The sequence below is a fragment of the Alosa pseudoharengus genome, unplaced genomic scaffold (genome assembly GCF_046254945.1).
Source record: "Alosa pseudoharengus isolate Yale_2024_CS ecotype anadromous, Long Island Sound unplaced genomic scaffold, YU_APseudo_1.1 YU_APseudo_1.1_scf_21, whole genome shotgun sequence".
In the NCBI taxonomy this organism is placed as follows: Eukaryota; Metazoa; Chordata; class Actinopteri; order Clupeiformes; family Clupeidae; genus Alosa; species Alosa pseudoharengus.
Window position 1 is genome coordinate 34939104 of NW_027468674.1, and position 288358 is coordinate 35227461.

At 41.3% G+C, this 288358-nt stretch overlaps 1 protein-coding gene and 4 long non-coding RNA genes across 5 annotated transcripts; 1 reads left to right on the forward strand and 4 right to left on the reverse strand.

Moving 5' to 3' along the window:
• Positions 1-1100: 1100 nt before the first annotated feature.
• On the forward strand, positions 1101-131585 carry LOC143138346 (carbonic anhydrase-related protein 10-like). The gene is made up of 9 exons (XM_076298842.1): positions 1101-1112; positions 5248-5374; positions 36968-37110; positions 48643-48828; positions 75182-75277; positions 106239-106311; positions 123685-123839; positions 125401-125575; positions 129721-131585. The coding sequence occupies exons 1-9, from the start codon at positions 1101-1103 to the stop codon at positions 129765-129767; spliced, it is 1014 nt and encodes a 337-aa protein (XP_076154957.1). The 3' UTR covers positions 129768-131585.
• Positions 131586-161294: 29709 nt separating this feature from the next.
• LOC143138628 (uncharacterized) lies at positions 161295-165123 on the reverse strand. The gene is made up of 4 exons (XR_012990270.1): positions 165020-165123; positions 164202-164293; positions 162319-162386; positions 161295-161448 (listed from the first exon to the last, which is right to left on the reverse strand). It is a non-coding gene; the product is annotated as an uncharacterized LOC143138628 (long non-coding RNA).
• Positions 165124-226170: 61047 nt separating this feature from the next.
• LOC143138206 (uncharacterized) lies at positions 226171-231657 on the reverse strand. The gene is made up of 4 exons (XR_012990159.1): positions 230981-231657; positions 230602-230657; positions 227070-227219; positions 226171-226885 (listed from the first exon to the last, which is right to left on the reverse strand). It is a non-coding gene; the product is annotated as an uncharacterized LOC143138206 (long non-coding RNA).
• Positions 231658-250869: 19212 nt separating this feature from the next.
• LOC143138207 (uncharacterized) lies at positions 250870-275596 on the reverse strand. Its single transcript, XR_012990160.1, has 3 exons — positions 272470-275596; positions 251069-251187; positions 250870-250944 (listed from the first exon to the last, which is right to left on the reverse strand). It is a non-coding gene; the product is annotated as an uncharacterized LOC143138207 (long non-coding RNA).
• Positions 275597-275660: 64 nt separating this feature from the next.
• Positions 275661-277249, reverse strand: LOC143138629 (uncharacterized). The gene is made up of 3 exons (XR_012990271.1): positions 277167-277249; positions 276114-276367; positions 275661-275991 (listed from the first exon to the last, which is right to left on the reverse strand). It is a non-coding gene; the product is annotated as an uncharacterized LOC143138629 (long non-coding RNA).
• Between the last annotated feature and the right edge of the window lie 11109 nt (positions 277250-288358).

The window sequence follows — 288358 nt, forward strand, 5'->3', positions numbered from 1 at the left end:
ATTTGAAGTGGCGGATGGACGATAACACAGCTAGAAGTTCTCTGCGTGTGACACAGTAGCGGCGTTCGTGCTAATTAAAAGTCTTACTTAGGGATCGACCGATATATCGGCCGGCCGATATATCGGGCCGATATTTGCGTTTTTACGTGTATCGGCATCGGCCGATAAGCGGCTGCGTTTGCCGATAGTTTTTTCCCCCGCATTATTTACATACAGGCGTCCACAGGCAGCTCTGTGTTGCTGGAGACGCTGCAATTCACGTGCAGACTGCCCCTCCTCCACGTGAGAGAGCTGAAAGCCTGCTCTTCAAGACAACAGTAAACTTTAAACTTTCAAAGCATCTTTTAACTGTTTGAAATATTGCCATACACTTTGAAGATGGAAGCAAGTTTGTGGGTCCAAATGGAAAATGCGAATGATATAGGTAGCCTACTTTATTTAATACTTAATGCCTAGTTTATAAAACTGCTTGCCATTGTATTTAGGTAGCTGCAAATAGCTAAGTTGTAGGCTAGGCTATCCATATGCATGCGGTAGCTAGCTGTTCATCAGGGTTCTAAATTAACACCCGCCAACCCGCCAAATGCGGGTTAAAATTCATTTTGGCGGGTGTTAATAAAAACTTAGTAGCCAGTTCAGCCAGTGATGCATGAAGCATTACGTGCATGATATACATAAGGCTCTGCTCTCGGTCATATGTCCCCCTGGCAGTACTTCCTACATTTCCCATGATCACTGTGCCGTAATGCTACGTGATGACGTTTCATACGCCCATTAGCTGCGCGCAGTTTGCCAGCGCGAGAGACGATGGAAACGAACCAGAAAACTCTACCAGAAAACTCAAGGAATTAGAAAAACGAACGGAGCCAGAGCAGGGAGCATAGACTGAAAGAGGAGGTAGTTAGCCAGTAAAGTAAAGTAAAAAGTAGGCTACATAACACATGTACATAACACAAATACATAACAAGTTACGAAATATTAACGCAATTAATGCATTGTGTTTACCTATTTCCTTTGTGGGGGGCTGATGTCATGTAGCGGAGGCCGCAAAACCTGAAGCAGCTAGATGTTTATTTTATTGTCTATGGAGTTAGCTGAAGATGGAGAGGAACGTGAGGAGCTTGTATAGGCGAAAATTATCCGTTTTAAAAAGTTGCCTGATCAGTGATCACCACCACCACACGCATCACGCACTGTGCATAGGGCACCGAGAGACAGAGGAGGGACCAACATGCTACTCCATTTTTTTTGAGAACGCTCTGAGCACGCACAAGAGGGAGAGAAAACGAGTGGCAGCTTCCAGCTGGCTTGTCATTGTTGATGGTAATTGATATCAACTTTTTATTAAGTTAAGATTAAACTAAATGCGGGGGTGGTTGGGACAGATGTATGGGGGCGAGAAAAGGAATGAAGCAGGGGATGAGGATATCATCAGAGAAATAGATAGATAGATAGATAGATAGCTATCCCAAACATGAAATGAAGTATTTGCACTTTCTGTGTATATTTTGTGGTGTGTAGGCTATTCATGCCTACAATGTTAATAAAATGATCAAATGCATTCAGTGACACTCATCTCATAAACTCATAATTCTCTTATTTTCACCGGGAAAAAATTGGCTAGTAGAAATTCTGATTGGCTAGTAACTTTAGAAAGTTACCAGCCACATTGGCTGGTGATCAAAAAAGAATTAATTTAGAACCCTTAATTTAAGTATTAATTTAGAACCCTGCTGTTCATATGATTAAGTAATGCCAACGTTGTTCCGTGGTATTTGTGGGAGTTTTATTCAGCGACCACCTGGCTGAGTGTTGGACGCGTGTGGTGTGTGTGTGTGTGTGTCTCCCTCCCTGAATGCCCCTCTTCTATAAAACTGCTTGCCATTGTATTTAGGGAGCTGCAAATAGCTAAGTTGTAGGCTATCCATATGCATGGGGTAGCGGTAGCTGTTACGAACACTGGTCAATATGATTAAGTAATGCCGACATTGTTCCGAGATATTTGTGGGAGTTTTATTCAGCGACCACCTGGCTGAGTTTTGGACGCGTGTGGTGTGTGTGTGTGCGTCTCCCTCCCCCTCTCCCTTCGAGCGGGCGGAGTTGCCATCGCAGTGATATCAGAGCTTTAATAATGAGACGTGTTATATGTAGTTGAATATTAATTTGTGTTAACGTTTATCATGTACCAGACATACTGTGTATGCCTTACTTGTTTAGAGCCGTTATCATTATCAATCCAGTTCAATGGTGGTTCGTCAGCTACCAAACAGAAGTTTGTGTGTGCGTCTGGTCTGTCTCACTCAGTGGGACACACGCATCGCAGCGATATGAGAGTGCTGCGCTACCTGAAGGAGAGATTTTAAAACGGAGAGATATGTTTTTATACCTTTTGACGTTGATGCCGTTTAGAACAGAAACATTTGACACCACGTTATTTTCCTCTGCTGATTTATGTTCTGTGGTTGACAAATCTGGCAGCTTTTTTTAAGAACATTGTTCGTGTACACATAGTTTACTAAAAAGAAAGATTTTGGACAACTCACTCTTTGCAAGATGGCAGCGAGCAGAAAAAACAAGTGAGCTGTTCAAAACCTCTCTTTTAGTAAACTCTGTGTACACCAACAATGTTCTCAATGCTCGAGTTCATGTGTAGAGACACTGATGATACTTCGATCGAAGTTTCATGTTGTGTCGAGCCTTCATAGTATTTGAAAAATACCGATTTTGACGCGATTGTATCAAAAAAGTAGTAGCCCTATAGGAATCCCATTCAAAAGTTCATTTCACCCGAAAACGACAACGCATACAAGCTTAAAAGTGGCGCTTTGGACATACTTATGCATTTATATGAAAGTTTGACTTGGGTACATTCACAAAACACTTGTGATTGTTTGCTGATAAGATGCACCCGTGCTTGTTATGGGCGTGCTGCAGAGAAACTTCTCTGTATGACGAAACGCCGGTTGTTAGTGATTGGTTCAAAGCGGTTCAAAGGAACTCCAATGATTTTAAAGGGACACCAGGCAAGCCTGATGCTTTTTCTCTACGAAACTCCCCCTCGCTCGGTCTTAAGCTCTTTTCCTTTTCTTTGCATCTTCCGTCAAGGGTTTTCGCTGCTTCTTCGCCGGCCCTGCCATTATACACACGTTTTCAACAATCGCTAGCGTTTCGTTAGCCTCCCTCTGTGCTGTGGATGCAGGATGGAAACTGAAACTGCTTCGGTCGCCGGGTACGATACACTGAACTTGCAAGCGGGATATTCTTCCTACAGGCAGTAGGGGCGGGCGAGAGAGTCTTCATTCGCCCTGTAATGAGTCATTTAACCATATACCGACTTACGAAGATGAGTAATTAACATGAAAACGTTGCCTGGTGTCCCTTTAAACCTCAAAACTGTGCCCTCCCACCCGGAAATAAACGAACGCCTATGGATCTAGGCCAGACTCTGCGAAGTCAGAGAGTCTGGTTTCCAGGCTAAGTCGAGACAGGACCCCTCGTCAAAATTTCGGTGTCCACCACTCTAGTTCATCCAAAACAAACCAGATAAAGGGACTCAAAGTGCTAAATACCGGAATTATCCTTTAACTAATGCCCCCCTTTCAAGCTTTCCTCAAAAGACTCCAATCTTTCAAGAATCTTTCCCAAATCTTGTCAAAGTTGTTTGGTGTAAGGAGGCCATTAAGTCTGACTCGAGTCTGAGTCTCAGACTCGAGTCCCCATCTCTGCTACACACTACTATGTACACCAGTTCAGGACAGAGATAGGAATTCCTTAGCCTGACGAGCCAGACCCACATTAAAATGTAGGGTCTGGGCACTCACCGTTTGCAGTGCTCAGTCCGAGGGGCGGGATAATCAGTTGTCTTTCAAATTCCCTCTGCACGCAATAGGACAGCGGCAGCGCTATGAGTCCCATGCATTTCCCACCAGCGGAGCTAGTTGGCTAGTTCAAATGTTTGCCAACTTAATAAAAGCTTAACTCGTGTCACACTGTTCGCCAACAGCAACATCCATCTTATTTGTTTTCAAGTATCAGGGAATTCAAACCAAACCGTTGCAACTCTGCCATCAATCATTATGTTAAGCCCACCTAACGACTTTATACACGATTTCATTGGCCTGATTGAGTTTCAATTTCTGGAGCTCACAAGCCAACGGAGAGTTGCTAGACTAGCCCTGGTAGCAAATAATTTGCTGCCGCTAGGGGCACGTCTAGATTTCTAGGCTAGGAATTCCTACTACTCTTATGCAGAATTTTGGGGTTCTGTTTTGCCTTAACCAACCTTGACAGATCCACATTCACAAAAAAGGAAGCTCCAAAGATACAGTATAGTGGTGATTGATTGAACTATATAGTTTAGTATTTCATGCTAAAGTGTTGCTGAAAACAACCATGAATAATGCAAGAATCTTTAGGATTGACTGCATTTTTTGTGGAAAATGTTCAGATATGATTTTGTCTTGGTATTCAAACGAGTTCCCAATCCAGAAGGCTAAGTCAGTGAATATCTGTTTCTTTATAAATGTAGGCTATAGATGATCAGGATGGCATGCCCTAACTTTATACACCAATTGGTTTCAGGATAAAGTGGGGAAACATTGTAAAGGTATTATTAACTCATTGAGTGCCAAAAACGTAATATTACGTTTTTCCTTCCCATGCGTTGAGTGCCAAAAACGTAATATTACGTTTTTACCTTTTTTTTAAATTACGAAACTAGACACTCTAACACACCTTATATGTGATTTTGGGAACTCTGTGATGAATGGAAATGAAATATATGACGATCGAAAACTCATGAAAATGCACAATATGGACATTTTATCATAACTCGGTTGCCGCTTTGGGTCGAAATAGTGACGCATGCACGTCAGCTCAAAACCAGGCCATTTTCGTGGGTCTATCACTAGGTGGCAGTCTCGCCAGGTCACTTCGCGGAAACTTTACAGGCAACACTTCATATTTCATGAAAGACGTTATATCTCCATTTCTAGAAAAAAACAGCAATTTTGATGAAAACTAGCCACTGTTTAGCTCAGGAACAGAGGCGTGTAGAAATACACTGTTTGCACCCACTGAGAGCTTAAAGCCTCACCTTTCAAACAAGCCATTGTATGTGTTGATAGCTATAACACATATGCTGTGGCTATACAAAAATCATCAACAATGGTCTAGATTGTTGGCACTCTAGGACAAAGCTTCCGAAAACAGCTTGGCATTCAATGAGTTAAATTGGTGTTATTGAAGACATGTCATGGCTTATTCTTGCTCTTGCTTTATGTTGTCCCTTGCCTCCTAGCTCAACCAAATCCATACAAAGGTCATGAGGGATGGTGGGCGTATAAAGAAGCTGTTCAAGGGAAATTCATTCCAGGTACCTTTTTGTTGGATTATTTTAATACATGTGTGTAAGGGAAGATAAGTATTTGTTTCAATAAAAAATTGGCTGATATATGCCACTACTATAGCTCTTCAACATAGAAATAATAGCAATGTGTTTCATTGTTATATTATGTTACATACAAGGACTTGAGACAGAATGATTTGCACAGACAGACCAGTGTTGCCAACCAGCTCAAATGGAAAGTAGCTAAAGCCAGCCCAAATGCATATCAAAGATGTCAGCACGTCGTGCCCCGCCCCCCCCCCAAAAAAACAAAAAAAACAAAAACAAAACAACAACAACAAAAATGGTGATGGCCCTTTAATTCCCCTTTACACCTGTTTACTTTTCTCCAACTTTAAGAGCATAATTTATATTTGATTTAATAAACTTGTATATTAATTTGATACACTTTACAGTTCTGTGTACTATCTTGTCATAGCCTACACCAGAATGAGCATCAGCCAGCCTTTTAGTCTGTCCTGTGTATTTCTAAGAAACGTCTTGACGTGTGGAAAATCAGCGCTCAGACACCGCTGTTCTCATGGGAATAGTGACCAGAATTCAAAGTAGCTTCGAAGTTTCGGAAAACATCCTGCAAGTTGTTGTTATTAAAAGACTGACACAATGCTTTTGCGCTGCTGCATGTTCTGAAGTCAGAGCTGTCATAAAAACAGATTGTGGTAATGCACTCCTTTTGCAAACTGCCAACAAAAAAGCTCACAGATAAAGAAGAAGAGTTCGCTGGCCTGCCAGAGTAACCACCTTCTTCTTTTTCAGTGAGTTATTTTTGGCAGTTGGTCAAATGGAGTGCATTACCACCATCTGCTGGACTGAGGTGTAATGGCAAGTGTACTAGGGCTGCACGATCTAATCTATCGTTATCGCGATATCAACGCTTGCGATGGACATACCGCAAAGATTACGTAATTTTCAATACATTTCGATACATTTTCTGTGCCGTGCGCATTCTATACAGTCTGGTGTATTCACATTCTGAATGTCAACATATTTTACCAAACCGATGCTGTCATGCTGCCCAAGAAGCCCGTCCCCTACCAGTTTAGGTGTGTGGTGTTTTAGGTGTTGAAGCGGGAGCTAAGTCGTGATGGCTGAAGATAGTGAGTCGAGCGAGGTAGGCTACACTTGGGTGAAGAGGAATTAGTGACTAAAAGGAAAAGCACGTCTGTTATATGGGAATATTTTGGTTTTATGAAGGATGCCGTGTTACAAACACAGCGCAAATGCGTCCTTCTCGTGTTAAAATAAACAATTTCTTTCGTTATCGTTATATCAGAAGATATCTGTCTTTCACTGTCTATAAGGCTTGTATTTCATGATTTGCATGTAGCAAAAGCCTCAGACAGCAGCACAGAGGTAATCAGGATTCGTTATTTGTAAAAGTTGTTTAACCTACTTCTTAGCCTGGACTGTGCGATTGCAGCCCAATTACTTTCACTTTCCGCTGCCCTCGTAGTCGGCATGCCGGTAGCCTAATAACGTGGGATGCACAGCCTATGAGGTTACAGACTGAGATGACTGCCGCGATATAGCAAGTAGCTTCTTTGCTAGGCCCATCGAAGGCTGGCAATGTGGAATATTCCGCTGGTTGGTGCACAAGTGTTCAGATTGGCTGTCCATCCGTCTTTTATGAGGATTAGGAGCAGATCTTCCACACAACTTCGATAGCCTATCAGGTCTCTTAGCTGTCCACTTCCATCAGGCCATATATAGCCTAGGCTACATGATATTTTATATTGTTTATGTAGAAAATTATACATTTATTTCTGTAATTATAAATTTACCCCCCCCCCCCCAAGCAGAATGGGGGAAAAAAACATTAAATATACTGCTCAAAAAAATTAAGGGAACACTTCAATTATACACTGGATCAGTACTCTGACACTGTTTGGTTCTGAGCACAAGTAAAACTTTTGAGGCGAGTGTTTTATTTTGCAAGAACTGTCAGACATTCTGTGAATGTAGTTTGAGAATGGAGAAAAGGGTGGAAGGTTTCAAAAATGTGTGGAAAACCTTTTTTGAGCAGTATATTTAAATATCGCAAATTATATCGTTATCGCAGTACTCAATAATGTTATCGCATATCGCATGTTTTCCTAATATCGTGCAGCCCTAAAGTGTACCCTGTAGCCTCCATATATTTAATGCCTAGATGTCTTATAGGGGAGTCTCCAACGGCATCACCGGTGGCCATCTTGTCACAGGCAAGCTATCTGGTGGGCTCTGTGGTACCTGATAGCTCTTCTTCTACTAAAGGCAGAACAATGCCCCCAGGCTATAACAATGACACCTTCAGGTCACTTGGCCAGCAGCGCGGACGAGACATCTAGCCATTCTATATATATCTATGGTAGCCTCGTTCTTGCCTGCTTCCTGCTTAATTTGCTGAGGACGAAGAGAAAGCACCTTTTTGATAATTTAGCCAGTAGAGAACTGTTCAGAACTAATCTGTAGCCTAGGGTAGGCTTCTGCAGAAAAGAATGTTGTTGGCGATTTAATACTATATAGCGACGTTTTTAACAGGCTACGCAATAGAGGTTTAAACAACTATGACCCACGTTTTGGTTTCGTAAATTAATTTGCCCTACTTCTTGACTGCAATGTAGTCAATTGACTGCTTGACAGGTTATTTTTATTTTTCTGTACAATAAACAAATACATCTGCTTTATGCCGCAGAATTACGCACTTGGCAGCCTATAGAACGGGCACATTTTGGAGAGAGAATGAGAATGTACGCACACAAGAATCTGTAGGCTATTTGTGGCGGGTTACCAGCAATGTTTAATGTATAACTCAAACATTTTTGAGTTATACATTAATGTATAACTCATAACCCTCAAACATTTTCTAAACAATAAAAACAGAAAGGATCCAGCAGGCAGCAAATGTAGAAGAGTAATTTCCAGTGGAAGAACAAAATGCTGAATGAAGCCCAAACCCATGATGGCATATCTGGCAAGTTGTTTTTATATTTTTATATTTTATGAAGACGTAAATGGTTGCTTTGCTTTCATTAATGGTTTCGGTATAGTCAAGTTTGCAAGAAGGAGCATGCCACACTTTCCAGGGACGCGCTCACACAGCTGTGGTAGCGGATGCAGGAGGACAACTGACAAATAAAATTCTTCAACAGAAGCCTTATGAAATAAAGGCCTGCCTCGAAAGCAGGCTTGCCCAAAATATAGGCCTGTGGTTTGCACACCCTACAGTAAGTAGGCTAAATAACAGACCCGCCACGATATGCGGTATGATGATTTGCATGTTCTTAAATAGGGTTGGGTATTGTTTGGGTTTTATCCGATACTGGTGCTAAATCGATACTTTTAAAACGGTGCCGATGGCGAAACGGTGCCTGAACGGGTACTTTGTTTTTAAATTAAAATGGTCTAAAGCAGTGGTCACCAATCTTTTTGAGCCCAAGATCCTTAACCTCGCCCTGAACAAAGGCAAGATCTACCTTGAAGCGTCAAAAGAAAATCAAAGCTAAAATACTTTCAATTTAAGGCCTTTTATTTAGGCAAATGTATCAGGTCAAAAATATCATATCCTCCACCCCCTTATACAGGCGTCAATGAGAACAACACTTTAACATAGTCTTTACTTACATGATTTTGGTTTTGATTTTCTAATTGGAGTAAGTGTTTGTGACAATACGTCATGATAAATTTGATGTTTGATCGCTGTTTTGGTATGAAGCATCTTTCACGTAATTAATGCGTACTCTAGAAAGTGAAAGTAACCTAAGCCTAGGCCTACAATGCACTCATAATCGATTACATTCTTCAAATGGAGAACAAATTCCTGATCGCTAAACTTTCGTTTTTTATTTTCTGTCAGTTAGCAGTTGATGTAGAAGCACCTAACATAATTTGACTTCAGCGGTGACAAGTCCTGTTGCGAGAGAGACAGAGAGAGAGAGAGAGAGCACACCTGCAAAGTGGTGCTGTGCGAGTGTGTGTGTCTGCATGGGGTTACGTTCGGTTCAAGTCAGAAGTTGGTCCGTCCGGTCCCGCATTCACGCTGCTCCATTATTAGATTAACGTTATCAGACAGCTGTAAATGTATGCAGGAATTTCTCGCATTATGATGGCTAGGTCTTGAATAAATCATGCGCTATCCTATCACACGCTGAAATGTAGGCTACGCCCTATAAACGTTGGCGAACATGTGGGAATTTGGTGACTGTTTTTAATTCTCCTGTTATTCTCGGGATCTACTGGGCAAGTCCTAAAGATCTACTGGTCGATCGCGATCGACGGGTTGGCGACCACTGGTCTAAAGCATGAATTTGAATTTGAACATGAAATTTAACTGTTATATTCAATTTACTATCAATATCTCATTGCTCCTACGCATAATACATTTAAATGTTAAAACAGCTTGCCATGGATGCACACACAAAGCTCTGCTTTCAAGTTTACCCAGTGTAGGCAGTTTGCCATAAGGTATGTTAAAACCGCTTGCCATAGAACTTCCAGGTCATGGACAACGACATTTGCAAGCAAGCTAATCTAACAGGGACTCTATATTTCCAGTTAATTCAGTGTGTTCCCAAATGCTTCAAGAAATTGCATGTCTTCCCCCATAACACGCCATAGTTTTGAACATATTAGGCTACATTATGTCGGTGTTAGATTAGTTAGTGTTTAGATTCCCAGCGCTTGTAGTAGCCTAGGTTAGGCATGTTAACAGCAACTATGGCTATGCGCTAACACCAGTCAGCTGAGTTTAATTCGATAACGATAAGCGATAACGGAGATGGTTCCGTAGGCTCTTTGACAGCTCAGTGACATCAGGTATGTAACCGATTTATGTTTTTGCCAGCTAACTTTTAACATGATCTTCATATTCATTGTGATGCTATATGGGCCTTATGCACATGAAAGATTAATATTGTAATGCCGAGGAGTAGTTAGGAGACGGGGAGGCTGAGGTATCGTTCCAAACTCCGGTTATTTATTACAGTGCATGAAAATGCACTGTACTGTTCTTCCAAGGCAACATCAACAACAACTTCTTATTATTATTCCGCTTACCACTTTTTCCGTACGCAATTTCTCTTGAACAGTTTAACTTAGAAACTTCGTTCAAACTTTGTAACGTAGTTCTTCAAACGGACCAAGCTGCTTTGTCTTTTCAACTTTGAAACTTTTATACTTTTTAAACTATTAAAGAAAAACTTTTTAAAAATCCCCAGAGACTTAACATTGCCGATTATGACATCATAATACGGCCATTAAGCAATTAGAATCCTATGGCAGGTGTTCAGGCCTCCTGCAGCCTCAGGCTTTAAGTCAAGTCAAGTCAGATTTATTTTTAAAGCGCATTTAACATGCACATAGTGCAACCCAAAGCGCTCCACAAACAAGACACATAACAACAAGACAAACGATGCCGGATGGAGCGGCGTAGTCGCCAGCGTACCCATGACATCAAGACATGACAAATACATTTAAAAAATAACAAATACAAAAAATGCCGGACGGAGCGGCTTAGTCGCCAGCGTACCCGTGACACCAATACATACAAGACAGACAACAAAACAAATAAAAAAAACAAGATATATTTAAAAAGGGGGAAAAGTGATGTTAAAATTAGTCCAATTTCCAAACCAGCTGAAAATGTCCAAGGGCAATGATAATCCGTGAAAACTGCGCACAGAGATGTGTCTTCACAACCGATGCAATGCAAACAAAGTTCTTTAGCAACTGACCAACCCGGTGAATTCACTGGCAGTCTGGAGATAACGTTAACGTTAGAAGCTAGGCCTTGTAGACCGCAGTCTGGAGATGACTGGAAGCACAGTCCAAAGTACTGGGCGATCGTGTAGATCCGCAATTCGGTGGACTTAACAGCGACCGTTTGTTGCTCCGTGAGATTGCAGCTCTTCACCACTAACGTTAGTCTGCAGTTGGCATGGCAGCTCGCAGGTCAGCAACAGCTCGGCGGCCACGGCAGATCTTTCGCAGAGTAGCCTAGGTCCAGCTGTCCCGAGAGGTCCCCTCGACCAGACAGTGAAGTGCTGCACCGCTCACGGATAGATGGAAGGATGTCCGATGCCAAGCTAGGGCAAAAGCTAGCCATAGCAAGCTCCCAATGGACAAATGTCAATGACATCAGCTGACTTAGAAGCAGTAAAAAGGACTAAGAATAACACGAAAACTATCAAAAATAGCGTAAATAAATAGGGAAAACATTTAACTAGACAAACCAATACAAAAAATAAACATGACATTACATAAAATTACGAACATTACATAAAGACAAACAAAAACATGATGCCAGACGGAGCGGCGTGTCTCGCCAGCGTCCCCGTAACCTAGCAACTGCTTTTAAGCATACAATCTGGGTCAATTAAGACTACACATCCTATTCAACTGTTTCCTCTGCCCAAAACTGTTTCAAAATAAAAGTCCTCACTACAATAATCCACTGTTAAACAATGTAACCCATTAAACTACTGAACTTTTTACATTCAACTTTTAAACGGTCTACTTTTAAACTATCATTAAACTATCTATCTATTGAACTAGCTGTCTATCAACAACTTTTAAACAATCTACATTCAACTTTAAAACTTTTAAACTATATACATTCACTAGCTGTCTATCAACAACTTTTAACTTGTCATCAACTATGTCAACACTTTTCATCAACTATAACTCCTACCCACTGTAGCTTGTTAGCATGGTTAACAAAGTTAGCATGCTAACATTGTTAGCATTTTTTAACAAAACTGCTAAAAATAATTAGCTAGGTTAGCTAAGTCACATGGTTAGCATAGTTAGCATGTAACATTGTTAACATGCTAATTAGCATAGTTAGCATAACAATTACAAATGATTAGCTAGGTTAGCTAAGTCACATGGTTAGCATGTCAGCATGCTAGTAAGCATAGTTAGCATAACTACTAAAAATGATTAGCTAAGTTAGCTAAGTCACATGGTTAGCATAGTTAGCATGTTAGCATAGTTACCATGTTAGTTAGCATAGTTAGCATAACTATTAAAAATGATAAGCTTGGTTAGCTAAGTCACATGGTTAACATGTTTAGTAAAACTGCTAGAAAATGTTAGTTAAGTCAGAGCCCGTCTACGGAGAGCCTTGCCACTCCGTATTAAGTCCCATTGTACCGAATTTTGGATGCAGTTCCACCAGAGTTCCACTGGGGGCGATCGCCATGAGTGCAGAATGAATGGGAGTCAATGGAGCTAGACGGCCAAAATTGTCTCTTTCACCTTATTGTCGTTGACAAATCTCAGATTTGATTGTAGTTTGTATAACTTCAACATGGGTTATAGGTCAAAAGTTGAATGAACGAGTACTTATGTCCTTTTGATTTCTTACAGGTTGGGTCGTTGTTGCACATAACACGCTAGCATTGTGCTAATGAATGACGTCATTGACACATTTGAAAGGCTTTTAAGAACAATTAAGTGACTTTAAAAATATATAATACTCAACCAAGTGTATTTTCTTTGCCTCCCCTTTCGATTCCAATACTCAAATTACTTGAAAAAAAATTATATCCAGAGAAAAGTGGATTTTGAGGGGTACAGCTCCATAGATTTCCATGCATTCTGCACTCGTGGACGAGCACCCTCATGTGGAACCACAGAAGGAACTGCAACCAGTTCAGAAACCGGAAGTTTTCCGAGAGTGGCAGTTCTCCCCTTATTAGACATTCTCTGGTTAAGTTAGCTAAGTAGCATAGTTAACATTACTAACATAGTTAGCATGTTTAGCAAAACTGCTAGAAAATGTTAGCTAAGTAGCATGGTTAGCATTGCTAGCACTGTTATAAAACATTAGCAAAGTAACATTGTTAGCAGAATTAAAAATCTTAGCATAACTGCTAGCAAACATTAGAGCCATTCCAACTTTCAGTTATCGTCAAATATCTACCTATACACAGCCATTAAGCTATTTGAGTATCAACATTCATTAAACTGCTAGAAAACGTTAGCTAAGTAACATGGTTAGCAGGTTAGCATTGCTAGCACTGCTATAAAACATTAGCTAAGTAACATGGTTAGCATAGTTAAAAATCTTAGCATAACTGCTAGCAAACATTAGAGCCATTCCAACTTTCAGTTATCGTCAAATATCTACCTATACACAGCCATTAAACTATTTGAATATCAACATTCATTAAACTAGCTGTCTATCAACAACTTTTAAACTATCTACTGTCTATCAACAACTTTTAAACTATCTACATTCAGCTTTTAAACAGTCTACTTTTAAACTATCAACTTTTATTAAGCTATGCAACCACCATGTCTATCCTAGCATCACCGTAGTAACCATCTCTGTATTATCTGTTTTAACTATACATGATATTTTACATCACAACTTTAGCATTTTCATGCACTGGTAATTCCTTGGAATTGCATTTCTAGTTTTTCAAATGATGTACAGGCTAAGGTACGGGTAGCAGGAGGTGTCCACTACAAAGCAACAAACCAATCCTGACAAATCACGTCTCAATCACTCGTCATTCACTCGCACCGGCCAACACACAACAACACAACCCAATCGCACGTAATTCACCTCTACTCTGACTAAACTTACTAAACGTCTTAGAACCCCCTATTCTATTCCCTCCCCTTATCAATCGCTAACCTATCCGAACCCCTAAATATTCCCTCCCGGACACCTCCCCCCAATCAAAACACATCAGAACTTATTGACACATTCTATGACACAGAAGGGAGAAGGAGACACAGACACGCTCGCGCACACACACACACACACACACACACACACGCACACCATGTAATACCGAGGAGTAGGAGTAACTGTATCTGGATGTGTTGCTAGATAGATAGATAGATAGATAGATACTTTATTGATCCTCATGGGGAAATTCAAGGTAAAAGCAACGACTGAAATGCAGTGTTGAAACACGTGTATGAAATGTATTAAATATGCAAACACAGATCCGGTATAAACACTGACATACCCCCCCCCCCCCAAAAAAAAAAAAAATCTCCCGTTTTTGGAAAGCTAAATGTTGACAGGTATGGCGCACACGCCGGGAAAACAGAGACACAGGGGAAAGTCCAACACGGGAGTAAATAGCCTCGGCGCTACAATATCATGCCATTGTGTTGTTTAGAACACACCCTGAAATAAAGTTTTCACCTTACAACTTTGCTGATAACATTTCAAATAAATGCCAGTTAGCGCATTAGCAAGGACATTGTGTAAAGTATACTGTTGATGTTGTTTCATAGCCTTTTGCTTGTGTGTAGTTAGGCCCACTGCTAGATTGGAGTGATATCTTTAAAGGAAGCTACTTGGGCTCACGCAAGCTGTCAAACACTGTCCACTCGCCTATTTGGTGCACTCCTCTGTTTAAACATCCAGCCAGTGTTTATGTTAGCTAACTGTATCTGGATGTGTTGCTATCAGAGCAAGACGTTAGAGATGGTGCATGACATGCAGTGATGCCTCGTATAAAAAATAATTAAAAAACGTGATTTAAGCACCGAAATGAGGCACCGAAATCCACGTTGTTATTCGATGCAGTTACTACTGTTTGCGTCGGCACCGGTGCCATATTAGAACCGTGTTTTGGTGCCCAACCCTATTCTTAAATAACAATGAAATATTATCAGTAATATTCAACCATTGTTTTGTGATTTGGGAATAATGTAGGCCTATATTTTTTTATTATGCACAGAGAATCGCATGTCATATTTGGCTGACTTCTGCAGACGCGCAAAAAAACACTGCCACTTCCCTCCCCATATTCCACTGACCACACATCACTGATCACACAGCGACCAAACAACGACATTGTTACACCTGTTTCCAGAAAGCATCGTATCTGTGTCGCAATTCATACCTCCGGCGTTCAAACACCGTAGTTCCAACAACGTTGTTGATGATGCAGCGATACATATCATTGGTGGAAAAAGTGGCAACGTGTAATACCCCACCCCCTAGAAATTCTCTGCCACGGCCCATGTTGACATTTTTCTAATGATTTATATTGGCATTGTCATTGCCATCAGCAACAACCTAAACCCATTGCAAGCATATAAACTTAACTATGTTGGAAAAAATATATAGCCTAGACGAATTTCTGGGTATGTCAAGTGTAATCAGCTGTCTCGTGGCTTAACGGCAGCGCGTCGGTGCACTTCGCGTTCGGTGGGAGGTCGCATCCTATCTCTTCTTTTCACCTCTGAATAAGAGTAGGCCTACGAGACAACAATAGGTTTTGACTACATATTTACCTTAAAAAAGCCCGGGCTTTTATTTTCCCAAATCGCCAAACTGCACCGGCTAGTATTAGAGACAGGCGTCTATATGAGACCGGCCTTTAACCCTCTAGGCGCCACAGTCGACTATAGTCGACAAGATGCGGTACTGAATAAAACGGCCGATTTAGTCAAATAGGGTGTCATATTTCGTTCGACCTCCACTCCACTAGATGGCAGACATGTCATACGTCATCCCCGAGTCGAAAAAAGGGCACTCTTTAAACAAAACTTTCGCGCTACAGCTGCAGTGAATCAGTGCGTGAAATACCGGAGCTAGTGTGCGTGTGAGCCACTTTGTCAGAGCGATATTGTCAACGTCAGCGAGTATTTACATTAGATTATCGTCTAATGGCATCAAAAAAGTTTACCTGAAATGAAGTGTTGGGTCTTCTATTCGCGGACCCTGATTCTGAAGGGGTATATCTGCCTTCAGAAAATGACGGTGATTCGTTTAGTGAGGCTTCAGATGCGTCCCTGCCTTGCAATGATGCAGCTGGACAAAGTGAGAGTTTACTCCATAGTTTAGCTTACACCAAGCACAAACGTTGAATCGTTTGCCCAATGTCACTGGTGGGAATAATGTTTCACGGGTTCGGAGTGTTCATCGGGAAGTTAGCAGGGTGTTAGTGGTGTGGCGAACGAGGCTGGAGGTAGCCTAATGTTCATAGCGCTAGCTTCTGTCTTCTGAACGTGTGCCTCTCCACAATCGCGGTGACAGTAACGTGGTGGAACCTTTGTCTAATGCCACTGAGTATGTTAGACGAGGTCGAAGTGCTCATAGGACAGTTAGGGGGGAACGTAGTGGCAGTGTGGGGAGTCGCAATGAGAATGACAGTAGGCCTAGTCCGAGCTGCGCAAATTCTCTCCACTCGGCGCGCGCGAGGCAGATCTGGCCATGCTGCTCGCATGGTGGAGGTGGTGACACGCTCTCTCCCTCTCCCACACATACACATTAGGTCATGCATAGTCTATCACAAGATGATGGGAATGCCGGCCCTGTATGGATAGGGATAGGGAGTCATTATCTCTACAGCAAAAGGCCTGCTACATAAAAAAAAGTCAGCCATTTATTAGTAATGATTTACACTGTTGATTTGCTATCTATTTCCCTGATCATTTAGGACATACACTATGTGTTCCTTTTTGTGTGTTCATGTCCATGTGATGTGTGTGTCTTTGTCAGCTAAGAAAAAAAACAAAAAAACATCAACACATTGTCTCTTGTCTTGTCTCGTCATCTCACTCCTGATCTGTGCCTTGCTGTGGCAAATGAGCTTTTGAACTAAACAGGTCTTGTCTACTTGTGTTTGTGTGTCATCTGAATAATATATATGTGCCCCATACATGGAATCAGAGTGCCTACTGTATGTAGTAAATGGAAAATCTCTACAGCAAAAGGCCAGTCTACCGCTACATGCATTTGGTTTGTTTCTGCCATTTATTAGTAATGATTTACACAGTTTGTTCACTACTTACTATTTACCTGAGCATTCAGTATTGTGCAATATAGCATACAGAAGGTGAGGGACATTTTGGGGGGAAAGAAGTGGTGCATTTCATCATTACAGTGCATGAAAATGCACTGTACTGTTCTTCCTAGGCTTCTTCTTATTATTCTTCTTCTAACGCATTTAATGCAGCTTCAACCGTTTAACGTAGAAACTTCATTCAAACTATGTTACGTAGGTCTTACTTAGGAAACGGACTATGTATTTTTCAACTTTGTAACTTTTATACTTTTTAAACTATTAATTAAAAACTAATCAAAATTTCCCCATTGACTTAACACTATGATTATGACATCACAATACGTCCGTTAAGCAATTAGAATCCTATGGCAGGTGTTCGGGCCACCTGCATCAACTGCCAGTCTCAGGCTTTAAGCATACAAACTGGCCCTATTAAGACTACACATCCTGTTCAACTGCTTCCTCTGCCAAAAACTGTTAATTAGCGAAACTGTTAAAAATTATTAGCTAAGTTAGCTAAGTAACGTGGTTAGCATAGATAGCATGCTAGCGTGTTAGCATGCTAGTTTAATATTTTTAGCAAAACTGCTAAAAATGATTAGCGAAGTTAGCTAAGTCACATGGTTAGCATGCTAACATGCTAATTAGCATAACTATAAAAAAATGATTAGCAAAGTTAGCTAAGTCACATGGTTAGCATAGTTAACATTTTAACATTGTTAGCATGCTAATTAGCATAGTAACTTGGTTTACATTATTATCTTTGCTAACATAGTTAGCATAACTGCTAGCAAACATTAGAGCCATTCCAACTGTTAGTTATCGTCAACTATCTGCCTAAATAATTTAACCATTTCAATTATCAACCTATTTAACTGTTCAGTCATTCCAACTATATTAAACCTTATCTACCAAGCAAATAATTTAACCATATGAACTCATCATATTTTTGCATTTTCATGCACTGTATTTCCTTCAGGAAATGCTTTTCTAGTTCAAACATGCAACTTTTCATGAAAATTCTATAATCCAAGATGGCCACCACCATATGACGTCATAATATGCAAATTAGATATAAACATTTAATCCCTACATAAACTTTGGGTCATCCTTAATATTTCTCTAATTTACAGAAAGTCTCTATCTCTTATCACTTTTAAGATATAGCCTTTTGAAATGAAGATGTCAAAATCGAACGTTTCGAAAAAAAAACCTCTGGCACCTAAAGGGTTAATTCCCTTTACACAAAACTTTTCCTCTGCAAATATGGAAAATATTATCGAATTAATTATTTCAAACACACTGAATGTCTACCTATATGACTAGGCTTTCTGATGACAATTACGGATCATCATTCATTTAGTGTTGATGTTGTTCATTGAGTGAGAGACAGTAAGATCCAAATAGCAGGGATAGCCCGAACAGATGAAACACGTTTTAATTATGTAATTTAAAAAGAGATCGTATCACACTGAACGCTCATATCTTGTCACTAGCAAATAGCCTTTATCGGTCCTTTGTCAAATACAGTTGCATTATCATGCAAAAGTGGAACGTGCTTAATGTTTAATTCTCTAGGGCTGCAGCTATCGATTCTTTTTGTAATCGATTAATCTAGCACTTTATCGATCGATTAATCGGATATTTTTTTTTGCATTTTTAACCCTTAGAACCCGATTGATGCAAAGTACGTCAAAAAACACACCCTTTCTTCTCTGTTACATTGCTCCGCGACTGTTCATCGCAACGAGATAAAACCTTTATTGCATGACAGAGAAGAAGTGGGGCTTTCCTTGTCTGTACGATCAAGTATGAACATTTTAAAAAATCATGTTTCATATTTACAGTCTATACTTCTCTGCGTTCACCATGCGCACCCATTACTCTCGTTTGAATTACTCGCGAACCCGTTATCGCATAGATATGGCAAGCATATCAGATAAAAGAGGAGAAACAGGGCTATCCATTGGTACCATGGATATCGATCTTTCTGGCTTATAAAAACAGACGAAATGACTGCAAAATATTAACGTCATGTACACAAACCAACGCTGCACACCCATTACTCTCGGAGTAATTACTCGCGGACCCGTGATTGGATATATATGCCACATATGTTAGATGAAAGAAGAGACACAGAGCTATCATTTGATACCAAATACATCCTTCTGGGTTATAAAACAGACGAAGTGACAGCAAAATAATAACTTCATATAGCTGGACTTACCCCACGTTTTTGTCTGTTTTTGTGGCAAAGCATGTTTATAACGCTATCGTGTGTTTCTCTATGGCAAAACATGTTCATAATCCGGTTTTGAAATCCTAGCAAATTCCTGCATGGCATCCAATTCAAGGCTCACATTGCATCCCAATTTGTTCAACAAAGAAACACCTTTTTTGCCTTTACTTTGTTCATGGCAATGCAGTAAAAAGTTGAGAATCATCATGAGTGCATACACCATAGTCACACATGCTAACAGGCAAACTTGGGTCAGGTCAGATCAGTTCGTGTCACAGATATGGAGCGCAGAATGGTCATTTTTCATCGCTAAATAAAAAATGGCATTTATTTCCGTAAATCACACACCACATATTTCTGTAAATTGCTCAGCCCCAGAGTATCCCTCCAACATGGCAATTATATTGCCCGTTTCAGGACAGTGCCCTACACACACATGAAATGCATGTGGAGCTATGAGCTTGCTGTGGTGAGATACAGGTCAAAATATAAGAATTTTTATAATATGATTTTTATATTTTAATTATTTAAAAATCAAAATAAAATCAATGCTAGTACTAATACATGAAATGATCTGGATAGCCTAGACTCTGCTGAAAAAAACAATATATAATATGTGTGTGTGGCACTTACAATGACCAGAATAAATCCTTATGAATAAAGGTAGTGAAAATCCCCTAAAAACAGCTTAGGGTTCTAAGTGTTAAACAACCAAAACACATAATGCATAACGAAAATGACATGGCTGTAAAATGATCAAGCAATTGGCACAGAGGTATTTATTCTAACTCCAAGATTAGGCTACAAAACTAAGCCCATTTATTGCAATTTACCCATTTAGTGTTTTTAAGTGCCAGTGCCATCAATTAAATAATGTTCAAAATGCTCTCTGTAAAATTGCAGCCTCTTGTGCATGACTTAGCTGGGCGAACAAAGCTGTCCATACTATGTTGTGAAGTGCTGGGAGGGAGAAGAGGGAAAGCAATTTAATGTATTAATATGTAGCCTACAACAAGTTTCATGCTGTAATCTAGACCTGACATCAACATAAATATCTGTTTTATGTAGATTTCTACTCCTGCAGCATTTACCATTAGGCTACTAACAAATAATTTTACCATTAGGCTACTAAAACATAGCCTACCATTAGGCTACTAACAAATAATTTTACCATTAGGCTACTAAAAAATCATTTCTGGGGTGAGCCTATTTGCTATGGTAACCTAGCAACCTGTGTGTGTGTGTGTGTGTGCACGCGTGCGGTGCGTGAGGAAAGATGAGGGTGCATGCATGTGTGTGAGGGGTTCTTTTTTAGGCATACTGTCTTGCAATTGAACGTGAATAAGTTTACTTACTTAAAAACATCAAAGCTAAACAAGCTAAACAAGCTATCACGACATCGCTACAAATACAGTATGTGATTAAAATCAGCCAATATCAGTGTAGGCTATAGGCTATGTAGATAGATGATAGATAGACTAGATAGATTGATAAATAGCCTAGCCTACTTTATTGAGGCTTGGTGAAACAGCATGGAGTGGATATTTAGGTTCAGATGCTTGTTCTTTTCCTTTTTGAGTATGTAATGATCCCAAAACATTACTTGAAAACTTTAGACATTCTCTGCCATTTATGGATATCTTGACGATTCACGCGCTAGTGATGTGCTTGCTGAACAACGGTCCGCGTGGAACAATCAGATCCCTGCGCGTATAGTGCGCGTCATAGGAATTCGAGGAGGCTTCGAGGCAGGGTTTTTGCCTCGAGTAATTTTTGTAATCGAGTTATTCGAGTAACTCGATGAATCGTTTCAGCCCTATAATTCTCCCTCCTTTTCGGCACGAATGAAACCGCATGAGAGAGCATGAGCATATATTGTTTCTCCTGTTTTGTATTTGCCAAATTTGACAACAGTCTACAAATCATAGTACAAATCATCCTACTTCCAAGCGCGCGGGAACATATTTTTGACCAGGGGTGCTGAATAACAAAATAATCATGGATGTCCGACGATTTCTTCCCCAGCATATGATTCGAATTTAGACAGCTAAATACGCCATTTCACCGCCGTGTATGAGTAGGTCTAAGAGTGAGAAGTTTTATAATGCCCTGGGCAGCCACATTCCACTGCAACTATGCGCAGCACTTGCCACTCCGACTCTAAATAAAATAAAAACTGTGCGTGCACACACCAGTCCCATAGAAGCGCACTTCACATTACATCATTTACCTATTTCAGTATATAGCCAGAAGAGAATGTCCGTAGACGGGCTCTGATATAGCCTAGTCTAAGGTAAATTCCTTTTCTGACTTCTTTCTCTGTATCGCCATGGCATTTAGAATAAAGAATAACGTTTGCGAACCGTTCTGGTTTTGTTGCCAGCATAAAAACACGCTTACCATCGGCCTAACCGCAAATTTTAAACACAAGGGATGAATTGAACGATGACAAAGTCGGACATATAGGCATAGTTCATATTTTTTTTAAAAAGCTATACAATTTGGAACTTTAGCTTTTCACCGCAGTCTTTTAATGCCATAATCATAACGTGCGCAGTCTGCGCCATACTTAAGCCCAAATCACACCCAAGATTCACGATGAGATGAGCAGCAACTTGATGCAACATTCTAAAACCTTGCAACTGTGACCAGACAAGGTGAATGCTTTGCGACGGTTTGCAACGACGTGCAACATCTAATTCACACTCCTTTCTGTAACGGTTTCGTGTCATTGCAAATGTTTAAACAGATGATCTAACGGGTTTTAGAAGATTAAATACAACCCGAAACTAAAAAACAGACCAGGCCTCTACTAGAGACCTAGCCTGGCGGGCCATCCTATATCATTGAAATGTAAAGTCTGGAATCGAACAATTCACCTCGCTTAATCCAAGGGGCGGGCAGAGAATTGTCTTTCAAACTGCCTAGGCATGCAATAGGCCAGCGCTACGACCATATCCGGTCGGCAAGGCAAATACATCCTTCTTCGAAAGGAATGACTTAAGTGCATTGTATTGCTCAACTTTCAAAGAAAAGCACAAGTCCAACTCCTTCAAAGTTGACGCCAATGCCAATTCAAACAACCGCTCTTCGTTCGCCATAGCCACCTTCCTTGTTGTTCACCATTGCAGGACTGTCGTTATCCTGTTAACCCTCTAGGCGCCACAGTCGACTTTAGTCGACAAGATGCGGTACTGAATAAAACGGCCGATTTAGTCAAATAGGGTGTCATATTTCGTTCGACCTCCACTCCGCTAGATGGCAGACATGTCATACGTCATCCCCGAGGGGCATGCTTTAAACAAAACCTTCTAGCTACAGCGCATTGAATCAGTGCGTGAAGTACCGGAGCTAGTGTGCGTGTGAGCCACTTTGTCAGAGCGATATTGTCAACGTCAGCGAGTATTTGCATTAGATTATCGTCTAATGGCATCAAAAAAGCTTACCTGAAATGAAGTGTTGGGTCTTCTATTCACGGACCCTGATTCTGAAGGGGAATATCTGCCTTCAGAAAATGACGGTGATTCGTTTAGTGAGGCTTCAGATGTGTCCCTGCCTTGCAATGATGCAGCTGGACAAAGTGAGAGTTTACTCCATAGTTTAGCTTACACCAAGCACAAACGTTGAATCGTTTGCCCAATGTCACTGGTGGGAATAATGTTTCACGGGTTCATCGGGAAGTTAGCAGGGTGTTAGTGTTGTGGCGAACAAGGCTGGAGGTAGCCTAGCTTCTGTCTTCTGAACGTGTGCCTCTCCGCAATCGCGGCGACAGTAACGTGTTGGAGCCTTTGTCTAATGCCACTGGGTATGTTAGACGAGGTCGAAGTGCTCACAGGACAGTTAGGGGGGAACGTAGAGGCAGTGTGGGGAGTCGCAATGAGAATGACAGTAGGCCTAGTCCGAGCTGCGCAAATTCTCTCTACTCGACGCAAGCGCGAGATCTGGCCATGCTGCTTGCAACAGGAGCAGAGGTGGTGACACGGGGCAGGAGAGCCATTAGGCCATGCGTTTGTTTCTGCCATTTATTAGTAATGATTTACATAGTTTGTTTACTACTTAGTATTTACCTGAGCATTCAGTATTGTGCAATATAGCATACAGAAGGTGAGGGACATTTTGGGGGGAAAGAAGTGGTGCATTTTATCATTCAAACATGCGACTTTTCATGAAAATTCTATAATCCAAGATGGCCGCCACCATATGACGTCATAATATGCAAATTAGATATAAACATTTAATCCCTACATAAACTTTGGGTCATCCTTAATATTTCTCTAATTTACAGAAAGTCTCTATCTCTTATCACTTTTAAGATATAGCCTTTTGAAATGAAGATGTCAAAATCGAACGCCTCTGGCGCCTAAAGGGTTAAGCCCGCCTTAAGACTCTCTAACAAAATAGAGCGCTGTGATTGGATGACGTCCACGGCGTCAGTCAATAGAAATCCCTATGGTTTGATACTAGACGTACAGGCTGAGCAAATTAATTTGCCGCCGCTAGGGTGCGTCTAAATTTCTAGGCTACTAGAGACCGGCCTTTAACCCAAACCTGTAGCCACACCAGGCGTTTAAAAGAGACAGGCGTCTCTTAGGGACTCGGCGATTATTTGAAGTTTTATGGTATGTATGTAGTTAGGCTACACCATTTCTCACTGTGCCGATTTTAAGAGTCTGTGAAGATCATAATACTATCTTATCAAAAAGCAAGGCAATACTCGAAATAGCAAGAATGAGCCAAGTAGGGGAGTCAGTCTCGTAATCAAAATAAAGCTACAGGATAGATCAATCATTGAGTCACAGCAATACATAGACCCCTGGGCACAAATGTCTGATGGGCCCCCCTGCCCCCCAGCCAACGTGAATCGGGCGGTCAGAATTTTTTTAAATGTTTTTTTTTTTTATTATTATTATTATTGTAACACACACACACCCACACACCATGACACAAAGCATTTTCAATTCAAAAGGGAAAACACTGCTCATTGCAAAATGAAACAGAACCTTTAAAGGTAAACAGGCCTATTACTTGACTAAAACCGTGCAAAACTGAGGAGGCACACCTGTTATTATCTGAGCAGTCTAATGTATGTCCTCATTTTGCGAATGCGAGGACGATATGAGCCTGTTGCATTTTGTCAGATGTCTGAGTCGCGCATACTGTTTGAAAACCACTGGCTCATAATCAAAATAATTTAACACACGACAGTTGGATACTTCATCATGTTCCCATGCCTACATTTTGGTGAGTAGCATAGAGATCGTTAAAAACAATAAAGTAAGCACATATGGCTCTGCGTTTGGGACATCGAAAACTTATATTTTTAATAGGGTAGACTACTGTCGGAGATGCTGACTTGCAAAGGCCTCGGGATAACACGTTATCTCCACTATCATCAGTCAATGCTTTTGAAGGATGGGCTACATTAACAAGCATATTTCTGGTCGATTTAAGAAGGGCTTTCAATCGTGTTGTTTCAGCGGTGTGGTCGACATCCCTCTTGCTTGTAAATCCATGTGTTCAAGCGCTTTTTAGGCAATTTCAGAGGAGGAGAAATTGACTGTGACCCGCTCTCGCACCTGTGCGAAGCGCAAAAGGGATTCGATTGCCACTTCTGTTCAAGCCTATAACAACAGTGTGCCAAGCGCACCACACACAAACGCAGACTCAAGATAACTGCACAAACAAAGCATCTAATGAACTGTCACTGCATTTCGGTCCCCGAAAAAAAAGCCACTCAACTCTTTCACCAGCCACTATAGATACGGTATAAAATGTGATATCATGATTAGTCAACAGAACAGCATTCATATGCCATAGTGTCATAAAAGTGGTGTGGCTCATCATTGGCATGAGTTCTGGAGCTGTCTAACTTGATCTACAGTAACTATACTGTGTAGCCTACATAATCTGATTTTAATATGTTCAGATATATAGGCTATATTTAACATTTAACATTTATTTTCTATTTGGTCATGAAATAATGCATTGACTAATTTAAGCACAGCTCAGTTTTAAGAAACTTAAATACATGCATGCTTAGCATTTTGTGAAAATAAATCATTAAGGCTACATTGACAAACTCTTAACCATGAGCTGTATATTCTCTGATTCTAATATTTACAGATATCTAGGCGATGTAAGCACAGCTCTGTTTTAAGAAATGCTTTTAAGCCTAAAGACCATGTTGAATTGTGCTACAATTTATTTCAAAACCGGATTACTCTGGAATGGCTAACTATACACGGGAATGCATTACACCAGTGGTCCCCAAACTTTTTCTTCCGAGGGCCAGCTCACTATGCCTGGCTCTAAGAGAGGGCCAGAGTATATCAACCATAAATAGCTTAGTGCTGTGAACAACAGCAGTCTAGCTTAGTTGAATATTCCATTACATTTAATCATAGGCTACTGCAATTTAATACCATTGCTAGCTGTGTTTATGTTGCCACCATGCCATATCAGTGTAAAATGTAGCTCAAATTAAATAATACTAATAAAAAGACATAGCTCAAGTTGTGAACAAGCAATATCCTACAAATAATTTAAAGTTATCAAACTATGACAGTTTTATGAAGTGCTGGCAAACACATCTGAAATGACCACCATTCTAACCAATACCAGTGCATGGCGTACCTGGGGTCTGAGCATACCTAAGACCAGCCGCTCCATTGTTTTCATCACATGTGATGTTAGAGCGACAGGCCTGAAGTCATTAAGCTCGCTGGGGTGTGGTTTCTTGGGAACGGGGGTGAGACATGATGCCTTCCACAGTGTTGGAACTTGTCCGAGACGTAGACTCCAGTTGAAGATGTGCTTCAGTGGCTCCCCCAGTTCAGCAGCACAGGCCTTGAGCAGCCTTGGACACAGTCTGTCAGGCCCGGCTGCCTTACGAGGATGGAGTTTTTTTAAAAGATAACTTACTTGGTCCGCTGAAATGATGGGGGGGATGAGGGGAGTGGAGGATGAGGAGGAGGAGGGGTGCTTCTGAGAGGGTTGTCGTGTGGCTAGAGACTGATGGCCATTGGCTGAAGCCATTGTTGCTGCACTACTCGTGGTCACCATGTGGGGGAGAGGTGCGATATCCTGATCATCAGTGATGATGGAGGGGGGGAGGGGAGGGGGGAAGCATCTGGTGTCTGTGTGTCTGATGGCTGTTGACTGAGGTCGTTGTCCATGTGGGGGAGGGGTGCAATATCCAATGATGGTGGGGGTGAAGGTTGCACTGGTAATGAGGTGGGGTGGGGGCTGGGGGATGGGCAATCGAACCTGTTGTAAAAGTGGTTCAGCTGGTTCGCCCTGTCCAGGTCTCCCTCCACAGAGCTGCTGCTCTTCTTAAGGCCAGTGATAGATTTCATACAGTCCCACACCTCCTTCATGTTGTTATCTTGCAGCTTCTGTTCCATCTTCCTTCTGTAGTCCTCCTTAGCCTCTTTCAGCTTATTCTTGAGTTCCCCCTGTACTCGCCTCAGCTCTGCCATGTCCCCCTCCTTAAACGCCATCTTTTTCCTATTGAGAAGAGTCTTGACATTACTGGTTATCCAAGGCTTGTTATTTGGATAGCAGCGTACAGTCCTTGTGGGAACAACAATGTCCATACAGAAGTTCAGATAGTCAGTGCAATGTGTGACCTCCTCTAAGTCCTCTCCATTCAGTAGCACACTCCAGTCAGTGGACTCAAAGCAGTCTCTCAAAGCCTCATCCGCTTCCGGTGTCCACTTCCTGAAGGTGCGCGTGGCAACTGGTAGCCTCTGCCTCAAGCCTTTTGGCTTGTACATTGGCTGCAAATGAATGAGGTTATGGTCTGACTTCCCCAGTGGGGGAAGGTGGGTGGCACTGTAAGCATCCCTCACGTTTGCATACATGAGATCTATTGTCCTGTTTTTCCTAGTTGGGCAGTCAACAAACTGGTAAAAGTTTGTGAGGGTGGAATCCAGTGTAATGTGGTTGAAGTCACCAGAGATCGCAAAGAAGGCATCACTGTGCTGAGTTTGGAGCCTAGCGACTGTAGAGTGAATGACGTCACACCCTGTTTTCCGGGAGGGCTTGAGGCAGCACGTAGACACAAACAACAATGGTGTGCGAGAACTCCCTCGGCATGTAGTATGGTCGTAGACTGCCCGTTAGTAACTCCACATCCTTACAGCATACAGTCTCCTTAACTGTAACATGTCCGGGATTGCACCATCTATTGTTTATGTATAGCACCAGTCCGCCTCCCTTCTTTTTGCCAGAAAGTTTATTGTCTCTGTCCAAGCGAGCTACACTGAAGCCGGGCAGCTCGACGTTAGCTGGGGGGGATATGGCTTGTTAGCCACGTCTCCGTAAAGCATAGCAAACTACAATCCCTGTACAGCTTCTGATTTCTTACCAGGGCAGCCAGTTCGTCAGTCTTGTTGGCCAGTGAGTTCACGTTTCCCATAACCATCGAAGGAACTGAGGGCTCGTGTTTCCACTTCTTCTCCCGACGCCTAGTCCTCACTTTAACTCCCGCTCTGCACCCCCGAAAACACCACAGCTCCTCCGGGATGTTTACGTGAACCCTACCAGCATTCTGTCGTATTGCAAGCAGCTGATTCCTTGTGTACACAAGTTTGTTGCCGCTGGAGCATTGTAATAGATCCATATCCATAGAATAGAATGAAAACACTCCTCAAAGTGCGTAATCCAAAAAAGTTGCGAAGTAAAAAAAGTAAAAAGTAAACAAAGGACGGTAAGAAAAACACAAAGACACGGAGCTACCTCGACAGGCTGCCTCTCTCGACGGCGCCGGAACCATAATGACTCTTACCTGCCCCAGTGGTTTGTATGTGACTTGTCTGTTCTGAAAACCTATAACCCTTATGAAAAACAATTGGCCTATTTTAAGGAGCTCCAAATAAACCAACGAAATCTGCTGAAGTAGCGTAAAGCATGTAGGCTAATGATTCCTAAAACATACCAAACAAAGTCCATTCTGTGCTGGCTATTGAAATTTGGGTACTATCGTGTTAACTGTAACCCACCCTCTGAAGCCTTTCGTGACACATAGAAAATACTTTTTAATGAACCTGATGTGTTCTTCATTCTCTGATTCTAAAAATGTCATTTTTGAGTCATTAAAACTTAATACAAAGTGTTTTTGAGCCATTTTAAATCGCTGAGCTGCAGCGTCGTGCGTTCGTAGACTGTGCGCTCCTCCTCCGTCTTCTGACAGCCAGGGCGTATACATTTCTTCTGCGGCTGCAAACGGGATTCACTCGCAGTTAACCAAATATTTCTTTATTAGGACAGGGCAGGCATATTTCTGGCTATTAAATTATTTCTAAACCAGTCTGCTAAAGTCTGTAATGAAGTCTGTGTAGGGTTTTCCAGGCTCCATTTCTTTTTACGAGACACCTGCTCACAAGAGCCATCTGGCGGTTGTTTGGGTTGTTGCATTGTCATTGCAGCGTCACTGGAGAAATACAAATTAAAGTCACGTGATCGCGCGTGCGGTCACATGCGAATCACGCGTGAAGCCGGCAAATTTGAAGTAATGCCCACTGTAGCACTCCACCAGCCCAAAATAATCTACAGCGTGTACCAGCACAACTGGATAACGGTGCTGGACTTAGGATACCAGACACAGAACGTTTCTGAGGTTCATGTTTGAGAATGTAGTTAACAAGTTCCACGTTCTCCCTTTCAGATTAGCTCTATCTCCTCAAACTTTCTCAAAGTGTGTAGCGGCTGCCATTTCCCCCCTCAGGCAGCTGGGAATGCGGATATTAAATTACAGTACCTAGACTATAGGGCGATCCTGGCAAAGTCATAGGAATCGCTTCGTCATCACATAGCTCCCACTCCGTCACACCTGCAAAATCTAGATCTGAAAGTGAACTGGGCGAAAAGCTCCCTGGCCAGTAAGAGGATTTTCTGGAACTTACGTTGAACGTAGTCCACTTATCGGGCAAACGACAGCCGTCAATCAAAGCTTTTATGGCTCAATTCCGCTTAGGGGCATGCGTGTGTGGTGAGAATTAAAAATGATGTAGAAGCAAAACCGAACTGAGATGTGTTAAGAAAGGGAGACGCTCCCAGGTTTATTACAAGCCGGCTCGGAGGAGAGCATGAACAAAGTTGCCTCTGTCCAAGTCACCTCACGATTGTCGTTTGTCACAGGCTTTTATCCTGTTAGCCGGCTCTTTGTCTGCTCCAGTGGAAAAGTTCAGACACGCCCCGGACATATGCATGCTTAATTGGCGCTGACCACCTGTGGTGAAGTCTGGCATAAGACAAAAGCTGGGCCGTTGTACATGACAAAAGACTTGATTTGCAAATGGTCAAGGCGTGTCATCACCAGGCACAATCATCAGTTAATGCAAATATGAGGCAGACAGACTGATGAAGTTAGTCACATTTGTATACAGTATGTTCTTACAAATAATTTTTACTACACGTGTGCCTATGCCAAAAGCTGCTAAAGCTAATAGCAGTGACAAAAATACTTCCCTAGTCACTTATATAGCCTATCTATTTGGTAATCATTTGACAAATGTAGAATTGGCTAATTTAGAATGGAAAATAAATGTCTATGTTAAGCAAATGTAAGGAACTTTATTGCATCTTTGGCTATCACATTGACGAATCACATCAAAACGAATCACACCAAATAGTTCTGTATCCTCTCATATCATAGCTCATGCATCTAGATATGTATAGGATAGTCTGATAAGGGAGAGATGCACATACCTATTTTTCATGTCTTGTTTTTTTCACATCATCCACTTCCCTATGCCTGCTTAACTATTAAAGCTGTTATAACCCAGTAGGTCGAGTATTTGTAAATGTACAGCCCTGCAATGCAATATCTGTTGTTTGTTGACATCTTGCATTTACATTTATTTCATTTATTCATTTATCTAAAGTGGCTTTGTAACAAGCTCAGCTCGAGTTGTCACCAAATTAACGTAATCGGTTCATTAAAACGCACATTCACAGATAGTCTCTAGCATGCTTCGATTTATTGAAGTGCTTTGGTGAGGGTGAGAACGTGAAAGAGAGAGAGAGATAAGCCCATAGGCCAGAGTCTAAAAAACCTCTGTATTTTCAATGTCAATCAGTCCAAAAATGAAAGTAATCCACGGCAATAAGAATCCATAAATCCGAGGGTGTCAAGACAGTCTTTGAAACTCTGCAAACACAAAAATAGATCTCACCTCGAAATCATCTCCAGGATACGCGGAAAAACCAATCATATATTCCTTATATCGGGTGTAAAAAAGAGGATAAATCCAGTGTATGAATTAACCAAAAGGAGGTTGAGGCAGATCGCCTTCTACCCCTGTTCATTCATTCATTCTTCCTCCTGGCTTTCTTCCCGCGTCCCATTTAAAAAGCAAACATGTGATTCTCCGAGAGCGCAGCCATAGGGCCAGAACAGGAAAAGTGGGTGAGAGTGAGCGTGGAAAGGTGAGTGACAGTTCTAGACCCTATTGTCTGTTTCGACTATACTCGCCCTGGATCACTGACTTATGCCCATAGTCATCAAGATAGCTAGCGAACTATAAAGATGGTTAGAGAGAAAGGAGCTTAAAGAGCTCAATACTACCTGGCCAGGTTTTAAAATAGTACATTATAAAGAAAAGACACTTTTATAGTAAGAGAGTTAGGCCTATTCCACATGAAGAAACAGTTAACAAATCTGTTATGTTTTACAAAAATAAATAAGACTTGTCTTATATCATAATATGGCCATTTATGTGGCGGATGCTACAGCTTACAGAAATAAAATAACAATCAAGTTATAAGAGACCTTAACTAGGAATTACTACTGCATCTGTCAATACTATTACAAGAGGATAACACATTATTATATTATTTCATGATTGTTACATTTTTATTCCTTTTAATGTTGTTGTTGGTAGACTCGATTCAACTGTGCCTTTGATTGAATAGCGATCAGTTGTGGGCACCGCAAATTAAATGAGCACTTTACCTGATGAAGTGAAAGTGTAATATGTAATATGGCAAGGCACAGAATGTGTTTTCTGTTGACTAATAAAGCTGGTTTTTACGGAGCCCGTGAGGTGACATGAAAAAAAAAAAAAAAACGAAGGTAAAAAAATAAAAAAAAACGGAGAAAAGGTATGTACTTGGGACAAACGCTGACTAGGTTTGCGAGATCTTGAGTTTGTTTTGCGAGATCTCGAGTTTCTTTTGCGAGATCTTGACTTTCTTTTGCGAGATATTGAGTTTGTTTTGCGAGATCTTGAGTTTGATTTGCGAGATCTCGAGTTTCTTTTGCAAGATCTTGACTTTCTTTTGCGAGATCTCGAGTTTCTTTTGCGAGATATTGAATTTCTTTTTGCGAGATCTTGAGTTTGATTTGCGAGATCTCGAGTTTCTTTTGCAAGATCTTGACTTTCTTTTGCGAGATCTCGAGTTTCTTTTGCGAGATATTGAATTTCTTTTTGTGAGATCTCGAGTTTCTTTTGCGAGATATTGACTTTCTTTTGCGAGATCTCGAGTTTCTTTTGCAAGATCTTGACTTTCTTTTGCGAGTCTCGCAAATCCATCAATGCATTATGAGAACCACTAGAAATGTTCCGGAGAGCTTTAGCCACTGGAATTAGGTTGCAGTTCCTTATTTTGGCATCTGTGTTGGTCTGAGGTTGCGTTCCACACTGACTGACAAGCCAACCTAGTCAGGGTGCGATTTGTGAAAAAAGCCGAGGGGGGGCGGGGGCGTCATCGCTCCTACACATCACTCCATCCTAAACCTCGATTTCAATAGTCAATTTGATTTTCGAGGCTTTAAAAATATGAAGTTTCGTTTCCCTTTCTTTAACTTGTTTGGCTGTATTCTCCAGTGCAGTGAACAAGCCGCTGCATTCTGCAGTGAGTCGAGACCAGAAGTTAACGTTACCGGCACACACGCACAGTGATAGTCTTTTGATTTTAGACAGGACCGGTTCTACGTTATTCTGTGCCGGGGAGCAACACGCCCATGACCGCAACAGCCATTCTAGGTATACGCACGCAGCACAGGCGAGCACAGGCTACCAGGAGAAACATCAACCAATTCAGATCAATTAGTTAAAATAATATAGATGAACCATACAATTGCAAGCGACCATGCCACAGCGGGCTACTGTATTAATGTCATCATTGTCCTATAGGGGTGTCACGATTCTCCAAATCCTCGATTCGATGTAATTTTCGATTTTAAAGTCACGATTCGTTTCGATTTTCGATCTTTTTAAAATATTACTATTAATGCATTCCTTATATGTTATTTACTCTTTTTGGCCTTTTCTTTTTCGGGGGGCTTTTATTTTGAAACCGCTTTGAAACCGTTCCAACCGCGAGGTTGTAATGTAAACATTAGGCTAAAACAGAGACGTGAACATGGTAAAATGAAACAACACAGAATGTTAATTTCATTGTTTCAGCACACTCCGAAGAGACCCAAGGTTAGTGTTCATGAAATATGTACTTATAAATGTGCATTTTATGCCTTAAAGTAACTTTGGACTGTAATAAGACCATCTTTTCACTTGCTAAGTTGAGTAGGCTAAGTTAGTTTTAATTGACGTGAATGAACGAATACTTCCACACCGGTGATTTCAAAGTAGCAAGAGGGGCTTTGATTTCCGTAGGTTGATGTGTAGGCCTATATTTTAACTGGCTGCAGCTTAAAATTAGAGGAGTGTTGACGCTGCAGTTCAGCACGTGCATGTGTGTTTGTGCGTCTTGTCATACATGCTGGACGTGACATTGGGGGTGTGGCTGCATCGTCGATTCTACTTTTAAGTTCGAAGTTCGAGATTGAGATGTAATTTCGATCGATTTTGAAATAAAATCGAAATCGTGACACCCTTATTGTCCTACCATATCCTCGAACTTGTCTATTGCCCGAATGTGAAGCCAAGAACCATAGGCCTACCTTCTTTGCGTTCTCTCCCTCCTTTTTTGTATTTTCTATCCTCTGTTTATGTTCTTTTTTCTGGCTACCAAATTTGTTTACAGCCATTTTCTCACTAGTTTTGCCTACCAAGCATACGCGTAGCCACGGCCAGGCCTGTCTACTTGTCAGTCTTGCCCGTCCAATTAGGCTTTCCTTCGTTTACGTTCACCATCTAAAAAAGACGCGCAAGTCAACACTGCGCTGATAGTTCAAGAATCAGTAAAATCGCGTAGGCTACAGCCGGCAGCTCCGTAATTGTCAGGTGTGATGAAATGCGTTCATATTCCACTTTTTATGTCATAAACGCTGCATGCCTATGAAAAGGCTTTGCATTAGGATTGTCCGATGGTCAAGCTGTTGCTTCAATTTGTGTTTTAATTTATGCAACGCACCGATGCTGGGTTCATGCAGTTTTGCGCAAGTTTAAATTGTTTAGCCGACAGCACAATGTGTCATTTTTGTACAATAAGTTCCACTTTTCATGTCATGAATGTAACATGCCACATGCCTATGATAAGGCTTTGAAGTTGTCCAATATGGTCAATCAATTGTGTTTCATGTGACGCACCGAAGCTACATTCATGCATTGTTTTGCTCCAGTTGGAAATGTTTTTGCGTAATTTGTCAGCTATGATCAAATGCCTTCAATAAATTACACATAAATATAACATGCCTATGATTAATGTTTGTATGGCCACCCATTTGAACAATTCTGGCTACGCTACCGAGAACAGAATCTCTCAATCTCACATCTTGACAGGTCACGTCTAACGTAGCCTACTACTCCCCACGGGGGAGGGGTAGCCTAACTTTTGATACATTTTTAAAAATAAATCGTTATCAGCCAATAGGGAAACTGCCAGAAACAACAAGCAACAACGCTTTAAGCTGGTAAGTGAGACACATCGATGAATGCACACTTAATGCAGAATCACCACAGAAAGCGTTTATTGATTATTTATTTTTCTGCCCCCCCCCCCCTCCCCTCCAGAACGGGCCCGGTGATGTTGCTCCCGTTGCTTCCCATTGCGTCTCTTTCAGTGATTTCGCCGACAATGACACTGCAGCCTGGCCTGCATTTATGCGCGAAGCCCCTTAGTTTTGCTCTTGTTCGCCGCATGCTGGCAAAACAAGGCACTGCAACGTAATTTCAGTGACTGAAGCTCTCCAGAACGTTTGTGGTTCTGCATTGATGGATTTGCGAGATCTTGCAAAAGAAACTCGAGATCTCGCAAAAGAAAGTCAATATCTCGCAAAAGAAACTCGAGATCTCGCAAAACAAACTCAATATCTTGCAAAAGAAACTCGAGATCTTGCAAACCTAGTCAATGTTTGTCCCAAGTACATAACCTTTTCTCAGTTTTTTTTTTTTTTTACCTTCGTTTTTTTTTTTTTCATGTCACCTCACGGGCTCCGTAGGTTTTAATGCTACACTCTAATGTTTTTAAATCTGTTCCTCACAGTAAAAACAGTAACATTTCCTTATACTTTCACTTAAAAACATTCACAATTGTATCTCTTTTTGGGTTGTTCTCCATGTAGTTTGACATTTGTACTGACATTTTTAGCCGAGTTGTAAAAAATGTTTTCAAGTACGCATTTTATAGACACCATCTTTTCCATTTTACACGTGGCTCTCAAAAAAATATAAATATTGTGGAAAAGTGAATCTTTCATATATTCTAGAATCATTACACATAAAATGAAAAATGTAAAAAAATCAAAAATCAGTATATTACAGGTTATAACACAGAAATGTCGACCTTTTGAAAATAAATGAACTAAACTGACTAATCAGAAATAGTTAATTTATGCACTCAATACTTGGTTGGGCTCCTTTTACTGGTCGGGCTCCTTTTACACAAATTACTACATCAATGCGACGTGGTATGGAGGCAATCAGCCTGTGACACTGCTGAGGTGGTATGGAAGCCCAGGTTGCTTTGATAGCAGCATTCAACTCATCTGTATTGTTGTGTCTGGTGTCTCTCATTTTCACAGCATAGATTCTCTATGGGGTTCAGATCAGGCGAGTTGTCTGGCCAATCAAGCACAGTATACCATGGTATGCAAACCAGTTACTAGAAGTTTTAGCACTGTAGGCAGGTGCTGAGTCATGCTGGAAAAGGAAATCAGGATCTCCATAAAGCTTGTTAGCAGATAATGGAAGCATGAAGTGCTCTAAAACCTCCTGGTAGAAGGCTGCATTGACTCTGGACTTGTTAAAACACGGTGGACCAACACCAGCAGATGACATAGATATATATATATATATATAGATAGATAGATAGATAGATAGATACTTTATTGATCCCCGAGGGGAAATTCAAGGTCTCCGTAGCATACAGACATCACACACAATGTGCACTTACAGCAGAAAGGGTAAATATAAGTATATACATATAACAAAACTCCACTGTACAATAGAGACAGTAGAAGATAAGAAAAACTAACAAAACTAAATACTAAATATACTATATAAATTAAATAAAAAAAATCCACAGTGTGCTTGAGGATGATCAAGCATGAGGCGCTTGCAGTGACAGGGCCGGGACTGGCCTGTAGTTCTGTGTGCATGGTAAGGTGCTCAAGAGAGTGAGTGTCATGGTGAAGGTGCAAAAAGCAGTCCAACAGTAGTCCAACAGTGCAAGAATAAGGTCTAGAGACCAGCATAAATAATATGGACAAATAAGAGAGTAATGTATAATGTAGACAAGGTAATATAAAAGCTATGTCAGTGCAAGAATAGGATGAGGTAATACGGTTACAGCGATTCAGTGTTGTAGCAGAAGCCATTGGTCATGTGTGCTAATTTAGCATGAAAAACATAATTAACATGAAAGACATGGCACCTCAAATCATCGCTGACTGTGGAAACAAAAATCAAACTGGACTTCAAGCAACTTGGATTCTGTGCCTCTCCACTTTTCCGCCAGACTCTTGGGACCCTGATTGAACCCTGATATCCAAATGAAATGCAAAATTAGTTTTCATTTGAAAAGAGGAGTTTGGACCACTGAATAGCAGTCCAGTTCTTGTTTTCCTTAGCCCAGGTAAGACACTCTAACCTTCTCACTGGTTCAGGAGTAGCTTGACACTAGGAATGTGCCACTTGTAGCCCATTTCCTGGACACGTCTGTGTGGTGGCTTTTGATGGACTCCAGTCTCAGTCCACTCTTTGTGAAGTTCCCGCAAGTTCTTGAATCGGCTTTGCTTGACAATTCTCTCAAGACTGCGATCATCCCTATTACTTGTGCACCATTTCCTACAGTACCACACATTTCCCTTCCAGTCAACTTTCTATTAATATGGCTTAATACAGCACTCTGTGAACAACCTGCCCTTTAAGCAAGGACCTACTGTGGCTTACCCTCCTTGTGGAAGGTGTCAATGAGTGTCTTCTGGACAACTATGAAGTCAGCATGTCTTTCCCATGATTGTGGTTGTGTTTATTAAACCAGGCGAGAGATTAGAGGCTCAGGAAATCAACATTTCTGTATTATAACCTCTTTATTCTAATATTTTGAGATTTTTGATGTTCATGAGCTGTAAGGCATAATCATCCTACATGACAGCATGCACAGCACAGTAGAAACACAGCACATGCTGAACATACTGAATGTCTTTCTCTCTCTCCACACTTTCTTTTGCAGTTCCATCATTCTGGGGATTAGTAAACTCTGCATGGAACCTATGTTCTGTTGGGAAAAGACAGTCTCCAGTGAATGTAGAGACCAGTCACATGATCTTTGATCCATACCTAGCCCCTCTGAGGCTCAACACAGATGGACAAATGGTATAGTTGGGTCTTTCTCTATTATTCTATTCCACCTAAAAGCATTATAGGTTACTATAATTTGTAATTATTTTTATGTATGTTATCAGAAGTAATGCTAAGCTACAACTGCATTTCTACATTTTAGTGGACAAGGACAAGAGGCCTTAATCTGAATGGTGGGCATTAGCTATAGCATAATAGCTGTATCATCAATGTTTGTGATACAATGTATTGCCTATGGTGTTGAATTAGCCTTTGATATTGCCTTGTTTAAGTTAAGACTTTGAACTTAGATTTGATCAGGATATGTTTAATAAGAATAACTGAATAAGGATATTCTTGAACGGTTAACCAGTTATTCAACCATTTGACAGATGCACGTGTAGAGGGGGGCGCTATGGGTGCCTGAGCCCCTGCCCCTTTGCCTGAATGTCGAAAGTGCCCTTTTGAGTGGCCTTTTAAATTATCAATGCTTCGTAAAATTGCTCATAAACATTTAAAAAATAACGTGTGAATCAATTATTCGAGAATAAAAAATGTTTAAAGGTAATATAGCCTCGTCTACCTGCGCTGCTGCCGGTAGGTGATAGGCTATCAATGTGACCTTTTTAATTTTGCGGAGAGGAGAGACCTGAACGTTGTGTTCTTGGAATTGGCTAATGCTTTTGGATCAGTGCCGCATAGTCTGTTGTGGGAGGCCTTTGATTATTTCCGAATCCCAGGTAGCATTAAAAGCCTAGGAAAATCATACTTTTTGGATATTCAACTACTGTATGTTTTACTACAGCTGAGTACTACAGCTGAGTACACCTACATGACTTTTAGCACTTTTACATCCCTCTCCCTATGCTACAGACCTTTTATTTATTTTCTTATTTCATCACACGTCAAAACACACACACACACACACACACACATATCTGACTTTCTCCAACTTTTGCACATCTCCATAGAACTTTTTATTTATTATTTTTGATTTCTCCTCCATCTATCTACCCATGTCCTTGATTGCCTAGCCTTTCTGCCTCCCCCCCACCCCCACCCCCATCCCCAACACACACACAAAAAACACACACACTTACATCATCACTGTCATCACCTCACATACATACAGCACACTGCTTGCTACAGTAAGCCTCCTCTACATAGTTGCTGCACACTGCCCCCCCCCTCCCTACATACACAGCACATTGTCTTCAGGATCTTCTCCAACACACATCCTCTACATACTTACAGCATTCTGCCCCCACCTACCCACACACACAATACACACACACACACACAGTCACTGCTCCACTCCCCCACACACACATCTTCACTGTCATCACTCACATACATCATACTTGCAGTACACTGCCCCCCCCCCCCCCCCTCTACCCTACATACACAGCACATTATTTCATCAGGAAGCTTCTCCAACACACATCCCCAACATACTTACAGCACACTGACCCCCCCCCCCCCCCAATACACAGCACATTGTCTCATGAGGAAGCTTCTCCAACACACATATTGCACACTGCCCTCTCCCCACATACACAGCACACTATCCCATCTCCCTTGTCATCCCCCCCAACACACACACCAAGACCCCTGGCAGTTGGGTTAGCCCCTTGAGCCGTGGATATGCCCAAGGTTTCTTCCTTGGTAAGGGAGTTTTTCCTTGCCCCCGTTGCTCTTGGGTGCTCCTTGTTGGTGCCCCCCCCCCCCCATCCCAATCCTCCCCCCCTTCTTATGCAGCCCTTGCTACTTAATCTACTAAACCCCTCTTCTACTGCACTTTTTACCCCCCCCCCCCCATTAATGCACAAATAGGCTGACACCAGACATAATTTCACTGCATTTCTTACTTCCAGTAACTATATGCATGTGACAATAAACTTCCTTGTATCCTTGTATCCTTGTATCCTTGTACACCACAGGGTGGTAACAACTCGAGATAGGAATCATGTACCATCTCCCCACTTGCTTTCACAATGGCAATGGAGGTTATAATTAGGGCCTCAAAATGGGTAGTGGGTGGGGAGAAGTTGCAGGGAGGGCCACGCCTCCCCCGATTAGGGATTTAATGGACGACGTGACAACTTTGACGTCAACCGTTCCATGCACCAACAGGTTGCTGGATAAGTTAAATAGCAATCTGCAATGGGCCAGAATGAAGGTGAAGCCAAGTAAGTCTAGGAGTCTCTCAATTGTTAAGGGGAAGGTAATAGATAAGAAGTTTGCTATAAATAAAGAGGTGATTCCCACAGTTCTGAAGAAACCAGTGAAGAGTCTGGGAAGGTGGTATGATGCAAGCCTCAGTGATAAGTCACAGGTTGAAGACTTGACAGGACACTAGGCAAGGTATAGCAAAAATTGACAAGTCAGGGCTGCCAGGTAAGCTCAAGCTGTGGTGTCTGCAGTTTGGTTTATTGCCTTGGCAAATGTGGCCATTGACCGTTTATGAAGTTCCTTTGTCAAAGGTAGAAACAAAGATCCTTGATTACTGCATAAGTGGGAGTGTCACCTTACGTCACTAAATAAACTTTCTCTCTTAATAAGCAATAAGAACAGATAAACATAATTGTGTTCACATTATTATTGTCTATGATCATGTTTGATATCAATGAATCATTCTTTAGGACATTATATGAATAATTTAATTAGTCATGTGAACCGAGCTAGCTAGCTAGCTAACGCTATCTTAAAACGCTATACAAGTGGATGGGAGTAGCTATGGCAATACAGCTATGCGCTAACAAGTGACTAGTAGTTGAATGACTTCGCTTAAACATAATATACTGTTGCAAATTCACATGAGTATAAACTACCCACTTTAACTAATGTCAGTAATGATATTCAGCTAGTTGTCATTTCAAAGAAATTACACTTCTCCGTTTAAAATGTTACCTTAGCTAGGAGGCTAGCTAGCTTGCTAGCAACCGGGCAGTAACTGGCAGCAGCATGGTCTGATATTAAGTTATTTTATTACAAATCTGAACACTAAAAAATTACACTATTAGGCTTGAAATGATCCCAAACACTTACAGAATATGACAACATTTTCCAAAAAACCCTAACCAATTCCAGAAAGACATAATGACCAATTTATTGTCAAGTCTCCATTGACATTAGTGCAGCGAGGGCTTACTCTGGTCTGCATAAAGGGGGATCCCCCCCCCCCCTTGCAATAATCGAACGCGGAAATTGTCGAACGTTTGCGCCTCTCGCTCCACTTTAACCCTCTCTGGTAGAAAGGTTGGAAAAAATTATCAACTCCTTTGTCAGTCCCACGCTGCCTAAGCAGTGTAGCCTTGTATGGGAAGGGCATTGTAGAGTTGCCAATATCTCGTCTGACAGAGGATTTTAAGTGTGCTAAGGCTAGATTGGAAATTACTCTTACTCAGTAGGGACCCAGTGGTGAGGAGAGTTGCACCCACAGTTAATGCAGGGAGGAAGTGGAACCCAGAACCGGCAGTTAAGCAAGCTCAATCAGCATTGAGGCATAGGGATATAATGGGCCATGTGCAGCATGGGCGGCGGGGTCTAGTGTTGGATGTAAGTAAACCCTTTGTCGAGCAAGGCGAAAAGGAGAAAAGAGGAAAATGGTAGTGGAGGAAATGCATAGACAGGACGAGACTGTAAGATGTACTAAGGCAGTGTCACAGGCAAAACAAGGGCAGTGGGTGAACTGGGAATGGGTGGAAAAAAGACGGATTAGATGGAAAGATCTATGGGGCATGGAAGCTGGTAGGATCAGATTTATGTTAGGCACTACATATGATGTGCTCCCATCTCCCAAGAACTTAAGTCAATGGTTTGGTGAGGACGATAAATGCACACTTTGTTCGTGTGTGGGCAGCCTCCACCATATCCTATCAGGGTGCAAGTTAAGTCTCACCCAGGGGCGGTATACGTGGTGTCATATCCAGGTATTGAAATGTGTGGCAGCGGCAATTGAGGATAAAAGGAGAGAAGTCAATTCATTAGCAGCTAGTAAAGGGGTTAGGCAAATTAACTTTGTACGTCAGGGGATAAACCTCGTTCCGAAAAGGCCAGGTGTAAAACCGGCCAGTTGGAAAATGGAGCGGGCTGGGAAATGAAAGTTGATCTTGGCCAGCATCACCCAAGACCCTACTTAATTCTTAATTCTTAAGATAGTTTACTTCATTGAACTTACTGTTCCTTGGGAAGACAGAGTGGAAGAGGCCAATGAGCTGAAGAGAACGAAATACACTGAGATAGCAGAGGAAGCAGCTAAGCGAGGTTGGAGTGCACGATTAAGGCCTAATGAAATGGCGCACAAGGGTTTGTAGCCAGATCTGCTATTGGCTTGCTGTCTGAATTGGGCATTTGTGGACGGAGTCTAAGGCAGGTGGTTAGTAACATGTCCTTGGCAGCAGGCGGGCAGACCTTGCGGGCAGCCGTGGCCTACTGGTTAGCACTTTGGACCTGTAACCGGAGGGTTGCCGGTTCGAACCCCGACCAGTAGGCACGGCTGAAGTGCCCTTGAGCAAGGCACCTAACCCCTCATTGCTCCCCGAGCGCCGCTGTTGATGCAGGCAGCTCACTGCGCCGGGATTAGAGTGTGCTTCACCTCACTGTGTGTACACTGTGTGCTGTGTGTGTTTCACTAATTCACGGATTCGTTCTGTATAAGGAGAAGTTAACTTCCTGGGGAGCAAGCTAAGGTAAGCTAACTGGCTCATTTGTTTTGTGTTTGTGATGGACCGTGCTTAGGTCGATGGTGGTTGGTTAGGGTTTTTAGGGTTATGGTTCAGTCCGCATCAACGGGACAGACCAACCTAGACCATGGTTAAGAGTATTTTGGGTATTGGATATTTCAATGTGGTAATATGGTGGCAGCATGGTGGGGAGTGTCGAGGTTTCACTGTTAAGCCTTCATGAGGTGTCGCGGGCCTAACTTAACGAAACATCGGTGAATGAGGGTGCCCACTTGATAACCCCAATGACATGCCACATACTATCTACTGCTGTTTGATGGGCCATTTGTCTTGTGTTTGTGACCATTGGTTGGCAGATTTGTGGTTAGTGTGCTTTTTTTAAGTTAATTTGAGTAGGAGCTTCTGAATGTGTTTTTACCTTGGATTTTGGCACAAGGGATTATAACATCTAATCCTGTGTATTAATGTAAAGCATTTTTATGAAAATGGCATGTCCGAAATTTTTCATAACCTTTTTAAATAGTCAGTGGAAACATCTTTACAGTATTTGCATTCACAGCTCTCAAAATGGTTTGTATAGGACCTACCAAGAACGATTATTTGCCATCACTCTGGCCTTGTGCTCACTTTTTTGACAGATTGAGGTCTGGACTCTGGCTTTTTTTTCAACCCGAGCACCAAGCCCTATTGCTTTTGTAAGGATCTTACTGATTTGTAAGGATCTTACTGACTTTGCCTTTTTTGAGGTGGTTCCCATGGTCAAAAACTCATGAAATTTGGTACACACGTTAAAATTTGGTACACACGTCAGTCGTAGCGCCCGCCACTCAGTTACAGAGGCTTTGGCACCGTGCGTGGCCCACAGACTTCATAGCGCCCCCTTAGGTGGCTGATCACGTGGTTGGCATATACTTTCAGCTACACACACTAAATGTGATAGGTGTACAAGGTGAACAACGTTTGTATGTAAAATGCATTAGCCACACACAACAGGAAGTGAGATATTTGGGAATTTGTGCGCACTATAATATGATGAATTGTGATGCCAAAAGAGATGCTTCCCATGGGCGAAAACTCATGAAATCTGGCAAACACATCAATTGGTACAGTGAATACACAGGGATAAATGCTTGGCTCCGGGCGTGGCCCAGGAAACTGTGGATTGTGGTTGGCATATAGTTTCAGCAACACATTTGGTAGGTGTATGTACCTCTCAAAGACAATCAACTTGTATGTATATATGGCATTAGCCACGCCCACAGGAAATGAGATTTTATGTGGACATGATCAATTTTTACGCACTTTTCCTAGACGATTGATCCGATTCATGTCAAAGTTGGTATATACTGTATGATGCCAAGATGCTGCTGATTCTAAATTGCGAAACTTTGTTTGATATGTTGTAATTTGACGAAATGGTGAAACTATGAATTTTAATATCTTGCCACATAAACAATAAATGTGTCATAAACTCACCATGTATTGCTTGAAATGTTTTAAATTTCACACGTTATTGAATACCATGATAATGATGATATTCACATCCCCATAATGTATATTTGGCATAACGCCAACAACTGTCAACATAAAGAATGGCAGTTACACTGATGTCACATGATCAATTTTAACATACTCCTCCTAGGCGAAATTTGGCAAACATGACGCCAAGACGTTGCTAATGTTAAATTGTGAAGGGATTTTTGATATGTTGTAATATGTTCTGATTTTATTATCTTGCCACATACACAGGAAATGTGTCTTAAAGTCAGTGCATTGAATGAATGGTCTGAAACTTCTCAGGTTAATATTATTATTATGATGACATCCAGACAACCAATGTGCCTGCCTGACATAGCACTACCACTTGGCCAAGTGGGAAATGTGCCAGAAATGGGCAATGCCATAACTGATTGATCTGAAACTACAAAATATTGGATACCATGATTGTAATGATATTCACATGTGTAATCACATGCCTAGTTTATAGCCCTACCATCTGGCCAAGCAGGAAATGTGCCAGGCATTTTCTATGCTTTGACTGATTGATCTGAAATTTGACAAATTATTGGATATCATGATGATATTTATATGTCCTATTAAAATGCCTGGCACGTCTGTTGGATATCACAATCAGATTCATCAGATTAATCAGATTAGGTGTATATAACATCCACAGTGTTGGGGTCGTTACTCAAAAAAAATAATGCGTTACAAGTTACTCGTTACTTCTTTAAATTGTAATGAAAATACTTTACTCGTTAGTCATTTTGGAAAGTAACATGTAACTTGTTGTCGTTACTTTTACTTTTGAGTTGGTCTCAGGGTGCAACATTCAGAGAGTTAGGCTTACTTTCACGCCTATATTCATTTTGTCACCTTTGCTAAATTTACCCTTTGTTTACTTTTATTTTACCGTTATGTGTGTGTTCTTTAACATCAGTAGCCTAAAGCTTTGGGCTTCATTCAGCATTTTGTTCTTCCACTGGAAATGACTCTTCTACATTTGCTGCCTGCTGCATCCTTTCTGATTTTATTGATTAAAAAACGTTTGAGGTCTTGAGTCAATGCATTACACATTGTTTGCTGGTAACCCGCCACAAATGGCCAACAGATTATTGCGTGAGTACATTCTCTCTCCAAAATGTGCCAGTTCTATAGGCTGGCCAAGTGCGTAATTCTGCGGCATAGAGCAGATGTATTTTTTAATGTACAGAAAAATAAAAATAACCTGTCAAGCAGTCAATTGACTACATTGCAGTCAAGAAGTAGGGCAAATTAATATACGAACCAAAACGTGGGTAGTTGTCTAAGCCTCTATTGCGTGTAGCCTGTTAAAAATGTCGCTAGATGGTATTAAATAGCCAACAACATTGTTTTTTGCAGAAGCCTACCCTAGGCTAGAGATTAGTTCTTAACAGTTATTTCTCTACTGGCTCATTTATCAAAAAGGTGCTTTCTCTTCGTCCTCCGCAAATTAAGCAGGTAGTTCCGTAGAGGGACGTTAGAAAAATTAGCGTTTGCGATTGACAACGTTGTGATAAGTAGGCTATAACACTAACTTTGCAAAGTTAACTTGAATGCATCAATTTTTAACAAAGTTGTGTAGGTTACACTGCGCCAGTTATAGTCTGCATGAACAGTTCTTGCACAAGCCACTGTTTTGATTTGCGTAGGGGAGGTGCGGGCTGAAGCCAAACTGTTTGAGTGAGAGCGGTGCAAGGAGAGAATGCGTGCTCTATCCTGTGTATATCTCTACAATGAAATAATGTGTCTAATCTATAGTCACTAATCACATAGGCTAATCTATATTTTCAATAAGCAATCACTGCATGCCTATGGAAACAATAAGTCAATATATTAGAGATATCAAGAGAAACGCAGGGATGGATGTTACAGTTATTTAGTAACTGGAACGAATTACTGAAATTTGCTTAACTTATTCTTCTGTAGGTTGTTAGCTTAGCCAGGGCTTAATTTGAGCCGGAACACGTTCCGGCACCTCCGATGTTGGATCCGGAACCTCTTTTATTGGATCCGGCACCTCTTTTATTGGATCCGGCAACTCTTATGTCAATATAAAAAATGAATCGCCTAAACGAAAAAAATTAATTACTGTTTCTGTAGTCTACAATGTTGATATCTTTCTTATTAGTCTTTAGAAATATTGTGTTTGCATTTTCGATGTGTTTTGAGGTGAATTTTCAGGGTAGGAGAAGACAGAGGGAGGGAGGGGGAGGCAGTTAAAGTGACACATGGCGTGTGCTGATTGAGATTGCTGTTAGCCTGTAGATTTCACTCAGGAAAATGTCAAAAAGCTTTTTCAAATATGCTGGCCAGTCGAATCCTAAACAAGCAAAAATCGTGTCGATCGCTGATCAAGAATGTGAAGACCAAGGTGGTAGCAGAAGTAGGCCTACGCCTAACTTTGATGCTGCCAATGCACCTGTTGTTAGTGGGAATGATGACCCAGACCCACACGGGGAAGGGGAACGAGAAGGAGAAGAGGACGAGACGGCTGATGGGGACTTTCAATCTGTGAGAGATTGTGATAGCGACGAAGCAGGTATTTTTGTCGGGGACACTCTAACTGGGCAAATCTGGACAGACGCTCAGTTTACAGAGAAAAAAAAAAGTTATCCTTGGCTTACAACGGACAAATTTAGACTGGGCTGTGCCATTTGTAAAAAAGTGGGATCACTGGGTCCGGAAAAAACGACGGGTGTGAAACTGGCAAAAGAATGGATCTCGGGCTCAGTGACATCATCTGCGCCAGATTTAAGAAAAAAGCAAAGAGCCTTAAGGAAAAAGGTTTTTGAGCATGGGCGTACTAAAGCACATGTAATGGCATCAAAGATGTGTGATAAAGCAAACGAAAATACACTGGTAAATGCAGTAATTCATAGCCAAAGCGAACAGGTGCAAACGACTGCCAGAATTTTTCGCACCGCTTACAAGGAGGCCAAGCGTCACAGGCCAGCTCACGGATTTGAACATGAAATAGACTGTCAGGAAATCAATGGTGTGGATATGGGGAGAATTCTCCACTCTAACGTGGCATGTTCTCATATACAACAGCATATTGCAACTGACATGAAAAGAAAACTGCTTGAGAGGATTGTCACTTGTGCTCCAAAAATCGGACTCATGCTGGATGAAGCCACAGGCTTAAATAAGAAGAGCGCATTAATAGTCTTTTTACGAATGCAGTTGCCAGAGATGGAATCACCCGAGAACATCTTTTTTGATCTCGTGGAGTTGGATGATTTTGGAGCAGAAGGCATTGTCCGCAAACTGTTGAATGCATTGGATCACGCCAACTTAGACGAGGCCTTCCTCTCAAAAACACTCGTCGGTCTCACATGTGACGGAGCGTCAGTGATGCTCGGACGCAAGAGTGGTGTGGCAACTCGTCTTAAAACCCGCTTCCCAAACATCATGGTGTGGCACTGCTCTGCGCATCGACTTGAGCTTGCAGTCAGGGATGTGATGAAAGAAATAGGGGCTGTGAATCATTTCAAAATTCTAATGGATAAACTTTATGCGCTGTACAGCACATCAAACAAAAACCGAGTTGAGCTCAAAGAGTGTGCTGACGGCTTGAACATTCAATTGTGCAAAATTGGTCGAGTGTTAGACAACAGATGGGTGGCATCTAGTCTCAGAACAGTCGAAGCTGTGTGGAGAAGTTATCCTGCTCTCCATAGACATTTTACACACGCAGCGGAGGATTCTGCTCGCGAGAGCGCAACTCGGGAAAGCTACAACGGCTTGGCAAAGCGCCTTTCATCCCATGCCTTTGTGTACAATTTAGGACTCATGTGTGACGCACTGCAAGAACTGTCAGAGCTGTCTCTCGAGCTCCAAAAACGAGATTGCAACATCATAATGGCGCATAAAGCCATTTGCCGACAGATCAGGGTGTTCGAGGCTATGTCTGAGAGGCCCGGTCGATACAGCCTGTTGAGCCAGCGCGGGGTCGAGGAAAACAACTTCCAGGCTGTACCCCTGCATGCAGGACGGCTCACTGACAGAACCCTGGACCAGAGGACGTTTTTTGGGAGCCTGGCAAGAAATCTGGAGAAACGAATGTTATCACAGGGGAAGGACCAAACAGGATATAACAAACTAATTGATGATTTAAAGGTGCTTTATCCACAATATTGGCCACAGGATGGTGACGCGCTGTTCGGGGAGAGAGAAGTTGAGGCGCTCTGCCAGCAGTTTAGCATCGACAGCCCGCGGAATGTCATCAGGGCTTTCAGGGAATACCGTGGCAATAATGGGACATCCATTCCAGATGAGCTGAATGGCCTCTTGGCTGCGGTGGACACTGTCCCCATCTCAAGTGCTGAGTGTGAGAGGGGCTTTTCACAGATGAACCTAATCTGTACAGCAAACAGAGCGTCTCTTCTCCCCTCTACCATCTCCTCCCTACTCTTCATTTGCCTTGTCGGCCCGCCGCTTACCCGGTTCAACCCCTTTCCTTACGTGAGGTCATGGATTTCCAAAGGACATAGAGCTGCACTGGACACAAGGTGTAGAGAAAGAAGCAGGGTAATGGAGGCCGGGGGTCTGGATGCTGTATGGGGGGTTTTGGACAAGTAGGCCTGCTACGGTAGGAAGAAATCGCGCTTCCACGCTGTATTGATCATTGATTACTGTGCGCGCGTGTGTGTGTGTGTATGCGCGTGAGTGTTTGTGTCTCCCCCTTTCTCTCTGTGCCATAATGTGTCAGTTCCTATGTGTTTTGATCGGGGGTAATATTTAGGGGTTCAGATAGATTACTGGGTGGTCATCATTGCAATATATAGCATACTACTGTATATGTTTTATTTTGGCCTATGCTAGAGTGTTTGTCTAGTTTTTTTCCCGATAATTTGATAATGGATAATTGCTGCTTTTTTTTACATTTTCCACCCGTACAGTCTGTTACAAGTTCTGAGGTTAATAAACATTGCCCTGATGTAGCATACACACCGCGTTGTTTCGTTTTTTTAGTCGGAGCTGTACGCAGGGTTTTTTGTTGTTGTTGGTCCGTAACCTCAAATCCCCGTTTTGAGTCGCCGGATCCACCCCGCCTTCGCGCTCCGGCACCTCCCACTTTACAAATTAAGCACTGAGCTTAGCTAAGTATTGCCCACCTGCGACTGTAATGGAAACACAACTTTTGACACATGCATAAATCCTTTTGAATTTTAGGAACCTTACAACAGGTACACTAAAACAATAGCTGCTACAATACTGCTGTCACTTCACTGGAAACATATTGCCTTCATATTCCAGGTGGAAGCCAGGTGTGGATGATTTTATTGTCATCATACATTGTTCTTGTTTAAAGCTTTGTGAAATTACTGAGCTTTACTACTACTTTGCTTTTACTCAGGTGGGCGGTACCATGTACAACACTGGTCGTCATATATCCCTACGACTGGACAAGGAGCACTTAGTGAATATCTCTGGTGGACCAATGACATATAGTCACCGTCTTGAGGAGATCAGATTACACTTTGGCAGTGAAGATGGCCAAGGTTCTGAGCACCTACTCAATGGCCAGGCGTTTGCCGGTGAGGTGAGTCTGACACCCTTATAATCACAAATGCAGTATGTTTTCATATCTTTCTTTTTCTGAAGGAACTGTCATTGTTGCTTCGTTTAGAATTGTCCATTGTGTAAATGCAGTTACACAAATAGAACAGAAAAAGTTGGGACATTGTGTAAAATGTAAATAAAAAACGATTGTTATAAACTGCAAATCTCTTAAATAAATGGCGTTTTACAAACGGAAGTTCGGGAGGAGCGTGACGGAATTTGCCACGCCTCCTTCAATCAGTCAGGTTATTTATTCGCAGTCTACCTGCCGAAGTTGCAGCATCGGTGTTACTCCGCTCGCAATGACTACCGGTTTGCTCGCCTGTCTCAAGCAGAACTTGCTGCCCACTATCTGTTACAGACTTTCATGGTCTAGGTTGCATGAGAAACTACTGCAGGGAGGTATAGTACAGCGGCTAAGGCCAGATTTTTACCTGAATCGTTCAGTTTTTGCAGAAAGCACGAAACTTGGTACAGTTATAGTACTACCCCTAGTGATCAAAATTTGAAATGGACCCCAACACATAGCGCCCCCTAGTGGCCCCTATCTTGACTTCAAATATGGCCACCAAAATATGCCTTTTTTTTACATTTATAATGCTATGCTGCTTTTAACACATAATATGACGTCTATAGCCATCTTTCAGCATTATGAAATATATGAGACAATCATGCATAATTAAAATGGCAGACATGTTGGATTTTAAGGAAGTAGCCATACATTCTGACACTGAGTCAAAAACTGGGGTGCGTTTAGGCTATGTATGTTCGACTGTGTGACTAAACCCTGCACTTGCCTGGGCTCAATCCTTCTAATTTGCCCCCTAGAGGCTGGCATGCTAGCAAGGAGGCTAAAACCCATGGATGCTAGCGTCTGTCAAATCTCTTAAAGAAACATATGCTGCCTTTTGGGAAATTAGCTATTTTGTCTTCTATCCTAGAGTTAGATAAATTAGTACATACACCCAGTCATAGTTAGATAAATTAGTATATAACCCAGTCCAACACATCCTACTGTTAGCTTAATTCAATTGAGGTGGGTGGGGCCAATTAGCATATGCCAATTTAAGGCTTATAGTGATTGTTTGAAAAGGTCCATTTTGTTTTATTGTAGTTTAACATTTTGCATCCCATAAAATTATTATGCCTGTCAATGAAGCTAATAATACCTTATGAGTTTAGCTCCCTCCTGACACATTAGGGCTCATGCTAGTCAGTGAACCAGCACTTTTAGGACACTTGCTAGTGCGTTCAGCGCCCAGTCCTTGGGTGTGCTTGGTAGTGGAAACACCAAAAGCTCAATACAAGTTGAGGTTGTTCTGATATAGTAAGTCCAAGACTTGCTTGAGGACCACTTTCTCCAAAACAAGAAAAGAAGAAGGGAAATAGGTCTGTAAAAACAGGAATGGTTTTAGAGGTGGTGGCAAATTATAACTTTTTCCATCTTTATCCTCCTTGACTGATTTTTCACTATTTTCACATTTGGCTACGGTCAGTGTCACTACTGGTAGCATAAGCCAGTACCTGGAGCCTACAAATGTTGCACAGGTAGTCCAACTCCTCCAGAATGGCACACCAAACATTCCATTGCTAGAAGGATTGCTGTGTCTCCCAGCGCAGTCTCAAGAGCATGTTGGAGATTCCAGGAGACAGTTGCTCTAGAAGAGCTGGGCAGGATGGTAGAGGGTCCTTAACCCAGCAGCAGGACCAGTATCTGCTCCTTTGTGCAACAACAAACAGTGAGCCCTGCCAGAGCCCTACAAAATGACCTCCTCCTGGCCGCTGGTGTGAATGTCTCTGACCTGTCAGACTTCATGAAAGTGGCCTGAGGGCCCGATGGCCTCTGGAAGGACCTTTGCTCACTGCCCAGCACCGTGCAGCTCAATTGGCATTTGCCATAGAATACAAAATTGGCAGTTTCGCCATTGACGCCCTGTGCTTTTCACTAATGATACCAGGTTCACCCTGAGCACATGTGAGGTCTAAAGATGTCTTGGAGAATGTAATGTTGCCTGCAACATCATTCAGCATGACTGGTTTGGTGGTGGGCCAGTGATGGTCTGAGGAGGGATATCCTTGGAAGGACGTACACACCTCTACCGGCAAGACAACTGAAAACTTCAGACCCATTGTCTGACCCTGTATTGGGGCAGTGGGCCCTGGGTTCCTCCTGGTGCACAACAATGGCTAGACACATGTAGCGAGAATGTGCAGGCAGTTCCTGAAGGATGAAGGCATTGATACCATTGACTGTACCCCCACACTCCCCTGACTTAAATCCGATTGAACACCTCTGGGACATTATATTTTGGTCCATCCAACACCGCCAGGTTGCAACATTGACTGTCAAGGAGCTCAGTGATGGCCATGTCCACATCTGGGATAAGATACCCCAGGACACCATCTGCTGTTTCATTAAGAGCATGCCCCGATGCCATCAAGCATGTCGGGGCTATACGAACTACTGAGTACCATCATGAGTTGCTGCGCTGAAATTCAAGCAAAATGGACTAGCTTGCCACGTAATTTTTTCCACTTTGATTTTCGGGGGGTCTTTTAATTCAGTCCTCTGTGGATTGATCATTTTCATTCCCAAATAACGAAGTGGCATCCTTTTCTTCCTAACATATTACCCAGTCCATATCAGTTTGAATCCTACCTCACAGGATGCTCATTTAACAAATCATGGCTTGCAGAGCTGTCCGCACCTCACCATCCCACCACAGGGGTCTCCCAGGGCTCAGTACTGGGCCCCCTTCTCTTTTAGCCTGGAAAATCCAGATCCTGATAATCTAGAAAGATTAAGGGTCTGGAAAAGAACAATGTAATGGCCCAACCCGAGGGGCGGCAACAAGCATGCATTTAAAAATCTCACTGCACGCAATTGGATAACACTAGACCATGTTTACTCTGAATTATTTCGGACTTCGACGCAATCGGATAACACTACGACCAATGTGTACTGTCCGCCAACGTTGCAGCGCTGTCTTCATCAGTTTAGCTGGTTTCCCGGAATGTTGGGGTAAAAGTAACATGCATCATTGCTCTTTGCCAGAGTGTCTCGCAGAGACAATTCCATTGTGCTCTCACGAGAACTCTGGATTTCCACGGTACTTCTCTTTGCTATCCACACCACTTCTTTGGGACAGATTATTAATTCGCACAGCTTCTCATACCACTGTTATGCAGATGACACACAGCTTTATCTGTTCTTTCCACCTGATGACCCCTTGGTCTCGGCACGGACCTCGGATTGCCTCTCAGACATATCTACATGGATGAAGGCACACCACCTCCTGCTAAACCACTCATAAACCAAACTGCTGGTCCTCCCAGCTAAACCTATTGCTCCCACCTACACGATTGCCCTCATACAGGGCATGCTACCCCCCGACCATTGCGCTCTTCAGACAAACATCGTCTAGCTCTGCCACCGCTACGCTCAGGTCAATCCAAACTTTGTTCATCTGTTATTCCACGTTGGTAGAACGCGCTACCAGTTCCTACTAGAGCAGGGACATCCCTCTCCACCTTCAAAAAACTCCTGAAGACCCAGCTCTTCAGAGAATATCTCCTCTCGTAGCACTACTACTAGCTAATTCTAGCACTTACCACCTGACTTGACTGTATAAAAACAACACTCACTGATGCACTTTTCCCTATTGTACTGTACCTTTTTGAATTGTTTTAAATTGTTCTAGAATTGTTGAGAGAATTGTTTTAAAAGCGTTAAACTGTTTACTAGGTTGTAAGTCGCTTTGGCTAAAAATGCGTCAGCCAAATGTAATGTAATGTAGATATCCAGTATGATGTTTTTTCCCGATTGAGATATGATGTGTTTTATTTTTTAAAGTGTATAATTTTTTTGAGCAGTGTATAGTAAGAGTTAAGGTTTGCTCAGAAAGAGAAGAAGGTAGAATAAGAATGTATTGATGATGTAGGTAGTTACTTTAATTAACCAAGATATAGAATAATTGGCTTATTTTCTTACACATAGTGGCCATATTGGAATCTTACCAAATTATACTTGATGCCTTGTATATTATTGAGGTTGTCATGTGATAAAATGACTGTTCAAACTTTGAAATTATATCATGAATAACAATAGAGATGGTCTATATTTTCACATTTGGTATCCGCCATATTGGATTTCAAAATGGCCAACATCAAGTTTGTTTGGAAATAATGTCAATAGCTTCCTTGACCCTACAAATTGAGTGTAAGAACTTAAAAGACTTTTTTTATCTTGTTTAATTTTGAAGTTGTATCAACAATTCTATTAAGAATGGTAGCCATATTTGAATTCAAGGTAGCAGCCACTAGGGGGCGCTATGTGTTGGGGTCCATTTCAATTTTTGATCACTAGGGGTAGTAGTATAACTGTGCCAAGTTTCATGCTTTCTGCAAAAACTGAACGATTCCGGTGCTTAGCCGCTGTACTAGTAGTTCTTATCTTGTTGCTTTGTATTAGAGCTGTTTGTAAAGCCCACTCGTTCCTGCTGAATGTTGAGATACATGTCACAAACATGTAGGCTATAGCCTACTAGATGAAGGCACTTGTTTAGCTATTTGCCTTACTTGTTTTTAGCTAACAACTTTCGGTCACATTGGCCGTGTTAATAGTTACAGGCTCACGGAGTTCTTGTCTAGAGCATAGGGTGAACTGAAGTCAGTGTAGGCTAAATATCCCGTGAATCACTTGAACACTTGAACATTGCAAGCGGCCATGTTATATAGACGTGACATTTCTGATAAATCAGGCTTCCAGTCCTTCGTGGTTCTTTGGTAAAGTTTGCTTGGAATTGTGTTAACCAACGTGTTGTCTATCCTAAGTTGTTTGTCACTCAAATTTGCTTCAGTAGCCAATGTGCCTGTATTCCGTGATTTGCATGGGTCCCAGCTTGTAACTTCTAACACGTTACATCTCTTGCCACTTTGTTTGTTTTAGCAAGCAACTAGCTTCCCTCATTGCAGATGGCTAATGGTTAGCCTACACATGAAGTTGGTACTAGGCTACCATAGATATATACACTAGATGTCGCCTTGACTACTGCTGTTCATTGGAACGAATGCGTCAATCGAGACGCCATCTTGCTTCAGTGATCCACTCCTCTATAATGCATTAGCGTCAATCTGGGCAAAGATCTAGCGAAAATAAAATCACCACAAATCGTCAAAATCTCAAGCAATTATCTAGTTTTTTGGGTTGTTCCAACTGACAGGCATGTATTTATGGTTGAGTCTAGAGAAAACTAAGCTTAAGACGATAATAAAGATAAATTTTACCCGTCTAGCCCCATAGACTCCCATTCATTCTGCACTAGCTAGCGGCGGCCCCTAGAGGAACAATGAGTAAACTGCAACCAGGTTCGATACAATGAAAGTAAACAGGCTCTTCGTAGCAGGCTCTGGTTGAGGCCACATACCCCTCGTCTCGTTTACTCATGTAAGTTGTAATCTCACCAGCAGTTGCTGTAGATCTGTAGAACATTTACCTCTGCTACTACATAGGCTACGCCAGTCGTTACTTTTATAATCATGGGTCAGTGCCATGGGCAAACGAGATGTAGCCGAATTCATAAATGACAAAGGTGATTTTCTTACGTTTCAACAACAAAGAAGCCGATCTGCCATTATTGTGAGAAGTTCCCAAATTTGTCGCTAATCGCTAAAAAGGTTTTCTATCGCTGGGGATGGCCAAACGTCGCTAAATAGGTAACGCTGACAATACAGGAGAACTAGTTTAGCGCTTCAGATCCCTGTACCAAAATGGCGGCGGTGTTGACGCATGCTGAGAAGCAGAAGGCGACATCTAGTGTATATATCTATGCTAGGCTACAAACTGCTGCCGTTTGCCAAGGGTAATTGTATAACGTTAGCTAAAATTACCTAGCCTACTGTTTTGATTTTAGTAGGCTACTGACTAGCCTACCCCTGCTAGTCAGTTTGTGTCACCGTGGGCTATGCAGTGGGTTCTAGCTTAGTTTGTAGGCTAATTCTTGCTACATTATTTCAATAATAACTTTAAAGTCTCACTTGCTGTGACGAGTTTCTATCTCATTAAAGATCAGTAGTAGACCTACATAACAAACAGCTAACAAACTCAGCTGTGTTCTACAGCTAACACATCTACATGTTGCTGATGGCTACCACTTTGCCTGTTTAAACAGTCTTATCTCGGCATTTGATTTGAGATAAGAACAGTTTAATATGCATTTTATTGAACGCATTGCGCTGCGGTGTTCATGATGCTAACCTTTAATGAACACCAAGCTGAACTGTCATTCGGCCAGATTCTGTGCCGCAACAATCTGGTATCATTCTGATCCAGACATGCACAAATATGGAGTCCCAGTGTGTGTGAAATGCGGAGTTGAGGTCAGTTTTGCCGCTTTTACCCCCACCTCAATGCCGGCTTTGGCCATAAGGCAGCTGATACACAGGAGCTGTTGCTCTGTCGCTCATTGCTAAGAGGGCAAGGAAGGAATTTTTTCTCCTTTAAAGTGTTTGGGAGTTTTTCGCCTTCCTCTGTGTTGAGAGTGCCAGCATATTAAAGCCTTCCCTAGCTGACCATGGGAGCACAGGTACACCAGCGTGTAGCTTTGCTCTGTTACAATCCTAGCTGACCATGGAAGCACCTACACCAGCGTGTAGCTCTGCTGTTCCTTGGAATCCTCTTTAATAATGTGCTGCTCACCACTTTTCTTGCTGTTAGCTACAGTATTTTAATTACATCCTGGTTTCCATAGCACCTCATATTGCTAAATTGGCACTATTGCTATCCCTGGATTACTCAAACTCAATTATCACAACTCTATGTAATTATATGCACTATCCTGGGGTGTTAGGCCTGTATCATCAAAGCATGTTGTAAGCAACAGCCTACAACTACTACAAGGATACAAGGATACAAGGAAGTTTATTGTCACATGCATATAGTTACTGGGAGTAAGAAATGCAGTGAAATTATGTCTGGTGTCAGCCTATTTGTGCATTTATGTGGGGGGTAAAAAGTGCAGTAGAAGAGGGGTTTAGTAGATTAAGTGGCAAGGGCTGCATAAAAAAAGGTGGGGGAGGATTGGGATTGGGTGGGGGGCACCAACAAGGAGCACCCAAGAGCAACAGGGGCAAGGAAAAACTCCCTTACCAAGGAAGAAACCTTGGGCAGATCCACGGCTCAAGGGGCTAACCCAACTGCCAGGGGTCTTGGTGTGTGTGTTGGGGGGATGACAGGGGAGATGGGATAGTGTGCTGTGCATGTGGGGAGAGGGCAGTGTGCAATATGTGTGTTGGAGAAGCTTCCTCATGAGACAATGTGCTGTGTATTGGGGGGGGGGGGGGGTCAGTGTGCTGTAAGTATGTTGGGGATGTGTGTTGGAGAAGCTTCCTGATGAAATAATGTGCTGTGTATGTAGGGGGGGGCAGGGACTTACTATTGCAAGCAGAGTCCTGTATGTATGATGTATGTGAGTGATGACAGTGAAGATGTGTGTGTGGGCGGGAGGGGAGTGGAGCAGTGACTGTGTGTGTGTGTGTGTGTAGTGTGTGTGTGGGCAGTGTTCTGTAAGTATGTTGGGGATGTGTATTGGAGAAGCTTCCTGATGAAATAATGTGCTGTGTATGTAGGGGGGGGCAGGGACTTACTATTGCAAGCAGAGTACTGTATGTATGATGTATGTGAGTGATGACAGTGAAGATGTGTGTGTGGGCGGGAGGGGAGTGGAGCAGTGACTGTGTGTGTGTGTGTGTGTGTGTGTAGTGTGTGTGTGGGTAGGTGGGGGCAGTGTGCTGTAAGTATGTAGAGGATGTGTGTTGGAGAAGATCCTGAAGACAATGTGCTGTGTATGTAGGGGGGGGGGCAGTGTGCAGCAAGTATGTAGAGGAGGCTTACTGTAGCAAGCAGTGTGCTGTATGTATGTGAAGTGATGACAGTGATGATGTAAGTGTGTGTGTTGGGGATGGGGGTGGGGTGGGGGGGGGGGGGGCAGAAGGCTAAACCTTCTGGGGGGATGACAGGGGAGATGGGAGTTCAGGGGCAGAAGGCTAGGCAATCAAGGACATGGGTAGATGGAGGAGAAATCAAAAAGAATAAATAAAAAGTTCAATGGAGATGTGCAAAAGTTGGAGAAAGTCAGATATGTGTGTGTGTGTGTGTGTGTGTGTGTATGTGTGTGTGTGTTTTGACGTGTGATGAAATAAGAAAATAAATAAAGGGTCTGTAGCATAGGGAGAGGGATGTAAAAGTGCTAAAAGTCTTGTAGGTGTGTGTGTGTGTGGGGGGGGGGGGGGGCAGTGTGCAGCAAGTATGTAGAGGAGGCTTACTGTAGCAAGCAGTGTGCTGTATGTATGTGAAGTGATGACAGTGATGATGTAAGTGTGTGTGTTGGGGATGGGGGTGGTGTGGGGGGTGGGGGGGGACAGAAAGGCTAGGCAATCAAGGACATGGGTAGATGGAGGAGAAATCAAAAATAATAAATAAAAAGTTCTATGGAGATGCAAAAGTTGGAGAAAGTCAGATATGTGTGTGTGTGTGTGTGTGTGTGTGTGTGTGTGTGTGTGTGTGTGTGTGTGTGTTTGTAAAATAAATAAAATAAATAAAAGGTCTGTAGCATAGGGAGAGGGATGTAAAAGTGCTAAAAGTCTTGTATGTGTGTGTGGGGGGGGGGTGGAGGGGGGGTCATGAGTGCTGAGTAGTGAATGAGTGCAAAGTAAGTATAGTGTGAGTTCAGAGTTGGGAAATGTTTGAGAGTGCTGAGGAGTGAATGTGTGCAAAGTCAGTATAGTGTGAGTTCAGAGTTCGGATGGCCTGGGGATAAAAACTTCTCCTAAGTCTCTCAGTTCTGGCTTTGTGACTACATAGGCGTCTTCTTGATTTCAGTGGTAGGAATAATCCATTGTTAGGATGAGAAGAGTCCTTCAGAATCTTTTGGGCTCTTAGGAGTACTCTTCTGGAATAGATATCTTGTAGAGCAGGGAGTTGAGTTCTTATTGTACGTTCAGCTGAGCGCACTACTCTCTGCAGAGTACTACAATCTCTAACTGTGGAGTTCCCATACCAGGTGATGATGCTACCAGTTAGAACACTCTCAACCGCTGAAGTGTAGAAGGCCTTCATGATGGATGTAGAAACGTTGAATTTCCTTAGCTGACGAAGGAAGTAGAGTCGTTGTCTGGACTTCTTCAGAACATATTGAGTGTTAACAGTCCATGTTAAGTCTTCAGTAATGTGGACACCAAGGTATTTAAAACTTGTGACTCTCTCTACAGGTTGCCCGCTGATCATTAGTGGGATGTAACTGTAGTTCTGCTGCTGCCTTCTGTAATCCACTACCATTTCCTTGGTTTTATTGATATTCAGTGTCAAGCTGTTAGATTGACACCACTGTGCCACCTCATCAACCTGATCCAAGTAGAGCTGTTCATTGCTGTTACTAATCAGGCCCAAGATCACTGTGTCATCTGCAAACTTGATGATGGAGGTATGACTACTGCTGGCTTTGCAGTCATGTGTGTAGATGTTGTACAACAGTGGACTCAAAACACAGCCTTGGGGAGCACCAGTGCTGATGGTTAATGAGTCAGATGTCAGACCACCCACTCTAACCACTTGAGAACGGTTGGTGAGGAAGTCAAATATCCAGTGACACAGGGTGGTGTTCAGTCCTAAGGCCTTCATCTTTGTGACCAAGGTGAGAGGTACTATCGTGTTGAATGCTGAACTAAAGTCAATGAACAGCATCCTCACATAATTCCCATTCCCCTCCTCCAGGTGAGTTAAGGTGGTGTGCATGAGGTTTGAGATGGCATCCTCTGTAGACCTGTTGGCTCTGTAAGCAAATTGGAGGGGGTCGAAGGAGGCAGGGAGGGATGAGCAGATAATGTTTTTCACAAGCTTCTCAAAACACTTCATCACTGTAGACGTCAGGGCTACTGGGCGGTAGTCATTCAGACATGATGGACTTTTGCTTTTCGGTACTGGAACAATAACAGACTGCTTGAGGCAAGTAGGAACTGTCTCTTGAGCCAATGATGTGTTAAAGATATAAGTGAACACAGGAGCTAACTGAGCAGCGCAGGATTTCAAAACCCTGTTAGAAATTCCATCCGGTCCAGCAGCTTTTCTACAATTTACCCTCCTAAAGGCATTGCTCACATCGACCTCAGAGACACAGAAAGGTGCATCCTCATTTGCTTCACATGCTGCAGCTAGTCCAATATAGTCTGTGTTTTTCATGTCAAAGCGAGCATAAAAAGCATTAAGTTCATCAGGGAGGGCTTTACTCACATTCATCATAGGAGGGGACTTTCTTTCAAAGCCAGTGATGGTTCGGAGTCCTTTCCACACTCGTGCTGGATCACCCTCCAAGAAATCAGCTTCAACTCTGTCTCTATAGCGCCGCTTAGCATCTTTAATAGCTCTACGTAAACTATAAGATGCTGCTTTGTAATCCGTCATATCCCCTGAAATAAGCCCAGCATTATAAGTCATGGTGCGTGTCTTTAATGCCGTTCTTACTTCTCTATCCACCCATGGCTTCTGGTTAGGGAAGCTTCGGATCTTTACAGTTGGGATGATGGAATCAGTTAGCATATTGATGTAACTCAACTTCAGGGTGCGTGTGTTGTTGTCTATTTAACACTTCTTGCAATTCTGAAACCGCAGCATCTGTGTTGGCTTGTGGAGGAATGTAGACAGCGTTGAATATTACCGAAGTAAACTCACGGGGCAGGTAGAAGGGTCGACAGACGATCGCTAGATGTTCTAGATGAGGCGAGCAGGACTTTGAGAGAACGCTGACATTTCTAGGATCACACCACTTGCTGTTCGTCATGATGCAAACACCGCCACCTTTCGATTTTCCAGATTCCTCAGTCCTGTCAGAGCGAGCAGCAGAGAAAAACTCCACCGGAGTGATGGCACTGTCCGGTACAAGTTCAGTTAGCCATGTCTCAGTAAAGCATAGAATGTTACAGTCCCTGATGTCTCTTTGAAACTGTATCCTCGCTCTTAGTTCATCCATCTTGTTCACAAGAGACTGGACATTGGCTAGGAGAATGCTAGGCAGTGGAGGCCTATGAGCTCTATTCCTCAATCTGTTACGGGCCCCGGCTCGTTTTCCTCGGTGTTTTTTCCTTCTGCGCCGAGATGCGTCTCCATGGTTCCCTGATGCATCTCGGAGAATCTCAGTCGGCCAGGTAGAATCGTCAATTAAAACATCCCGAAACAAAAAAGGCAATTCATTTCCGATGTTTCGGAGTGTAACGCCATCATACGTAATCAGTGCAGTGGAAAAGTGCAAAAAATTAGGGGTTAATAAAAGGTAAAAGAGTAAATATAAGCACAAGTTAGGCGGAGCAACCAAAAAGGCGTCCGAACGCGGCGGCGCCATGGCAACATCATCATGGCAACTAGACTACTATCGTCTCCATTGTACTTTGTGGCTAAATGTAATTTTCTCATTTTGAATTGCTTGATAGGTGTTGGCTAAAATGAAACACATTCCTAAACAATTTCAAATCAAGGCCAACACTTTCCCGATTTTCTCCTGAAACTTGTCCTCAGTCAGAGTGTTGAGCTCAATCCTTTTTTCTTTCCCTCCTGCTAGCCAATCAGCCAAGCACCTGCGCCGTAGTGTGGAGCTCCGTTCCTCCGGCATCTCTCCCTTTGTCCATGCAACATGCTTTGTCAACCCAGCAAGTTATGGGTGCCTGCGTGCAGCCCTCTACCTTGCCTTCCACTACTTCTCTATTCCAGCTAATCAAGCCTCTTCTCTTTGCAGACCCAGGTTGCTGTGCAACCTCCTCCCCCTCCCCTGTAGCGACCGCGTCGCTACCTTTTCCCTTTCCCCATCATCTCCCACCGGCGTGAACCGCGTTCGTGCCCGTGTCTCTTCCCCAGCCAGGGACCGCGTCCCTGGTTCTCCCTCACCCCTCTTTCCCTGGATTGGTGCCACCACCCATGGGGTCACCCAGTGTTTCCCATACATTGACTTATTTGTAGCGGCCTACCACAATATCAACATTGACCACCAAACAATGATTTTCCAGGTTGTATTAAATTGTGCTTAAATCTGGTTAGCATCATAACCACACTGTGCTAATTTGATAAACTGTTCCATTCAAGTTAATTCTGCAAACCAACCACCACAATTGGAATTCAATTCTGTGGGAAACACTGGTCACCGCATCCTTCTAACAATGTTTTCCAGATCACACCCAGGTCAATCTTCTCTTTCCGCTCTTCATGTTTGCTCTTTACAAACCCTTTTGCTTCATTTTTTAAGGTGCCTTAGTTGCCCTCATCTTTGGGCTGTATACACGGATCCTGCTGACTCCTGCACGATCCCCCCAGAGCAATTTGACTGAGCCATAGACTCTGCCAAGCATGGGTTTCTTAACATCCATTAATCAGTTTTCGCTTCAAGAAGGCTCTTCAGGCTCTTCACTTGTACTAATCTACGTGTCAATGCCTAACCTACTCCAGCCTAGCCGCTTGCTCTCATTCTCTAAATTTCTTCTCATGCTCTTGAATGCAAACTGCCTCTATTAAGTGTTTGCTACAGGTTCATATTTACTCTCTAGATTGGCTACCATATTGCTAGGTAGCTCAGTGTTCTCTACAAACTTAATAGAGCAAAGTAGAAACCTGTAACACCCATTTATCACCTTTCAGTAACTATCCTTATATTCAGACCATGTGTATGTATGCTATGTAATGTCTAAGATCCCCTTATAGCATATATTTGACATTTTTTGCACATGTAACCCTCATTGGTTTTAAGGGCAACTCGGATATCTACCAACGCATATTGGTGTTGGCACAGACCGTTTAGGTTTCATTCAGGCAAATAACGGTCTACCCGAGTAGTAGAATACTCTAGGCGCCTTAGATACCTTTCATATCACCTTATCTATAACCTACACGGTCCTAGCCAGGGTCTTTTCAATTGGGTTGCATATTTTGGGGTGATAACATGGCATGGATCCTGCTTGATTCCTGCCAGCGCAGTACACTCCTGCAAGATCCCTGCAAAGCACTCCATGACCCTGGCTAGGGATCTTGCCAAACTGCAGAATTGTAGATCGTAATTTGGAATGTTAACTTTATGAATCACTCACAAATCTTCGAATCACATGCCATGAGCATCAGCAACTACATCAGTCCTCTATTCCCACTGCACTGGTCCCCAACTCTGCTACTGCAAGCTGTACTCCCCTGCACTGATCCCGAGCTCTGCTACTGCAAGCTGTACTCCCCTGCACTGACCCCGAGCTCTGCAACTGCTAGCTCATTGCCCTGCATGTCATGTTAAGTGCATGTTACAGTATGTGTGCAAGTGCATGCCTGTTAAGTTAGCTCTCAAGCTTCCCATTACTTCAGGATTGGTACAGCCACCACCGTGGTTGGTGGTCTGACCAATCCGCTAAGCACTCCTTCACCCTGGTTAGGGATCTTGCCAAACAAGTTTGCTGTTTTGCATGTCAACTCATAGATTGGCATTTGCATCATCTTAGACCTCCATCTGCCATAGACGACAGGCGCCCCTGGCTGTCTTAATTCAAGTCGTTCCTCTATCGCATCCCCATTAGATCCCCCATTTGATACAGATGACGGACGCTCCGTCACTTGCTTCTGTTTTCAAATGCAGCTCAAAGCTGTTCTAACGCAAGTCGGAATCCCAGCAGACCGTTACTCAACTTATTCTTTAGGATTGGTGCAGCCACCACTGCGGCAAATAACGGTCTGTCCGATCAAGCCCTCAAAACTCTCGGCCGGTGGTCCTCCGACGCCTATCACTCATATATCAGATCAAATCTCTGATCTGAGGAAGCGCACCTCGCGCACTCCCATTGAATTTGCTCAGCGTGGTTCTTGCCATAGGGTCCTTCATCTTCAAATGCAATTTTTGGGGTGTATGGCGGAATCCTGCCCGACTCCTGCCTGCGCAGTCGACTCCGGCACGATTCCGCGAAGCCCTTCAGGACCATGGCCAGAGACCTCGCCAAACATGCTTTTCTATTATGCTTTTATGTATTATGCTTTTATGTCTTTATGCAAATTCAGGAATGTGAACTAGTGAACTCATATTTAGCTGCAAAAAGGGCACAGACAACATCAAATGTTGAAAATGACAAATTTGACTATTTCATGGAAAATATATATTAATTTGGAATTTGATACCAGCAACATGTTTCAAAAAAAGTTGACGGAGGGTAAAAAAATGCTAGAAAAGTAGAAAAGGAGGAATGTTTCACAACTGATTAGGGTAATTGGCAACACAATTGGGTATGAAAAGGAGCATCCCAGAGAGGCAGGGTGTCTCACAAGTAAAGATGTAGGGGTATTCATCACTCTGTGTAAACCTGTGTGCACAAATGATGAAACAATGTCATTTTAATGCTTCTTAACACTTTGAATGTCGCGCTGTTTTCGGAAGCATTGCCAGCAATCAAGATCATTGATGTTTGTAGAGCCACAGCGTATTCTATGTTATAGCTATAGGACACATACGCTCGTTTGAAAGGTGAGACTTTAAGCACTCAGTGGGTACAAAACCGTTTATTTCTACATGCCTCTGTTCCTGAGACATCCCAAGCTAAACAGTGGCTAGTTTTCATCAAAATCCCTGTTTTTTTAGAAATGTAGATATAGTGTCTTTTATGAAATATGTGCTTTTTGAGCCTGTCACTCTTCTGACACTTACATTTATGGGTCAAAGGACTTGTGTAAGACAAATATTTTTTTTTTCTGTTCACAAAACCACCTTTCTAAAGCTGTCAGACTCCATAATTCCTCCTCCTCTTGGTCGTTAACGTCTGTGTCGCTATCACCGACATATTCGGCACTCTGGCAAGGATGTGCCCTCTTGCAAGCGCGACTCGGCCTACCACACACTTGGCCAGGCCCGTGGTGGAGACTCCCTCCTCAGCACGGTGGTCAGTCTCTCTTTCTAATGTTTTTGACCTGGCGTGTGGTCTCCCCTGATTGTGTGGTGATCCTGGTCTCCCCTGATTGTTGTGGTCAGAGTCATTTTGTCTTAGTACAAAGGTGGATCCAGCATTGTCTGGCGAAAACGCACCAGCTATCTTTTTCTTCAACTTTTCATTTTTCCCATTCAGCACCTGAGAAGTGTTGCCTGTAAAGTTTCCAGGAAGTGACCTAGCAAGACCTGGCGAGACTGCCACCTAGTGATAAACCCACGAAAATAAATGGCCTGGTTTTGACCTGACGTGCATGCGTCACTGATTCGACCCACCGATTCGACTGATTCACCGAAACTCTCATTCATGCATTTGTCACCTCCCGTCTGGACTACTGCAATGGGCTGCCCAACAAGGCCCTAGACAGATTGCAGTATGTTCAGAACTCAGCTGTCAGGGTGTTAACCCACACCAAGCCCTGGCAGCACATCACCCTCATCCTCAAGAAACTCCACTGGCTGCCAATCAAACAACGCATCAGCTACAAAATCCTCCTCCTCACCTACAAATCACTTCACTCACTGGCACCCAAGTACATCACTGACCTCCTCCACCCGCACACCCAGTCACGGTCCCTGCGCTCCACCAGCAAGGACTTACTCTCCACTCCCCGCACCAGACTCAAGACCTTTGGTGACAGGGCTTTCTGTGCAATTGCCCCTACCCTTTGGAACACCCTGCCCCCTCCTATCCGTTCCGCCACTTCTCTGACACAGTTCCAAAAGCACCTCAAAACACACCTCTTCTCTCTTGCCTACCCACCCTAAACCCCCACCCTGCCCCTACCCCCCTACTCCCACTCTTGTAAAGCGACCTTGGGTATCTTGAAAGGCGCTATATAAATTGAAGTAATTATTATTATTATTATTATTATTATTATTAAAAGCGGCAACCATCAAAAGCCAGTTATGATAAAATTTCCAGATCGTGCGTTTTCATGACTTTTCATGATCGTCATCTATTTCAGTTATGTTCATCATAGAGTTCCCAAAATCACACATAAGGTTGGTAAGAGTGTCTATTTTCGTAATAAAAAAAAAGCTAAAAACGCAATATTGTGTTTTTGGCACTCAAAGCATGGGATCAAAAAACGCAATATTGAAATAGGAAAACCTCTGATAACCATTGTCTATGTGCACAGTTTGATACTCAATTCAAAAACTGCAGCCAAAATAGCCAAAATTGTATTGAGATATGATACAGAAAATACCACCGTCTTATCTGGGCCTGAACTTGTTTAAAATGGACTAAGGTAACATGGAAAAGGGGTTAGATCAATCAAAATGTGCCATTCTTTTTGGAAATCATGGACTCATCTGGGCTAAAAAGGAGAGGACCTATCCAAGTATCCAACCTATCCAACTTGTTTTAGTACTCAGCTCCAAACCCAACATCTATGACGGTGTGAAGGAGCATTAGTGCTTACATCATGGGCATCTTGCACATTTGGCAAAGCACAATTCTGAATGATGGATACAGGTTTTGAGCAACATATACTGCCATCCAGGCAATGTCGTGTCGGGGAAAAACTTTGAATATTTCAGGAAAACAATGCCAAAATGAATTCAGCACACATTATATTTAACCTTATGCGTTATGTAAGGGATAACGGCCGCCGCTTATCACCCGGTTGCCACTGTAACGCAAAGGAAACACGCGGTTTCGTTTAAAAAGAAGCTCAATTTCAGCTTGTTGTACAACTTCCGATAGCATGGACAGTTAGCTTGTTTACAGTTGATTCCATTGTTGCGAAGCCTGCAACCGTAGTCCTACTATGGTTGTTATAGTTACGATTCATAAGCCTTGATATGGAACGGTGTCCTGTTATTCAGAATTAAAGGCCACCCCGCCAGCCAATCAGAAAAGAGAATTTCTTCTCTCCGGGTGATAAGGTTTGAATAATATTGTTTTATTTCCATTAGGCTGTTGATAAAAATGACATTATTGTTTATTATTGATATTCTCCTTAATGTAGTCTTACCATGTCATTGTTTTTATATTATTGATTGAATGGACATTATTGTTTATTATTGCTTTTTCCCCCTCATTTTCATTGCTTATTTTATTAGGCTATTGATTGAATTGACTGTTGTTTATTATTGCTATTCTCCTGACCAACATTCTAATCTGTTCCCTGTTAAATTTTAGATATGTTGTTTTGTATTTGTGTGTCACTTTGGACAAAGGCGTCTGCCAAATTCCATAACCATAACCATATTTTAATAGTATTTCTCCATAGAGGAAGAGTCCTGGTGCAAAAATGGCCTGCCGGCAGTCCAGATTTGTCAAATATAGTGCATAATGGAATGAAAAACACATTCTGTTTTTATTTGCATTTTCAAATCAAGTTTATTTATATAGCGCATTTCATACACAGAGGTCATTCAATGTGCTTTACATAAACACAAGCAAACAGTAATAACAAATAAAAGCATAGAAGGGCAATATAGTCAAAGAATAGTTCAAAAGGTAAAGATCATAATAAAAAGAAAACATAAAACGCACAAGGTAAAATCATTTAAAAATAAAAAATAATTAATAAGCAAATGTAATAAAACACAAGGTAGAATAATCTTCCACCTCCCCTTGAGTTAAACAATTGATTTTTACCTTTCTCCAGTTCATCCTTGTTGCTGGAAGTTAGGCTATGGGGACTATTTTCAGGTGCTGCATGATATCATTGTGCTGCTGCGCCCATGGTGTTCCTTGATTATTACACTGGAATGAGAGTATAGTTCTATGTCAAATCAGCCTAGAAAATCGCCACGTTTCAAATGGTGGAATATCCCTTTAAGAGCTGAACCGCATAGTACTGCCCTACAAAGCCATAGAGCAGTATCTGCAAAAATGCCAAACTGAGGAAAACAGCTTTTTGTGTTTTTCTTACACCAAGTTTAAGCATCAAATTATATTCAACAACAAGGGGTATAATTAGATAGATCAAAGTGAGGTGAATATTAAACATTTTGTTTTTAGGCAAAATTTGGTAGTTTTATAGGCTATACTGCGCTTTGCCTTTGCATTACTGCTTATACTTACATGGCCATACAATAACATTTTGCAGTAAGTGTAGCAAGTGATCATAATCACTCAGTTCTTATATTAATTGAAGAGGTACTTACTACATTTTTAGTGAAGATATGCTGCTTGATGCCTTAACAGTGGCACAACTCTGTCATTTATAAACATTTATGTAAAAATGGAACAAAGTCAATCGGGTATTCTTGTAGACTTTCATGTCAAGCAATATTGCATTGCTGCACACCAAAACCTAACCTTTGACACATTTGCACACTGCTGCTTATATTTGTCAAAGTAAATTAAATTTTACTTTTTGTAATATGATACTTTCACTGGCATTTAATATTGTGAGACTGTATCATGATAGACACCTAATGTGTGTGTGAGTGCGAATGGTAGTGTGCAGAAAGTCCAGGGCCTTTTTTTAGTCCCAGTCTGTCCCTGTGCACACACACACACACACACACTCACTCACTCACTCACTCACTCACTCACACACACACACACACACTCACACACAGCCTATTAGAGTAATGGCAAGTGAAATCAAGGCAATAAGCGCAGATATTGCACTCTGCCTTGGTTTCACTCTACTTTTCTATTATAATGAACTTATAGTGAAAGAACAAGGTGAGTGTTTTCAGTGTAACATCTTTACCAAGAACCTCACACAGAATACATTTACACAGGAAGATTTGCGGAAACAACACACACAATTCTACTTCCTGTAATTTCAAACTAGGGGTTTACACAAAAGTCCATCCATAGTACCGACTGTAAAATCTATACAAACTGCAAACTAAAAATGTAAATTTAGCTAAGAAATGTATTAGGTAGCCATATGAAATTTTAACAGATTGAAGAGCAGATCATGTACAAAATATTTTTTATTTTTTTGAAAAAGTGCTGATATTGCTCTAAGCCTTTGTAAGGCAGCGTAGCTAAAAGTTGCTTCACCATGTTTAGTTCTAACAGTAGGTTTTACTAACAGGTTTTTCACCTGGGACCTGAGAGGACAGGAAGGTGTGTACTGCTGAACCATGTCTGATAGGTATTTAGGTCCTGCTCCATTTACTGATTTATAAACAAGCAATAGTGCTTTAAAGTCAATTCTGTGACTTGCTGGAAGCCAGTGCAGTGACTTAAGAATTGAAGTAATGTGGTCAGTTCTTTTAGTTTTTGTTAGAATCCTAGCTGCTGCATTTTGTATCACCTGAAGCTGTTTAATAGTCTTTTTAGGAAGGCCTGTGAACAGTCCATTGCAGTAATCAACTCTGCTGGAGAAAAATGCATGACATCAGTTTGGCAATATTTTTGAGGTGGTAAAAAGCTGATTTAGTTATCGCTTTTATGTGGCTGTTGTTATTTAGATTACTGTCAATTAATATACCAAGATTTTTAACAGTATCCTTTGCCTTCAACCCTTTTGTGTCAATGAGAGTGGCAACCCTACTGTAAGTCTTTCCTCCTTTTTACCAAATATAATTACTTGAGTTTTTTTTCTTTGTTCAGCTGAAGAAAATGTTGAGACATCCAGGTGTTGATTTGTTCTATATACTGACACATAGATTCAAGGGGACCATAGTCATTTGGTGACGGAGCTAAGTAAATTTTTGTGTCATCTGCATAACTATTTAATAGATATGAAATCAAATTATTTCGGATGATTTGTCCGAGTGGGAGCATATAGAGATTGAATAATAGTGGCCCCAAGATCGACCCCTGGGGAACACCACAGGTCAAGGACGTTGGTGTTGAGGTACAGTTTCCGATGGCAACAAAGAAGCTCCTTTCTTGTAGATATGATTTTAGCCAGTTGATGACTATGCCTGTAAATCCAACCCAGTGTTCTAATCTGTGTAGTATAATATTGTGATATACAGTGATATACAAATGCTGCACTAAGGTCCAGTAGCACTAGGACTGATGTTTTACCTGAATCTGTGTTGAGGCGTATGTCATTAAGAAAACCGTCTATGGCGTCAGTTTTCTTAAGAAAACTGCGTAGCTTTAATGCTGATACAGCGATTTTGAGGCTGTTTTATTTAACTTTTATACAGAGTGTTGTGACCTTTGCAATTCAGTGTCGGGGGGGGTGGTCTTTCTGTTCAAAACAGGAATATGATAGACAGAATTACAAAACTAGGCAGGAAAATAACTGGATCAGAAGTGAAAAGTATCATGCAGATTTCTGACGAATACACCATTAATTTGGCTGTGAAGATACTAGATGATCCATCCCACCCCCTCTTCTCTGAGTACTCTCCTCTTTCCTCAGGACTCCGCTATAGAATGCCACATGCAAAAACAAACAGAGCTATTACATCTTTTGTGCCAAGGAGCATCCAGTTGTTAAATAGGTTGAATTCAGACAGGTTGATACCATCCTAAAGCATGTATAAGTGTCATTCTATGTGTTGTCTAGCTCTGTGTAACTTATGGCTCCCAAATGCAAGACAAATTCCCCCTTGGGGCAATAAAGGTTTCATTCATTCATTCAAAAACTTTAATGAGAGCTGTTTCAGTGCTGTGATTTGCCCGAAAACCAGACTGAAAGTAATCAAAATACCCATTTGATGTTAGGAAGGTGGTTAGTTGAAAGACTACTTTTTCAATAATTTTGCCAATAAAAGGTAGATTGGATATGGGCCTGTAATTGCTTAGCATAGAGGCATCCAGGTTATTCTTCTTGAGAAGTGGCTTTACAACAGCTGTTTTCAGTGACTTAGGAAAAGTGCCAGACAGCAGTGATACATTTACAATTTGAAGGACATCTGCCACTATAAGTTTAGAGAGGGGGACATGGCAGAGCTGAGGCACGTACAGGGGGAACTCAAAACCAAGCCGAAAGAGGCTAAGGAGGAATAAAGAAGGAAGGTGGAACAGAAGTTGCAGGACAACAACATGAAGAAGGTATGGGATGGAATGAAGACCATCACTGGCCTTAAAGGAAAATTCCGGTATTTAGCACTTTGAGTCCCTTTTCTGGTTTGTTTTGGATGAACTAGAGTGGTGGACACCGAAATTTTGACGATTGGTCCTGTCTCGACTTTTCTGACTCGTTTTGAATCGCCTTTGACTTCTCAGTGTGGCTGCAAACAGGCATACTGTAGGCTACACAAACTTGTCCTAAATCAACCCTTAACCTTCGTTTTCAAAACTGTGCAACTCACCGAGTGGTAAGTGGTGTTCGTTGATTATTAAAAGCAAATATATAGGCACAATGTATGATTTCCAACCGTCTTATTTGCTATTATGGAACTATTCACAACCGCTCAATATTTGAACCTGAAGCATAGACGGTGGCGCAGTATACCAACGTGCAATGAGTCTTCCAACAGAAATCAATGGGATTTTACAAAATGGCAAATAAAACACGACAGAAACTGTATTTCGCTACGCTACTTGTTTTGGAACATCAACGAACACCACTAACCACTGGCTACACTGGCTTCAGTCAACAGCCATCAGTCTCCAGCCACCCGACAACCCCCTAATGCGTCCTACATACTCGACGTTCCCGACCGGTAGCGCGTCAATGTGATGTCAAAATGACATAGATCTCTCTGGCGCGCCAGGATTTTGGCCGGTTAGCGCACGGTAGCCCCAGAGGTGAGAGTAAGTTGCAAGTCTTAACCTTCAAGTCTCAAGCAAGTCCAAGTAATTTTTTGTGTCAATCAAGCAAGTCAAGTCATAGCCAAATCATATAAATTCATGATGATTTACCCATGTTTTCATTTTAAAATAAGCTACACTAGGCTAGTTATGAACTGCTGGAGTTCCCGCTCCTGTGACGTCACATTGTCACGCTACAGGTCGGGAATGGCGAGTATGTAGAAGCCTTAAGACGCACAGACATCAGACGCAAGCCCGCTCTGCTACCAGTCTCCATTGAGGGGGTCAATGTGGAGGTGGTAAACACCTACAAGTATCTGGGTTTACACCTGGACAATAAACTGGACTGGTCATCCAATACTGAAGCACTCTACAAGAAAGGGCAGAGCAGGCTGTACTTCCTGAGCAGGCTGCGGTCCTTCAATGTCTGCAGAAAGCTCCTCAGGATGTTTTACCAGTCTGTTGTTGCCAGCGTCCTCTTCTGTGCTGTGGTATGCTGGGGATGAAGCACAAAGAAGGAGGATGCTGGGCGACTAGACAGGCTGGTAAGGAAAGCTGGCTCTGTAGTGGGAGCTGAACTGGAGTGCATCACTTCAATAACAGATAAAAGAACCCTGAACAAACTGATCAACATCTTGGACAATGACTGTCATCCACTCCACAGCACTATTACAAAGCAGAAGAGCTTGATCAGCTTGAGGCTTTGCTCACACAACTGACAGACTGAGGAAGTAATTTGTCCCCAGGGCCATTGAACTGTTCAATGCGTCACTAAAGGGAAGAGAAGAGATAGAATTCTCTGCATAGTCTGTCTGCCTCCCCACCTTTTTCCATGTTTGTGTACTGACTGTCCACTGGCTTACTGTTTTTACTGTTACACTGTTTACAGGCTAGATTGGCACATATGCACAACTCCTCCCTCCCTCCCACAGCCTGGATTGTGGCCTTACTTAATACTTGACCAATGGCTGTAACTCTATTACTTCAACCTATTCTTGCACTCCTATAGTTTTTTATATTACTTTGTCTACATTATTCTCTTATATGGCCATATTTATTTTATGCTGGTCTCTAGACTTTATTCTTGCACTGTTGCACTGTTGGACTTAGTTATTTGCACCATCACCATGACACTCACTCTCATAGAGCACCTTACCATGCATACAGAATCACAGGCTCAGTCCCTGCCCTGCCCTGCCCGCCTCATGCTTATTCATCCTAAAGCACACTATGTGGATATTTCATTTAGTGTATTTAGTATTTTTAGTATTTCTTGTCTTCTACTGTCTTTATTGTTTTTCTTTAAGTGTTTTTATATTTATATACGTATATTACTTTTTCTGCTGTAAGTGCATGTTAGGTGTACATGCAGGTGTACAATATAGAAGTCTATTAAGCACATTTCAGTGTCCACTAGTTAACTAGTGAACATGCTGAGCATTACTAGTTAACTAGTAAGATATGAAACATATGAACTAGTTAATTAGAGATAATTTGGGCCTTACTAGTTAACTAGTGAGCATTTTGGCTGTCACTAGTTAACTAGTTCACACAGAAATGGCTCACTAGTTAACTAGTGGACAGAAATGGCTTGCATGTACATGACAATTATGCCTGATATCAAGATATCTGAATAAATGCTCAATCGGCTTGCCATAGAGACCTTGAATTTCCCCTTGGGGATCAATAAAGTATCTATCTATCTATCTATCTATCTCCTCATGCTCATTACATCCATTTGTTTGCTGAGATTCCAGGGAGTTTGACGCCAGTGATTGACTTAAGTAGTAAGTATTTATTTAAGTATTGAAATGACTGAGTCATTTCAGCAGCACCCATCTTATCTTGTCCGGTGGACATGGCTGAGCATTGTTGAGCAGGTTGTTTATGTTTCTTCAAGGTCTGCATTTCAGTGGAGGCTAGTGGGTGGTTACCAGAGGGCCCCACAGCAGGGGGGGTTGGGCATATCTCTGTTTCAGCTTGCGCAGAGTGTTTTGGTTTAGCTGAGTTGTTGATGTCATCAGCTTGTGCCGTCTGTATGGCTACTGAGCGCTTATCAGAGGCTCGGCTCGAGGTTGGCAGAATAAATGTTGGGTGCAGGTCAGCTCTGTGCTATCTGGTCTGAAATATTCCCTGTGATTCCAGAAAAGGTTACAATTGTCAATAACATTCATCACAACTGAAAAGCCTGTTTTTGCGAGCCAGGTGATTTTGACACCAGTTCTGCCAGTTTTTTTTTTTGTGTCAGACACTGAAGCATTTCGGAAACAACATACAATCATCCTTACCTCATTTAAAAGTCTCACAGCAGAGTCACCTAGAACGAGGGTTGTGGGATGAACAGGTGCCGAGTGCTGCTTCTTGTCTGTGCCCATCTTTCTAATGTGGTTTGATCGCTGCCTGCTTTGCGTCTGTTCCCTGGGAAATTCCTCTCTTATGTCCTTGAGACATTCAAATCTGTTCCATAGTTTTAGGGACTGTGGGTTTCCCTTAGGACCACAAGCCCTGTAACAGTTTGCTGATCTGTCTGTATTTCTAATACGAGGCCTGGAGTTAACTGGTGTTGAGGTAATTACAGTTCTTGTGTTACGTTTTTTGGTCTGACATCTTGCCTGTGCCAAGGCTCTGTACTCACATTTCCCTTTGTGAGGTCGATGCATTCATCTGCTCTATTAGCAGTGATATTAGACTGCTGGGTTACATTCTCGGTATTTCCAGTGGTTGCTGTACTCACTTCATGAGATGTCTCTCGTAGTTCACCCGTCTTTAATGGAAGGGCATGCATCTTTGATTCCAAAGTAGAACTCGTCTGTTCTAGCTCAGTACATTTTCGGCATGATCTCCTGGATCTCTGGCCGGAGGAGTACATTTTGTTTTAATCCAACTTCAAGGTGACTTGTTGTTCAGTTTTTGCTCATTGACTTGGCTGGCTCATAAAAGTAAAGTAAAAAACTAACCACTAAAGTGTCAGATTTAAATGTACTGGTTTCACTGTCTTTGCTAATCTAGCTTGTAAATGAAATAAAAGAATGAAAAAGAGTGGAAATTGCTACAAGGATAGGTGACGCAGGAGCAGTGTGAAATGCGTCCTACTCGCTTGAGTAGGAGGATTTTACACAACGTCCCAACTTTTTCTGTTTTGGGGTTGTACAATTGTTTGTTTGTTTACTTACACTGCCACTTGTCAGACTGACTGAACATTTCAGAATGTTGGAAAGGCTACAACCGCCGGTTTAGCTACCCTAAATCTGATTGCCTGGCTGGCATCAAGAAAAACACAGATAACATTTCATCTAGTAACTAACTGCTAAAATGCAATAATGATATTTCTGACAGAATATGTGATTTCACATCATGTTTTCTATAACTACATATTGAGAGGAGTAGAATAGCTATCATCTATTTCAAGTCATGCCATCTTAGAAAATGTTCAGACAAGCATGTCTCATGTGTCCTTCACACAGAGCTTAGCAAGCTAAATTAGTTCACTACAAACTGCCTAGAAATGTGGAGCCCATGCATTTTTAGCTTTGGTATGCTATACTGACTTGCCAACATAATGCTTACCTAGCATGCAAATTGGTACTAGAAATCAAACTTGCTAACAGGTTATATACTAACTGGTTTTTAAATATAAATTGCCTCTTAACAGACTCAAAATGTTGTTAAAAGGTCTGTGCAATATGTCCTTATATGACAAAATGATGCATTTTCTACTCATTAGCTGTGAAGAAATTGTCTAAATTCAAAGTTTGTACTGTATCTGCACACTACTCTGTTTGCCTTTTCCTACAACTGAATTCCCACGATACTTCAGTGCAAGCTGGCTTTCAGTAACGTGCAAGCTTAGGGATAATTTGGACCGTTTCCATGTAGTTACCAGCTGTTTTATCTTGTCAGTTATCCCCAGATAGGGTTTCAATTGTAGTCAGGCGTTGTTGAAAGCTGTCCATGGTCTCTTTTAGGGCATTCACAGAAGTGTGCAATGGTCCAAGAGATTCCTGAATGAGTGTAGAAATGTCTTCTTTTAAGCTAGCGCGTTATTTGGACAGTTCTTCCAACAGTTGTGTCATAGTTATTCCATCATCTTTGGAAGTGTGGTCGCTAGCAGGAGAAGCCATGGCTGTTAGCTTGTTTTGTGTAGTCACCAAAGAAGCCTGTTTTTGTCTGGAAGAAGCCATTAGTTGTGCGGCCATATAACGCAGTAAAATACGTATATAACTTCAGTCCTGAGATCCTGATATTAAATTTGATAAAGTAACATGCAAGATAGGTCAGAGCGCCTCACACGTGCTGCCTACTCCAACATGACCAGAACTGGAAGTCCCTATGTCCACCATTTTAATTATTTTTTATAAATAATTTTTTACATTTTGTTTTTCAAGTAATTTCAGTAGAACTGTAATTGGGTATTGTTATTTGATTTATCTTTACTCAATCAAAACAAAACAGCAATTTGATTGATATTACCTGAAATACATAATTAAATAGCATGAGATGTATGGAGATATAGCGTTTTGGACCCAAACTTTTCATTCATTGTTGTTGTTGTTGTTTTTACTCTTTTGCAATTAAACAAATATTTCTGTGCTGTAGTGGAAATCTGAATCAGTATCTGTGGTGTTGTGTGCCATGTCGTCTCATATTCACAGGAAATAAGAACATTTGTCTTTAAATTTAATACATGCATTTTTTCTGCATTTGTCTATTTTTAGGTTCAACTTATACACTACAACCACGAACTCTACACAAACTACACAGAGGCTGCTAAAAGTCCAAATGGTTTGGTAGTTGTGTCGATATTTATGAAGGTCAGTATGGCAATAACAAGTTGCACAAACCATTGGCTGTTTAACTCACCAAAGTCACCCCAAAACAATTAATTGAATGCATTTATGTAAAGAATATCCCTTGCATGTATTTACAACATTTTTAAATGTTTAATATATATACAGTATGTGTGTGTGTGTGTGTGTGTGTGTATGTATGTATGTGTGTATGTGTATGTGTATGTGTATGTGTGTGTGTGTATGTGTATGTGTGTGTGTGTGTGTGTGTGTGTGTGTGTGTGTGTGTCTAAAAGGAAGATCATAATTATTTATGTAATAGTTCTGGTGTCAGAAAGGCTACTGACGGCAACAGAAAGCCCTGCACTTGCGCATACCAATGACATGCAAGTTGTTCACTTTTCGCGGGTAATTCAGCAAGTGGAAGGCTATTGGAAGGCTATTAAGCTTAGCAAGATTCAAGATTCAAGAATTTATTTGTCCCATGCATAATTTGTGGAAAAAAAGCAGTGAAATGGGGATTGCGACTGCAACTCGCAGCTGTGCAAAGTTTAATAATAATAGAAAAGTAAGATAGAAAACAGAAGGGGGGTGGGGAATAAATAAAATAAAATGTAAAAAGTTTATGAAGAGGGGGGAATTATGCATTCATTGTTCGTATGGCTTGGGGGGAAAAACTTCTTCTTAGTCTTTCTGTTCTGGCCTTTTGAGATCGAAGCCGCTTTCCAGAGGGCAACCATTGAAAGATGTTATGGCCACGGTGATGACAGTCCTTTAAAATCCTTTTTGCCCTTGACAGGCAGCGCCTAGTATAGATGTCCTGAAGTCCAGGAAGTGCAGTGTTGGTGATTTTCTCTGCACACCTGATAACTGTATGCAAGGCCTTCTTATCCTGAGTGTTGCTATCTCCGTACCAGGTTGTTATATTATTACTTTATATTATTATTACCAGAAATAACAGACTCTTGCTGAGAATTTTTTTTTCTGCAGCTCTTTGGATATTTAGAATTTGTTCAGCTTTCTAAGATGGTACAAACGCTGTCTTCCTTTTTCACTTGGTTGGAGATGTGTGATGTCCATGAAAGGTCCTCAGAGATGACTACTCCAAGATATTTAAAGTGGCTCACTGTCTCCACCAGGGCGCCATGGATGTTCAGTGGTGTGTGATGTAGCCTCTGCTTGTCCCTTCTAAAGTCAACCACCAATTCCTTGATTTTGGCAATGTCTAGTACAAGGCTGCTGTCATTGCACCATGATGTCAGCATCTTAATTTCATTAAGGTAGGCTGTCTCATCGTTGTTGGAGATGAGTCCAATCACTACTGTGTCATCCGCAAATTTGACAATGGAGTTGGAGTTGTAAATGGCTGATCAATCATGGGTGTATAGGGAATAAAGCAGGGGACTTAAAACACATCCTTGGGGGGCACCAATGTTGAGGGTGACTGTATTTGACATACAGCTCCCAATCTTCACCGCCTGTGGCCTGTCCGTCAAAAAGCTGAGAACCCAGGAGCAGAGAGATGTATTAAGTCCTAGATGTTTGAGCTTGGAGACTAAAATGTTTGGCACAATGGTGTTGAAGGCTGAGCTATAGTCAATGAACAGCAGGCATGCGTAATTCCCCTTCTCTTTGTCCAGGTGGGAGAGAGTGGTGTGGAGAACATGGGATATGGCATCATCAGTACTCCTATTGTGTCGATAGGCAAACAGGAATAATGGTGGATCCTTTTAGGCACCTAGGAACTACAGATTGGGCTAGAGACAGATTGAAGATTGTTGTTAACACTGGTGCAAGCTGGTCAGCACATGATTTTTCAGGGCTTAAATTTCACTGCAGGATTGCGGGTATTGCGCATAATTTGTTCAAGTCCCGCAACTCTAGCCATCATAATGCGAGAAATTCCCGCATACACTTTTACAGCCTGTCTGATGATGTTAATATAATCATGAAGTGGCCTGAATGCGGTGCTATTGACCGGACGGATCAACTACCGAGTTGAATTGAACATAGCCTCATGCAGACGCAGACACACACACACACGGAGAGAGACAGAGGGAGAACCACTTTGCGCTTACGCAAATAGGCTACGCAACCATGGCAAACTTATACATCTGGAAAGAGCTCCTTGGTAACTATCCTGCTAGCTCAGGTCACGTCAACACCTGATCCCAGAAAGATTGTCTTCGAATTGTTTGTTTTTTGAACATTTATTGTATCTAATGACCTAGAAAACATAATAAAACCGTCAGGCTGAAGGGAGGCTAATTACTCTCGTATTTTCTAAAAGTGACAGGCACTCAATTACACATACTCATCACCAATGTGCACTCAATTAGACCTACACACCACATTAAAGATATGCCTAAGTGTTATAGGTTAAACGTCAATATGAAGCATTCAAATTACTAAATATGTTTAGCTACTAGTAATTACTAGTAAAATGCTATACATTAAAAAATACATTATTAACTAAATATACTCTATATGAATTTAAAAATATATGAAATAGAAACATATCACATAAGCCATCATTTTCAGTGTGTTTGTGTGTGTGTGGAGAGAGTCAAGCAGAATCTAGGATGTCCACTGTTGTGAGTGATCCCACTACAGTATATATTACTGATGACGTCAGGGTGGTGGGGGCCCCAAAAAACACTTTTTTTAAAAAGTATCGAAGAAGTATCGAAATCGCAATTCTTGACTTGGTATCAGAATCGACCACCCTCCCTCCCCCCCAAATTGTGTAAATCCCCCCTACATGAATAACCTAAGGGGGGAATTCCCCCCCATTTTGAAAAATGAATGTTAAGCCCTGATTTTAACAACCGCCCAGAAATGCCATCTGGGCCAGTGGTTCACTCCTCTAAGTGCTCTCCTCACGTCATGCTTAGAGACGGAGATTGACTGGTCTTTGGGCAGATCGCATTTGCAACGAGTCTGAAAGTGGATAAGCTAAATATTTTGAGCTGCCCAGTGATTTGTTTTTTTTTCTTTGGAGTATACTGTATCGGCCATTCGTTCTTCTTGATTATTAGTGTGCAAACAAGCTTAACCAAATAGGCTTCCACTTCCAGCAGTATAGTGCACCTATCGCTGAGACCCATCTCTTTAATTGCAGGAGCAGAGAAGAAACCCCCCCCCCATCTAAAATAAACTTAATGCATATGCCTGTCAGCCCTCCATTTTTTTCCGGGTTTCTCACGTATTTTAACTTTTTTCCAACTGTCTTTCCATTTGAATATTTTCCCGTAAAATATCCCGTATTTTAATACTCTCATAATATTATTCCTACCACCGGACCTGTCAGTCTCTGTAGGCCAACTGTTGTCCTGTTGCTACCCCCTTGCCCTTCCAGTAGGCTAAAACAGATGTTTTCAAAGCATTGTATTGCTTGTTTGAAGGTGACCTTAAAGTGATATAAGCCTATTTAAGATGATTTTAAGATGATGCCGTGGTTGTTGTGAGAGCACGATTTGACGCCAATCTGTAGGCCTAAGCAAAGTCACGTTAGACCTAGCTCCACACCTCGATTAGTTTCCTGACAACAAATTAGCTCTTGCCAACGTTGGGGTATGTGTGCCTGGCCTGACATAAATGCCTCGGTGAGATTTTTTGTGGAGATCGGTAGGTTATTGGCAAGATATCGGGGAGATGGTGGCATTAGTATGATGGCCGACCATGAGCCAACATTAACCTGAAATACAGCTGGGAAAATAAGTATTGAACACGTCAACATTTTTTTCAGTAAGTATACTTCCAGTGAGCATTCCACTTTTTTACTCATAACTCTACTTAGGGACATTAATGTTTGGATTTTTTAATATGTGTGGATTACCTAAGTTAATACTAATGTCTGTAGAAAATGTCATGCAAATAGCCTCACTGGAAGTATACTTACTGAAAAAAATGTTGACGTGTTCAATACTTATTTTCCCCGCTGTATTATTAGCCTCGTGAGACCATCCTGATCTCGCGAGCTTCAGGGTTTCACTCGCAGATCAGTCTGGATACTTTCCGTTAAAGAAAATTTGGAGCAGTTCACCAAACGAACGTCCAATCAGCGTTGGCTTTGAGGCGGGTTGAGGTGTGACGCAACGAACAACATGACGGCATCCACAGAGAAGAGCATAGCTATCGCGCAAGTTTTATTCAAATTAGAAAGTATTCCTGGGTAAACTGTGAAGCTATGAGTCTCAGTCATGCAGCTGGGAGGAATGAAAGACACAGACATCCTCCACAGCTGATTCCAGTTCATAATGGAGGAATATACTATCTTCAGAAGTGTAGGGCCTACCGTGAAAACTTGATGGGAATTGTCGTTGATTAGGTTCATAAATGGTAAGTTAAAACATCTTAACGTTTGTCACGTTACCTAACTTAATTGTATGTTAAACGGCATTAGAAAAATACTTTGTTCATCTAATTGGTTGATTTGGCCCGTCGATAACCAACAAAGGTGGTGATAGACAGATGGTTTATCCAATCAGCTAACCAGTATGTCCGCCCCTTCCCAAAAGTTCTTCAATGAAAAGTTCACAGATGGATATGCGGAGCAAATCCATCTGGCGGAGTCAGGTTACTGTATTATGACCTATGCGGCACGATCTCACTAGAGTGAGGAAAGCATTCGGACACTTCGCTCTCCCATTGACTTAACACTGAAACAGCTGATTTTGGCTGCCCCAGCATGCTTGAAAATCAGCCCTTCCAAAGTTAAGTCAAAGGAGCGAGGCGTCTGAATGCTTTTCACCGCTCTAGTAGGATCCCACCGTTTTATTAGGTCTTATTGATTTGTTTAGGCTACATTAAAATCTTTAAAAAAAATCTTAATTTGCTATCTACGTTGTTGTCCATGAAGGCATATCTGGCAAGTTGTTATTTTATGAAGACGTATATGGTTGCTTTGCTTTCATTAATGGTTTTGCTTTAGTCAAGTTTGCAAGAAGGCGACATAATGCGTGAGCATGCCACACTATCCAGGGACGTGCTCACACAGCTGTGGTAGCGGGGGCAGGAGGACAACTGTTAGCGCAGGCTTTATTTACAATTCTTCAACAGAAGCCTTATGAAATAAAGGCCTGCCTTGAATGCAGGCTTGCCCAAAATAAAGGCCTGTGGTTTGCGCAGCCTACATGTACAGTAAGTAGGCTAAATAACAGACCCGCCACAATATGCGGTATGATGATTTGCATGTTCTTAAATAACAATGAAATATCATTAGTAATATTCAACCATTATTTTGTGATTTGGGAATAATGTATATTTTCATTAAGCACAGAGAATCACATGTCACTCCCCTCATATTTGGCTGACTTCTGCAGACGCGTCCCTTCCCATATTCCACTGATCACACATCAGGGGATCATTTCTAGAAAAGTTACTGCTCATTGCAAAATGAAACAGAACCTTTAAAGGTAAACAGGCCTATAACTTGACTAAAACTGGCCTATAACTTGACTTAAACCGTGCAAAACTGAGGAGGCACACCTGTTATTATCTGAGCAGTCTAATGTAGCCTATGTCCTCATTTTCCGAATGCGAGGACGATATGAGCCTGTTGCATTTCGCCAGATGTCCGAGTCGCGCATACTGTTTGAAAACCACTGGTTCGTAATCACAATAATTTAACACACGACAGGTGGATCATGTTCCCATGCCTACGTGAGTAGCATAGAGATTGTTAAAAACAATAAAGTAAGCACATATGGTTCTTCGTTTGGGACATCAAAATTTTTTTAATAGGGTAGACTACCGTCGGAGATGCTGACTTAGGATGCCTCAGTCATCTCCACTATCATCAGTCAACAGTGTGGTCGACATCCCTCTTGCTTGTAAATCCATGTGTTCAAGCACTTTTTAGGCAACTTCAGAGGCGCGGTCGCGGAGAAATTCGCTGTGACCCGCTCTCGCACCATATTTTTTAAAAACAATTGAAATGACGGGCAGTTTGTGTCAGAGTTATTAAACTTTGGACTCCATCCATAAACTTCAACCACGACTCCATCGTTTGAGTTTTGACAGTGATTGACAGGTGATGGCGGGTGGCATGTGACAGGTTGGGTCGAACCATCCTGGTGTGGGGGGGACTCTGGGTTTTTAGGATAATGAAATTGAATAGCCTACTGAAATATAAAATTAATTTTATGAACTTATATTTTCCTGAAATATTTATTAAATAATTGTAGTATATAAAGTATTTTGGCATGGATTCTACTTTTTAAATCTATGTATATTTTAACCCTAAGCTGTTTTTAGGGCATTTTCCACTACCTTTATTCATAAGGATTTATTCTGGTCATTGTATGTGCCACACACACATATTATATATTGTTTTTTTCAGCAGAGTCTAGGCTATCCAGATCTGCCATCATGTATTAGTACTAGCATTGATTTTATTTCGATTTTTTAAGAATTAAAATATAAAAAGCGTATTGTAAGAATTCTTATATTTTGACTTATCTCACCACAGCAAGCTCTACATGCATTTCATGTGTATGTAGGGAATCTGGCAATATAATTGCCATGGTGGAGGAATTCTCTGGGGCTGAGGAATTTACAGACATATGTGGTGTGTGCCTTACAGAAATACATTTTTTATTTAGTGATTTAATGACCTTTCTGCGCTCATTATCTGTGACACGAACTGACTGCATTGCCATGAACAAAGTAAAGCCAAAAAAGGTGTTTCTTTGCCGAACAAATTGGGATGCAATATGAGCCTTCAATTGGATGCCACGCAGGAATTTGGTAGGATCTCAAAACCAGATTATGAACATTCTTTGCCATAGAGAAACACACAATAGCGTTGGATTATAAACATGCTTTGCTACAAAAACAGACAAAAACGTGAGGTAAGTCGAGCTATATGAAGTAATTATTTTGCTGTCACTTTGTCTGTTTTATAACCCAGAAGGATGTACTTGGTATCAAATGATAGCTCCGTGTCTCCTCTTTCATCTGAGATGCGTGGCATATCTATCCGATCACAGGTCCGTGAGTAATTCAAACGAGAGTAATGGGTGTGCAGCATTGGTTTTTGTACATGACGTTATTATTTTGTAGTCACTTCGTCTGATTTCATAAACCAGAAGGATCAACATACTTGCTGGATCAATGGATAGCCCTGTGTCTCCTCTTTCGTCTGATATGCTTGCCGTATCTATGCTTTCACAGGTTCGCGAGTAATTCAAACGAGAGTAATGAGTGCGCAGGTGAACGCAGAGAAGTAAAGACTGTAAATATGGTGCAGACAAGTGCGTTGTCTCGTTGGAAAGCTCCACTTCTGCTCTGTCACGCAATAAAGGTTTCATCTCGCTGCGATGAACAGTTGCGGAGCAATGTAACAGAGAAGAAAGGGTGCGTTTTTGACGCACTTTGCGTTCGGGTTCTAAGGGTTAAAATCTCACGTACCCCCATTTGAGAACCACTGGTCTAGAGGAAGCCTACCGTACCAAGCTTTTAAAGTATCAGCCACTCAGAGACATTGTTGTACAGCTTGGGTACAAACACTGCGTGAAAAGTGTAATTTTTGTCCCCGTAAACGCCCCGAGATCTCCTTCATTTTTGGCAGTTGCCGACAATTTGCAACCTGCGCATGTCGCGTTGGTCTGTACCACAAATTGTCGGAACCGTACTATGACGTATGTGGAGAGCTCGCAGAGTGCTAATGGCTCTAATTAGCATATGAATGCAGCGAAACCGCGCCTGGCCAGGCCTGGGTTGAATATCCTTACTCAGTATTGGATGAAACCACTACTCTCAAACAAGAAAAATCACTCGTGATTGGCAGCAAAAGCACACCTGGCCAGGCCAGGCTTGAATTTCCTTACTCAGTATTGGATGAAACCACAACTTTCAAACAAGTAAAATCATTGGTTGGCAGATTTGATTTGAAACCTTTATTTAACATTCTCGGGACTACATTGAGGGCAACCCTCTTTTTCAATGCAGCCGAGATACAACAAGGGTTATGCATGATCCAGTCGAGGCTGTGGGTAGTCTGACCAATAACAACAATAACAAACCTGCATACATACCCACAAGCTATAGCACAAGCATATTCACAAGCTATAGCAAATGTGCATACAAACACACTACCTATACACACTTTATAAGGAAGACAATAAAATAAATAAATAAATAAATAAATAAATAAAAGGTAAAACCAGAATTAGTGAAGATAGAATTGAGAGGAAACAGTTACAAACTGGAGTGGGGAGGTTTGAGATCAAAGCCTTAAATTGCTCTAAAGGTATTAATGACTCGAGTTTAAGGGTGCGTTGGATTAAGTTCCAGGACATGGGGGCATCAAAGCAGAAAGCTGACTTACCCAGCTCGGTGCGAGCATCGGGAACTGTCAGTAAGAAATAACTGCTGGAGTGGGTCTGATAAGCACTTGAGTGGCAATTTAATAATAAGATGTAGGATGGGAGTTTACCTATGATGGCTTTATAAATAAACTGAATCCAGTGTTTAAAGCGTCTCTCAGTAAGCGAGGGCCAGCCAATTGTGGCATACAACGTGCAGTGGTGGGTGTTGTAAGAAGCACTTGTGGCAAACCTGATTGCTGAGTGGTATATATATATTTTTTTCTTCTACCACTCTTCCTCAACAAATTATGTTGGATTCTAAAGTGGTAAATGAGAACATGGAGATTTGTAATGCTTTTAATGATCACTTTATCAAATGTGGTACTCTATTTGATCAATTGAATAATGTGGATATGGCACCAGAGACACAAGTCCATTTCAGTGTCACTAGGCCTGAAGAAGAGAGGTTTTTATTTTCAAATAGGCCTAATGACCCTTCCTTCTCATTTAGACCAGTAAACCAATCTGAGGTTCTCTATGGACTGTGTAATTCCAAGTGTATGAAAAGCTCTCTGGATGCAGATCAGTTAGACCCACATCTCTTAAAGATTGCAGCCCCTGTCATTGCTGAACCTTTAACTCATTTTTAATTAACATTTTTAATTTAACATTCTGCTCTGGTTCTATTCCAGAAGTCTGGAAATCAGCCCTAGTGACCCCTCTACATAAAGGAGGAGACCCAAGTGATTTGAATAACTATAGGCCAATCTCCAAGCTTCCATGTTTAGCTAAGATGTTAGAATCCTTTGTAAATGAACAGTTTCGTTCCTTTTTGTCATCATATTCTATGTTAAGTCCTTATCAATCTGGGTTCAGAGCTGGCCACAGCACAATTACAGCAGCAACTGCTGTAGTAAATGATATAGCTACTGTTGTTGACAGTAAGAAACAGTGTGCAGCATTGTTTATTGACTTGTCAAAGGCTTTTGACACTGTAAATCACAGGTTACTTCTTGAAAAACTAACCTCTTTTGGTCTAGATGAAGTTTCCTTTAAATGGTTTAAAAACTACCTCTCTAATAGAACACAGTGGGTAGATGTGACAGGATCAACCTCAGAGCCATTGAGACTAAATAATGGTGTTCCACAGGGCTCAATTTTGGGACCACTGTTGTTTACATTGTATATCAATGACATCTGTGCTTCAATAGAAAATTGTAAAGTGCATTTTTATGCAGATGACACAATCCTTTATGCCTATGCACCATCTGTAGAGCAAGCCGTGTCATATATTCAATATGCATTTGATTGTGTGCAGAAATCCTTGAAAGATCTTAAACTGGTTCTAAATGAAGCAAAAACAAAATATATGATATTTACTAGACAGAGAAAGTGTGACCTTGATGCCTATAACATTTGTTCCCTAAATGGGGCACAAATTGAGCAAGTTTCTCAATACAAATATCTGGGCATTTGGCTAGATAACAAACTAACATTTAGAACACATGTGCTTGATCTCACAAAAAAGGTAAAAATTAAATTAGGTGCACTTTACAGGATTAGGTCTTGCTTCTCTTTAGAAAGCAGAATGACCATTATTCAAGCAACTATAATGTCAGTCCTAGACTATGGTGACATTGTGTATATGCATGCAGCCCCTTCCACTCTGAAATCACTTGATGCAGTTTATCACAGTTCACTACGTTTTATAACTGGAGATGGGTTTAAAACTCATCACTGTAAATTATACCAAAATGTAGGATGGTCTTCCCTCTATGATGGGAGGGAAAGGCACTGCCTCCTTTTTGTTTATAAGGCATTACTGGGAAAGTTACCTTTATACCTAACTTCTCTTCTGAACATAAAATCAATCTGCAACAATACATGCTCACAGGGTTTTATATCTCTTCAAACTCCTCAAATTAAATCTGAATTTGGTAAATTAGCTTTTACATTTTTTGCATCAAATAAATGGAACAAATTGCAAGAGATATTGAAATTACATAGGTTTGTGTCACTAGACCAATTCAAGGGTATGATTGATGATATGGCTGTTGCACAATGTTCTTGCTTTGACTGATATTTTAGACCTTTTATATCATTATTATTATTTATACATTCCCCTTCTTTTCTTTCTATTTATTATTATTATTTTTATTTGATTTTTGTTATATTATTATTATTTGCCTTTTGTATCTTTTATTGTTCTTGTTTTGTTGTTTTGATTATTGTTGTTGTTTTGTAACTCAGGGCATTGCTGTAAAAGAGCTTGATGCTCAGTCAATTTCTCCCTGAATAAAAAACGGTTGATGATGATGATATAACGTCTAGGATTTTGAGAGAAGACATAGAGGCAGTCCTATAAATCAGGGGTGCCCAACCTTTTTTGAACCAAGATCTACTTTTAAAGTTGACAGTGTTCCGAGGTCTACCAAGCCAAATAGAAAACCATAGGCAGAACCGGTACTTACATAATATTTATCATGCACACAACAAACATACAAAATAATCCAGATAATATAATTTAGTAATGTAAACTCATGTACTGGGTTTGTTTACTTGTGGATCCATCCCCACAATGAACCCCTCCCTTAACATCCTTGTTCCATTTCATAGTACAGACTACAGAACATGAACAACATATCTCAATTGAAAGTGTAAACATAAATACATGTCTGGGCAGCCCACAGTGGGCATATGCATTGTAACACAGGATTGTGTGTCCATTTCATAGTACAGACTACAGAACATGAACAACATATACATCTCAATTGAAAATGTAAACATAAATACATGTCTGGGCAGCCCAGAGTGGGCATATGCATTGTAACATTTGTAGCATTTTTTTTTTTTTAAATCAGAGTCCAGTGTGTAGCTGTGATACTTTAGTAGTCCAAAATGTAGCTGGGTGGCTATAGTAAATGCTTAAGAATGCTATAAGTGGCTATAGTAAATGCTTAAGGATGGCTATAGTAAATGCTTACAGTAAGAATAGTAAAATAACATTGTAAAACAGATTTTCAGGTCAGGTGTGATACTTCAGTAGTCCAACAAGTAGGGTGGCTATAGTAAATGCTTAAGCTTACAGTAACAATAGTAAAACAATTCCATGTGCATAACTGTTCCATGTTGGTGGAATGAACTGCCCAGTGCTCTCCGTTCCTCTGGTAGTTTTGGGTCGTTTAAGAGGGGTCTAAAGACATTCCTATTCAACATATACTTAGTTGTTTAAGCGCTTATGTGTTATGGTTTATATAATGTTGTTTTATTTTAATTGGGCTGTTAATTAATTTGACATTATTGTTTATTATTGATATTCTCCTTAATGTAGTCTTAGCATGTCATTGTTTTTATATTATTGATTGAATTGACATTATTGTTTTATTATTGCCTTTCCCCTTTTTTACATTGCTTTTTTTATTAGGCTATTGATTGAATTGATATTATTGTGTACTACAACTATTCTCCTAACTATATTTGACCTACATTTTAATCTGTTCCCTCTTCCATTTTAAATATTATTATGTTGTTTTGTATTTATGTGTCGCTTTGGACAAAGGCGTCTGCTAAATCCATAACCATAACCATCCATAACCATAGAAATGCAATTCCAAGGAATTACCAGTGCATGAAAATGCTAAAGTTGTGATGTAAAATATCATGTATAGTTAAAACAGATAATACAGAGATGGTTACTACGGTGATGCTAGACATGGTGGTTGCATAGCTTAATAAAAGTTGATAGTTTAAAAGTAGACTGTTTAAAAGCTGAATGTAGATAGTTTAAAAGTTGTTGATAGACAGTAGATAGTTTAAAAGTTGTTGATAGACAGCTAGTTTAATAGATAGTTGAATAATGAAAAGTTGAAGGTAAATAGTTTAAAAGTTGTTGACAGACTGGAAGTTTAATGAATGTTGATATTCAAACAGTTTAATGGCTGTGTATAGGTAGATATTTGACAATAACTGAAAGTTGGAATGGCTCTAATGTTTGCTAGCAGTTATGCTAAGATTTTTAACTATGCTAACCATGCTACATAGCTAATGTTTTATAGTAGTGCTAGCAATGCTAACATGCTAACCATGCTACTTAGTTAACTTAGCTAACGTTTTCTAGCAGTTTTGCTAAACATGTTAACTATGTTAGCAATGCTAACTATGTTAACCATGTTAACTATGTTAACCATGTGACTTAGCTAACCTAGCTTATCATTTTTAGTAGTTATGCTAACTATGGTAACTAGCATGTTAACATGCTAACTATGCTAACCATATGACTTAGCTAACCTAGCTAATCATTTTTAACAGTTTTGCTAAAAATGCTAGCAATGCTAACATGCTAACTATGTTAACCATGCTAACTAGCTACAGTGGGTAGGAGTCATAGTTGATGACAAGTGTTGACATAGTTGATGACAAGTTAAAAGTTGTTGATAGACAGCTAGTTTAATAGATAGTTTTTGGCAGAGGAAACAGTTGAATAGGATGTGTAGTCTTAATTGACCCAGATTGTATGCTTAAAGCCTGAGGCTGCAGGTGGCCTGAACACCTGCCATAGGATTCTAATTGCTTAATGGCCGTATTATGATGTCATAATCGGCAATGTTAAGTCTATGGGGATTTTTAAAAAGTTTTTCTTTAATAGTTTAAAAAGTATAAAAGTTTCAAAGTTGAAAAGACATAGCAACCCTATCTGTTTGAAGACCTACGTTACAAAGTTTGAATGAAGTTTCTAAGTTAAACTGTTCAAGAGAAATTGCGTACGGAAAAAGTGGTAAGCGGAATAATAATAAGAAGTTGCCTAGGAAGAACGGTACAGTGCATTTTCATGCACTGTAATAACATTGTAAAACAGGAGAATTTTTTTTTTTTTTTTTTAAATCAGAGTCCTGTATCAGACTCTCTGTGTCTAGTGACAATAAAGGTATTTACGACCTTAGTGGGACTTCTGGCACTGGGAGGAGGAAGCTAGTTTCTCGAAGTCCGGGCAGTAGGAGCTGGTTGCAATCCTCAAGCAGGCCAACAGGTGGTCACCTGTCATTGTGCATCTGTACTTTGTCTTGATGATTTTCATGTGAGAGAAAGCAGACTCACACATATAGGTTGATCCGAAAAGTGCTGTCAAACTCAGTGCACATCTTTTTAGGTTGTGATACTTCCCTTCCAACAGTAGATTCCAGAACTCTCCATTCTTGCCATGTGTTGCCCTGGATTTGATTTCAATGTCATTTTGCAAAGTGAGAATCTCATTCTCAACAGCAGAGCTCTCCAGGTGGAACAGTGATACTAATTGGGAGGCAATACCATCCACATCGATATCTGAACTGAATGGAAAAGACATATAGCTGGCAACAGGCTCGATGGATGCAAAGTCATTAAAGCGCCTCTCAAATTCTGACAAGATCGTCTGGACTTGCTCCTCATAACGCGCACTGTCGCTCTGCACAAAATCTTTGCCCTGACGCTGAAGTTCTGCCTGCATGTGAGGAAAGTTCCGCAGGTCACAGTGTTGCAGCCTACTTGACATCAGTTGTAGCTTGCTTTTAAATGTGTTCACAGAACTGATCATATTGACTATAAGTTTGTCCTTACCCTGCAGCTCTAAATTAAGATCATTGAGCAGGTCAGTGAGATCTGTCAGGAACGCTAAATCCAAAAGCCACTGGTCGTCTTCTAGTTGCGCAAATTCTGCATGTTTTGACAGCTTCAAAAAGTCTTTGATTTCAGGCAGCAATTCAGAGAACCTCGCAAGAAATTTACCTCTGCTTAGCCACCTAACATCTGTGTGCAGCAATAGGTCTGTATGTTCTGCACCGGTCTCCTCCAAATGTGCACGGAATAACCTTCTCTGCAGACTCCTGGCCCGAACGGAGCACACAATCTTCATGGCAACATCCATCACTTCTTTCATGTTTAAAATCTTCGCACACAATGCTTGCTGGTGAATAATACAGTGGTAATTAAGGAAGTCGTGGAAAGATTCACTTTGCTTGCACAACGCGATAAACCCGCTAGTGCGGCCTACCATCGCTGGAGCGCCATCAGTTGTGATAGAGACGAGTTTGAAGAGAGGCAGTTTGCTCTTGTTGGCGAATTCCATGAAAGCTTGGAAAATATCTTCGCCTCTAGTGTGTCCTTTTAATGGCAAAATGGCTAGTAGCTCTTCCTTTGCTCCCATGTCTCCAAAAACCATTCTGATGAAGACACATAGCTGAGCCACATCCATAATGTCAGTCGACTCGTCAAATTGGAGTGAAAAACACTCACATTCGTCAATGTCCTTTCTCAACTGCTCTTCAACATCCTCTGCCATTCCTTCACATCGTTGTGTAACAGTGTTCCGGGATAATTGTATGTCCTTAATTGAAGCCACAATATCACTTTTGTTCTTGAAGTCACAAAAGAGAGCATCTGCAGCCTCAATGAACGCCTCTTTCACAATCTCGCCGTCCTTGAAAGATTTCTTGTGTTTAGCAAGAACATGAATGATGCGATAAGATGCTACAGTTGCAGCCTTAACCTTAGTGTTGGGCCTGGTGAAAATCGACTGTTGTGCTGCTAACTGACCCTTCAATTCACAGACTTTTCGGGGTGCGCAGAGCTGAATTATCTGGGAAATCTGTATCGTAGCTTTTGTGCATCGTTTTGAAGTGCTGCTCCAAATTGCCCTTTTTCGGTAAAGCCACACTGGCATTGCAGATGAGACAGATGGACTTGGAATTTGAATAAACAAAAAAGTAATCCTCCTCCCACTCGGAATGAAAATGATAGGTTTTTGATTTTTTTGTTTCTGCCATTGCTGTATTTCACCATATAACGTTAATGTTAACTTGTCCACTGTGATAGAATCTTTGATACCTAGTAACGCAAGGCGTTATTTAGTAACGAAGAGTCCTTAGAAACACTAAGTGCGCGTGCCATTAAAATGAGAGCATGACAGGGATTTTATTCTATTTTACTTAGGAATTGATACAATTCTACTAGTCTATGGCAGTTCCTGTGATGAACATTGTATTATATTTTATTTAGGGAGTTTTATTAAGTGTGCTTGCAAGCACACTTATTGTTCTTCTTAAGTTTTATTATTATTATTATTATTATTTTTATTATTATTTTTCCCGTCTCCGTTTTGTCAGCTCTAGCGCCTAGGCCCTTTGAGACAGAGACACCGTTCCAACTTTAAAACGTCCGGTCAGTACCGGTGTAAGTTGGTCGCGAAGATGACGTCAGGTGGGCGTGTCGTTCTTCCGCCATATTGGATTGAACAGAAAGCTAAACTAAATTTTCACAGGTCACAAATTTGGTCCGAACGCCACGAAACTTGACGTACATTATCCTTGGACCAAGCCTCACAAATGTTAGCGGAAGGATTTTTGATTTTCGAAAGCGATTGCCCGTCACAGCCAAACGAAATCGGCGGCGAAGCTCCGAAACAGGAAGTCGTCCATATCTCAGGAACACTGTCACATATCGATACCAAATTTTGTATATTAACTGGGGACTCCAATGTGAGAGTGCATAAGCTAAAAAAAAAAAAGAAATATTCCAAAAGTTTCCATCATTTGGCAAACCACCCACAGGTATTTGGTAACTCACACCATTCACCTTCTATCACAATGCCTTCCATGTATGCACAATGTCTCTGGGCAGCCACAATGTCTCCAGGCAACCTTGCCCAATCATGAAATCCTTGCTCTGCCATGGGATAGTATGGACTTACGAACTGAAATAGCAAGGAGAACAGTAGCTATATATAGCTTACATAATAGAGTTGTTTTCACATTGACGGTATTCAAATTACATTTTTCATTATTGTTACATATCATGATGGGAGAGTATTATTAAAAATGTTACAAGTATGCAAATGCATATGTTTACGGGCATTTAGGTTTTACTGTGTTGTTTTGTTGTAAAGACATGCAAGGCATTCTGGGCCATGTAATGAACAGTGGTCGGCAGCACTCCATAGGCTACGTATTAATATGAATAGGTGTTTCTGTAAACCTAGGGACAATAAACAGCTATCTCTGTTACAAAAACGAGCTGGTAATCGCTCATTGAAGAGGGAACTATGATAAAAAGATTGTTTTTCTAAAAGCATGGAGTTGACGAAAGAATAAGCAAGCAATGTCACTTTAATGTTAAATAGCCTAACGCTAGGTTGGCAACGTTGTATTACATTTCACTGAATACGTGTGAGCTTCACAAGTAAGGAAGGTGCAAATATTATGTAATTTATCATGGGAAACCTCCATTATTTTTATTGTTTTCACATGTAATGCATCCTATGTAGTCGTGTGTTTTTATTTGAAATTGTAATATGTAATTACTAAACTACTTCGGTGCCTCAGGCCCTTTGTATAAACAATTGAAGTCACCCTTAATGTGTATTGCATGTATCAGAGCTAATTCATCCTGGGCCAAATTATGTCGATATGGGCCCGTACAGTGCACTCGCACCTAGGCCCACCATTGGTTTGTTACGCCACTGCGTAATGCCATGGTGGTTTGATATGAGATGCTTGCACTCGTAACTTCGTCACATGCAAATTTTAGGACTGTTATTATTTATTACTAACAGTAATTCACGAAGCACTTTAGCCCTAAAAGTAGTACCTACTTCTGTTACAGTTTAAGGGAACTTGCATTGTAAGCATAACTAAGGGATGCAATAACACCACCAACAACCAAAACTAGGCTACTCATTGTCAACATGTACATGAAATGTAAATTTTCAAATTAAAATGTTGTCTTTGCAAACGTAGGCATAGGCGTATGGTGACAGATTAATTTAATAATGCTGCTGTGTGAATCACGGTAAGCGTGAATGAAGTGGCCACTTCTTAATGGGACCCACTGTATGGAAGTGGGCTAAGTAAAATAGAGATGTTTTAAATAAGATAAGGTTAATCAGAATTCTACGATATGCCCGCTTGACAACGGCAGAGATAGAACTGGCCTTTGGCCATAGCAACCATCCATTTAGAACGACTGGCCTTCATAGCAACCAAAGATCTGAGCTGTGTTGCAATGTGAGGCAAAGTATAGAAAGGTGATGAAACATACAGAGACAGGTCAAGAAATATAGTGCAGTGTAGACAGTAGTATACAGTTGATTTACAGACGGTGGTTTAGATTAATATGAAGTATTCCTTTATTCTGAGATAGGCTACATAGGCTCTCAAAACAACCCCAGGCTCACAAAACAATCCCAAACAGACATAAGGTCTTTATAGTGGCAAATCTATATAGATTATTTGTCAAATAAACCAGTAAAACATAATTTGTGGGATGGAATATATAACATTCACACTCATAGCTCATATTTTTTTTAAATAAATCAGTGAAAAAGTATCCTGACAAACAAGCAGCTTTTTAATGCCTTGGTCATATTTCATAATTTCAATTCCTCTGTAAGTTACCTGATAGCCCAGTTTGAGAGGCGCAAGACGCGTGACATTATTTATTTTTTGCAGCCAATCACTGCTGTCATTTTATTTTATTGATTTGATCTCAGTCATAGAAGCTAAATTCGAAGGCAGGCCAAAGGTAAAATCCAACAAATCGCATTCAACCCGCAAGCCAATAGTTGAATAGCCCTCTCCTAGAGCTTTTGAGATATTGCCACTGCTCCAACATTGAAAGGCACTGTTACAATGCCTGGATCAAGCCAGGTTCAGCATAGCGTATGCCACTGTCCGCTCACGTTACTGACCGGACCAGGGCAAGCACACTTTCGCAGTTCCCGCCGGAAATGCAGTCTAGTTTTATTTTACAAGTCTACACAATATTCAATGCACAATACACAATATTCTCGCGATCGACTCAAACTCAGTGTGCGATCGACAGGTCGACCGCGATCGACTGGTTGGGCACCCATGCTATAAATGATAGGCCATAGTCTAGAACAGGCATGAAAACGGACTCAATAATCATTTTCCGACAGGATAGGGGGAGGGAAGATTTGTGTCGATGGAGAAACCCAATCTTTTGTCTCAGCTGCTTTGCAAGGCAGTCAATGTGAAAAGAGAAATTAAGTTTCTCATCTATCCAGATGTCCAGGTATTTGTACACAGGAACCTGTTCGATGTTACTACCACTTAAGGTTTTCACATGGAGAATGCTGGGGTCTATACCTTTTCCTCTGGAGAAAAGCATGAATTTAGTTTTGTTGGGATTCAAGACTAGTTTCAGGCTAAAAAGAGACTCTTGCAAGGCATTAAAAGCCAGTTGCAGGCTATCAATTGCTAAATTGATAGTATCTGCTGTACAATACAAGATTGTATCATCGGCATAAAGATGGACATTACAGTTGTTAAGAGAAGAGGATATGTCATTAATGAAGATAGTAAATAGGACAGGCCCTAAAACAGAGCCTTGAGGAACACCTTTTGTAAGAGGCAAGAAGTCAGACTTAGTGATTCCTGTTTTTACACATTGAAACCTGTTGCTAAGATGGCTCCAGAACCAATTACGAGCATTAGAGTCAAAACCAATATCTATTAGTTTTTGCAAGAGTAAGACATGATCAACGGTATCAAAAGCTTTCGTCAGATCTACAAAAAGAGCAGCACAGTGTTTCTTTCTGTCTAAAGCAGATATTATATAATTTAAGACCAGGGTTGCAGCGGTGATTGTGCTGTGTTGAGCTCTAAAACCAGACTGGTGGGGAACTAAAACAGAGTGCCCTGTAAGAAACGCCTTTAATTGATTATTTGCCAATGATTCTAAGATTTTTGACAGACAGGGTAGTTTGGAGATAGGACGATAGTTGTTCAAGTCATTTTTATCCCCGCCTTTATGTAGGGGAGTTACATGAGCCATCTTCCAAACTTGGGGGAAAGTAGCAGAAGAAATAGCGAGATTAAAAATAAAAGTTAGTTTTTCTGCAATAACAGGGGCAGATACCTTTAAAAGAAATGGGTCCAGGTTGTCTTCACCAGTGGAACACCTATAATTCATGGCATTAAGTGCTCTAAGGACTTCAGCAACAGTAATGGGTAATAAGGAGAACTGGGCAGTAGAGTCTAAGGAGTCGATATTGAGAGAGAGGGCATCATCAGAGCTGGGATGAAGATTAAAAGGCCCAGATAAATTCTCATTAAAAATGAGCCCAGCTACTGAAAAGTGCTTGTTAAAGGCTGAGCAAATATCAATAGGGTCAACAAGAGTACAGGTATCAGAGATCACAGAGGTGGGAATAGAGATTGTACAACCATTTAAAGACTTGAATGATTTCCAGAAAAGCTTAGGATTTGAGGAGGAACTGGAGAGCATACTAAGATGGTAATTAGATTTAGCTTGTCTCACCATAGCTGAGAATTTATTTCTAATTTGCCTAAAATATGTCCAGTCAGAAGCTGCATTAGTGCGCCTTGCATGTGCCCAAGCTTTATTCCTGGCAATAAGCAAGGTAGATAGTTCTGATGTAAACCAAGGGTTTGATCTGTTCTTTACCCTAAACTTTTTAAGAGGGGCATGAGTATTGTCAATATAGTTCAAAGTAGTTATAAAACAATCCAGAGCTAGGTCAACATCCATGAACTCAGTTATGCAATTGATATTGCTATTATACAGGCCATTTATAAAAGCCTGTTCATTGAAGTGTCTCAGGGACCTTTTAATGACAAACTGAGATGGTGCTTTTTTGAGATGAGTATCTCTGATGCAAACAATGGGGCAGTGATCACTGACCCCTGGGTCAAAGACCCCAGTTGCAGTAATTTTATCAGGTCTATTAGAGAAAATTAAGTCTATAGTAGTTGACTTGGAGGGGTTTAGGAGGTTAGGTCTTGTAGGTTCAGAAATGAGTTGGTTGGGTGAGATTAAGGCTAGTGGCGACCTCTTTCAAGTGACCTGAGGCAGCGGAGGACCAGTCAATATTAAAATCCCCTAAAATAATAGTTTCACTTTCAGCATAGGAGGATATTAGGTGACTTGATAGTGGCTGAGGGTGGTCTATAAACCCCTATAATAACCAAGGCATTGTTATTCTGCCCATAAAAGACTTTTAGAGCAATAAACTCAAAGCTATTTTTCACTGAGACACTGAGATCTGTCACTATTGGTAACCCTGCCTCATAATAAATGTAAACCCCAATACATTATTATTGGGCTTTACATTTACACACACATATATATATATATATATTGAATATTCATGTCATTGTTATCCTATGTAGGCTACTACATTATTATTAGGCTACCATCAAGGACATCAATGAATTTATACAGGAAATGAACATTTGCCAGGAACATGTTTATGCAAAGAAAGAGCTTTATTAAAACAAACACAACTATATACAAAGCAAGGATCTGCCCACACATGGGTAGAGGATGATCCAAAAACTACAACTCAGTGAACTGTCCGTTTGCCTCCTCGGGGTTGTAGGTAACTGGCGGCATTCTTTCTGAGACAGGTCCGTTGTGCAGACGCCTATTGTGCGGCGGACTTCCAGAGTTCCACCTCATCATCTGCTAGCACACTCGGTCTCGATTCCAGCAGCTGTAAAAACAATTAATAAAGACAATCAGTACTGTGCGATGCACTGCGTATGGACACAACACATCTATCAATGCACCTGAAAAATAGTCACCAAATAAAGTCTTACCCTCTTTCTTCTCGCTCAACTCCCGCACAGTTGTTCGACTCCAGAGCAGCCAACTTGTTTGGGAACCCATGCTCTATGGACAGCAACCTGGAGTTTACCGAATTTTGCAGTTGAGTGAACCACTCATTCATATCGGCAGTATGTCGATTAAGCTGACGAGACAGTCCACTGATAGCAATTAGCAGTTTCTTCTCGTTAGTCTGCGGACTGGCTGAAAGTTGTTGATCGTGTCCAAGAGGAGTTGAAGGCGAGTTGAACGCGAGACGTCGTCCAGCCATTGATCACGAAGCAGCAAAAACCAAACACAGGAGCTGGAGATAAAGTTCTGAGTACAGTAACACAAACATGTCTGTTTATATGCTCGTCTTGCAAGTACTGCTGTATGGGTCATGCCCATGACCTCACACGTGATTGGACGAGGAGTCGAAGGCTTGTCGGGCTCCACCAATCAGGTCATTGTTATACGGAAGGACTTGCAAGACCAGCTCGCGTCTATGAAACAAGAACGGTGTGCCCACCTATGAAGCTGTCAGTTTCCTAAGACTGAAGAAAAGACCTCGGCGCTTCTGTGAACAATGCAACACTGACCTCTCATACACAGTATTATGACCACAAAAAGCGCTATTTCAAAAATGGAGTTTGGGAGAAAAAACCTAAAAGGACTAGGTCAGATAACGTACAGAGCCTGTTGCTATCCAGTCATGACCCAACCGGCGGGAGTTATGTTCAACTGTGATCTCTGCAGACCCCTCAATCTGATACTAATGTTGTTTGCATGGAATGCACATTTTACCTTTGTGGTCAAGGCTGATATCCCCTACCCTGGAAATCCAGAGTTCTCGCGAGAGCACAATTTAAATTGTGCCCGCAAGATACTCTGGCCACGAGCAATGATCCAAATTTCTTCTACCTCTCGAGCGAGAGGGACCAATCAAATCGGTGTAGGCGGGACAAAGGCGAGCTGCACTGATGACGACGGTGCTGCGACGTCAGGAATCATCTAGAAAACATTGCAAGATAGCTACCGATGAACACCAGTTGTTTGAAACGGCTTTGGCCGCTACAATAAAGGATTTAGATTTGGCTTTTCAACTAAAAGAGGAGCAGAAAATCGCCCTCAAATCGTTCCTTTGCAAGAACTGGATACGTCACACCGTGAATTGTTGTGATTGGTCGTAGCGTTATCCAACTGCGTGCAGTGAGAGTTTCAAATGCATGCTTGGTGCTGCCCCTCGAATTGGGCCATTTTCATTACTCGTGGCCAGACCCTTAAAGGAGAATTCCGGTGTGATATTGACCTAAAGTGTGTTGAAACATGATACTGAGTGTGAACGTATGTCTCATAGCCCATCTCGGCTTGTCCCCTGCACTCCAAAATCTGGCGCTAGTTAGCCGATGCTAACAATGGTGGTGCTCCGGCATCGGCCTAGCCATGCAAATAAATCACTGTTTTACACCATTTACGAGGCTCAATGTATCTCCACACTTCATTGGTAGACTTCCAAGGGCCCTGACATTTAAAACGAGACATTGAGAACTTTGAAAAAGCACTGGTAGTTTACTTACAAGACGATTTATACAGACAGGTCCTTCACGAAGTTTAGCGTTTGCAGCCATCTTGAATTTAGTCACGATAAGTCGAGCGACGAGTAAGAATGAACAGGTATGATAAGGGATCAGATTCCAAAAATAATTCTGTGGAAATGCATGGATTCCAGTTTCTTCCAGTAGCAGCAACTGGAATCCATGCATTTCCACTGAATTATTTTTGGAATCTAAACTTCGTGAAGGACCTGTCTCGTTTTAAATGTCAGGGCCCTCGGAAGTCTACCAATGAAGTGTGGAGATACATTGAGCCTTGTAAATGGTGTAAAACAGTGATTTATTTGCATGGCTAGGCCGATGCCGGAGCACCACCATTGTTAGCATCGGCTAACTAGCGCCAGATTTTGGAGTGCAGGGGACAAGCCGAGATGGGCTATGAGACATACGTTCACACTCGGTATCATGTTTCAACACACTTTAGGTCAATATCACACCGGAATTCTCCTTTAATCTGAAAGATTCCAGGGTCTGGTTTACCAGGCTAGATATCCCCACCCTTTCAACTGTATATTACATCTTGCTTGTGTCTGTTGAGGGGTCCACGACCCCTGGCACCCTTGACAGGGACAACAAGGACGCGGTGCGCCCCCCCCCCCCACACACACACACACACACACATAGACATAATTTCTACTGCCTTCATTGTATTCTTACTGTTTTCATTCTTTTTACTCCTTTATGTTTTTATTTTTTATCCTTATATGTTAAGTGAATGTTGTACTTGCGAGCAAAGATTAACCGGAGTCAAATTCCTTGTTTGTGTACGCAAACCTGGCCAATAAAGCTGATTCTGATTCTGATTAAAACTAATTTTTGAAATAAATTATTTTGTGTATCTTTTTTACATAACATTTGCCATTGCTAATGGCATTCACAGTAATCTAGCATACTTTCATTAAATAAATCAATTCAAGCTAAAATGTAAGAGTCTATAATTAGGCTATACTGAGCCTGATCTATTTGTACCAGAGATTTTCTTACCTTTTTGAAAAATGTCACCTGGGGTAAAACTCCCCCTGCATCCCTGATTTGCATTTGTATAGCTCACAGCATTTTCATTTACATGTTAACGCCTCCCCTAGAATTAGGAGGACGGGGGTTATGGGGGGACCACTGGCAAGCAAGGCCCACGTCAATTTCTGACAATTCATGGCAGTTTTCGGCATTGCCTGCAAATTGCCATGAACAGCCATTAACCTGAACTTCCACGACAATCTACACTGCCGCATACTGACGAAAATCACACTTTTCATGCAGTGAAATGTAAGTTGTTGGTGTATATATTTGGAAGCCTAGGTAATGTCCACAGACTAGTAGTCAGGGGTTTGCAGATTGCTGGTCTCTCTAAGCCAAGAGCAAAGCCTCTAGCCAAATTCTGTTCAATTTCTGTGATAATTGGCAGTTGCCACATATGGAGAAGGCGATGTTTTTTGTACCCATGAACTGAGACCAGAGGCATAGGCTACTGGGTTTACAATGCTGGTATCTAAGATTCTTTGTGTTCAATGAAATCTATTGTAAAATGTGAACACAAATAAAGGAATTAAAATGCGTGTGTGCATGCGTGTTACCATCGATCTTGGGTAGACCTATGAGTTAGGTAGAGGGAGGTAGAGGGTCCCTACAGACCAGGGGGTCAGGATTTGAAGGGTTAGCTTCAGCCAGTTAGCATGGCATTTGGCCGCCGACATTTTTGAAAACATGGTGTTACATGGTTGCAACTTCCGGCACCAGTTTGCACATGCTGATTGGTAGATGACAGCTCATGCACGAGTTTAGTGTTGGGCACAAGAGTCCTCGCGCGTCCATGTTGGTTTGGATTTCTGGAAGACGACAAATAAAACAACTACTTGGATTAAGCTACTGATATTTGACTTAATGCCTACATGGTTTAGTCTGTATTATACCGGACTTTGTCGTTAATAAAAGAAAAATGTAAATGTTGTCATATTAGGCTATTATTTGCCTTATGTGTGGGTTGACAAGGTAACTGACTATGACCATACATTTTAGCAGATGCAATGACCTATATCCAATTATTAGCCTACTCATTGCGTTGTGCATGAAAACTATTTTAAAACGCGCAGGCTTTAGTTCCTACCTGTAGTCCATGACAACGCAACATCTGGATGTAACCTATGTCTCCCCAAGTGATTTAAAACTAAACAAATGTCAATGACTTATTTAGTTTGCTTTGACATGATTAGCCTATGCATTTGATTTAAATGGCCAGGCTGCCAGTCGAGGCAAAAGCCAAATATTCAACAACTGTTGCAGACTCTTTGCCTGCTCGAACCTATACCCAAGGGATGTGCGCTTCTACCGGTAAGTCCAACTTGCGTTGGCTTCATTTTGTCTGCCTGCAAATGTAGCCTTACTAGCCTAGGTTTAACCGGGTTTAACAAGCTGCAAATGCACACTGGGTGCAGCAAATATTTCAGCTATCCACAAGTTTCTTACATCCCATATGTCTACTTAATTTTAGTAATTTTCGTTGGCTAGCCTATTGCGTAATACAACTTGTCCAAATATAGCATTTAGGGTTCATTATTTGTGTAGTCTAAAGTGACTCAATATTGATTTGCATTGTTTATTATCACATATGAACATCACATTAAATAACCAAGGACTTCAGAGACAGGGCAAACTTCTACCACCATTCCCAAGATGTTATCCCAACCAATGAAATAAATTTGCGCTTATAACGAGGTGAAGCGCATTCCCGAACAACTTCTTTTCCTCTGAGGGAATGTCCAATCTTCATCAACAACATACCGTTGTACCTTACATTGTCTCCGTCTGTAACGTGGAATCTAATAGGCTAATTCTAGCTGGTGCCGGAAACGAACACCCATGAAACGCCATTTTTGTAAAGATGGCTGCGGTCAATTTCAAACTTTTTTGGCTGAAGTAGCGAGCCAAGCATGGTCCATTGAAATGAATGGGGGCGGGACTTAGTCACTCTCTCCAGTTATATATAATACCTCCATGCTACAGACAAACCGAAGTGTCCCCAACTCTGCAAGTGCTGCTTCAGTTCAAATTGAACATAAATGCCAAATATGGAACCTACTACTGGTCTCTAAGGTAAAATGGTTCCTCCTGGTTCCTCCGCCGATCTCAAACTCTCCCGAGTGTGCATGCATGTTGGAGTGGCTGTAGACTCATCCAGTCAATGGTTTGCCCATCTAATACTGACCAGTTTTATTTGGTTTGCAAGTAAAAAAAGACCTTCCGCTACTTTGCTGCTGGTGCCCTCCAATTCCCAACGTCCGTAAGACCGAGCGTGCTGTCTGGGTTACTGCAGCAGTTTTGTAGTCTGAATTCTTGCTTTTAGCAGAGGGATAGCAACAGAAAGATTAGCCCAATGTGGAAATGTTCCTGTATTTTGTGTGAGAAACCTGGGAAATCTCCCTTATTTTCAAAGCTCAATGTTGACAGCTTTAATTCTTTGAAAACAATCAGTAATTTGCATCATTCATGAGTCAGGGGTCTTCAGGAGTTTTTTGAAGATAAAGAGGGACACCCCTGCTCTGTTAGGAACTGGTAGCATGTTCCACCAACGGGGAACAGCAGATGAGTAAGTACTAACACAACATTGGAAAAAGAGTTTAAGGAAAAGAAGGGATAGAAAATAATAAGTTCATGTCACGCTGTATGATCTTGCGATGATTCTTGGGTTTGCTTTTGCACAGGCCCGCTGGGACCTCTATGTGGACAGTGCTTACAGGTGGCTTGATGAGGATGAGATGAGGCGAAATGAAAGAGTAAAGAGAAGTGCGAAAAGAGTCATGTTGGAGGGAGATAGATGGGATGATTGGAAAGTGAAGAAATGAAAGTTAAGTAAAGACGAAGTAGAAGTTCACTAGTTCGCCCATTGGATTGCTTAGACTGAGTGCAGAGAATAGAAAGTTTGGCTTGGTAGCTGGCCATGGTCCTGGGATGCCAATAGCGGAGATCACAGTGATGTCCGCTAACACCCCCTATGGATGAGGGGTACTTTAGAGCTTAGAGCTGATAGTGAAATGGAGGAGCAGGGGAGTAGGTGGGAGGCTTAGCAACTCCAGCATGACGTTAAGGGCTGTAAGTAGGGTTTTATTTTGTTTAGAAAACATATTTTCACTAGTTCACCCATTTGATTGCTTAGACTGAGTGCAGAAAATAGCAAGTTTGGCTTGGTAGCTGGCCATGGTCCTACCAGAGGGAAAACATACTGGAATTGGAAACCTGGTGAACTAGTCTGATATCTAGTATTCGACTGTAGATTAGTAGGCATCCAAGGACCAATGACCAAGCTAGGATTCCCATTGCTAGGGATTCGTTTGTGGTCATGACTAGAAGTGAAGGCTGAATAGTGCATATCTGCCGAACTGAGACCGGTGGGAAATTCGAACCATCTGTGGTGGAGACTGAGCTGGATGGGGAGGACTGTGTAATGATATGAGATGTAGTGCGTAGGCAAGAGTGACCATCTTCTCTGTTGACCAGATTGGTGGCAGTATAACAGGAGACTGAGAATGTAGAATTGCAATGGCTGCAGCGAGGTAAGGGAATGCATTACCGCCGTAATAATAGAAGTAGAAAGAAAGAAGGAAATGTTATGGTAAGTATGTTTTAGACCAGTGGTCGCCAACCCGTCGATCGCGATCGACCTGTAGATCTTTAGGACCTGCCCAGTAGATCCCGAGAATAACAGGAAAAATAAAAACAGTCACCAAATTCCTGCATGGTCGCCAATGTTTACAGGGCCTAAAAATCAGCGCGGGATTGCGGGTATAGCGCATGATTTATTCAAAACCCGCAACTCTAGCCATCATAATGCGAGAAATTCCTGCACATATTTTACAGCGCTGTCTGATAACCTTAATCTAATAATGGAGCGGCGTGAATACGGGACCGGAAGGACCAACGTCTGACTTGAACCGAACATGCAGACACACACACGCGCACAGCACCACTTTGCAGGTACGCTCTCTCTCTCGCAACAGGACTTGTCACCGCTGAAGTCAAATTATGCTAGGTGCTTCTATATCAACTGCTAACTGACAGAAAAAGAAAACGAGTGTTTAGCGATCAGGAACTGTCAGGAATTTGTTCTCCATTTGAAGAATGCAATCGATTATGTACGTGCACAGACAGCTACAGACACAGAGCGCATTGTAGACCTTGGCCACATTACTTACGGTTACTTTCACTTCCTAGAGTGCGCATTCATTACGTGAAAGATGCTTCATACCAAAACAGCGATCAAACATTATCAAATGTATCATGACGTGTTGTCACAAACACATAAATAAAGACTATAAGTGTTATCTCATTGATGCCTGTAGCCTATAAGGGGGTGGAGGATGTGATAGCCTATTTTTGACCTGATACATTTGCCTAAATAAAAGGCCTTAAATTGGAAGTATTTTAGCTTTGATTCTCTTTTGACGCTTCACGGTAGATCTTGTCTTTGTTCAGGGCGAGGTCAGGGATCTTGGGCTCAAAAAGGTTGGTGACCACTGTTCTAGACACTGGAATAAAATGACAGGAAGGTGATTAAGAAGAGTGGAGAGGCTCAATTAAGCGTAATTCAGTCAACGTTACTGATTGGTCAATATGCTCTGTTTGATAAGTACCTTTAGGCTACTATGATCCATCGCTTGTAGATAGGGACACGTGGATACAGATCTACGCTGGATTAACCTCACTCTGCCACATTTCCTCACTACATCTCAATGGCCAAAGTGAGCCTGGAACAGACCCTGTTGCTAAGATAAATGCCTACAGATTTGTGCAAGCAGGGGTGGACATTTTGAGCAGTGGCCGAGATTGTATTGTGCTTGCTGCTGGGCTCATCTAAATATAGCTATGATTTACGGAGCACCGTGATCAAGTGGGACACAAGCACATGGGAGTGGCATCTGCGTTGCGCTTGCTTGGCACAGTGGCGGCCATTCATGGGTTGCACGAGCCATGAGAACGATAGGTGTCAGGGCTTAGTGGAGCTGTTGCAGCATTTCTCAGCTCAGCGGAGACGTTGTTGCAAGGGTCCCGGGGCTCAGCGGAGCTGTTGCTGCATGGATCTTGGGGCTCAGGGGAGCTGTTGTTGCGTGGGTCATATAACATACGACATTATACATGATAGGCAGATAAGGCATGAATAGGCATGAAATGATGAGTAGGTAGACGGAATAAAATGGCATGAAATACGTGAGTAGACAGATGGAATAAATGTTGTTGCATGGCACTGATGGGTGCCTAAGCTGAGGAGGAAAGAGAGGGAGCAGTTGCCGCCAAACAACTGGAAGGGGGCAGCCTGGGAGGGAAGTCCTGGCTGGGGGGGGTTAGATGGAGGAATAGAAGAGGGGGGAGGAGGGAGTAGCGACACGGTCGCTACCGGAGCCTTCTGAGACCTGGATGGAGTTGCTGTGGCCTGCGTATGGGTAGGCAGAAGGAACAGAGCGCTGTTTTGTAGCACCGCTAGGTGCTGCAAATCTGATGACACGGACAGGAGGGTAGGAAAGAGGGGGAGGAGGGAGGGAGCAGCAGAGGGAGCATATACGAAGACCGTCTGGAGGGGGGCAGCCTGAGACTGTGTCCCGGCTGGGGGTGATGGAAGGGGAAAGGAAAGAGGTGAAGGTAGGAGTAGCGACGCAGTCGCTACCGCAACTGACTTTGATCTGCCGCGACCCTGGACTGAGGGCTGAAAACGCTGCGTGCGCATTTTTGTGTAGGCTGCGGCCTTAGCACCTGCAGCCATGGAGGCTAATGGAGCTGGGTAGCTTTTCGCATGGTGTCTGTCATAGCAGCGGCACCGTTTAAATGTATGGCCTGAACATGGAAATACTAGTTGCTTTGTATCAGTTCATAAGAGTAGGCTAAATATCCAACAATTGCTAGTGTCAGCTAATGAGAATGTGAATAGGCAAAAAAGTAAATGTTAGTTCCCCCGATACCAACACAGATTACGGATTGAGTGAGCTTCTGAAGACTGGCCTCCATCGGATACAAATCTTGTGACGCTTGGCGTGGCGAGCCATGTTAGAATTTAGAGCATTTTGAATTACCTGGATAATCTGCAACGTGAAACCGTTGGCGTGGAGCAGCATGATGTTAGGCTATGGTGTGTAGCTATAACATAAATCGACAGATGGAGAAGCATACCCTTGCTCTGTGCGGTGCATAGAACTGTAGACTTGTACAGAACACATGGTACGACAGGTCCACATTCGTGCGCGACACACGACAATACCAACACAGTGTTTCCCATACATTGACTAATCTGTGGCGGGGCGCCACAAAATCAAAATCGGCCGCCACAGAATATTCTATGTTTAATTTAATTTAATTTAATTTAATTTAAATATAAGATCAAATCCTTGCATTGCCGTTGAGCTGCGCTTTTTACGCACGCAGCCTTTCCTTACCCCGCCCCGCTCTCTGTCGTAGCCTGCTGCCTCTCTTCTGCATGTGCATTTAACAAAATATTCACGATTGTTGAAGGATTGTTGTTGCCACATAAAAGCATTGCATAGAAGACATCTGGCTAAATTGCTATTAAATCCGCTTAGCATCGTGACCATGCTGCGCAAATTTGTTCAAAACTGCTGCATTGAAGTTAACTCTGCTAAGGTCTTATCACAACATAGTAGGCTACATTGAAGATACTAAACTTATTATGCAATCAAGCAGTATCTCAAAGCTAACGTTAGAATACTGTTTGGATGTAGAATTTAGCATGCTTAGCCTACTTACAGCTGCTTGTCAATTTCGTTGATTTTATTGACTCTGACACTGAATGTTCGCAAAATCCCGATGTAAATGGAAAAGTGTTTTCCAAAATGTATACAAACAAAATGCAAACCCTTGCAATCAAGAAATACCAAGAAGTTCCAGCAAATTCTTCAGTCATTCCTCTTTGTTGCTGTGGCAGTTTATGATCAGATCAGCAACCAAATGCTCTTGATGCGGGTACCCACAAATACCAACAAATTCAGTGACACACACACATATACATAAAAACACTCACACACCATTACCCCCCCCCCACACACACACACACACACACACACACAGACTGACAAGCGAACCCACACAGAAGCACACATATACACAAAAACAAACACACACTATGCACACACTCATTTACATACACAAAAGTAGGGGATGGAGTAGGAGACACCTTCTAAGCATTGTTAATATTTTCATGTTTTAAGGTTTGTGCATTGGTCAGGTAAAAAAGTAGCCTACATAATAGTAGTATTAGGCTAACAACATTCATGCCTAACAACAGCCTAGCTTATACAGCCCATATAAGCCTAACAACAACTTTATACAACCCTAAAGTTACCTTTAGTTTTGTTCCAAGTGAACGTAAAAAAGAGTATTTCTTGTCTTCAGGGTATAAAATTATATTAACATAGTTTATTAATAGATCAGACATACACAACTGTTTCTTTTCTTTCATTCCAGATTGCTGAAACTTCTAATTCATTTTTGAACCGCATGCTGAACAGAGACACCATCACAAGAATTACATATAAAAGTAAGTACCTCAGAACCTTTCATTATCTTTAAAGAATATATTTTTTTTTTTCAAAATAAAAGAAAGTCAGCTCTGGTATGTTAATTTGCCAGCTCTGGAGTAAGGCTAAATCAATATCAATATAGTGGCAAGCGGGTGAACACTTTAAAAAATGAAAACTTACAGGGCTCATTTAGGGCTCATTTTTTCACATAGGACACTCAGGGCCATATGTACTAACGCTTTTGCGCCCACTTCAGGCATATTTTTTTTGCAACGTGTGCGTAAAAACCCGGCAAGGTATGTACAAACAGGCCGCACTGGGGTAAAAAGCGCAGACTGCCTCTCACGGGAGCTGAGAATGGCAATTTGCGCTTTTCCGTGTCATGCATAGTATTCATACGCGTGTCAGGGGAGAGTGGGAGTTTCGTGTAAAACGATGGGAGGAAAAGTGTAAAATGCGCCTAATTAGGTATTCCCCTGTATGTATGAAAACTGCCCATGAAAGCGCACGTCTGTTTTGCGGTAAAATATTTCCGTAAAAGCAGGTGTTAATCCAAATTGCGGTTAAATGCGTCAATAAGAGGAACTTTCAAGGACAACAGAATCGCTATTCAGAGCACCAGTTTTGTAGCCTCGTGAGACCATCCTGATCTCGCGAGCTTCAGATTTTCACTCGCAGATCAGTCTGGCATCTCTCCGATAGAGAAAATTTGGAGCAGTTCGCCAAACGAACGTCCAATCAGCGTTGGTTTTGAGGCGGGTTTAGGTGTGACGCAACGAGAAGCTACTGTTCAATCTAAACAACATGGCGACTTCCACGGATGAGATGAGCATAGCTATCGCTGAAGTTTTATCCGAATATTCGAGTATTCCTGGGGAAGCTAGGAGTCTCTGCAATGTAGCTGGGAGGAATGAAGGACACAGACATCCTCCACGGCCAATTCTAGTTAGTGTTTGATAGCCCTGAATCTTAGTTACTTAACAAGAAGGAATATGCTTTCTTCAGACGTGTAGCCTACCATGAAAACTTGGTGGGGATTGTCGTTGATAAGGTTCATGTCACATACAAATCAATGTCAAAGTCAAAGTCTGCTTTATTGTCAATTTCTTCACATGTCAAGACATACAAAGAGATCGAAATTACGTTTCCCACTATCCCACGGTGGAGACAAGACATATTTTACCAATTAGGTCCACAGACAAACATAACATTCAAGTAAACAATATAAAAAGTAAAAATAAGAAGGCACATACAATGAAGAAATAAGCAGCAAAATTTGGGTTGAAATTGTGCAATTGTGCATACAGTAGACAGTCAATATAATAGTGCAAAAGTCAGGCCAATAAATGGCTGAGGTAGTTCTGTTTGACCTAAGTATGCAAGTGGCATAGTGGTGCAAGTTATGTAAGAGCAGCAGAAGTGTGTTTAGAAGTGTTTTCAGGACAACAGGACAACAACAACAAATTGCAAAGTGTGCAAGTGTACAAGTGGAGTAGTGCAAGGCAGCCATTGTGGGTCCAAAGTCCAGGATGTTATGTAGATGAGGGTGGAGGGGGGAGAGGGGGGAGAGAGTTCAGGCAGCATCCTAAAAGCCTGGTGTATGAAGCTGTTGGTGAGTCTGGTGGTGCGGGAGCGCAGGCTTCTGTACCTCTTCCCAGAGGGCAGTAGATCAAACAAATTGTGAGCGGGGTGACTTGCATCACTCAAAATTGTGGTCGCCTTTCGGGTGAGGTGGGAGGTGTAAATGTCCTTCAGGGAGGGGAGTGAAGCACCAATAATCCTTCCAGCTGTGTTCACTATGCGCTGCAGGGCTTTCCTGTTGTATTCAGTGCAGCTTCCGCCCCACACAGCGATACAGCTGGAGAGGATGCTCTCAATGGTGCCTCGGTAAATGGTACGTTTAAAAACGTTAACGTTAGCTACTTACCTAACTTGTATGTTAAAATATGGCATTAGAAGAACGCTTCGTTGATCTTATTAGTTGATTTGAACCCATCTATCACCAACATAGGTGGTGATAGACAGATGGTTTATCCAATGAGCTAACCAATATTTTCGCCCCTTCCCAAACGTTCTCCAATGGAAAGTTCCCAGATGGATATGCGGAGCAAATACAAAGCAATCCATCTGGCGGAGTCAGGTTACCAGTTTTGCGTCTTTGTACTATTATATATCAAAAGCAACCTTAACTTTCGTTGGCCTTTCGAATGTCTTACTTTCACGTCAGCCACTTAAACTTTCCTACTTGCTAGATTTGACCAATCTTCCATAGCCTACGTACACAAGTAGTTTGAGTAGAACTACTGCTTTTCATTATCTCCCTGCTTGTTATCATGTATTGTATTATTCCACCTCAAGTACCCTAGCAACAGCCTAGAAACCATGGAAAATACCCTAGCAACAGCCTAGCAACCACTTCCACAGTTACAACTTAGCAACCAATATAGCAAGCAATGATATGAACCTAGCAACCAGCATGTCAACCACAACAACTAGCCTAGCAACCACCTCAAGTACTCTGGCAACAACCAATCAACCACTTCCACAATGAAAACCTAGCAACCAACAAAGCAACCAACATGATTACCCTAGCAACCAGCCTAGCAACCACTTGAGTTACTATAGCAAACACCACAACTAACCTAGCAACACCCTAGCAACCATCTTAATTACTCTAGCAACCACCACTATAATGTCAACCTAACAACCACTATAGCAACTAGAGATGTCCGATAATATCGGCCCACCGATATTATCGGCCCGATATTAGCATAAAAATGTAATATCTGTTAATATCGTTATCGGATTATTTTTGCCTTAAACCCGATAAAATAATGCTTGCGTTACACCCAAATAGTGCCTATGCGCTCCTGAAGCGTTTACCGGCGCACAGATGATGACCTCATCAAGCTGCGTCTTGAAGCATACAAACAAGCGTGGATGGCTGCAGTAACAAACTTGCTCGCTCTGTTTCAACATTATGTCTGTGGTTTGGAATTGGCCATGGCCGTCGTAGCCCCTTGAGTTGGCCGTGACGCCCCTTTGAAAATCAGAGGTTTACAGGCCACGGTGGCCTTGCCCCCTTCTTTAAATATTCTGCTTTGCGTCCTACTAATAGCGATATAGCCTATGGCCAAATTACGCAGTGGAGAAAGTGACAGCGCAAGAAAGTGCGTCCAAATTAACCCATGCTTCTCAGTTGAACTACTCGCGAAGTAGCCTACTCATCACACAGACATCACAAGTATCACATGAAAGAGCTTTTTCTCAGCTTTTAAACGATGTTAGCCGCTAATTGCTGTGGTGAACGGTTCGCGAGAAAAGTAAATAATATCATTCAATCATATATTCTACTGAAGGTTTTGCGTCCATCTCCCTACCCATTCATCTCGGTGGAATACTTCAGATCCCTTCGTTTAACATATGACAAACCATATATCAGAATAAACAGCAGACCTTACCGAACAGAAAGGTGTAAATCAGTCCCCTGTACAGTTAGCCGTTCCAGACTAATCCCGTTTTGAATTTGCAGTAAATTTCAACATACATGGATGTCTCCAAACTTGGGATTTAAGTTTTACACTGTGTTTAAATGGTTCCACATTATTTCATAACGGGCCAAATACAAAACAAATATTACAAATGTCGCCTAGATATCGGTAAATCAGAGGACAGCTGACTGTAAGAGTTTGTGAACGTAGCCTTAATGATCACAAAATGCTAAGCATGCATCTAGGCTATTTGAGTTTCTTAAAGCTGAGCTGTGCTTAAATTGTTCAATACATGATTTCATAACAGGCCAAATATAAAATAAATGTTAAATATAGCCTAGATATCTGAAAATATTAGATGATCAGATGATTTACAGTTATATGTAATATGTCATGTTTTATGTTTTTGTATACAGTGATGCAGGTCTACTGCAGTGAATACAACTTTGATCATTTTTATAGCCTACTACTGTATAGTTAACTTTGGCCTTGGTGCCCTGACATGTGGCCTTTGTGCCCCCCACCAAATATGCCCAACTGAAGGCCAAGTGGCCTTGCCCCTAAAATGGTGAAATTCCAAGCCTGATTGTGGGTATGGCCGTTATGTACTTCACCTCAAGCCTGAAGTATTTTTTGTAGCTCAAACAAATGTTTTCAAAATTGTGCAGTATAGTTGCTTGCCACATTGTAATTGACTCATATTTGTGCATTCATTCAATTAAGGTGATTGAGTTTTAGTTAAAGAAACAGTTCATGAAGCATCCTACAAATGCAGGCTCATTTAACACAGAAAAAGGGTAGCCTGTCATACACTATGCCTGTTATTTTAGTTGGCTTTACATTCTGCTATGTTGCACATAGTTGTTCAGGTACAATGTTTTATCATTTGTGAAGAAGTCAAATTTGCCCTATTTGTTGTGGGCATTGTCAAGATTATCTCAGGGAGAGTGTAATCCAAACTGTTGTTTGAGACACTTAAAAAAAATAAAATAAACATGGCACTTTTTCCCTAAATTAAGTTGAAGTATTTTTCTTATTTTGCACAGACAATGTTAACATTTGGAAAGCCTTGTTGCATTCAAGAATGCATCCAGTGGGGCCTCACAATAACATTAAGCATGTTGTGTTAATTCCACAACAGGAGATATGTGATGTTACCTAAATTAGTTTTGAGGAAAAATAACCCACATATCGACATCGGTATCGGCTGATATCGAAATCGAAATTTGAGAGTTGGACAATATCGGCATATCGGATATCGGCAAAAAAGCCAATATCGGACATCCCTAATAGCAACCAACATGATTACCCTAGCAACCACCATATGTACCCTAGCAACCATCTTAATTACCCTAGCAACAATGTAGCAACCACTAACGTGCCAATGCCAACCTAGCAACTGTCATAGAAACCAACATGATTACCCTAGCAACCAGTATAGCAACCACCATATGTACCCTAGCACCACCCTAGCAACCATCTTAATTACCCTAGCAACAACCTAGCAACCACCACTATAATGTCAACCTTGCACCTACCATAGCAACCAACATCAACACAGAAATAGAGAGGAGAAATCGTGTGACGTGCCTGCATCAGTGATAAAGTCAGCAAGGCTGGGGAACATGACGTAGTTCCCTCGACTGATGCGGCCATGCTAGAGGTCAAGTTTTTGTGTGAAGGCCACCACTCTGTCTTCGAGGAGCAAAATATGAGTTTCGCAGCCTTGAAAAGATAGGTTTAGGCCATTCAAGCCGTCAAATATATTGACCAAATAGGACAGAGACACAAGCCATATAGTGTCATCAGAGCTAGTGAGCGGAGCTGAGTGGTGCGAATATCCCGCTCCTCGCTCAGGTGGTCTGTTCACTCAGCCACTCCTCCGCTCTAATTTGCACCAGGTCACTCTGCTCAATTTTGCTCCCCACTCCACTTAAAATCCTCCCGCTCCAGTAAAATCGCCCCAGGCTCGCTCCAATTAAAAGAGGGAGAAATAATCTACAAGCCGAATTGTCACCTTAAACAGAAAACTTAAATCCTAAAGAACTAACAGCAACAGCAATATATTTCACTCATAGAACATTTATTGTAAAACATAGACTTGCAACAAACGAACAACGTTTTTCTTTGCTCTGCGTGTTCCCGTCATGTTTCCGCGAAATGTGTCTTCTTAGATTGCAAAATGAATCTTTACTCACTGAAACAGTCGCCACATGGTTGTTCTTGCTCTACATTGTTAGTATCTACTGTAAATCCTGAAATTATTTTATTTACTTAGGCTGCGCAAAGCTCTTGTATTCGAGGCAGGCCTTTATTTCTTACGTTTTATTGTGAGATTTTCGGTTTGGTTTGGGATTTAATTTACTTTTGGACTGCTTGATTATATTGCTAAATGTTGGGACTGATGGGCACTGAAATCTGGGGGGTATTTGATGGTTCACTATTACGTTTCATGTAGTTGAAAAAGTGTTGTGATTTCCACCCGCTGTTTATTGTGAGACAGGGCAGCCGCAGTTCATTCGTGTGCTGTGTTGTAATGGAAACCTTACTGCGTAGCCAAGTAGCTTAAAATGAGTTATTTCTTAATTATGCACAATTTACTTTTTATTAAATTCATAGGCTGGAATGCCTCGAGTCGTGGCAACAATTGTGTTTAAATGGAGTATACTGCTTTGGCCTCAGAGCAAGCTCAGAAGGGGGCGGCATGCGACTGAGCTTGAGAACAACGTGTTAGAGACCCATGGTGTAGGTAGGACATCAATCTTTCATTGGCAACAGTATTAAACCAACCAACAATATAAAATATTAAGAAGAGCTCTTATTTCATTGAGTTAAATCGAAACAATGTATTCTAGTGCTTGTGGACTGATTTGTTGCATCTCCTTTGTAGGTCTACTAATAGCCACCGGTTGAGAACCACTGCACTAATCGAATATAGGCTACCCAAAATAAACCCGCATAGGCTTGAATTTTTCCTTTACTACTACCACAATAAAACTTTATACAATGAAAGTTTACATGAAAAGTAAAACATTTTGTACTAGAAGTTTCTTTGAAAATGAATTTGAATATGCAAATGAGCAATATACTAATCGAAAATGCCCAAAATACACCCTAATGGGCTTATTTTTTCCTTTACTCCTATCACAATCAAACCTCACACAGTAAAAGTATACAATAAAAGTAACATTTTTGTTTTATAAGTTTCTTGGAAAAATCAATTTTAAATATGCAAATGAGCTCAACACTAGGCCTGATGGCCAAGAAGCCATAAAGTCAAAAGTACTCCCTCCCTTGCACTACCATTTGCGGAGAATGTCGTGGTACTCAGGGATGGATTACTGCACGGGCCTACCGGGCCCAGGCCCAGGGGCCCAAGGGGTCAGGGGGCCCTGAAGCCCAAGCCTTTGCATGGAAAAAGAAAAAAAAAAAATCTGACTGAACTTTTTTTCTTTTTCGGCGGTCATATAGGTTTAGTCAGATTTGTTTTGTTTTTTTTGTTTTTTTCGCATGTCCAAATTTCCAATAGACACGCAGGGCCTAGGATGACCAAATTAAAAATGTTCTGGGGGAGGACCCCAAACCCCCCTTCCCACATATACGACAATTAGTGGGGGGCCCTTAAAGGAACACGCCACCCAATGTCAGTAGTAATATATGTTCTTACCTTAACTTTCACGAGTTGAGTCATACCTCTCCCGTGTCCGTACGTGCACTCAAACGCTCTGGTGCGCGGCTGGACTGTGTTAGCATGTTGCTATGCTAGCGGGCTTTGACGGCAACTAAGCGTAGAAGTAATCAAAAACATCCACGTTTTACCGACTTAAATACAGTTGCACGAGTAGTTGATAGAAATGCTACGGCCACGCAACATGAAACGTGGCGATTTTCCAAGCGAATAAACCGGAGAACTACAATGTGTGGCGCAATAGCACTTGGGAGTACTTCGACCTAGCGTAGTAGTATTGTTAACACCTAATTGTAGATCCTATCCACCACAGAGTTTAGAATCCATGCTGGATCGACCCTCAGCCTCTCCCTCCCCTCTGAGCGAGAGAGGCACACACACTAGAGATGCGCTGATGGGCTATTATTTCAACCATAACTGCATAGCAAAACTTATCATCCATCAGCCATCCATCAACACCAAAGTTTTTTGACCAATCTTCGAAACGGCACCCGCCCACCATCCGCTGGTTGTTTTAATGTAGGGGGTGATGCAGCGCTGCTGACGTGAGGCTAGAAAGCCCTTGCCTGTTCTAGGAAGACTGATCCAATGCAGCAAATATATTAAAAGGCTAAAGTCGTACATTGGCTATGTTGTAGCCTATCCCCAGAATATCAGCAGCAAACTCAGTCTCTGTCTCGCAAAACAGTCTCCAAATAAAACGCACATCGGCCTGTTGCCTATATGCCAGCTTGTGACAATATATCGTCCAAAATGCTTGATTGCATTGCATTCTCCACATTTTTAGCTACATTTTCATGTACCACATCAGCATTTTTGTTCAGTAAATCTTTTGTAAATTGCTTTAAAATGAATTGCGCTGTCTGTCTGAAAAAGACGCGCTCGTGCAGTCAAAATGAATGGGAGTCTTCAGAACAGGCTTTCAGTCACCCTGACATAACAGTGTGTAAAGTAGCCTATAATGTGAATTACTTGTTATTTTATCAAGGATTTCTTTCTTTTTGCAAAAAATAAAGTACAATAGGCATTAATTAGTAGGCCAGGAGCATGTTGAAATTATGTGGCAAATTGCGTTTTTTATTACAATGATAAAATTGTAAAAGGACGTGACGAAGCTGAGGCAAGCCAGGCAATAGGCCTATAGGCCCGACGGTAATTGTAAAGCAATTTACAAAAGATTCACTGAACAAAAATGCTGATGTGGTACATGAAAATGTAGCTAAAAATGTGGAGAATGCAATGCAATCAAGCATTTTGGACGATATATTTTCACAAGCTGGCAGAAAAGGCAACAGGCCGATGTGCGTTTTATTTGGAGACTGTTTTGCGAGACAGAGACTGAGTTTGCTGCTGATATTCTGGGGATAGACTACAACATAGCCAATGTACGACTTTAGCCTTTTAATATATTTGCTGCATTGGATCAGTCTTCCTAGAACAGGCAAGGGCTTTCTAGCCTCACGTCAGCAGCGCTGCATCACCCATATAGCCTATATATATAGGGGAGAACCGGCACAATTGTAACACTTTTTTATTTTTCCAATTCAAACTCGATTTACACAAAGACGATAGACTTGAGAGTTGTGAAATTTGACCAGAACAGAGTCGTACATGTCTACTCCATGAAAGTTGAAACAGAATTTAAAAAAGATGTTATAGTTTGTCAATAATTTAACTTAACAGCCATAAAAAAGTGCGGTACAGTTGTAACAGTAGCGTCATGAATGTAACAGTGCTAAAATCGTGAATCCTATAACATATTTTAACACAAAACAGTGCTGGGTTAAACAAAGAGCATCTGTTTTCATATAAAATCAAGAAAAAAAGTCCAAATGTATGACTGTTAAAGCTAATTTATTGCATTATTGATTAGCCATTGCAGACCATATTACGGTGTTATAGCTCACAATAACCTTTAAATATGCTTATTTTGGCCATATCCACTTGATAAAACCAGTAAATATAGTTGATAAACTGCTTATTTATTACATGTCTGAAGCATTTGGTCCAACAGTGATATTTCAAGTTGCTGTGTTAACTTTAATTGGGTGATGGCGGCACAAAAATCATAATCCATTACTCGCAATGAGAATGTTCGTGCATTCGCGATAAAATCAGTTCATTTTGCCATAGAGACTGGTGTTACAACTGACCCGCACAGGTCATGTTTTTATTTTCATTTAATTGCATGTGCTGTGACTACATAAATCAAATAGGACTCATGTTAACTTGAAACAGAGGGACTGAAGATATGAATGACATGTGATTGAAGTCCACACGCTCAAATTTCACAAAGCAAACTTAAACAAACAGTTGCGGTTAAAAATAAATAAAAAATCGCGATGCTTGAATTTTGCACCTTTTTGCTTAATATCTCTGGTCGTATTTATAGTAGACCATTCATATTTGGATGGCTGTAAGATTATACATAATTACATGATATGTGTCTGTTTACGTTTCCGTAGCTACACCATATCTTGAGAATAAAACACTGTTACATTTGTACCGCTGTTACAATTGTACCAGTTCTCCCCTACATTAAAACAACCAGCGGATGGTGGGCGGGTGCCGTTTCGAAAATTGGTCAAAAAACTTTGGTGTTGATGGATGGCTGATGGATGATAAGTTTTGCTATGCAGTTATGGTTGAAATAATAGCCCATCAGCACCAGAGCGTTTGAGTGCACGTACGGACACGGGAGAGGTATGACTCAACTCGTGAAAGTTAAGGTAAGAACATATATTACTACTGACATTGGGTGGCGTGTTCCTTTAATACATCTGGGCCCAGGGGCCCGAAAGTTCATAATCCGCCCATGGTGGTACTAGCTGCACAAACTCACAGTTGCCTGATTTATCAGATGAATATAACCCAGAGGGGAAGAACTAACAATGAACCAGGAACTGATATAGGGGGCCAGAACCAAGAGCCACAGAGAAGGGGTTGAGGATCCAGGCTGGATAAAAAAAAAAAAACATTAAAAAAACTTTTAAACTAAAAAAAAATAAAATAAAAAACACCAAAAAAACTCCCTCGTTGTTGCTACCTTGTCGTGGTGGGGAGACTTGTGTGCCTCTGTGATCATGAAGACTATACCAGCAGGGGTTATACCACTGGCAGGTACTACCAAGCCAGGCAGTTTTCAGGTTAGAGGCCAGTCTAAAAGCAGCATTGCCATGACCGATTGGCAGTAGGATGATTGGATGAAGATTGGGCCAATGTATTTGTCATACATATGAATGGTGTTTCTGCCAATGCAAATTAGGACATATTCAATAAGTGTGGAGCTCATGTGCATATTCAAATTAATTTCAAAAGAAACTTGTATTACAAAAAAGTTACTTTTCATGTATACTTTTACTATGTAAAGTTTTATTGTGGTAGGAGTAAAGGAAAAAATTAAGCCTATTTGGGTGTAATTTGGGCATATTTGATTAGTCTATAGCTCATTTGCATATTACAATTTATTTTCAAAGAAACTTGTAATACAAAAAATTTTACTTTTCATGGGTACTTTCATTGTGTAAAGTTTCATTTTGATAGGAGTAAAGGAAAAAATAGCTCCATTAGGGTGTATTGTTAATCTTAACAATAATCTTAATTCTCGGCTACCCTGAGGAGCAAACCATATCTCCACAAACAGTCAGGACGCACGGGATGATTTTTAAACAATACTTAATTTTATTAAATTATTAAAGGAGTCTTAGGGTGGAAGTTGCCCTCAAGAGGCTGGGCCATGGGAGGCTAGTCGGCGTCAGGGCAACAGCTGCTCGTTTCCTCCAGCAGGGGGACTGGGCAGTGGGAGACTAATCAACGTCAGGGAAGCAGCTGCTCGTTTCCTCCAGCAGGGGGACTGGGCAGTGGGAGGCTTGTCGGTGTCAGGACAGCAGCTACTTATGATGCTCTGGGTTATCTCCAGTTAAAAAGTGAAAAAGACTTGCACACTGCCTTTGAACGACTCAACTTTTAATAGAAAAAAGACACAACGTTTCGATCTTACAATCTTCTTCAGGCATCTTAATAAATAAAAAAGCACTGCCAGTATATAAGCACAAAATGGCCTGTACAGATAAGTGATGTCAATCAGGTATATTAGGCTATTAAGCAATTGGCATGGGTACGCCCATTTAAGGGCAGGGCAACACCAACATTGGCATACAAAGTACACCTACAGATAAAGTTGATAATCTGAACACCAATAGACTAGGCATTACAAACAAAGACAGAGACAACAAATATATACAAATATAAAGTAAATACAAAGAAAACAAAAAGAATTACAAAAAAGGTTTTATGTCAAAATCTAGATTAAGGCCCTTGGGTGATAAGGTGTTGAGAGAAAAGATATAAAATGCTTCTCTTCTCAAAAGGATGTTATTAATGTCCCCTTCCCTTCTAGGGGCTTTTACATGTTCAATTCCAATATATCGCAGTGTGGATAGGTTATGCTTCACAGAATTAAAATGTACAGCTACAGGATTTTTTATATAATTTGTGCGTATACTACTTCTGTGTTCAGAAATTCGAGTTTTCAGACAACGTGTTGTTTTACCTATGTATGCCAATCCACAAGGACATTTAATCATGTAGATTACATTTTTGGTGTTACAAAAAAATTATGCCCTTAATATCAATTTTTTTCCCAGAGTGTGGATGGGTATAGTAGTGACATTTAAATATAAAACCACATTGTGCACAATTTCCACACTTGTAGTTACCAGATGGAATAGTAGATAAGAAGTGGGAGGGTTGTTCGGGTGGCAAATCCGCTCTAACAATTTGATCTCGTATGTTAGGAGCACGTTTGTACACAATGCGTGGAGGATCGTTAAATGCTACTTTAAGGTTGGGGTCAGATTTTAAAATATGCCAATGTTGTTGAACAATGTCTTTAAACGAGTTTCCCAACGGGGAGTACTGTATAGCACATAGGGGCCCTCCACCATCAGACTTAGTTCTCCTCTTATTGAGGCAATCACTTTGGTTAACATTTTTAAATTGTTCAACTGCATTTTGAACCCAATCTTCTTGATACTGCCTTTCCCTGAATCTTTCCACCATATCATTACTGTGTTTGGCATAAGAGTCCTCTGAGCTACAGATACGACGTATCCTGTTGAATTGACTATCTCCAGTTACTCACCTAATCCACCCAGGTTACATGTGACAAATTGTCTAGAACTGTTATATGTGCAGGCCAAACAATGCAAAACTGTCAAAGCACTCGTGTACGCACTACAGACAGCTAGACGCTTCCCAATGTGGACACTTCAATAACAGGGCACTTCAGACGGTAACCCAAGGTGACCAAGGAAAACGAACAGTGTCCAGGCAAAACGTCTCCATGAAAGCTGTGGTTCTACTCCTTGATTCTCTGGCTGGCCATGCTCAGTATTTCCAGAATGACTGTACATGTAGCTGTGGAGGTCACAAAATCCAGATCTGACAGAAGGCCAAGTGCTCTCTTCTTCCCCGAGTCTGCTTCCTTTTCTGTCGGCAACCTAGGCCATATAAAGGGCTCCCGCCCATCATAAGCACCAATCGCCAGCCTAGCTTCCTGCCGCTAAACACCTGAAGCTTGTTAGCCTAATGGATTGTTAAGTGGCGCTACTGTTTACATTTCAACACAGGGGGCAACCATTTTAACCCTGGGTATTCCATTAAAATATTCCCTATGGAAACTCATTTTCCTAGCATGTAGGTTCCTCCCCCACGGAATATAGTCACCCGTGACATCCGCACTAGTAGTTCTGGTCCTTGATTGTGATTGGCTGAATCGCGTTCGATGCCGTTGTAAAATTCAGCATAATTGGGCAGTTATTGGGCAGCCGTGGCCCACTGGTTAGCACTCTGGACTTGTAACCGGAGGGTTGCCAGCTGAAGTGCCCTTGAGCAAGGCACCTAACCCCTCACTGCTCCCCGAGCGCCGCTGTGGTTGCAGGCAGCTCACTGCGCCGGGATTAGTGTGTGCCTCACCTCACTGTGTGCTGTGTTTCACTAATTCACGGATTGGGTTAAATGCAGAGACCAAATTTCCCTCACGGAAATATATACACTATACTATACATAAACATACACCGTGACCGCATTTCGTTCTATATTACTGCACTACCATAACTTGATAAAAATGTAAAGTAGCTGCGCCTCGACGTTGCTTGGCAACCATTCAGTATCGTGACTAAATTCAAGGCAACCATTCATTATCGTGACTAAATTCAAGATGGCGGTGAACGGTAAACTTCATGAAGGTACTTTCTCGGAAGTCTACCAATGAAGTATGGAGCTACTTTGAGCCTCGTAAATGGTGTAAAACAGTGATTTATTTGCATGGCTAGGCCGATGCCAGAGGCACCTCAATCGAAAAACTGTTGGTAGCATCGGCTAACTATCGCCAGATTTCTGAGTGCAGGGGACAAGCCAAGATGAGCTATGAGACATACGTTCACACTCAGTATCATGTTTCAACACACTTTAGGTCAACATCACACCGGAATTCTCCTTTAAGGGGTTATTTTTCAAAATGTTCTCCAGAGGGAAAATGCCCCCAGACGTAGCCTGACGTCGTCATACTCAATTCTTGTCAGAATTTGAGTCTAATGAGATACTGCTCCATTGGAACGTGATTATGGGGCGTGTTTCAACCGATACAGTGGGGAAAATGCCTCTGCACACAACTGAATAGACCTAACCAATCAGAGCAACGAAATAGCTTACCGTGAGTTGTAGGAAGAACACCGAACCATCCCTCTTCTCCACAAATGCCTTAACATTGTTTTCTGGTGTTTTTTTTTTAAAGTTATTCCGCTGTAAATATATTGTACAACAGCAAAATCTAAGAACACAAATAGCAGGGTAGGCCATGAATAGCAGTGTAAGCTGTAAAGAAAAATTTATATTTCCCCTCCTTCGTTTAAAAAAATAATTCCGTTCACACCTATGCTAAAAACAGCTGGGGAAGGGTGTCACAAACCCCTCAAGCGAACAAGTGATCAAGAGAGATGAGAGATTTCCAACAAACGAGGGAACAACATCTCAATGCAAAAACTGTGTTTTCTCTTGATGAAAGTGAAACCGGAGTTTTCCCACATATCCACTTTGGCCGGAGTTCTCAGAAATAAACGTTTTCAGTGATAAAACCTCCGTTTTCATTTCTCCTATGTTTAAACGGGGTCTTAGAAGCCATCTGTTGAGCTTCTAGCCACAGCGTTTTTGTTGCAAACAAAATCAACCAAAGTGTGCTCAGATGACGTGATAGACGAGGAACTGTTGCTCATCTATCCGTCATCGTACAAAGCCCAATTTGATTGGTCTGAACTGCTCTGGTTCGGGCATAGTTGCTCCACAACGGAACAAGTCCAGACCGAACTTCCCGACCTCAAATGTTGTGTGCAGAGCTAGTTCAGCTGACATCCAGGCTACCCCAGACCCCCCCCCCCCCCCCCCCCCCCAGTTTAGCTCCTTTACCAATTTTTTGCAACTAACAGCACTGCTTCTGGAAGAATGTTTATGAGAAACACTGATTGTGCAATTTAGTTTTTACCTTTTTTGTGAACTCATTCACATGTATTCTAAATGATAGTTTGTGGTCTAACCAAATGCCCATATATTTTTAATGAGATGCTCAATTTGTCTTCCATTCAGGGAACAAATAATATAGGCACCAAGATCGCACTTTCTTGTCCTAGTAAAAATAATAAATGTAGTATTTGATTAATTTGGAACCAGTTTGTAATCTTTCAAGGAATTCTGCACACAATCAAAAACACATTGAAGATTTGGTACTGCTTGCTCTACAGATGGTGCATGAGCATAAAGAATTGAAACATTCTACTCAAGGGCGTAGGTTTGGTCTCAGCTTTGGTGGGGACATCCAATCCCCACCCCCACCCCAGCTGAAAAGTTAACTTTTACTGACAAGAGTCAGACTGTCAATAGACAATAGCCTCTTTCATTATTTATAGTACTCTAAAGTTAAACTAGCATCTCCGACTGGAGAGAAATATGTGCAGACGAAAACAATTGTTAAAACGTAAATAAATGTAGATGCCAATTTTGTTTCTCATATAACAGAAGCTAAGCATATCTTAAATTTGCCCAGATTATATAGTCATATGTATCATATAGTCATATAGTTATATAGTATTTTATTTATGTTACTGAGTATGGAAATGCACCATAGTTTAGGATTGAATATATCTATGAATTTATGCGACTCTAAATTATATTTGTATTTGCTTAACTGTAATTGGAATTCTTTTGCTGTAAGATACCAGGGCCTTAATGGCGATTTCCTTTGTTATTTCAGACTGTTGGCAATACAGAATATCACAATACAGAAGTGAATCTACTCCATCTCATTATATTGTACAGCAATGCTGCTGACAATTGACAATTTGACATAGGCTAATAATTAGAACCTCACCTGAAGCCCTGATGCTGTTTCCTCAACCTGCCATCCATCTGTAGTGGTTTGATGCTGTCTTTCCTGCATACAAAGTGGTTCATTCATTTTGTAGCCTATCCTTTGGCTAGCGAGTTTAACCCTCCTACCATATTGTATATGATAGTGTTATTTGGATATTATTCATCAAATAATGATTCATTATATTTGAATAACCAACAGTGTTAACTTATTCACATTGCCAACACGTTTTTACAGCATGTGTCATAACAATGCAATGACAGTCCTTCAAACGAATTTGGGTCTCCCTTTTATTTCTCTGCATTGTGTAGGCTACACTCAGAAATACATAACATAACGAGAATAGAAACGAAAAATGTCCAGATCCAATGTTTATTGTGACTTCCAAGATTCTACCTTAAGATAGGCTAATTAACATTCTGTGACTTGGTAATAGCATCTATTGTGATAGCGCGACTTCTATGCGACCGTGCTGCACACCCCTAATCAATACTCCTGACCTTGGTTGAAAGATTACAGAAGCTAGGTTTATCTTTAACAATATCCTGGGTAACATATGCTATCACCAATTAATACTATTTTTCCACATAATAGAATCTGCATAATTTGAAAGCCTGGTCACTACCACTGCTAGCTTGTGTGGCTAGTTATTTTGCTTACTTACACTCTGCTTTATGAAAAAGCTTCGTATGTCCCCTTTCTTCTTCTTGGATGGCATAGCTGATCTACACACCACAAAAAGGGGTTTGTATGTATGCTGAAGGGAAAAGGGAATATCAAAATGTTTCACTCTGGCCTTTTATGGGGTAGGCCTATGTATTGACAGACAGCCCTGGTAACTTACCGTTGTCGTTGACACACCCGCTCGCTTGACTACCAGTGCAAGAATAATGCAATGTGTGTGCAGCATAGACTGTATATATCATATGGTATATGTGTGCAGCATGCGTGTCAGATAACCCTTCCCCCTCCCCCTCGGTTTTTCAGCCAATGAAATGACGACGTTTCTTGTACTGTCGTGCTGGCTGTCGGAATGATCAGCAGCACAAATGAGTTCGCTAAAATATTGGTGGGGACAATTTTGTCATCTTAAAATATTGGTTAGGACTAGTCATGAGCGTCCCACCCTAAATCTACGCCCATGATTCTACTGATGCACCAATATCATTAATGTACAATGTAAATAATGACAGGCCCAAAATTGAGCCCTGTGTAACACCATTTCTTTAGTATTAGTCTTGAGGTAGCGTAGGAAATTAATCTACACCAAAAAGGGCCTTTTTCAAGAAGTAACCTATGATTAAGAGTACCAAAAGCCGTTGACAAAACAATAAACAATATCATATATACTTGGGGTAGCCACTGGGGTGGCCAGAGTCTACAATGTGGTGGCCGTGGGCATCATTGGCCTTTAGGGGGTGCTGCAATAATCAGGAATGCATTTTCACAAATGCCTGTTGATTTGTTTGTAGAAAGGAAACGGTGATGTCACTGTCATAGCAATGGTGGCCATTTAATCAAAAACACTAAACGTTTTCACAGGCCACACATTTTGATAGAGATTTTCACATCTCTACTTATTAAGTTAAGGAAGCCTGGCTAACACTAGAAATCACCTCAATGCTCAATATGCTGCTATAAAAACATCAGAATTGACTTCTCAAATATAATATTTGGTACTTCACTCAAGATTTAGCTCCAGAAAACTGTTGATTGACTGCTAACTCTAATTCAGTGAAAATGAAATAACAAAATGTCATGCTTTCTGTTATTCTTTTTTATTTCACAGATGATGCATATTTTCTTGGAGAACTGAATATCAAGGATATTTATCCAGAAACGTCCAGTTTCATTACATATGAAGGTTCTATGACAGTGCCCCCATGCTATGAGACATCTACATGGATTCTGATGAACAAGCCCATATATATGACGAAGATGCAGGTAACTCCAAAATCTAAGCAAAGTTGTAAAATCACTGCAAAAATGAATAGGCTATTGGCCTCTTATTTACTTAAAATTGGCTTGTTAAATTTCCCTCGGGATGAATAAAGTATCTATATCTATTAGGGGTGGAACGGTACACAGAAGTCACGGTTCGGTTCATACCTCGGTTCAGACATCACGGTTCGGTACGGGAAGAGCAAATAAAAAATGCAGAAGGCAATTTTTTTTATTGTGAATGTCTCGGGCTGTAGGGCCTACTGCCTAGTGATAAAATATCTCCCCTGAGCTAGCTGAAACAGCCTGAAGTGTGCAAAGTAAGATGTAAACAGTAAACAAGTACCCCACATCATCTACAGACTCAATCTGTAACTTGTAAACAGAATAAGACAATCAGCTATAAAACTGAAAATAGGCCTACAGCATCTCTTATTTATGAAAGTGCAAATTACATAGAATAATGATTTTTAAATATCCACTTAGGCGAGACTTTCAACATCCGTGTTTGGTTGTATATGGAAGGGTCTACAGTTTCTTCAATGTTTTTCAGTGTTTCAGTGTTTTACATTAATAATCTACTAACTGTGAAAATGTCATACTTTTGATCCCGTGAGGGAAACGGAATAGTCTAACTAAAAGTCACATGACTTTACCGTTTGCATGGTTTGTTTATTAGCCTGGTTAGCGTTGACACTTGACACTTACTGCCAGCTCTTCATGTGAGGGCACAACACAAGTTACATAACATAAAGGTGATCACCACACGGTTTACACTGCTTTCCATCATTACAAAATCATTTTAAGCGTTTTTTTAAGCGGTTTTGGCCCTATTTGTATGTGTATCTAAAGGCTGGTAAGAAATGCAGGGAGACGTTTTTTGTCACGTTCCAGTGATTGGTAGACCTACAGTACATCTGGGTGATGGAGTCGTATGTGTGTTAGCATGTTCAATGTATTTTCACTCACATACCCAACAACTGATGACACAATGCCGACACAGTATTATCCACCACTCTCTCGCCTGTACTACTGTAACTGACTGGGAAACCGAAGATTTCCCAAACTTGCGATCTTAAAGAGACCTCTCTTGTGGGTCGCCACCACTCGCCATACCCATCCTTAGTGCTGCTGCTATCTCTGACTCACTCTACCGTCGACCTGACAAAAAACTGTAACCCACGTGGGCGGACCTCAGCTACCTATGCGCCAATGAGAGCTTCACTGAGCTAAAGCGGGACTACAGATTAGGTGTCCCTAATGAACTTGCGTATCGAACAGTAGTTTGGCATTCCATTAATTAATTCGCGCGCAAGTTTTATTTATTTTTATACCGTGTATTCTCCGTGTAAATTCATGCACCGAACCGTGACGCCCGTACCGTTTCGGTTCAATACAAATACATGTACCGTTACACTCCTACTATCTATCTATCTATCTCTCCATCTATCCATCTATCTTTTGCATTGTCTTCAATTCATTGCCTCATCTTCAAGTTGATTCTAGTGAGAACAGTGTATCTCTATAATGTGTTTTATTGTTTTTCTCTGTGCTGTTGTTACAGGTGCATTCTATGCGTCTCCTGAGTCAGAACGACCTGTCTGTAATTTTTCTGAGCATGAGTGACAATGTTCGTCCAGCACAACCTTTAAACGATCGATGCATCCGCACCAATATCAACTTTGGCATGTTGGGCAAAGACTGTCCAAATAAAAGAGCTCAGAAATTGCAATATCGAGGTCAGTAGCCCTGAATAGCACTCTTGCCTGTCCTCAGCCCTTCAAAAAAGTATATATACTTATACATTCACACTAGGCAATCTGTACCGTGCCCAAGCACATTCATTTGACTAGCTCTATACCGTACAAACCGTATGCATGTCTGCTCCAAGAGGTGGTCTCTGATAGGCACAGTACTAGTGTGATCGCTAACTGTGTCCTATAAACTTCAAACATGCAGTCAATGATGTGACTGTCCCACACATCTATTACTACTTGGATAGCACACTTTTAATTCATTTGAGAATATCTGGGGTAAAACAAAGCTCAACAGTGACTGTCCATTCCATTCCCAAAATTAAAAAGCCTATACATTTTCTCCAATGAGAATAAACAACGGTGGAGTGAGTATATATATTACTATATATGGTAGCAGGGTAGGAATTTCACGGCGGCCCCTTGCGTTGGCCGTGACGCCCCTTTGAAAATCAGAGGTTTACAGGCCACGGTGGCCTTGGTGCCCCCTTCTTTCAATATTCTGCTTTGCGTCCTACTAATAGCGATATATATTTAGCCTATGGCCTGTCAAAACATTAGCATTCACAGCGCAAATTACGCAGTGGAGAAAGTTAACGCAAGAAAGAAAGTGCGTCCAAATTCACCCATTCTTCTCAGTTGAACTACTCGCGTAGTAGTCTAGCCTACTCATCACACAGACATCACAAGTAAAGAGCTTTTTCTCAGCTTTTAAACGATGTCAGCCGCTAATTGCTGTGGTGAACGGTTCGCGAGAAAAGAAAAAATTATATTACATTTAATCATAAATTCTACTGAAGGTTTTGCGTCCATCTCCCTACCCATTCATCTCGGCGGAATACTTCACGAACCCCTCGTTTAACACATGACAAACCATATATCAGAATAAACAGCAGACCTTACCGAACACAAAGGTGTAAAGCAGTCCCCTGTACAGTTAGCCGTTCCAGAGTAATCCCGTTTTGAATTTGCAGTAAATTTCAACATACATGGATGTCTCCAAATTTGGGCTTTAAGTTTTACACTGTGTTTAAATTGTTCCACATTATTTCATAACGGGCCAAATACAAAATAAATATTACAAATGTCGCCTAGATATCGGTAAATCCAGGGGCGGACCTGGACACTTTTCAAAGTTCTTAATTTGCACAGGGCCTTTTTTAACGATTTCAACTCGCTCTGCATCTCTTACGGTGTCTGGCCATATCACTGATAACTGTAGTGCTAGGTATCGTGTTAAGGCTATTCACGTTACTGGTTTCGTTTGCACCCAAAGCTTCTGCAACTGAAATGGTGTCCGTAGCAGCACCAACAGCACCAGTGCGGACTTCGGCAGTGACAGTGATCTTGTCCCTCACGACTGTTTCACTTAGATCAACATCATAATCATCATCAGTAGAAGAATATGTAGTGCAAGTTGCCGGTGGTGGTGCATCGGTGCCACAGCTGCTGTAGCTAGCATTTAGCTACACCACCCAGCTCAGCTGTTGTTGCATCACTATCCAAATTACTTTCTTCCGTGGAAGAATTCTTCGACTGGAAGAAATTGGTTAATTTAGGCAATTTCTTTCTAAATTCTTCCTCCTCCCTTTTTCTTTTTCGTTTATCACTTCCACTCTGGAAACGTTTCATGGCTGCTGTCAATCGCTCAACTCCACACCTCACCAAGACCTCTTCAGACTAGCTAGTTGTCGTGACAGGAAGCAGACCTGATTTTATGATGAGTTTATGAGCAATCATGAGGCAAAATATTTTTTTCAATCTTTATTATGGATTAGAATATATTGTTTGGATGCGGTGGTCATTTATAAAAAAACGAAATAGCCTACGATACGGGGATGACGATTGCCTGACCATGCCTAATGGCAGGTCCGCCCCTGGGTAAATCAGAGGACAGCTGACTAAGAGTTTGTGAAAGTACCCTTAATGATCACAATATGTTAAGCATGCATCTAGGCTATTTGACTTTCTTAAAGCTGAGCTGTGCTTAAATTGTTCAATACATGATTTCATAACAGGCCAAATATCAAATAAATGTTAAATAGCCTAGATATCTGCAAATATTAGATGATCAGATGATTTACAGTTATATGTAATGAGTCATGTTTCATGTTTTTGTAATGTTTCATACAGTGATGCAGGTCTACTGCAGTGAATAGGCTAAATACAACTTTGATCATTTTTATAGCCTACTACTGTATAGTTAACGTTGGCCTTAGTGCCCTGACATGTGGCCTTTGTGCCCTCCACCAAATATGCCCAACTGAAGGCCAAGTGGCCTTGTCCCCAGAATGTTGAAATTCCAAGCCTGTATAGTAGATATTCTCAAATGAATTAAAAGTTACAAACCAAGTAGTAATAGATGTGTGGGACAGTTGTTTAGCATTTGGCTTTATTCCATACAGTGACCACAGTAAGAGCTACATACAATTAGCTGTCACTTTACGGCCTATAGGCTAGTTTCAATCACTGGTGTTTTGCCAAAAATGGAGGACAACAGCGATCAACCTGTGCGACATGAGAGAGACGAGTGATAACCTCTAATAACTTGAGGAGCTCGATATGGAAGCACTTCAGGTTTTGGACTGTAGATCAAACTATGGATAAGGACAAAGTGGTATGCAAACCATGCGATCGTGAGTTCCTACATAGATGAAATTTGTTTGACATTTCTAACGGAGTGTCTATTCTGGTACGAATAGCCTTGGCCACACAACTGGGCTATTCACACCCTGTTACATAACAACAAAAAAATGTTGCTCGCGTGCCCAAAAAACATGGCCGACATTCGTTTTTTCGTCAGCAGAAAGTGAAGAATTCTGAACGGTTTCAGCACTAATATCTGTTCAAATTAAATTTGAGATGGAAAAGTTTGTTTTTTGAGATGGAAAAGTTTGTCTTGTTTTGAGATGGAAAAGTTTGTCATACAACCGTCAGTTTGTTAGCTAACAGAAATTTTTTTGAATATGACGTTCAGGCCTATAAACTATAAGTTTACCTGCAAACCATACCTTCTTGTGGAAGCATATAGTGCAGTGGTTACAGACAAGGACTGGCACGCGGGAGACCGGGGTTTGATTCCCGTGTGATGTGTTTTGGCAGAGTGAGTGTGCATGTGTACCAACGTCTCTGGAGAAAAGGCACGCAATTTGAACAAGAAATCGGTTCTCAAACAGAAGTTTTGATTGCAACAATTAGCTAGTTCATGCACCAGGGTGTAAATAGCATGCAGTACTATAAACACCAGGGTACGAATAGCATCCACTTCTAACTGTACATTGATGCAAACAGCATACATTATTCAGAGTGACAGCTGAGCTATTCACACTCTTTTATGTAACAACAAAAAAACATGTTGCTTGTTTTTTAAAAAAAAATATTAAAATAATATTATTACATTAAAATATTATAAAAACATTATTACAATACATTATTATTACATTGTGTGATCAATATGCCAGATTAAATGCACAGGGGTGCAAATAACACACTGATATTTGTACGAGACAAGGTACTAATAGAACACATTGCTGTGTGCACTGGGGTACGAATAGCATACATTGATATTTGTACCAGACGGTGTACTAATAGGACACATTGCTGTGTGCACCGGGGTACGAATAGCATACATTGATATTTGTACCAGGGTACGAATAGCATACACTGCTAATTGTACCAGGGGTGCAAATAGCCTTACCCCATTTCTAATCATAAACACAGCCATGTTGAAGCCTGCAGTAAGGTTTTTCATTGATTAGTTGTAATTACTGTAGATAAGCAGTTTGGCAGTGTAATCACAACAGACGCAAAGGCAACATCTAAACGTCTAGCTTCTCCAGCGACAAACATTTTATTGTAAAATCAACCGAAGCGTGTTCAGGTGATGAATGACTAGGCACTGTTGCTCACATATTTAGGGTTGCTCATCTATCCATCATTGTATAAAACCCGCCCAGATTATTTGATTAGTCCACACAGTTCTCAAGGTTTCATAGAAGCTTCTCAATGGAAGTCTGACTGACTGAATTTCCGACCTCAAATTTTGTGGGCGGATTTAAATTCGGGCTGGCTTCCAGGCTAGACGGTAGCCACATGTGCACTGATCTTTTGTTTTTCTTTTTCTCTTGTAGTGAATAAGTGGCTGCTAACACATGAGGAGGACCAAGAAGGATCATGACTGATCATTACAGGATAAACCATGACACTGTGCTTAAAGGAGAAGATCAGTATTTTTTAACCTAGGGTCTATTTTAAGATGATAATGAATCAAAATTTTCATTTGGGATAAAAACTATGTCAATCGTTGAAATGTTGAGGAAGACAGAAATATGCTAAAAAAATCATTACGTGTCTATGTTACCTAGGAGGTCTCTGCAGACAAAATTAAGCATTTGTACCTTAATAAGTGGGTAATCAGTGCATTACCTTACCATTACTCCAGTGGCTGCAATCTTGTGAGGAGAATGTTGGTGCAAGTTGTTAACTACATTCTCCTCCTTTTGTATTCATTGACAATAGCTTGTCCTGCTTTCAGTAATCAACTTGCACAGACTTTCTCCACACACGTGGCATCAAAATGCCCATCTAAGTTCCCCCTTCTGCCCATAGGGTGACTGGAAAAAAGAGCAAGGTAATGCACTGACTGCACAAACAGTCCTTTTTTATACCCTTTCATTATACTTACTAAGGTAAAAAATACTTCAGTTTGTCTGCAGAGACCCTCTCCAAATTAGCATAGACATGAAATGATTTAGTTGAATCTTGTCAATGGCTTAAAAGAACAATTTACTTTGACATAGAGAAGAAGCCCCCAAAAGCAGTGCAGTGCTATGTGCTATTTATTCCAGTCTTACTCAAAACTGCACGATTGTTGTATTATCATCTAAAAACAGACCCTAGGTTGAAGAATGCTGGATTTCTTCTTTAATTGAAGAAAAGGGAGATGTGAAGGGAACACTGAAAACTGAACACATTGTATAAATCATGCAAATACATTTTTACACTTATTTTTCTGGGAGAAAAAAAAAGATGTTTCACACACAGCCCATTCTTACTTTACACATTAAATGGATCATAGCTGCATTGTCCATCATCGCAACAACCTGATGACAACAATGATCAGACATAAAAACATGAATCTAAAAGGACTGTGATTAACAGTGGTTTGCCCCTCAAAAGATCAATAATGAGATGTTTGATAGCATGCCCCAGCCTTTTACATCGACTAAATTGGTACTGAAATTGTATTTGTATAAATTTAGTTTTTATCCTTTAACAAGGACCACCAACTCCAGACACATGATGTCACGCTCAAACACATTAAATTGAAATTATGGAAAAACAATGGAATACACTGAAAGATCAAGGTTACAGTCTAGGACCAGGTACAAGTTCTCCACCAGGATTATGTGCAGGGCTCTGCACTCAAATCTGACTTTTGTACTTCTGCCAGAATTGGATTTCTCCAGCATCTAGTTAGGTAGACAATCATTTGTTTCAACAGTGGATGAAGGTGAGATTTATTTTTATAGCACAGTTTAAAACAACCTCCAGTTGACCAAAGTGCTTTACAAAATGAAAAAGAAAATACAGACAATTCTAAACTCTATACAGTAGTTACATTATACATTTAGTTCTGTTTGGCAGTGATAGCCTTAATATTTGTCTCATTTAAAGATCTTACTGTGACGATTATCTGCCCTGTGAAAGCAGCGCTCTGTGTAATGCATTGTTTAGCCACTTCTCAAAATGGTGCAAGATAATTAACCCTGCCCTTTTACCTTTTAATCATGACATGGATGCCTTGTTCTAAGTCTGAGTATCCAGATCGAGTTGACTGTCTAGAGAGCTCTTCAGTTTCTCTCAACGTTTGTTGTTTGGACATCCTGTTGTGCCGTTTGGAATTTTGTATGTCAACAAGCATGTCTTTATAAGTTTAGTTAAGTAACTTTATTTGTACACTGCAAAAAATAAATTCTAACCAAGTGTTATCTTACCTGGCACTTTCTGGTAAAATCATATGACTTAATTTACTTTTGACTTATTTATTATTTGACTTAAGTTTGACTGACTTATTTTAAGATGTCAAAACAAGCAAATTTGGCTGCTAGTGCATTAAGCAAATTTGTCTTAAAAACAATAGTTTGTATAAAATTAAGTCAAAAAGATCTTACGACAGACGGCTAGTTAAGTCTCTTCATACTAAAAACAATACCAAATAGATTTTTCGATCTTAATATACACTACCGGTCAAAAGTTTGGAGTCATAATTGCAAAAGGAATCTCAACTGTTGTAGAAAGAAATGGCTGATCTTTAATTCAATATCTACATTGCCCATTATTTGCAACCATTCATCCTAAGTTCCAAAGGCACATTCTGTTTACTAATCTGATATATTTTTTAAAAAGGCTAACTGAGAAAACATTGGAGAACCCTTTTGCAATTATGTAAGCACATCATGTAATGCAATGCAATGGTGCAAACTCAATCACCTTCAACTCAACACTTCAAAGACCAAGGAGATGGTGGTGGATTTCTGCAGGTCTAAGCCCACTCTGTGTGCAGCAAGCTCCTCAGGATGTTCTACCAGTCTGTTGTTGCCAACGTCCTCTTCTATGCAGTGGTATGCTGGGGAGGAAGCACAGAAGAAGAAGGATGCTGGGTGACTTGACAGGCTGGTAAGGAAAGCTGGCTCTGTAGTGGGAGCTGAACTGGAGTGTATCACTTCAATATCTGATAAAAGGACCCTGAACAAACTGATCAACATTTTGGACAATGAGTGTCATCCAGTCCACAGCACTATTACAAAGCAGAAGAGCTTGATCAGCTGGAGACTTCACTCACTGCCTTGCACAACAGACAGACTGAGGAAGTAATTTGTCCCCAGGGCCATTGAACTGTTCAATGCTTCACTTAAGGGAAGAGGAGAGATAGACTTCTCTGCGTAGTCTGTCTGCCTCTCCACCCTCTCCATGTTTGTGTACTGTCTGTCCACTAGCCACTTTTTACCACTTTCTTACTGCTTCACTGTTTGCATGCTATGTTAGCATATGCACATATGCATAACCCCTCCCTCCATCCCACAGCCGGATTGTGGCCACACATATACCTATACTTAATACTTAATGCTTTATAATCAATACTTTTAAATGCTGTAACCCTATTGCGTCAACCCATTCTTGCACTGATATAGTTTTTCTATATATTTTTTTTATATTACCTTGTCTACTCTCTTATATGTCCATATTTATTTTATGCTGGTCTCTAGAATTTATTCTTGCACTGTTGCACTGTTGGACTTACTCATTTGCACCATCACCATGACACTCAGGGCCAGATGTATGTACATTTGTGAACATAGAGTTATCAGCATCATGGACAAACCGCAGATTTATCAAACTAGTGTAAACTGCGCCTTTCTCTGCCTTTCTCCGCCCATAAACGCAATTTATGAACGTCCATAACTGAACGGTACATACAAGTGCAGTTGAATAAAGTTAACTGATGAAACATTAAAAAGAATCAAACGTTTAGCGATCATTAAATAATACCATACATGATAAGATGTCAACAAGCAGGGAGATAATGAAGATCAGTAGTTTTACTCAAACTACTTGTGCACGTAGGTAGGCTATGGAAAATTGGTCAAATCTAGCAAGTAGGAAAGTTTAAGTGAATGACGTGAAAGTGAAAGTAAGACATTCGAAAGGCCAACGAAAGTTAAGGTTGCTTTTGGTGGTACAAATACTTACAAAACTGGTGCTCTAAATAGCGATTCTGTTGTCTTTGAAAGGTTCTCTTATTGACGCATTGAACTGCAATTTGGATTAACACCTGCTTTTACAGGTGTTTGCGGCCTGTTTGTACATACTTCGCAATGATTTTACACGCACGTTGCGAAACAAATACGCCTGAAGTGGGCGCAAAAGCCCCCTCACTTTCACAGAGCACCTTACCTTACTATGCACAGAGTCATTGCAAGCGCCTCATGCTTAATCACCCCTAAGCACACTATGTGGATACTGTTTTAGACTTGATTTAGATTTAGTGTTATTTAGTATAATTTGTATCTTAGTATATTCTTTATCTTCTACTTTCCTTATTGCTTAGTTGTGTTTTTTATATTATATAGTGCATGTTGTGTGTGATGTCTGTATGCTACTGAGACCTTGAATTTCCCCTTGGGGATCAATAAAGTATCTGTCACGGTCTATCACGGCCTGCTATTTAAAGTGACCCAAATGCAGGACAAAACACCAAGAGTAGATTCTACTGACTTTACTTACAGCGTGCAGCACAGGGACATTACAACAATGACACAGCAGGAACATAACAAAACTAGGGGTTTATATACACAGGGACTTAACAAGGCTAACAAGGCACAGGTGGACACGAAACAAGGTAAAACAAGAGACAGGTGAACACAGGGCTGGAAATCATAATTAAACGAGCAGACTAATAATGAGGAACAGGTGAGGGGCAGAGACACAGGGAACTGAGACATGGCAAGATAAACAAAGGAGCACATGGCTGACAGGAACTAAAACACAGGGACAGGAAGTAAGCGCAGGAGCACATGGCACAGGAGGTAAACAAAGGAGGGACAGGGAACACAGGATCGTTACAGTATCTATCTATCTATCTATCTATCTATCTATCTATCTATCTATGTAAACGGAAAACTGCTGTCCTGATTAAAAAAAAAATGCAACTGATCTCAGCTGGTATTCTGTCTATAATGGAGTGGAATTAAATGTTTTAAGTGACAACAAACTTTTGACCGGTAGTGTAAGATTAATAGCAATTTTCTTGCAGTGTTGAACTTGTTGGCAACCACAAATAAAAGTGTTACAAGTTGTATTTGTACTTTCACTACTGACTGATAACACTGCAAAAAATAAAATCTAACCAAGTGTTATTAATCTTATATTGTTAACACTTGGTTAGATAAGCAGTTTTTGCAGTGCAATTGTTTCAGTGCACTTTCATTGAAAAAACTTCTTATCTAATAAAATAAAATCAAGTGTTATTAATCTTATATCAAGATCAAAACATCTAGTTGGTATTGTTTTCAGTATAAAGAGACTTACTTAGCACTTTCTAATAACATAATTTGACTTAATAAGAGTTTGATTTATTTTAAGGCGTCTCATCATGAAAACAAGCAAATTTGGCTGCCAGTGCATTGAGCAAATTTGTAAAATAAATCAAACTCTTATTAAATTAAGTCAAAACTAGATGTACCGCATAGCGGTACAAAATATGACCGCCGCTTAGTCCTGTACATCTGTTCCGCAAAAATAAATCACATTAATCAATTTTTCTCCATCTTCTACTCCATCCCCCACTCTTGAAACTTTTGTGTATGCTTGTTAGGAATGTGTGTGTGCGGGCCGCACAGAAAGTAGCCTACTGGCGCTGCAAAGGTGAATAGATTTGTAGCACTTGCCAAAAAATGTGTAGCATTGTTATAAAACCTTTAAAATCTCTAAACAATCACAAGTAGGGCAGTTCATCACAGTTCATCCATTGCAACTGGACTGATGAAAGGTCATGTACACCTGTAGGCTACATTGTATTTGGGAAAAGCAGAAGGTAGCAGCATAATCTATTTATTTATTTAATTATTATTAGTATTAGTATTATTATATTATTATTAAAGAAAACAATCCCTGTCAGTTCCATGCAGTTTTCAACAGCTATCAAGAAGAGAGGTCATGCAATGGATTTTTGTGAATGGTTCTTTTTCTACATATGCAAGATTTTAGTCACCTTTAGTTCATATGATAAAATTAAAATTAAAACAAATGAAATACCAGTAGTCTAAAACAAAATGCAGTTTTACATCTAACCAGTAGTGCAAATAACTGACATGTCCAAAAGGGCCTTCATGAAATGCATCGCTAGACTGTTCATACACATTTTAACAGGCCAAGTTGAAAAGCTGTTGTCCGTTATTGTTCGTTCAAATATAGGCTGATTCATGTTCCCTTGCATTTTGCAACTGTGAGGTCCATGGTTAGTCTGGCTTTCACCAGACCAAGCGGACTTAAGCTGCCACCAGTAATACATTTCACGCAGCTGCGTGAATCACGGAAACTAAAGCGCGAATGAAGTGGCCACTTCTAAATGGGACCCAGTAGCTGAAGGTCTGTGGCTAAAGCAGCCATAATGAAAGTGTTATCATTGTTTGGATACTTCACACCCACATGCTTTTTAATCGCATAGACTACAACTACCAAGCTGGAATCAAAGCACATTGATTTCTCTCACACCCTAAACACGCACTTGAAAAAAACAAATTGCATCTCAGTCTCACGGTATGGCCATAGGCAAAACTGTTGGTAAATCATCCATCGCACAGAATGATTTTTGTAGCACGTGCAACAAATATGTGTAGGTACAGCCCTGCCCTGGATACATCTCTCAAAGTGAGCTCTAAAACATTTGGTTTAAATGGAGATGTAGATCATCTCGGGTGCGTTAATAAATCTACATTGCGGTGAGTTGACACAAATTATTCACTTAGACAAATTTATGTAGTTTCAGCCCTAGTTACTTTACTTTGAGCCATGCTCTTCCTTACTTGAATGACCTTTGAAAATAGAGGATTGAAGTAGCCTAGTGGGTGTTTGGAAATGAACGCTCAGATGCTTTTTGAGACTTGTGGTCTTAATGCAACATTTTACAAAGCACTGACAGGGCCACCAAGGACTGAGCAAATCAACAGCAGTAAAAACTATTTAGCAAGCAGAAATGTCCCAGCCCGGTGTTTAGGATGCATCATAGACAGGTTATTTTTTCAGATATATTTTCCATTAGAAAACCATCGAGTTAGTGAACGTGTTGTGGCTAACTCGATTAGCTCCTGTTAGTAGGCTATGGTCAGAAAAGAAGGAGATGACAGTCGAAAGATACAATTACAGTGCTGTTATCAATTTGCTTGGTAGCCTATAACTGCATTTATGGTTTTCTACAAATACACCAATAATCAAATTGGCCTCCATCACTCAACCAATGCTAACGGTAACATTATTTTACCTACGTCCTAGGCTATTGATATAACTTGTATAAGATTAACGTACCTGCAGTAAAAACCAAGCATGTCCAATAAACATTCACAGATTTATTTCGGCTTCAAGAAGAAATGGGAATTACATTTCATGTGCAAATCATCCTACCCTTATTAGACATTCTCTGCCGTAAACTACAGTGTTGTCCTTGTAGAAAGTGTCTATTGTTTTTCCAACCCACTTTAGATTAACTTCCAACAAGTTACGTCTCGCTGCAACATGCGCCATCTAGTGGACAAACTATGTAACGGCAATACTGGAAATGCAGCCTAAATGATGATGAATATTCGGTTTTCCTTTTATCCTACTGAATTTGTAATTATGTATCGGCCGTAATAATTGCCGATACTGATAGTATGTGCGTGCCTGTGTGTGTGTTTGTGTGTGTGCGTGTTTGTGTGTGTGTGTGTATGTGTGCGTGCGTACATGTGTGTGTGTGTGTGTGTGTCTGTGTATGTGGATGCGTGTGTCTGTGCCTGTGGATGTGAGTGTGTGTGCATGTGTGCGTGTGTGTGTGTATGTGTGCATGTGTATGTGCGTGTGTGTGTTGATGTATGTATGTATGTTTGCGAGAAAGAGTGCATGTGAGACAATATCCTCTTCCTGCAACCCTTCGCTCAACACCACCATCTAAATGTACACATAACTTAATTTTTTTAGACCCCCCATGGATGAAATTCTACAAAACTTGGCATACCCCAGAGAATGTCAGGTTACAGTAATAATACACATAAAATTTGGTCTTAACTGAAGATTAAAGCAGAATGATATTGCATTTTCATTTTTTTCCGGGGGGGGTGGAAATCACAAATGAGTGATTATGGGCTAGGTTGATGTGGGCCCTTGAGACCAACATACTTTAAAAATGTCTTCATCCTCGGTGCCACGGTTCAGGTAGTTATTTAGAAAAAACGACATTTTTGGGGTTTCGGGGGGCCCAGTGCGTGGGGGGTGGGGGGGGGGGGGCCTGGGGTGGGTAGAGTGGCCGCCAAGGACCAAACAAAATGTTTCCGTAAAAGTCTAGTTGGGCTACATACCCACCAAATTTCATGTGCCCCAGTGTTTCGGTGTCCCGGGTATCGATTAAATATGTGTAATCGGTTTGAAACCAAAATGGTACCGATGCATCATTAACTAAAACATTTCAAATTGCAACTGGATTGTTTTGCATTTTGTGACTTTCAGATAACAGGCTATTTTTCCAGTTATATATTTCTATATATTATAAATATTGCCTTGTCGCCCCAGCCGTGGCGCAACTGGCTGGGGCACCTGCACTGTACGCCGGCGACCCGGATTCGATTCCCGCCCCGTGGTCCTTGCCGGATCCCACCCCGACTCTCTCTCCCACTCACTTCCTGTCACTCTCCTATCCTATCCTGTCGCATTAAAGGCATAAAAGCCCCACCAAAAAATATATATATATTGCCTCATCTCATGAAACCAACATCATGGATCACCTTGTCTCTTGGGCTGAGTGTATTGTCACACCCCTGATTGGATAATAAATGGCCTTATTACACGACTCTTCATAATGCTGCAGAATGCACCATTCACTTAAATGGGTCTTCCCAACGTTCGGAGGTCTGATATTTCTCATTAACTGACCATTGCTAATTATAACAGACAGCTGTCAAGGAAAATGGGTGCTGTGCTTCTTATTCACATCTTTCATATCACTCCCCAAGTAGTCCTGTCACTTCTTGCAATGAAACTTCATTCAAAAATGAAAGGAAATGGTTGATCAGTTGTGTATTAAAGAATGTTTGATTCAAGTTCAGCGTGTGTTGCAAACTATTTCTTTCTCAGCAAAAGCCATGATGAAACAGTAGCAAACAAATGTAAAGAGTCATGTGGAGTTTATTTTTTTGTTTTGGCAAGTAGCCATTTAATAAGCAGGATAATGTATAAAACGCTGGTCATTATCGGGACTTATTTTCCCAATAATGACCGGCGTTCTATACATTACACAGTAAAGAGGATTGACTGCAGGATTTGTTGGTATTTGTAGGTTTGTCTGTGGTTTGGATCATAAAAGTCTACAGCAACACAGAGGAATGACCAAAGAATTTGCTGGTACTTGATTGGTCATGTTGGTGCCATCAAGGGTTTGCATTTTGTTTGGATATGTTTCTGATCAGATCATAAACTGTCAAAATAACAAAGATGATTGAATGACGGATGTGTTGGTATTTGTGTGTGCCTGCATCAGGGGCTTGCAGTTTATCTGGTTATGTTGTTGATTGGCAGAGGCGGACAGAGTACACAGCTTCATTACTTGAGTAAAAGTACAGATACCCTTTGCTAAATTTTACTCAAGTACAAGTAAAAGTACAACAGTCAGATGTCTACTGAAGTAAAAGTACTGAAGTACTTGTTTTTAAAAGTACTTGAGTATCAAGAGTAGCCTACATTTTCTAAATATTGCATTACTGCCACATTGCTTACATTTATGTACAGAAACGTCCTACATGGAGTTATGAAAAATGTTAATGTTAATACCTTGGAGAATGTAAAATGAATTGGAAGTAAAATCAAGTCATTTTCATCTTTTTACCATGGGCAGTATTTCTAATACATGTACTGTATTTAAAATACGTATTTCAAATACAAAATACTATTTTCTAATTGAAGTACATGAAGCGAAAACTATCATTAACTTGTTCAGAAAATTGAAATAGTCTGGCGAGGTGGGGCCACAGGTTGGCACATTCCCGGGATGGACCTGCTGTGTCTTCATCCTTTGTTTCATCCATGGTCTTGTCTCTTATAAATCTGACCATGGAGTTGACTTTGGCGGAAAGCTGAAGGTGATTGCTGATAGGCTGTCCCAATCAGTGGCGCCTGCACAATCCAATCACGTTTGAGAGATTTTTCTTTCTTCCCTTTGTTTTAGAAGTAGTAACGGGTACTTACGGTTATGGATAGAAATGTAGTGGAGTAAAGAGTACAATATTTGCCTCTCAAATGTACTTGAGTAAAGTCATCAGTAGCCTAGGCCTACTCCCCAAAAATGATAATCGAGTAAAGTACAGATCCCTCAAAATTGTATGACCCTATTTTTACATTATAGCCTACATATGTTATAGCCTAACCCTTATCTATAGGTGACTGATGAGATTCATGTTAGCATATATTCATTGGCGCCACAATTAATATTGGAGCTACTTCACTGTCGCAGACCCAGACATGCTTGGTAGCCTAGGCTACGTAGTCATAGGCCAACATGAGACTTAAGCGCCCGTGTCGTCATGACTTAGGTTAGCCTATGTTCTTACTGTTGTTATTATCTGTAGGACATATTGTCTGTGGAACACAATTGTAGGCTAGGCCTATATTTGATTTTCAGTAAGCTTATATATCAATGATAAAGCTTCTTTACTTTTTTGGAGTAATTATTTATTTTTATTTTTTCTATGTAGGCTATTTCTTTAATGTTACATTATTATTTTGTTAATACATGGAATAAATCACCACAAACACACGCGACTATAGCCTATTGGCTTCTTCTGTAGCCTACCCGGCTTGCAGCAGCGTGGCTAACAACGCCCCTAAAACAAGTGTAACCGTCAGCTCATCGAGGCTTATTACTTAAACGAAGTTACAACAGCTATTAGGCCCGAAGTGCAGTGAAATGGCGTCATCTGGTGGTCATACAATTCACCCGCTATTAGACCCGAAGTGCAGGAGAAGTGGATATTCAACCACGCCATCCTTCAGGTCGCAGCGATGCGTATGTGTACTTTATGTGCTGTGTCATGCTGCCATCTAGTGGTTGTGGAATATTTAACACCCATTATAGTTCTGGGAATAGATGTGCCCTCGAATAAATGTTGTTACATTACATTGTTTACTTTGTAAGTGGAATGGTTGTTTTCATAAGTCAGCGGCGTTAGTTTGAGCACATAATTGACGTTTTGTTGACCATGTGTTCAATGTAAGTCAATGGGAGCCGGAAATCCATATAGCGGTGTCCAAAGAATCTTTTGCCGGATAGCGAGACAGCGGTCATCAGACCAGGTAGACCACTTTCTGTTGATCCTATGGGTAGCTCTGCGTTGCCCCAGCGAAGTGACAATAATCCACCATCTTCCAAATGTGCAGTAAATTCCCCAAGCACAAACAGCGCAACTTTCTTCAAACAACCAATCATGCGAAAGTTCTGTGGGACCCGCACGCAAAGCCCAAGGGGCTACTCGGAGGGCACTTAAACATCCGAAGCGTCACTTAAAAAACTGATCAACTCGAAAAACTACTCATAGACTCAAATCTCGATTTCCTTTGTTTATCAGAATCATGACTGACAGACTCATCACCTAACACGGCATATATTGTACCAGGTTATAATATTTTTAGAAGAGACAGAAAGTCTGGCAGAGAAGGTGTTTGATGTATGTCAAACACTACATTAACTGTAAGGAAATTGAACGATAGTATAGTATAGAATAGTATAGAGTCTTTATTGTCCTATAAGGATATTCTTTTTCACACATATCATTATATGCCATGCAGGATATCCACAGCCTCATACATATAACATATAACATAACACACCCCATGACATATAACATATAACACACCCCCATACCCCCTCCCCCCCAGTTTCCCTCCCTCCTCAACACCAAACAAGCAAAAAGGTGGACAGTACAGACAACATAAAACACAATTTGCATCAGTGAGGCTGGGGGTGGGAAGCTGTATTATCTTGGATGCTACAGTAAGTGTGAGATTTTAATGAGTTTGTTCTTGCTGGTGACATTTAGTATGGTAAAGAAACAGGGGGAGCAGTAGAAGTGGTTGGATGATGCTTTTGTAGAGTAGCAGAAGGAGATGGGGGGCAACATACAGTGATCTTAGTTTGCGTATTGCATAGAGTCTCTGTTGTGCACGTTTCTGTGTGATGGTGACATGTTCATTGAAGTTAAGCTTATTGTCAATGGTGAGACCAAGATATTTGAAAGTGCTGACCTGTGCAACTGGCTGGCCATGGATGGTGATGTGAGTGAGTCCAGGGGGTGATTTTGATGCATGAATGACCAGTTATTTTGTCTTGTCAATGTTAAGTTGGAGGTAGTTATCAGAGCACCATATTGCAAAATCTGTGATGGACTGGTGGTAGGCTGTGATGGAACTCTTGTCTGTAATGTCTGTACTACGGCTGTGTCATCTGCATATTTGTAGTAAGTGGTGTTGGGTAGTGAACTCTGGCAGTCATTTGTGTAAAGTGTGTACAGGAAGGGACTGAGTACGCAACCTTGGGGGGTTCCAGTGTTGGTGATGATGGTTGATGATGATGTTGTCCCGATTTTCACTGTCTGTGGCCGGTTGCTGAGAAAATTGTTTATCCAGTGGATGAGGGGAGGGGTGACATTCAGGTGCTGTAGTTTCTTGATGAGTTGATGGCGCTGGATTGTATTGAATGCGGAGCTGAAGTCAACAAACAGAACTGAGGCAAAGTTATGGGGAGTCTGGAGGTGGTGAAGGAGGGAGTGGAGAAGGCATGCCACTGCGTCCTCTGTCCCCCTTTTCGGCCGGTATGCAAATTGGTATGGGTCCAGTTGTGTGCTGACAGTAGGTAAGATGCATTTCATGATTATTGGGGTGAGTGCGACTGGACGGAAGTGGTTAGGCTCTGAGGGGCGTGGCTTCTTGGGTACAGGTGTGATGGTTGATGTTTTCCAGAGGGTGGGTATTGTTGCTGTCCTGTAGGATTCCCAGAAGATGGAGTGGAAGATGGGAGAGAGCTCCATTGCGCAGCACTTCAGCACCTTTGCCGGGATGCCGTCTGGCCCTGGTGCCTTGCCAACTTTGCACCTGGCCAGCTGCTGCATCCTCCTCTGTGAAGGGCGGGTGGTGAGGTTCATGGGAGGGGAGGGTTCTGAGAAGTTCCTCACAGGTTGGGGTGTCAAGGTGGCAGTTAAAAGTTATGTTACATCGGAGCTATTATTTCTGATAGGCCTATATTGAGCAAATTACGTTTGATTTTAGTTCACATCGCCTGCCTGTATATGTGAACAACCAGACGTGAACAGTAAGTGTGGTGCTATTTTGAGCCTTGTTAGTGGTATAGAAATAGCGATTTCTTTCTACTGGACGTGTGCCCCGAAGGCTAGCGTTAAACGCTAATTAGCGGTTTGCAATAAAACTGGTCACATTCGACTAGCATGCAAATAAATCCCAGCGAACGGTCGAACTCGTACAAATGTGTTATTAACCCCTAGGTTCATTTTGCGCCGGAATTGTCCTTTAACAAGTATGGGCCTTAATGAAGCAGAGGGATGGATTATGCATTAAAAACTGCAGTTAAATCGGGTTCAGCCCATGATAGGAGAACTTTCCAACAATTGCGTAATAAAGTTGTAGGGAATTGAGAAAGTCTAAAGCAAATTTCTTTATCAATATCATCAATGATTCTAAAGGAAACAGCAGACAAACTAGGAAAAACATTAACAGGGTCTTAAAAAAGGATAATTATAAGAATAGAGATAAAGGATTTGAACTACAAATACAGGGGACCTTAACTCAATATATATCTAAGATATCTTCTGTGTTTAATACTTATTTTATTGATTCTTTTCTTGGCAAAAATCTTTGGTCCTAGAGAGAAGAGCATTACACCACCACATGAGAATTTCCAGGCCCGAAGTGGGTAATCGGGAGAATCGGGAGAATTCCCGGTGGGCCGCTTCACTTTTGGGCCGGTCGAGGGGAAAATATTGGCATTTTGTCACGTTAATCTATCTTCTCTTAAAGTTGGCTACACACGTTCGCATTCTATGCCTAACACCGCAGCCTCTGCATGGGTTGTTCTCCCCTCCCAAAAAGAGTTAATTGGTTGGGTCCATATAGCCCGTCTTTCCTAAAAAGTTTTCTCAGATACCAGCCCTACCGTAGTGATAAGCGTCAGGGAGGATGGATGGTAGAAAGATGCCAAGAGGGACTGAAAAGGCCAGGTAAAAAAGACGAAAAGTATTGGAGGGAAATGCTGCCAAATGTGCCATACTTCCAATTTTTTTTGAAGAGGACAGACATAAGTAGCAACTGGTAAAGAGAGATAGCCATGATTATAACGGCGTAATTGGGCTAACCTACTGGACTTTGTAGCGTTGTGAACCTATTCGCAAGTAACATATTAAATGAATTAAAATATTAGCATTTTATCATCCAATATGGCTATTCATAGACTTTGCAAATATTATGCAAATATTGATAACAAAACTCAAGCTTGATCTGTGTATAGGCCTAAAAACAAAAGTAGCCTGAGCAGCAGATCAGCCAGTCCCCCGCTGAAAATGATGAGCCCGAAATTAACTATGACTATAGGGACAAGTAGAAAGGATAATAGAGTTAACCATATGAATTAAAGTTATTTTATGGAAGAAAGAACAGTAGGCTATGACAGGCTACATGATCAACCTATATGGCTTGTTTGCTCAGAAGTGGGTGTAGTAAAGGAGCAAATCACCAAACAACATGATAGCTGACCCATGCAGAAAAAAACATGTAAACAATACAGTAATTCAATATGCCTCTTGGAATTGTGGGATACATTTCAAATGCATTAATAAAAACTACAGGATAGTAAGAGCTGAAATGTTGCCTTATTTATCCAATTTCCACCACCACTAAAAAAGTGGGCCGGTCTTGGGCCTGAAACTCCCGGGCTGAAAAGTGGCCCCACTCCGGCCCTGAGAATTTCCCACTTTAACATCTCTGAGGTGACAGAACCATCTGTAGTTAAAACCATATGCCAGTTTAAGAACACTAAGGCTAAGGATATTTTTGACTGTGCCTTTGTGAGGAAGTATAAAAGTATCCTCTCTACTCCAATTACACATCTGGTTAACCTTTCAATTACACACTACCTGGAAGTCAGCAGTGATAACTCCTGTTTTTAAGGCTGGCGACTCAACTACAGACCCATCAGTATACTTCCGATAATCTCCAAAGTAACTGAAAGGATAGTGTGTGACCAGTTGATAGCCCACTTAAAGCAAGGCCATTTTCCACTGCATATACTATTTGGATTTAGAGAATATCATTCAACAGAGACTGCACACTGCTATTTTACCAAACCAAATTTATTATGTGATTTGTATGATGTTATATCTGTAATGTTATTGTTGTTGTCTTGTTGCTGATACTGTCTGTAATGTTTTGTATGTATTTTATTGTCTTTTTAACTCCTGCCCAGAGACCACAGATGCAAATTAGCTAACTAGCTAACTCTGGGATAGAACTAGTTCTGTACATGGTCCCTGTCAACTAAACTACCGGTAATAAACTAAACTAAATATCTCAAGAACTGTAGGGCCTAGGAGGACCGCATTTTTTTGTATGTTGTTTGTATGTCAACCCATCCCATAACCACTCACTTGATGTATAGCGCCACCTAGTTAAAAATGAAAAAGCAAAAATGAAGGCGTTGTAATCGCAGGTATCTTTGGCTGACATAAACTGCACAAAATTTAAAGTGTAGGATCATTATGCCACCCTCTGAATGCATGCCAAGTTTCATGGAAATGAATATACTGTTCAATACGCATGCACACACAACGTTTATTTTTGTGTTACTGCATTTACTGTAGGCTACTGTACTGTAAAGTACTTTGATGTACAGTATTGAGTTGATGTCATTTGTAACCTTTCAGTACTTTCATTTTGTTTTTTTGTCAAAACCTTTCTTGGAAAAAAAACAACAAAAATGGTTAGTGTTGCATTCAGCTTCACAGAATGCTAACTGATAAAGTGAATGAAAGCAGTGAAAATTAAAGACTGCAGTGCTTTAAATAAAGTACACTAGTGTGTTGCTGCTAATCTGAAAGTGTATTCATATGATGCAAGTGTGTATCATTTGTGACATTTTGACAAAGGTTAGGTTTTGATAGAAGTGTTTCAATTCGACATAGATGTGAATGGTTTATTTCCCAGTGTGTCTAGGGATGTAACGGTATAATGGTAAACCGCGATAAAAACGTAGATGATAATAATTACCGTGTGTTTAATCCCTCCCAGCTTCATCCGAGCCTGCTTTTGACATACAGTAGGCCTGGTCAGGGGCGGACCTGGACACTTTGAGGCCCAAGGCAAAAGATCCCGAGGCCCCTCCGAGACCCCCCCCCCCCACACACACACACACACACACTAAAACTAAAACACACTTTTTTTCTGTAATAATGGGACGCTGAGGCATACTCAAATACAACAAATATTTATTGCCATAGATGACAATCAAAAAACATTAGTAAAAACCTTTGAAAGTATTACAATTATGAATGGTGTGTGTGTCTGTGTGTGTGAGTGACAGAGAGAGAGAGAGAGAGAGAAGGCTAGGGGTTTGGGGTCTCTGTGTGTGAATATACAGTACTCTATGTAGCTATGTATGAGAGTCTATGAAAGCTATGTGAAGAAGAGAGAGAGAGAGAGAGTGAGAGTGAGTGTGTGCGTGCGTGCAAACTAAGTGAGGTGTTCGATCTTCCAAAAAGCCGACATCCAAAACAATAAACAGCGTCTGCACTGACCGAATAAACTAGCCATTTTCTGTTTATTTTTTCTTCATTTGTCATGGTCATGTAATAATGTTTAACCGTGAATCTTCTGGGTGGTTTATCTGCATTTTTGGGGAATTCAAAGTTCTTAATTTGCACAGGGCCTTTTTTTAACGATTTCAACTCGCTCTGCATCTCTTACGGTGTCTGTCCATAACGCAGGGTCGTCACTGATAACTGTAGTGTATCGTGTTAGGGCTACTCACGTAGGCTACTGGTTTGCACCCAAAGCTTCTGCTACTGAAATGGTGTCCGTAGCAGCACCAACAGCACCAGTGCAGACTTCGGCAGTGACAGTGATCTTGTCCCTCACGACTGTTTCACTTAGATCAACATCATAATCATCATCAGTAGAAGAATAGGCTATGTAGTGCAAGAGCTATCCAAATTACTTTCTTCCGTGGAAGAATTTTTCGACTGGAAGAAGTTGGTTAATTTAGCCAATTTCTTTCTAAATTCTTCCTCCTCCCTTTTTCTTTTTCTTTTATCACTTCCACTCTGGAAACATTTCATGGCTGCTGTCAATCGCTCAACTCCACACCTCACCAAGACCTCGTTCAGATAGCTATACTGCTATGGTGACAGGAAGCGGACCTCAGTCATTTGATTTTATGATGAGTTTATGAGCAATCATGAGGCAAGATATTTTTTCAATCTTCATTATGGATTAGAATATATTGTTTGGATGCGGTGATCATTTATTTAAAAAAAAAAAAAACGAAGTACGATAGGGGGATGACGAGGCCCCCTGGTGGCCTGACCATGCCTAATGGCAGGTCCGCCCCTGGGCCTGGTACAATGAAACAAAACTGGTACCCTACTGATTCTGTTGTCTTATTGATGGTTTTAACTGGGATTCAGATTAGGCTACACCTGATTTTAAAAGGTGGAACATTTTCACCGCAAAACTATCATGTAGCCACTCTGCGTCTGTTGCGTCCACATTAAACCCATTCCTCTCATATCATCAGGAGAGTAGCCTAAAGTTTTATTTAAACATTTACTTTGGTCTCACTCATTGGATCCAAATAACAGAAATAGCAAACTCCAAGTCATGGTAAAGTAAGTTAAAGGGAAACTTGGCAGGATTTCCCCCTCTGCTGGAGAAATTGTGCATTTCAAACTGTGGGAAAAGGTAACGATAAAGCACATGGATTTGTTTACAAGCTAGCGAACGGTTAGCATAAGTTTGGCAGAACTATGTGGATGTTACAAGGTAAGAAACACGATTTAAAACTAGTTTCTTGTTTCTCACTTCTCTTTCCGGGACGGTAGTCTCAATGTTGCAAGGTTTATGGGTCAGTGGATCTTCTGGCCAATCGATTTCCGTTTCGGAAAAGAAAATGACAAAACAAAAAACGAGGGATTATTTGATTTCCGTTTTAAAATACAAAATCGAAAAACGAGAATAAGTCGTTCTCCGTTTTCCTAATCGGTTTCAAAACATCAAAATACAAATATCGAAATTAGTCTTAAATTTCGATGGTCATTATTCAATGAAGCCTATTCTTAGGCTAATCTGAGGAGGCCCTAGAAGCTCGCATCATAGTCTTAGGCTAACTTGGTAAAAATACCTGTTAGATATGGCGGCCTTGGGTGTTGCGAGGGATATAGAAGAGATGGTTAAAAAGGACATGTCTTATGCAGAAAACACTTTAAATAACTTTTGTTCACAAAGAGGTTACTCTGAGAGGAGCATCTGATGATTTTGCACCAAGCATAATTAGGCATCCACTAACTCGGGACCACCTGGGGAACTAAGGTGGCAAAAGCAGTTTGCGAGGTAGCCTAGGCCTTAGGGGATGCCAGGCCTGCGGTCATGGCCTACCATGCCTACTGTATGCAATCACTCATTTTACTTTGATGTATTTATTAGGTTGGTCCAACATACAGTAGGCTACCTCGGAATTATTGGCACCTCTGCTAAAGTTGACTAAAAAGAGGAATGTAAATCTTTTGGAAATTGATCTTAATGCCTAGATCTAGATATCTGTAATTCCAGTTAGAGATATCTACAATTTGATTCTGACTAGTCATAACTCCAGTTGAAGATATCTTTAATAAACCTCAATTCAAGATATCTACATGTTCCTTTTCAGATATCTTGAATTAAGTTTTGACTAGGCGAAATGACATTGTAGATATCTGTAAATGGAATTATGACTAGTCAAAATGACGTTGTAGATATCTCAAACTGGAGTTAGGGATAGTCATAATTTGATTGTAGATATCTATTATCAAGTTATAGATATCTTGAATGAGTTTTGATTAGAGATATCTGAAATTGGAGATATCTATAACTTTCATTCTGCCTAGTCAAAATGTAATTATAGATATCTTGAATTAGAGTTTTGACTAGGCGAAATGACGTTAGAGATATCTGTATTGCTATGCAAATTAGGCCCGCATCCCACTTTAGGCGGGAGCAGAACGTGTTGTTGTTCAAATCATCAAATCACATAGCACCTGTTAACTGTTAACTTTGTAATTAGCACTATGTCAGAGCAGCCAGAGGGCGAGTTTTTAATTACAGTGCATGAAAATGCACTGTACTGTTCTTCCTAGGCAACTTCTTCTTCTTATTATTCCGCTTACCACTTTTTCCGTACACAATTTCTCTTTAACAGTTTAACTTAGAAACGTCATTCAAACTTTGTAACGTAGGTCTTCAAACAGATCGGGTTGGTATGACTTTTCAACTTTGAAACTTTTATACTTTTTAAACTATTAAAGAAAAACTTTTTAAAAATCCCCATAGACTTAACATTGCCAATTTTGACATCATAATATGGCCATTAAGCAATTAGAATTCTATGGCAGGTGTTCAGGCCACCTGCAGCCTCAGGTATGAGCTACACCAGGCGCGTAACTGAAGCGTTCCGTTCGCGTTGCGTCTGCTGCAACAATTCGCTTCCATTATAATCAATGGAAGTAGCTACACCAGACGTGACAGTGGGGCGTACGTTCGAAAAAAATAGACCATTCATCTAAAATGGATTTTACGCGTCGCGAACGGAACGCTTCAGTTACGCGCCTGGTGTAGCTCATACCTCAGGCTTTAAGCATACAATCTGGGTCAATTAAGACTACACATCCTATTCAACTGTTTCCTCTGCCCAAAACTGTTTCAAAATAAAAGTCCTTACTACAATAATCCACTGTTAAACAATGTAACCCATTAAACTACTGAACTTTTTACATTCAACTTTTAAACGGTCTACTTTTAAACTATCATTAAACTATCTATCTATTAAACTTACGGAGCCCTCCGGGTGACATGGGGAAAAAAAACATGGGTTAGAAAAAAAAAAAAAAAAGTAGTGGGGAAAAAAAAACATGAAGAAGAAAAAAAAAAACGATGCACTTTTGCGGGATCTCATTGCGGGATCTCGCAAAGTTTTGCGAGATCTCGCAAAAAGTTTTGCGAGATCTCGCAAAACTTTTGCGAGATCCCGCAAAAGTTTTGCGAGATCTCGCAAAACTTTTTTTCTACTTTTGGAACTTGCTGGGCTTCCTACTTGACCCCAATAGGCCCACAAACCACCACCGCCAGATGGCAATCGTATCATGATACTCTGATTGCTCTATCACTGTTGCGTGTTGTGGGTTTTCTGGACACATTACATAGGCCTATGACAAGGGAGGGAGAGGGAGACACCTGCGTGCAGACACGCACACACAGCAGGCTACAATAAATTGCCTAACAGACAGCAGCCTAATTTCGAGGTATCACCAGGGTGCGATTTGTAGGGGGGGATGGTGAGGATTTCCCCAACTCTGGTTTTCCTATCCCTACCTCTGCTAAATTATTTTTATCTCCGGTGGGGACAAGGATTAAACCCCTTGATAGCGATGAATGCAACTTAACTGCTAGCCTACTTAAACTCTTGAAATCTAGCGATCTTCAGTGTCAATACATCAGAGTAGGCTATTCAGTAGCCTTCTGGCAGACGGCACATATTTCTGAACGTCATCGAACACAAAAACATTGTAACATTTTCAGTCCCTCTCAACATTTTAGTGCGGGAACTTCCGCAGGGAAAACAGCGCTGAACCAAACATGAAACGCGCTCAGAGCAGCATATCGTCTTATACTTTAAACACCTAGTAGTTTGCGGTGGACGAACGAGAAAGCACTCGTTTGATAAATCAGCCAGTAGGCTAGGCCTAGTAGACAAATAACTTACAGAAATAATCTGTACAGCAAAAACAAATGTTGGTGGGTATTTAAACTATCTACACTGTAAAAAATAACATTACATCTTACTGCAGTAACACAAGTATACTTTACTTACTATAGGCTGACCTAGTGTCAGATTTACTGAACAAAAATGCTGATGTGGTACATGAAAATGTAGCTAAAAATGTGGAGAATGCAATGCAATCAAGCATTTTGGACGATATATTGTCACAAGCTGGCATATAGGCAACAGGCCGATGTGCGTTTTATTTGGAGACTGTTTTGCGAGACAGAGACTGAGTTTGCTGCTGATATTCTGGGGATAGGCTACAACATAGCCAATGTACGACTTTAGCCTTTTAATATATTTGCTGCATTGGATCGATCAGTCTTCCTAGAACAGGCAAGGGCTTCCTAGCCTCACGTCAGCAGCGCTGCATCACCCCCTACATTAAAACAACCAGCGGATGGTGGGCGGGTGCCATTTCGAAGATTGGTCAAAAAACTTTGGTGTTGATGGATGGCTGATGGATGATAAGTTTTGCTATGCAGTTATGGTTGAAATAATAGCCCATCAGCGCATCTCTAGTGTGTGTGCCTCTCTCTCGCTCAGAGGGGAGGGAGAGGCTGAGGGTCGATCCAGCATGGATTCTAAACTCTGTGGTGGATAGGATCTACAATTAGGTGTTAACAATACTACTACGCTAGGTCGAAGTACTCCCAAGTACTATTGCGCCACACATTGTAGTTCTCCGGTTTATTCGCTTGGAAAATCGCCACGTTTCATGTTGCGTGGCCGTAGCATTTCTATCAACTACTCGTGCAACTGTATTTAAGTCGGTAAAACGTGGATGTTTTTGATTACTTCTACGCTTAGTTGCCGTCAAAGCCCGCTAGCATAGCAACATGCTAACACAGTCCAGCCGCGCACCAGAGCGTTTGAGTGCACGTACGGACACGGGAGAGGTATGACTCAACTCGTGAAAGTTAAGGTAAGAACATATATTACTACTGACATTGGGTGGCGTGTTCCTTTAATGAAGTTTAGTTCTAACGTTTCTCATGAGAAACACTTGCTAGCATGCTAAGTTGATTCAAAACATGTAAAGATTAAACTGTGTATGGTTTACGTCGATATTCCTACTGTATTGATAAAACAATTAGGATAATTGGACTCATAACTTTACTGACTGAGAAAGCCATGGTCTTTTATCTAAAATCTTTCGTTGTGATTTAGCAAGAGGACTTAGGTTGCAGTGTGTGGAATTTAAACGAATGTGCCGTTATTGAGGTGCAAAATGGCGTCATATAATTCCAACGTATGATTGACATTTTAAATTCTATTGTGATAAATGTACTAGGCCTGAAGCAATAGAGAAAATTCAGTTGCCAAATCATAATATTTTTAGCTTAACAGTATTAATTAGGTCTCTGGAGAAATAATTTAAATGAACATTTAATGTGATAAACCTAATCAGCTGTTTTAGTTAAACATGGCCAATAGATGCATATTGATAATAATTTTGCCCTCTTTTTCTTTTTGCAGTTGGAAAACTGAAAATGCAGAGCAATGAACTGGACATGTAAGTTGTGCTTGTTTGGATGTGAAGTCAGAGGTCAGTTGCTCAAACACTACAGATTGAAACATGGAGGTTACACCAGAATACGACCAAAAAAAATTGCAGAGGGTGGTGAAAACTGGCCAACGCATCACCGGTTCCTCACTCCCCTCCATCAAGGCCATCCAGGGCAAGTGATGCTTGCGTAAGGCGCGCAGCATCATCAAAGACTGTTCTCACCTCAACCACAGACTGTTCACCCCACTCCCCTCTGGGAGGCGTTACAGGTCTCTCTGCACCCGAACCAGCAGGTTCAGAGGAAGCTTCTTCCCTGCGGCTGTCACCCTACTGAACTCTAGCTCTGCATCCCGGTGACAACCAACCAACTAAGCCCCCGCCCGATGCCTCCTTGCCTGTGCCTGTTGAGGTGTCCACCATGACCATGGAAACCTTGACGGGGGACACCCATCCCCGCGGACAATTGCACTACTCTATCCCACCCATAGTGTTCTATTTATTTACAAATGTACATACTGTAATTACACTTATACATGGCATTTTCTACTGCTCTTCATACTATTCATCCTGCACATACACATATTTTTACTACTGTTATAATGTTACTGTTTCTGCACTACAGTACTGTTACCACACTGCACATAGCTGTATACTGTACATATATGTCTATATGGTTCATACCGAATATCCATATTTATTCTGCTAATACACTGCACATATTTATACCTAATTTATATTACTCTAAACCACCTTGTGTAAACCAACTGTATACTACTGTTTACACCGCATATTTCTTATCCTGTCTATGCACCACCTGTCTTTGTATATCACATTGCATTTTTCTGCTTTTTTTGCACTTCTAGTTAGACGCAAACTGCATTTTGTTGTCTTTGTACTTGTACTCTGCAAAATGTCAATAAAGTTATCTAATCTAATAGTGCCAACTATTTGTGTACATTCTGCAAGTAAACTTTACTATCCAACATAAAGTACCCTTTACAACTCAAAGTAAGGGTAACTCATTTAACAGTAGTAAATACAACTTTGTTTTTAAGTAAGCTTTACTCGAGGGCATGAAGTAAACTTTACTAGTTGGAAGTAAGTAACCAGAACTTTAAAGTCTTAAGTAAGGATAACTTCTTCTAAGTAAGCATTACTTGTAGACATCAAGTAAACATAACTTGGAAGAGAAAAGTTTTGTTTACTTTGGCAACGAGTTTCCACCCTTTTTTCAAGTAACCATTACTTATTATTTTTTACAGTGTAGCGGGTGTTTTAACAGCTGCAAGAAATAGAAGCTTATGGCCCATATGTTCTGGTTCGTAAATTATTTGCATAAAACTTCAAGTTGCCCTATAACTTCTCTCCAAACTCTTCACTGCACTGTAGCCAATTAACTGACAGCATGATAGTAAGCTATTTATTTTCTGTAGGCTTCAATAAACACATTTATTTTTATATTTTTTTATTATTATTATTTGAGAAACAAATTGTTCAGTTGATACATTTTGGCCTACACTATTAAGGGACAGCTGAGTTGACCACATAAACCATATATTTTCTGAAAGCCCATAGCCTGTAGATGTCAATGAATATGAATTAAGACATGTCCCACCTTCCTACATACTTTGGTGTATCATAAGGTGTACATAGGCCCATATTGTAGATTGAGAAACAAATTGTTCAGTTGATACATTTTGGCCTACACTATTAAGGGACAGCTGAGTTGACCACCTAAACCATATATTTTCTGAAAGCCCATAGCCTGTAGATGTCAATGAATATGAATGAAGACATGTCCCACCTTCCTACGTACTTTGGTGTATCAAAAGGCGTACATAGGCCCATATTGTAGATTGAGAAACAAATTGTTCAGTTGATACATTTTGGCCTACACTATTAAGGGACAGCTGAATTGACCACCTAAACCATATATTTTCTGAAAGCCCATAGGCTGTAGATGTCAATGAATATGAATTAAGACATGTCCAACCTTTTCACTTCGGTGCACCACACAGTGTACATAGACCCATATTGATGAACCAACTTATACATTCTGGCCTACACAGCTGGATGCACTGATATATGATATAGGGCTATATATGTCTTCATATATATTGCATGTTAGGAGATTGTAGTGTCTCTTGGTATCAATATTTAAATGTTTTATATCTTTCTAATTTCCAGGTTGTCAACTGTTGTCAGGCTCATCACCAAAGCAGAAAGACATAGTGAGACCAGACATGCCAGGAAGGAGCCAAGCACAGCCAAGGGATTTTTCTGCAGCTGTTCCTGCCAGTTATAGATGAACTGCTCCTGAGAATAGATGGGTGTCAACATCGTTTTGCCTACAAAATTGGTCTCCTATACGCATGATGCTTGTCAAGCACATCATTCCGGTGGCGGGACTGTTCCTCTAGTCTAGTCTGACAGGATGGGTCTTGTGTTCCTATGACCACACGGCTGAACAATGCATCATTCTCATCCATGCCCTCACCCCCCCTCTCCCCCAGACTGGACTACTGCAACTGGTCTTGAAAAGCGCTATGAAAATTAAATGTATTATTATTATTATTATTTTTGTTATTTGCTCCCTCTGTGTTAGCATATACCTTTGATGTATGTTTTATGTTTATTGGACACTCCCTTGGTTTAAGCAAACACAAACCATTAAAAAATACATATTTGGATATGTGTTGTGCTGAAATAAACCCAGAAACGGATGTTTAGAGACCATATTTTTCACATACGTTGATAAACAAAAGTTCTTTAATCCTACCCAAACCATTACAACATCCATATTTTGATTGATTATGATACACAGAGGTGTGCTGTACTGAAATAAACCTAATTTCACTGACCTTACATGCTGTGGGAATTTTGATCTTCAAGACATCTTTAGAAACAGACGTTTAGGGAGCATATTTTTCACATACGTTGATAAACAAAAGTTCTTTAATCCTACCCAAACCATTAAAACATCCATATTTTGATTGATTATGATACACAGAGGTGTGCTGTACTGAAATAAACCTAATTTCACTGACCTTACATGCTGTGGGAATTTTGATCTTCAAGACATCTTTAAAAACAGACGTTTAGGGAGCATATTTTTCACATACTTTGATAAACAAAAGTTCTTAAATCATACCCAAACCATTAAAACATCCATATTTTGATTGATTATGATACACAGAGGTGTGCTGTACTGAAATAAACCTAATTTCACTGACCTTACATGCTGTGGGAATTTTGATCTTCAAGACATCTTAAGAAACAGACGTTTAGGGAGCATATTTTTCACATACTTTAATAAACAAAAGTTCTTAAATCATACCCAAACCATTAAAACATCCATATTTTGATTGATTATGATACACAGAGGTGTGCTGTACTGAAATAAACCTAATTTCACTGACCTTACATGCTGTGGGAATTTTGATCTTCAAGACATCTTTAGAAACAGACGTTTAGAGTACACTGTAAAACTGAACAGTACAAGTAAAACAATGTTTTTGATTTGTAAACACTCAAAAATGAAAAAAAGTTAATAGTACTCTAATCGTCTGTGTTACTTGAACAAATTTGAACTTTTAAGTTGACAGCACTCATCCGCTTTAAGTAATTTGAAAAAATAGAAAGCGTGGGAAACTTCGCAAATTGTAGCAAATTTGTAGGCGGATCTTCTGCCATACGTGGACCGTGTGTACAGCACCAACGCCGAGTGACAAGCGACGCCGGCAACGGTCGACCACCAGATGACAAGAGACGAGAACAAGAGCAGTGAAAATAGACGACGAGAGAGGAGACGACGAGAAGAGAGAAAACCCGCAATTAAACGTAAGTGGAAAAGTGAGGTGCATGTTGACCCTAAAGCACGTCCTTTATCATATTGTTTAAAAACCCGAATGTTTGAAAATATTGTCTTAGGCTACGTGACGTAACTTTATCCGGTTAGAACTAGCTAGCACTAGCAGCTAAGAATTTGGCTGCTGTATGCCAGCACTTGCTGGATCAGCCAGCGATCTAACTCAATTTGCCAATGTGAGTACTAAAAATATGAACTAATTAACCCCCGTTAGCACTATTTAACACAATAGCTTGGAAGTGCAAGCTTTGTGGTGCACTGCTTGATAACAGGGCACAGGTCCTGCAACATTATCGTTTACAGCATGTTAGCAATGTTTCCTCCATTAACGTTAGTCCACTGTCATGTTACTGACTGTCTGCACATTTAAGTCAGTAGCCTAAATTCATTTGACACGGTCACACACAGTTCATGCTCAGTCAGAATGTGTATTATTCGCATGTCAGCTGTGTAGTTGAAAACAACCATTTAATGTGCAAACTGTTCTCGGCCATTTAAGGATGCATTTAAAGTGGCATTTAAAGCGACATCATGAGATGGTGGATTGTCCTAATAGAGATTGTCAGTATGTTCAAATGTGTATTCGTCCTTCAATTCACAGATTCAGAAGTTGATGCAAACAACATTGGCATTGAGAAGGAAGGAGATCATATCAGACGTCCTTCCCCGCAGACATAGCCTATTGGTTCGGTGGTGGCCTGCAATCATGTTGGAATCCCAGGTAAGCATTTATTTTGTACAAATACTTGGAATTGATTCATTTCATGTGTGGTTCTGACCAAATGTGTTTTAAATCTTTACACTTACCCCCCTATTTTGAGTTTTTGCTCGAAATTGCACACCGCCTACTAACAATGGCCCTGTTTCCACATACTAAGAGTGCTTGACCCCCTTTGAAAGCAGAGGTCTTGTAGATTACAACTCCTCCATGGACTTAAGATAAAAAGAATGCTTTGGTTTCAGAAGCTGTACTATCAAAGAAAAGTAATCCTATTGAATTGCATTTTGTAGTTATTAACTGGCTTGACTCCATGTTTTCTCATGCAGGGATCCTCAGATGTAAATATCCGACGTGCTGTGGCGCTCCGTGGCCTTCCTTTCTACCTCCATGAGGATGATGCCACTTTTCTAAAGACATGGGATGTAAGTAAGTATGTTTTCTATTGACATGACAGTTAAAGCGTAACTGTGGAATTAAGCGACCCATGGCCTGTTGTTTCGAGGTCAACGCATGCTATTAGAATGAAAAACAATGAGAAAATTGAGTATACAACATAAAGCAAATACTGGTCCAGCAGCTTAAATGGGTGGTTCAGGATTTTGGACATAGGACCTAATTTCCAAGTTAGCAAGTGTGTTATTTATCAGTGGAGACCGTTTTTAACACGTTTCATATTTATTTGCCTCGGTGTACTATGGAGTGGGTAAGACTGTTTTTAGTGGCAGGCTTACACATACTGTTGACTCGCGCCAGCCTAGCACCTGCGAACTCTGCAACTAGAAGGACTGGATGAAACGTGTTGAAAACGGTCTCCAACTTGTGTTTTTATCTTGGATCTTGGCACAAGGGATTATAACACCTAATCCTGTGTATTAATGTAATATCACACTTGGTAACTTGGAAATGAGGTCCTATGTCCAAAATCATGAACCACCCCTTTAAACTAACCTAACAAGGCATTTGAACTGAACTGAAACTAAAGCCAAATTCCCTGGTAGGTTATCAATAGCTGCTGGGCCACTACTCAGTCTATGTTGCACCAATTTTTTTAATTCTTTTAATTTTATTCTTACGAACAGCCGTGACCTCGAACAACAGGGCTATGTGTCGAATAACGCTGGAGTTACATTTCAAGCTTTTGTTTTTCTGTTTGTTTTTTCACCAAGAAACTCCAGGGAAGTTACTTAGTATTATTTCAAGTAATTATTTCAATAATGCAACTGCCCTGGAAAAGTTTGAAGATAAAATGTTAAACTTAATATGACATGGTATCACTTGACATGTAATGCCTATTAGATATTCAATTAACACACAATTATTCTTTGTTCATTTCTTCAGGTCTCTCAATCGGAGTTCCCAGATATTGAGGACCTTACTGTTGAACTCATTCTGATCAGCACGAACAGTGCAAATGCATCCCTATGCCCAAAGAAGACTCCTGTTGTTTTGGATTGAAATGATTGTTGAATTTCCTAGCATTGGTCAGGCATTTGTCATAAAGTATCTATCTATCTATCTATCTATCTAGATAGATAGTATCTATCTATCTATCTATCTATCTATCTGTCTATCGATCTATCTATCTATCTAGTCTTTATGCCCTTGATCTAAACTGTGTTTATTTGAATTTAGCCTCCACTACAGCCCTGTTCTGAACTCCAACCTGTATTTGTTTCCATGGTTTACATGAAAATAAAAGATTAAGAAGAATTTCACTGGCCTTTGTCAACCTTTTTAATAATTTTCTTTCAAGTCCTTAGTTGAAACTAATCAAAATTGACAAGTTTGTTCAACTTTCTGGAAATTAAAACTTTTAAGTTTTAAATTTAATTTAAAGAATTGGTTGAAGCAAAATGAAATATTTCAGGCTGACATCAATAAATCCAATTAAGCTATCTAAGCTTAATTTTATTAATTACCGTGAACTCATGTAGTTGATGTTTCTTTAACTTAAAAAAACCTTGTTGAACACACTCAAAATTTGCTAGTGAAGACTAATTAAAAAAGGTAAGTTTCTTTGACTTAGCAAAACCGAGTTACTATTACTTAAATTTTTTTGTGTAATCGGTTTCACCAATTTTTTTGAGTTCAATTAACTTGTCGGGTTTTACAGTGTATATTTTTCACATACTTTGATAAACAAAAGTTCTTAAATCATACCCAAACCATTACAACATCCATATTTTGATTGATTATGATACACAGAGGTGTGCTGTACTGAAATAAACCTAATTTCACTGACCTTACATGCCTTGGCAAGTTTGATGCACTGGACATACTCAGAAACTACAATTCAGACACCCATATTGGCCAGACAGGCCTAGGTAAGTGTCACACTCATTATTTCATGAAATGTTGGCATGTGGCACATATTTTGATACAGGGTATGATAACAAAGTTGTTTGTCAAATTTGAGACCTCTGACTGCTTGTGTGTTGACAGGAGGCGGAGCCAAAGATTGGAAAATCTAGATTTCTAGGGGGCGCTATAGAGTCTGTGAATATGTGAGGCATGATTTTACTTCTCTCATATATTTTATGTCATACATAGATGTCACATGCCAAATTTAGTCTGTCTATGAGGTATGCAAGTTAGAAATGCTAACCCTAGGTTTAGATGGTCATAATTTGTATAGGTCAGACAGGCCTTGATAGGATTACACCAGTTAATTCAAGATAGTGCCAGCATGTGGCACATATTTTGATACAAGGTATGATAACAAAGTTGTTTGTCAAATTTGAGACCTCTGACTGCTTGTGTGTTGACAGGAGGCGGAGCCAAAGATTGGAAAATCTAGATTTCTAGGGGGCGCTAAAGAGTCTGTGAATATGTGAGGCATGATTTTACTTCGCTCATATATTTTATGTCATACATAGATGTCTCATGCCAAATTTAGTCTGTCTATGAGGTATGCAAGTTAGAAATGCTAACCCTAGGTTTAGATGGTCATAATTTGTATAGGTCAGACAGGCCTTGATAGGATTACACCAGTTAATTCAAGATAGTGCCAGCATGTGGCACATATTTTGATACAGGGGATAATAACAAACTAGTTTTTCAAATTCGAGATATCTACTGGCTTCTGTGTTGCCAGGAGGCGGAGCCAAATATAGGAAATATTGGATTTCTAGGGGGCGCTATAGAGTGTGTGAATATGTGATGTGTGATTTTACTACACGCTCATATTTTGTGTCATATACGGATGTCACATTCCAGATTTAATCAGTCTAGGGGGTATCTAAGTCACAAATGCTAACCCTAGGATTAGATGTCCATGATTTGCATAGGTTAAAGGAACCATATGTAAGATTATGGCCAAAACTGGTAGCTGCTACTGCAATCACTTTCGAATTACTGTAGAGCGGTGTATCCCCTCCCCCTCCCCCCTGACTCGAGGTTGCCAACCCGGATGCCGAAACACTACTTACTTAGTGATTAGTAGATAGGTGGAGGGTGGTGCATCAGGCCAAAACACAACATGACATGACAAAACACAACATCAACATCAGTTGAGGGCTGCAACTCCACTTTTTAAATGACAATATCCTAGCCGGACTACTGTTGTCAGTGATATATGTATTTGAAATTAACATGATTTCTTAATGTCTAGTGACATATCAGGGCCATTTTATGATTAATTTAAATACATTTCTTACATACGTATTAAATTGACAAACCGTTTGTGTTGCTTAGGAACGAGATAAAACTTATTATGGTCTGAGCGTTGCGTTACGTTTGCCGCTGGCTGATGTGATCCTCGCCTTATAGTTAGAAATGCCAACCCATTATGTACATGTCCATGAATTGCAAAGGTCAGACAGGTCAGATAAGGTTACACCAGTAATTTTCAACTAATAACAACATGCGGCACAAATTGATTTAGGGGAATAAACTGGTTTGCTGTATTTGAGACCTGATCTGAATCTGATTGTGTGTTACTGTAGCTTCCAGGGTGTGTGAGGTAATTTCACTCTGATCCCATATTTACAAAGCCTAGATTCAAGTTCAAGTTTGGTTTATTGTCATGTATTTAGTAGGCCTACAATACAATGAAATGCATTTTGCTCCGTCACTCACATGCAGTATAACTGGTTAAAATCACTCTAAAATGCAAAACAATGGTAATCAGTTAAAGTTTTTAATGTGATTATGGAAATTTTAATCTAAGTGCAAAAATAGCAGTATTGCTGAAGCCTATAGTAAAATAGCACCAATTACTTGGTGTGGTACTTATATCATGCTAAGAGCAGTAGTTAGTGTGAGACAGTTATCTTTATGTGTGGTGAGTTTATTAGCCTCACTGTTCCTCAGCCAGGCGGTTCTAGTCCTGATACTCCATACAGGGAGGGGGGATTCAGTCCATTAGCAAGTAGGGTGGAATTCTTCATGATGCAAAATACCTGTAGAAAGTCTTATATGTATCTACTGATGTAAAGGTCATTGACAATGGGTAGATTGCTGCCAATACTCTGTACTGTTGTAACCACCTGATGCAGTACACCACAGGAAGTGAGGATGTGCTCCACAACACAGCTGTACATGGAAGCAAGAACTAAGGTGTCAAGGCCAGCATGATTCAGCCTCCTCAGGAAGTAGACAAACAAGGCGGGCCTTGTTTACATGCTGGCTGTCTTGTTGCTTGTGGAAGGACACCACATTATCAGCTCCTTTGATGTAGAGAGAGGGGATCTTGAGGGATTGAAGGATGATTGTGTTAATGGTGCAAATGATGAGCAGTCATTCATTGGAATCCTTGCTCTCCAAACATGCCAGAGTCAGGAGAACCACAGATGAGCAAAAAATTAGTAGTGGAACACTTATTTCTGTAGGTGTTCTGTTGGAGTCATATAATGTAATGCAACCCAAACATCAGGATATCAGGAGCAAGGATCTGTGAAAACATAAGTAGAGGGGACAAATTTAAAATAAGTCTAGAAAACATTAGGACAAATTTATACATGGTTCTATTTTGTATATTGGCAAACGAAAGGCACATATGATACGTTTTAAGCTCCAACTCGAAGGCAAAGCAATTTCACCTAACCAAACCATATATTTTCTGAAAGCTTTTCACTAGTAGATGTGAATTAACGTACATTAGGACATATCTCATCTTCCTGCAAACTTTGGAGGACATAAATCTGTACATGGCTCTATTTTGTATATTGGTGAATGAAAGGCACTTATGATACGTTTTAAGCTCCAACTCAAATGCAAAGCAATTTCACCTAACCAAACCATATATTTTCTGAAAGCTTTTCACTAGTAGATGTGAATTAACATACATTAGGACATATCCCACCTTTCTGCAAACTTTGGCGGCCATAAATCTGTACATGGTTCTATTTTGTATGTCTAAATCTAATTAGATATTAAATATAAGGATAGATCATCTTAAGAACCCTAAATGATATATTTTTGGAATTATTGTAGTGTGTAAATGTGATTTAAGATATAATAAGTTATATTTCACCCTTCTGTGTGCTTGACAATATCATATGCCAGGATGAGATCACTGTTCTGAGTGACGGATACTTTTGAGCACTGGTAGTTTTTAGGGTGAAATATAAGGATAGATCATCATGTAGTGTATAGATATGATTTAAGCTATAATAATCTGTATTCCACTGTTCCTGCAAACTTTTGTGCACATATACTGGTGAATGAAGGATATATATGACACGTTTCAAGCTACAAAACGAAGGAAAGGCATATTCACCGAACTGTACATTTTCTGAAAGCCTGTCACTAGGTGTCCCACCTTGTTGAAGTTCACGGCCATCACAAAGCAGAAGGGCAGCACTGCACACATGGGACCCTCTCGAACTTCTGTAGGATGTAAAGGCAAGACTTTTAGAAAGTATATGCTTTAGGTGGTTGAATTACCTGTCCCTAATAGTGGAGTCCACAATGGCCAGGGTGGTCCATATCACAGCAAGGCCTGAACAACCTGCAAACGTTATTCACCTTATAATACAATTGCACTGACTTCATCTGACATTAGAGTAAAGAAAAAATGCTTCCCAATTATGTCAATGGAAGATTGTCAATTATCATTATTTAAGGTTTTGGAGTTTAATATTCAAAGTAGATGTTATGGCTACAACCCAATGTGTCCCTGGCATTGTTCATTGTGTTGTACAATCTAAACTCACTGATTAAAACACCTAATTACCAGTTAAAATCTATTTAGCAGGTTTTAAGTGCATTGTTATGCTAATGGTTCCCTACACTTTCTCTTGCAAATGTAGTTGTAGTCTTATCACTACCAATCAAAAGAGGGGGTTTGTTAATATTCTAATATTCTTTTTCTCTAGAAACCACCATAGCAACCAACAAGATTACCCTAGTAACCAGCATAGCAACCAACATGATTACCCTAGCAACCAGCATAGAAACCGCTATGTTTAGTATAGCAGCCAACATATCTACCATAGCAACAACCCAGGAACCATCTCAATTACCCTACCATTGACCTAACAACCACCACCATAATGTCAACCTAGCAACCACCATAGCAACCAACATGATTACCCTAGCAACCAGCATAGCAACCGCTTTGTTTAATATAGCAACCACCATTTCTACCATGGCAACAACCTAGGAACCATCTCTATTACCCTACCACATTGCAACCACCATATCTACCCTAGCAGCACCCTAGCAACCATCTCAATTACCCTATCAATAACCTAGCAACCACCACTACAATTTCAACCTAGCAACCACCATAGCAACAAACAAGATTACCCTAGCAACCAGCATAGCAACCAACGAGATTACCCTAGCAACCAGCATAGCAACCACTTTGTTTATTATAGCAACCAACATATCTACCATAGCAACAACCTAGGAACCATCCCAATTACCCTACCACTGACCTAACAACCACCACCATAATGTCAACCTAGCAACCACCGTAGCAACCAACATGATCACCCTAGCAACCAGCATAGCAACCACTTTGTTTAATATAGCAACCAACATATCTACCATAGCAACAACCTAGGAACCATCTCAATTACCCTACCACTGACCTAACAACCACCACCATAATGTCAACCTAGGAACCACCACAGAAACCAACAGGGTAATACCCTAGCAACCAACATAGCAACCACTATGTTTAGTATAGCAACCACCATTTCTACCATAGCAACAACCTAGGAACCATCTCAATTGCCCTAGCAACAACCTTGCAACCACTACCTAAATGCCAACCTAGCAACCACTATTCTGCTTTATTTGCCCCATCATTTTATTTACATAGACTAATTGACTAGTCGCACAAAAGGCTCCTCGGTGGGCTCGTCTATCTCCGGTGGAGTGTTAGCTGTGTTGTAACGACATCTTCTGTTATATTTTGCTCCTTATATGTTTACTCCGACACTGAATTACTTGTTTGGCCATTAATAACAAATTTAACACATGCATAAATCCTTCTTTATTGTAAAGTGCTGATTCACTAGGTGCAACAACCAACCTAGTCCGTGTAGACACTAATTACATTAACAATAGCGACAGGTTCAAACACACCTGGCTCCATCGGAAACAAATGAGCCCACCAAAAACCACTCGTGCAACAAGCCTATACATAGTTGTGTATTGTATACCTGGATGTCATTTAATATTAGCAATACTCACAAAATGTATGTTCGTTTTGCCCTGCATGCATTGGGACAGGCCATGCCTCCTCTTCTTCAGGGCCAGGCTTCACAGATTGTGTCTTGGCATTGCTGAAGCACAATTAAGGTGTAACAGTAAACATCAATAAAATTATTTCAAAGGTTTGAAACATGAAATGGCCAATGGTTATAATTACATTATCTCTAGCATGAAAAAGGAAGAGCTTATGCAAAAATGGCCTTGAGAATACATTAGGCATACATAAAACTGTTGTGGGTAAATATTCAAATACTACAATACCAAAAAAATAACTCCAATAGGCCTACTTCAAATGTCAACACTGGTTTTGGAGGAATATTTGTAGTTCATATGCAGGAAAATACAGTACTTTGTACATTAAAAGCTGCACTACATAGTAGCCTACACTGCAGAAATTGCAATACTTTGGACACAGAAATGTTGGCTTTTTTTCAGGAAAAAACGGTAATAGCCTATATTAACAACATGTTTTGTCCCATGAGTTACCCAGACCCAAGGATAAATAACTTATTGTGAGACTGACCTGCTTAAAACTAGGAAATTTAATGTCAAATTAAATCATTGCACTCATTTCGAAAATGTAAGCATAACGATGTATTTAGCTAATTCATGTAGGCCTATAATTTGACCAAGTCTTTTACACTTACAAGACTTTGAACTGCACTGAAAAATTGCACTAAAATCGCACGATTGTAGTAGGCTTTGTACACCATGAAGGAGTGTTGTTCAGGATAACTAGACCTATATTTTGTTCGAAAACAACAACAAAAAACAGCATTCTTGTTTACAAAATTTACGTCGCTTAACTTTCTCCACATGGCTCGCTCTATGCCGCGTTTCCGCTTTCTTGTGGTTGCGTGTGTCACATGACCGTAACCAGCTTCGCCGTTACCGGATGTTTACATATCTTGCTACTGCTGTCAAGCTAGTGCAAACACAAGAAAATGGTCCATTTGTTGATCAGTTGTGAAAGCACATATCAATTACATTCTGTATAAACAAACATAAATATGTAAAACAAGTTGTTTACAAAAGAAGTTCCCCTAGCTCAGAAATGAATAAAATGGTAGTTACCTTGCTGGTTTGGTCCTTCTCAGGCAGAATGAGGGTGTAGCGAGCTACGAGATATCACGTTGCTGCAGCTTCAAAATAATGTAACAGCCATATTTTTTCGCCATGCTATTTTGTAAGCCTGTTAGATTTTCAGACTGGGTTGCGTGACGGCATCACCTTTGATGGACATTTGATTTCCTTTCGTCTATATCTGACGGTGAGGGATTAACATGAATGTCTATCTGACGGACCCCCACGTCGAAAAACAACGCAAAAGGTACACCTTTCTCGTTGGAATTTGACGCCAAGGAACCTTGACCATGCGTCAGACCTTTGACGAGTAGGGAGTGACACTGTGTTGTGCACGCAGGTGTCTCCCTCTCCCTCCCGTATCATAGGCCTATGTAATGTGTCCAGAAAACCCACAACACGCAACAGTGATAGAGCAATCATAGTATCATGATACGATTGCCATCTGGCGGTAGTGGTTTGTGGGCCTATTGGGGTCAAGTAGGAAGCCCAGCAAGTTCCAAAAGTAGAAAAAAAGTTTTGCGAGATCTCGCAAAGTTTTGCGAGATCTCGCAAAACTTTTTGCGAGATCCCGCAAAACTTTGCGAGATCCCGCAATGAGATCCCGCAAAAGTGCATCGTTTTTTTTTTCTTCCTCATGTTTTTTTTTCCCCACTACTTTTTTTTTTTTTTTCTAACCCATGTTTTTTTTCCCCCATGTCACCCGGAGGGCTCCGTATAAACTAGCTGTCTATCAACAACTTTTAAACTATCTACATTCAACTTTTAAACTTTTAAACTATATACATTCACTAGCTGTCTATCAACAACTTTTAACTTGTCATCAACCATGTCAACACTTTTCATCCACTATGACTCCTACCCACTGTAGCTAGTTAGCATGGTTAGCATGTTAGCATTGTTAACATTTTTAACAAAACTGCTAAAAATGATTAGCTAGGTTAGCTAAGTAACATGGTTAGCATAGTTAGCATACTAGCATGTTAGCATGCTAGTTAGCATTTTTAGCAAAACTGCTAAAAATGATTAGCTAAGTTAGCTAAGTAACATGGTTAACATAGTTAGCATGCTAGCATGTTAACATGCTAGTTAGCATTTTTAGCAAAACTGCTAAAAATGATTAGCTAGGTTTACATGCTAGCATGTTAACATTCTAGTTAGCATGTTTAGCAAAACTGCTAGAAAATGTTAGTTAAGTAGCAAGGTTAGCATGTTAGCATTGCTAGCACTGCTACAAAATATTAGCTAAGTAGCATGGTTAGCAGAATTAAAAATCTTAGCATAACTGCTAGCAAACATTAGAGCCGTTCCAACTTTCAGTTATCGTCAAATATCTACCTATACACAGCCATTAAACTATTTGAATATCAACATTCATTAAACTGCTAGAAAACGTTAGCTAAGTAACATTGTTAGCAGGTTAGCATTGCTAGCACTGCTATAAAACATTAGCTAAGTAGCATGTTTAGCATAGTTAAAAATCTTAGCATAACTGCTAGCAAACATTAGAGCCATTCCAACTTTCAGTTATCGTCAAATATCTACCTATACACAGCCATTAAACTATTTGAATATCAACATTCATTCAACTTCCAGTCTGTCAACAACTTTTAAACTATTTACCTTCAACTTTTAAACGGTCTACTTTTAAACTATCATTAAACTATCTATTAAACTAGCTGTCTATCAACAACTTTTAAACTATCTACTGTCTATCAACAACTTTTAAACTATCTACATTCAGCTTTTAAACAGTCTACTTTTAAACTATCAACTTTTATTAAGCTATGCAACCACCATGTCTATCCTAGCATCACCGTAGTAACCATCTCTGTATTATCTGTTTTAACTATACATGATATTTTACATCACAACTTTAGCATTTTCATGCACTGGTAATTCCTTGGAATTGCATTTCTAGTTATTATTATTCCGCTTACCACTTTTTCCGTACGCAATTTCTCTTGAACAGTTTAACTTAGAAACTTCATTTAAACTTTGTAACGTAGGTCTTCAAACAGATCGGGTTGGTATGTCTTTTCAACTTTGAAACTTTTATACTTTTTTTAAAAATCCCCATAGACTTAACATTGCCGATTATGACATCATAATACGGCCTTTAAGCAATTAGAATCCTATGGCAGGTGTTCAGGCCACCTGGATCAACTGCCAGTCTCAGGCTTTAAGCATACAAACTGGCCCTATTAAGACTACACATCCTGTTCAACTGCTTCCTCTGCCAAAAACTGTTTCAAAATAAAAGTCCTCACTACAATATTTCACTATTAAACAATTTAACCCTTTAAACTACTGAACTTTTTAACTGTTCAGCCATTGTAACTGTTACTTGTCATCAACCATGACTCCTACCCACTGTAGCTAGTTAGCATGGTTAGCATGTTAGCATGGCTAACATGTTAGCATTTTTAACAAAACTGCTATAGATGATTAGCTAAGTAACATGGTTAGCATAGTTAGCATGTTAACATTGTTAACATGTTAGTTAGCATAGTTAGCATAACTACTAAAAATGATTAGCTAGGTTAGCTAAGTCACATATTTAGCATAGTTAGCATGTTATCGTTGTTAGCATGCTAGTTAGCATAGTTAGCATAACTACTAAAAATGATAAGCTAGGTTAGCTAAGTCACATGCCATTAAACTATTTGAATATCAACAGGTGTTATGGGTTATTTTCAGAAACAGCACATTTTAATACATGCATTACCACTCTTAACCTAGACTTCACAACATTCTGGCAAAGGCACTTGAAAGTTGTTCTGAGGAGTGCCAGGACTTCAACTGTCCGAAACACCGAAAAGCAGTCGAGGAAGGCGTTTCACCAAAAATATGAAGCACATGTGGCTGCAAATATACCACAGCAGCCCCAAGGCTTACAACTATCTGAGGAGTGTTTTTTCTTTACCTTCTGTGACAACACTGAAGCGCTACAGTGGGTACTAGTTAAAAATTGACACTTCATTCATGAAAAACGTGATTCACGCAGCTCCGTGAAATGTAAGTACAACTGCAGCCGGTTGGGGACAGCATAAGACTGCTGTGGCGTTCCGTGGTCGAACCGGATGGAGAGTTCGACAGCAAGGTCTGTGATTGGCCGAGTTTTCAGTGTGTTGTTTGTCGGTGTTTTAAGCAGCCCCTGCAACATGCTAGTCCACTGTAGCCTATAAGCTTTGTACATAATGTCAAACTGTTCTTGAATTTCCCCTGGGGATCAATAAAGTATCTATCTATCTATCTATCTATCTAACATAGTTTTGGATACAGTGGCAGGATTTCTTGATTGTACACTGCCTGTCTCTTAGTAATGTTTTAAAATGAAAGCTTCGTCAGCTGGCAGTAGGCTTCAAGTAGCCTACTTGTCGGCAGTCACAAGAAGTTCGCTTGCTAACAGAACATAAATATGCTGCCCAGAAACCTTGTGAATAGTTCTGAATTTTTTTTACTACACTAACGAGGTTGAAATATAGCCTTTGCCTACAGCATCTCCTTAACAGTAATGTTAACAAAATGACAGCATTCATATGACCAGGGCTTTGAACCGGTTCAAGGAACGAAAACGAAAACCGGGAACTTTTTGTATTTTACAGGGAACAGGAACGAAACCGGAAACGTTATTATTTTTTATGTTCTGGAACAGGAACACTTATTTAAAAATAATGGTAACCGGTTAATACCGGTTTTATTTCGTTCCTCAAAGTTTTCGTTGCCTAATTAACTAAAAAAAAAAGTAATTATTTTCCTGCGCACGTTACCATGACGGCTGAGGTTCACTTGTGTGACATCACATCAGACATTCGCTGACTGAATGGAGAGAGAGCGGTGGATTACAAAGTCTCCACTCCACATCTTAAATAAGAGGTAAATTACGATCCATCGTTAATTAAAACGCTCATTCCAAACACAATAACAATAGCTATATTTGTCGACTCCACGTTAATGATGGACTAGCGAATATTTGGCTAAATGGCGCCAACACCTCTGTTTGCCTAATGCACAGATGGCTTGTTACGGTATGAGTAGGCCTACTGGATGGCCTTTTCCCCCGACAGTTGGAATTTGTTGTTGCCGAGTTAGTGCAGGGGCGCCTGCAGGAATTAATGCTATGGTACGCACACCCATCCCCCCCCCCGAAAAAAACGTTCACGCGTGGACAGTATTTTTCCTTTAGGTTCGTGCATACATAGCATAACAACATCCACATGCAATAATGCAACAACAACGTCTACAATGACCTATTCATTTGGGCAACTTTATACATACACCTGCAGGCGCGCCTGCCCGAGTGGCATAACCAAGTGTCTTAATAATGTCGTTACGTTTGTGTGGAAATTTTCTCTTTTAACAATAAACTACACATTTGAAATAATTGTAGGCCTATTTAATTATTATTATTAATAATAATATAATTATTATTATTTAATAATGGTTGTAATATTATTACATTTGGTTTAAGCTGGATGAGAAAGATGTGACATAATTCTATAGCATTAAAAAGCTGACAGGAACGAAATTAACCGTTCCGGGAACAGTATTTTTTTGTTCTAACCGGTTCAGGAACGTCAATTTATTGGTGGAACTCATAACCGGAAACGTTATAATTCCGTTTCTGTTCGGAACGAACCGATTGGGAAAAAAAATCGGTTCAAAGCCCTGCATATGACAAAGGAAAACGTTGTCTGACGGTCGAGTGGGTTAATGCATGTATTTCCAGAACAGGGGCCGTATTCACAAAGAATTTTAAGGCTAAAAGTAGCTCCTAAGTGGCGAATTTAGGAGCAACTCCTAAAAGTAATGGGCGTGTCACTCCTAACTTTTTTTCACTAAAAGTAATTCACAAAGCATTTTAGACCTAAAAGTAGCACCTAAGTCTGGGACAGCTTAAAAGAAGTTGAGAGGACTCCTAACTCACTAAGACCTATTCACAAACAGCTTTTTGTGGCATTTGCAAACGTAGGCATAGCCTATGGTGACAGATTAATTTAATAATGTTGCAACGATACTGCATCAATCCAGGCCTATGTTTCATTAGGCTACTAGGCTATTTGTTTTTCCTTACTCTTTATTCATTTAGGCTAGGCCTTTTTATTCAGTCATCATCTTCCGTCCTTCGCCCTACTTGTGTAGCGCACGCATTCTCAGACCTGTCACATGTCACTTATCATCGTAAGGGAGGTGTTTGGAATCATTCCCGCGTTACAATCATCAGCCAATCAAGGTGGTCACTTCAGTCAAGCTTGTGCATGAGTAATGACATCATCCATAGCAACGAAGACTCACTCTTAGTTTAGGAGTTGTCATTTTTCCTTACTAAGAGTAGGTCTGAAAGGCTTTGTGAATAACTTTTAAGAGAAAACTCCTAGCTAAAATCTTTTAGTGCGGTTTAGGAATACTCCTAGTGGTAAGATAAAAGGCTTTGTGAATACGGCCTCAGGTCTGCCACTTTCAGGCAGTCCTAAGTTAGAATTCAGGCAGGAGTAATGATGCAATGTTTTTCTTTAGAAATATTTTTATTGAATCGTAAATAATAGTAAAATAAATAACAATAATAAAAAAAAAAATAGTAGTGGCAGAACTCCCAAGTGCCACCTTGTGGTTGTTTGTGTCAACTGCAGTTTGTGCCATTTCTGCCAAGAATATAGTGTGCGCGATTCATGCAGGAAACCGTCCAAACTTAACTGATACCCACTGTACATAACCAGACGTGTTGGATATTTCTGTGTAAATAACAATTTACCTGTACAGACCGTTACACAATATGAACTTTACAACATGACAAGGAAATTCTGTTTCTTATTACACTTTTTTCTGCCAATTTTAATAGCTAGGTTATCTACAGGGAATCCTTTCTTAAATGCACATTAGAGCCTCCAACATGACAACAGCGGAGAGAATGTGCAATGTGGTCTTCGATGAGATGGCCATAAAGAGACATTTTGATTATGATGCAAAAAATTATGCCATCTATGGCGCATCGCTGACAGGACAGGCTGCAAAGCAGGTGATGGTTGTTATGGCGAGGTGCATATTAGGCAAATGGAAGCAGGTAAGGAGGTTAGAATATGAAATAGTAAGTAGTATCTATCTATCTATCTATCTATCTATCTAACACTTCACAAAACCAAAATTGTACATTAATGGCAATTTTGACAAGCAGTATTTGCTAACATTTACCAACACCTTGTCTCAACAGATGATCGGATACATGTTCTCAGCCGGTGCCATGCCAGCTGACCAGATAGCAGTCATCGTCAGGGAGGCCATTCAGCACCTGCAACAGATTGGGCTCACAGTTAGACAAGTATAGTGTCACACTAGCCTACAAAAACAGCATTAACAATTAGCAAATGTGCAATGATCCATGTCACATCATGATCCTTTGTAGTATTACTGTACTAACGGCTCCCACACACAGTTGCATGCGGTGCAGTGCTGGAGACTCATCCCATCCACTTTACATGGGCTTACATCATCTGTTCCCAAACTGAATTGTGGGCCCATTGCATCGTGTTTCTCCCGTTGCACGCGTTGAAAAGTTCAACTTTTGCTGCACCGACAGACAACAGAAGGCACCAGCCAATCAAATTACGGTTATACCTTCAAGTCATTTGCATAGCTACCATTGGGAACACCCACTGGTATGCGTTGACGGAACGCAACTGTGTGTAGGAGCCGTAAGTATTACCTGTGCTTGCTTTGTTACTTTTTTACGAAAATTGGCGGCTGTTACATAGGTCCTTCACTATTGCTGCATCATTAACAACTTGCTATCACCATGACAATGTATTTCTAAGGTGCAGGCTGTAGTGTGTGACCAGGCCACAAACAACGTCAAGGCCTTACGCATTCTTGGGGCTCCACTTGATCCTGAAGGGGGGGAAGAATCCCATTGCTTTACTGTTGGACTTGAGAAGGTCGCTGTGGTTTTTGATGTGCCCCACCTCATCAAGTCCATAAGGAACAACCTGTTCAAGCATGGCCTAAAGGTATCCGCAGCAATGCCTAATGAGAAAATTCAGTGCCTATGTATCATATTCAGGGATGGCAGGGGGGAAAACAGTGGCCGGGTGGAACTGAAGCAGGGATGGCAGGGGGCAAAGTAGGTGATGGTAGTCATGGTGAGGTGCTAAGCTAATGAAAGCTGAAAGCAGGTGGCACGGGGCAAATTGTGGCAGGGTGGAATTAAAGTAGGGTTGGCAAGTCCCCAGTAAACAAAATAAAGTCCTGGCGACGTCCCCTAAAGGTCCCCTGGCGAACGTCACCTCCTCGACATTGTGTAGGGTTCCCTTTACGTCCCGCGGACCTCTGTTCAGGAGGTCTAAAAGGCGTCCACGAGACTTTGAGAGGACGTCCTGTAATGGTCACCGCGTCGTTATGCGCGCAACGTTTATATTTCCGCGATGGTAAAAAAAAAAAAAAAACATGAAGCGCGATTTAGTATGGTAGGCTATTACATCCTGTAAGTCTCAGCGTTGCTAGGAGAGAGGTAGACGGAACATGAACACGCATTAACGACTTGTTCTACAACTACACAATCAACTTCACTCACCTCATATTTTCACGCATGTATGAAATCACGTCCTCCGAATGCATTACACTGATGATGAGTAGACATGGACATTGATACCGGGCTAGGATGTGCTGCTTTCACATCTACGGTGTAATTTTCTTAATAAACGAATACGACGTTTTAATGGGCATATCCCGTAGCATATTGTTCAAAACATCATCAGAGTAGGCCTAGGCTAGCCTAAGATAAATTGTTCAAACCATATTGTTTCAAAATATTAAAAACTAATAATAGCCAAAAATACTAAATGAATCGCAATGCATGCTGGGAAGCAAAACTCAACATGAAATAAAGTTCATGAAACATAACTAGAATGCATTGACGTTATATCCACTCGTTTTCTTGGACCTGTGATCAAACAGGGACAGCCTATAAATGTAAGCCTATCTTCCTGGAACATTGCAGATTATTAATAAACAGTAAGGCTCTGGTGAGGCAGAGAGCTTGCTCCTCGTCAGAAATCTCATCGGATATGTGCACTCTTTGCTGTTTCCACAAGGAGCTGCTGTAACATCGGGGACAGCTATGCGTGACACTTTTAAACGCGAGCAAGCGTCAAATAAATTACAATGACATTTAAACAAGTCATGAAGAAGCAGTATCCTTAATTCTTCTGCAATGTAGAGCTAGATAGTTTTGCTTTACAAATTAAGTAGTCACTTCTGTTGCTAGACAACCCTAAACAAATGCTACGTGGTCTGTTTTTAACATTTCTCTAGTTTTATTGCATCGTATTCAGCTCCAAAAGACGGTTCAGTCCCAATTCGGCCGTGTGTGTGTTTCTGAAAATAAAACAGATAATAAGTACGTGACTACGTTAAATAAACCACTGCCCATTAGAGCATGTTACATGCATCACGTAATGACAGTTATCTGAAGAAATGCGCATTGTAGGCTAAGCTAGAAGCTAAGAACAGCAACTTTGCTAACGTTACATCAAGCATCACATCAGCTAACATGAATTTGATAAAATCCCTTCCCTAGTTTGTAACGTTATACATTAACGTTAAACTCAAAATGTATGTGCTACATAATTCAGCATGTCTAAAGTAGACATATACTTTGCTCATAGACGCACAACTTCATAAACTGTATGATATGTTGCCTTAGACTACGGTAGGCTAATGCAGCTACTGCTAGAGAGACTAGATAGATAGATACTTTAGTCATCCCCAGACGTGTAACGTGAAGTCGTGCATGGATGTGATGTCTCCGTCCTGCAGGCGGTAGCCAGAGCGCTCTCAACTCCGCTGCATGTGTGAATAAACAAACGTCCCCCCCCATGTCCCCGGTATAACGTTATTGTCGGGTCCTTAGAAGGTATTTGAAATGACCAAATGCAAATGTCATCCGAGGGACCTGACGGTGACGTCCCCAGAAAGTCCTGCACCGGACGTCACGCAATAACCAAACGATAACTTGCTCCGGACGTCAATAAGGTCACCGGAACGTCCGCTAGAGAACATGACGTTCGGGACCAATCGGGGACGTCGTGAATGTCGGCATAAGGTCCGGGGGACGTCCCGTGTTTGTCGGGTCAGTTCAAAGTAATGTACATTTTTTCAGACAGAAGGGAAGAGTGTCCTTTGGCGACATATTGCTAACTTTTATGAGCTGGACAAGATGCATACAATCCGCATGGCACCGAAGCTGACAGATAAGCACATCAACCTGCCTGCATTTTCCAAGATGCGTGTGAGCTACGCCACTCAGGTGTTCAGCCACACAGTATCTACTGGTGAGTCCATGTTTAAGTCACTGTGACAAATACAAATTCTACAAATTTCAGAATATCTGCACATCCCTATGTCAGACTTTGTATTGTGACAGGAATTTCCGCCATGGTTACACTGAAAAGGCTGCCACCAGAGGCAACCCACAACGCAGCCTTTATAGAGACACTCAATCAGCTGTTTGATGTTCTCAATTCCAGGTACTCCTGTGAAAACATACACCAGGAATTTAAAGAGCAGAATTGAACACATACAGTACACATACACATCAATAAATGGCAAAAACATGGGCCTGGTTCTGACTGCCAGTCCAAGTGATTTCTAGCGTCCAGATCGAAAAATATATTCTATGTAGCAATTTTAGCAATCTGGTTCTGATTGAAACCACCTGTGGGGGTGATTTCAAATGTGGCTCCAATTATTTGTCTTCACTTGTGATTACATTTTGATCTGTGAAGGATTCAAACTAGGGCTGGGACAACGCGTCGACGTAATCGATGACGTCGACGCAAAAAATACGTCGACGCAAAATATGCGCGTCGATTCGTCAAGCATAACGTGTGCTGCTTAATATTTTTATCAAAACCGGCCAGCACACATTGATGTTGTACTATTTAAATTAAAGATAAGATAAAATAACTTCATTGAGCAGCACTTTTTACTCACACAGTCTTTCCTCGCCCCGCCCGCTCTCTCTCGTAACGAGCCGCTGCTCCTCCTCTGCATGTGCATTTAAAGGAGAATTCCGGTGTGATTTTGACCTAAAGTGTTTTGAAACATGATACCGAGTGTGAACGTATGTCTCATAGCCCATCTCGGCTTGTCCCCTGCACTCCGAAATCTGGCGCTAGTTAGCCGATGCTACCAACAAGGCGGTCAATGGTGGTGCCTCGGCATCGGCATAGCCATGCAAATAAATCACTGTTTTACACCATTTACGAGGCTCAATGTATCTCCACACTTCATTGGTAGACTTCCAAGGGCCCTGACATTTAAAACGAGACATTGAGAACTTTGAAAAAGCACTGGTAGTTTACTTACAAGACGATTTATACAGACAGTATCTTCTCGAAGTTTAGCGTTTGCAGCCATCTTGAATTTAGTCACGATAAGTTGAGCGACGAGTAAGAATGAACAGGTATGATAAAGGATCAGATTCCAAAAATAATTCCGTGGAAATGCATGGATTCCAGTTGCTGCTACTGGAAGAAACTGTAATCCATGCATTTCCACAGAATTATTTTTGGAATCTGATCCCTTATCATACCTGTTCATTCTTACTCATTGCTCGACTTATCGTGACTAAATTCAAGATGGCTGCAAACGCTAAACTTCGTGAAGGTACTGTCTGTATAAATCATCTTGTAAGTAAACTACCAGTGCTTTTTCAAAGTTCTCAATGTCTCGTTTTAAATGTCAGGGCCCTCGGAAGTCTACCAGTGAAGTGTGGAGATACATTGAGCCTCGTAAATGATGTAAAACAGTGATTTATTTGCATGGCTATGCCGATGCCGAGGCACCACCATTGACCGCCTTGTTGGTAGCATCGGCTAACTAGCGCCAGATTTCGGAGTGCAGGGGACAAGCCGAGATGGGCTATGAGACATACGTTCACACTCGGTATCATGTTTCAACACAATTTAGGTCAAAATCACACCGGAATTCTCCTTTAACAAGATATTCACGATTGTTGAAGGATTGTTGTTGCCACATAGAAGCACTGCATAGAACACAGTGGGCTAAATTGCTATTAAATCCGCTTAGCATCATGACCATGCAGCGCAAATTTGTTCAAAACTGCTGCATTAAAGTTAAAGTAAACTCTGCTAAGGTCTTATCACAACATAGTACATTGAGGAGACTAAGCTAAGTTAAGTTACAGTATGCAATCAAGCAGTATCTCAAAGCTAATGTTAGAATACTTTTTGGATGTCAAGTTTAGCATGCTTACTTACAGCTGCTTGTATTTCGTTACTCATGCAGGGCTCATTTTATTGACTGAATGTTTGCAAAATCCCGATGTAAATGGAAAGGTGTTTTCCAAGACTCAAAAGTGCTTGTCCCAAGGAAGTACGAACCGTTATTTGAACTAACTACGTTATGAATTGCATAAACACATCAGCAGCCTTTTAACTGTGTTAATGTTAATTGCAAGACGTCTTAAAGTGACAGGCACTCAATTAGACCTATTACACTACTGAACTTTATTGAATGCTACCTCTGACTAAGAATGCATTACTTTGCACTAGTCTTTTATTTTGGAATCGTAAGAGCAATAAACATATATTGCAATGTTAAAGAATTCATGTTTAATTCATTCAGATATGTAAATAAACATGTATAAGTTGCTATTAGCCAATTAATGAGGAGATAATCGATAATCGAATCGAATCGAAATCTAATCGGACTGAAAAAATGAATCGTTAGATTAATCGATGCATCGAAAAAATAATCGCTAGATTAATCGTTTAAAAAATAATCGTTTATCCCAGCCCTAATTCAAACCCCTAGCGACGTCCCCTTGGTGCAGGAAGCAAGGAGAAGGAAGGACTACCTTGTTCATTGCATTGACTGGGTGGTAGGCTGTCCATTCTGGTCAGTTTATAAAAAACGAAAAATTCCAAAGCACAGAGCACAGATAAAGAGCCATGAGCACAACATTCCTTCATTTATTAATCACATTTCTTGACATCCATTCATTCCTCAAGATCTGGGCGTAAACCACCATCCCAAAACGGCATGTTGATCAGTATTAAAAGTATTTTACTGGTTCATAAGAGGTGTGAGAACGCAGGGATAAAGTACCTATGCACCTCTAAAATGAATCAGGACTGCATAGAAGTAATACAGCAGGCACAAGTACTTACATACACAAGTAAGTGTCTTCATTTCATAACAATCAACAAGTCACCAAATTACCTTTTCCATTTCTCTTTTCTGAATAGAACCTGTTGATTCGTGAAAAAGGGGGGCACAAATATAACCCCAGCGCTCAAGAGTTTACAGCTGCTCTCAGGGGACTCCGCATCACCAGCATAATGCCAGCCCTGTTGTTGTCCTCATCCAACTGTGAGATGGATGACGAAAACCCTCTTCTGGACACATCTACTGCTGATAGTGCCACATGGTTCACCACTTCGGACCCAGTGTCATCCAACCAGCCTCCCACACTGATCACACAGGTCTTTGAAGAGGAAGAGGAGATCACAGTGTCTGACACTGAAAGAAAAGGTTGCACTACCCCAAACAATCTGATTTCATTTAAGTCACAAACACAGAAATGATTAGTTTTCATGAAAGTGTTTCTTTTTTCAACAAAGACATGAAATGAAATAATTTCCTTTGTGCTGTTAGTTTCAGTACATTGTATTGCTCTTATACTAAGAAATATGTGACCCTGCAAGGCGAAACCATCGCTTTGCGCACGGTGCTATTTTGAGAAAATCCACGATAAACAAACGTACGGGTTAAAATGTTGAATTTCACATTTTCGCATAATTCGACAGTATACAGTGTACACTTTCATATTGTGATCAAATTTCACGGATAAACATACGTTTTGACTGTTAAACCCTGACTTTATTTAGGTGAAGATTCAACACATTAGCAGTCATTCCCTTTGTCCACGCCGCTATAAGGTTTTACGGTAGGCTAGAGCTAAAATGTACTCATTAAGCTACTCATTACTCGTACTCAGGGTTGGGTAGTAACGGATTACATGTAATCTGGATTACGTAATCAGATTACAAAAATCAAGTAACTATAATCAGCCCAGATTACAATAAAAAAATTGTGTAATCAGATTACAGTTACATTGTTGGGGATTACCTGATTACATTTTATCATGCAAACAATGCAACTTTTTTATGATAGCCTAGCTATCTTTTAATTTGACAAGCGGTTCATTCGGATGTTCACTTTTTAGACTTTTTAAAGATATAGTTAAGAACAAAATTATTCATACCCCTGGCAAATATTGATTTTCTCTTGACCAATATGTTTGTTCTTACTTAAAATGACACTTGCACATGCCAAAAAGTTGCAAGACAATGTGGTAAAAACATGGAATAAAAAAAAAGTGTTTTTATCTTTTTAACATTTTTATGAAAAATTGCGTGTTCAAAATTATTTATACCAGTTTTAAACAATCAGTGGAAACATCTTTATTTACCACCACAGCTCTCACAATGGTTCATATAATACCCACCAAGCCTCTTTATGTCTCCACAATGATTGTAGACTGCACCTTTTTAGCAGCAATCTGGGTTTTGAGGCAGGAACGATTATTTGCCATCACTTTGGCCTTGTGCTCACTTTTTTGACGGAGTGAGGTCCGCTCTAAAATGTTGATATTGTTCTCTGTTGACCATGTATTGCCTTGTTTGGCTGTACAGTATGTTTTGGATCATTGTGTGGTTTAATGTTCAAATGCTGCCTTTTGGGGCAGCCATGGCCTACTGGTTAGGGCTTCGGCCTTTGGGCTTGCCGGTTCGACTTCTAATTCATAGACTGGGATAAATGCAGAGACCAAATGTCCCTCACGGGATCAAAAAATACTGTATACTTACTTACTAACTTACATAGGCTACTATTGGGGCAGGTCTCTCGGCACACTGCCTGATCTTTTCCTCCTAATCTTAATCTTAAAGAGTATATATACTTATACTTAATGTAGCCTCTTGTTTTAGTGTTACCGTTTACTTTAGACCATAGAAAGTCACCAGGTCCCCCTGGTTGAAAAACATCACAAAATAATAATTTTCTCACCCCCACAATTGAAACAGACCTGGTGTCATTTGGGTTTAATGCTTCCCTTTTTTATGCCAATCTCAGGCCATGTCCCTGGGTCAAAAAAATCCAGCGAAAGCTAAATTATTTGTCCAGGTGTGCCCTTATAAAGGTTAAGCTGAGTTTTGCATGTTTGGAGAAGAGTGGAGAAGAAAAATAGAATGAGAATTCTTTCACCAATTCTGTGGTGTTGTCTTTTACTTAATGGGCATATTTATTGAAGTAATCTAACAGTAATCAGATTACGTTACATGTTTTTGGTAATCCAACTGATTACGTTACTGATTACAAAAAATGCCATGTAATTTGTAGTCAGTAATGGATTACATTTCAAAGTAATCTGACCCAACCCTGCTCGTACTCAATGTGTCAACTCTATCGTTCTTGGCAGATGTAACCGAATATGAATGTGAAAGACTTGCCTTTCAGGGCACGAACGGTCAAAAGCACAGACTTTTAGAAATATCTCGTCGTCATTTTAGGGACCAGGAGAAGTTTTCCATTGACGTAGCGCATTTTAAAAGTATACACAATCTGTGTACACAGAACTTCCTCTCCCCTTACTTCCCCCGAAATATGTTAATTATTATTCTATAGCAGCGTTTCTCAAACTGTGGGTCGCGACAGGAGTTTTGTTCATTTTTTTTAAATCTGTAGCCTAGGCAGCACCCGATGCGCAATCTCTGTGTTATTCATAGGGAAGTGCTCGTGTCAAGGCAGCTTAGTTAGTCCCGACCTGAATGAGATTTCGAACGAGGTTGTGAGAGTGGTGAATTTCATGAAGACCCGGCCCTTAAAAGTGCGTCTATTCTCCGCACTTTGTGAGGAGATGGGAGCTGACCAAAAGGCTGTACTGTTTCACAGCGGGGCAAGGTGGCTTTCCCGAGGTAAAGTGCTGTCGCGCGTGTTTGAGCTCCGAGCCGCCTCTTCTTGGAGGAAGAGCGCATGTTTGAATCTGCAAGCACGTTCACTAATGAACATTTCTTGACGAAGCTGGCCTATCTTAGCGATATATTTGGAAAGCTCAATGAGTTAAATGTCCAGTTACAAGGCAAAGACAAGCACCTACAGTGGAGCTGCGTGAAACTTTAGTACCACTTTCAGCCACTGTGCGTCGCTCTGCCACTGTACATCGCTCTGTCAGTAGCCTGCCTGCCTCCCCTTCTGAAAAAGCAGGAGGCTACCTAATATAATAATTGTTGCCGAGAGGAATCCCAGCCTACGAATTCAATAACAAAATAAATCATGCATAATTAAACATTACCTCGATTTAGGCTACTTGGGTAGCCTATGGCATAAGGCTTGGCTACTCAGTCGTACCGTTGCCGCTCCACAAAACGAAAAAATATCTTCATTTGTTGTCTACGTTATTGTCAGTGTTGGGGGTAACGTGTTACAAAGTACAATTCAAATTTCAGTAATTTGTTAGTTACTGAATAACTGTAACGTCCATTCCTGCGTTACTCTTGATATCTCTAATATATTGACTTATTGTTTCCATAGGCATGCAGTGATTGCATATTGAAAATATAGATTAGCCTAGACACATTATTTTATGGTAGAGATATGCGCAGGACAGAGCACGCGTTCTCTCCTTGCACCGCTCTCCCTCAAACAGGTTGGCTTCAGCCCGCACCTCCCCTACGCAAATCAAAACAGTGTCTTGTGCAAGAACTGTTCATGCAGACTACAACTGGCGCGGTGTAGCCTACACAACTTTGTTCAAAATTGATGCATTCAAGTTAACTTTGCAAAGTTAGTGTTATAGCCTACTTATCACAACGTTGTCAATCGCAAACGCTAATTTATTCTAACGTCTCTCTACGGAACTACCTGTTTAATTTGCGGAGGACTAAAGCACCTTTTTGATAATTGAGCCAGTAGAGAAATAACTGTTCAGAACTAATCTGTAGTAATCTGTAGCCTAGAGTAGGCTCAGGGATTAAAGTGAAAAAAAATCGTTTGACTGAACTTTTTTCAGGCCATAAGTCATACTTGTTCATATCTACCTATAGAGATAGCACCCCTTTTGCGGTCGCGACCTATTGGTTTTTAATGTACAAAAAGATGCAAACAGCAAAGTAAAGGGAGTATTTGCCTTATTCACACGGCGGCCATTGTTTAAACCAAAACGAGGCTACAGGGTACACTTACTATATAATTAATGCCACCTACAAGTGAATGCATAGAACATAACAATCCTATGGTTTGTGTACCCTGTAGCCTCGTTTTAGCCGCCATGTGAATAAGGCGAATTGAGAATGTTCTTGATTGAGATTGAGTTTTCCTGATGAACAAAAATATATTTTAGTACCATCCCTGACCATTGCTGATTAGCCATTGCTGTTCTTTTCTACTGCAGCAATATTGTAGAAAGGCTTTAACACACTCTTATTTAATTACTTCAGGCCAAAAGTGTTTAAAGGGGAGATTTTTTTCTTGTTAATATGCAATTCAACACCAAGTAAAATCTATAAAATCAAGTTTGAAAGACTTCCCATTTCCTCATCAAAGTAACAAATCAGAACATTCTAGATTGTTCATATTTCCATTTGTTGCCTCATCCGCATTTAATGAAAACATGGTAATTTTGAGTTTTACAGTGTATTTTTTACTACCATATTTCTCTTGAGACTCAATCAGGACGATGCAAGTCAGTATCCAGGCTTTATTCTTTTCAATGAGGGGCCTAGTGCCCCTCAAGGGAGAAAAGTACATGTTTGTGTCACCCCATCATGGGTTTCACCAGATTCTCAATATTCTCTTCTAACTTCTCTGACTAACAGAGACCATATTTAAAGTTACACACAAAGAAGGAGTGACCTCTAGGTCCAACCCAGTTTGAATATGCAATAGAAAGGGAGGATGAGGATTAGGCCTTCATCAGGTCTGGTCAGCTTCTATTATCTTTTAATTAAAACTACCCCCTTTCCTGGGAAGTCCTTCAGAGGCTTGGACACATGCTGTTCTACAAACATTCACACCTTGGTGATGGGCAAAAGGCATAAACAATGGATACACTGCATACAGACCAAAGACACACACACAGGGTACACATGGGTACACAATCACAAATGACCATAAGAACTATACAGTCTTCAAGTCATAAAGACTTGAATCATTAAACCATTCACATAAAATATGAATACAAAATATTCCCTTCAACAGACAACTCAGTTTTCCAATGAGCAGCAATACTCAATACACATACGTGGTGGCTAGTTGCACCAGGTTACCCTGGAAATCCAGAGTTCTCGCGAGAGCACAATTTGAATTGTGCCCGCAAGATACTCTGGCCACGAGCAATGATCCAAATTTCTTCTACCTCTCGAGAGAAAGGGACCAATCAAATCGGTGTAGGCGGGACAAAGGCGAGCTGCACTGATGATGATGGTGCTGCGACGTCTGGAATCATCTAGAAAACATTGCAAGATAGCTACCGATGAACACCAGTTGTTTGAAACGGCTTTGGCCGCTACAATAAAGGATTTAGATTTGGCTTTTCAACTAAAAGAGGAGCAGAAAATCGCCCTCAAATCGTTCCTTTGCAAGAACTGGATACGTCACACCGTGAATTGTTGTGATTGGTCGTAGCGTTATCCAACTGCGTGCAGTGAGAGTTTCAAATGCATGCTTGGTGCCGCCCCTCGAATTGGGCCATTTTCATTACTCGTGGCCAGACCCTTAAGAAAGTAGAGGTGGATTTTGTCGTTCGTTCTCATGAAACAGTTCGCATCGTTCAGTTCGCCAAGATGATTCGTTCTGAATCGTTCGTTCTTTCGTTCATTCGCATTTCCGGTAGCCTACAACGTAGTTCAGCAGTGAATCATGGAATGCGGGTTCTCAGCTCCTCATTTGTGAATTGTAACACAACGTTGAAACGTAATTGTAGTGACAAATATAGCTGCAACTTCATGATTATGTGTACTTTTAGACAAAACAGCAGTAGCTAATGTGTTCATTCACCTTGACATTACATATTGAAGGTAAATAGAGTAGACTACGGCTAGATCAGCTAATTTCTTTTTTAAAAATGTGTTCATTCATAAAGGAAGAAAGACCCAGTAGGCTATGCCGACAAACATGTTTAAAGGCTTGGCAGAAAGATTATATTGATGAAAAGGTTTCAAGTCCCCATTTTGCCTAGGCTACAGAGCTCACTCTGCTTCTTCTGCTTCACTCTGCCAAGAACGAGTGACTGACTTAACGAGAACGACAGACCGAAGTGAAACAGGTGGGGGGTCTTGGAGTGAGAACGAACGAACGAACGAGACAGATTGAAGAGACATTTATTAACCTGGCATGACACAGAAAATACCAAGACAGCATGCATTTACCATTAGACAGATATTTAAATGTAAATGCCAATATTGAAATGCAAAATGGAGTTGTTAATGTAAACCATTATCGTTATTTTTTATCGTATGCTCTCCCACTAGTCTCACTAGCCCATTTGTTTTTTTTCATGGAAACGGTTGCTATGCTTTCATGCCTCTCATTGGCTAATTCGATGAGAATGTTTTAGAAACAATACAGACAACAGCATACGATTGGTTTGGCTCTCGCCTTAGGAAGCTTGGCCATAGGCATTCACAGCAGCACTAGGTCAGTGTGATTCAGCGATGAACGAAAGAACGAACAAGAACTGGAAAGGCGAACCAGTTCAGGTCGTTCATTTTAAAGACCCGTTCAAAGGAACTAGTTCGTTCGCGACCGACCCACCTCTATAAGAAAGATTCCAGGGTCTGGTTTACCAGGCTAGCACCAGGTAGGGAAGATGTCCTGAAGTGCACGAACGTTAACCTTATGGCGGTCTTCTGATTGGTGGCGTGCTAAAATGTTTTCCTATTGCATCCATAAACCATTTTCTTGCAGCGAACCGCGCAAAAGCAAACCCCTGGCACTTTAATTTCTTTACACCATGGCTTGTTAGTTCTCCCCCGTTTCCAACAGCTGCCCATCTCCTATTATTTTTTAACTTTTGACACCTGCCTTCTTTAGCAACAACTCATCCATGACAGCTAGTGGCCTTGCCAAATAGACGCACACAAATCATGACGCTAATATGCAAGGTTCTGGTAGGCCTACTGGTTATGGTTTTGTGCTATACATTAATAATATTTTATAGCAAAGTTTTAAGTTGACTATTTTAATTGTATGGTTATTTTTTGTCAACGTACACTCACAACCTACTGTCTTTAAAAGTGAGGCCTAAGCAAAATAGGCTACAAGGCTGTCACAAACACGACTGACCCCCTTACTCGACAGTTCGCGATGATGACAATATTATTATTAGTTTATGTTAACACGCTTTTCTCCGAATTCGCACATAGAGCTCACAATATCATATCCAAAAAAGTTAAATGGATTGGCCAACCTCATCAGCTGTCTCGATTGTGTCACTATAATCCAACTTTTAGACCGTTATAGTCCTCCATAGGCTACGTGTTCTTTTTTTTTTAAGCAAACGCCCGAGACAAGTGTGTAGACCTACAACATAAACAAAGTGAAACTCATGGCTGACGTAGGCTATCTTCTTGAGCGGTCACTGATTGAGACACAGAAAGTTCTCAAGAACACTATTAGGTCTTTAAACATTTACCTAATATTTGTAGTTGCCTTAAAAAGGAAAAGCAAAGGTGATAGTCCCCCCCCACTCCTGTTTTTTTTTCTCATCGGATCTGCATCGATCTCAAATATGACATTTCTAAAATCAAATTGACGAAATCCGTCCTACGACGGAGAACTTTAATCCTTGCAAGTTGTAGTTCGTTTGTAGTCCATGTGGCCTTTCATGTCCAACCGTTTTAATGTGAACTTGGGAATTTCCGTTTTTGTCACTTGAAAGCTGCGTATCTTTCTTTCACAAGCGTCTTACACTATATTTTAGGCAAATAAAGTTGTTTATTTAGGATTAATGAGCGTATGTTTAACCACATGGATCTCAATACAAATTTCAAGTTTTTGCCTGAAATTGCACTGTGCCTATTTACAAGGGCATTGTTCCCACCTCTTTTGGGGCCTACCATCAAATGTTGGACCTCTATAGAAAGCTGAGAACCTGTTCTTTTCGTAGGAAACAGTCAAAATAACTGTGTGATGTACTCACACAGAGTTACAGAGGCTAGAATATAGTTTTTTCTTTCTGCCGTATTACAAGCATCTCTGAACTGACCACATTTCATCCCTCTAGGTCACTTGATATCACTTAGAAACACAACTGAGCCCTAGCACCAGGTCTTGTGAAGCTGTGTGCAAAAGTAGATCAATATAGAATGAAAATATGAGTGCTTTAGACCATTATTTGCCAAAGTATGCTCATGCGTTTAGTAAAATGCCTATGGAAACTGCATAGAACTTTTGGTTATCCAAAACGCATACTGACAATCAAATGCTTACTGCACATGAACCCCTTTGTGTAGAAGCATAATCCTGGTCTCAAATGAAAGGTAACACTTTGAGGTTTCTTGTGGAGTATTTCGATTGTATGTCGGGTGTTCTGATAGACTGACTACACAAAAGATGGAATAATTACAAAAAAGTCTATTTTTGCATTTACTTTGTTGGTTCAATGAGTGTGTATAAGATAGACTATACATCTGTACAACTAATATTGGATAATACAACATGAAGATTCAATTTCTATGGATTCTTGTGAATATTTCAGTACCCAATATGTTGCATCTACTTATTGTGCTGCAGCTACACACTGCAGCCAGAGGTCAGGGTAGCGCCAAAAGCGGAGGAGGGGGAGGGGGGCATTTTGGATCAAATTTAATTGAGACATAATAAACAAAGCAATCACGGGGGCGGTCCTTGTCATTCCCAGGTGCCATGAATGCGCCATTAGAATACTGGATGCATTACTACTGAGAACCAATAGGTGGCAACAAAACAATTACTGTCCAGTCTGCCAGTGACAGAAGAAGAGGAAGAAGGTCAGACATGGCTGCGCCCGTGTCCTTGTTTTCACGATTGAAAATAGGTAACAATATTAATGCCATGTTTGTTAACTATGTACTTACAACATAGTTACATAACTACGGTGTTTAGTTAACATTAGCTTAATAAAAAGCGGAAGCTAACATTCATCATTTTATTGGATATTATCTGTGTGTGTGAGCAACTAAAAGCACACTTACTGGCTAAATATATCATATGGATGGTTGTATGCCATGGACATGAACAAAAACCCTTACGTTGTAAGCCTACTATTAAACGTTGTACTATTCATCGTTGTAGGTGGGTTACTCTCCCTTGAGCCTGTCGTTGAGGTGACCGCGCGGTTTGCGTCGAAGAAATCTGGAGGCAGTAGTAAAAACCTTGGAGGAAAGTCACCTGGACGCAGATATGGCTATAAGAAACTAGACGGTAAGGAACCTTCATTTGTAGCATGATAATTTACTACACTGCCACTAGGGCCGATTTTGTGTGCCTTCTGGTTTCTCCACCTATCTTGCGCGTGCACCCAGGAATTGCAGCCGAGCCTTTCAGATGCCGACTTCAATCAACCAAAGAGGACACATGTAACTCCTCTCCTAGTTACTCTCCACTGACTCCCTATAATGGCCAGAATTAATTTGAAATCGCTTACTTTGGCCTAGGACACTGACTGAATCCTGCTATCTTAATTCAATGATCAAGATACATCCCCAACCCTGTGGTTTAATGAGCGTAGTGTCCACCAGCCACAAACGGTACTGTAGCTGAAATTCAAGTCTATTAGTGTGATAGATGTTTTTCAAGAGTGGTCTACAGGCTGATGGGGACGAGACCGCATGTTGAGTCCGAGTCGAGACGTCCAGACTTTTAAATGCAGCCGAGACCAAATCAAGACCGAGTTTTTGAAGAGGCAAGACCGAGTCGAGACCGAGGGCCAGATGTACTAACGCTTTTGCGTCCATTTCAGGCGTATTTGTTTCGCAATGTGCGTGTAAAATCATTGCGAGGTATGTACTAAACACAGGGGCGGAGTGGGGCACTAAAATCCCCCCCCAAATAAATAGCACAAACAAAATATATAGTGCTAATGCAATACAACAAGCCAATCAACCACAAACCAGGCACTTTCAATAAATGTGTAAGGAACTAGATACCCACACAGCAAAAGGACTCCGCCGCGGAGGTATGACGGCTTCCGGAACGGACCCGCGAAACGGACCCGTATCGGACTCCAGATGCTCTCAGGAACGGATCCGCTACGAAGGCGGATCGCGGACCCGCCGTGGCTCCGCGCTGCATCTGCCCCGCATCCGCGATTAAAACCTTAACCTCCGCGGCCGGTCCGTTTGGGACCCGCAAATTGATACATACATCCGCCGCGGACCCGCAACGGACTCATACAGGCTCATCTGGCCCGGGTCCGTTTCGGACCCGTTTATCTCATTTTCAAAATTCCTTCTGTTCTTGCTGTAGGATTAAATAGGATAAACTATAGGATAAAAGTAAAACTATCATTAGGCCTAGCCTAGGCTACTACAGCAAGATAGGCCTACGATTAGCATCGCCTCGTATTTTTAACTTAACAATACTGTCAATAAACCTAACAAAAAATGTTTAAGTCAAGACATCAATTTACTGTACAAACGTGATCACTACTCAATGGAAATATAAAATGGACATTTATGGAAAGTTACAGGTTATACGCTATTCTGTTTTTGTTAAGTAGCCTACGTTGCCTAGGCTACTCTACATTAATTTTGAGGTCAAAACCTAATTTAGTGCTTTATAGGCCTAGGTCAGTGCAGACATGAAATATTTTATCTAATAGGCTACAACTTCAATGAAATGCTGCGCTATGCACATCTAAAATATCAGAAAAGTAATAACTGGTGAATGACAAGAAGTTAAATAAAAAGATTGTTTAATGCTTATTTCTCCTATTACTCCATTTGTGTGGATGGAGGCGGAACACGTCTCCTCGTTGCCCGATTCACCGCCGGTTGAAACACCTAATTGCGTGCTTGGTGACCTCAGCGTCCGTGGCTGACCGTGTCACCATGTTTTTCCTCACAGCACCTGTAATCAAACAAACAGATATGTTTATGGTATGTAGCATCCAAAGCCAAGTATGCTTACACAATACAATATATGAGATGGGTATTAAGGAGATTAAATTTAAAAAGAAACACGACTTACAAAGCTCCTCTGTTCGCTGCACGTTGAGGGCTGGTGTGGGGGTGGAGGGAGTTGAGGAGGGACTGCCGTTCCTGGCCCATAGTGAGGTGGGCGGTGTGCGAGAGGGGGAAAAAATGTATTAAATGGTAGTCATCATTGATAATACACATGGGGCCTTTCTATTCACTAATATTTCAGAGATCAGTCCCTACCTTGAGTAACTCTCCGTATGTTAAATGTGGGTGCAGGTGCAGGAAGTTGAGGTGGTGAAGAGCGTTGCGGTCCTGCCCCATGGTGAGGTGCTAAGGGAGATAAATGGTTGTGATCTGTTAACCATGGTAGGCTGAGAGCTACAGGGCCAAACAATGGCAAACAAAAACAAATCTCTGGTCATACTGGACATGAATTTGTATGTTTCAACTATATCAACTCCATGAATGGATTGACATTGTAATCAATGTGTTTCAATACAATCTGATAATAATGAATGAACTTTTCAGGCAATATTGCATGAATGCAGATGTTTTAACTGACAAAATATTTGGCTGAGATTTTGAAAGGAATGTATGAAGTATGCAGAAAATCTGAGATGGTAATGCAGATGCAATCTGTTGATTTGAAATAGATTGACTACTGCTGTGTTAATATAGATGGGGCCACTGTATTCAATTTTATTTCAGAGATCAGTCTTTACCTTAACAGTTTTCTCCAGGTTGAGGGGTAGTGACTCGGCTGCCTGGCACTCGGCAAGATGGTGGAGCTGGAGGAATAGATACAAGGAGAGGGGAATGTCTTTAGCACTAAGAATGTTAACCATATCTCTAATATTAATATTATGATTTAGTTATTTCAATGTTAAGAGATTATTACTTACTTTGCCAGTGCTATTGGCTTGGGCTTGAGGCTTCAACTGATATAGCAGGCGAGTTGGAAGGTACTTCAGAGATGCAAAGTCACCATTTTCTGGCTCTTCACTCTCATCAGAGTCCCCGAAACGATGGCTGTTAAATAACCATATCATTATGGTTATTGCAATCCCAAAATTTCCAAATATACATATAGTACAAGCATCTCTGGTCTATTTTGGAATGCTACGGGAATGTGTTCACATTACATTTTAACAACCCAGAAAGTATCTTCATCAAGCGAACCCAACAGAGGCAATCGTAACGTTAGATGGTAGAATCCAGCCGATAAAAGTTGACGCTGCAGAACAAACAAAATATAAGATGGGGACCAAGTTCCATAGCCTGGGTGCAAGTTCCATACAGTTAAGTTACGTTATCATAATAAATCACAAACAGACGCCAATACCCATTAGTTGTCTGAACCGACTTAAAACAGTGATTAAAATGCCGAGGCTTTCATTACAAAGATGGCAGAAGGACACTAAAGTTACGTATGAGACCAAACTTGGCAAAATGCAAAAGTTAATGCACAGCTAGCTAGAAGCTAGGGCTAAACCATTATCAGTGAGTCAACATGCTAAAGTTGTAGGAAGCTTTCATAGCAGACAAATGCTTCACTGACTTCATTGACTGAAATACCAGTGCCAATGTATCAGCTTAATCAAGGTTTGCATCGCTAACGTGATCTCAAACATATATATGTATAATAGACATTAGCAATAACTTATGCAATTGCGCCTAGCAGCATGCTAGCTAGCAGCTATATGCCGCTAGCATAGTAGCACTATGGACAACAGCAACACATTAAAACAGACTAACGTTAAATAACAATGTGTGTTTTTTAAATCACATTACCATAACATATTCTGCCGAAATTGCTAACCCATTTTAAATCAAATAGGCTACAGACTCATATGAGCATCTAGCAGCTAACCATTACGTTAACTTAGCCTGTTGCACAAAATTACAAACGTCTCTGGTTGCACTAACTTAACGTTAACGTTAGTCCTAATATCAAACAACGTCATTACAATCAATAAACATGATAAGTATAAAACCACAAAGGCCAATGTTTAGCTATTGTGAATGTCGCAATAGACATTCACAATATGTAGAGGGGGTTCAGCGCAACCGTGTCCCAGCAAAGAAAATATCCACTAGTATGACTCTTCTTGGCTCTTGGTGTACAGTCATGTTCAACCGTTACAGTAGAGGCGCGTCCGCGGATCCGACATGGGTCCACTCAGGATCCGCTGTTTGACAGTAGAATTTACGGAGCCGCCTGGAGGCGGAGCTGATCCTCTGTGCGGCACCAAAACGAATGCGACAGTCACGCGGGTTTGGCGACTTGAAGGCGGATCCGCCTAGGAGTCTACTGCTGTGTGGGTATGCAACAGTGCAGTATAAAAACAGCTTTGTGGGTGGATAAAAAAAGGCCTAGCCTACAGACAATGCCAACCTAATAACACAGGTAATTAAAGGTATAGGTTTGGTATAGGTTTAGGTTTGTACGAGAATTATTAAAGTAAGCCTAGGCTTATAGACAGTTCCAATGAGTTCCACAAACCATTTATCAGCCTGAGTGGCCCACTAATTAGTCATTAGGCTAGGCCTAGGCTACATGTCAACATAAGACTAGCTTGTGCTAGTTTCAATAACGTCAATGCTTTAGCTCCGCTAACCTTTCTCTCTGCCTTCCATCCATATGTAAAACAGCAAGCAACCACGCAAATCCGTCGACTGTCAAAACTCTTGTAGCTTTCCTCGAACTTGATCGTTTGTAGAGTCATGCCATTAGACGAGGGGTTTATCCCCCTACATTTTTGTAAATAGACTTGACCTGCAATCGGTTCATTGGGTAAACCAGAAACACATTCCCCATTCCCAGGAGGCTTTGCTCCATTCTAGCTTACGTTAATTTAAGTACTTATGACATTGTCATTTTTTATTTGTGATGAAAGTTCATGAATAAGACAAAAATGAATTAAGATAAAAAACTAAGGCTAGCCTACACAAAAATCAGCATGGGAGAGATGAGTGTGCAGGGTTACCATGAATGACATATCAGTGAGCAAGTGGTATAAATATTGGTTGGACATTAAAGTGTGAATCTCGGAGATTTTCGCGGAAAATTCGTAGTGCAAATGCAAGGTCGATGGCCGCGGACGACTCACGGTCGCTATAATAGCTCTATGGGCCGGCCCGCACCACGCAGATTCATCGGCCGGCCCACCGGGAAAACTCCCGATCGTCCCGATTGCCACTCCGCCCCTGATTAAACAGGCCGCAATGATGTAAAAACTGCCTGTCGCGGAAGCTGAAAGTGGCAGATTGCGATTGTCATGTCATGCATGCATTCATGGGAGGATCCAGGGGAAAGTGGGAATTTAGCGTAAAAAGATGGGAGGGGAAGAGTAAAGAGCGCCTAGTTATGTATTCCGCTAGCCTAGAAATCTAGACGCGCCCCTAGCGGCAGCAGTCTAGCAACTCTCCGTTGGCTTGTGAGCTCCAGAAATCGAAACTTAATCAGGCCATTGAAATCGTGTATAGAGTCGTTAGGTGGGCTTAACATAATGATTGATGGCAGAGTTGCAACGGTTTGGCTTGAATTCCCTGCTACTTGAAAACAAATAAGATGGATGTTGCTGCTGGCGAACAGTGTGACACGAGTTAAGCTTTTATTATGTTGGCAAATGTTTGAACTAGCCAACTAGCTCCGCTGGTGGGAAACGCATGGGACTCATAGCGCTGCGTGCAGAGGGAATTTAGTACAGTACGCTGTGTTTGGAAAATAGGGTCCCGCTGGATTTTCATGTAAAAATTATTTTTTTTGCATATTTTGCTAATATAGAGTCTAAGGAACAAGATTTTTTTGGTCTTCAAATTTTCACGATCCATATTTAGTGTTTTTTTCTATATGTTTTAAAATAAGTGATTATATCTAGTCTGAAAAGTGATTTTCACATTTTCTTCTAATTATTTGACAAGTAATTCCACTTTTTGCACACAAAACCCACAGATAATGTAGAAAGGTTGTTGGTTCTAAAACAATATCCATAGTTATCAAACTTTGAGTGTCTAGGCCCCAGCTGTGGCACAACTGGCTGGGGCACCTGCACCGTACGCCGGCGACCCGGGTTCGACTCCCGCCCCGTGGTCCTTTCCGGATCCCACCCCTGCTCTCTCTCCCATTCACTTCCTGTCACTCTCCACTGTCCTATAATTAAAGGCATAAAAAGCCCAAAAAAATATATATATAAAAAAAAAAAAACTTTGAGTGTCTGAAAAGTATAAAAACACCTCCACCCTTGTTGCCTATGTCAAAAATGATTTCTTAATCTTTGCTTTTCTTAATGCTTTCCTTGACCTGCCATGTCATTCTATTGTCTTTTTTTTTTTAGAAATTTGTCTTGGAAATAATCTTATAATAGTACAGGCAACACAGTACACCACTAGGAGTCATAGGCATGGGTAGTTGAGTAACAGTAGGCAAAATTAACAAACAAAAGAATATAAGGTACAAACAAACAGACAAACCACGGATGGCCCTCTCACAGCCTGAACTAATACAAAAAACAAATAATTCAAGGGAAAACATTGCTCAAACACTAAACCATGTGCATTTGCTCTCTTAAAGGGACACCAGGCAACGTTTTCGTGTTAATTAATCATCTTCATAAGTCGGTATATGGTTAAATGACTCATAACGGGGCGAATGAAGGCTCTCTCGCCCGCCCCTACTGCCTGTAGGAAGAATATCCCACTTGCAAGTTCGGTGTATCCTACCCGCCGACCGAAGCAGGATCAGTTTACAGCACAGAGGCAGGCTAACGAAACACTAGAGATTGTTGCAAACGTGTGTATAATGGCAGAGCTGGCGAAGAAGCAGCGAAAACCCTTAATGGAAGACGCAAAGAAAAGGAAAAGAGCTTCAGACCGAGCAAGGGGGAGTTTCGTAGAGAAAAAACATCAGGCTTGCCTGGTGTCCCTTTAAAAGCCGACAGGCCGGGCGTGCGAGAAGCAATGAAGTCTTAGAATTAAGAATAAAGCCATGTTCTTCCAACAACAACAACCACAAACGCCCCTGCGCCAAAAATTTCAAATGACCGGCATTGTTCTCCCAGAGAGGAAGCTACGTATATGATCACCACCCACGGGTGGGCGTCTGCACCAGCGCTGCAGGTCCGCCTTTCCACATACACACCTGGCTTTAAAGTTCACTGTCCTGGTAGCATACCTATCTACTGCCAAGGCCTGAAGGGGATAGGGAGAATATTTACTTCTGCTACACTGGCAGAGAACTCATGTGAAACAGACTGTGGAAGGTGGAAGGGGTTTGAATGCTGTCCGGCAGTATTATGAGTGGAACGTCTTAAGGGGGCCCTCTTCCCCATACAGCCTGATCTTATAGTGTGAGCCAATTACACCAAGACACCCCACAATTTTATACTTGGTAGACACCCATGTATCCTGGATTTTGTGGCGACCGTGAAAATGGTTCTTGCAAAAGAGCTTACATGTACATTGTATTTAGCAGACACTTCTTGACCAAAGTCACTTACATACTGTATGTCCGCTATATTACAAGGGATCACATTTTCCCCGGAGCAACTTGGGGTTAAGTGCCTTGCTCAAGGGCATAACAGTGAAAGCCGGGAATTGAACCGACAACTTTCAGGCTACTGCACACTAGCCCAGCTCCTTAACCACTACATTACCACTGCCCACTAGAAAAAGACTAGAGTGCCAGGTGGTAATATGGGTACAGTGTCAGGACCGCACACTGCAATCTCCCAGAAGAACTAAACTTATTGAGTTAAAAACATAACGCAACGTTTCGACCCACCAGGGTCTTCATCAGGCCTGATGAGGCGAAACGTTGAGGTGGGATGTGCATACAACCACTTTGAAGAGGACTACAGTGTTAGGACCACCATGCCTACGATATGCCGCAGCCTCTTCTAAGTGTCTCCTACTGTAGTACTAGCACAGAAGTCAGGTACTCTTGATGTTGCACCACCCAATCAGTCGGTGGACCTCCAGTAATTCCAAGTAGGTGGTCGACTGGTAACTGTGGCTTCTGACCGAACATCAGCTCGTATGGGGAGTGCTGTGTGGACTGGTACACAGTGGTATTATAGGCGAACAGGAGCTGAGGGAGCAACTGGGGCCATTTACGCTTCTTTTCAGGGGTTAAGGTCCTGAGCAAGTCATGAAGTGTCCTGTTGAAACGTTCACATTGACCATTCCCCGCTGGAGGATTATTGGTGGTTCTAGTCTTTGTTATGATGTAGGTGTCACACAGGTGCTTCAACAGCTCCCCCTCAAAGCTGCGCCCCTGATCAGAGTGGATTCTCCTTGGCACGCCATACAAATAGAATCATCTCTCAGTTAGAATCTTAGCTACGGTGGAAGCTCTCTGATCAGGGGTGGGAAAGGCCTGGGTAAACTTTGAGAAAACATTTGTGACTACCAGAACATTCACTTGTCCTGTGCTAGCCCAATCCAAGAGAGTAAAGTCAATGGAGATTATCTACAAAGGCTTAGTGGCTAACATATTTCCCAAAAAGGTTCTGGCTTGGGTTGTCTTGCTTTAGCAACCACACAGTGCTCACACTCAGAACACCACTTTTGCACCTCATGCCACATCTGGGGCCAGTAGCACCTCTGTCATATCAAATCTGTGGTCCTGTCCACCCCCAGATGGCCATGGTTGTTGTGTAGGCTAGTGAGCACTTTGACTCGCAACACCTTTGGCAGTAAAAGCTGCAGCACTGGATCCCTGGAAGGAGGAGCCTGGATCGCTTGGTGCAAGGTCCCATCCATTTCCTGTAGGACCACTGCTTTATCAACTGCGGACTTCCCTTGGTTCACTCCACTTGACTTAACGGGTACTGTATGTGGTCGTCCCTGTCACCAAAACCACAGGTATCTGGAAATACAGGGAACAGTCCCTTGCAGGGCTTTCAGGTCTCTTTTGGTTCGACCAGGGATGGTGTCCACCATACAAGATTCTGTCATCCAAGAGTCTTGGATGTTGGCATCAGATCAGCTCGAGATGTTGTAATATAGAGGGCAAGCTGAGAAACCCAGCAATGTTCCAGAGCGCCCAGTTTCACTAACTGCAGGTATTGGAGGGGATTGTTGTCAGTGTACACGGTGAACGTGTTGCCCAGGAGATACCTGCCATTTTTTTCCGTGATTGCCCACTTGACTGCAAGGAGTTTGAGTTTCATGCACTATAATTTGACATGTTCCTCTTACTTGGCCGCAAGCCCCTGCTAGCAAAGGCTATTGGTCGCTGTAACCTATCCTTCTCCTGTGACAGAACTGCCCCCAATCCTGCATGGCTTGCATCCGTCTCTAAGATAATTAAAGGAACGACTGAAATCGGCATAACCTAGGACTGGCGCTTGAACAAGCCATTCTTTTAAGGCTCTGAATCCAGAAAAAGTTCTGAAGGCAAACCTGAATGTGACTACATTCAATGTTAACTATCCAATATTCAGATGTCTGTAATTGAAATGTATGCAAATTAGTGCATAATTAATGAGATATTGTTAAATTACATCCCTAAACATATATTTTCAGAAAACTTGTAATGCAAAAAAATCTTGTCTCTACATAAATAATAAACTAGTAAAGTTTCATAAGAATATGAAGGAGTTAAATTGTTTACCCTATTCACCCGTTCCATGTTGCCTATGGAGGCCAGTTTTAAGCCGCAAATGTTAATTAGCAGGTTTAAAACTAAAAAATCAGCTAAGTAAATATGATATTCAGAATCAGCACCCAAAATTAGGCAGAATACCCTCTTTACCAGTGTTTTCTCACATTTGACCCCCAAGTGATAGTAGTCCCAGTCTTAATTATGCATTATATAAATGATGATGTCATCTAAGTGTGAAAATGGATCGTGAAAATTTGAAGACAAAAAAATCTTGTTCTTTAGACTCTATACTAGCAAAATATGCAAAAAAAAAATTTTTTACAAGAAAATCTAGCGGAATAACACAAGACACCGTACTAATTTGAAAGACAACTGATTATCCCGCCCCTCGGACTGAGCACTGCGAACGGTGAGTGCCCAGACCCTACATTTTAATGTGGGTCTGGCTCGCCAGGCTAGTATTCCGCGGTATACTGCTCCTGAAAGCGCACGTCTATTCTGCGCCTAAATACTTCCGCCTTGTAAAAGCAGGTGTTAATCCAAATTGCAGTTCAATGCGTCAATAAGAGAACCTTTCAAAGACAACAGAATCGCTATTTAGAACACCAGTTTTTGTGGTGAAAGTATTTGTACTACCAAAAGCATCCTTAACTTTCGTTGGCCTTTCGAATGTCTTACTTTCACTTTCACGTCATTCACTTAAACTTTCCTAGCCTACTTGCTAGATTTGACCAATCTTCGATAGCCTACGTGCACAAGTAGTTTGAGTAGAACTTCTGATCTTCATTATCTCCCTGCTTGTTTACATCTTATCATGTATGGTATTATTTCATGATCGCTAAACGTTTGGTTCTTTTTAATGTTGTCGTCAGTTAACTTCATTCAACTGCGCTTGTATGTAGGCGCTGCCATTCAGTTGTGGACGTTCGTAAATTGCGTTTATGGGCGGAGAAAGGCAGAGAAAGGCGCAGAAAGGCGACGGAAACTTGGGTCTGACAGCGTTCGCAATGTGCGGTGTGTCCATGGCGCTGATAACGCTACGTTCGCAAATGTACGTACATCTGGCCCCGAGTCTTTAAGGAGTGGAGACCGCATCGAGACCGACAAAAAAAACTTACTTACTTACTTACATTTAACATCACCCAAGTATTATATGGGTGGTTGACATATTTGGTTGAAACATTTTTTTTTTTTTTTTTAAATCTCAAATGTAAGTCATGGAACTCATTGGGTTATATTCTACAAACTCTAATATTTCCAAATATATATGTGGTCTTGTAGATTTTGTCCTGAAATGTAGCCTACGTTTATTCACTAGTTTACTGTCTTAGAGACTAAAATTGTCAGATAGTGTGTCATGAATGTTATTGTGTATTAACCCATTCGCGCTGGATGCTGCATGACGCAGCATTGACCCTCCCGCTGGATGCTGCGTAGCGCAACATTGACCCTCCCGCTGGATGCTGCGTAGCGCAGCATGGTTTTTATTTCATGTTTCTAGGTGCTACAGAGGCTTAGATATTACATTTTGGTAGACGTTGACAATTTTTAGTATGTTTTCAGAAAGCCCTCAGGAAATGAGGTTATTTAGTCTAGAATGCCATAGGATTCTATAGGCGTTTTTAGCAGGCATTTTAGGAGTAAATGGGTTAAATTAAAAAAGGGTATGATGTGATAATGTAAGTCAGTTTATCCTGATTCTTTATTCTTTTTTATATCTTTCTTTATATATAAAAGTATAGCATTTATTATGTGCAAATATGTTACATTTTACATTATTTAACTTTATCAACACTCATAGAAAGACGTTCACTCGTAATCTTTCAATATACTTCAAATTCATTTGGGAATACCTTGTTATAAAAGTACCAAAATGCTTGTAACCTTTGCTGGCACTATTACCCATCTGTCACATTGATGATTTTATGATTAATAACCAAAAAGCCTCCTCATATTTCACAATCACAAACTGCCCCTCTGTGTATTTCTCATTATCATCATCTTCATCATTGAAATCTGCCTCAGCTTGAGTAATGAGTGAACTGTTGCTTGATTGGAGGTGGCACCTCAGCATAAGAGTCACTTGACTGGGAACAGAGCACTTCAGCAGGTTGTTGCTGTCAAACTGAAGATGAGTTGGCTTGTGAACAAGCACACACATCTGGGTTTTTACAAAAGCAGTTCAAAGCCCTATAGAATACCTCCCCTGGGGCAAAGGACAGAATCTGGTGTGTGCTGCTGATACCAGTCACTGGGCGCACTGATTGGGGGGAGCATTTCGTCCATTACAGAGATCTCTTCCTCTTCGATCCAAATGACTTGACGTTTTCGACAGTCTCATGCAAATATTCACACATTTCCTTTGGACTTTGCAGGTCCCTTCCCCCAAGGACATGCATGTCCGCTTTTCTTTTCAGAGTTCCTCCGACACCATCAGGTGCCCCTTTCCCATGACTGCTCTCTGAGTAGTTCCAGGTGACCCGCTTGAACCCCCACGTGTAGGAAATGCTGCTCATGATGTAGCAGTTTGTTAAATGTGCTTGGGACAGTCACGCCATATGAGCTTTTTCTGGTTTGGCTGAAAATTGTGAAATAATGGAAGATTAATCCAATGAATGCTCTGTATGTTCATGTAAAACAGCATTTTCTGAACAATATCACCACAGTTTTTGACATTTTTCTATAATTTACTTATCTTTGACACATTGGACCAAAAAAAGGCCATGTCATGTCAACCACCCATATTCAACAATCTGTTTACAACCTCCCGATTGATTTCAAAATAAAAAGAGGTTTCAAAATAAAACCCCTCCGAAACAGAATAGCAAAAGGTAAAAAAAGTAAACATAAGGAATGCATTAATAGTATTTTTTCTTTTTTAAAAATCGAATCGAATCAAGACTTTAATATCGAAAATTAGATCGAATTGAGGATTTTGAGAATTGTGACACCCCTACCTAAAAGACTGCCAGATGTCTGATTTTAAGTTTCTTGGTTCTGAATGTAGGCTACCTTTCTTTACAAAAGCACTAGCAACTGAAGTAGTCTAGTGCCCTCTTCCTCTGTCATGCTTTCGTTTTTGAGTTTTGACAACGGAGCAGCAGAAACAAATTAAACCCATGTAAACGACAATAGGCTAGGCCTGCTATCTGTCAGTTATGCTTAAACCCCGTTTTTTTTAATGCTGCCTAACTGAACATTCAGCTGAACTATAGTTATGGACACTACTTTAATAATTTCCATATTTTTATTTACGCACATATTTAATTTGTAGGACTGCAGTGAATCATCTGTTTGCCCCGCACCCGTGAATGCACCACTCACCCTGCCCACTCCCGCAAAGAGCTTTAAAAACTTGTTTGCACTCTTGTGCATCGCGACCCACTGACTCATCATGTTGAAAAAGACCTTGGATTCAAATTACTCCGGAATTACACTTCAATAATATATATAATATGGTAATATTATAAATGCCTAATATTAATGAATTAACCTTTTTCATTTTTAGGTAATTTTGTACATGCCGGGAATATTGTTGCAACACAGAGGTTGATGCGCTGGCATCCTGGAGGTCATGTAAGTATTTTTGGTTTTCTTCACATATTTAATGCAAATATTAATGTGGGTATTGTCTTTAAGGAACACGCCAACATTTTGAGAAATTAAATTAATCACAATTAAGATGATCCATACCCTTCTCGTCTCTGTGCGAGCAGTAACTCAGTCTGAGAGTCTGTCTCAAATGGTGTACTTACGTGAGTACACTTTCGTGTAGTACACTATGTGCACTGTGTGCTTACTGGCGGAGTGCACAAATTTTAACAAAATAGTATTGTCTCATATCAAACACTAACTCCGTGCACTTCACGGAAATGACGATCGCAAACATTTTAACATAACTTTATTGGCGTCCTCAACTCGACAGTGACATGGTCATACTGTGTCAAAACATGAACCGTTTATGTTATAACTTGCTTGTACCTCTGTAAAGTCTGTTTTCCACTGCTGCTGCTTCAGCTTTCTCAACCGCGATTTCCACGAGTTTGAAAACGCTCCCTCCCCTTCCGCTATCTGGCCAAGATGGCGTCCGTTAAGGGCGAAAAGTGTCCAGCGTTGCACACTCAGCTTTTTGACCGTTATGAGTGCACCATCCGGGAACTTGCAGCGCCCTTCGTGTCGTTGGAATTGTCAGTGTGAACACCCTCATGCACTCAAATTAGGTATTGTAAGTGCAGAAGTACGCGATTTGAGACAGGCTCTGACACTCCCACCGTTAGCCTAGCTTAGCATAGTTCATTGAGGTAGGCAGAACCGACTAGCCTATGGGCCTTATTATGACAGTCTATAGTGCATGGTCACTAGCCAAAAGCTTATTCAAATTTAGTAGGATATTCAGTCCACATCGGGAGTTTTCGTGATCAAACGTCGGGCGGATGGCACAACAAGGCTTCCTAGGTTTTTTAATCAGTCATGGGTGTGTTTGGGGCGTAACATAATTTAAACCAATGAGAATGACCTCTGTCATTCCCTTTAACAGCGCAAAGCGCGACGTCAAAGAATGCATCGGTATTTTGACAGTCAGCGGCGCATTTGAAGGAGTCTGCTTGCGAGACCATATGGAACAGTCATTCCACTAAATCATTCTTTACTAAAACCTAGCATAGTATAGCTTTCACGCATTTGCACTCATCTATTATTGGAACTCAAAGTTAAAACTAACTTCACTGTGGTGTCAGTCAAAGACAAAACAGTTCACCACAGCACAGTCTTGTTCTCGTTGCTATGATACACAGGTATTCTACAGTTCTAAATTATGAATTCAGGTAACGCACTGACAGCGCTACGTGAATGGGGGGAAATGCACGGAGCCCAAGTTGAAACTGCAAGGCAACGGAAAAAAATGATCCTGAGGAACACAAAAAGGTATTGCGAGGCAACACAAAAGTATTGCGAGGGAACGCAAAAGTATTTCATGGGAACGCAAAACTATTGCGAGGGAACGCAATAGTGCGGTCTAAAAATATTTACCCACGTGACCCTTCCCGGGCTCCGTAGATTAGCAACCACAAAAGAAAAGAAAAAAAATATTATTATTAGGCTATTATGACTGGCCTGCCGCCTCTGTTAAAAAAAATCTAGATGAAACACTGGAACACGGTCATCTCATTTAAATGGTAGGAATGTCAAATGTAACAAGAGATAGATAGATAGATAGATAGATAGATAGAGATAGATACTTTATTGATCCCCAAGGGGAAATTCAAGTTATATGAAGTGCCTGAAGTGCCCTTGAGCGCGGCTGAAGTGCCCTTGAGCAAGGCACCTAACCCCTCACTGCTCCCCGAGCGCCGCCGTTGAAGCAGGCAGTTCACTGCGCCGGGATTAGTGTGTGCTTCACCTCACTGTGTGTTCACTGTGTGCTGTTTGTGTTTCACTAATTCACCGATTGGGTTAAATGCAGAGACCAAATTTCCCTCACGGGATCAAAAAAGTATACTTATACTTATACGCGACTGATTACACATTACAAATTCACCTGAACAGTGTTTGAATCCTGTTTGAACTCACTGGAAATCTTGGACCTAGCAGTTACTGCGCAAAGCACAGATTCCATTAGGTCTACTGTATATTAGCCACCAACAACCGGCTAATGATGTTGTTATGCATGTACAAAATACAACATTTGAACACCCATATTGCTGCTGTTGTACTTCATTATATTTTTCCGGCCCCTCAGTTGTGATACTTTTCATGAACTGGCCCCCATTGCAAACTAATTGAATAGCCCTGGGGCCCATTGCACAAAACTAGGATAAGGGATTAAGCCAGGATATCTTGGTTATCCTGGCTCAATTTATCCGTGATCCAGTTGCACAAAAGTGGGATAGGGGGCAGTAGGATATGTTATGGTATAAGTTACCATGGAGATTTATTTTGTGGAGCTAGACTGCTCCAGACCAGGCTAAGTTCTAGGATCTATTTAATCTCATCCCTTATCTCAGTCAGCAGTCGCCACAAACGGAAACCAATTGTTATTCTACTGCCCACTACACATTGTTATCACATATAACTAACCCACTGTCATTATTTAAACGTTTGTGATCATTAATTATATCATTTTGGATAAATGATGATTTTAGATGATGTTGCAATCATTAGATTTACAGTTTCCCATAGGCTGTAAGGCTATATATAAAATGACAGAATATTAGGGCCACAGAGGGAAAAACAATCCAAATTCCTCTGCCACTGCAGGACATATCTAACTGAAATTCACAGCATGCATCTCTACCACTGCAGGACATAAATTTAAAGCATGCATATTAACTGATTTAACACATCCCCCACAGGTCCCCCACCAGCCGACCACTGTCGTCATCAGGGAAGATTGCTTTGCTTTATCACTGTGGCGATGTTGCCTTTCTTTTTAATTATGTCTTTTACATACTGGCCATTCCCGACCTGTCGTGCGACAATGTCACGTCACGGAAGCGCCGTAACCATTTTGCGGGTGGTGGTCATGACACTAGTTTGTAATATTCTCTTAAACAGAGGTGTTGCTGTTGTGAAAAGGCTATCGCCTACTTTACACTGTAGAAGAAGCAATGAAGACGCTCTAGTTGCCATGGTGAATCTGTGATCGGTGGCGGGGTCTATTTGAGGGAGCCGTGATTGCGCGCACTTATCCAGGATAGGTTTCACCTGGCTTGATGAATCCGTGTCTGCTCATCCTGGCTTGGTCTTTTTACAACCAATTTTAAGCCTGGACGCTCTTGTTTTGGATTCATTGAGCTCAGCTCAGTCACTTATCCTGGATGTCTTGATCCTACTTTTGTGCAACGGGCCCCTGGTGTAAGCCATGCATTGCTTGGAAATATTGAGATCTAGTAAATCAATATAACAGACATCTGTACATGAAGTGGCAGCTTCAGCCATTAGTAGCCATGAAAAGTTTGGCGGCTGCAGCAGCCATTTAGGTTTTGGCTGAGCCAGCTAGCCAGCCAATAACTTCATCAGCCAGCCATTATTCTCAAAACAAATGGCTTCGGGGTCTAATACACAGTAAGTTACTTTCACTATTGACTGACAATGGGTTACCATCGAAAACATAGGCTGGAAAAAGCTACACTTACCCTAATATTGGTCAAATGACAGAATAAAATAATGTTTATCCTGTGGAGTTGCTTATATCTCGTGACCGTGCGTCTTCAGCTGTGCTCCATATGTGTCTCTCACTTAAACTGTCATTACCAATTTGCAAATGATGGTGAATAACTAGCCTACTAATCGTGACTTTTTTCTAATTATGTTTCCTATTGTAATCGTGTAATTTGTAATGTTTTGCATGGACGTGCGCTGGTGCGCATTCATGGATGATAGAAGGATGGTGCGTTGTGCACCCGCCAATATGACTGTTGACAATGCGCTCTTAAAATAACATATAAACAACTCGCCATAGACTTCTGACCAGGTTTCTCTTGGTCAGTGGCGGAATGTGTTTTAGGTAGTGTACAATAGTGAGTTTTAGACAATGCACTAGGCCACTTTATAGGTTGTTAATTACCGCACCTCTGGGTGCATTGTTTAAAAAATAGACATGTTTTACGCCATGCCTGGCCAACCTGTTAGCTTCTGGAAATAGACCCTAGGTTGTTTTTGCTCTGGAACATTCATTGAAAAGCATATGCAATGTTGTTGTTGTTGTCTTCAGCCATCAAACATTTCATAAGTCATACAATCCTCAACAGAATATGAATTGCCTTAAAGGTGCCATGTGTAAGAATAGAGGTAAAAATATGCCAAAAAATTAGCTACACGCATCAAAAGAATGAGAAGAAATAAAGGTGATGATTTAAAAAATGACACGGTATAGTGCTGCAGAGATATCAACCTGAATTAGCATGCAAAATTACTAGCCACAGCCCGACAGATGTCATAATACCAGTTTCGGCCATGGAATGTGGAGTATGAATTGATTTTTTGGCGGACATTAAACATGGCACCTTTAAGACACTAACAGATGTAACTATGTTGTTGAATACCTGCTTGTAATGTGTCCTTTATATGTTACCTTTTCATTTGGTGACTAAACCAAATTTGACATCTGAGAAGAAACTGGCACATATTTTACATCATCATCAAAATAATAAAAATCATGCTATATGTGTTGTTGATGTGTGTTCGATGCCTTGTCACAGGGTAAATACTGACATTTGTTTACAGGTTGGAATTGGGAAAAACAACACCTTGTATGCTTTGGAGGATGGCGTTGTTAGGTTCACCAAGGAGGTGTACGTTCCTCTGCCTTACAGTGCTGAGACCAAAGACATGATCTCAAAGCTGCCGAAAGGAGCTGTGCTGTATAAGACCTTTATCAGTGTGATTCCGAAAAAGCAGGAAGTTACTTTTAAACTGGTCAGTATGTTGTGAAAGTGAGCTCCAACCTAGGAACAGGTGTAGACCTCACATGGATCTCAAGAACACCTGAAGCATAACAAAACATGTCATTTGAAACTGAAAGATTTAAAGGCTATAGCCAGTCAAAAAAATAGTCTCTCAATTTTTATGATTTAAGATTGTACATTTGTAAATTTGCTGTACTCTGCTTGGGAAAACAATCACTTAGATAAGTAAGGGAGATTAACCCTAATGCTCGGATCTTTGTGTTCAATAAAGTCTGTTCAGCCAACCTTGTGAGGCACCCTCAAGCAAAACTCATAGACTTTGTGTTCGAATATCCAACATGTTCTGTGAGTACATTTTTAAATGAGCACATTTTTTTAGATGGTTGAATATGGCTGGGGAGCAGATTTATACCGGGGTACTGTATCAATTAACATGGTATTAGTAAGGTAAAGTTAAAATAAATGCATTCTGTGTTGTATTTCTTCACTGTTATGCAGCACATCTTCTACAAACTGTAAGTACTGTATGTAGTGGAAGAAACTGGCAACTGCTTTATACCTGGCTTACTGTCTTACATTTCTTTAATGCAACTATTGTGGAAGGATTGCAATATAATATCATAAATGAGAAGATCTTAATTGAATCTACATAAATAAACTCTGCTACCATGACTTTAACATTGTATCCTTTTGTGAATGGCATTTTTAATTGGGTTTTAAAACAAGATCATGTAACCAATCATGAAATGGTTCATGAGATGATTCTTCATAGTTTCAACACAGTAAGTGCCTTTTACTAGCTTTATGTCTCAAAGTAAACTATGCAGGTCTCACAAAATGTAAAATCCTATGGAACAAATGACAGACAGAATGCTTAGCCGTGTTAGAAGGAAAAACGAAATATGATTAGAGTATTTTAATCACAATCACAATTTTGGCTTCCCACGATCAAGTTTGCGTGATCGAGCAATATTAAAAATGCGTGCTCTACCCATAGAACCAACCTGGCAACCCATAGAACGCTCCGCTACAAAACAAATCAAGCGCTCCTTAAACCTGTCTGACCATGTGCCTACATGCAACCTACCAATGACAACTGTTCCCTGCACTGCTCAGCCTGATGCACTGCTCAGTTTGGATGCACTGTGGACTAGTAGCATTAAGTTAACTATTAGTAAGCTAGTTAGACTATACAAAAAAACGATCAAAAATCAAATACCGTAAAACTCCAAATAATAGCCCGGGCTTTTATTTTCCCAAATCGCCAAACTGCACAGGCTAGTATTAGAGACAGGCGTCTATATGAGACAGGCCTTTAATTCCCTTTACACAAAACTTTTCCTCTGCAAAGATGGAAAATATTATCGAATTAATTATTTCATCTTATGTCTACCTATATGACTAGGCTATCTGATGACAATTACGGATCATCATTCATTTAGTGTTGAGATTTTGTTCATTGTGAGATACAGTAAGATCCAAATAGCGGGATAGCCAGAACAGATGAAACACGTTTTAATTAAACGTAATCTACAAAGAGATCGTATCACACTGAAAGCTCATATTTTGTCACTAGCAAATAGCCTATATCGGTCCTTTGTCAAATACAGTTGCATTATCAGCCCTGACCAAAACTGTTAAGGAATTATTTATGCAAAAGTGAAACGTGCTTAATGTTTCATTCTCCCTCCTTTTCGGCACGAATGAAACCGCATGAGAGAGCATGAACCATATTGTTTCTCCCGTTTTTGTATTTGCCAAATTTGACAACAGTCTACATTCAAATCATAGCCTACTTCCAGGCTCGCAGGAACATATTTTTGACCAGGGGTGCTGAATAACAAAATAATCATGGATGTCCGACGATTTCTCCCCCAGCATATGAGTCGAATTTAGACAGCTAAATACGCCATTTCACCGCTGTGTATGAGTAAGTCTAAGAGTGAGAAGTTTTATAATGCCCTGGGCAGCCACATTCCACTGCAACTATGCGCAGCACTTGCCACTCCGACTCATCAATAAAAACTGCGCACACACAGCAGTCCCATAGAAGCGCACTTGACTTTACATCATTAACCTATTTCAGTAGGTTATATAGCCAGAGAATGTCCGTAGACGGGCTCTGATATAGCCTAGTCTAAGGTAAATTCCTTTTCTGACTTCTTTCTCTTTATTGCCATGGCATTTAGAATAAAGAATAACGTTCGCGAACCGTTCTGGTTTTGTTGCCAGCATAAAAACAAGCTTACCATCGGCCTATCCGCAAATTTTAAACACAAGGGATGAATTGAACGATGACGAAGTCGGACATATAGGCATAGTTCATATTGGAAAAAAAGTTATACAATTTGGAACTCTATCTTTTCCCCACCGCAGTCTTTTGATGCCATCTAATCATAATGTGCGCAGTCTGCGCCATACTTAAGCCCAAATCACACCCAAGATTCGCAACGAGATGAGCAGCAGCTTCATGCAACATTCTAAAACCTTGCAACTGTGACCAGATATGTGAATGCTTTGCGACGGCTTGTAACAACGTGCAACATCTAATTCACACTGCTGTAACCTCCTTTCTGTAACGGTTTCGTGTCATTGCGAATCTTTAAACGGACGATCTGACGGGAAGAATATTTAGAAGATTAAATACAACCCGAAACTAAAAAACAGACCAGGCCTCTACTGGAGACCGGCCTTTAACCCAAACCTGTAGCCACGCCAGGCGTTTAAAAGAGACAGGCGTCACTTAGGGACTCGGCGATTATTTGAAGTTTTACGGTAGTACAGTACGCTGTGTTTGGAAAATAGGGTCCCGCTGGATTTTCATGTAAAAATTGTTTGGTTTTTTTGCATATTTTGCTAATATAGAGTCTAAGGAACAAGATTTATTTTGTCTTCAAATTTTCACGATCCATCTTTAGTGTTTTTTTTTCTGTATGTTTTAAAATAAGCAATTATATCTAATCCGAAAAGTGATTTTCACATTTTCTTCAAATTTTTTGACAATTAATTCCACTTTTTGCACACAAAACCCCCAGACAATGTAGAAAGGTTGTTGGTTATAAAACAATATCCATAGTTTTCAAACTTTGAGTGTCTGAAAAGTGTAAAAACACCTCCACCCTTGTTGCTTATGTCAAACGATTTCTTAATCTTTGCTTTTGTTGATGCTTTCTTTGACCTGCAATGTCATTCTATTGTCTACCTTAAGAGAAATTTGTATTGGAAATAATCTATAGTAGTACAGGCAACACAGTACACCACTAGGTGTCATAGGCATGGATAGTTGAGTAACAGTAGGCAAAATTAACAAACAAAAGTATATAAGGTACAAACAAACAGACAAACCATGGATGGCCCTCTTACAGCCTGAACTAATACAAAAAACAAATAACTCAAGGGGAAACATTGCTCAGACACTAAGCCATGTGCATTTGCTCTCTTTAAAAGTAACGGGTTATCCACAGCCAACAGGCCGAGCGTGCGAGAGAAGCAATGAAGTCTTAGAATTAAGAATAAAGCCATGTTCTTCCAACAACAACAACCACAAACACCCATGCGGCAAAAATATCAAATGACCGGCTGTGTCCCCTCTTAGGTTGAGACATCGACTGACATCTGTGAGACATTTTTTTTTTTTATTGATAAAATCCATCACATTAGATTGACTTTGAAAACAGTGCCGGTGCCTGAACCCTTAATTTGTTTTTACAATAAAATGGCCTAAAGCATGAATTGTTTTTTTTATTTATTGATAAGACATGAAATTGAACTGATATATTCAATTTACTATCAATATTTCATTGTTTCTACGCATAATACTGTAGCGTTCACACCCGCAGACAGGGATCACCTTTGGCCAGCATGTCCATTTATTGGAGTAAGGCAAACACAGAAACAGATATAGGGCATCACAGGGATAGTCTCAATCGCACATGCAACACACAGCAAGGGTAATCATACACATCAATACGGGGGTAAGGTACACATGAGGTACAACCAAAGAGACTAAACATGCTAACAAATACACAACATGGTAAACGCAAATACAACAATTATAACCGACATTACACATTCTAGCATTCACTCGCACTGCATTCTCATACAACATTAGACATTTACAGTCACTGACGCTACAATACATTTACAGCGGGGAAAATAAGTATTGAACACGTCAACATTTTTTTGAGTAAGTATACTTCCAATGATAAGTCCTCCGGGTGACATGGGGAAAAAAAACATGGGTTAGAAAAAAAAAAAAAAAAGTAGTGGGGGAAAAAAAACATGAAGAAGAAAAAAAAACGATGCACTTTTGCGGGATCTCATTGCGGGATCTCGCAAAAAGTTTTGCGAGATCTCGCAAAACTTTTTTTCTACTTTTGGAACTTGCTGGGCTTCCTACTTGACCCCAATAGGCCCACAAACCACCACCGCCAGATGGCAATCGTATCATGATACTCTGATTGCTCTATCACTGTTGCGTGTTGCTATGACAAGGGAGGGAGAGGGAGACACCTGCGTGCAGACACAGCAGGCTACAATAAATTGCCTAACAGACAGCAGCCTAATTTTGAGGTATCACCAGGGTGCGATTTGTAGGGGGGGATGGTGAGGATTTCCCCAACTCTGGTTTTCCTATACCCTACCGCTGCTAAATTATTTTTTATCTCCGGTGGGGACAAGGATTAAACCCCTTGATAGCGATGAATGCAACTTAACTGCTAGCCTACTTAAACTCTTGAAATCTAGCGATCTTCAGTGTCAATACATCAGAGTAGGCTATTCAGTAGCCTTCTGGCAGACGGCGCATATTTCTGAACGTCATCGAACACAAAAACATTGTAACATTTTCAGTCCCTCTCAACATTTTAGTGCGGGAACTTCCGCAGGGAAAACAGCGCTGAACCAAACATGAAACGCGCTCAGAGCAGCATATCGTCTTACTACCTAGTAGTTTGCGGTGGACGAACGAGAAAGCACTCGTTTGATAAATCAGCCAGTAGGCTAGGCCTAGTAGACAAATAACTTACAGAAATAATCTGTACAGCAAAAACAAATGTTGGTGGGTATTTAAACTATCTAGCGGGTGTTTTAACAGCTGCAAGAAATAGAAGCTTATGGCCCATATGTTCTGGTTCGTAAATTCTTTTCATAAAACTTCAAGTTTCCCTATAACTTCTCTCCAAACTCTTCACTGCACTGTAGCCAATTAACTGACAGCATGATAGTAAGCTATTTATTTTCTGTAGGCTTCAATAAACACATTTATTTTTTCAACTTTTACAATATTACGCACTTGGCTACTGAACGCAAATCTGCAGGAGAGAGAATGCACGCAGCCTACGCAGCGTGTAGCAATGTGTAGGCTATTTGTATACCAACTAACACTGTTAGCCAATTTACTAACTCAAGACTTCAGTGTCATCATATACAACATTTTACATAACAAATAGCCTACAGAAAGGATGGAGGCAGCAAAGGTAGAGGAGTCATTTCAGATGGGTCAAGAACAAGGTGAATTTGTATGTTTCTCAAAACGTAGTCCAACCCTGCATTAGAGGAGCTGAGCACACTCGCTGTTTAAAGTCATACACAACGGTAAACTAAAACTAAGCTAAAGGTAAATGTTACAAAGTTGGCAAAATTAATATAGGCTATTATTAGCTATGAAATTATTCGTTCGTTCATTTTTTTTTTGGGGGGGGGGTTACAAACATATTCAAAATCCCCCCCTCTGTTTTTTACACAAATCGCACCCTGGGTATCACTAATACCTATTAAATAAATGTAAAGGACACAGAACTGTAAGCTCAATTTCAAAAACGTTTGAAGTCTACCCAAACATATGCAAAGGGAATATATATAAATTGTGTTGCATATAGCCAGCTTAATTAATGTCAATTTAAAGATTATGATTAGCAGTTTCTATGCATTTTTCCATTGATAGTTACAGGAAGCCACGTTTTGTTTAAACTATTGTTGCTTCTAGCCCACGTTACCTCCAGTTTCACTTGCTGCAGGGACGCACACATTGCATGATCGATCATAAGCGTTCTATCTCCGATGTAGAACTCAAATGTGTCTTGACCACTGATCTATAAAGAACACTGGATACACTGTAAAAAGTTTCTGTAAATTTACACCCAGATTCCAACATTATTCACCGGTTTTCTTTAATAAACAGGACTTTCCGGTCATTAGTAAGACAAATATGTAAAATCAGGCTCCAATACTGTTATTTACCACGCCCGTAATGTTTATTCTGGAACACACTTACTTCCTGTTATCTATTAACGTTACCTTCGTTCTGGTGATGGGAAGCTGTCTGCTGAGAGAAGACGATATGTTGGAATCATACCCAAACCCATCGAAAGCCATCAACACAATAAGGTGAGTTTATCTGTCACCTTTGACCAGAAATACAACGTTTGAAAGCACACTGGTCATGTTTATATTAAGTTGTATAATACAACATCTCTGAATGTTACCCTGCTGAAACGAAGTTAGTAGCAGTGCTATTCAGCTAGCCAAGACCGTGCCCTTCTTAAGCCATGCGTTATCGTTATCACTACACTTGTCGATCAAATTTTACGTTTCTTCATTGCAATCTGGAGCCATCTAAATGTATTGGTATGTGTAGGGTATGCGTGGTTTTTGAAAGTTTAACTTGCGGGATTTACCTGCTATAACACGTGCTTGCTAGCTAAGTCTGCTTAGCATCATCAGTTTAATAAACCAGTGGCCAAATAAACAATATGGCACAAACGGATCAGTGTTGACTGCTGCTTACAGTGTTTACTTGTATGCATGGATTTCGCCCGTGCTGGTAATTACTTAAAGTTGTGTTAAGTCCTTCAGTTTAGAAAGCTAATGATAGTAGCCTAGCTAGCTCTCCATAGCAGAGGTGGTTGCATGACACGCGTATGGTATTCCTCCCGAGTTCATTTGAGCTAGCGGCATGCAACAGGAAGATGTTTACATGTCAGATATGTGGGCATCAGTCCACTGCGTCTATTTATGTGAGCCATACCTGAATTCATGACAATATACCCAATATAGACCTTCCATGCTGTATTCCAGATTGCCAAATAAAATTTAAGAGACATGCAGGTCTTGGATTTCCCCTGGGGATCAATAAAGTATCTATCTATCTATCTATCTATTTATCTATCTAGGTCTTTAGACGCACATGTATAGAAACCATAAACAATGTGGTTTTGATAAGACGGACACTATTTCAAAAGCAAGCCCCCTTACTTTGCACACACATTCCTCAAACAAACATCTTATCACACCCGCCTCATCACTTTTAATCATTCAACGGCAGACACACACACACACACACCTTTCATACTCACCTTGCAGACAACTCACATTCACTCACTCCTTACATACATACACACACACACACTCAGAGATTACATTCACTTTCTCACTCACACACACACACACACATCACGAAGAGTTGTTGAGTGCCTTTCTTTTCTTTTGCTAAGGGATGTGCGACCGTAGCTGATGTTGAGTCTTCCAAGCCTACCTGTGACGCCTCGCCTGATATTACTAGGTATGTTTGTTTTCATTCACTAGAGTAATAATGATCAACATATACATATTTAAATCAACTTTTGAACACTAAATGTTTTTTTTTCTGTATTGAATTTTGTTTGGACAAAATCCTAAAATGAATCTAATCATAGTTGACATGTGGATCTATATCTTAAATTGAATATGATAAATTATTTTTTTCAGGTGAACGACAGGTAATCATCAAAAGTGGATGGTCAGCATTGAATCCTTAATCGTTTGTGAAGGGTCCAACCTCGCCACATTTCTAACAGGCCTTGCGACATGTTTCTCCACCTTCTACATTCTGAATCTGCAATATCAGGAGGAGGCAGCGTGCACCCTTGAATTCATCCAGGTAAGTTCATGTCAGACTTTCGAACCAGAATTTGTTTTATGTGTGGTATGTATTGGGGGGGTTGTGTAGTAGTCTACTATGTAGTTATAAGCACTACTATGCAGGATTACACCCTCTGTAGAGAGCAATCATGCATAGTACTGCTGTAATAACCATAGAACACTATACTTCTACTTCATACAACTGATTAAATCAAATATAAATGCAGTTACAGTAAGTAATAAATGTCAGTTAATTTCATTGTGAGAAAGTGTGTTAACGTTACAAATTCACATCCGATTCATTCACTTTGGCACAATTTTCCTCTACATGAATCCTAGTGTACCCTATCAGTTTTTGTAACTCTCTCTCTTTCTTTCTCTCTCTCTCTTTCTCTCTCTCACAGAAAAAAGGCCCAGAAGAAGCCTAAGAACAATCACTAATAAGTAAAGTGAATGTTATACTTGATTTCTCATGAATGTTACTTGATTTCCTCCCTGATTATCATTTATACTCATCTCTGTACTTTAAATTCTTCTGGACATAATCTGTCAGTTTATTCATTCTCACATGTACACAAGCCCAATGCGATGCAATGATATTGATAATTATCTGTGATAATTATTCTGTATCTTATTTGATTTTGAAATAGTACTACTGTAGATAACATGTCTACATTTTACATACATATGTGATACACAAGCCTAATGCGATGTTTTTATTTTCCATGATAATTCTTTTGTACCTCTTTCCCGATTTTTGAAATACAACTAGATCACGTGTCTACATTTTACATTCATACGTGATACACGAGCCTAATGCGTTGTTTTTGTTTTTCATGATAATTCTTTTGTACCTTATTCCTTGTTTTTTGAAATACGATTTTCAAAATACAACTAGATAGCGTGTCTACATTTTAAACGGGCCTAATGAAATGTTTTTGTTTTCCATTGTAATTCCTCTGTGTCTTATTGCCTGTTCTTTGAAATCCGATTTTCAAAATACTACTATGTATCTACATTTTACATTCATACATGATACACGAGCCTAATGCGATGTTTTTATTTTCCATGATCATTCTTTTGTGTCTTATTCCCTGATCCTGAAATACGATTATAGTCAGTCTACATTTTCCAAAATTACTATCTTGCTTCATGTCCCTTCATCTTTCAAAAAGATTACTTTACTGTTAGACTGTCAAGTAAGTGCTGTGAAATAAAATATCTGTTAAATTACAAATAAGTAACATGGATTTTTATCTTTAAAATGTTGATTTGAGAGTGGATGAACTCAATATATGGCACTTGTTTACTGTAATTGTAAAAAAATAAAGACCTGTTGTGTAACTAATGCGAAGATCACATTTTTTTCTTGTTACCCAACATGAAAATTATGTTATACAGGAATTTAATGTTATGGTAGTCTGCCGTTAAACAACGGGAAGCTCCTGGAAATCCTGCCAGTTGTTTCCTGTTAATTTACAGGAAATTAATGTTGTTATTTTACATTAACTTAATGTTAAACCAGGGCACCGTTAAATAACAGGAATCTCCTGGAAACTCTGCTGCCAGTTGATTCCTGTTTTTTTACGGGAAAATTTCTTACAGTGTAGCGCAACTACGTCACAAACCTGAAGCCTCCGTGAAATCGGCGCGGCGGCCATATTGGGACCACTTGCGAGTCCGAACTACGCTGCTCCGTTCTGAAACCTCACCAAAATGATCTAGCCTAGGCTACTGTGTGCTGCACCCACGGAGAAAATCACTGTAGGCTTTTAATGTTGTCAATGTAGCCTGTCTGGAAGAAGTTTAGTGGGCGTGATAATAATATGAATAATGCTATAATCATGTATATAAAACAGACAGAGGTCTCCATTCAAAGAGACCAGTATCCTATTTATTTCTATAGGTTTTTTCACTATTTTTTTTATTTGTGCGATCGACCTAGCATGGAGGGGGGAGACAAACAATGTTAATAGGCCCATATTTCAGTATGCAATAGCTCTTACAAATACAAATAGTTTTGTCATATCATAGGCTAGCCTACATTGGGGTTTTGAACAATTTGTTCAACTTCTTCCGGACGTTAGTCCCGTCGCTTTTCTGCCTGCATTCTTTCCCCGGGTGATATAGCCTTATTTTGCAGTATGATTTCGTAATCAATTTTATTAAATTGAAAACATGATTGTCATTGATTGCAGTGTCCATCATAGCCTATGATTAGGCCTATTCAGATCAGAGAAGATGCGTGCAAGGCCAGCTCTCGCAAGCAGCACGTTGCTTGTTACAGATGGCTGATAACAATTTATTTTTAAAAATGTATCAAAAGTTCCCCATCCCCAGTGGGGAATAGGCTAGTAGCCTAGGCTACGTTAGCCCATCTGCAAGTATCAAGACGTGAGATCAAGAGATGTTCTCGGTAGGCTAAACTAGGGGGAAATGTCTGTTAACAAATCTGGTAGCTAGAAAAAAAGAACATTAACGGAGAATAGAAAATACAAAAAAGGAGGCAGAGAACGGTTCTTGGCTTAATGTTTGGGCAGCAGACGAGTTCGAGGATAGCATAAAGTTTTAAGGTAGGAGAATGAGGACGTTAATAACCTGTGCCCGCTGTGGCATATGGTCGCTTGCAATTGTACTGTAGGACTGATCTATAGGCCTAATATTATTTGATAATTAATTAATTAATTAATTAATTAATTAATATTAACTGATATGAATTGTTGTTTCTCCTGGTAGGCTGTGCTGCGTGCGTAGAGTGAATAGAGAACGGCCTTGTCATCACATCACATATGATAAAGAACTGACTCCACATTTCACTTTTGATTTGAGGTTTGTTTAAGACAATTATGAAGACATAATTTAACAACTCACTGTTGAGAAAGAACGTTTCAATGGCAGCTGCATTCTCATAGTATAGACCCACGGTTGTCAAACTGGGGTGCGTACCCCACATTAAAAACTTATTTTCTCCGCATTAACAAAATATTCGAGAGTGGAGACATGGAGGGTAAAACGGCGTTTCTCAAACTGTGGGTCGCGGAGACATGCCAGGTGGGGCGCGAACTGACGTGAGTTTTTTTTTAATTTTTTTTTTTATCTGTAGCCTAGGCCCAGGTAGCACCTGATGCGCTATGGACGCACTGTGTTATTCATAGGGAAGCGCTCGTGTCAAGGCAGCTTAGTTAGTCCCGACCTGAATGAGATTTTGAACGAGATTGTAAGAGTGGTGAATTTCATCAAGACCCGGCCCTTAAAAGCGTGTCTATTCTCCGCACTTTGAGAGGAGATGGGAGCTGACCAAAAGGTTGTAGGCTACTGTTTCACAGCGAGGCAAGGTGGCTTTCCCGAGGTAAAGTGCTGTCGCGTGTTTGAGCTCCGAGTCGCCTCTTCTTGGAGGAATTAGCGCATGTTTGAATCTGCAAGCACGTTCACTAATGAACATTTCTTGACGAAGCTGGCCTATCTTAGCGATATATTTGGAAAGCTCAATGAGTTAAATCTCCAGTTACAAGGCAAACACAAGCACCTAGCCGATAAGATCACTGCATTCAACAAGACTAGTGTGTGTGAGATAGCCTAGGTGCAGATCTATTTAAATCATTATATTCAGCACATTTGTAGACTGATGAGATTTGTATCATATTGTAATGCCGACGAGTAGTTAGGAGACGGGGAGGCTGGGATATCGTTCCAAACTCCGGTTATTTATTTCTCAAAAGGATGTACAGGCTAAGGTACGGGTAGCAGGAGGTGTCCACTACAAAATAACAAACTGATATTGATAAATTAGGTCTCAATCTCTTGTCATTCACTCTCATCGGCAGACAACACAACTCACTCGCTCGTAATTCACTTCTACTCTGACTAAACTTACTAGACGTCTTAGAACCCCCTATTCTATTCCCTCCCCTTATCAATCGCTAACCTATCCGAACCCCTAAATATTCCCTCCCGGACACCTCCCCCCAATCAAAACACATCAGAACTTATTGACACATTCTATGACACAGAATGGAGAGGGAGACACAGACACTCTCGCACGCACACACACACACACGCGCACACGCTGGGAAAACAGAAGACACAGGGGAACACAGGGGAAAGTCCAACACGGGGCAAATAGCCTCGGCGCTACACTGCCCCCCCCTTTAAGTTCCTCGCCCTCGAGGAAAGATGGCCTCATCAAAGTGTCGAGGCGGGCGAAGCCCTCTCCTGGGCCTCAGGCTATACGCAGGCTGATGTTGCTGGAGCCGCTGCGGTGATGTCCCCGGAAGCACAGCACCAAGGGGCGACACAGGAATGTCGTCCGGTGCTGCCGGTCTTCGGTGGGCGCGTGATCTCACGTCCGCGAGCCGGTGAGCTGAGCGCCTACGAGCCCTCTCCTCCCTGTGGTCGTCAGGCGCAGGCGAGAAGGAGCACGCTGCCGCTGGAAGGCCCTCACCTGCTGGTCTCCGCTGGAGCCGACGCCCATGGGCCCTCTCCTCCCTGTGGTCGTCAGGCACAGGCGAGGAGGAGCACGCTGCCGCTGGACGGCCCTCACTTGCTGGTCTCCGCTGGAGCCGACGCCCGTGGGCCCTCTCCCCCCTGTGGTCGTCAAGTGCAGGTGAAGCGGGGTTTGGCCAGCACAATCCCAAGCCTGGTTGAACCTGGTTGCCTCCAGGTCCACCTGGCGCTGCGTGTTCAGCTCCTCCAGGTGTTCCTGGAACACTCCCAGGGACCAGGGCAACGGGATGACAGACCTCGCCCTCCTCCGAGGTTCCCCACCCATCCCCTGGCGCTGCGTGTCCAGCTCCTCCAGGTTCAGGGCAGTTCACCCCAGGGGAACGACGCGGACTTCCACGGACAAAGGGATTACGATCCCCTCGGTACGGAGCCAGCCTATCACGGTGGAGGACCACACACCGCGCTCCAGGTCTTTTACGGATGCGATATGTCACCTCCCCAACTCTCTCTACCACGTACGCAGGCCCGTCCCACGCTGAGTCGAGCTTGGGCGACCGTCCTTTTTTTCGTTTTGGCCCATACACCCAGACCAACTCACCCACAGTAAAGTCACGTCCTGCACTATGGTGGTCATATGCTCTCTTCTGCCGAACTCCAGCTTGAATGGCTTGATGGCGTGCAAAGTCATGAGCTAGCTGGAGTCGGTCCTGCAGTTGGTGTGCATACTCAAGCCCTGCAGGGGCATCTGGAGCATCTGGGGGTAGGCCCATGAGGAGTGAGGGTGGGGTCCGCAGCTCTCTACCAAGCATCAACAGGGCTGGAGTACAACCTGTGGACTCTTGGACTGCAGTGCGGCTTGCCATGAGGACCAGAGGAATCTGCAGGTCCCAATCTCTCTGATCCTGCTGCACACACAAGGCTAGCTGTTCGGCAAGGGTGCGGTTGTACCTCTCAACAAGGCCGTCACTTTGAGGGTGGAGAGCAGTGGTTCGAGTCTTCCGAATGCCCATCCGCTGACAAAAATCTGCAAAAGTGCGGGACTCAAAGTTCCGCCCTTGATCCGTATGGAGTTCTGCAGGCACTCCGAACCGAGCAAACATGCCTCCAAGGAGCACCTCAGCTGTAGTACACGCGTCTTGATTGGACACAGCGTACGCCTCGGGCCACTTGGTGAAATAATCCACAGCCACGATGATGTAACGGTTTCCCCGGGGTGTCAACGGTAAGGGCCCCATCACATCCACAGCTATACGGTCCATCGGATAGCTTACCCTCCTCTGCTGAAGTGGAGCATGGGAACGGCCCACGGGTCCCTTACGGGCAGTGCATGCGTCACACCGGCGGCAGTAGGACTCTACATCCCTCCTGCACGTGCTCCAATAGAACTGTTGCCGCACACGCTTCAGTGTCTTTTTCACCCCAAAGTGACCCACTCCAGGTTGCCCATGCATGGCTGCGAGGACCAATCCGCAGCTAAACATCGGGACAACAGTCTGCCATTTAGGTAAACCTGTTGCAGGCTCCACCCAGCGTCTCTTCAGCACCCTGTCATGTAGGGCCAACCCATCCCGCATGGACCACAGGCCCCTCACTGTCAGTCCATGAGCAGCTACATCTTCCCAGGATGGGCGCTGTCCAGCCTCCACCCAGCTGATCACAACCTGGAGCTCTGGATCCTTACGTTGTTCGGTAGCCCAGGACATGTTCGAGGCCGGTAGTATGGCTTGGCACTGAATGGCTAGCAGTTCATCCTCTAACACGTCAGGCAACGTGCCCTCAGCGCTACCAGGTAGACGACTGCACTGTGGACACGCAGCTGAACAGCTCCTCCTGGACAGCCCATCAGCATTCTGGTGGTTTTCTCCCTTCCGGTGCTGAATCTCAAACTGAAACTCCTGTAGCTGTTCTATCCAACGGGCGACCTGACCCTCTGGCTCACGGAAAGAAAGGAGCCAACGCAGGGAGGCATGGTCAGTCCGGACCACGAAAGGAAGGCCAACACAAGCACCTAGCCGATAAGATCACTGCATTCAACAAGACTAGTGTGTGTGAGATAGCCTAGGTGCAGATCTATTTAAATCATTATATTCAGCACATTTGTAGACTGATGAGATTTGTATCATATTGTAATGCCGACGAGTAGTTAGGAGACGGGGAGGCTGGGATATCGTTCCAAACTCCGGTTATTTATTTCTCAAAAGGATGTACAGGCTAAGGTACGGGTAGCAGGAGGTGTCCACTACAAAATAACAAACTGATATTGATAAATTAGGTCTCAATCTCTTGTCATTCACTCTCATCGGCAGACAACACAACTCACTCGCTCGTAATTCACTTCTACTCTGACTAAACTTACTAGACGTCTTAGAACCCCCTATTCTATTCCCTCCCCTTATCAATCGCTAACCTATCCGAACCCCTAAATATTCCCTCCCGGACACCTCCCCCCAATCAAAACACATCAGAACTTATTGACACATTCTATGACACAGAATGGAGAGGGAGACACAGACACTCTCGCACGCACACACACACACACGCGCACACGCTGGGAAAACAGAAGACACAGGGGAACACAGGGGAAAGTCCAACACGGGGCAAATAGCCTCGGCGCTACACTGCCCCCCCCTTTAAGTTCCTCGCCCTCGAGGAAAGATGGCCTCATCAAAGTGTCGAGGCGGGCGAAGCCCTCTCCTGGGCCTCAGGCTATACGCAGGCTGATGTTGCTGGAGCCGCTGCGGTGATGTCCCCGGAAGCACAGCACCAAGGGGCGACACAGGAATGTCGTCCGGTGCTGCCGGTCTTCGGTGGGCGCGTGATCTCACGTCCGCGAGCCGGTGAGCTGAGCGCCTACGAGCCCTCTCCTCCCTGTGGTCGTCAGGCGCAGGCGAGAAGGAGCACGCTGCCGCTGGAAGGCCCTCACCTGCTGGTCTCCGCTGGAGCCGACGCCCATGGGCCCTCTCCTCCCTGTGGTCGTCAGGCACAGGCGAGGAGGAGCACGCTGCCGCTGGACGGCCCTCACTTGCTGGTCTCCGCTGGGCCCTCTCCCCCCTGTGGTCGTCAAGTGCAGGTGAAGCGGGGTTTGGCCAGCACAATCCCAAGCCTGGTTGAACCTGGTTGCCTCCAGGTCCACCTGGCGCTGCGTGTTCAGCTCCTCCAGGTGTTCCTGGAACACTCCCAGGGACCAGGGCAACGGGATGACAGACCTCGCCCTCCTCCGAGGTTCCCCACCCATCCCCTGGCGCTGCGTGTCCAGCTCCTCCAGGTTCAGGGCAGTTCACCCCAGGGGAACGACGCGGACTTCCACGGACAAAGGGATTACGATCCCCTCGGTACGGAGCCAGCCTATCACGGTGGAGGACCACACACCGCGCTCCAGGTCTTTTACGGATGCGATATGTCACCTCCCCAACTCTCTCTACCACGTACGCAGGCCCGTCCCACGCTGAGTCGAGCTTGGGCGACCGTCCTTTTTTTCGTTTTGGCCCATACACCCAGACCAACTCACCCACAGTAAAGTCACGTCCTGCACTATGGTGGTCATATGCTCTCTTCTGCCGAACTCCAGCTTGAATGGCTTGATGGCGTGCAAAGTCATGAGCTAGCTGGAGTCGGTCCTGCAGTTGGTGTGCATACTCAAGCCCTGCAGGGGCATCTGGAGCATCTGGGGGTAGGCCCATGAGGAGTGAGGGTGGGGTCCGCAGCTCTCTACCAAGCATCAACAGGGCTGGAGTACAACCTGTGGACTCTTGGACTGCAGTGCGGCTTGCCATGAGGACCAGAGGAATCTGCAGGTCCCAATCTCTCTGATCCTGCTGCACACACAAGGCTAGCTGTTCGGCAAGGGTGCGGTTGTACCTCTCAACAAGGCCGTCACTTTGAGGGTGGAGAGCAGTGGTTCGAGTCTTCCGAATGCCCATCCGCTGACAAAAATCTGCAAAAGTGCGGGACTCAAAGTTCCGCCCTTGATCCGTATGGAGTTCTGCAGGCACTCCGAACCGAGCAAACATGCCTCCAAGGAGCACCTCAGCTGTAGTACACGCGTCTTGATTGGACACAGCGTACGCCTCGGGCCACTTGGTGAAATAATCCACAGCCACGATGATGTAACGGTTTCCCCGGGGTGTCAACGGTAAGGGCCCCATCACATCCACAGCTATACGGTCCATCGGATAGCTTACCCTCCTCTGCTGAAGTGGAGCATGGGAACGGCCCACGGGTCCCTTACGGGCAGTGCATGCGTCACACCGGCGGCAGTAGGACTCTACATCCCTCCTGCACGTGCTCCAATAGAACTGTTGCCGCACACGCTTCAGTGTCTTTTTCACCCCAAAGTGACCCACTCCAGGTTGCCCATGCATGGCTGCGAGGACCAATCCGCAGCTAAACATCGGGACAACAGTCTGCCATTTAGGTAAACCTGTTGCAGGCTCCACCCAGCGTCTCTTCAGCACCCTGTCATGTAGGGCCAACCCATCCCGCATGGACCACAGGCCCCTCACTGTGAGTCCATGAGCAGCTACATCTTCCCAGGATGGGCGCTGTCCAGCCTCCACCCAGCTGATCACAACCTGGAGCTCTGGATCCTTACGTTGTTCGGTAGCCCAGGACATGTTCGAGGCCGGTAGTATGGCTTGGCACTGAATGGCTAGCAGTTCATCCTCTAACACGTCAGGCAACGTGCCCTCAGCGCTACCAGGTAGACGACTGCACTGTGGACACGCAGCTGAACAGCTCCTCCTGGACAGCCCATCAGCATTCTGGTGGTTTTCTCCCTTCCGGTGCTGAATCTCAAACTGAAACTCCTGTAGCTGTTCTATCCAACGGGCGACCTGACCCTCTGGCTCACGGAAAGAAAGGAGCCAACGCAGGGAGGCATGGTCAGTCCGGACCACGAAAGGAAGGCCACACAGGTAATGCTTGAAATGACGAACAGCTTCGACAACGGCTAACAGTTCTCTCCGGGTCACACAGTAGTTGCGTTCAGCTCTGTTGAAGGACCGACTGTAATACTCGATGACCCTCTCTCCATCTGCTGTCACCTGGGATAGGACGGCCCCGAGGCCTACATTGCTGGCATCCGTGTCCAGGATGAAAGGGAGCTTCGGGTCTGGCGCCACAAGGATTGGTGCACTACAAAGAGCCAGCTTCAGATTGTCAAAAGCACGTTGTTGCTCAGGCCCCCAATGAAATTTCTGTTCCCTCCGAGACAACTGGTGGAGTGGGGCAGCCACAGTGGCAAAGCTTGGAACGAAGCGGCGGTAGTATGAAGCCAGACCCAAGAAAGACCTTAACTGTCGTAGGTTGCAGGGGGCTGGCCAGTCACGAACAGCTTCGGTCTTCCGGTGTTCAGTAGCAACCCCCTCTCCAGTCACGTGGTGTCCAAGGAAGGTGACAGCGCGTTGCATCAGACTGCATTTCTCTGGGTGTAGCTTCAGGCCGGCTTGGGCTATTCTTGTGATGACTGCATCTAGATGACGCAACGCAGACTCAAAGTCCTTGCCATGTACAAGCAGGTCATCAAGATACACAAGACACCTTTCTTTGGGAATTCCCTGCAGCACACGCTCCATCAGCCGCTCGAATGTTGCGGGCGCATTACAAAGCCCAAATGGCATGGTGTTAAACTGCCACAACCCTGTCCCCGTAGTGAACGCTGTCTTTGGTCTGGCATCAGCAGCGAGGGGCACCTGCCAGTAACCAGACCGGAGGTCCAACGACGAGAACCACTTCGACCCACCCACCTGATCCAGGGACTCGTCTATCCGGGGTAGTGGATATGAGTCCTTAACAGTCACCTCGTTGAGCCGCCGAAAGTCGATACAAAACCGCCAGCTGCCATCCTTTTTTGGGACCAATACAACCGGAGAAGCCCAGGGGCTGTCAGAGGGCTCGATGACTCCAGCAGCCTTCATTTCCTCCAGACACTGTTCTGCAGCCAGCTGTCGAGAATGGGGCAAGCGACGTGCACGTTGACGGATAGGGGTTGCATCACCAGTGTCAATGCTGTGCTGAATCAACGGGGTCCTACCAACATCACCGGGGGTTGCAGCAAAAACAGCACGATGATGGTCCAGCACAGCCCATAGCATCTGTTTTTGTGACTCATCAAGGCCTACGCTGTTGTCCTCCCACAACTGATGGATGGTGTGTCTCTGTGTTGGTGCATCAGTGACCAGTGCTGGAGGCTCAGGTTCCACTACAGCAGGAAAGGGGCGTAGGGGAAGTGGAGTCTCGGACCCAGAGCAGGCTGCTGAAAACGGCACAGGAAGGTCTGGGGTAGTGGGTATGGTCTCAGGTGCTGGCGGGTCAGGATTCTCAGCCGCATGGAGCACGCCAACACAGTTTAACAGTGGTCGAAGGGGTGAGGGGCTGAAACAGATGGGCGCAGTGTTTGACTCTCCAAGTCTGAGGCATGCTGCCCCTAGGTCAATGACAGCCGCTGCAGCATGAAGGAAGTCAATGCCAAGGATACAGTGCTCAGGAAGTTCAGCAACCCAGACGCGTATGAAAAAGCATTGTCCAGCCACCTGGATCGATCTCCGCCTCACACTGGCCGACCATAGGCACACGCTCGCCGGTGACGGTAGTTAAAGGGACACTGGGGGGTTGTAGTGCATGGTTCACTAACAAGCTGGGGTGGACTAGAGTGACGGTGGAACCAGTGTCTATTAAAGCTTTAACTGGATGACTATTTACAACAGCAGATACATGACAGCACTCGACTAGGCCACAATCAGATGAAACAACACTGACGGGAGACTCTACACTGCACACAGGACCAGGAGACACTCCCATTACTCCGGTCCGTTCCCGTTTCCCTGCTGTAAAGAGCCAACAGCTGAGTCCAGTGTGGTGCAATCCCGGCGCAGGTGGCCTCTCTTGCCACAGCGCCAGCAGACGGCAGAGTCATGGTCAAAAGAGGTAGGCCTACGAGCAGATGGAGGATGGCTACCATCACCTGGATAAACGGCAAAGGCCCTAGGACGGCTACCCCAGCTGTTCGCGGTTCTTGCTGGCTGTTCGTCAAAAATCCCCTCAATGGCATGGGCCTGCTGAAGCGCCTCTTCGAGAGTGGTGGGTTGCTGCAGCCGCAGTTGTTGCCTAAGCCTCTCGGGTGTCAGACCACGAATAAATGCATCCAAGGTGAGGGCATCTCTCACTTCCACATTAAAAGATGGATAGCTGCACTGAGCTAAGTGCTGTAGGTCAGCCATGAAAACACCCAGTGTCTCCTTGTCCTGCCGCACACGTTCCTGGAACTGCTGACGGCGTGACACAGTGGGAGTGGTGTCACCGAACCGACGAGACAATGCCCTGTGTAGAACATCTGCCTGGGTCACCTGGCTGCCGCGGACGTCAAGAAAAACCTGCAGCGCATCCCCCTCCAATGCAGCTGCCAACTGCCCCACTCTATCCTCTTCACTCCAGCCATTAGAGTTAGCCATTAGCTCAAACTTTTCACGAAAGGCTTCATAAGAGGTACGGCCATCGTATCTGCCCAACTTCAGGAAACTTCTATTACGCACAGGTTCAGGTGCAACCAGAGGGGTCAGGGGGACAGACGGCCCAGTCTCTGTGGCTGTAGCATGCCCGCCGGTAGAATGACTGACCCCCCAGTGAGGCCCAGTCACTGGGGAGTTAGCACACTGATGGGGTGAAGGTCGAGTGTCTGGCAACTGTGTGGTGTTCTCTCTATGTGTATAAAATAGACGGGTTGCCTCGTCGGAGCCTTTTTGCAGAGTGTTTGCCGCAATGCTAGTGTGTTCGGATGGGAAATTAGCATGCATGCTAAGGGGCTCAATATCAAGGAGCTGATGGGAGTTGCAGGCGTTTGGTATTGGACACATAAAACTGGGTGGTGTGGGAAGTGAAGGAGCAAAAAGTGCTTCTGTAGAAGAGGACTCGACTTTATTTAGAAGGCAATTGGGATGTGAATCAATTAAGCAAACAGTATTGCTGCTACCGGAGTAGCGACTAGCTTCTCCCGCTAGCCAGTTAGCTTCCGACAGCGCAGGGCAGCCACCACTAGCGCCACTAGCCACTGTCAGTACACGATCCGTACCGCCTGCCAGATCCGTTCTGCGCATGTGCATAATCTCGCGCATGCGCAGAAGTTCAACGTCTTTTACGATGGTTTACGACACTACATGATCGGTTCTACGCTTGCGCGATTGTCAGTATTACCTATCCAGAGAACGAGAATGTATAATAAGTCAAGTTAACATTGTTTGTAGCAGTAATAAAGTTCTAATAGTTAAATGTACATGTTTTAAGGAACCAACGGAAATGTATGGAGGCTACCCACATAGCAAAGAAGGTCGAATCAACGTTGATTGGTCAGGGTTGCGTTTCCTAGCTGCTAACTAAGTTAGCATCTTAGCTGGTTGCAATGCAATTTCCGCATTGCCAACCAACTAACAGGTTAGCAACTATTAGGGAAACGGTTTGTCAGACGACCGAAATTCAACGATGAATCAACGGCATGAAAACGTGAAGAACGTAAAAAAATATTTGTAACTTCTACAGACCAAAACCCTGGATGAGATGTACGAAACAGCTTTCTAGTTTACACTTAAGCTAGGTTACACAATTGACAGCTCTCATTAGCCTACATGCCATCTCCTCACGCTAACTGTTAAGTCTTTGTTTTCACATATAACATTGTTATACTTTAATAATGAAATAGGAACTGATCTGGGAACTGGATACTTTCATTTAGTGGCCCATAACGTTTGCATGCATGCACGCACGACACCTGCGTAAGCGTTTCAGGAGGCAACACTGCATCAAAACGAGAGCACACATTAAAATTCACACATGGAATGATCAAATCAGTCATTCCTTTACTGTGAACTTGCTAGCCTACGTATTTGCCTGTGTAAATAACTCGACTGAATCAAAGACAGAATTGCAAAGATGAGTATGGTCACCTACATTTAGATGTATGCTATTACAACCATGAATAAATGCATTGAGAGAATGAGCCCTATAGGAGGAGAGAGGGGGGGAGGGCAACAAGTAAACTAACTTGCTGTGTTGAGACAAGAACATGGACTCAATGACCGTTTATCAATATCATTTTATTGCATGCATAAATAACAAATCCTTCAAGGCCATAGAGCATGAGTGTTCATCCTTTTGAAGATGCTCTGCAACTTCTGACTTACCACACTAATAGGCTACAAGAGACTATTCACCGTTCAATATTTTTTTTTAACTACATAAGTACGATCTTATATAAATAACACTTAATTTTAATTCATGTAACATGAAAAAATACATCAGGTATTGTATGCAATTTCAAGCCCATAACATTTTATAATGTTTTCACAACTATAACATTAAGCAAACAGCTCACGATTGCTGCCCATTGCATGAGTACACTGTACAAAGAAATAGTCTATAAAAGGTTTTTGCTGTAATACGTCATCACTGGACATTTTTGAAATAGTGTTAAAATACCGTCACACCCCTACCTGACAGTCATGAGTACTTTGGTGGTTTGGTGCAAGGCTATTAGACTAATGGCCTCCTTACACCAAACAACTTTGACAAGATTTGGGAAAGATTCTTCAAAGATTGGAGTCTTTTGAGTAAAGCTTGAATGGGGGCATTAGTTAAAATACTACAATCTTTTAAGAATCTTTCCCAAATCTTGTCAAACTTGTTTGGTGTAAGGTGGCCATTAGACGTTTCCCCTCCCACTCAAGCAATTAGGACGCCTTTCACACTGCTCCTGCTTGACCTATCCCTTCTGGCAATTTCCAATCAGAGCCATGCAAACATTTTCATCTCACAGAATAGAGTGTGCATGCCTCTCTCTACAAACCATGTGCAGTGGCAGAGTCATAAGCCTCAAAAACATGGCCAAACTTAGATGTCTAATGTCAAAACATGATTTAGATAACTTATTGATGCATTCATCTCCAGTAGGGTTGACTACTGCGATGGGCTTTTCCATTTGGTGTCACTGGGCCGAGTCATCATCTACTTCTTTGGCTTCATGTTCCGAGTCCTTGGGCTTTTCTGTGAAAGAGAATCACCTGGAGTTGACCATTTTTAATGCACTTTATTTACACCAATGTATTATACGTTTTTATGCAGTGGTTTGACACTGACTAAAATAGGAGAAATAAGTCACCCTATAAGGACTTTCCAACTTTTTCAGCTAAGGGTTACATTATACATAAAAAACATACGGTGAACTTACAACATGAACTGTGCCATCTGACAATTTGGGGTGGCATTTTGTCATTCTATGTCGTTGAGTGATTTATGTGTCCTGGGGGGGCTTGGGGGATTTACGTGTACTGGGGGGTCTTGGTGGACTTGGTTGCACTGCACCTTCTGGTGGTGTGAACTGTTAAATGAGAGTGTGTGAGAGAGAGAAATAGGACAGACAAAATAATTTATTAGAATAATATTACTACAGCATTAAAACAGAGTATCATCATCATAATCACCATCATCATCATCATCATCATTCATACACTGTAATACTGATTAGAAAAACAAAAGGGCAAACGCTAAGAATCGTTAGGTCATAATCCAATAAATACTCTGATGCATCTGTGATTAAAGAGAAACTATGCAGTTTTGGCCATTTCTTTTCTGTTTTCTCACTTTTTGCTGGCAGGTTTCTCTACAGAGCTCCCCCTACAGCCTCAGAGTATATGATTTACGACACTCCGTAAATCTGTCACGACGAATGTCTGAGAAACTCCATCGCTACCTTGTTCTAGGCGGTACATTCTAATTTTCACGTTTTAGTAGAACTAAAGCACTCATTTTCAGGTGCTTGTTGACAGCCATGTCAAAGAACAGGAAACTGGTTTGCCGACTACAAGTGAGCTTTTGCTCAGAGCACATACAGCCTATTTTATCAACTCACAGCTTTTCTCTGCTTCACTGAAATCACTCCTGGCACTGTCTTGTTAGACAGGGACGTGCACTGGTGAAATAACGTTAGCATGGAAAATAGTCTCTCCAGACATATTTCTTACATTCCACCCAGATGAGAAAATTAGCTAAATTTAATACATTTTAAGACCTTAAAAAATGTATATTTTATTTAAGACGTTTTAATACTTTTTAAGGATCCGCGGAGACCCTCTATTGCTTCTAGTGGTCATACCTTATTTTTAGGATCAGTTGAATTGTTTTGAGATTTTTTTTGTAACAGTCTTTAATATGTTAGATATTCATGACATAACTTGTTTGTGGTCCCTGCAAACCATATGTTTTATTTTTCCTCTTTAGCATTATAAACAATAAATGAAACTGGAAACAATTGAACCAGGAGACTTTGTCACAAGACAAAAAAGATGTCTCAAAGCCCATTAGATTAACATGAGCCTACTGCGGTTTAGATTAGAAAGAAGGCGCAAAAGTCCGGCAGAGTTCCGTGCAAAAATTCCTTTAATGACTACATAGCGCAAAGCCTGAGTGGATCGCACGATTGCACTCCCGAACAAAGGTAGAACTCTCTTACTTATACCCCTTCAAAATACTGACACAACACTACCCCGAACGAACTTTTCACCTTAAGTTTATGGAAAGTTCAGGGGTGTACAGTATAGAGTGATCACAGGTCATACATTGTGCATGGGTTAAATATCGTTCGCCCCCCTGCACTCTCCTACTGGTTGTTATGAGTAGAGCTCGCCCTGTGTACGCGTTATCTTGCAGCTTCAAGGCCGACTTTGGTTTCTTCAAAAGGCCTAGGCTAAGGCAGCATGAGACACAGTGCAACAAAATGAGACACAGGGCAGCAAACAGAGACATAGGGATACAGAGCGCACGTAGGGGGAATTCTGGTAGAATAGCTTCAGTATGTTAATAGTATTAGTTAAACTTGTTATTTAAAATGTTATAAGAGTATTATGGTTAGGAATAACTTCAGTGTATTACTTGATTATGATTAAGGTTATATGAATACATGCTTTACAGTTTCAAACTCTCTCTCAATGATGTCTACAACCCATAGGATAATTTTATACAACACATGTTTACCCATTTTCCTTGCTGTGGTATGCCACATTATGACCATTGTGATGTTTATTCTTACTACAGGACAGTATTAAAACTTGGATTTGACATGAGGATTTATGTAAGGAGTAATATCCGCTGAGGTGTCCAGATATGCAGAAATAATGGAGGAGACGGAGACAAAGACCTCCCGGAGTGGAATTCTCTCCCAAGTTAATTCATTCCGTATATTGGGACACCTTATAGCTTGTTATTCTGTTTATCTCCCATGTTGCCAGCAGGCATGCACTTATTGCACAAGGGAAATGTAGTTCAGTTTAAAAAGAGGCCGACCTGTTCAATATGTTGTACTACTTTCATTGGTTGCATGGGGAGCTCTAGGGTTCTGATGACGTGGCTAATTGGTGGCGTAATTAGGAGCCGGATAAAACCTGGACCTCCCAGTCCGCGAAAGACCTCTTGCTGGCTTGCTTGCTCGACATCACACTTGCGGCTGCGCTCCCCACTGACACACCTTTTTGCATTACATACATTTCATTATGCTGACATACACCACAGTTTTACTTTGGCATACATTTACTGACTTCAGAGCTATCTAAATGCAAAAGTGCATAGAGGGAGTTATGACAAAACCGTGACTTAACAAACTATAAGCTATATAAGGTAGGCCCTATGCTAGGCCTATTACACAACATAAATTGTAACTAGGCTATGCTGGCGACCCAAATAAAATCTTCTTTGGGAACCAATGGCTTACAGTATCAAGCGGACTTAAACTGCCACCTCTTGGCGAAAAGTTAATAGTTTTGCATATCAGTAGTAATACATTTCACGCAGCTGCGTGAATCACGGAAAGCGCAAATGAAGTGGACACTTCTAAAAGGGACCCACGGTACAGTAGCTGAATGTCTGTGGCTAAAGCAGCCATAATGAAAGTGTTATCATTGTTTGGATACTTCACACACACATGCTTTTTAATCGCATAGACTACAACTACCAAGCTGGAATCACAGCACATCACTCCCCTCTCACACCCTAAACACGCACTTCGAACAAACAAAAAGCGTCTCAGTCTCATGGTATAGCCATAGGCAAAACTGTATCGGACCGGTGTAATGTTGACAGGCTACTAAATCATCCATCGCAAAGAATGATTTTTGTAGCATGTGCAACAAATATGTGTAGGTACAGCCCTGCCCTGAATACATCTCTCAACGCGGGCTCTAAAACATTTGGTTGTAAATTAAATATTTCAGTCTTTTATTATTTATAAATTTACAAAACACTCCAAACACTCCACACTTTCTGTGGAGTGTTGGAGTATTGTGTGTAGATTGAGATGAGAGAATTGAATTAATTTTAAGATGAGTCTGAAACTTACAATGTGGAAAAAGTGAAGCGCTGTGAACACTTTCCTTATGCACTGTAAATATCCAAAGCCAATTTGGGAAAAGGCTCGAGATATAAAAGTGCATCTAAAATAAATAGAATATTGTGGAAAAGTGTGTTGGTTCAAGTAAAAAAAAAAGAAGAAAAAACATGTTATAAAATTAACAAATCTATCCTTCTGTGTCATTGTTGGCAAAATGATCGGAGGGCTCAGAAGCCCCTAGCATTTTGGGGTGCCCAAAATTTCTAGCGACGCCCCTGACCTCGGTATTTTAAAAATTCAGACTACGACCTTGTCTGGAACATGTGCTGAATAACAGGTCTCTTAACTAACGTTAACCAGTAAAAAAAAGTAGGCTACTTACCGCACATATTTCCATGTCCTTTGGTGAAGTTAATCGTGGCCTTTAGTGGCATCAACCTGATAAATAAATGCATATTATTTACCTTAACCTTAGCCCATAAACCTTCAGATGAAACACAGCAACCTAACTTATCCAACACTTAAGTGTTGGATAAGTTAGGTTGCGGTGTTGGCATGAATAAATACTAGCTAATGCTCAATGCGGTCCCTATTTAAATTACCGTTACTGTTAAGTTAATGATTACCCAAACGGCTAACGATAGCTAACGTTCACTGTTAACAATTGCCATATGCAAGATATAGTGACATTACGTTTAACCAACAATAGCAACATTTTTAAAGACAAAGATACATTGAACATCTGAACGCTGTACTCTTACCTGCACAATCTGTGGACATAATTCGTCGGGCGTAGACAAAATATATTTTTCTGCGAAGTTGGTCTCGTCAAATGTGCCGCTTCTTGGCCGTCAACTGTTTCAAGACATGCGTGGTACAGATATTACAGAGGAATCGTTACGTCTTCTTCTACGTAATTATGCGCATGCGCAGAACGGATCTGGCAGGCGGTACGGATCGTGTACTGACAGCCACTATTGGCGTACTAGCGAACCGGATGTTTTTATTGAATACTTTCCGGTTGATCTCTTCGCCGTTGCCAGTAGCAACAGGAAAACGAACGTGAGTGTCACTGTCAGGGGCACGAGCGTTAGAGTCAGGGCTTAATGAACATTCGGTTCGTAGTAATGGCAGAAAGGGGTTATTGTGAGACCATCTAGCAATAGCTCTCTGTCCCTCCGGACCTCGGTGGTCCTGCCCATGTCGGGGCACATCCTTATCAGGGTCCCTAGTCTGTCCAAGTAAAGGGAACGACCTTACCAGCCCAGCGATGTCATCCATTTTCGGCAGAGGTAACGATCCCACTTCCAGACACCAGTGTAATGCCGACGAGTAGTTAGGAGACGGGGAGGCTGGGATATCGTTCCAAACTCCGGTTATTTATTTCTCAAAAGGATGTACAGGCTAAGGTACGGGTAGCAGGAGGTGTCCACTACAAAATAACAAACTGATATTGATAAATTAGGTCTCAATCTCTTGTCATTCACTCTCATCGGCAGACAACACAACTCACTCGCTCGTAATTCACTTCTACTCTGACTAAACTTACTAGACGTCTTAGAACCCCCTATTCTATTCCCTCCCCTTATCAATCGCTAACCTATCCGAACCCCTAAATATTCCCTCCCGGACACCTCCCCCCAATCAAAACACATCAGAACTTATTGACACATTCTATGACACAGAATGGAGAGGGAGACACAGACACTCTCGCACGCACACACACACACACGCGCACACGCCGGGAAAACAGAAGACACAGGGGAACACAGGGGAAAGTCCAACACGGGGCAAATAGCCTCGGCGCTACAATATGTTTATGATCCTATTCACTATTCTCGACAAAATTGATCAAAATAAATATTAATAAAACAATTAAAAAAAAAACTTGTTAACAATATTGGTGGTGGGGGGTACTCCGGAAGATCATAATGTCTGGGGGTACATGCCTATTAAAAGTTTGGGAACCACTGGTATAGACGGACACCTGCAGTTTTGATTAGTAGAGAACTTAGCCTACAAACGAATCGAGACAGCAGGAGAATATAAACTCTGCTACGTGCTCGACAATATGTCTGTGCAAATATTTGGGATGACTTGGTTAAGTTGGAAAGAAATGGGCAGATTCGAGCTATGGGATTATGACTTCACGTCAAGTTAAAACTAAAGATAGGCCTACCGACTGTAGCCTAAGCGCCAATATCGAAAGTGGGTGATTATAACGGTGTTTTCACTATTTAAAAATGTAGTCTACCAATGGATAAGGTAATGTCGGGTAATATGCCACTCTGTAACACTGTAAGGGGAAAACACGAAGCCGTAACAGCATAGCCTATTAAGCAGTGGCGGAGCTAGGGGGTGGCTTATGGGGCTTAAGCCCCGAATCTTTTTTCAAAAGCCCCGAATCTTTTTTTAGTGTTTTAAATTCCCGGCAATTCTTATTTCCAATATAACTTCCCCTCGGTTTCTCTATAAATGTCACAAAATGCTCTGTTACTGAGGAAATATATCCCTTATTTTCAAAGCCCAATATTGAAAAATAATTTGACTTGCTACCAAGGGCGTCAGTTTGTTTTTAGAAGTGGTGGGGACAATAACCATAAGCTTGAGTGTGTTTTGAAAAGTGCGGGGTACCCTTATGTAAGCTATTCATCCATTCAACACTGCATTACAATATGCTCAACATAGTGTTGCGCCGGTTAAGGATTTTTTAACATCCGCACCCACCCGACCCGTCAGGAGAGTCAATCTGCACCCACTCGACCCTCAATATGCACTGATTAACTACCCGAACCTGACCCGACCCGACAAAAAAACAAAAACAATGAGACGTCTTTTTGCCGCAACGTGTGTCTGAAAACGAGGTGAAAATTTGCAGGCCTGCTGATCTGTTCACATGATGCAGAATTTTGGGGAGGCAGCAGCTATTAATGTGACGTGCAACAGGGGCGTGTAGTGTGATAGGCGTAGGCCTTATTATGCGTGGGCCTTCAGATGCAGCAGGTGTGTGATTTCCAAAACCATGGCGGGAGAACCGACTGCACTTTGGTTAGCTTGCATTTGCTTTGATGTTGCTTAGAATGTTAGATTCTTGCAAAAGATGTCTTCAGACAATAAAAAGTAATTTGGAAGTGAAATTGAAGAGAAGAGTTGCCCTGCGTTGGCCGTGATTCCCCTTTGAAAATCAGAGGTTCACAGGCTACTGTGGCCTTGGTCAGTGGCACCGCCAGCCGTAATCCTGTAGCCACTGTGCGTACAATTTATTCATGAAATCATTCAATACAATAGAAATAGCTTGTGTACTGTCTTAATTGAAACATGCTTCACGCACAAATGATAGCCTAGGGCAAAGAGAATGGACATCTCAACACAAGGATAGGCCTACATTAGAAGATGATGGTTGGTGTAAACTTTGTCACACGACGTGATAAGCAGTTCTGGCGCTTAAAAACACAACGTTCCATTCAGTCATAAATCATTCAAACGTAGGCCTAGTGCTCGTCATGAAAAGAAAACAGCAGCTTAATATTTTTCAGGTGTTTAACAGTAGGCCTAGGCGCACTGTATCAGTTATGCTGTAGGCATGAAATTATTAGGCATTGCATCCTGTCACTCTGGAACATCGCAGTTCGGGTTGATAAGATTCGGTTAATGCGAGTAGGGGAGACCGGGGCTGGTTGGAACAGGGGCAGGTTGAAACACTGTTAATATCCAGGCTACTAGAGGGAGCTGCAACAAAATTCCAACACTAAACTGATGGCCTTATTGAGTAGCATAAACTCACGTATGTAACTGGTCTCCAGGTCATTAACCCTTTAGGTGAGAACAACTTTTTAATTTTGTAGTGTCAAAACTTAGAATATGCACCTCCCACTAAATACATCATAGAAGGGTAATAGTTAGGGATATAAAAAAAAGATTGATTATAATTGATTGCTAGGGCGTCCCCTTAGAATTATAGGGTTCTATCTACGTTCTGAGTAGTTCTGAGATATTGAGCTTCAAAGTCTAAGAATTCCATAGACTTATACTGATAAGTGGAACAAACCTCTTCAGATATAATGTCCAAAAATGTATACAACTACAAGAAACACCTCACCTCATCTTCTTAAGGTGTCACAGAATAAGAATATGTAAATAACTCAATTTTGACAAAAATGTCAGATAGAACCTTATAATTCTAAGGGGACGAGGGGACTAATCTATAATTTAAAATGAAGTTTGAAAACCTGAGGTGACTGATATTAGCAGGCTAACAGCATTTGTGCAAAAAAGTTTGACCTAATGTGGGCGGGGCAGGTTGGCACACTGATTTTGGGGTTGGTTGGCACATACATTCCCTATGGCTATTTTGTGACAAATCTATAAACTTTGTATTTTATGCATAAAAACATCATCAATCTTTATTTTAACATTGTTATTGTAATTACTGAACATAGTTTTACATTTGGAAGCATTTCAGACATTTTTAAACATTTGAAGTTAAAAAAAATCGGTAGGGAGCAAATTGATCTTGACGGTGGGCCCTACTGAAGAAAAACACACAGGAAAGACATCAGCAAAGCCCTACAGGCAGTGATATAGATGAGCACTTCAAACAAAACCAAAAGGAGTACTACAAAGGACTATAACATAGGTGTTCCAACCAACCTCGACTACATGTGCCAACCAACCACGTGCATGGGGCAGGTTGGCACACATGCACAACACCACTTTAATCATAAATAACTCAAAACAAGGGATCATTTGTTGACATTGAATGTATACATTTTGTAGCTGAGATCCCAAGCTTTCAGTTAATCACAATTTGACCATTTCAACGCATTGTAAGACGGAGAAATATAACCGAGAGTGAAAAGTGTTCCAACCAGCCCCGGTCTCCCCTATGGGTCGTCTCAAAGTTTGGGACAACCAAACAGCAGAGTAGGCAAAGCAAATCCTACTTGTTAGGTTACCAATAGCTGTCTTTTCTCCAGGCCTAGGCCTATCGGAAATCGCAACATAAGCTCATTGGTTTCTTTTTTTCTTTTCTTTCTTGTTCGCGTGTAGTGAAGCGATGCATTTAAATCAATGTACATCAGAGCCGATATGGCCAGCCCTGATCTGCTGCTCTGTAAGGTATAGCCTATTTCTGTCCCACCCAAATTAGCTGAACTATTTGCGAAGTAGCCTATTCATCACAGACATCACATGTATCACACGAACGAGCTTTTTCTCAGCTTTTAAACGATGTTGGTGGTTAGTTGTTAGTTGTTAGTTGGTAAACTGTTCGCGAGAAAAGTAGCCTAACTTTAATTTAATCATAGCCTATTTTCTGCACCCGTCTATCCCTACCCATTCATCTTGGCTTCGCGAACTTTCCCTCAACACATGACAAACCATATATCAGAATAAACAGCAGACCTTACCGAACACAAAGTAGCCATTCCAGAGTAATCCGGTTTTAAATTTGCAGCAATGTCTATAGCCTATGCATGTCTCCAACTTTGGGGTTCACAATGTGTTTAAATTGTTCAATAGGCCTACATGATTTTATATAAGGCCAAATACAAAATAAATGTTACAAATATCGCCTAGATAGCCTATCTGTAAACATTACAATTAGAGGATATACACATATAGGGCAGACCGACGCTCATGAGTTCTTTGTTTTATCGCTGGATTTTAGGATAGCCTACTATGGCAACCGATTGCATTCCGAGCTACAGTCAACTCTAGCAGGCATTACATGACTGGATGGTCGGGTGGGTGCGGATGTTAAAAAACCTTAATCGCGCAACACTCGATCCACACATATCTAGGCAGGTGTGCATGCTGTGAGGATGTCATTGTGCGCGCCTATCGCATGGTTTAGACTCGATGATTTCAGTATGTGGGGATTTTTTCGGTCGCAATTGGTTTGCACATTTTTAGAAGTGGTGGGGACAAAATTCAAATTATAAATAGTGGTGGGGACATATCCCACCCGTCCCCCCCGTAATCTACGCGTATGCTTGCTACACGATCTATGCCAGGTCTCTGGGCTATCCGTTATGGTGATTTCAATGGTTAGATTGATTTGTTTAGATCCAGTGAAAATGCTGCCTTGACAACGCTACGTCATGGCTTCGGTGTTCCAAAAAGCCTCTGTCAGAAGTTTGTCACTTTTACAGTCTGTGATAAAACACTTTGTGTACATGTTGTTGAAACGTTATGGATATTAGAAAGTTTTTCAAAAGACCACCCAGCTCCGTTCAAGCAACAGCATCGCCCAGTGAACTGACGGATAGTGTTGTTTCAGGTTGGTGATTTCACGTTAAGAGCTTTCAGTCAGTTAGGCAGGCTAACGTTAGGCTACTTGGCTAGCTCCCTAGCACTAAATGCTTAACGTTAACGTTAGCAGCTAAATGTCCTCGTTCGTAGGCGGAAAATGCAAATTCAGTACTCTCATAGGCTAGCTAAGCCTACTGCAGAATAAGAAATTCCAGCTCCCAAAACAAAGTGATCCTCGTCTTGTAGCTAATAAATTAGGCTACGCTGTTTTGAAATGTCAGAAAAACCCATTAACAGTTATCTGCCCATGTCAACTTTTCAGTGTCATATGTTGCACAAAAGAATGTTAACTGTTAGCCTACCTTAAAACCTTGTTGATATCCTATCCACCACCACAGATCTTATAATCCAAGAGTCCACATAAATATAAAAGTCATGTTATGTTGTTTTGGCTGCCTAACTAATTATTAACTAAAAAAAAAACATTACAATGATATATTGAGAGGAAAGGGCCCTTTCCATAAGTGTGTTAATCAAGCACCATGCAGTCTGCATTCATAATCTAGGTGCTTGATTTTATGCACCTGTGTAAAGGGACCTGATGAAACCTATGAATAATCTTGCTAAATTACAAAATTAATATAATTTAGAAACACCTATGTCAAGATGATAATGCATTCCTTCTAAAATACCCTTGTATCATGATGACTGGCCATACTGTAAAATGTATCATAATATTATGTATATTATAGTATAAGATATTCTATATATTTGTCACACAGATGAGATCAGGGAAGAGGAAGAAGGAGAATAGCAATAATAAACAATAATGTCATATCAAACAATAGCCTAATGAAAATAAACAAATACTATAATATACAAACCATAAGAAACGCTTAATTAACTAAGTACATGCTAAACAGATATGAACAGATATTGCCTCTTGAAAGACCCAAAACTATAATTTTACACAGTGTAGTGCCAGTCAGATACCTTGAATCTGTTGAATGTTAGTTTCACATTTTTTAAGTCTCAATGTGTCCATTAGTTTACACAAAATTCACTAGAAGTCATTATTTAAGGGGTTATTTAAAAAAAAAAATTAAATGGGCTAAGCCCCGAATGTTTACAATGTCTGGCTCCGCCCCTGCTATTAAGCACCAAATGTGAGGCTGTACTAATGTTCATTTGTAACGTTCTGCAACCTACATTTAGATCGAGGCATAGGCTACTGACGTCGAGCAATATGCTGTTTCACCTTTCGACCAACAGCCCTCCGGAGTGAAATTTCCTTTGAATAGGCTACGTTAATTGTATTGAGATATTTTACACATTTTAGTATAGATGAATAATTTAAGTAAATGCCCATAATTTTTTAAAGACTATATATTTAAAAATAATAGGTTTATATTTCCCCCCTAATATTTTCGAGTAATTAAGTTGCCTCACTTTTTTCATGCATTTCTACTGTAAGCCTATCATTTTCTACAGTGCAGTGGTCCCAATATGGCGGCGGTGTTCCGATTCCATTGGCTTCATTGTTGATGGGGCGGCAACAATGGGATAGTCTATCCAGTGTTCTTTATAGATCAGTGGTCTTGACGCCGCCGTTTGTAAGATCAGATCAAATAAAACGTTCTAAATGGAACGCGATGTAATTAAGCTGTTCCTTTCCAAGCGTCTTGGAGACGTACTGTATGTGTGCTGACTGGGCTATGTCTATATAGTTGATGACACCAAATGAATAAGTATTGTAATTATGTTATTGGTAGTCGGAGGAGGAGTTACACACACACACACACACACACACACACACACACACACACACACACACACACAGCTCGGGATTTACTTTTCACAGTTTATTCACAAGAATTAATTAATACACCACTACCTCCCACACACAACCACCCCGCATTCATACAACCCGCTTAAACTAGCCCTCTCTATGGCCGAGTTAAACTAGGGGAAGGGACTGGCCATTAACCCCGGCCGGGGGCTAAACTCAAAGCGCGCACACACACACAAGCGCGCGCACACACACACACACACACACACACACACACAGTAGGCCACACTAGACTGCAATAACAAGGCAATCAATAGACTGAGCTAGATCACAGGGTCCTATGACCGGCTTTGAGAAAGTACTGGTTTAGTCCGTACAGCAGCTCCAGCCTGGAGCGTTATGAGACTGACCGTAAGTGTCCAGAGATAATTCAGAGTCCGCAAGTAGCCTAATCCACAGAGTTCGCAAGTATCCACAGTGTTCGCAAGTAATCCACAATGTTCGCAAGTAATCCACAACGTTCGCAAGTAGCCATTCAGTATGCTGCAAATGAGCAGATGTGTGAAGCACCGGGCATAACTTCATTTCGCGGCTACGTGGAGCAGTAGTAGGTTCATTGTTGAGGAGGCCCATAGTTTGAGAAAAGCTGCAGATCATAGGCAGAGAAAGCATAATGCTCTGAGAACAGTAGCCAAAGGTTTTCCTGCAGAAACAGGTGCCTTGGTGCACGCACCCCGCTTTCACTTTGACTCCCTGCATTGTGGCAAAAACTGTCAGTCAGACAGTGAATTTTGGTTTACTAAATTAGCATAATGCGGTAACAATTATCATTTCAATTCTATCTGAAATCTGCTCACTGCAGACGTTACAATGCAGACCCAAGCAGCAGCCTTGAAAGACGTACACTTTGAATTTGATCAGAGCGGCTCTGGTTCTTCACCTAACTTGGTGTGATTGGCTGGATGACCGTTCAATCAAATCAACAGACCTATTTGTGTCTCTGTGTGTTCGTTATAGATACGGTTCCAACTCTTTACGGGAGCGTTTATTTCCATATTTTACTTTCAATTTAATCTGACAAAAAGTGTGAGGGATATAATCGTGTTCCAGCAAAACTGTGTACATTAACACCCACATCACCCACGCTTGCTACGCGCCTGCGTGTGTGCGTGTCTGCACGCAGGTGTCTCCCTCTCCCTCCCGTGTCATAGGCCTATGTAATGTGTCCAGAAAACCCACAACACGCAACAGTGATAGAGCAATCATAGTATCATGATACGATTGCCATCTGGCGGTAGTGGTTTGTGGGCCTATTGGGGTCAAGTAGGAAGCCCAGCAAGTTCCAAAAGTAGAAAAAAAGTTTTGCGAGATCTTCCCCATGTCACCCGGAGGGCTCCGTACAATGAGGCTATTTGCATGACATTTTCACCAGACATTAGTATTAACGCAGATAATCCACCCATATAACAAAAACATTAAAGTCCATAGGTAGAGTTATGTGTTATAAAGTGGAATGACACAGAAAAAAAGTATTGAATACGCCTGCTGAAATGTCTTAAATACTTTGTGGAAAAGCCTTTATTCGTAATGACAGCTTCAAGGCATTTCCTGTATGACGAAACTAATCAGTCACAGTATTTTGATGTGATTTTGGCCCATTCTTTTAAACAGATAGTCCTTTAATATTGAAGATTCCAGGGGTCCCTCTTGTTAATCCTGATCTTTAGTTAACTTCCAAAACTGTTCAATTGGATTGAAGTCAGGGCCTTGATTTCCTTTCTCTGAAACCAATTGAGTTTCCTATGCTGAATGATTTGGATCATTGTCCTGCTGGAAGGTCTAGCCATGTCTCATCCTCATCATCCTGGTGGATGTAAAGATTCTCCTGGAACAAAATGACTTCATTCATCATTCCTTTAACTCCATGAAGTCTGCCAGTACCATGAGATGAAAAACAGCCCACACCATGATGACACCACCTCCAAACCTCACTCTTGGTAGGGTATTTTTAGGGTGATGCACAGTGCCATTTCTCCTCCAAATATGATGTGTAGTATGACATCCTAAAAGTTAAATTCTGCTCTCGCCTGACCAGAATACGTTCTCTCAGTATTTCATAGGATTGTCCAAATGTTGTGTAGCAAACTTTCAACGAGCTTTGACATGATTTTCTTCAGCAATAGAGTCATGCGGGATGAGCGTGCATTTTCTCTGTAACAATTGTACCTGCTGTCTCCATGTCTTTCTAGAGTTTTCTCCGAGTGGTCCTTGGCTCTTGGGCTACTATGAGTATCCTTCTGACTTCCTGGTCAGAAATCTTGCAAGGAGATCCTGTGCATGGCCAGTTGTTGTTCCTTCCACTTGCAGATAATGGCTCCAATACGGCTTGCTGGATGATTCTGAAGTTTTGAAGTGTATCTGTAACCAGTTCCATTGATATGTTTTGCAACAATAAGGTTGCAAAGGTCTTGGGAGAGCTCTTTGCTTTTACCCATCATGAAATGTTTCTTGTGTGACACCTTGGTAACAAAAACCTTTTTATAGCCCACCAGTATGTACTAACCCAGCTTATATCAATTTGCACAGGAGGGATAATTTCTCTAATTACTTATAGATTCCAGTTTGTTCCTTGCCTTTGTGTACTGCTTTTTAAATAATTTCGTATCCTATTATATCACAAATAAGTTTGTTGTACCAGTTAACAGAAAAAGCTGTTTTCCTGAAACCTGACTCCTTTTTATCTGATGTCTGAAACCTAACTTTTCATCTGAGACCTTTTTGTCTGACTCCCCTATTTCTGATAGCGGTTTTCCTGAGACCTGAGTCTCATAACTTTTCATCTGAGACCTTTTTGTCGGACTCTGCTTTTCCTGAGACCTGACTCCTTTTCATCTGATGTCTGAGACATGACTGTGTAATTCCGTAAACTTGACAGCGGTTTTCCTGAGATCTGATGCCTTTTCATCTGATGTCTGACACCTGACTCTGACAGCTGAGAATGTACTAAAATGTACACTGTCCACTAGCGTTTAATCTTATACATCTAGTGTTTATGTTAGCTGGATGTGTTGCTATCAGAGCAAGGCATTAGAGATGGTGCATGACGTGCAGTGATACCTTGTATTTAAAAAAAAAAAAAAACAGATTTAAGTGGCACCGAAAGAGGCACTGAAATCCACGCTGTTATTCAATGTAGTTACTACCGTTTGTGTCGGCACCGGTGCCATACACGGGTTTCCTGTTTACCAACAAAACTAGATGCGCACACAGACGTGGGGCAGAAGACGCTTGGTGGCCGTCCACAACGTTATAAACTTAACCTAAATAGTCGGCTGCTGTAAGCTACACTCAGATTTTTTTTGTATACCTCTGTTGTCTCAATGATAATAACATCTTATTTTAGACTATATTTCAAAGTTTGCCGTTCATTTGCATTATTAATATAACATCGTATTTTGTCATTTTTGGCGAAGACATGCATTCCGTTAGGGATATTGAACATATTTAACATTCTCTAACCATCGTGATTTCGAATTGGTGCAGTTTTCAGCACAAAAACTCATTTTATTCTTTTGCTCTTTTGCATTGCTCTATGCTGTTCTATGGTGCTTTCTGCCTCTTGGTTGCGCACGCATGTTTTCGTGACGTTGCATAGAAATCCATGTATTAGAACCATGTTTCGGTGCCCAACCCTACCCCTTACTGCCAATCACTTCACTGCAGCACTAAGGTGTTGCATCTTATTTTGATAATTTTACCTGTGTCATTTGAGGAAATCAATTTCAATATCAATTTAATATCACTTATAGAGCACCAAAACATTGCACATGTCTCATGGCGCTTTACAGAGTGTTAAACAATCAGAGAAGGCCCATGAGTAACAGGGGCGAGGAAAAACTCCTAGAATTAGAGATACATGTAGGAAGAAACCTCAAGCAGATCCCAACTCAAGGGCCTGACCCATCTGCCTAGGGTCAGTACAGAACAGTAAGGTCTGTTTACATGATAAATGAATAAGTTAGTTAGGTGTAGAGAAAAGAACATGGTATTTAAAGCCACCCAAGCTGTATGTTACGAAGAGGTGGGATGGTTACATATCCAGTATGATAATGCATGAATCTTATTTAGTGTCCCTATAACCCTGTACTCAGTACCACTGCTACCCAACTAGCTTTCAGATCGTCACATCCTCTGGTGATGTATCCATCATCATTTCACAAAGTTTAACAAAAGATCTCCGACTCATTCTAACATTTTCTCGCCATTCCTGATCGAAAAACTCATTAAGGACCACCCTCTCCCACCAGTCCTGGCTACGAACCCTCAGCCAAAAGTCTTGTTTGAGGCGGAGAAGGAGGTAGGTGCAACGATCGGATGAGAGTAACTCTTTGCTGTGTTGCCCTCCATCACCTTAATTGAAGGAGCAGGTAGAGAAAAGTTCTTTCCTGCTGGGCTTTCATTAAAAGTACACAAATAAGCCTACTAGTGATAAAACATCCATCATTACACCAAAATAACGTAGTGTGGTGAGTTTAGCCGGCTACATCAGATGGACGCTCGTGGACAGTGATTAGAACACGTCACAAACCACCGAGCTCCCTTTATTCTCAAGATAATAAATATATCATTAGAAACGGGTATATTTCCGCTGCTGTGAAACCTTTACTTAAAAAGGTTTCACATCTCGACCATAGTATCCTGAGTAACTACAGGCCTACAGTATATCAGACCTACCTTTTTTGAGCAAAGTTGTTTGTAATCAGCTAAATAACCTAGGCCCTAGTAAAAATAGTCAATGATCTTAGACTGGCTACTGACTCAAACAAAGTCTCAATACTTATTCTTCTAGATCTGAGTGTGGCATTCGACACCATTGATCATAACATTCTAATTCACCGCTTTGCAAAGTGGGTGGGTATCTCTGATAATGTTCTAAACTGTTTTCAAACCTACATTACTGGCAGGGATTTTTATGTTAGTCTAGGACAGGGGTATTCAATTAATCTTCAGTGAGGTCCAGTTACGAAAAATTTCCTCAAGCAAAGGTCCGGAGCATCATAATGTTTAACGTGCGTGTTTAGGCTATGTATATGTATGTATGTATAATATTAGGATGGATGGATGGAGCCTAGTTGTAGATAGATAGATAGATAAATAGAGAGATAGATAGATAGATAGATAGATACTTTATTGATCCCCAAGGGGCAATTCAAGAAATAGAAGATTGTAGGCCTAAGCCTAATGTTTAATGTGAAATAAAATAAGTAGCCTAAAAGGCAACATTCGAAATGAGGAGAAATAAGGCAAGATTAATAATTAATAAGTAGCCTAATTGGGGAGAAAAACTGAGTAGCCTTGGCTATTTTTAAGATCTTAACGTGAACTTAAAATAAAATTTGAGCTGAGACAAGGATGGATATTCCACAGCTGGTTCCTTGAACCCATTAATCAGCAAGTTTAATTTAATTTTTTTAGTTTTTTTTTTATGTTGACCCGAAATCCTGGAAACCCAGGAATATCACGTTGTTGGGCAGTGAATGCATGTAGGCTTAACTAGATTGTGGTGGATCAATCATATTGCCTTCTTAAATCGTAAAATATTCTGTGGTCTCAGTTCACTGTTGAATGGGCCTAGCCTACCCTATGCTTGCTCAAAATATATGCTTTGTCTAGTAGAGGTGCTTCAAATTGGCGTTTAAAATCGCCTGTCTCAGAATATATAGAAGAGGTTCAGGGCAATTCCGCGCAAAACTGTCACATCCATATTTAGTTGGCGTTATGGACGTGACAGTTTTGCGTGGTATTGCCCACGTATCGTTATATAAAGCTCTGTTCTCGCTGTCTAGCTTTCTCCTCTTTGAGCAATCGATTATTTGAAAATAACTTACTTATCGTAGATATCCATCTGATTGTTTTCTCGTCCCGTCTCCTCTCCTCGCTCGTTTCAGGCTATCAGTCTCTTCTCCATAGTAGGCTACTTTACTCACTGACTCGACTTTATCAGAATTCACAGATTTCACTGGCTGAGTAGCAGCAAGCGAAATGATGGTTCCTGAAGCTCCTGAAGTACTGTAAATGCTGTTATCCTAACCAACGAAACATTTAGCGCAGCTTTGAAATCTTATGTGAAAATCTAAATTAGGCTATTATGGTCTGGGTCCGGATAGGATCACGTCACGGTCCGGACTCGGACCGCGGTCCGCCATTTGGTGATGGCTGGTCTAGGAGATCATGTGTCTGTAAAACATGACTTGCCTTTTGGTGTGGCCCAGGGGAGCTGCCTTGGTCACCTGCTCTTTTCCCTATATGCTTCCGTTAGGAAACATCATAAGTCTAATGTAAACTTCCACAGCTATGCAGATGATACCCAATTGTATATCTCTGTGGAGCCAACTAACCCAAATGGCCTTTGCTATCTTTTTTTTTTTTAACTAAAAGATGACAAAACAGAGGTACTTTTGGTTGAACCAAAGCCAAAGGGAGACATTGTTCTTAGTCATCTTAGAAGCTTCAAACCTCATATTCATAAACCTCACTATTGTTGCACTATTGTTCCGGTGCCTAAACAGTCCACAGCCAAAGAGCTGAACGCCCAGTTGCACTGACACCCATTATTGGGAAATGCTTTGAGAGGCTGGTCCTCTCACAGCTGAAATCATGTCTGCCTGCTACACTGGACCTGTATCAATTTGCCTACTGATGCAACAGATCAACAGAGGATGCCATCTCCACAGCGCGTCATCTGGCACTCACCCACCTGGACAGTCCCAATATATGTTAGAATGCTGTTCATTGACTTCAGTTCAGCATTCAACACTGTGATCCCCTCCAAGCTGATCTCCAAGCTAGGCCAGCTTGGAATCAGCAACTCACTTCGCAACTGGATTATTGACTTCCTTACTAACATACCCCAGACTCTTAAATTAGGAAGTCTCTCCTCCTCCACCATCACCCTGAACAATGGCGTGCTGCAGGGCTGTGTGTTGAGCCCTCTGCTCTACTCCCTCTTCACCCACGACTGCGCCCCTGTTTATGACTCCAATGCCATAACCAAGTTCGCAGATGACACCACAGTGGTAGGCCTGATCAGAGAGGAGGTGGTGCAAAAACAATAACCTGGCACTCAATACCCAGAAGACCAAGGAGATCATTGTGGATTTCAGGAGAGCCAAGAGCAGGGCACACATCCCCCTCCACATCAGCGGTGCTTAGGTGGAATGTGTGTCTAGCTTTAAGTTCCTTGGGGTACACATCACTGAAAATCTTTCTTGGTCTCTCAACTCCTCCACTTTCTACGAACCCTGAAGAAAGCACACCTATGTCCTAGGATTCTAACAGACTTCTACCGTTGTACCATTGAGAGCATACAGTACTCACTTACTGCATCTATATGGTACGGCAACTGCAGCGCTGCTGATCGCAAGGCACTACAAAGAGTAGTGAAATCTGCCCAAAGGACTATATTGGCTCCCAACTCCCCTCCATCCAAGACACATCATAAACGCTGTAAAAACAAAGCCAAGTCCATTGTCAAGGATGCCACCCACCCAAACCATGGTCTTTTCAGTCTACTCCCGTCTGGCAGGTGATACAGGAGCCTGCGCTCCCGCACCAGAAGGCTCAGGTACAGCTTCTCTCCAGAGGCTGTAACACTGCTGAACAAAACCTCACCTCCTGTCTAGCATTTGCACTTCAGCTGTTACTAGTTTACCTGTTTACTTTTTACTACTACACTGTTTACCTTTTTACATTGACTGTATTGCACTGCTTACCTGTTTACATTTACTCCTACCTGTTTACATTTACTCCTACACTGTTTCACCCTTCATATAAATATATAGGCTATAATGGCTTTAACAGCCACACTCACTAATCGAGCTCCGTAGCATAGCCTACCCCACAGGTGTCTGTTTTTTACTCCTGGGGAAGTAAACGCGTGGAGGCGTCATTTTGACATTTTTTATTTGGCCCAGTTGGCATGAAGGCATATGAACAACAGGCGGCGGTATATCAGATGAACAAAACAAAACCGGAAGTGAAAAGGCCGTGTAGAAATTCCGTCCAAACTCCGACCTACTGTCATCCATAGATGTTTACATATGCCCGCCTAAGCTATGGATGTCAAGCTGAATGAAGTGCCTCACCGTCGTCAAATATGCATCTGTCTTTTCTGTGGCTTACCTGCTGCAGGAAAGACGACTATTGTGAAGGCACTTTCGAACCACACAACGGTGATGGGTTGGAGGACGTGGTCGTTGCTCTACGATGACTTGATACCGCAGGAGGCTTTTAATGAAGTCTGTATGGAAACTAAGAGTCAGCCACATCAAACGGTATTTAAATTGACATTAATTTTAATCGAAGTTAAGTAACGTGTGTACTAGAAAGCCCACGGGGCCACCGCTGTCTCGCTAAAAAGATTATTTGGGCGCCGCCATTGGCCGAATACCGGCGCCCATTGACTTACATTGAACACATAAAACAAAACCTCAATTATGTGCTCAAACTAACGCCGCTGACTTATGACAACAACCATTCCACTTTGATACGAAACTACATTTTTGTACAACATGTATCCAGCAAAAATTACAGAATTTGGATCAAGTAATGTGGAGAAATATCGATATTAAGAAAATTGCCGCTGCGTGACGCCGAGTTAATGGCATTTCCCCTTGTCCATGAGTCACGTATAACAGTGGCCGTTATCCCTCACATGTCAGAGTAATGACATTCAAAAACGTACCTTTATATTACATTACAATTTATAAAGGAACGAAATGTCAAAAGAATTAAGGAAAAACAAGATTTTTACCGTAATGTCCAGTGAAATTACATATGTTGTGGCGCTATTGCGCGGCACGGCCAGCAGATGACATCATTGCACTAGCAACCAGGAACCAGCAATAAACCTAGACACTCGAGATTTTAGGGCCGTTGTCAGCCACAACGCACCATCTGAAAATCTGAATTGTGAAGTAGACCTACTCCATAGTCACGTGTGCCTGTTCATTCATTCCATGTCAATAGAACAAACCAAATTAGAATAGGCTAGTAATGCAATACTACATACAATACATATGTATATATGCATGGATATACTGTGTGTGTGTGTGTATATATATATATATATATATACTTACAATTACATATTACATTACATGTTGTATATCACACACACACACACACATATATCAAGTCAAGTCGAGTCAGATTTATTTTTAAAGCGCATTTAACATGCACATAGTGCAATCCAAAGCGCTCCAACAAACAAGACACATAACAAGACAAACGATGCCGGATGGAGCGGCGTAGTCGCCAGCGTGCCCATGACATCAAGACATACATTTAAAAAATAACAAATACAAAAAATGCAGGACGGAGCGGCGTAGTCGCCAGCGTACCCGTGACACGTGAAACACACAACATATGAAACATTCAAGACGGATAACAAACAAACAAACAAAAACAAATAATAAAATAAATAATTAATAAGACATTTTAAAAAGAAAACTCATGTTAATTTAGTCCAGTTGGTTGAATCTAGTTAACCGGCTGAAATAGTCCAAGGGCAATGATGAAGGCGCACAGCTGTGTCCAACCCGGAGGATTTAACGTTATCGTGGCAGTCTGGAGAGCACTGGAAGCAATGAACACTCTGAAGTCGTAGGTGATGCTACAGATCAGCAACTCGGTGATCATTGACAGCGACCATTTGTTGTTCAGTGAGATCGCTGTCGTCAGAGTTCTTCAAACTTGCTTCTAACGTTAACGTTAGCTTACTCAATCCAGACTCCAGGCAGCAGAGCATGGCAGCTCGCAGGTCAAACCAGTGGTCGCGGCAGCGGCACATCACATATAGCCCTCCACAACCGTCCTGATATATGTATATATACAGAGAGGGAGAGAGAGAGAGAGAGAGCAATACAGAACAGGTTGTCGGTCTGAACTGAAGTTAGTGCTGCATGTAAACACCCACACTAGAAGTGATGTTTCAGCTAGAAGTGATGGTTCATAAATTAACCCTCCAACTTTGCTGATGCACAGAACAGGTGTGCTGAGCTTTGTTTTTGGCTCTTCAAAGTGTAGTAAGGTGGTGTAAGTAGCCTATAAGCAGGTGGTGAGACAGGTCAAGAAATATGGTGCAGTAAAACACTATACAGTTGATTTTCAGAAGGTGGTTTAGAGTAGTATAAATGAAATATAAATATGTGCACTGTATTACCTTATAAGAGCAGAATAAATATGGCTATGAATAACAATGTCAGTTGATATTATTTTAAATGTTGGTGACACTACATTAATAAGGAGAATACCAATAATAAACAATAATGTGAATGCAATATCAATGGGCAATAAATGCAAATCAACAAATACTATAACATACAAACAATGACTCAGAACAGCCTAAGTGCATGGTGAACAAATGTCTTTACACCCCTGTTGACAAGTGCATACAAAAACACAGAAAGCAGACAAGGATTTTGTTTTTATAACACATGTAATAAGCAATGAACATTTGAAGATGTATTGTTTTGTTCTTCTAACATCAATAGTAGTTGTAGTAGTTGATTTTTGTTGTATAAATGTTGTACAATTATGTAGTTTTGTATCAAAGTGGAATGGTTGTTTTCATAAGTCAGCGGCGTTAGTTTGAGCACATAATTGACGTTTTGTTTACATGTGTTCAATGTAAGTCAATGGGAGCCGGAAATACATAAATAGCGGCGTCCAAAGAATCTTTTGCCGGATAGCGAGACAGCGGTCACGGGGCCGATATTTTTTTCTCGTTGTTCCTGTGTGTTTACGTCAACACTGTTCCCTGTTACTCAGCAAACCAAATGGAAACACCACAGACAAGCCATTCTGTCCTGGCTGGCAAAGTTTTTGCAGAATCCTTCACAAGACCCCAGTTCCTGCGGGAGTGACCATGACGTAGTGCATCAGCGATGTATGGCATTGCAGAAGCAGCATTTACCAACAACATTGCAGGCTTCTTCACATTCCCAGAAAAAAATACTCTTTCTGCTCGATGACAATTTCTACTATCAGAGCATGAGATTCGAAGTCTACCAGCTTGCAAGAAAGTGTAGGTGATTTTTAGTGTCAATTGCTGTAAATTATGTCCTTTTGAGAAGTTTAGAATTCTACGGAGCCTGCGAAGGGTTAGGTTGGGGATTTATTTAGAGCAATACGGTAGTTTTAGATAGATAGATAGCAAAGTTATTGCAAGGGAACGCAACACTATTGCTCTAAATAAATCCCCAGCCTGACCCTTCACGGGCTCTGTAGAATTCCATGCACCCTCTTTTGCAAAACAATATTAACAACTGTGTTTGTTTCTGCATATCTCCATTATCTATTATGTTATAGGTTTGTTACATTGTATAGAATATGACGTACAGGCTACGAAACAACATGAAATGCAGGCATTACATGTTTCATGGCCACTGTAATTGGGAGAACTATCTGCATGCTGCCAGTCATCAGGATGCCTGTCTTAATGAGATCAACTTTTTGTATCGACTGCCAACCACAACTAAACCAGCCTTGAATTGATGAAGCATTGCTGATTGGCAGCATACCGCAATGGACAGATAGTTCTCCTAATTACAGCTCTGCACCACACCATAGATGGACCAGATTACTATGATGATGTGTGTGCATAGGGAAATATCAAGTTATTTTCTTGAAATTCATTCCATAGATTTTGTTTACTCTTGATATAGGTCTTTAATTTGGGATCATGTATTATCAAATCGAATTGGTTGATAGAATATATCAATGGTGTGAGCTACAGGATATACAACAGTGCATGTTTCTGGGACTGAATGCGAGTCAGCGAACACTAAATCAATGACCAAAGACAAAATTGTTGGCTAGCGTGACACAAGTCTACAGTGGTACAGTGCTGAAACCACTGTGAATTTAAATTAAACTGGTACAGTACAGTAAACATTTACCCAGTCTTTTCAAAAGCATAGCTAACACATCTTTCTTGCAAACAAGAAACAATTCTTCTTTCTGATTAAAGTACTGATCTAATTCTGATTCATTGGGCTATTGGGCACTGCGGTTAATACACGGGTGCGGTCAATGCATGGTCATGTGTGTTTTTTAATGGACATAAAACATTGTGCGGTTAGGCCTAATACACAATGCGGCTACACAGGAAATTGCTATACTGCAGTGTTTGGTCTTTGATGATTCAGCTTTATTTCCCCTCTCAACCTCTGAAGGGCTGTATTTGTCATTATTGTTTTTATATAATGATACTTCTAGGGGTCCAAACCTGTAAGTCTTCATTTACTCAGGCAATATATGTGTTATGTTTTGTAGATGGTGTTGGGTTCTGTCAAGTTTATCTTCAATGTCCAACAGAACTGTGTGTCAGTCGGAACAGAACCAGGGCAGTACCATTGTCTGAAGAAGTCATACTGGATATGGTTAAACGCATGGAACCACCAAATCCTTTGAAGAATTCATGGGAACAAAACAGTTTAACACTTTCCAGCTGTGAAGAGTTCACAAATCATGATCTGTAAGACATTGCCCCAGATTGTTACAGAAAGTGATTGAATTAGTTTTTGGGTTTGGTTCACAATTAATGTCTCTCTCTCAGTCAGAGCCTGACCACATTGATTTCTTCTGCCTTTGACAATCCTTTGAGTCCTTTCCAAAATGATACTGAAAAGAGGGTATGTAGTTGTTAAAATATTTTGATTAATTTGAAATGATTATTTCTCATTGTCATGACATAAATCATCTTTCCTAATGCGAGATGAATTGTAATGGACTTAATATGCTTTACTTCTGTAGGAGATAGATCGACAGAGCTGTGCCAATAGTGTGGTACACCAAGCTGATCAGGCCTGCAGGCGCTTAGTGTCCCAGGCCATGCTGACTGCTAGAGGTAAGTCCAGGTTCCTTCTGTAGGGAGTAGAATAATCTCTTACACAACGTACATCATAAATTGTATAGCAGGATCAAATGAAGTCAGAAAAAAAGTTATTTTCAGGGATACTGTTCCCCAATATAAACTTCCAGTGGTGGCTCTAGGGGAGGCTAGATTGCACTGAATGAAATGATTTATTCCCCGTCCACACGGAGATGCTTTTTGGGTTAAACGCACCGGTTTTGCTTCGTCTTGCCCGATCGTCCAAACGAATCCTGTAAACGCACTGCCCGAAACTGCACTTTTTTGAAACCTGGTCCCAGGGTGGAAAAATCTGAAACCGTAGCCCTTGCGAGTTCGTTTAGACGGCGAAACGGCATATGCGTATTGATGTCATCGCCACACCTCAGCTGCCCTGGACTTGACACTTATAGTATTGCCTAACAATAGTTTTCATACATCATACATGACATTACCTACGATTACACTCAGTAGGATAAATATCACAACTGGTGCTGCGCAGCGCCAATAGCTTATCATGACTTGGTGGACTGAACAGTGTTTTCTTGATGCATTTCTAGCTATCGTCAGTGACGCGAGAGAACTAGTCAGAAGTTATTAGGGAAGTGCGGTGGAAGTTTAAATTAATTTGTGTGTAGTGCCGGTGCCATTCATTTATTTTACATGTCTTACAACATAAATAAATGCATTCATAGTCTAGTGAAGTCAGATATGAGCATACAAAGACGCGTAACTCATGTTAAGCCTATGGTAGATGCGAATGCGCGCTTTGATGCAGGCAAAAGTATCGACTGTTACTAACGAAGGTATTATAGCAATATTATAAATGTGGCGACAGAATAGCCTAACTTGGGTAGACCTAGCGTTTAGTAGCCTATGCATTTGCGGTTATAGCCAAAATTAATGTGAATCGCGGACTATCCTACAACCAAAGAAAGTAAAGGAGTTTATTTGTACTTGCATTAGCCAAATAAAGGACGGGACTGCACCCTTCACAAACCGTAAAAATGAAGTTTATTAGTTTTACAGTTGACTACAGTTGGCAGTTCACTATCCGTCCACACAAACAATTCTGGTTTCCTTGCACTAGCCATTTTCGTCCTAGCCTATTTTGTCTGTTTGTATAGCCTACAGCGCGCAAGCTTTGGTCAATTTCTGTAAGAGAAACAGTGCCACCTATAGGACTAGGATATGAAGTAACGTGTTGTCGTGTTGAGATGGATACGTTTGGACGCAAATATTTTTGATACGGTTCCAGGGAAGACGGAGGAAAAAAAGATCGGTTTGGTACGTGTGGACTAGCCCTTAAGATGTGGAAATCTCTATAACTCAGGGATGCAAACAGCTCACTTGATTTTTTCACATCAACATTCTTACATTCTTAGTACATTATTAGTACATCGTACTATGGTTAACAGTTTAAGCTTTTTAAAGCAATTCTCTCAACAATTCTAGGACAATTTAAAAAAAGCTCTAGTAGTCCATCAGTGAGTGCTGTTTTTTAAACAATCGAGAGTCAGTTCTAGTCAGGTGGTAAGTGCTAGGATCAACAAGACTACAGTGATGGCCAAAAGTATTGGCACCCATGCTAAAGTTGACTGAAAAGAGGAATATAAAATCATCTTTTGGAAATTGATCTTAATGCCTTAAGTGAAAAATGAGGAAATATCTAACCTTTAAGGACACCAATTTTCTTAGTGAATGAATAATGTATCATAAATAAATAAATGTTCTTCCTTAAAATACAGGGGTCATAAGTATCCCCACCCCTATGTTACATTCCCATAGAGACAGGCAGATTTTTTTTTTTAAAGGCCAGTTATTTCATGTCTATTAGCCTATTAGCTGGTTTGATTTGCATTGAGCTCAATGAGCATCAAACCAGCTAATAGGCTAACTGAAATAACACCCATGCCAATCTCTAGGTATGGTGAAGGGTATGTGATGATGTGGGGCTATTTTAATTCCAAAGGCCAAGGTAACTTTATCAGGATGCACAGTATTCTGGATCCATGAAATAACTGGCCTTTAAAAATAAAAATCTGCCTGTCTCTATGGGAATTTAACATAGGGGTGGGAATACTTATGACCCCTGTATTTTAAGGAAGAACATTTATTTATTTATGATATGTATATGGTCCTTGTGGTTGTGGAGATATTCAACATTTATTGTTGGCATGTCGTGTTGAGCAGGAAACCAAACAATTGGCCTGAAAGTGCTTGTACAAGTCACAAAAAAAAAAATCAGCTTGACAACCACCCTAATATCTTACGTATGGGTGTCTTTTACCAAAAAAAAATAGGGTGACCGCTTGTACCAAAACATGTCCGCAAAAGTCTTAACGGAAGCCCTTTTCAGAATTGACCCCCTGACTAGTTTCTTGTATTGCGTTTCATGAGCCATCACTGCACCTATTACATTCTACTGTTGTTAGCCTTAAACCTAACTCAGTCATTATGTTATACCACATGGCCCTCCACTGGATGTGTAATGAGTTGCCTTCAGCATATAATAATAAGTTACATTTAATTTCCAGTTATTTTGGTGAAAGTAACTTAATAATGCAGTAGTAGTGTAATGCCTTACAATTCAGAGACAGTAATGTAACGTAACAAATTACTTTGAAATGACAGTAATAAATAATACATAATACATAACGCTTTTGAAATAACTTGGCTGCTGCATAAGCTGTAAAACACTGCGGGAAATACTGACAAGCACAAGACTGGCTGTAAAAAGTGACGAGTGAAAAGAACAGTAGCAGAGGGTTAGATGCATTTGGATTTTAATAAAGAGTGGCCAGGTTAGTGATATCAACAACCATGCTGCAGGTAGTGGTTAGAGCCAGACCCACATTAAAATATAGGGTCTGGGCACTCACCGTTCGCAGTGCTCAGTCCGAGGGGCGGGATAATCGGTTGTCTTTCAAATTCCCTCTGCACGCAATAGGACAGCGCTATGAGTCCCATGCCTTTCCCACCAGCGGAGCTAGTTGGCTAGTTCAAACTTTTGCCAACTTAATAAAAGCTTAACTCGTGTCACACTGTTCACCAACAGCAACATTATCTTATTTGTTTTCAAGTAGCAGGGAATTCAAGCCAAACCGTTGCAACTCTGCCATCAATCATTATGTTAAGCCCGCCTAACGACTCTATACACAATTTGATTGGCCTGATAGAAGTTTAATTTATCAAGCTCACAAGCCAACGGAGAGTTGCTAGACTATCCCGCTAGGGTGCGTCTAGATTTCTAGGCTAGGTAGTGGTCGGATAGCAAGCTAAAAATGTTAGACCTAAATGATAGTTTGGCTAGGGTTAGGGCTATGTTTTAGTCCAAAACCCATGGCATGTTTTTGTCTTTTTTATTGTACAGAAAAGAGCATCTCTACAGAAAACCTGTCATCATTAGCCAAGGAATTAAACAAGTCTAAGGCCAGAGTGCTCCAAGACCTGCGAAAGAATGTTCACTGTAGCCCCTTTATCAGTCCTGATGACTCAATAGATATTGAGAGAGCTGTGTGTCATGCAGTGATATTATTTCATAGAGAGCTGGAAAAAATCATGTCAGCTGTGCAGCAAGTGAGAGAATGAAAGGAGTCTGCTGTGAAGAAGTGCCGATGGTGTGGGACATTTGTCATTATTGCTTTGATGATTTGTTGAAATCATCAAATGTGAAATATTCAATTCTCTCAAGAAAGACACTCATGGCTACACTGCAATGAATTCTACTTATTCTGTATGTTTGTGGATGTGCATTTTTACAGTTGACTCTGTATTGAATTTATCCCGACCATATCGTTTGGCCATTTTTTTTTCCAACTCAAATCTGTATAAAATCCCATAGAACCGGACAACAATGGCTTCCAATGCAACTAAATGAGCTTTAGGCCGAAGATGTCTGAGTGTGGCTGGTGATGACCTATTGACTTATCTGCGTTCAATGGACGGGGTTTATCAATATTTGTTTTGCCTACTAGAATCCTGCAAATTGTCAATCTATATGGCATTCAATCTATATTTCAGTGTATCATTCAATAAATCTTTCAACCCTTCATGATATGTGTCAATGATTCATGTAAAATTATAAATGTAAAGATATACTGACTTAATTAATTAAAGGAACCATATGTAAGATTGCGGCCAAAACTGGTACTGCAATCACTTTCAAATTGCAGAGCGGTGTATCCCCTCCCCCTCCCCCCTGACTTGAGGTGGCCAACCCAAATGCAGAAACACTACTGACTTTGTGATTAGTAGATAGGTGGATGGTGGCGCATCAGGCCAAAACATGACATGACAAAACACAACATCAACATCAGTTGAGGGCTGCAACTTTTTAAATGACAATATCCTGCCCGGACTACTGTTGTCAGTGATATAAGTATTTTAAATGAACATGATTTCTTAATGTCTAGTTGGCCATTTTATGATTAATTGAAATACATTTCTTACATAAGGTTCCTTTAATTAATTAAGTTTAATTACAATTAATACAAGAAGTTTAATTTAGTAGCGGTTCAAGACCCACGTGGAGTTTATTTCGTTTTATTTATTTGCTGGCATATTTATGGTCCAGCGCATGTAGCCTAGCCTACTACAGACAACCTGACACTTCCAACGCCGACACATCGTGTTGTAAAGCTTTATTATGGTTATGGTTATGGTTATGGATTTAGCAGACGCCTTTGTCCAAAGCGACACATAAATACAAACAACATAATAATATTTAAAATTGAACAGGGAACAGATTAGAATGTAGGTCAAATATAATAAGGAGAATAGTTATAATACACAATAATATCAATTCAATCAATAGCCTATAAAAAGCAATGGAAAAAAAGGGAAACGGCAATAATAAAGCAATAATGTCCATTCAATCAATAATATAAAAACAATGACATGCTAAGACTACATTAAGGAGAATATCAATAAACAACTAGACTGCATTTCCGGCGGGAACTGCGAAAGTGTGCTTGCCCTGGTCCGGTCACCAACGTGAGCAGACAGTGACATACGCTATGCTGAACCTGGCTTGATCCAAGCATTGTAACAGTGCCTTCCAGTGTTGGAGCAGTGGCAATACCTCAAAAGCTCTATTCAACTATTGCCTTGCGGGGTGAATGCGGTTCGTTGGCTTTTACCTGTGGCCTGCCTTCGAATTTAGCTTCTATGACTAAAATCAAATCAATAAAATAAAACAACAGCAGTGATTGGCTGCAAAAATAAATAATGTCACGCGTCTTGCACCTCTCAAACTGTGCTATCAGGTAACCTAGAGAAAAATTTGAAATTATGAAATATGACTAAGGCATTAAAATGCTGCTTGTTTGTCAGGATACTTTTTCACTGATTTATTTTAGAAATATGAGCTATGAGTGTGAATGTTATATATTCCATCCCCTAATTCTGTTTTACTGGTTTATTTGACAAATAATCTATATGGATTTGCTCTATAAAGACCTTATGTCTGTTTGGGATTGTTTTGAGAGCCTATGTATCTCAGAATAAAGGAATGTCCACAACATTAGTGATGGGTTTTTTTTTGTGTGTGAATGTATTTTACTTAACTCATTGAATGTAGCTGAATACTCATGAACGCATGTCTCTAATAGCCACAATAGGAGTAATTTTAGCAACACCGTATTTTGTGTGGCCCATAACGACCCAGTGGATCATGAAAATGTGCCAAAATTCACATTCCTTGCTTCAGTATAGGTTTAAGGTCTGGGGCAGGGATTTGACATTCTGTGACTTCTTCATTGAGGGCTTGCTTAGCAGCACTGTCCGCTTTCTCATTTCCCCTCAGACCAACATGGCCTGGGACCCAGCAAAAAACTACACTCAAGTTCTGGTTCTTTAGACGTTCTAGTTGATCAAGCTCAGCTTTGGTTGTACTTTTTGTGTGACATTAAAGCCTACTGGAAAGATTTTTAATGGCAATTTAATTGAATGCAATTTACTTTTACGATTAAATAAAATTAATTTATCCCTCTCACCCATAGTTTTCTATTTATTTACAAATGTACATAGGCCTACTGTAATTACATTTATACAGTTATTCTACTGATCTTATACTATTCATCCTGCACATTAACTTATTCTTACTACTCTTATAATGTTGTTTCTGCACTACAATGACACTGTTTCCACACGGCACATAGCTGTATGTTATGTACATATCTGTTATATATTTGTCATATTGAATATCCATATTTATTCTGTTTTATTATATTCTGTTAATACACTGCATATATCTATATTATTATTTCTACTATTATAATGTTACTGCTACATCTACATAGCCTACATTATTCTACTTATTGTATGAGATAACTGCTAATACACTGTACATATTTATATTTAATTCATATTACTCTAAACCACGTTCTGTAAATCAACGTTTGATTCACATGAAACGTTACATTTCATGTACATGTTGACAATGAGTAGGCTCGTTTTGGTTGTTGGTGGTGTTATTGCATCCCTTAGTTATGCCTACAATGCAAGTTCCCTCGCGATTGGAAGCTCGAGACAATAGTAGACGCATTTCAAAACATCGCGTTAGGAGTCCTTGCCACTTCTTTTAAGCTGTCACAGACGTAGGTGCTACTTTTAGGGCTAAAGTGCTTCGTGAATTACTGTTAGTAAAAAAAAATAGCAGTCCTAAAGTTACACGTGACGAAGTTACGAGTGCAAGCATCTCATATCAAATGACCATGGCATTACCTAAACAACATAAATCCCAATTAGCAACATACATCTCCCTATAGCTAGCCACACAAGAAATTAATGATACTAAATCTCTGCTTAGCATGATTCTCCGCTTAGCATTCTAATAACAGAAGGGGCACATTTATGTTGACCACTACAACATGACTCATTATGTCTGTAACGTTAACTGTATAAAACACTTACTTTCATAAAGGACGCACACCATCCAGCACATGGAAACCGATATTTTAGGTTCTTGGCCACAAACTCAAAACGTGTCTCTCTGAAGCCCTGTTCTAGAATCTTTGCTCTGAAGGCTGTGTTGCTAGGCGACATCAAATAAACGAAATGATAGTCTTTCATTATTAAATGTGTACGTGTGATTCCGAATGGATGTGTGTGGTTTGCAATTAGGATAAACAAGAAATAACATTTCCAATAATTTCCCATGATAAATGACATAATATTTGCACCTTCCTTACTTGTGAATCTCACACCGTATTTCAAGTAGGCTACACTAGTGAAATGTAATACAACGCTGCCACCTAGCGTTCAGATAGGTAGGCTATTTAACATTAACGTGACGCTTGTTTATTCTTTCGTCAACTCCATGCTTTTAGGAAAACAATCTTTTTATCATAGTTCCCTCTTCAATGGCGATTACCAGCTCGTTTTTGTAACAGAGATAGCTGTTTATTGTCCCTAGGTTTACAGAAACACCTATTCATATTAATACAGGAAATCAAGTTAACGCTGCCGACCACTGCTTTGTCTATTACATGGCCCAGAATGCCTTGCATGTCTTTACAACAAAACAACACAGTAAAACCTAAATGCCCGTAAACATATGCATTTGCATACTTGTAACATTTTTAATAATACTCTCCCATCATGATATGTAACAATAATGAAAAATGTAATTTGAATACCGTCAATGTGAAAACAACTCTATTATGTAAGCTATATATAGCTACTGTTCTCCTTGCTATTTCAGTTCGTAAGTCCATACTATCCCATGGCAGAGCAAGGATTTCATGATTGGGCAAGGTTGCCCGGAGACGTTGTGGCTGCCCAGAGACATTGAGCATACTTGGAAGGCATTGTGATAGAAGGTGAATGGTGAAAAGGTGAATGGTGAGTTATCAAATACCTGTGGGTGGTTTGCCAAATGATGGAAACTTTTGGAATATTTCTTTTTTTTTTAGCTTATGCACCCTCACACTGGAGTCCCCAGTTCATATACAAAATTTGGTATCGATATGTGACCGTGTTCCTGAGATATGGACGACTTCCTGTTTCGGAGCTTCGCCGCCAATTTCGTTTGGCTGTGACAGGCAAACGCTTTCGAAAATCAAAAATCCTTCCGCTAACATTTGTGAGGCTTGGTCCAAGGATAATGTACGTCAAGTTTCGTGGCGTTCGGACCAAATTTGTGACCTGTGAAAATTTAGTTTAGCTTTCTGTTCAATCCAATATGGCGGACGAACGGCATGCCCACCTGACGTCATCTTCGCGACCAACTTACACCGGTACTGACCGGACGTTTTAAAGTTGGAACGGTGTCTCTGTCTCAAAGGGCCTAGGCGCTAGGGCTGACAAAAAATTAGGGAGACGGGAAAAATAATAATAAAACTTAAGAAGAACAATAAGTGTGCTGCTTTGCAAGCACACTTAATAATGTCAAATGAATTAACAGCCCAATTGAAATAAAACAACATTATACAAACCATAACACATAAGCGCTTAAACAACTAAGTATATGTTGAATAGGAATGTCTTTAGACCCCTCTTAAACGACCCAAAACTACCACAGGAACGGAGAGCACTGGGCAATTCATTCCACCAACATGGAACCACTGAAGAAAAGAGTCTGGAATTAGACCCAGTTTTCATGACTGGTCGACACAACAGAGGCTCACCAGAAGACCGCAGTGGGCGGTTGGGGATGTAAGGCTTGATTATTGAATTAAAATAACTAGGAGCAGATCCAGTTAGTGTCAGAGATATAAATTTAATTCTGGCTACTATATGGAGCCAATGGAGAGTAACTAGGAGAGGAGTTACATGTGTCCTCTTTGGCTGATTGAAGGCCAGGCGTGCTCCAGCATTCTGAATCAGCTGTAATGATCTTGTTACACAAGCGGGTAAGCCAGCTAATAGTGAATTACAATAGTCCAGCTTAGAGATGACCATGGTCTGAACAAGAAGTTGTGTGGAATCTTGTGTCAGTTAAGGTCTGATCTTCCTAATGTTGTAAAGCATAAACTGACATGATTTTGCAATAGAAGCTATATGCTCAGAGAAGTTAAGTCGGTCATCAATTACAACGCCCAAGTTTCGTGCCGGTCTAGTTGGAGTCAGTGAAGTTGAGTCAAGCTGGATGTTAATCTGTGGGGGAATAGCTGTTTTAGCTGGAAACACCAAAAACTCTGTTTTTGAGAGATTAAGCTGAAGGTGCCGATCTTTCATCCAGGCTGAAATATCCTTAAGGCATGCAGAAATCCGGTGGGAAACACTAGAGTCATCAGGTGGGAAAGACCGGTAAAGTTGAGTGTCGTCTGCATAACAGTGATAGTCAAATCCATGAGAGCGAATGGTATCACCTAAGGAAGTGGTGTAAATAGAGAAAAACAAGGGTACTAATACTGATCCTTAAGGCACACCTGTGGTGAGGTCATGATACTTAGATACCTGTCCCTGCCAAGACACGTTGAAAGAACGCCCTTTAAGGTAAGATTCAAACCAATCAAGAGCTTTTCCAGAAATTCCTAGTTCAGATAGTATAGATAGGAGAATGTCATGGTTAAAGCAACACCAAAGAACTTTTCCTCTGTCGCACGCACACTATTTGTTTATCCAGCAACGGCTTTGCGAATAACGATGTCCATAGACAAGGTAGAATATGTTGCACGATTTTTATGAAAGTACGGTGTATTGCGACATCTTGCAAGTCAAATTTGTAGTTTCTTATGTCTTATTCCATCGAACTACAAACCCGCTACCCGATCTGGCAAACTTACATAGTGCGGTTATAGCCGATAGAGGGCCGCGAAGCGAATGCGGAAGTGCTGTTCACCCTGTTACGAGTTGATGAACCACGGAAACAATTTTGGAAACATTATTTTAAGGTACAAAAAACTCTTTGGTGTTGCTTTAACAGTATCAAAGGCTGCAAATAAATCTAGTAGAATTAATACTGATGACTGAGCAGAGGACTTAGCTACTCTCAATGCTTCAGTCACAGACAGAAGAGCAGTTTCAGTAGAATGACCACTCTTGAAACCCGCATAGGGTCTAGTAGATTTTTCTGATGAAGAAAGTCACAAACTTGCTTGAAGACCACTTTCTCCAAAACCTTTGACAAGAAAGGAAGAAGGGAGACAGGCCTGTAGTTCTTCACCTCAGTTGGATTAAGTGTACTTTTCTTTAGCAGAGGTGTAACCCTAGCCTGTTTAAAAGAGTAAGGAACTATTCCAGAACTGAGTGAAGCATTAAATACATGTGTGATTGCTGGTAAAACAGCGGGTGTGATACTCTGTAGAAGAGTGGACCGGACAGGATCTAATGGGCATGTTGTTGGACGACTTCGCTGAAGCAATTGAGAGACTGCTTCCTCATCAAGAGGAGAGAAAGAGTCCAATGATGCGGTCATACTAACACAAGGCAAAGCCCTCCTTATAGGAGCATCAAACTGAGCACTTATTTTAGCAACTTTTTCAGTGTCATCTGCTGACAGTGAAGTAGTTGATGGTGGTGGTGGAGGATTGAGAAGAGATTTGAAAGTAGAAAAAAGTTTTCTACTGTCAGTGGCACTCTCAATCTTGCTTTGATAGAATGCCTTTTTTGCAAGTGTAACAGTGGATGAAAAGGATGACTGGTAGTTACTAAGATCATTTCCATCTCTGGATTTACGCCATTTCCTCTCAGCAGCTCTAAGTGCCTTTCGTACGGAGACTATACTGTTCGTCAGCCATGGATGACGAGGTTTAGAACGAGTAGGTCTTGAGGAAAGACATGCTGCATTCAGACAAGATGCCAGTGTAGAGCAGAGAGTCTCTGTAGCGTCATTAACATCAAGTGCCAAGAATGAGCTAGGAGTAGGTAAAGCAGATGTTACTAATGTCACTTGAGAGGCTTCTGAGGTTACGCCAGAACAAAATTGTCGGAGGAGGAGCTGCTGGGTTATCCAGGAGACGCACAGAGAATCTGATAAAGTGATGATCCGATACATGTAATGGATTAACCAAAACGTTGTCTGTATTACAGTTACGTACCAGAATTAAATCAAGATCTTTACCAGCGTAGGAGGACTGTGGACACGTGTGATATTAAATGAGGAGAGTAAGGACAGGAAGTCAATTGAAGACGAGTTATCCAAATGAATATTAAAATCGCCAAGGATTAATAATGGGCATGCATCCATTGGAATAGCAGACAGTAGAATGTCCAACTCATTCACAAAGTTCCCAAGTTGTCCTGGAGGGCGATAAATAACCACCAAGTATAATTTGTATGGCCAGTTATCATGATGGCATGATATTCAAACCAGTTGTGGACCTGAGCAGGCAGCAACTGTGTAAACCTCCAATCATCAGAGACGAGAAAGCCTGTCCCGCCTCACCAGACAAACGACTGGTATGCGAAAAAGCATAATTGGTCGACAACGCTGCAGGTGTGGCAGTATTCTCCGGCCTAATCCACGTCTCTGTAAGCGCAAGCAATTGAAGCGATAACTGTGAGGCCAGAGCAGGAATGAAGTCCGCTTTATTCACTGCAGATTGGCAATTCCACAACCCTACAGAAAAAGTAGGACAAGCCTGCTGAACTGATTGTTGCCTTTCAACACCAGTGCGCTTATTAACCTGACCGGATACAGGGATATGTTGAAGGCACATTATTAGAAGGATTGTCAACTAACAAGACAAGGTGAGACAAGAGTGGAACTTATCTGAGAGGTGCCTTGCTTGTGTCCTTGCTCGGTGGACTTGTCACAGGTAGACTCGATTCGTCTTGACACGAGGACGGCTGCACACGAGCGCTGACGCTCCAGCAATATAACCACTTTAAATGCTACTCCTAATTGATCACGCGGAAAACCACCCCCTCTAAAAACTCACGACACCAAGGCCAGTCTAAGCTCAATTAAACAGACAGCCGTAATGAAAACAATATCAACTACCCTACCCACTACGGCTAATAACTAGTTTACCAACTTATTAAACAACAAAGTGGAGCATCACAAACATTTCTATTTCAACTTAAGTTAAACCAACGAATCTGCGACCAGTAATCGGAGGCTAAATCACCAGCTGAACACATCTGCAAAAGAAGGGGGCGGTTACGTAAACAGTCCAGCCAGGTAACATGAAAGCCAGTTACCGTATAACACCGGTCCGAACAAATCCGGATGTGACACAGCGGAAGTATAGCCTGGGTGTTCCCATGCTGCCTTGCGCGCGATTTGATTCACGCTGCTAAGGCAGCCTGGAGACCATGGAGCAAATTTTCGCCTGAGATAGGGGACCAATCACAATACAAGGGGGAAAGCAAGACGATGATGAGCTATGCACAGACGCATTTGATAGACATCCGTGGCACCCAATAAACGGATCTGGGCATTTTTTTCAAATACGAGAAAATGAACGTTTGGTTTCCAGACCACGTCTCATTGAGAAGTGGTGGCGCTAGCCAGGCTAGCGGAAGTATCCAATCGTGCCTCGAAAAGTCAGATTGTAGTTTCTAAGAAGACTGCAAGAGTTCTAAGAGGACTCCGACTTGGCTTTGTTGCTGTTGAAATGGTAAGTAGGTGAACTTTTACGTTTTTGTAATGTGGTTTGATAGTCTCTTAAACAATTTGTTTGCTCGACCGTTTTATTGTGAGCCCTGTATGTGTTTAGCTTGGTTTCTTGATGGCTAGCTCGCTATCGGAACTCCCCCTATTACCGTCGGTCCTGTATTTCCATCGCCTTGCGTGTATGTGTCACTTAATATCCATTTCTATACAAACCAAGACTGCAGATTCCTAAAGAAACGCAAGCACCCACACCATAGGTGTATCTAAATTAGCTATGTACCAAAAATGACATTTTACCGTGACTCGAAGAGCTGTAAACAGTGTTGTAAGGCTGCCTGTACACATCCGCTTGAAGCTCCAGTGGAATTTTAATTTCATGACGAGAATTCTTGGTCTAACCGCTCATGTGCCGTTGAAACGGCGTAAATAGGCGACCCATCAGGCCAGCACTATAACTCCAAGCGTGGTAAACAAAATCGGATATTTCAGGCAGTAAATGCTCCCGTTAAGGACCAAACCAGATTTTGTTCAAATCTACACACCTATGGCTACTGAAAAATATAGGGTTCATTTAGCAAATTTAGCAAATTTAGAAGTGTTAAATAACAATAACAAGACCTGCATAGGGCTTCTCTAACATAACCAGGGGGTCAAGAGCGTGCAGATTAGCTTCGGCATGTTAGCATACGCCATTTTCAAATATGCCGCTGCATGGAGCATTTGGAACCAGCTCCATGCACGAAAATCCGTGTTGGGCACGAGCTCTCATGCGCGTACATGTTGGTGGGCGGGTACCTATCCGGCGGCTACAGCCAAACGTTATTCAGTGCGTATTTCTTGAGGATCCTATGAGAAGACGTGCATATTATGGTTGTTTATCCATCATATGACAAATAAACAAATAAATTAAATTGTATTGATCTTGTTTCGTTGTTGTTTGTCCCGAACAAACATAGCCTAAACATGATTAAAGACAATAAATTACACAACAGCGGCCTAAAGACCTTGTCTCGTTACACCATGGGTCTTCAACACGTTGCTCTCAACCTATAGCCGCCCCCTTTGGAGCTTGCCAGAGGCTGAAGCACTAGGCTACTACATTTAAACACAATTATTGCCGCGAGGCATTCCAGCCTACGAATTTAATAAAAAGTAAACCATGCATAATTTAAAAAAAAACTCAATGTAGGCTACTTCGCTATGCAATAAGGTTTCCATTAGAGCACAGCGCACGTTCAATGAATGAAGGAAAGGCCTTGTCTCGCAATAAACAGCTGGAAATTCCAACACTTTTTCAACTACACGAAACTTTACAGTGATCATCAAATAGGCCTACCCTCTAGATTTAAATGCCCATCAGTCTCAACATTTAACTATATAATAAAAGTCAAAAAGTTAATTAAATTCCATACCAAAACCGAAAATCGTCTGCGTTTGATAGCCTGGTATGCCGCTCCAAACAAAACGCATGTCTCACAATAACGTACAATGTAAGAAATAAAGGTCTGCCTCGAATAAGCCTACCTCAAATAAATACCTGTGCTTTGCAGCCTAAGTATCCAATCCAATCCAATCCACTTTATTTATATAGCACAGTTTAAACAAACACAAGGTTCCCAAAAGTAAATAGCAGACCCTGGACATAATGCGGTTAAACAAACACAAGGTTCCCAAAAGTAAATAGCAGACCCTGGACATAATTTAGGATTTACGGAAAGTATGCAATCATACGATGTTGGACGCCTGGCGATGCTCTGGCCGTCTACTGTGCCTCTGACACCGCTGCCTCATTTGGATGGTAACTCCACAGCTGAGCGCGAAGATTGGATGTCGTGGATGCGTAAGTAAACTGTTTTTTGCGGAGTCCGCAGACAACATTGTCTTTAACCGTTACTTTACCATCTGCGGTGTAGCCTACAACTCAAAGTAAAGACACCACATTTTAGATGAGTTGGGGACGTAATTGTCCGCTCAGGCTGACCGTTCTGTGCGTTATCTTCAATACTATCTTCAATAATATTGAATATCTTCAATAGGCCTATTATTTTCAAAACAGGGTGGCTATTGAGGGCTCTGGCTCCAGTCATTATTGTGGCTACTGGCTATTATTGGCTTGATTTGGTCATGGGCCAACGCTAGAATACATTTACAGCACCCGCTATGAGATGGCAAACAATAAAATAAAAAAACAAACTAATCATAGACTGTAAAAATGCGCTACACTTGGCACTAAAAACCGAATAGTTTATTTATAGTTCGACTGGGAGCGTACCTATGTTCCCCGGGTCCTATGTTCCCCGCTATTTGTATGGGACAGGGGAACATAGGACCCTTTTTGTAGAAAAGGGTCCTATGTTCCCCGCCTTGTATCTAACCACGGAAATTGCATGAGATATGCTTGCGAGTGCACATTTCGTGCACAAACGGTAGCAAAGTGTATTTTTCTATCAATGTTGCTTGCCATAGCACACCAGGTAGACCACACATATGCGCACGGTGCAATATTGACGCAAGCCAGAAGGGCGATTTTCCTTACTTCCACGTTGAGTATAGCAGAGTAAAAGAATAGATGAAGAAAATGTTTTATAACATAGGCCTACAATGGTTTTACTTGTGCTTCTTTACTGAATATAACGAGTTCAAAGTTAACATTCTAGGTAACGTCGCATTGTCCGCTTCGGCACTAAATTGAGGACAGCAACGTACACGAGCTGCACCTCTCACAGAAGAAACGCGCTACAACTACATGCTTTTTTAAGTTGATATTTAGCCTAATTGGTTTGTTTTGTTCATTTTTCCGTTCGCTGGCACGCTACAGGGGGGACTGCGCGTTGCTCCGAAGCCCCTTTGGTCTGACTCGTCAATAATCAAAAAATGTCCCTTTGGGTCTACAGCCCAGTATAGTTTGATATCTCTTTGTTCCATTAAAATTAATCCCATTCTTCCGACAGCTCAACCAAAGGCTATAGATCACCTCCCTTACCTCTTGTACAGTAAGAATCAACAATGACATGCCAAGTGCAAAGACAATGACAAGCTTGGGACTGAAGCCATGCAGACTCGGCTAGATTTAACAGTTTCTCAAACTTTTTTTCTGGGGACCCACTTTTTAAAAATGACACAGACTATCGCGACCTAACTCGTGACTGTGGTAGTTAACAAACTAGATCAGTGGTTCTCAAACTTTTTCTTTCATTCCCCACTTTGAGGGGGCATTCTCGAGCCCCACCTGTCCCTCATTGCTCTAAGAAAGTGGTAGGTCAAGCTTAAAATTGTTAAATTTATTGAAATAATGACAAGTTCTAAATATATCCTCTTCAACAGAGTTAAAATCAGCTGGTGCTGCAGATATAATAATAAATAAATAGCCTACATAACACACATATTTCTGTTTTCCAGCAACATATTAGCATTGGCCATTATACAGCATTGTACAATATATTCAATGAAATGCCAACATGCTGCATTAAATGGATCCATAATCCAGTCATACTGAGCACTGCTGGTTGGGAAATATTTTTGAAATAAACTTTGCAGGGATGTGATGTAGGCCTACTGTTTAATACATGGGATCACAAGAGTGCCTCCCAATCAGACGTTTCAGCGATTTCGCTCAGAAATCTTAAAGGCATAATACTGTCGCGATCGAGGCGCCTGTACTCAAGTTTTTTTTGGTGAATGCAGTAGCCTAATCTTATTTGCTAGGTGAGGTGCTTGTCTTTGCCTTGTAACTGGACATTTAACTCAAATGTATCGCTAAGATATATCAAATATATCGCTAAGATAGGCCAGCTTCGTCAAGAAATGTTCATTAGTGAACGTGCTTGCAGATTCAAACATGCGCTCTTCCTCCAAGAAGAGGCGACTCGGAGCTCAAACACGCGCGACAGCACTTTACCAACCCGCGCCTTGCCGTGCGGCTGCAGTCTTGGAAGCAGCGGGGATCTGTCGTGGAAATTATCCACTTCCCGAAACCTCCAATCCAACTAGCACTCTGATGTCAAAGACCCGAAGGAGAACACCAAGACGAGAAATGCTGAAGACTGTTGATCCTTTATTCACCGTATTGCAGTGAGAATACAATCCAAACAGCGTCAGGACTGAACCGCCAGGCAATAGAGTGATGAGTGGCAGCTGCTACCACGATGAGATCTGATCTGAATGTGCCTGAGCTCTCTCTTTTATGCTCTCAGGGGCCTGAGAGGCGTTCCTATCACCAGGAACGTCACCAGGCCCCTTCTAGCCAATCAGAACGTTTTGGGACTTGAGATATTGGTGGAAACTCCTTCTCATACAAACATTAAAAAATGTGTGTTGCTAGGCAGAATACATGTGATCAAGTTCTATGTGTAATCTGTTGCCAGGCAGGGTATGTTTTGATTTGGTTCTATGTGTCATTCCAACTTTGGTTTCACTTCCCCTCTCTGGAAGGTCCCTGCATCTCCTCTTCTGCTAGCCCCTTCTATTTATGCCCTTCTGGCAAGTACCTTTCTCTCCCAGGCCCTGTCTTGTTTACTTTCACTCTTAGCCTTTGACAGTTCAGTCTCATGACTTCCAGTAAATGTTGCATAACAGTTGCACAAACAACACCTTAGTATTTAGTAGTAAATGGAATGTTTCCAATAAACCAGCACACACACACACAAGTATTATTATTATGTCTAGATAAAATCACCACAGAACATAGGACCCTTTTTTCAAAAAAGGGTCCTATGTTCCCCGGTAGCGGGGAACATAGGACCCGGGGAACATAGGGATGACCCCGTTCGACTACGGATATTTCACGTCATGTTCAAATGCATATTTGCAGCAGGACAGCAGGCAGACCGCTCTTAGTTAGAGCCGCTGTGTTATCCAATGAAATTAAGTTGCGCTTCAGGGCGACTCCACTCGGACTCCATGCGCGTTCCCGAGCAACTTTTTCTTCTTCTTGTTATGAGGCAAGGACTTTATGTGCATTATCGCCACCCTCTTACTGGAGGACGACTCTCTTTTTACAGAATATCCAATAAAAATCGACGTTGGTCCATGCGTCATTTCCAGCTTTGTAACTTGGCGCATGGTCAGAGCCGACTGGCGATGGATCCGAACCCCAGTGTTCAAGATGGCGTTGACTATGAATTGGCCGGATTTACTAGCCTAGCCTCCACCATTCATTTGTATGGAGGGCGGGACTTAGTCACTCTCTCCAGTTATATATAATACCTCCATGAACATAACCTGCTCCCGACCAGGTTTGGTTGACAGCATAAAGACACCATGGGGATACAGCGACGCTGAAGCAGAGTCACTTCCGTGTCACAGCATACCCTGGCTTTGAGCACAACATACCTCGCTAACCCAGTAATCGAGATTCGTAGTGTAGCCCACAGCTAATTACTAGAATCTGTGCAGAGCCCGTCTACGGAGAGCCTTGGCACTTCCAAATAAGCCTGGTATCGATCTTGGTTGCAGTTCCATTAGAATTCCACTGGAGGGGATCGCGGACGAGCGCAGATTGAATGGGAGTCTATAGCTTGACCGCTAAATATATCTCTTTATCTTGCTTGTCGTTGATTCAACGAAGAATCAGAAACATTAAGAGGCCGTGCACACGACGCCGGTTTTTGTGAAACCGGTGAGGTTTTGTTAACGGTTACGCCTTGCATGTACACGACGCCGGCAGTTTAGGAGACTGAAACCGATAGCTTTTGAAACCGGCTTCCGAAGTGGGAACTTTTGAAACCGCCGGCTAACTTTCGCCGTGTAGACGCCTGCAGGTGCGAAGCCGGCAACTTTATGACGACATAGCCTCACCTCTCAACTCAGCCACGGCACTCGACCTGACATGTTGCTTGTCAAAACAAACCAAACCATTTATTTATCATATTAAAATGTTTTTCTTTCCCCTGTCATGATTTATGTGCACAATGTAGCCTATCAGCCTTTAGTGGCTAAGTTAGAAGCACACGTTAGCTTAACTTAGTTAAACATTAGCTTACTGCATGTTAGTGTTTTCTCCAGTGGTGCTCAGACCTAATGCAATGCGTAGGCTAAGCATTTGAAATTTCACATAGCAGTCGCATACCTTGAAAATGAACTTTATTAATTTAACAGTTGAATTGAAAACCGAATTGTCTGTAGTCTCCTTATTTCATGCGACTGCTTAACCAGAGCACTTATTAGACATTCTCTGGCTTAACAAACTGTTTCAACTATGTTTTCTTCTACGCGAATCACGCAAAATTATCGTGAAGCTTCTGCACAGCGGCGCCATCGACTGGTCTGGCATATGCACTACAGCACATTTAGCCGGTTACACCTCTGTGTGTACACGCGAGGTTTTTTCTTGCCGGAGTCGTTAAAGGTGTGAAAGCGGTAAGAGAAAATCCACCCGGCGGTGTCGTGTAAACGGCCTCTAACTTAAGGAGGACTTTCTGTCTAAGTTAATTTTTGCGTACTGTATTTATATTTTCCTGCGGGCACTTTCATTTTCATATCATTATATATGTATTGTAAAAAGTACATGGCTATTTAAATGGAATTTGATTTTTTCTATTCTTGTGTTCAATGTTCAATGTGTTATATACATGGTACGGTATGACAACCTTAAAATATCCAGTCAATATCCCGCTCAATAACATTAATCGATCATAGCATAAATCAGTGTAAGGGGTCAAGAGGTCGCAGTAGGGGGGAGCAAGGTTGTGCACTGCAAAAAATGAAATCTAACCAAGTGTTATTAATCTTATAATAAGATCAAAAAATCTATTTGGTATTGTTTTTAGTATGAAAAGACTTACCTAGTGCTCTCTCGAAAGATCATTTTGACTTAATTTAAGAAGACTTTGACTTATTTTAAGGAGTCTTATTAAGACAGGACAAATTTGCTTAACGCACTGGCAGAAAAATTTGCTTGTTTTCAGGATGAGATGTCTTAAAATAAGTCAAACTTTTCTTAAATTAAGTCAAATGATTTCACGAAAAAGCGCTAGGTAAGTAGCCTGGGTGTTCCCATGCTGCCTTGCACGCGATTTGATTCACGCTGCTAAGGCAGCCTGGAGACCATGGAGCACATTTTCGCCTGAGATAGGCGACCAATCACAGAACAAGGGGGAAAGCAAGACGATGATGAGCTATGCACAGACACATTTGATAGACATCCGTGGCACCCAATAAACGGATCTGGGCATTTTTTTCAAATACGAGAAAATTAACGTTTGGTTCCCAGACCACGTCTCATTGAGAAGTGGTGGCACTAGCCAGGCTACTAGGTAAGTCTCTTTATACTGAAAACAATACAAACTAATTTTTTTTATCTTGATATAAGACTAATAATCTTGGTTAGATTTTATTAGATAAGCAGTTTTTTGCAGTGTGGAGGGCTTTGAAGGTGAGTAGTAGTACTTTGTATTTGATCCGGGACGGAACTGGTTGCCAATGGAGTTGATGGAGAATGGGGGTGATGTGAGCTGATTATCTGGTATGGGTGAGGAGCCTGGCTGCAGAGTTTTGAATATATTGTAGTCTTTGAAGGGTTTTAGTGGGGAGACCAAGGAAAAGTGAGTTGCAGTAATCTAGGCGGGACATAATGAAAGAGTGAACCAAAGTCTGTGCATCGCTAGCAGAGAGGAAGGGTTGGAGGCGGGCAATGTTACGGAGGTGAAAAAAAGCAGTCTTAGTGAGTGATTTGATGTGAGGAACAAAGGGTGGAGTCAAGCTGAATGCCAAGGTTTTTAACAACAGGGGTAGAGTGGACAGGTGAGCCATTAATGTTGAGAGCGAGACGGGGAGATTTGGTGAGGATGGTTTTAGGGCCAATCAGCAGAATTTCAGTTTTGTCTGTGTTGAGCTTGAGAAAATTGTTTTGCATCCATAATTTTAAGTGAAAGAGGCAGTCAGTGATGGAGTGTGGTGGGGGGTCAGAGGGAGAGGGAGTGGTAAGATAGAGTTGGATGTCATCTGCATAGTGAAAGTTAAGATCGTGGCTGCGAATAATCTGGCCAAGAGGGAGGATGTATATGAGAAAAAGGAGGGGCCCAAGTACAGAACCCTGGGGGACACCACGAGTGACAGGGGACTTGGAGGACTGATGTGGACCAAGTGTTACAAACTGCTCTCTGTTGGTGAGGTATGACTGAAACCAATTGAGGGCTGTGCCAGAAACACCAATAGCAGACAGACGGGAGATTAGAACATTGTGGTTGATGGTATCGAAAGCAGCACTAAGGTCAAGGATGATAATAATGTTAAGTGAACCAGAGTCAGCAGACAGGAGGAGATTGTTAACTATGCGTAGTAGGATGTAAATAAAGTCAATGAAGTCAACAAAAATGAAAAATTATAGGATAGGTTACTATACTACAACACTAGACTAACTACACAACAACACTAGACTAACTACAATTAAATAATTCAGGAGTGATGTATGTGTGTGATGATGTAAATAAAGGCCATGAAGTCTGTAACACAAAGGTGGTTCAACAATAAAAAAGGAGCAAACTGCTAGTGAAGAACCATGTATGTAGATAAGGAAAATTATGATTCTAATCCAGGTTTCAATTTTCAGGAGAAAGAAATGGCTCATTAACATGATACGAAGTGACCTCAGACTCTCCATGTCACACGAGGACTTAATGCAGGGAGGATATGTTGTATGTGAAATGCATTTTAAGAAATGCTTCCTTGTAAAAGTGAGTTGTGCATTTGGAAGGAAATGACAATTTAAATAAAAAATAATACAATAATTAATACAATTACTGATGCATTGTGCTGTGTGCTTCAAATAGCACAATGGAAAGGCGGCACTCACCAGTGATGCCATCCCTACATTGGTGGATTGCGACAACCCGCCACCACTTGCCTCCCCACCTCTAAAAAGGTGGAAAAAAACTGAAGGTAACAATGACAACTGGGGCCAAGACCATACAAATAATTAAGACACAAGACCATGAAATTACATTTACATTACATTAAATTAATTAACTTTAACTGATCCTTTGATATTAATTGACTGATTCAATTCTCAAACGCTAAGCAGAGACAATCTGAGGAACAGGAAGAAGAGAGGGATATAATAGACACAGAGAGAGGGACACACAGAGGAGACACCAGAGATTATAGAGAAAAGGACAGAGGAGACTAGGGACACCAGTTGAGATAGAGGAAAGGACAGAGGAGAGCGCAGAAGGTACAGATAATGAGTCAAATGGAGGCAAAAAGAACAGGCTCAGACTCAGGTGACCATTCCACTCAGCAGTCTCCAACAAAAGGACCAGGTGATGTTCTGATCATCAATTTCAAGATTGTGACTGTAGCATTATCACAGGCACACATACAGGATGCCTTTTTGTTATTACAGAGAATTAAACAACTAGAGGCCCGCCTTCCACGGCTGGAAAGGCTAAAACAGAGGAAAAGGAAGCAAGCTGCCAGGCCTAAAAAACCCAAGTAATGTCAATAAATGGCAAGAAAAAGCTGTGTTTAGAATTATAAACCCTTGATTTAACAAAAAGGGAATGCATCTTGAATCTTAAAATCTACTTGTTCTTCCGTAGTCCCCATGAAAATATGGCTGAGATGCTCCAGAGGTGTCCTGAGGGCTGCCGGAATTTCATTAAGGCACAGCTGTCAGAGGCAGGGAAAAAAGATAGAGGAAGAAGGTTTGACCGGAACATGAGAGATCTGGGGCTGCAGCTTTTACACAGCAGTCCAAAGGCGTATCGTCAACTGAAGACGATATTTGCTCTTCCCTCTACAAGAACGCTTAGGCGTTATGTCACTGGATGTGTGGGATATTTCTTTGCCAGTGCGTTAAGCAAATTTGTCCTAAAAACAAGCAAATTTGTCTGCCAGTGCATTGAGCAAATTTGTCTTGATAAGACTTAAAATAAGTCAAAGTCTTCTTAAATTAAGTCAAAATGTTCTTTTGAGAGGGCGCTAGGTAAGTCTTTTCATACTAAAAACAATACCAAATAGATTTTTTAATCTTAATATAAGATTAATAACACTTGGTTAGAATTCATTTTTTGCAGTGCAGTAGTCCTGGACGAGATGGCAATCAAAAAACAATTTGATTATGACAGAAGAAATGACACCATTTATGGTGCATCAACATCAGGAGCTGCTGCCAAGCAGGCAATGGTCGTCATGGCTAGGGGCATTTTGGGGAAGTGGAAGCAGGCAAGCCATACTTTAGAAAAACATTTGTTTAGATATTGCTGTGTATATTCAAACACATTTACCTAAACCATGTCTTTTGAACAGACCATAGGATATTTCTTTTCCCCTAGCTCAAAGGCAGCAGAGGAAATTGCGGCCGTCATTAAAGATGCCATTGGCCACCTTTTTTTTTTAAATAGCAACATTAACAAATGCATTACTGCCTTGTGTGGACTTCCACTCCAACCTTGTATTGACAAAAGGTATTAACCAATTTCAAAGGTGCAGGCAGTCATATGTGACCAGGGAAGCCCTAATGTCAAGCTAACCGAGAGTCACATCCACCTGCCCGCATTCTCTAAGATGTGCGTCAGTATGGCTACGCAGATGTTTAGGCACACTGTCTTTGCTGGTAAAGTTTATCCATCTTTTCAAAAACTTTTCTTCAATAACAAACTGCAGATTGTAATGTGATACTGACCCCCTATCAGGCACGTGCAGAGAAGGGGGGCTACAGGGGCTCTAGCACCTGCCCTTTTGCCCCTTTGATGTCCAAGTGCCCTTTTGACAAGACCCGTTTTTTACTTTTTAAAATGTGTAATACTTCCGCTAGTTCCAACGTGAATATTCGCTAAAATGTCATTAATAGTTTGTGAAATTACAAATTTACAAAAATAAAAATTTTCTGAGTTAATTGACGTCATACATTCAGTGAACTCTCAGAAGGTGCACACAGGCACAGTGCTGCAGGAGACGTTTGGGAGCACGGTAAGGTCACTTAGCAGTTAGCCTATCTGAACATGCAATAGTATTCAGATTAGAGATAAAGAATAAAATGTTTAAAGTTGTTTCATGTTTAATGAATAGGCTATCAAACCCGTTTTAACCATGTCATGGTCCTGGTCCATCCATTTCAATAACCTGGCAGCTTCGAACCTACTAACTAGGTTAGTAGACCTAGTTCATAAAACAGAGTAGGCAAACCTTTTCTAAATCGTCATAACCCGACGACATAGGCTACTGTAGTTGTTTAACTAACCCAACTCCACACGTCGTTCTCTGTTTACAGTAGGCTACATTACGCTTATTTCACTCAGTGGCCACACGCACAGCACAGCACGTGAATCTGCAAGACACCAGCTTGCTAATGGTGGTAGTTCATTGTGATAAACATTAAAATTATAGCCTGACAAGCCAGACTAGGCAATAACATATTTGCTGCCGCTAGGGTGCGTCTAGATTTCTAGGCTATTAAAATTAGCTTTCAATTTAATCAATAAGATGTAGCCTTATAGCCTATGATCTCTATGTAGACAATAGCCTAATGAAAACCGAAAAGACCTATCATTTTCTGAAAATTTTGTTCCATGTGCCCTTTTTTTAAATTTGAGCCCCTGCCCCTTCAAAAGTCTCTGCACGCCCCTGCCCCCTATTCAATGTCGTATCTGTTGTGACCCAGGCATTTCTGCGATGGTAACATTGCAGAGACTGCCAGCAGAGGCAAAAGATACAGCTGACTTTGTAGCCAAATTAAATCACCTCTTTGATGTGCTAAATTCTAGGTAATTATGCCAAAAAATAGCTCCTCAACTTCACAAACATACAACTTACTAACTACACCCGATTAACTACGACCACCCCACTAACCCCACTATGACTATGACCCGCCCCAGCACGGAATGTATGGAGTGTCCACATAGAGGTGCACAGATGCATGCCGGGATGAAGTATCTGTGCACCTTGAAATTAAATCAGGACTGCATTGAGGTAGTGCAACACACAATTACATTTCAAATAAAAAGTTAATAAAATTAAAAGCTGAAAACTAGGATTTGACCACCTGCTTCTTTTTGTTAGAACCTATTCTCCTTGATTCGGGGCAAAGGGGGCCATAAATATAATCCAAGTGCGATGGAGTTCACCGCAGCGCTCAGGGGATTGAGTGTTTCCAATATCATACCTGCCCTTTCAACATCGGCTGCATCCAACTGTGAGGTGGATGATGGAACAACCCTCCTAGCCACAGTGTCAGAGGACGCAATCCCCTCCACCTCTTCCACCACCTTTTCCACAACAGCTCCAGTGACCTCACTAGCACTCCCTACCTCACTGACAGAGATAGAGGACGAAGAACTGGTGCTGATGTCGGACATTGTGGAGGATAAGGTCATCTCTACAACACAAAACACTATATTGACACACTGCTACAGTCATAAATCACATGGACCAGACATTCACATATGATCATCCTCATATTAATGCTCATATTCAATGTAACACTTTATTTTCTCTTACTTGTAGACTGTTGGCGATTGCATCGAGGAGGAGGGCCTGTTCTATGTCGCTGGCTGGCTTGTCAGGGTCCTCCAGCAGGAGGAAATAATCCAGGCCTGTCCACACTGCGAGGTGCTGCTGTTGGGTGACCGACATCAGGACCACACCTATGCAGCAAGTGTGGACCACCCCTTCCTGGAGGCCAAAAAATGCACGGCATCGGCAAACCCCATGAAGCCATCGGAACATTTTTTCCAGCTTTTGGAGGGGGAATTCTGGGGGGATAGACACTTTCTGGCCTTACAACAACATCACAAAACATGGACATGGAACATGGAAAGGACTCTGGGCAGTCTGGGGGTGTTCAACACCCTGTTTACCTCACACCCTCAGCACGGCAGTCTATTGGAGACAATAGCGATAAAAAAAATTGTAATGTGCAGGCTCGGGGCGGAAATCCGCGAGAGGAACAGGAGGCTGAACAAACAGCAAAGCGCAAGTAGCCTAAATACATTTTGGAAAATATAAATGATAATTTAAGGTTACATTTTTACCACATGGAACGATTGTTACTTATTAATTGGTCCTTTACCATTGTTCTACATTGTTTAAAGAAAATCAAACTTCAATTAATGCGTCCGTGTATTTTAACTGAGCTCAGTAGGTATAAGCTTTGTCTAGAGAAAAATCAATAACTGCATTCTGCACTTGCCTGCCAGCGCCCCCGAATGTTACTGCAGTCAGTCTGAAACCGGAAGTAACCAGAGAGTGCCAATTCTCTTCCTATTAGACATTCTCTGATCTGTGTTAAAGAAGCCCTATGCAGGTCTGGTTATTCTTATGCTGTTTCTGGGTTTTCACCGGATTTGGGCTCGCATTTTTAACGACACAGCTCCCCCTGCAGCTTCAGTAGCAAGTGACTGCTACGCTAAACCCCCACTAGCTAGTGAGCTAGCCATCAAGAAAGCTAAACACATACAGGGCTCACAATAAAATGGTCAAGCAAACACATTGTTCAAGAGACTATCAAACCACATTACAAAAACGAAGTTCACCCAAGGGTAGGCTACTTACAATTTCAACAGCAACAAAGCCAAGTCGTCGTCCGTTTTGCAGTCTTTTTAGAAATTACAATCTGACTACATTTTCGAGGCGCGATTGGATACTTCCGCTGAGTCACATCCGGATTTCTTCAGTCCGGGACCAGAAAGTTGCATATTCGTTTTTTCCATGGAGAAGCACTAGGGGGAGACGAAGCACCCACCAAACGACCCAAAAAGTGTTGTAGAACCATCAGAACGACTCAACCTGCATAATTAAGGTCATTTTTGCTAAAATTGTTGCATAGAGCTTCTTTAATGGGTGGATGAATTAATGGTTTGAAGAGGATGAATGGATAGAAAGTTGGATGGAATGTGTCTTATATCCTTGTAGAATGGAGAGACAGAGAGTTGGCCTAGTTGAGCAGAAAGCCGTTGATACAGGTGCAATCAGTTTAAATGGCTCTTTGAGGGGGCCTAGTTGAGCAGCTGGCAGTTAATACAGGTGTAAATCAATTTAATTAGCCCATTGTGATGTCATAGTGCCAATGCAAAGTCTATGTAAGGGATAATGGACGACACGTTAGTTCTATCTCTCGTTGTCAAGCGGGCGTATTCCAAGATTCTGAACTTTAGCTTTGAAACATCGCTATTTTACTTAGCCTGCTGTCATCCATCTAGCTAAAAGCCACCTCCGTCATATGCTCCAATGTTGCCATGTTCTGAACGTCTGCATTTTACAGCTCGGATGCAACGTGACAGTTCAATTAAACTTCACAACGAATTCGGCGAATTAATATACAAGTGTGATACGGCCAAAAAAATGGATCTACTTCATAGGTGTGCAAATAACATACGGTTAATGGTCGTTCTAAATTACGTAGGACAATGGGAAATTCAACCAAGCAGTGGAATAAGGGGAAAATAAGCTTGTTTTTTGTTAATAGAATAATATTAATAACTAGAAATGCAATTCCAAGGAATTACCAGTGTATGAAAATGCAAAAGGTGTGATGTAAAATATCATGTGTAGTTAAAATAGATAATACAGAGATGGTTACTACGGTGATGCTAGGATAGACATGGTGGTTGCAAAGCTTAATAAAAGTTGATAGTTTAAAAGTAGACCGTTAAATGTAGATAGTTTAAAAGTTGTTGATAGACAGCTAGTTTAATAGATAGATGGTTTAATGGTAGTTTAAAAGTACACCGTTTAAAAGTTGAATGTATAGTTTAAAAGTTGTTGATAGACAGCTAGTTTAATAGATAGATAGTTTAATGATAGATTACAAGTAGACCGTTTAAAAGTTGAATGTAGATAGTTTAAAAGTTGTTGATAGACAGCTAGTTTAATAGATAGATAGTGTAATGATAGTTTAATAGTAGACCAGGGGTCTCAAACTCCCGGCCCACGGGCCGGATTTGGCATATGTCAAAATAATAATGTAATCCGGCCCTTGAGGGTATTTTTAATTACGACAAACAACGATACTGATTAAAATAGACGATAGATCCAAGTACGGTGCCAAATATCATTTGTACTCTCCTCCACTATTTGCTAGACATCCAAAGCTTGATTCAAACCCAAAATCGCTGCACAAAGTTTTCAGGAAATACTTGTATTACACGCGATAAACACAAAGACGTGCATTTGTAATGACGCGGAAGCGATGCAGGCCATAGTTTTGCACAAATTGAAGCGGAAATAAGCCTACACAAAACGTTCACGTGTGATGAAGTCTTGGGTAGGCTTGGGTATTCGCCTATTCTGATTCTGAAGGAGAATATCCTTTTAGAGATTATGATCGATCGTCTATTGACAGTGATAGTCACGGTGCGTCTGTGAATGGAGGTGCGTCTTTGCGTGTATACGACGGTGTCCACTAAGCATACCATGCTTATTTCGACCCTATGCCTAACATAGCTTGGAGGTTTCAGTGGTAATCGTGATGATAGTGTCCGTAATGGACGTGGTACAGACAGCAGGGGTAGTAGAAATAGGGCTCTGAAGAATTACCCGAGATAGGAACTGATTTGACCAGGATACTTTATTGTAGGCCTTGTGGTTATAGGCTAGTAATAGTTTACTATTGTTGGTACAACTTGGGTGTTTTCCTGTTAATTTGTTATGTGGGTAATATGACAAAAAAGAAAGTAAACCTGCTCAAATATGTTCATCCAGTATTTACTGAAAGGTGCATAATTTGAGGTGCTTGCCATCCAGTGGCAAATTAGATGGGTAAATGTACCCCCTTCATAAACTTTTGATTATACTCAAAGATTTTTACATTTACAGTAGGACTTTATCTCTGACCACTTTCAAACCATGGCCTTTTGAAATTTTGATATAAAAAAACAATGGTGTTGCTTTCTTAACCCTGATGCCTAGTTTGCCAGGTATAAAAAAGTTATGAGAGGAAAACATTTTTATTTGGTGTGAAACACACACATAGGCCTACCTGTTTTTATGCTTGTGCAACTCACCGAGTGTTTAGTGGAGTTCGTTGACTATTAAAAGCAAATATATCGGCGCAATGTATGATTCGTATTTGAACCTGAAGCATAGATGGTGGCGCAGTAATATCAACGTTCAATGACAGAAATCAATGGGATTTTACAAAATGGCAAATAAAAGACGACAGAAACTGTATTTCGCTACGCTACTTGTTTTGGAACATCAACGAACACCACTAACCACTCGGTGAGTTGCACAGTTTTGAAAACGAACGTTAAGGGTTGTTTTAGGACATGTTTGAGTAGCCTACTACAGTATGCCCATTGCCAGCCACCCTGAGAAGTGAAAAGGCGATTCAAAACGAGTCAGAAAAGTCGAGACAGGACCAATCGTCAAAATTTCGGTGTCCACCACTCTAGTTCATCCAAAACAAACCAGAAAAGGGCCTTAAAGTGCTAAAAACCGGAATTTTCCTTTAATTGACCCAGATTGTATGCATAAAGCCTGAGGCTGCAGGTGGCCTGAACACCTGGCATAGGATTCGAATCGGTCTCTGACAGATGACGTAACAGTATAATCATCCGCCATTTTGCAGGTATACTGAGGTAGTAGCTGAGGAACGTTAACGTGAGCTTGTAGTTTTAGTGTAGTGGAAAATGGTTCGGTCGTGTTGCGTAAAAGGTTGCAACAATAAATCTCACAACGGAAAAGGTGAGAAAATTAATCATGGGTCGAGATTTTTCAAGTTTCCCACCTGGAAAAACAGCCAAGGACCGCAAGTTGCGGATATTACAAAAAGGCGTCGGATGGCCTGGGTTGCGGCGGTGAGGCGAAAGGACATCACTTTCGACAAGATATCTCCCTTCATGACTGTTTGTTCCCGGCATTTTCATAAAGGTATGTTCTCAAGTAATTTAACTGATTTTATTGTTTGTCTATGTTCTTAACAGAGGAAGTTTCTGTAAGATTACAGGTGAAGCAGTGCTTCACCAAAAAAAAGTAAAAAACAAAACACAAAAAAAATCTTACAATTATCACAATTTTACTCCTTTGAAACAGAAATACAGTCACTAACACGAGCTGTTTTCCTGAAATCAGTTCTGTGAGTGACAACAGCGCCATCGCACCCGTGGTGAAACAGAGAATTACAGTGAATCAGACTGCTTCACCAACTTGTTATGTGGGAAACTTCTCTGAAAACTGACAGGTGTGCATGATGTTATTTTTGAAAACGGAGAGGGTGAAATGTCCGTTTATGAAAATAGCCAGCCATGTATAAATGTAGCCTTAGGTGCTACTTTTAGGTCTAAAATGCTTTGTGAATTACTTTTAGTGAAAAAAAATTAGGAGTCCTAAAGTTAGGAGTGACACGCCCATTATTTTTAGGAGTTGCTCCTAAATTCGCCAGTTAGGAGCTACTTTTAGCCTTAAAATTCTTTGTGAATACGGCCCCTGAACAACGACGTTGGTTGCTGGCATAACTCAGTGCTAGCAAGACCAGACTTCTTGAATTTCCCCTGGGGATCAATAAAGTATCTATCTATCTATCTATAGTCAGATGTGTACAGGGTGAACAGGACTGGAGAGAGCACAGTTCCCTGTGGCGTTCCGGTGCTGCTGATCACAGTGTCAGAGAGGCAGTTCTTCAGTCTGATGAACTGTGGTCGCTCGGTCAGGTAATCTGTAATCCAGGTTACCAGGTGAGCGTCCACACCCATTTGCAAGAGCTTGTTTCCCAGTCTGAGAGGTTGGATGGTGTTAAAAGCACTTGAGAAATCAAAGAACATGATTCTCACAGCACTTTTCCCCTTGTCTAGGTGAGAATGTGTCCTGTGTAAAAGATAAGTGATGGCATCGTCCACGCCCACTCCTGGTATGCAAACTGTAACGGGTCTAGTGCATGGCGTACCTGGGGTCTGAGCATACCTAATACCAGTCGCTCCATTGTTTTCAACACGTGATGTTAGAGCGACAGGCCTGAAGTCATTAAGCTCACTGGGGTGTGGTTTCTTGGGGACGGGGGTGAGACATGATGTCTTCCACAGTGTTGGAACTTGTCCGAGACGTAGACTCCAGTTGAAGATGTGCTTCAGTGGCTCCCCCAGTTCAGCAGCACAGGCCTTGAGCAGCCTTGGACACAGTCTGTCAGGCCCGGCTGCCTTACGAGGATGAAGTTTTTTTAAAAGATAACTTACTTCATCAGCTGTAATGATAGGGGGATGAGGGGAGTGGAGGGTGAGGAGGAGTAGGGGTGCTTTTGAGAGGGTTGTCGTGTGGCTACAGACTGATGGCCATTGGCTGAAGCCATTGTTGCCGCACTACTCGTGGTCACCATGTGGGGGAGAGGTGTGATAGCCTGATCAGCAGTGATGATGGAGGGGGGGAGGGGAGGGGAGGGGGGCAGCATCTGGTGTCTGTGTGTCTGATGGCTGTTGACTGAGGTCGTTGTCCATGTGGGGGAGGGGTGCAATATCCAATGATGGTGGGGGTGAATGTTGCACTGGTAATGAGGTGGGGTGGGGGCTGGGGGATGGGCAATTGAACCTGTTGTAAAAGTGGTTCAGCTGGTTCGCCCTGTCCAGGTCTCCCTCCACAGAGCTGCTGCTCTTCAAGGCCAGTGATAGATTTTATACAGTCCCACACCTCCTTCATGTTGTTATCTTGCAGCTTCTGTTCCATCTTCCTTCTGTAGTCCTCCTTAGCCTCTTTCAGCTTATTCTTGAGTTCCCGCTGTACTCGCCTCAGCTCTGCCATGTCCCCCTCCTTAAACGCCATCTTTTTCCTATTAAGAAGGGTCTTGACATTACTGGTTATCCAAGGCTTGTTATTTGGATAGCAGCGTACAGTCCTTGTGGGAACAACAATGTCCATACAGAAGTTCAGATAGTCAGTAGTGCAATGTGTGACCTCCTCTAATCCTCTCCATTCAGTAGCACACTCCAGTCAGTGGACTCAAAGCAGTCTCTCAAAGCCTCATCCGCTTCCGTTGTCCACTTCCTGAAGGTGCGCGTGGCAACTGGTAGCATCTGAACTTTTGGCTTGTACATTGGCTGAAGATGAATGAGGTTATGGTCCGACTTCCCCAGTGGGGGAAGGGGGGTGGCACTGTAAGCATCCCTCACGTTTGCATACATGAGATCTATTGTCCTGTTTTTCCTAGTTGGGCAGTCAACAAACTGGTAAAAGCTTGTGAGGGTGGAATCCAGTGTAATGTGGTTGAAGTCACCAGAGATCGCAAAGAAGGCATCACTGTGCTGAGTTTGGAGCCTAGCGACTGTATAGTGAATGACGTCACACGCTGTGTCCGGAAGGGCTTGAGGCGGAACGTAGACACAGACAACAATGGCGTGCGAGAACTCCCTCGGCATGTAGTATGGTCGTAGACTGACCACTAGTAACTCCACATCCTTACAGCATACAGTCTCCTTCACTGTAACATGTCCGGGATTGCACCATCTATTGTTTATGTATAGCACCAGTCCGCCTCCCTTCTTTTTGCCAGAAAGTTTATTGTCTCTGTCCAAACGAGCTACACTGAAGCCGGGCAGCTCAACGTTAGCTGGGGGGATATGGCTTGTTAGCCACATCTCCGTAAAGCATAGCAAAGCAAACTACAGTCCCTGTACAGCTTCTGATTTCTTACCAGGGCAGCCAGTTCGTCAGTCTTGTTGGCCAGTGAGTTCACGTTTCCCATAACCATCGAAGGAACTGAGGGCTAGTGTTGCCACTTCTTCTCCCGACGCCTAGCCCTCACTTTAACTCCCGCTCTGCACCCCCGAAAGCACCACAGCTCCTCCGGGATGTTTACGTGAACCCTACCAGCATTCCGTCGTATTCCAAGCAGCTGATTCCTTGTGTACACACGTTTGTTGCCGCTGGAGCATTGTAATAGATCCATATCCATAGAATAGAATGAAAACACTCCTCACAGTGCGTAATCCAAAAAAGTTGCGAAGTAAAAAAAGTAAAAAGTAAACAAAAGACGGTAAGAAAAACACAAAGACACGGAGCTACCTCGACAGGCTGCCTCTCTCGTCGGCGCCGGAACCGGAAAAAGCGATATACTGTATATAGCATTATACTGTCATCAGATTCCTAGAACCACACGCATGTCAAGTTAAAACATTTTAAGTCACTTCATTTTCAGAAATTCTTTGGAGCTAGTGAATGTGTAAAAATACATGCTTGGTGACACTTTCGGAAAAAAACATTTCTAGTTCTATTTTTAGTAAATAGCATAGCAATGCAGACCTATGTAATCATTTGTATTTCAAGTCTCTGCTGGGAGGTAGGAAGGTATAAATACATTGATTAATGAGGTAGTGGGCATTTCAATTAGTGCTGCAACACGTTGTGTCTCTGAAAACGTAGATTTGCTTGTTATTACACATAAATCTTGAATTTTATCAACCAAAATGAAGGGCAAAATCACATAATGATTCAAAATATGTATGCCAACATCAAACACCACATATACATCAGTAATAATGAGGTTTGTATTATTTTCTAGGCTCTTATATGTGGTTTAACAAAAAAAGCCAATAGGCGGAATTTCCTTTTTTCAAATCAGAGGTCAACTTTGAAGTCCTGTACAGCCACAAAGCTACAAGATCCAACTTGCTATCATACCATTTTATACTCCAGAGATATGTAGCTTTCAGAAAAAAATAGTGAGAATTTGCCCCCCCAAGTGGTAGTGACACGCCCCTTTTTGGGCCTGTGGCTCATGGACTATTATTAGCTTTTTCCATTACTAGGCCTTGCTTGAGTGGTTGTAGTTAGCCCTACCAGTTTTTTTTCTTCACTTTCCTGATTGGTCATGGCAATTCAGGATTAACCCTTTCTGGAAAGAGATTGTATGCATCCATGTCCATTGTCCTCTGCTCACTTTCATTCCTTTTGCTTGCAGTAATGTGAATAATCAACATTTAGTATGTTTAGGCCTACTTTGTAGAAAAAAAAAATGGGTAGTCTTAGCTTATGAAGGAAAGACCTCTAGGCCTATATAATTCTGTACATTATGGTACAGTAGGCTACTGTACGTTTCCAATATGACCCAGGGTAATATGCTGATTTAGCCTACAAAACAGAGGACTTAATTATAAGCGTGATATGTCATGTAGGCTTAACGTTCGCCGGTCATTATTCATTCATTCTGCATATATTTGCTATCATGTTTTCAGCCTTAATTGGTTAAATGACAATTTTTATTCCGAAAATATTTCTAAAACTTCAAAAACTCAGTGTCTAAAACTCAGTGTCGTTCAGACTCAACCCTCCTGTTGCTTGCAGTTTGTTAAATAAAGCGCTGCAGATTACATTATTTATTTCTGATTAGTTGCGTCTTTCGATGTCTTTTGCAACATGCTTGTTAGGCTGGGCTACTGTCAATGTCCTTGTAGAGGTAAATGTTCAACAATTGCTGGTGTACAGGCTATAATCAATTAGCTAAATCATTTGTCAGGCTGTTTAAAAAAATGTTCGTGCTACATTAAAACGCAAAAAGTGCTTTGATATCTTTTTCGTTCGAACGTCTGCAAGCAGGCATGTTGCGGTTGCAATGAACGAGGATATTGGTTTTATCTGCGGATTTATTTTTGCATTATTTTGAATATGACTCGCTCCAGTCTCAACAGCATGTCTACTTTTTCCATACGCATCTCAGTTCCAACACACATATCCCCTCTCACTTTCTCTCTCTCCATCCCTGCGCACGGGGCTCTCTTAAAGGAGCTGCACCATTTTACAACAATTGCATCTACATTTTCATATTAGAATGTTTTGTCAAGTGTAAGCTTAAACTACCATGATCAATTTAAGTTCCCGTGCCCCCCCTGGAAAGTCTCCAAGTGTCTCATGTGCTATCGTTACACTATCAAATCTATAAGTAACCATGACAAATAGGGTATAAGATATATAAACTCACGCTATTTTATTATCATATATGTTTGGTAATGGCTCAACTGTCTCTGATTGTTCTACTGACTTGGAAACTGCGTCATGGAAGCAGTAAGTCAAGTCGCATCAACAATAGTAGTGGCAGAACTCCCAAGTGCCACCTTGTGGTTGTTTGTGTCCACTGCAGTTTGTGCCATTTCTGCCGAGAATATGGTGTGCGCTATTCATGCAGGAAACCGTCCAAACTTAACTTATACCCATTGTATTTTCAAAAAGGAATAAATGGCTGATGTTTATTTTGTGTTGTTTCAGATTGACCATGGAGACAGGCTGAACATTGATGGGAACACTATGCATGCATACAATGCATACCACGAAAACTACACAGAAATGCTTTAGAGTTGAATGTTCTGGAGAGGTCGAGTCAAAACCCAGACCTCAATCCTCATTTAACATTTTTTATTGATTTTCTTGAGGAATCAATACAATTATACATTACAGGTAGATAGATAGATAGATAGATAGATAGATACTTTATTGATCCCCGGGGGAAATTCAAGTATAAATATAGCTGCAAGCAGCAATGTGGGGGCCAAGCAGTCAGTTCAGCAGGCCAGATTTGCCATGTAAGTCAAAGCCGTTGCATCAGACATATAGCCATAAGCAGTCACAACAAGTTCCATGCCATACAACCCAAGATTGGCTGAGTTACAAGGTCAAGTTTCACATCAAAACATAACTGATTTTGTGGAGCTGAACCAGGGCTGAGTGTCGCCACCCCCTTCCCCAGCCAGCCCACCGCCGCAACCGCCCCTGCCCATCCCACCCCGTCCCACCCTTGCACGCACACATTAGAATGAACTAGATGGAACTTGCTGTCATCAGTTTCACATCAAAAATAAAAGATTGACTGAGATATGATCACACTTGCTGTGATTTAAACATAGAGGTCAAGAATTGACGTCATAGGGTGTGTTGAACTCGGCTTGGCCCAAGGATTCCAATGATACCACATTTTGCCATTCGGGTCAACAGGTCAAAAGTTACGTGCGTGAACACAAGTCCAACTTTGGCCTGTTGGTGGCGCTAGAGCGCTTGAGGTGCCGGCATGAAACTTGGTGAAATGAATTATTGGACTGTCCCTAATTAGTGTGCAAAATTGTATAACTTTTTACCAGACGGTTCTATGGGCTGCCATTGACTTCCATTGCAAAATAATGCGCATCAGCAAATACTGGCCAAAATGCATTTTTGTCAATTACGGAGCCCCCTAGAGGTCAAATGTCACCAAATTTCTTGAGCTTCCTCCCGATGGGGTCGGAGGTACATGTACTAAGTTTGGTTTTGATACATGAAAGCGTTGCTGAGATATGAAATCACTTCCTGTTTGGTGGCTTCGCCGCAAATTTCGATTGGCTGTTACAGGCGAACGCTTCTGTCAATTGTTCCAGAAAAAAATACACTGATAAGGCATGGTCTGAAGATGGTCTCTGCCAATTTTGGTGAGGATCAGCTGAAATTTGTGACCTGCGAAAATTCGTACGTGTTTTTGATTAAATCCAATATGGCGGCCGAATCAATTACGATGACATCACAAGTTGGCTTGGGTCGGCCTAAGGACCTCCAACAGTATTATCAGACACCACTAGTGAGTTATAATTCTAAGCACAACTGCAGCTACAGGTCAAAAGGCATGTTTCTTAATTACAGCGCCCCCTAGAGGTCAAAGGTCACCAAATTTCTTGAGCGTCCCCCTGATTGGATCCTGAGTCCATGTACATAGTTTGGTTATGATAGATGAATGGGTTGCTGAGATATGAGCTCACTTCCTGTTTGGCGGCTTCGCCGCAAGTTTCAATTGGATATTACGGGTGAACGGTTTAAGTTCCGAAGACAAAACACCACAACTTTTTTTAGGCTTGGTCTGAAGATCATGTATGTCAAGTTTGGTGACGATCGGACAAAATTTGTGACCTGTGAAAAATTAGTTTCACTTTCACTAAAATCCAATATGGCGGAAAATCCATCATGGCGGAAAATGACGTCATAGGGTGCGTTGAACTCGGCCTGGTCCAAGGATTCCAATGGTACCTCAATTTTCAAAATCGGGCCAACGGGTCAGAAGTTACATGCATGAACGCATGTCCAAATTTGGCCTGTTGGTGGCGCTAGAGCGCTCGTGGTGCGGACTCGAAACTTGGTGAAATTAATTCTGGGACGCAGCCTAATTAGTGTGCCAAATTTCACAACTTTTCACCAGACGGTTCTATGGGCTGCCATAGACTTCAATGGCAGAGGAAAGATGTGTAATAATAATAGGAAAAGCTAGAAACACAATGGGTGCCTTCGCAGCTTCGCTGCTTGGCCCCCAATAATCACCTCACCCACCCAGACAAAAATTGCACATATTGAATTTGGGGGTATGCTCACGCCACACATTGAAAAATGTCTGTCCAATATGTTCTAAGATGCGGGCAGGACCAGAACATCTGTATGTGATCATGTGATCTGTATGTATGGCCTTAGTCCAGTGTACTCTTAAAAGGATTTTGAGTTGAATCAGGCTATGTCTAGCACAGGGGGAAGAGGTGTGTACTAAGTCCAGCGTAGCCTCCCACTGATCCTCTCTCATTACTTCTCCAAAGTCATCCTCCCAAAGCTTTCTAAAGCTTTTCCTTGTAGTGATTGGGGGGAGATGTTGCAAATATAATTATAAAGGAAAGAAATCAAGCCTCTTCGATGTGGAGACAAAGAGAGAAGATTGTCAATAGCATTATCTAAAAGCAGATTTGGAAAGGAGGCAAAGTTTTTCTGCACAAAATGTCTTATTTGGAGATATCTATAAAAGTGGGATTTAGGCAGGTCAAACATCT

What these genes read in the sequence shown, in the direction of transcription:
- LOC143138346 (XM_076298842.1), top strand. An exon ending in TCAAGGGAAATTCATTCCAG is followed by an intron (nt 5,375 to 36,967) that starts GTACCTTTTTGT and finishes TTTCTTTTGCAG; the next exon opens with TTCCATCATTCTGGGGATTA. An exon ending in GCCAGGCGTTTGCCGGTGAG is followed by an intron (nt 48,829 to 75,181) that starts GTGAGTCTGACA and finishes GTCTATTTTTAG; the next exon opens with GTTCAACTTATACACTACAA.